General features: G+C 39.5%; 16 protein-coding genes across 29 annotated transcripts; 8 read left to right on the top strand and 8 right to left on the bottom strand.

The window, feature by feature from the left end:
- Positions 1-22,785: 22,785 nt before the first annotated feature.
- Positions 22,786-27,405, top strand: gale (UDP-galactose-4-epimerase). Of its 3 annotated transcripts, none has more exons than XM_055038119.1 (11): positions 22,786-22,940; positions 23,496-23,625; positions 23,722-23,843; positions 24,212-24,325; positions 25,122-25,298; positions 25,383-25,496; positions 25,579-25,645; positions 25,731-25,816; positions 25,908-25,985; positions 26,142-26,256; positions 27,155-27,405. In XM_055038119.1, exons 2-11 carry the CDS (start codon positions 23,505-23,507, stop codon positions 27,217-27,219), a joined length of 1,059 nt encoding a protein of 352 aa, XP_054894094.1. In that variant the 5' UTR covers positions 22,786-22,940; positions 23,496-23,504; the 3' UTR covers positions 27,220-27,405. The 3 variants fall into 3 exon arrangements, with proteins under 3 accessions (XP_054894094.1, XP_054894096.1, XP_054894095.1); XM_055038121.1 differs by having other exon boundaries at positions 22,787-22,940; positions 23,731-23,843; XM_055038120.1 differs by having other exon boundaries at positions 22,787-22,940; positions 23,728-23,843.
- Positions 27,406-27,485: 80 nt separating this feature from the next.
- zbtb8a (zinc finger and BTB domain containing 8A) lies at positions 27,486-32,426 on the top strand. Its single transcript, XM_055038118.1, has 4 exons — positions 27,486-27,884; positions 29,523-30,397; positions 30,520-30,689; positions 31,569-32,426. The coding sequence occupies exons 1-4, from the start codon at positions 27,820-27,822 to the stop codon at positions 31,884-31,886; spliced, it is 1,428 nt and encodes a 475-aa protein (XP_054894093.1). The 5' UTR covers positions 27,486-27,819; the 3' UTR covers positions 31,887-32,426.
- Positions 32,427-33,340: 914 nt separating this feature from the next.
- hmgcl (3-hydroxy-3-methylglutaryl-CoA lyase) lies at positions 33,341-36,821 on the top strand. Its single transcript, XM_055038122.1, has 9 exons — positions 33,341-33,477; positions 33,680-33,763; positions 34,422-34,529; positions 34,648-34,743; positions 34,858-35,006; positions 35,101-35,164; positions 35,273-35,461; positions 35,569-35,694; positions 36,243-36,821. Exons 1-9 carry the CDS (start codon positions 33,382-33,384, stop codon positions 36,342-36,344), a joined length of 1,014 nt encoding a protein of 337 aa, XP_054894097.1. The 5' UTR covers positions 33,341-33,381; the 3' UTR covers positions 36,345-36,821.
- A 2,519-nt stretch (positions 36,822-39,340) lies between these two features.
- gjb3 (gap junction protein beta 3) lies at positions 39,341-42,080 on the bottom strand. The gene is made up of 2 exons (XM_055038124.1): positions 41,867-42,080; positions 39,341-41,255 (listed from the first exon to the last, which is right to left on the bottom strand). The coding sequence occupies exon 2, from the start codon at positions 41,174-41,176 to the stop codon at positions 40,313-40,315; it is 864 nt and encodes a 287-aa protein (XP_054894099.1). The 5' UTR covers positions 41,177-41,255; positions 41,867-42,080; the 3' UTR covers positions 39,341-40,312.
- Positions 42,081-48,186: 6,106 nt separating this feature from the next.
- Positions 48,187-50,096, bottom strand: gjb10 (gap junction protein beta 10). Its single transcript, XM_055038589.1, has 2 exons — positions 50,007-50,096; positions 48,187-49,638 (listed from the first exon to the last, which is right to left on the bottom strand). The coding sequence occupies exon 2, from the start codon at positions 49,541-49,543 to the stop codon at positions 48,755-48,757; it is 789 nt and encodes a 262-aa protein (XP_054894564.1). The 5' UTR covers positions 49,544-49,638; positions 50,007-50,096; the 3' UTR covers positions 48,187-48,754.
- A 2,624-nt stretch (positions 50,097-52,720) lies between these two features.
- ppie (peptidylprolyl isomerase E (cyclophilin E)) lies at positions 52,721-56,372 on the bottom strand. 3 transcript variants are annotated; one of them, XM_055038586.1, is made up of 10 exons: positions 56,332-56,372; positions 55,893-55,991; positions 55,765-55,808; positions 55,654-55,680; positions 55,490-55,571; positions 55,301-55,401; positions 54,260-54,383; positions 53,272-53,457; positions 53,049-53,191; positions 52,721-52,907 (listed from the first exon to the last, which is right to left on the bottom strand). In XM_055038586.1, the coding sequence occupies exons 1-10, from the start codon at positions 56,360-56,362 to the stop codon at positions 52,839-52,841; spliced, it is 906 nt and encodes a 301-aa protein (XP_054894561.1). In that variant the 5' UTR covers positions 56,363-56,372; the 3' UTR covers positions 52,721-52,838. The 3 variants fall into 3 exon arrangements, with proteins under 3 accessions (XP_054894561.1, XP_054894562.1, XP_054894563.1); XM_055038587.1 differs by having other exon boundaries at positions 54,264-54,383; XM_055038588.1 differs by lacking the exons at positions 55,301-55,401; positions 55,490-55,571; positions 55,654-55,680; ... (1 more) ...; positions 55,893-55,991; positions 56,332-56,372 and having other exon boundaries at positions 54,264-54,335.
- Positions 56,373-57,363: 991 nt separating this feature from the next.
- pabpc4 (poly(A) binding protein, cytoplasmic 4 (inducible form)) lies at positions 57,364-67,894 on the bottom strand. The gene is made up of 14 exons (XM_055038292.1): positions 67,309-67,894; positions 64,142-64,335; positions 63,274-63,389; positions 61,421-61,560; positions 60,842-60,936; positions 60,623-60,760; positions 60,009-60,104; positions 59,649-59,918; positions 58,588-58,678; positions 58,399-58,494; positions 58,180-58,310; positions 58,009-58,099; positions 57,798-57,928; positions 57,364-57,716 (listed from the first exon to the last, which is right to left on the bottom strand). The coding sequence occupies exons 1-14, from the start codon at positions 67,499-67,501 to the stop codon at positions 57,618-57,620; spliced, it is 1,881 nt and encodes a 626-aa protein (XP_054894267.1). The 5' UTR covers positions 67,502-67,894; the 3' UTR covers positions 57,364-57,617.
- A 1,446-nt stretch (positions 67,895-69,340) lies between these two features.
- tmem54a (transmembrane protein 54a) lies at positions 69,341-73,916 on the top strand. Its single transcript, XM_055038294.1, has 6 exons — positions 69,341-69,671; positions 71,126-71,322; positions 71,455-71,514; positions 72,350-72,547; positions 72,640-72,777; positions 73,457-73,916. The coding sequence occupies exons 1-6, from the start codon at positions 69,659-69,661 to the stop codon at positions 73,574-73,576; spliced, it is 726 nt and encodes a 241-aa protein (XP_054894269.1). The 5' UTR covers positions 69,341-69,658; the 3' UTR covers positions 73,577-73,916.
- On the bottom strand, positions 73,828-78,187 carry LOC129365224 (histone deacetylase 1-like). Its single transcript, XM_055038293.1, has 14 exons — positions 78,061-78,187; positions 77,409-77,521; positions 77,195-77,312; positions 76,787-76,861; positions 76,578-76,716; positions 76,314-76,455; positions 76,142-76,234; positions 75,916-76,024; positions 75,689-75,829; positions 75,268-75,376; positions 75,035-75,162; positions 74,752-74,919; positions 74,632-74,683; positions 73,828-74,540 (listed from the first exon to the last, which is right to left on the bottom strand). Exons 1-14 carry the CDS (start codon positions 78,110-78,112, stop codon positions 74,513-74,515), a joined length of 1,467 nt encoding a protein of 488 aa, XP_054894268.1. The 5' UTR covers positions 78,113-78,187; the 3' UTR covers positions 73,828-74,512.
- A 1,095-nt stretch (positions 78,188-79,282) lies between these two features.
- Positions 79,283-96,549, bottom strand: lck (LCK proto-oncogene, Src family tyrosine kinase). Its single transcript, XM_055038757.1, has 13 exons — positions 96,392-96,549; positions 95,026-95,135; positions 94,479-94,539; positions 92,812-92,902; positions 91,085-91,183; positions 90,850-90,953; positions 89,570-89,719; positions 89,336-89,488; positions 86,810-86,989; positions 84,140-84,216; positions 81,079-81,232; positions 80,821-80,952; positions 79,283-80,040 (listed from the first exon to the last, which is right to left on the bottom strand). Exons 2-13 carry the CDS (start codon positions 95,128-95,130, stop codon positions 79,844-79,846), a joined length of 1,503 nt encoding a protein of 500 aa, XP_054894732.1. The 5' UTR covers positions 95,131-95,135; positions 96,392-96,549; the 3' UTR covers positions 79,283-79,843.
- Positions 96,550-98,870: 2,321 nt separating this feature from the next.
- On the bottom strand, positions 98,871-102,049 carry fam167b (family with sequence similarity 167 member B). Its single transcript, XM_055039004.1, has 2 exons — positions 101,692-102,049; positions 98,871-101,075 (listed from the first exon to the last, which is right to left on the bottom strand). The coding sequence occupies exons 1-2, from the start codon at positions 101,989-101,991 to the stop codon at positions 100,812-100,814; spliced, it is 564 nt and encodes a 187-aa protein (XP_054894979.1). The 5' UTR covers positions 101,992-102,049; the 3' UTR covers positions 98,871-100,811.
- A 3,288-nt stretch (positions 102,050-105,337) lies between these two features.
- On the top strand, positions 105,338-111,709 carry zgc:154055 (uncharacterized protein LOC556036 homolog). Of its 3 annotated transcripts, XM_055038056.1 has the most exons (11): positions 105,338-105,856; positions 106,145-106,201; positions 106,542-106,650; positions 106,763-106,888; positions 107,710-107,883; positions 108,843-109,060; positions 109,144-109,305; positions 109,710-109,851; positions 110,937-111,157; positions 111,249-111,400; positions 111,500-111,709. In XM_055038056.1, exons 1-11 carry the CDS (start codon positions 105,672-105,674, stop codon positions 111,598-111,600), a joined length of 1,647 nt encoding a protein of 548 aa, XP_054894031.1. In that variant the 5' UTR covers positions 105,338-105,671; the 3' UTR covers positions 111,601-111,709. The 3 variants fall into 3 exon arrangements, with proteins under 3 accessions (XP_054894031.1, XP_054894032.1, XP_054894033.1); XM_055038057.1 differs by lacking the exon at positions 106,145-106,201; XM_055038058.1 differs by lacking the exons at positions 105,338-105,856; positions 106,145-106,201 and having other exon boundaries at positions 106,213-106,650; positions 107,715-107,883.
- A 1,464-nt stretch (positions 111,710-113,173) lies between these two features.
- On the top strand, positions 113,174-117,540 carry tdh2 (L-threonine dehydrogenase 2). The gene is made up of 9 exons (XM_055038059.1): positions 113,174-113,476; positions 113,565-113,756; positions 114,347-114,389; positions 114,465-114,535; positions 114,627-114,776; positions 114,855-115,027; positions 115,887-115,977; positions 116,078-116,347; positions 116,875-117,540. The coding sequence occupies exons 2-9, from the start codon at positions 113,579-113,581 to the stop codon at positions 117,018-117,020; spliced, it is 1,122 nt and encodes a 373-aa protein (XP_054894034.1). The 5' UTR covers positions 113,174-113,476; positions 113,565-113,578; the 3' UTR covers positions 117,021-117,540.
- A 664-nt stretch (positions 117,541-118,204) lies between these two features.
- On the top strand, positions 118,205-130,488 carry srrm1 (serine/arginine repetitive matrix 1). 6 transcript variants are annotated; one of them, XM_055038051.1, is made up of 17 exons: positions 118,205-118,309; positions 118,898-118,987; positions 120,265-120,387; positions 122,902-123,072; positions 123,321-123,415; positions 123,760-123,969; positions 124,067-124,258; positions 124,347-124,466; positions 124,610-124,782; positions 124,918-124,998; positions 126,652-126,738; positions 126,941-127,076; positions 127,198-127,284; positions 127,366-127,839; positions 127,928-128,129; positions 129,419-129,592; positions 129,689-130,488. In XM_055038051.1, the coding sequence occupies exons 1-17, from the start codon at positions 118,289-118,291 to the stop codon at positions 129,797-129,799; spliced, it is 2,547 nt and encodes an 848-aa protein (XP_054894026.1). In that variant the 5' UTR covers positions 118,205-118,288; the 3' UTR covers positions 129,800-130,488. The 6 variants fall into 6 exon arrangements, with proteins under 6 accessions (XP_054894026.1, XP_054894025.1, XP_054894024.1 ...); XM_055038050.1 differs by having other exon boundaries at positions 124,607-124,782; XM_055038049.1 differs by having other exon boundaries at positions 124,574-124,782.
- An 821-nt stretch (positions 130,489-131,309) lies between these two features.
- On the top strand, positions 131,310-147,503 carry clic4 (chloride intracellular channel 4). Of its 2 annotated transcripts, XM_055038047.1 has the most exons (7): positions 132,233-132,383; positions 132,486-132,550; positions 142,523-142,632; positions 144,282-144,407; positions 145,561-145,667; positions 146,495-146,676; positions 146,920-147,503. In XM_055038047.1, exons 1-7 carry the CDS (start codon positions 132,323-132,325, stop codon positions 147,082-147,084), a joined length of 816 nt encoding a protein of 271 aa, XP_054894022.1. In that variant the 5' UTR covers positions 132,233-132,322; the 3' UTR covers positions 147,085-147,503. The 2 variants fall into 2 exon arrangements, with proteins under 2 accessions (XP_054894023.1, XP_054894022.1); XM_055038048.1 differs by lacking the exons at positions 132,233-132,383; positions 132,486-132,550 and adding an exon at positions 131,310-131,851.
- A 25,665-nt stretch (positions 147,504-173,168) lies between these two features.
- Positions 173,169-226,345, bottom strand: runx3 (RUNX family transcription factor 3). Of its 2 annotated transcripts, XM_055038249.1 has the most exons (8): positions 226,153-226,345; positions 225,760-225,850; positions 203,882-204,123; positions 203,127-203,283; positions 201,725-201,829; positions 186,818-186,964; positions 180,292-180,366; positions 173,169-175,964 (listed from the first exon to the last, which is right to left on the bottom strand). In XM_055038249.1, exons 2-8 carry the CDS (start codon positions 225,815-225,817, stop codon positions 175,483-175,485), a joined length of 1,266 nt encoding a protein of 421 aa, XP_054894224.1. In that variant the 5' UTR covers positions 225,818-225,850; positions 226,153-226,345; the 3' UTR covers positions 173,169-175,482. The 2 variants fall into 2 exon arrangements, with proteins under 2 accessions (XP_054894224.1, XP_054894223.1); XM_055038248.1 differs by lacking the exons at positions 225,760-225,850; positions 226,153-226,345 and adding an exon at positions 215,290-215,562.
- Positions 226,346-246,910: the final 20,565 nt, after the last annotated feature.

Genomic DNA, 246,910 nt, shown 5'->3' with positions numbered 1-246,910 from the left:
GAATTAAAACTTTATGAAGTGGGAGGGGGGAGGGGGGGGAGTTTTAAATACGTTGATTTAATTGGTTGGATATCCATTCTTTAACATTTGGAGATGTTTAACCAGTTAAAAACTTAAAAGAAGTTGCTTTTGCTTCATTTAGCTCGAGTTGTTTGAAAATTTTCCTGACGCCCGTCTTCGCTCCCTCTGCTCCGATTCTTGTTGTTCTTCGACTCTGCTCGTCGATTAGTCGTGGTTTGTTGGGGCTACAAGCTTTGATGGCATTTTAACGAGTTCCTCTTTCCCTCGAGATAATTTCTGTGGGGCGCGTGGGCCCGTGTTACCAGCCTCGCATGCGCGTGTTTGCTCAGTGGCGCGTGCTGCCCCGCGCGGACGGGAAGCGAAGGCGCCTAATTAGCATACAGCTGCAGCCGTTTGTTTTCACTGCAGACCATATTCTCCAATACCTCCCCACTTGCTTCAAGATTATTATTTTGTCATTGTTATAGCTTTATTCTAAACTTTATATGATTCATCTTGTTAAGGGTTTTTGCAAATACATTTCAATAGTTATTTTTGAAAGGTTGTTTTACTTCAGATTCAAAAAGTGAAACTGACATAAAATGACATATTTAATGCGGCTACTTCCATTCTTTTAGAGGATTATGACTTCTAGTTTATGAACATTCAAAATGTATTCTTATAAGAAATTGGAGCAAAACTTCAGACCAGGTTAAAAACTGTGGTTTTGATACAACATGTTAATGATTGTCCAGCAAATCATTAACATGACAGCCCCCACAAGGAGGATGAACAACTGAAGGTCAGTGCTGAAGCTGGATTGTTCAGAGAGGAGCGTACTCATTGAAAGTTTAGTGGAAGAAGAAAGTGTCATTGGAAAAGGTTGGGCACAGCCTAGAGAGAAATGTTAATTAAAGCCCAAGAGGTTGGAGGCATTAGACTGGAGTCACTGCTTAAAGAACCAACACACAGAGACACGAGTGTTTTGCATGTGTTGTGTTGGACAAAACCACTGTTGCCCAGTGGTCCAAAGTTCCCTTTTCAGATGAATGTACATTTTTATATCTCATTTATAAAATCGAGGTTCTGGCCTGTTTGAGGTCCTCCATCATCTGCAGTTTTGTCTGACTGTGTTTTAGCAATTCCCAAGTTATGTTTCCATCATTGCCTCCATGGGATGCTGTACACGACATGGATCAACTTATCAGGAGGCCCACATTCTTTTATAATTTGTTTTATGTGTTTAGCAAAATTGAAATATTGAAGTTCTGTGTTTTTATTATCTGTAAGTCATAACTACTGAAATGAAGCGAAATCGAATCAGTTAAGCACATCTCTGTACGTTTCTGTTTTACCGATTTAGTTTTTGAAATAAAGTAAGTTTTCAATTATCATTAAAAATACATATGTATGTATATATATATATGTAAACAAACAACATATTTTTCAACACTAGACCTACTTCTAAACCCCTGTGCAATTTGCAGATGGGGCTCATGCTGTTACGGCTCCGATGCTTGAAGAGCCGTCAGAGAGCAGAAGTTACTTCATTGCACCACCTGCAGGAGGAAGAATTAATCTTGGGGACAACAGGAACGTTCTCCTCCTGTGACTGAAGGTTTCAACACAAACATTTCTGCAAACACCGTGCTGCAGACGCTGTTAAACATTAACTTCGGTGCAGTGGGGATGCCTGTTCTTACAGAAGCGCTCTACTTCCCACATGAGTGATTGCCTCCATGTGCTGCGCCAAACTGAGACAATTTGAAAGTGCAACAGGACATGACTGTAATTGGTGCTCACTACAGGACCACTTTCAATGCTCCGTCAATCAATTATTGTAATGGATTATCTGAGGTCCTATTCTGGCTGCTCGTAATCTGATACAGGGCTCTTTCAGCACCATGGAGAGAGCCAGCGAGGGATCCAGATTTAATCACGCTGGCTTTGAACACAGCACAGCCTCGGCCTCTGCCTTTGTCCACTCCAAAACTAGGACTAGAAAAGAGCCAGCTAAGGAGAAACAATAGGAGTGTAGCACAAAAGCGCCAGTGTAATGAACCAATTGGTTTTTGAATATAGTTTTAAAGCGCAATTAGTCTTGTTGCACTGATGGACGACACCTCCAAATGATCTAACAAGATTTTGGAGCCAAAATGAGTCAAATTCTTCTTACTGTTTTTAACTGTGATCAATACATCAATTCCTTCAGTTAGCTTACTGTCAAATAAGCTAACTGAAATCGCATTTACAAAGCCCTGCAAAAGTATTCACAGCCCTTGAGCATCTTCACATTTTGTCGTTTTAAAGCCACAAATCATATTGTGTTTTATTGGGATTTTAAATGATAAACCAACATGAAGTGGTGTGTTTTTAGAAAGCGGAAGGAAAATGAAACAGGTTTTCGAAAGTTATTTAAAGTGAGAATGGGGTAAATAGAGACCGTCTAGTGTTACTAGAGAGTGAGTGTGAATGTCAGTATAAATCCACATTGTTTGTAAAACTCAGGAGTTTGTTACAGAAAATTAGTAAATAAATTGAAAAGTTTAAAGCAGTATTGAGTTATAAAACCATATTCTAAAATCTCAATGAGAACTCTTGAATCTATTGCCTGAAAATAAAAAAGTATATATGGTTTAACTAAAAACCTACAAACACATGGCCACCCAAACTGACAATCTGAATAAGGAGAACCTGAAAAAGCCCAGAGAGAGGAACGGCCAAGAGGCCTCATGTAAGACGGGAGGATCTGAAGACATACACAAACCCACAAGGAGAAAATCCTTTGCATGTCACTGATGAAACATGATGGTGGCCGCATCATGCTGGGGGTTGAACCAGCTTCCATCAACAATGGAAGCTGGTTGGAGTTCATGAACGAGCAACATAGATATGACTGGAAATGCATTCCAAAAGACTTGCAGGTGTTATTGGTTCAAATTATGATTCTAATTACTGGTTCTGGGGAACTGAACAAATCAATTAGATTGTTATTTTTAATGAGTAAATAAAAGTTATGTATCCCTCTATTTCCCTTCACTGTAATGTGCTACTTTCTTCTTTGTCAAATGTATAAAGTCCCCATAAAACAATTTGTAGCTGTAGCACTCTTGCAAGTGATCATAAATTCACATAAAGTCTCGGATTTATGTTAATGTTCGATATATTTCTATTAGTTTAAAAAAGAAATTCCAACATTTTTGTTGAAGCGTGTTTCATGTGCTTGTTGTTGTTCCTTTAAAATGAGGAGCATAAACAAGCTGTCTCTGCAAAGGGCCTCTTAAGATATTATGCCTTTTGTGATTTTCCTTGTTGGTTTTTGTAGGGTAAACAAAAAAAGTGGTAATTTTCTGGAATTTTGCATGAATAATTTATTCATGCAAAATGAATGAACCTAGTTTAGCTTCTAGGTTATGAAGCTAAACTGTTTTTAGCTTCATCATTGAGAAGCATGAAAGCTAAACTCTTTTTAGCTTCATAACCCAGAAACAGACCTCTCAATATTTCTCCACAGACTATTATTCCCACTTCCTCTTCTGTTGGTCTTTGCAGACCGTTCACATCAGTTAACTGGAAGTTTGGATCACACTTTTTTCCTGAGCTCTCCAAAGACCATGGAAGACATTTGTGGGCAAACTATGGAAACCCAAAGCATTAAAATACAGTCTAACTCCAGCTGTAAATAAAAGAAAAGGCAGCACTTGTAAAAAAGATAAATGGGAAAATTGCCTGTTTGGCCATCGGAGCAACACAGAGGTCAGTGTCTAGACTTTAAAGTGTACTTTAGAAGGTTGCCCATGAGGCCCGGATGCTGTGAAAAGCTCTGCAAAGTGCTACACCTCTGAGCTTAAGGCTAATGGACCACATGGACTTGACTTGACTGGGAATGTCCCTGATGTCGTTGGTACTTCTGACAATTATGCAGATCATTCTTTGCAGACAAGGACATGTTTTTTTTTTTTTTTTTATGCTTTAAGGACATTTCTGCAAAAGTACCATGCCGCGCTTTTGGCCTTTTGCAAAATGAGCAACATCTGAACTATAAACTGAAGTGCTCTTTTTTTTCTGCTAACAGAATATGGAAAATCTGTGTGCACGTTCACCTGAACAAACACTTCAAAGGGACAACAATAGACTGTTGAGGAAGAAAAAAAAAAAAAAAGAAACAGATCTTCCTGCAGATCGGGCATATCAGTCGCTTGAGTCCCAGGGGCATGTTTAGCCCTAATTTCCTCATCAGAAACAGCAGAGTGTCTCTCAGTAATCTCTGCAGTCCATTGGTTGTTTGGGGTGGAGTCCCCTGTCAGAAAGCATGCCCTGGAATGTTAAACGCTAATTCACCTCTGAGCTGTGGAGGTGGATAAAGTGATTGTTCTATCTGGGAGCTGATTAAAACAGGCTCTGGCCCATCTCCCCCCGCTGCGCTCACCTCTGACGTCCATCACATTCATTTCTGTATTCATGAGTGGATGAGAAAGCACAGGCTGAGCGGCTGCTGTATTACGGATAATAAGGCCAGCGGGCACCATATTCACTGCCACAGGTCCCCCCCCTTCCCTTCCTCCTCCTCCTCCTCTTTCTCTTCTCCCCACCCGGCCTCGGCTCATTCAATTACTTCACAAGAGTTCTCCGAGGCACAGCTGCACTATGGGGGTAAAGAGGAGCAAATTGAGGTACATTCATGTAGACACACACAGTACACACCTTCCAGATACAAAGACATGGAGGAGGCATGCATGCTGGATCAAGAGCAGCCTGCATATAAAGGATCTCACTGACAGGCATTTGCTTAGTAGTCGATACACTTCTCACACAAGTAAACAACAAAAAGAAGGCCCATCTTCTGTTTCTGTGTGTGGCTGGTAAGAGAAATGAAATCAAGCCCATTGCTCATGGGCTCCGTATATGAGGTTGCCATTATCGTGATGAAAGTGTGGACAGCAGCTGGATCATTGAGGAGCATGAAAGATGGACTCTGGCAGACCTAATGGGCCTTATCCTTTATCTGTTGACTAGTATCCGTTCATCTAAAGATGCATTAGGCCCATGTGAAAACCTCTGTTGAATTCACGACTATCTGCTGTTTGAATTATTCATAAAGTTTTATGTTAAACAAAGCCTCAAAATGTGTTTGTGTTTCCTGGCTGCTGGCCATGGTGCTGAAGTTCAACCAAGCTGACTATGGCAAACCCCTCCCCCACACACACACACACACACACGCACACACACACACACACGCATACATATATATACATGTACATATACATTTTCTTAAACAGTCTAATAAAACAGAAAAATGATTGCTTGTATAATTTACTCTGGATATTATATCATGGTGACTCTGGCTGCATGTTTAGGATTGTTTTCTTGGAGGTGAACCTCCAGTCCTTATTTACCACCATCATCCATCCATTTTGCCAAAACTCTCCCCCAAAGTTTCCCCATATCATGACAGTGCCACCGCCATGTGTCATTGTGTATGTAATGTGTCCAGAAGTTAGTTTTCTATCCCACATGGTGTTCTGCATGTCATGTTAAATTTTGGCATTTTATTTTGTGCTTACTGTGTACCCTTCATGGCTTGTGGGAAACTGTGAACAATATATATATATTTTTTTAGGATTTTCCTGTCAAAATTGGGTACCTAAACATGTAAAAATGCAAAATGCAGATATCTGGACTATGTACGTGCAGCCATGAAACACGTACACAAAGCGGAGAAGCGTTTCTTCGCTTTTGGTTTGGGAATGCAGGATTTTCCAAACAAAGAATTCCCAAAAATTGGCACACTTCTTCATCAGATGGCATAATTTGCATTCTCTTATAATTGTGCTGCTTCCTTGATTATTAAATGATCACCCTAATTAGGGACTATAATAGGGTTAATCAGACTCTGCTCATCACACTTATTATTCCTGAAAAAAAAAAAACAAAAAGAAAAAAAACGAAGAGAAAAGATACAGTACTTGATTAATTATATCAGCCTTTTCATCCGTTGGGCTACCACTCCTCCCCCCCAACTCTGAAATTAATATCATGTTGTAAATGGAAGGAAGGAGCTGGCCGGACACAGACAGATGAAAGATTTCACTCAAATTAATTAAGCACTAATTATGCGGCGGGAGTTGGGAGCAGTTTGCATAATGAGGCCTATCAAAAGAGATCAGTCATGGAGAGGAGCTGTAGAGTTTCTATACAGCCTTCAGATGATGCGCAGACGCCACTGCAGTGCATGAAGAGGGCTGGCGGAGAAGTGGGAAGAGGGTTAAAGGACTTTGAGGAGTGTTTTTGTTGGTTTGTCAACATGCTGCCAGTCTGAGTCCTCCTCGCTGGTGCCACGAACATGGATTATTCAATTCCTCATCTGCCCCGAGGCCTGTGGGTGTATGTATTTTTTTTTTCCCTCTCAGCTTAAGAATAAGATAATGAATTCCCCTGTCCAGCAAGAGGCAATAAGGACACAATGTACCTTTAAGTTCAGGCTAATCACAAACAACCTGCCTTCTCACTCCAGGGAGCTTTAAAGGCCCTAATCACCTCCCACTCTAATTCTTGTGGTGTCCAGTTATTGTAGATCTGGGACTACACTCTGGCTATCTCTTTAGACAATGGGAAAAGGGATTAGACAGAAACTCTCTCTGCCTTAATCACCTGTTTAATCATTGCCACTGTGTCGTCGGCTGAGTTACTTGAACTGATTTGTGCCGTAGCTGCAGCAATCATGCCGTTGGCTAATCAGGGTGCGCGGCCCTGCACTGCCCTTAAAGGTCCCAGAGAGGAATTACAAAGACTATGATTAGTTAATCAAATGAAGAACCCAATGTCCTTTCTTTATTTGTGTATACACCTTATCTAAATGGAAATTGTATATCCGAGGCACTTCCAGAAGGACACATCTACATGTGAATGATCATCCTTGAGGCCGAGGCGGTGAATACCAAATGAGATCTTTCGCTTCCAATCATGGTGTTATGGCATTGTGGAGACTTTTGCATGTCTGAATGATATTTGTTGTCAGTGCTTATGTGAATGATGCAATCACTCAGCCTGTTGTGAAGTAAATCAGGAGGCACCAGGCAGCAACTCTTCAAATGGGCACAATGGTCTGCAGAACAATGTCAAGATTGTATTATTCTGAGAAAGAGCTCAAAGACAGAGCACAGTAGGCACATACAATATGCAAAATACTGCTTGTATCATAGCTAAAATGATATTTCTCTTTGTTTCTTTCTTTTTTTTTTGTAGGTTCACAGAGAGCTGATTAGAACATCCAAAGATTGTACTGAAGTCAGAGTAACACTGCTTCAACATTTTTACTCAAGTAAAAGTAATAAAGTATGTTACTCATGTATTGAGTGCCTCAGATATATACATCTCTTTTAATATTTCAGAATTATATTACATTAAAAAGTATAACGTTATGTGCAAGTTCTGAAATTTTAAAGACTAAAGTGAAAAAAATTAAACAAAAAGGTAATGATGTGTACACTTTAACAAGGAAAAGCACCTTTAATGACAGCGTGGTGTTACTGTGTACTTGATGTCCAACAGGTACAGATAGAAAACAACAAAGCTTTTTGTACAAATAAGAAGCCTCGCTTTAACACAACTGCAGGTTTGTGTTTGCGTCTGGTGGATTTTAACTTTGGAAATCATTGAAGAAGGGGACCTCACAAAACATGAGTCATGTACATATGCCAGATTTAGCCACAACGGGAAATCTTTCCCTGTAGATGATTTTGATTAAGATAGATTTGTTCTCCATTCAGTGCGTAGAGGATGCAGAAATGCTACTGAAATTACAGTAGCAATACTTGATAAAAATATTATTTAAGTAAAAGTTTTAAAAAAGTATGGTGTAGTAAAGCTACACCCAAAAGTATTTCTTTTTCTGAAAACCTACAGAAGCAAATGTGCCTGAGTAAACTGACCTCTGGGTTTTTGTTAGAATAGATATATGACACTGTTGAAGAGAATGGGATCATTTCACTGCTGTTAATTTACTTATTTACTTGTTTCTTCTTTTAAACTTAGTCAGCAGGTTTCCCATTACTCATTTGATGCATCTGAATAAATTAGAATATTATTGCATCATTTTTATTTTAGAAAGGCAATTGAAAGAGTTAGATTGAAGACATCCATTCTTTCCTTTAAATGATTATGGGCGAGTGCGTAATCATTCAGTTTCTCTGAAAATTAGAATCTCACGTAATATGTGCATACATACAATTTATTAAAAACTCTTGTGTGAAGTTTGTCATTTTCAGAAGAATCATCTGATTTATTTGAAATTGATTTATTTCATAAGCCAACTCAAAAAACATATTAACGTCAATAAAAACGGTCTGCTTTGAGATAATTAAATGTTTCCTGCGCCGATAATTTTACACAACATATTTAGCATATGTTACAAATGAGAACATATGAGAATTTGAGTCCTCAGAAAGGACTCAAATTTCTTTCATTACCATCTGAGTGAAAATTAGATAGATTTAAATGGATTTTATTTATTTTTTTCTGCATAGCCACCGCTTCTCTCCTTTCAGTCAGACGTGCTGTTAGACATTGTTCCTAAAGAGAAAAAAATATCCCCCCATTCCTTTGTGGCAACTTCCTTGTAGGGCCAGCAGACTTGACCTGCTGACTCCTCCTGGAATCACCTATTATTCGTCAGTGACAGCAGCCCCTTGAAGGGTGGGTGGGTTCCCTGGAAGGTACAGGGTCGTGGACGTCCCAATCCATCTCTGTCTGCCAAGCGATTGATTGTGATTTAGCGCACAGGAGCAGGAGATGGTGGGGTTCCATTCTGATGAGCGATAGGTGGGAACCCTTTGACTCCCAGCACATGGCAAGCAGAGTCAGAGCTATGATGAGGGGTCAGAGGCAGCTGGTGGGGGGGGAACTGGGATGAGATGGAAGAAACATGGGGGTTGCATTGATCACAATATAGAAGGTGTCAGGGATCCGGGACAAAGCCCCCAGACCAACCAGCAGTCTATCAGATACCCTATCTATCATCTGCCCAGCTTTGTGGTTAGCACAACGGTTGTTCGCTAATTGTTTCATCTTCAGGGGATCCATCATTAGGGAAGAAGACAGTGCACCACCAGTAAAAGGACACATAAGCGAGCTTCACTCCAGCTGGAGCAAATAAGTCTGCATTTTCCCCTGTAGATCTTCAATTAGATGATTAAGTGCATTGACATTCAGCATGTTGCTTTAAGTCAAATGTTTTTGTCTAAGGATTGCAGGCTACATGGTGGCAGTGAGGAAGTTACATTTATCAGACTCACATTTTACCCCGCAATTTTCTCTTAAATCCTTAAAGAAACAATTGCCTAAGCAAACGCAGGCATTGTAACGTGAGAGATTGCACAAAAAGTTCACGGTGCACGAATACTTTATCAAAGTACTCTGTGACATATTTGATATGTGTAATAATTAGACGAAAGATGCAAAATCTTTATCCTGTTCTTCACAGAGTCATCACCTCGGCATAGACGAAAGAGTTCTCTTTAAGGACATTAAGTCCAGATGCAGCTTCACTTCACTGGGTCACTCCGTCAATCTAACTCCATCATCGTCCTAAGTCCACTCTGTTTCAAGGCATTTTTATTCAATGAGTTGGTTATCATCTATTTACTCCATACCACCCAACTAGCCATCCATTAGCTGTTCTCGCTTATCCTTTTAGAGGTCTGTAGGATGGGGAGGGTGCTGAGATCCACACACAAAGCCCTCTGCTGACCTCTTTATTTTTTTATCATTATGTACCAAAACGTTGTACACTCAGAAAACATATTGTACCCTGACATATCTTGAAATCTCCTGTTTATGTCGTAATTCAACGTGGCAGTGCGGGTGTCGGCGTAGCCGGTCACAGGAAGTGGTGTCGGCCAGGTGGATGAGGGGCCTGTAACCCGATCTGCTGTTGACAGAACAGGGACAGGTGCTCCCGGCTAAACTAATCCACATATGCATGCTCGACACAGGTCATCCATTAAGGCAGATTGATTCAAAGCTTTAAGGGGCCGTTCCTCAACAATCCCCGGCCCAACCTTACCTTCGCTGTTGCCATGATACCAAATTGCAGTAATTCAGGATGGCCTGGATTGGAAAAAAGAAAAAAAGAAAAAGAAAAAGGGAAAGGAATGTCCACTCTGTGAAGCGATAGCGATGGAAACATTTTGTCACACAGGACATGAGGGAACATTTGGGGAGCAATTTATCTCTAAACTTCATGAAACGAAAATTAAATGACTGAGTGGGTTTTCAGTGTTAGATACCCGTGATGATACTCAAGCTTCACTCAACCTAAGCTGCTCACTGGGAAAATAATGACACCCAGGGGAGGATTGAGTGAGGCAACATGCGTGACGGTGCCACATAAAAACCTCATATGTGGAAAAAAAAAAAAAAGAAAAGCACATAAACCAGAAATCACTTTGATTCAGTGTTATTATCAAACACACTCCTGGTGAGGAGGGACTCAAATGCCAAATAAAGGTTTACAGGCAGAGGCCAGGCAGCTGCTGCTCTCTGATTGGCTGAAAAGCTCAGCAGCGATCTCACCTGTTATCCACAGCCCAGTGCATGGTAAACACCCGGAGTGAGACCTGTGGGGGGAAGGAGCCCATCTGGTCAGCAGCATTAACAACCATCTCTTTAACAAAGGTGTCCTGCAAAAAGACAAAAATAAATAAAAAAAAGCAAGGATAGGGGCACAACAGGGCACATTAGCCAATAAAAACAGGCAATGCGTGACATTTAGTGCCTGATGCAAGGCTTAGAGGAATACAGGTTACTCACTGTCTGTCTTTGCAGCAGCAGCCCCTGGCAATAAAAACAAAAAGGCAATCTCACAGAGCGAGAGGGAGGCTGTGCATAAAGCTGCCCGCCTCAGTTGATGATTCCATAATTTCTCTATAAAGTTAAAATGCAAGAAGGAAACAGCCAGAGTCTCTGAGCCATCCACATACAGTTGTTTTCCATTTTGCCGGACATCAAATTTAGAGAGTGTCATTATGCAGGAGGAGGAAGGACTCTGACAGCTAATTTACTCTGAAGAAGAATGGCCTGTAAACGCAGCAAAACATGAGGCAGACCAGAGGAGAGGCAGCCACAGAAGACCAAACAGTGCCACCTGGTGTTGAAGACTCTTCAGATTGACAAAACTTTCCTTCTTTTTTCCTTCCGTAAAATGAGATTTTTTGACTAACTGTGAAAGATCAGTGAGAATCCTTTGGTCTCACCATTACAGATGACTTGGCTCATGTCTGTTATTTTCATGCATCTGAGTAAATTAGAACATCAATTTGTTTATTTTAAAAAAGTGAAATAATTCATGACACAGAAAGTGATTCATTTCAAGCCTTTTGTTGTTGTTAAGTTGTCATATTCACAACTAATGAAATCTCAGATTTATTTATTCATATTTTACATTTGAAAATTATAACAGACAACTAAATGATTTTTAAACGTCAATACAAAAAATGACAGACCAGGTCCTTTTATAAAAATTACTTGGCATCAACATAAAGCTTGTCAACTTCTGAAAGTCGTCTAAAAGTTCCTGTGCTGACTTCAGACTTAATAAAGTGAACCAACACCACCAGATGACACTGACTGTGGGAACTTCACACTGGACCTCTCCACTCTTCCTCCTGATTTCCAAAAGAAATACAAAATTTTCTTTCATCTCCACAAACAGAAGGAAATAGAATTTCTATCTACCACATTTTTTCCTTACACTAAACTTTCCATTAACATACTTTCTGAGAACAATCAGTTTCTTTGCCAGTGTCCCTTTATGGCTTATGCTACTTGTTGGGCTCCTGTTGATCAGCTGTCAGGCCAAAGCATAATACTTTTGTATTAGAAATTATTCTTTATTAACTGTGATATTCTAATGTTCTGTTAAACCAGGTTGTGGGTTCTCATTCGCTTTAAGCCCCAAAGATTTAAACAAACTCACATAAATCACTCAAAGTGCAGTAAAACTACGTCATATTTCAGTTTTGATTTTTGGATCGAATCACTGGCATAACTGAGTGGATTCATAATATTGAAACTTATTTAGATGCACCTGTAGCTGGTCGATTGGTTCTATTTTTACAACTAGAAAGATCACGACAAAGTCTCTAAATGAGATCTGGAGAGGACAAAGACTGGTTTTGAAGACAAAAAGGTTTGGGGTGGAGTTTGAACAGCGAGCAATGGGCTCTCTACAGCTGCTGGCACTAATGAGGATAATTACCCGTGTAATAACATTAGCCTATCTGAGGGAATGGAGGGGAAGGACAAGTGGTTGTGTTTGTGCGTGTGTGGGTGGCTGTGTGCGCGCATGGACCGTGCACATGACTCGCCTTCTATCTCACTTGTGGTCTCTCCCTCATTCCCTGAATCTCAATATCTCTTTGTTAGCCCACAATAATTGTATTTGGGCCTCATATCCGCCATATCAGATTCGAGTTTGTACAAGGTAATTAGCAGAGGAAGGGAAGCCTCCACACCAGGAGGACAAATGCCCCCATGACATCATTCTGGCTCCACTCAGGAGGGGAAGGTTTTTCTGTCTCTTTCTTTTCTTTTCTTTCTTTTTTTTCCTCCCCATTTACTCATCTTCATCTGCCTCTCAATTCAGCTGCTGAGAAAGAGCAGTGATGGAGGGCAAAAAAATGTGAGCAAAAGTTGATGACACTGAAAAGGAGGAGAGCTGGGATTAAGAAGATAAAGAAACGAGGAGAGGTGGGAGAGATAAAGCAGAGAGGGGAGATTTGAGATGAGATGGAGGGCTGTGTTTCTGCAGCAGGCCGTAATCTCCAATCAGCTTTTTGCTAACAGACAGTGGGGGAAAGTTCCTCAGTGCTAATGCAGGCTGCCACTCGGAGGGAGGCGGTGTATCCAGCTGGGAGTCCAAGGGATGAGGAGGGAAAGCGGGGGGGGGATTAACTGGCACTCAGGTGGAGAGAGATAAAGAGAATCAGATGGAGACCCTGTGGACGATCACACCCTCTGTCACTCCATCCATCACATTTTCTCCCTTCATTTTCAAAGAACAAATGTACATCGGCGCTCTTTGCTTTCTGGGTGGAGTAGTGACAGCAGGAGGAAATGATAGCGGCTTAATTCAGGGGTGACTTATGTCTGATTGTAGCCCTCTTGGATTTGAGCCAAGACTTTCTCTTCTTCTCTTGTGAATGATTTTATGACGTGTGCTAAGGAGCCAAAAATGATTTCTCTCTATGGTTTGACAAATCTTAGATAGAACATCTAATTAAGTTACTTTTTATTTTTATGTCTTTGGAGAGTTATGTTTAAGGTTTGAAAAATGCGGATCAATTTAAGGATTTTTTCCTTTTTTATTGTACAATTAATTCAGAATGAAGGCATATTTTACTAGCATGCATAAATGCATCCCCTAAATATAAAGCTTCATTCCGTTGCAAAGGTTTTTCTGCTCTAGCTGCATTAAATTTTTTCACTTATCTTAAGTGTCAGTCTCAGCTGTTGCAAAATATTTTATTTCTCCCCATCTTATTTTTTCGTTGTTGTTGTTGTTTGTGATGCTCCAGGCAATCAAACTTGCTGTGCTTGACTGGATGAAATCTGAAGCACATCGGCATAAACCGATATGCTTCAGATTTCATCCAGTTGCTTCTGACGTTTGAGTGCTGTGAAAAGTCTTTGCTTACAACATATTTCTTGTTCTGGTTGTTCTTTTTTGTTTCAAATCATCAAATAGTTCTTTACATCAAACATAGATCACCTACATAAATACAAAATGTTTCTAAAGATTGTTTCATTCACCAAGGGAGGAAAAGCTGTCCAAGCCAATCTGGCCCAATGTGAAAAGGTCCAGGGAGGATTTCTGGCTCATCCTCTGTTGGCGACAACAACTTCTGTCAAGTGTTTGTAAAACAGGGGATGAGTCTTACGGCACTTTGCAGGAATCTCTTTGTAGAATTGTTTTAGTTTAGCTGCAGAGTTTTTGAAATCCTTCCTCAGGAGCCTATGAAATAAAATTAAATTCTGAACCAACAGAAAGAAACAAAGACAAAAAACATAAACAAAAAAAGAGTAATAAAGAAAACAATCATCATGTAATGAGAGTCTGAGGCATTTGTGTATATTTTATTCTGTTTGATAACATTCAAATGAAAGAAAATCTCATTCCAGTGACAGTTATGATGCATCTAAAAAGCAAAACACGACCAAGTTCTTCTCGTGAACTGTGTGCTATATGCCTTTAAGAATAACCTCTGAGTCAATTCTCTTGGTTGAAGTATTTAGTTCTGACCCATTCTTGCCATGGGCTTTTATAAAATAATTAAATTAATGGCAGCTAATCTCCAAAAGCCAGCTGAGGGTCACTTCCATCTTCCTCTCACAAAAATAGACCAAAATGAGTCTCTATCCTTTTATATAGCATGTTTGTTGGTCTTGACAAAGCAAATTGAGTTCAATAGTAGTGTATTGAACTCTCTCTCTCTCTCTCTCTCTCTCTCTCTCTCTCTCTCTCTCTCTCTCTCTGGAGTGCGCATGCGTGAGCGTCTGCTGCTGCATGTGTGGAGTGGAAGGAGGACGAGTGTGAGGTTTTCCAAAGGTTTAAACTTTCACTTTTCACAGTGGTGTTTCACTTTTTTTTTCGCACTTTAACACATTCTGTTTTTATTGGTGTTTTTGATAGTTTTTTTTCGGCTGCACCAAGCTTTTTAGCTTGGTGTGATGGCCGGGAAAAGTTATGGCTCTGCAGGCTTTAGGAGCCTTTCACGAAGACACGGTATTAAAATACCGGTTGGCGTGGATTTCTCGGTTGAGGAGTGTGGTTTGGCTGTTGGGGAAATTGTCGGATGTGAAAGTGTGAAAGCAGCGTCCAGAATGAACAATGCAGTGGTTTTATTTTTGGACTCAATTGAAAAGGTGAACAGCGTAGTTGAGAGGGGAATTGTTTTGAGAAATACACAAACTACTGTTTTCCCTTTAATAAACCCTGCAAAAAAGATCATCTTGTCTAATTTGCCGCCTTTCATTAGTGACGAAGTGTTACTGAAGGAATTGTCACGTCACGGTCAGATCGTGTCAGCAATGAAAATGCTCCCTTCCGGTTGCAAATCACCGAAGTTGAAACATGTTGTGTCTTTTAGAAGACAAGTGTTTATGATTCTTAAAAATGATATTGAGGAACTGAGCATAGTGATGAAATTTAAGGTTGACGGTTTTGATTATACTATTTTTGCGACAACGGAAACGATGAGGTGTTTTGGATGTAATCAGGAGGGACATTCAGTCCGAAACTGCCCTGAAAAGGTTCAAAAGGAGACTGTTCAGGTTAACGAAAATCCAGAGCTGATGACACCAGCGGATACGGTGAATGGAGCTCCAGTGGGCGCAGTTGGGGACGGAGCTCCGGAGGCTGATGCTGGGGAGGCAGACCCGGTAGCTGCCGGTGGGGAAGGAGCTCAAGAAATTAATGATGAGGAAGGAGTTTCAACTGGAGAGCAAAAGCTGTCAAATGTTGCAGAACGTGACATTGAGGATGTCATTAGTTCTGTTGAAAGAACTGAAGAGAGTCAAACGACCACACCTGAAGGATTACAAGAAGAAATGGATTTTGATGATTTAGTTCACAGTGAAGGAAGTCTGATTAGGGATGATGAAAGTGTTTTCAAAGTGCCAAACACTAAAAGAAAATCTAAAGGACCGAAAGGGGTGAAACCTAAAAAGAGTCAGTTTGAAAAAAGTGGGAAAGAAAGTGATTCAGAGACCTTTTGTGACTCTGATAGTGACAGAGAATCTTCTGATTCCTCTATTCCTGATGGCCAGAGTACTAATGGCTACAGTCTAGAACAGATTAGAAGGTTTTTGGAAGTGACAAAAGGGAAACGGGATGTGGTCATAGATGATTTTTTTCCTAATAAAAAATTGTTTGTTGACTCAGTTAAATGGTTAATGAGACAAAGGACTTCTGATGGGCTAAGGGACACTGAAGTATATAGACTTCGAAAACTTGTGCAAAAAGTCAGAGCTCGTATTAAGTAATATGAAAATTAAAAAGCAGTTTAGATGCTGTTTTTTCTGTTTCTTTGGATCTTTTTCTATGTGATTATGAGTAGATTTAAAATATCATCTTTGAACCTTAATGGTGCAAGGGATGTGAAAAAAAGGGCTGTGTATTTTGAACTTTTAAAGTCTAAAGGCGTTGACATAGCTTTTGCTCAAGAGACTCATAGCAACGTTGATAATGAAGTTGATTGGAACAAAGAATGGGATGGAAATCTTGTTCTGAGTCATAAAACTTCACTAAGTGCAGGAGTAGCTATTCTTTTCTCAAGAAATTTTCTTCCAGTGTCTATTGAAATTGAAGATGTTGTATCTGGAAGATTGTTAAAAGTTATTGTTAAATATGAAAATATAAAGTTGATTTTACTAAATGTATATGCTCCTGTGAATCCAAGTGAACGCTGTGTTTTCTTAGAAGAGTTGGCAAATACACTTTTAAAGTGTGGGTCAACAGAATATTTAATTTTAGGGGGTGATTTTAATTGTACAATAGATGATTTAGATAGGAATCATTTGGAGCCACATTTACATTCAAGGAGAATTTTGAAACGTATTATTGAAACTTATGATTTAGCTGATGTATGGCGTCTTAAAAATGGAAACATAAGGCAATATTCCTGGGCTCATTATAAAGAGAATTATATAACTTTGGCAAGGTTAGATAGATTTTATTGTTTTGGACATCAGTCACAAATATTTAGATCATGCACTATGTGTCCAGTGGGTTTTTCTGATCATTGTATGATCATAGGGAATGTGTTTATAAATAATTTTAAACTTAAGAGTGCATATTGGCATTTCAACACCGTTTTGTTAAATGATGGTTGTTTTAAAAAAGGATTTTTGTATTTTTGGAAACAGTGGAGACGTATGAAATGTCAATTTACATCTGTACAGCAGTGGTGGGATATTGGTAAAATTAAAATTCAGCAGTTTTGTAATCAATACACTCACAATGTCACAAGAGAAATGGTGAAATCTATTGAAAAATTAGAGACTGAAATTGTGGAACTTCAGGTTTTTTGTGAGTCCACAGAAAATCGAGGCCATATTCAGGCGCTCAAACAAAAAAAAGCTGCTTTGGTTGATCTGCTTGGGGTCAGAGCACAGGGAGCTCTGGTACGTTCACGTTTTCAAAGTATCTCTGAAATGGATGCTCCTTCAAAATTCTTCTTCAGTTTGGAGAAAAAAAATGGACAAAATCGTTTCATCCATTGCTTAAGATCTGAAGAAGGGAAAGAATTGACGGATCCTACTGACCTGCGGAAAAGAGCTGTGGACTTTTTCTCAACATTATATGCCAGTGATTACAGAGAAAACTCTGTGATAACAGAAGAATTTCTTAAAGACTTGCCAAAGGTGTCAGACAATGACAATGTTGTTTTGGAGCATGCCATAACGTTGGATGAACTGCAGGAGGCGCTGCTGAGCATGGAAAATGGCAAAGCTCCAGGAATAGACGGCTTGCCTGTGGAGTTTTATAAGTCGTGTTGGCCTGTTCTGGCTGAAGATCTCTTGGAAGTCCTCAATGACAGCGTGGCAAGGGGAATGTTACCCCTTAGTTGTCGAAGAGCTGTGCTCACTCTTCTTCCTAAGAAGGGTGATCTTTATGAAATAAGGAACTGGAGACCGGTCAGTCTTTTGTGTACAGACTATAAGATCTTCTCAAAGGTTCTGGCATGCAGATTGAGAAAAGTGATGGATCAAGTTGTACATATTGATCAGTCCTATTGCATCCCTGGCAGATCAATAAGAGACAACATAACTTTAATTCGAGATTATTTGGACCTCTCTAATTTATTGGATTTAAACTTTGGTCTAATTTCTATCGACCAAGAAAAGGCATTTGATCGAGTGGAGCACCAGTATTTATGGAATAGTTTGAAGGCTTTTGGTTTCTCCTCTGGGTTCATTGCCATGATTAAAACCCTTTATTGTGGCATTGAAAGTGTATTGAAAGTCAATGGTGGTTTAAGTGCACCTTTTATTGTAAAGAGAGGTATTCGCCAAGGTTGTGCAATGTCAGGAATGTTGTATTCTTTGAGCATTGAACCCTTGTTATGTCAAATCAGGAAAAAGTTACAGGGGGTGAATTTAAATGAAATATCTTTACCTTTTAAACTTTCTGCATATGCGGATGATATTATTGTGGCAATCACAAAAGAGTCAGATGTCTTTATTTTAAACAAAATTATTGAGTGTTTTGGGAAAATTTCTTCATCCAAAGTCAATTGGAGCAAGAGTAAAGCTTTGTTAGTTGGTAAATGGACAAAACAAGAACCTAAATTACCTGATGAATTAAAGTGGTCAAAAAATGGTTTTAAATATTTGGGTGTTTATCTGGGAGATCAATTTCAAGTAATGAAAAATTGGGAAGGTTTTCTTGAACTGATGGAGGGTAAATTAAAGAAATGGCACTGGCTTTTGCCACGAGTCTCGTACAGAGGTCGTACACTAATTATTAATAATTTGGTAACTTCAACTCTGTGGCACCGCTTATCTGTTCTAGAACCCCCACCAGGTCTTCTGGTAAAACTTCAGACAATCATTTTGAATTTCTTTTGGGACAGATTACATTGGGTCCCTCAGAGTGTTTTGTTTTTGTCAAAGGAAGAAGGAGGGCAAGGTTTGATTCATTTAGAAAGTCGGAAAGCAGCATTTAGGTTACAGTTTTTACAGAGTTTTTTGTATGGTGATCAAAATGTTTTGTGGAGGCATGTCAGAGTTTATTTTTTCAAAAGTTGGTAATTTAGGTTTTGGTAAAATGTTGTTCATTATGGACCTTTCAAAATATTGTGTAAAGTGTTTATCACCGTTTTATGTGAGTGTGTTAAAAGCTTGGAACCTCATGGAAACAAAGAGAGATGGGACATCCACATCTTTACATTGGTTGTTACGTGAACCCGTGCTCAAGGGATCTCGTTTGGGTTCAGCTTGGGACAACATGGTTATGATTCCTGAACTGTTGATGAAAAGAGGGGTGGTTACGTTGAGACATCTGCTTGAACTTGTTGGATCTGAAATGAATGATGCTGTTTCCTTGGCTCGAAGATTGGAGATTCACTCTTTAAGAACTGTAGGCACTATGCTGGCGACATTTAAGCGGATGTTATCAGAAGATGATAAAAGACTCATAAAAGGATGGTTTGATGGCGTTTTAACGCCTGATAAAGCTGATCCATTCTTTAAGTTGTGTGTTAAGCCACAATTGAAAGATCTTGAATGTTCTGGACTCTTTTTACAGAAAGATAAAAAAGAATGGACACTTTTGGACTCTGTGAATGGAAAGATATTATATATGAAATGTGTAAAGGCTTTGAACAAAGTAAAATTAAAAGATAAAAAAGATACTCCTTGGAGAGATTTTTTCAAAGTCGGTTTTGAGTTTAAACCTGTATGGGGATTACTTTATAAACCACCATTGACTAAAAATGTTGGTGATCTACAGTGGAGAATTTTGCATGGAATTATTGCAGTTAATGCTTTTGTTTCTATTATTAATCCTGGTGTGTCAGATAAATGTCCTTTTTGTTTGTTAAGAGAAACAATCTTTCATTGTTTTGTACAATGTTTTAGGTTAATAGATTTATTTACATTATTAAGAAAAATTTGGAAATTATTTGGAGAAAGCTTTACAGAACAGTCTTTTATTTTTGGTTTCTTATATAGGAAAAAAAAGAAGAAAATTGGACGACTGTTAAATTTTTTTCTTGGTCAATCAAAGCTTGCAATTTATTTGAGTAGGAAATTTAAAATTAATAATGAACAAAATACTGATTGTGCAAAACTCTTTAAGAGTATGGTCAGAGCAAGAGTGATGTTAGAGTATAAATATTATTTAAATGTGGATGAACTAAATGTTTTTCAAAATATTTGGGATTATGACGGTGTTTTATTTACTTTAAATAATTCTGAATTATCATTTATGAATGTGTTAATTTGAAATTGTGGTGAATGTTTATGTTATGTGTATCATCACTGAGTGAATAAATGAGTTTTTAAAAATCAAAAAATCTCTCTCTCTCTCCCTCTCTCTCTCTCTCTTCTATATATATATATATATATATATATATATATATATATATATATATATATATATATATATATATATATATATGTAGAAATTAAAACATGAAGGCCAAGTCAACACCTCAAACTCAATGGTGTGCTTCTCAAACAGTTCCTCTGCCATATTTACTTTGTGGTAGTGTATATTATCGTCTTAAAAGAAGTATGGCATTCTGCTTTCATGAAAGGATGACTGTAGTTCACATTGACAGGAAACATCACAGTCCCAGCACCTGTCCAAACAACAAACAACAAAGAGCTTAGAGCTGTGTAGGTTTTCCATTTTAAGTCCGCCTCTTCCATATTTTGCATATTAAATGAAAAACTGTTCACTCACTTTCCAAATAATGAAATTGGGATATTTTAATCCCTTCGATGGCCAAAGGTGTGTGACATCCATCACTTAGGCATGTAAGCTGATCTAAGAGAATAACAAACTGTCTTTGCTTCAGGAAATCGGCTTCCATGATCTAGCAGCAGTGGAGACGTACTCTTTGGAGTGGTGAATTATTCCTCTCTGTTTGGCAATCAAATAGATGGGTTTGGAGTTTTGCATGGATAATGTCATTTGCCCAACTGTATTAGTGCAGTTTAAAATTCTGCTCTAACGTAAAATTTAGTGCAGAGTGAATTACAGTATGAGGCTCCTTTTCAAGGTGCTGGACTCTGCCACTTAGGTGCCATGAAAAGAACTAAGACGGCTAACATTTTGAAAATGTCGTGCTCCTATTATTATTTTACCTTGCATTAAAATGTGTACAAACTAATTTATTGCCAATGACTTGCAATACAGAACACAATGTTTGAAACTAATCTTGTTTAAAAAAAAAAAAAAAGCAGAATGATTTCTTAACAAATCGTCTTGATTGGTTATTTTTTTCATCTCTTAGTTTGTAACTCTTCTTGCCCCTTCTGTCCTCTTTTAAATAGTCAGATTGCTTTCTGCTCTTATTCCTCCGTATCTGTACTGAATCATATTACCATTTTGTTTACCCTCTTGACCTTTCTCATCTGTCCCACATTCCTCAATAACAAAGAAAAGCCATTTATTAGAAACTAAATTCGCCTCTCAGGCATCTGCTTATCTCTTAATTTTCTTTCTTCCCATTCCTACTGCATCTCTTTTCAAATGTCAGAATCTCTGGGCTTGTCAGGATCATCAGTGGTTTAAGAAATGTGGCACAGTCTGCTGAATCTGTGTTTACCAACATGGCAACCTGAACACAAGGCGAAAGGTGGTAGAGGCAGCATCATGCTGCGGGAATGATATTCTTGGTGGTCAGACAATTTGTTTGGGTGTATGAAAACTTAGAATCCTAATATCAAGTGATGCTGACTTTTCCTAAAATGAAAGATTCTGATAGGTTAATTTACTGTTGAAACAATGATCATCTAGTTGAAGTTTACAAGTGAACATTTAAACAAACTATGTATGATTTTAGCAGACATAGAAGCAAGCTCTATGTCCCAATAGTTAAGAAACAAAAGCACATTTCCCTTTTAGTCATTCGTCCAACCAAGAGAGAAGCATCACTCTCTCTTAAACAGGAAGTTAAATCCTAAAACAAAGAGAGCATGACTTTTGCCTAAAAAAAATCACAAGTTTAATTCACCGAAATGAGAACTGAAAGATGCTTAGCTGCAGCAGAACATGTTTAGTAGGTCAGACAAAAAGGGGATGTTGGGAGGTTTTAATTCAAGGAGTTTCATCATGTTCTTTGTTTAAACGAGACAAGAATTATTTAAAAATTGTTTCATAATTTAAAAAAAGGAAAAGTGATTAATCATCCTTAGCTTTAAGTATCTTCACACTTTCTTCAATTTACATTGCATGGTTTTGTGCCTGCATGAAAACGGGTGCGAGTTTGTTATTATTGTGAAAGTCTGCAATGAAAAGATCTTTTTAGGTAATTCATATCAGCTAATGAGAAGCAGTTATAAACAGGATATAGTTTTATGATAACTTTTGTCATGATAGCATGCCTCAAAAGTAAGGAATATATTATAGATAGATAGACATTTTTGTTCCAAAGCATTATTTTTTTTGTTGTTTGTTTTGTTTTTTAAATGTTATGTGGGGAAAAAAACTGGCATCTAAAAGGTTAAAAATACATAAATAATATATGGTGAGTGTTGACATTTATGTTTTTTTTTTCTGCATTTTCTGTTTTCAAAGGGCCCAGATGGAGTTAAGGATGTATTACCTGCAGTAAGTGGCCGTATGTTTACATTTGCTGCTGAGCTAATTTAGCAGCATGGGCTCCTTCTAACGTGGCACTCTTTAATTTGCTCTCCGCGGTGGGTGCTCTGCACAAACACTTCCCTGTATCACTGAGATGAGGCGTGGGATCGTCATGACGCAACTCCACGTACGAGGGGGCGTTCACGTACCGCGAGGAATCACACGTCCGCTTCTGTTTGAGCTAAATCCGTGTTGCCCTTCAAAATAAAAGTTAAAATTAATGTATTAAAAAAATCATAATACAAGTCTGCCTGAAGCGAAGGGTATTCTGGATGGTGTTTTAAGTTATTGTTTATTTTTTAAGAGAGTTTCAACGTAAAATTATGGCTCAAGTTTCAAATATTCACATACACTCTCTTATTTTGAAAACTAATACCCTTTACGTTGCCAGTTATTCAAGTACTTAACGCGTCTCCACGTTTACCAGGAAGGACAGACTTTATGTGTCAACTAAAGTATTTTTGAATGGGCAGACTGACTTGAACGCCTCATTTTAAGTCTGCTCTGACCACATTCACAAAGAAACTTTACCGGGAGCGACATTCTTCCATCTGTACAGAAAGATTAGGTGAGTGTTTTACAAGCAGCTCATGTCGTGCTGTGAAATATCAGTCAGTTTTACTCCAATTGTGGCAACAACAACAAAGAAAAAAGTTGTAATTTGGCTGCTTAAGCAGGAGTTCTGGGTTTTATTTATCAGTGTTTCGTTTCAGTCTTGTGCAGTTTGGACTTTGACCTTCAGCCTAACTTCAAAACAAACTGCTAATGCAAATAAAAGGCTATAAATTGTGTTTCTATCGATTCTGAATGTCTTTTTTTTTATTTTTATTTTTTTTCCAGTTTTGTGGCAATTAATTAAAAAAATAGGAAACACGCTTTATATGTAAGCACGTGACGGAATTAAAACGAAACAAATTTAGTGGAGAAATTTATATTTTTTTTAGACGAGGAATGTTCCAAAAATAAATATACCTGCCTCTGCTGACGTCAGTGCCTTCTATTGTTCAGTGTGGTATTCTGCAGTTAGACAGGCTTAGGGCCACACAGGTGTGTTCAGGAGAAATGAGGCAGGTCGGCATCCTCAATATGCGCCCTGTGCTTGACTCGCTGCATGACGTCACAGACGCACAGGATGGCGGAGAAGGTGTTGGTCACAGGTGGAGCCGGTTACATCGGGAGCCACTGCGTGGTGGAGCTGATCGAAGCAGGTTACCAGCCGGTGGTGGTGGATAACTACAGCAACGCAGTCCGAGGTGAGGACCAGTTCCTTCAGAAAGGATAAAAAAAAAAAACTATGATTAAATGAAGCTCATCGATTATTAAGATCTGTGTGTGTGTTTGTGTCTTTGATGGAGGAGAGGGGAATGTGGCAGAGAGCATTCAGAGGATAGAGAAGCTTCTAAACACCACCATCGAATTTCACGAGCTGGACCTTCTGGATCGACCTGCACTGGAAAAACTCTTCAAAAAGGTCCGAATTTTGTTAAACATGATAACTAGTTTCTGCTAAGTCAGTATCTGTTGTGTTTTCTTCCCATTTTAAATACCAGAAGTTTGATTTTCTTTCGAAAATGTTTGATTGTACAGTTAGGAAATTGATTAGAATTATAACATGGTTTCTGGACACATTTGTTTCTTCACCACCATAAAATGTCCCCCACCACAAATAAATTTACTGATGACCACATGTGGATTCAGACTAGATTCGAATAAGTCAACTTGAAATTTCTAATTACTCTTGCACATAAAGAAAAAAACATTTTACAGTTAAGTTAATTGCTGCTTGTAAGTATTACAATGCATTCACATGGATTTCATTCTGCTTCATCTGCTGTGCAGCACTCTTTCAGTGCTGTGATGCACTTTGCCGGCCTGAAAGCAGTCGGGGAGTCGGTGGAGCAGCCGCTGCGTTACTACAGAGTCAACCTCACTGCTTCCATAAACCTGATGGAGGTCAGTTCCATGTTGCACAAACAGCCTCCATTCAGTCTGCACAACTCTGTCTTCATCCTGCTCTACGCTCAACTTTATTTACACAATTCCTCACCTTTGTTTGCCGACTTCACAACATCTGCCACATAGACAGTCTCTTACCAAAGTAATCACATCTTTTGCCACAGTTTGTCACCGAATGTATTTTATTAGGAAACAGTTTACGTTCCGTTGCAGCACGAGGGAACATAGAACATGCCGTGAAATTTTGATGGAGAAAGAAAACAATATGTTCAAGATGCAAGTTCGGGATGCAAACTTCGGCCAGTGAAAAGAAAGCTGGTCATCATTCATAGCACAAAATGCTGAGAAATCAGGAGAATCCTTTATGAAAACATTTTAAATGAAGAAGATTCATCTTCTAGCAGGTGTTTGGATGGCCTAGTTAAAGTCCAAATCACAATTACAAAGTGAGTCTTGTTGAGGCGAAGTTTGACCTTTTTACAGGAATTCTTAGGTTTAATTAAAAGCATTGGATTGATTAGTGTAGATTTTTAAAGCTGCTTGTTTCATTTAATAAACTTTGTTTGCAACAAGAGGCATTTCTGCACATTATTGACTTAAGTGGGCTGGATATAAATGCAAACCACATCCACATACAATATTTTCATTTGTAAAAAAAAAAAAGTTTTCTGTTGGAATATAAAATAAAAGCATGCCTTAATATTTCTCTGCTAGATCAGGCTTTCTGCTTTTTCTCAGTTGACTGCGGCTAACTGTATGCGTTGCTGTCTTTGTGCGTCGTCATGTGTCTCAGGTGATGCAGGCTCACAAGGTGCACAATCTGGTCTTCAGCAGCTCTGCCACGGTGTATGGAGACCCTCAGTACCTCCCCATAGATGAGCAGCACCCTGTGGGCGCGTGCACCAACCCATACGGCAAAACCAAGTACTTCATAGAAGAGATGATCAAGGATCACTGTAAATCTGAGAAGGTGCTCACCGGAGTGCTTAAAGAATCTCAGAGAAGTGCACCGTTTCTCCTCACCAAGGGGATAACACTTGCTTCTTGTGTGCAGGACTGGAATGCTGTGCTGCTGCGCTACTTCAACCCTATCGGAGCTCATGCCTCAGGTCAGATTGGAGAGGACCCTCAGGGCATCCCAAACAACTTAATGCCTTATGTAGCTCAGGTAAAAGCACAGCAACATCAGCGGGACTCTGTGGGTGTAAATTCATCTCACTGAATCTGTTGCCTTTTTATGATCCACGTAGGTCGCGGTTGGGAGGAGACCATTTCTCAATGTATTTGGAAATGACTATGAAACAGTCGATGGAACAGGCAAGGACAGAGGGGTTTTCTTTTTAGCTTTGAAAGTACCAATTAAATATTCATAACGATGCAACTTTTTCATTGTCTGTTGTAGGAGTTCGGGATTATATCCATGTAGTAGACCTGGCAAAAGGACATATAGCTGCTCTGAAGAAACTGAAGGACAACTGTGGATGCCAGGTATATTTCAGTTATCTTTTGACCATTTATGTTGACCAGATATAGTTAGTCCTGCTATATTATCTGCGTTTTCTTTTATTTTTGTGTTTAGGTTTACAATCTTGGCACAGGAACGGGCTACTCTGTGCTCCAGATGGTGAAAGCGATGGAGAAGGCTTCAGGAAAAGAGGCAAGTCATTAAACTCCCACAAGCACAAAATCATGGTTTTGTTTGCATCCTTGTTGGAATATGTAATTACTAATATTCAGTACATTAAAGAATAAGATGACTTCTAAATGTATTCAAGTTTTGTTATAGATTATTCATTTATCTTTTCTTACATAGATTAAATACAAGATTGCACCTCGTAGAGAAGGAGATATAGCATCCTGCTATGCAGACCCCAGCCTAGCTGAGAAAGAGCTTGGCTGGACAGCTGCCTTTCACTTGGAAAAAATGTGTAAGTGAGCCATACATTCATTTTTACTGATGAATCTAGTAAAAATATAAATTTTTAGTGTTTCACAAAAACATTTCAGAAACTGTATCACATTTTGTCACACTAGAGCCACAAGCTTCAGTAAGTTTTATTGAAATTTTATGGGAAACAGATAAACTATTTTTCATTTCTTGAAACAAACATTTTTCAATCGCCTCCTGAGTCAAAGCAGTGTAGATGTAAAGCAGCACGTCTTCTTCGTTACATCTAGCTTACACAGGTAGAGTTTGAATTTTTTTTTTTTTTGCTCATTTTATTTTGCAAAATACCTCTAGCAATGTGAACATAAATTTTGAAGTCTTGCCACAAATTCCAAATCATTTTTAGGTCAGGGCTCTGACTTGGCCACTCAAACACCTGACAAAAGCGCTGAAAGGCAAACCTCCAGCCCAGTCTCAACTGTTTTACAGTCTACAACAGATTATTGCCCAGGTTCCCCATCCTCCACACGTTTACATCGGCCCCTTTATTGCAAATGGAGGCCTCTGATGGCTACGTTCTCCATTTTCACACAAGACTGAGCAGTCTTTACAAACAGCTGCACTGATACTGATATTGAATTACAAATTACTGAGAGGTGGATTCAGAAAAAGATGGTTGCACACTAAAGTTTACTTAGGATCATCTGAGTAAAAGAGGCGAAGAAACCAAATACACGCCGCACTTTTCAGTTTTTTCTTTTTTGTTTTTTATGTAGAGCATGTGATCATTTTTTCTTGCACTCTCACAAGCATGCACTATATGTCAAATGCAGCACACTGACATCTCTCATTTTTTTCTAAAGTGACAAAATAAAGAAAACTGCCTTAAGATGTCATCCACAATAACTTTTAATGTTTCTGCATCCTGTGTTGTGTAGGTGAAGACCTGTGGCGCTGGCAATCCATGAATCCCACTGGGTTCACCAATGGCGAACCCTTTTGATGCTTCTTTGGAAATCGTCCACATAAAACTGTGGCTATAAACTGTAAACTGTTTCAAGACATTTTATACAAGAGGAAACATGTATAAATCAAATTTTTCGAATTCAGATTTAATAAGGGATTCTTTACAAATGGAAAAATAAATAAATGCTCCTACAGAATAAATCACTTTCACTCTTTTGGTTAATTTTGAGTTTGACTTATATTCCATCAAAAATCTATTAAATCTCATTAAAGTTGAAATGTGTTGTGAGATTAATATAGAAGGCTTCAGTGACACAAATTAGAACAACGCTGGTTTCAATATGCACCCTTCTGCATTTATAATAAGGTTGAAGTGAGCTCAGTTCATCACAGACTCCTAAATACTGTGTAAATATTGCACTATTCACTTGTTCATTTTAAAAGGGTCGCTGGGGCTTTAAATGGCTCCTTGAACCTTCGGGCACCCAGTTAATAAACACCCACGTCAGCACAGAGCTCCAGTCGCTCCGACCGGGTTTCGGTCTTTAGGGCTGAGCAGGAAGTGTCTGCCTGTGGACCCTGGACGAGGGGGAAAGAAAGCAGAGGGGGGCGACGCGGCGAGGTAACGTGAGATAAAATGGATATGGTGGCGGATTTGGGGGCGAGCAGGCTCTATCGGGCGCCGGGTGAATCCAGCCACCAGTGAGTATTGATGGTTTTTTTTTTTTTTTTTTCCAGAGGGAGGGGGGGGCAGATCAGGATATGGGGCGTAAGCGGGTCTCGGCGACACCTCGCCTGAGAACGAGCCGCTCTCTCTGGGCAGCAGGCGAATCCTCCCCCGCTGCTCGTCGCGCTCCGGACCTCCAGCTTGGAGTGGAGTGGAGTGGAGTGGAGTGGGGGGCGGGATGGGGAGGGGTGGCCTCGTGGATAGAAAAAACGGGCGTTTTTAGCGCATCGGACCTTAACGGTGTCAGTGTTTTTTACTGCTCTGCACGCAGGACGGTCGCCTGTCTGTTTTCTCCATTGTGTGCTTGGCTGGAGCCTGAAGTGGGCGTCGCTCCAGGACAGGCTGGGCTGCTCCGGTGCGGCGCTGCCCGCTTTTCTCTCGCAGGACTGCAGCACTGTCGTGTCGTTTTGTAGGTCGAATGGTGCCTCGGCGAAAGGATAATGGCTCAGCTCAGACATCCCCTTTGGTTTTGAGCGTAAAAGAAATGGCCACAGAGTACCTCGGGTGTTTCACCGTGGGCTCATCGGGCGCTGCCCGGCCTTTCTGATGGCACGGCGGTGCAATTGACATACGAACGCTTTGAGAATCTTGCGCCTCAGAAAAAAAAAAAAAAAAAAAAACAGACACCATTCTTCAAATGGGGTTGAGAGAGATTTTATTTATTTTCCTTTGGACTGCATGTCCAGCTGCAGCCTTTTTAGATCATTTTCTACTTTTCATCATCAGGGTTTCCTTAGCCACTTTGAACTCAGCATACGGGAATGTTTAAAAGGTTTGTCACCCGAACCTCTCTGACTGGAGTCGGGCGTAACCCATTAAAAGGACTTGCTTCGAATGAAGGATCTCTTAGCCAATCACAGTGGAGAAAGAAATCATGTAGGCGGGGTCGTCTAGTGCAGACAAAGATACATTAAATTACAGGTTGATCTGAGGTGCATTTACTCTCGTTTGTTTTGATATCGCACACATGAATATTACAAATAATATTGAAATCTTTTTTTTTTTTTAACATAGATTTTAAGACATTTCCAATGACTTTGTTCCAATAACGACATTGTTATGGTAATGTGAATTTTCAGTAATGTGCAAAACAATCATGCAGCTAGAGATGTTATTGGGATTGGTACTGGACAGATCAAATCAAAGTAGTGCAAAAATCCAGGCGCAAGGTGGCACTGGAGGAGATGGCGGATGTGAGAATTACTTTAAACGGAACATTTTCTGTCATTTGTCATCTAAACAAGATTTATTTGGCATTTATGCACTTGTAGGCACCCCAACATGCTGCAAACCAACTATGGGATACACTCAACATCTGGAAGAAGGGGCTTAGTCAGATCAGACTGGAATGTAACTTGTACGACTTTGAAAATAAATAATCAATCCCCTTTCTGTTCAGTTATGCACTGATTTATTTTATTCCATTCCATAATTTCCTAATAGTTTATTTGTGGCAGCAACATTACAACATGTGAAAAAGTTCAACAGATATTGTTTATAAGTTCAGTGGAATATAAAATTCTAGCTTTAATAATATTTTGTTGTGACAAATGCAGTCCGTTTGTATTTGACATTTACAGGTACTGGTACTGCTGTCGCTTTGTCTCCTGCAGGCAACCTCAGAGGTGGTTCAACACGGCCGACATCACTGCATCTCACCAGAGCAACCTTTTGAAGCAGCTAAACGAGCAGCGCCGGCAGGAGCTTTTTTGCGACTGCAGTGTGTTGGTTGAGGGCCAGCTCTTTAGGGCCCACCGGAACGTCTTGTTTGCCAGCAGCGGCTACTTCCGGATGCTGCTGTCTCAGGGGCCAGACGAGCTGCCAGAAACTGTCAATGCCACCTTCGACGTCTTCAGCCCAGAGACTTTCACCGTCATCCTGGATTTTATCTACTCCGGGCAGCTGGATCTGTCCAGTCACAATGTGATCGAGGTCATGTCCGCGGCCAGCTACTTGCAGATGAACAGTGTCATCACATACTGCAAAAATTTCATCAAATCTTCCCTGGACATTAGTGTAAAGGACGAAGACAGTGACCGCTGCCATAGCCTGTCTGAGACCTGTTCTTTCACCAGCGGAGCAGGAGAAGAGTCTACAGAGCATCCGCAGCAAGGCCCCCGCTCCGTCAGCCCACCACCTGCACTCTGGACCCGGGACAACTCCAGGTCCCAGTCCAGTTTTATGGGGAAGGAGCCGGAGCAGGAAGGTGTGGTCTCAGCCCTTAAGACTGACCCAAGCAGCCCTGCTAATGAGCTCAGTGCAGAGACAGATGATCTGCATGACCCTCAGGACCCTCTGTACACACTACCAGGATCAGAGCGCCGACGTGGGAAAGCAGGGACCAAACGGAGAGCTCCCAACAGCATTCGTTCTGGCCAGCATGAAGACCTGGATATTCAGGAGGCGAGAACCCTAAAGGCTGAGAAAGCAGAGGAGCTTTACGCCACATTACCTCCAATTGTTGGTGTTATTGGCCACTTTAATAAAGGTTTGTTTGTCTCTACACACCATCAACAGCTTTGCTAGAGATATTATTGATGAACAGATTTGAATGACATGAGTCTTATTTGATAAGACCAATATTTCAGCCATATCTCATAATTTTTGCAGATTCCAACCCTGTTATGCGTTTTAAATGCCCATTTTGCACACACACTGTGAAGAGGAAGGCAGACCTGAAGCGTCACCTGCGCTGTCACACCGGAGAGAGACCGTACCCATGTCAGGCCTGCAATAAGCGCTTCACCCGCCTGGAGCACCTACGTAGCCACTTTGAGACGGTAGGTCTTCTCAGAGTCTGTAGCTGCGTTTTTTTTTTAAATAAAATATCGGGTTAGAGCTCTCTTCATATACAATTCTGTGGATAAAATTCAAAAAGAAGCTACATGCTATTCAGTTTAGCTTGATTCGTATACCCCACTTTGCAGTGTGGAGGAAACAAATGCATTAGAAAAAAAAAGGAATGTTTTAATGTGATGGCATGATAGGGGAATACCTTTGTGATGCCGCGAGGTTAAAGTACTGAGCTATTTTTGTCTTTCATCACTCTGGGACAAGGTGTTCTACTTTTACATGAAGGTTATAGGACATGTTGAGGTTTTATACTGTATTTAGGGTAAGGTTATACTATGTATCAAATCTTACAACATTTTATTAAAAACATTTAGGATAGAAGAAAACAGCATCATCAATAAATATGCATATGGAACACCAAACCAAAACCTTGACCCACAGTGGAATCTCCAACTGTGGGCTTCATTTAACAGTGACCTAGTGGGCTCGAGATGAGCCTCCTATTTCTGTGAAGCTGGATATGAGTTTTAACTATTGGAGAAACATTGGTGGATTTGGTTAGTACACAAGTGGGAGAACCCTATTATTAAATATGGGCAAAATCTTGCCCATCATTGATGTCTGGGCTCAGAGTGGGAAGTCATCTGCTGAATCTCCAGAAGAAGTCTACTGGTAAGAGAAGTCCTCACAGTCTGAAAGATTTGGAGAAGTTATGGAAGAGCGGGAAAATATTGCCAAGTGATCTCTACCGGTAGACTCCAGCCATTATTAACCACTTTTATGACCTTATATAAATGATTAAAATCTGGACTAAATTATAAAAGAAAAACGGAATTGCATTTTAACTGTTTTGTGGCTTTCCTCAGATTCACCAAGCCAGGAAACTGGTGTGCAGGAAGTGCAAATGTCAGGTGACAGAGGAAACTGGGCATGTGGTGTGCGAGGGCACACGCCGCTACCGCATCTGCACCACCTGCATTCAGGAGGTGGGCTGTGATGACATTCCCATGGACGGTCTGCAGACGCCCAATGAGGAGCCAGCGCTGTTATTAGGTGTGGACGGTGAGGAGGAGGGCGACACCAAGAGAAACTGGATGGTGAATGATGAAGATGATCTTGCTGAAGACTCGGGTGCAGATCTCATCATCCAGCAAGTGGAAGACAGCGACGAGGAGCTGCAGTGAAGAAGGACCAAACTATGTGCAGATGTATTGACGGTTTGCATCTCAGTGTTAAAGCAATGCAAAAAGAAAAAATAAAATAATAATAAAATAAAATTGTAGTCTGGAGATGTAAGCTCTCAGTTTGTTGGGTGTATCAAACACAGGAATCATTCATTTCGAACCAGTGGGGAAAACAAAAACTGCTTTTTGTAAATGTTGCTAAAGTTATGCAGTATCCAAAGCATGCATTTGAATTTTTATGTTTTGGTTGAGTTGTTGTATTACAATGATTTTAATAAGTGTTTCTTCATTTGAATGCATGAAAAGACACTATGTCTTTGCAGAGATTTGGGACTTTTTATTAGCAATGAACCCAAAATGTTGATCCAGACTAAATGGCAGCTTTTAAGGATTTTTCAAGTTTAAGGAGACATCATTTTGTTTTAAGTGTTTGTCTGGAACTCTCTGATTTCCTGTTTATTATATGCACTATGGTATAATCAATTATAATTTATTTATTACTTTTTATTTTTACGTTGACACATTAAATATATTTTTATACACCTGTGCCCGAGTCATCATTAGATGTGAGTTGTAGCTGAACTACTATGTCTCTACCAGCTATTCATCTGTGCAATGTACTTTCAAAAAGGAGAACAAAGCTTTCGTATTCTGAAATATGAAAATCTTCAAGTTGAAAAGCTAAAGAAAATATTTACAAAAACACATTTGCTAATTTTTAAGTAAAATTCCATAGTATATTTTGAGATCCAATCAACACAATATAATTTTTGTGAAGTCTACCTACAAAAAATTATGAGTACTAAGACTCCAGAAAACCTTTTCTTTTTTTAACCATGAAATGTCAAATTATTCTTAATTTTGTTTGATCAGGGAGAAAATATGTGTACTTTCTCTACGTGAGTGAAGTTGTCTCACCAGGAATCAGAACTGCAATCAATAGAAATGAGCCACAACACTCAGTCTTCAGGAAATAAAATTATTTCTATGTTTTATTTAGCAGTTTTCTTCTTCAAATTGAATTTAAACCTAAATTATCAAGTGAGATTAACTGGTGCTCTGAGGTTGGTGTATGAAATGGGTTTGTTTTCAGGTGCAGAACTGAAGTAAGTAAATATCAACACTGTCCACAACGTGGATATAAATGTGTGAAGAGGTGATCTGACTCAACTTATTTTTGAGTCAGATTTATTTATATTGATATTTTATTTTGCTATACTGACACTTCTGGGATCCAGTTTTTAGCTGACATTTAATTGAAAAAGATATTTTTAAAACAATAAGGCCATAACAATATTTTTTCTTCTGTGTAGTGACTAAAAGAATGTGCAATAAATAAATGTTTTTTTTTCTTCTATATCCTATCGGTTCTTATTCACTACCTAATTATCGCCAGTAGATGGCGCCTGCGCATTTTTTTATTTTTTTAATAAGAAAACGTCACAACTCGCGTTTCCAGGAAGTATGACGTCAGGCTGCTGTTAGCCAGCTGGTGATGGCTGCTGCAATGAGGCTTGTCAACAGAACCACTTTAACATTAAGAATGGGTCAGCAATATATGTCGTTCCGCTCCGCACCAAAGGAGAAGACGGTTAGTTCTGGGTTTTTTATTCCCCCGTTGTTTGAACTAAACGGTTGGCGCCGTAAAGAACATCGGTCTCCAAATAGCCATTAGCCTTCGCTTGAAGCTGGTTGTGTTTGGTGGGTCTTGAGGAGACTCTGCAGTTCAGCTTTGACTCTTACTTGTATTTGATTTCACCTGTCGGTGGTTCTGTGTGTCTTCTTGCCTTCAGGCATGTGTGAAAGCTGCTCATGCTCTCCCGCAAACGGTGAAAATAGTGGAAGTTGGACCCAGAGACGGTCTTCAAAATGAAAAGGTACACTCGTGTAAATAAATAAACCACGTCTTTTAGTAATGTTTTGCTTTATTTAATTTTCAAACCATAAGATTAACCAAATGAAGCTTAATGACGATTTACAACTAAATGTTTATCCAAGGGGAGCAGGTGCTTTTTGTGTCTTTCAGGAATTTCAGTGAAGTTCATAATATAATAGACATTTATTTATTTTTAGCTTTAAAAAATCACAATTACAACAAAATAGTTTTGTTTTATTTATTGTATTCTTACATTGTTTTGATTTTGATGTGTTTTTGTGTAATCACTGACAGTACAGGCATTATAACATGTTAATTTTACAAGCTTTACAAGCTTGATTGGACACATCTCATACAAATTGTTCTCTCATTTTTAATTATGTAACTATAATTATGTAATACAGCAAAGATGTTTTTAGCTGTTTTTGTTTCAGTTTTTTTTACAATTCTGATTTTTTGTATTAAGGTTAAGACGTAACCTTAAAAAAAAGCAAAATACCTTTAAATATAAAGTAAAATTGTTGCCCCTGTGGTTCAGTGAGCAAAAGAATAGGTGTGGCAACATGATACAACCTGGTGAAATAACACGAGTCATGCATAGTTGGCATTATTTATCAGCTGTTCTTCATTTTTTTGTATTTTATTATTCTATCCCTTAGACTGTCGTCCCAACAGAGGCGAAAATCAATTTAATTAACATGTTGTCAGAGTCTGGACTTCCAGTCATTGAGGCCACCAGCTTTGTGTCCCCTAAATGGGTTCCTCAGGTAAGCATTTTAGAACAAACCCCACTCCAACTTCAGCATGTAAGAATAAATTGAGCTTTGTTTTTTGTTGTTATTGTCTTTTTTATATACTAATCGGTGTCTGTTGTTTAAATATCAGATGGCAGATCAAGTAGAGGTAATGAAAGGTATCAGTAAGAAACCAGGAGTGTCTTATCCAGTCCTAACGCCAAACCTAAAAGGTTTTCAAGCTGCTGTGAGTGCTGCACATTCCTGTATCCCTGTGTCAGCCCTGAATAGATACTGAATGTTCAGGTTTTAATACAGTAGGTAATAGCTCTAAAACATGTTTTGATCTCTTGTGCTGCAGCTAAAGGCCGGAGCTTCAGAGGTGGCCATATTTGGTGCTGCATCTGAGCTGTTTAGCAAGAAGAACATAAACTGCTCTGTGGAGGAGAGTTTACAGCGCTTCGAGGAGGTCATGAAGGCAGCTAAAGAAGCTGCTGTGCCAGTTCGGGGGTATAATTACCAGCATCCTCGCCACTCTCAGTAAACCTTTAAATAATTTGGACTTGCTCTTGAACTCTTTCATCCATGTTTCTCGTCACTACAGTTATGTCTCGTGCGTCGTGGGATGTCCGTATGAAGGCCAGGTGGCGCCTGAAAAAGTTGCACATGTGAGTTCTGGCTCAAAAGATGTCGAGCTTGTTCAGCAAATAGGTCATTCGTCATCTTTTGCAAAACAGCCAGATGCAAAGCACTTAAGATTTGTTTCTGTCTCACAGGTGGCGAAGTGCCTGTACTCTATGGGCTGTTACGAGATTTCTCTGGGTGACACTATTGGAGTGGGGACTCCTGGAAGTATGACTAAGATGTTGGAAGCTGTGACCAAAGAAGTGCCAGTCAGCGCTTTAGCTGTTCACTGCCACGACACTTATGGCCAGGCTTTGGCTAACATCCTAATAGCCTTGCAGGTCAGGCTGAGTTAATGTTTCTGAATCCAAAAACTTTCCCTGAAACAATCCAGGTATTATTATAAAAGTGAAGTTTTTCTGTTTCTTGTTTTGTTTTGTTTTCTCAGATGGGAATCAGTGTGGTAGACTCATCAGTAGCTGGCCTGGGGGGCTGTCCATACGCTCATGGGGCTTCTGGGAATGTTGCAACCGAAGATGTTGTTTATATGCTGCATGGACTTGGAATTGAAACAGTAAGAGATCAACTTGTTATCTTCTTTTCTTTGTTTTGGAGTTGGCTAGGAGGGAAAAGAAAACCATCAACAGCAGTTATTCCATTGATTATTAGTTAATAATGCCTCAATTGATCCATTTTCTGTCTTCTGGATGAAACAGTCACATATTAAATGACTTGTACATTTTTTTAAAAACTACAATTGAATGTTACAGGGAAAAACCATATTTTCCAGTATTTAAAAAAAAATAATCCATCCATTTTCTACACCTTTGTCCCTATTGGGGTCAGGAGGGGTGCTGGTGCCCATCTCCTGCTCACGTTCTGGGCGAGAGGCGGGGTACACCCTGGACGGTTTGCCAGTCTGTCGCGCGGCTTTTTAAAATAATATTGCAATTAAATTTTCACCTTTGATCCATTGGGAATAATTGCATTCTGTTTTTGTTTTCTGTCAGTCTGTTTATGCTGTTATTCTGCTTATAAACTTTAAAAATAGATGGATTACTTGTGTTATACTTGAACTTTTCCTCAAATCATTTAAGCTGTGACTCTGTGTTCTCGTGTCAGGGAGTGGACCTCGCAAAGCTGATGGATGCTGGAGCTTTTATCTGTCGAACCATCAACAGGAAGACCAGCTCCAAAGTGGCACAAGCCACCTGCAAACTGTAGACTAAAAAACGTTGGCTTTTTCCCAGGCTATATCATCCTGAGTTTCCTAAATTAAATAAAATAAAGTATAGTTTGATTCAGCCTCTCTAAAAATTGTTGTTAAACATTGTTTTCTGTATTGATAATTATAGCATATTAGTGCCTTATGTAAAATCTGTGATTCGTAAGAGCACTTGTCTTTTACAGGAATGCTTTTGTCAAGTCAGCGACAAAAAAAAAAAAGTCACTTAACTTTAAGTTTCTAATGATGCATGACCCTGTACATACAGATTATGTCACTAATATCACAGCAGAAGATTTAGTTCAGGATGTAACTGTGGAAACCATCATGGCTTTGAAGTTTGGACAATATAATGGTTAGTGAAACTATTTCTTTTTTTAACATAGTGCTCAAGGTTATTTATTTAAATTATCTCTTCAAATCTAAAATGTACATAATTATGAAAGTTTCAAAAATAAAACTATTTTACATTGTAATTTGTGATTGCATTTGTCTACTGATAAATATTGCTAGGATGTTTTAGCATCATCTCATATTGGAAACCTTTGAAAAATTCTGCTTTTAAGTCTGTTTGTTTCATGTTTGACCGGGGAATCCCAGCTTTGACATAAAGTACAGGTACAGTACGTAGCTTTTGCAAAAATATGTTTTTTCACCATGTTGTAACAGTGTAAAGTGAGACGGATAATCTGTGAAAAGATCAAGCGCCTATGGGGAAGGGGTTATGAGTGGGGTATACACAGGAGTGATTGACAGCACTAAGACCCTCTTCCTAGGTCTGATTGGTTGTTTCAGACAGAGCACAGGACAACAGGAAGAAAGCAAAGAAGCTTGATTTATTTGTTTTTTTCAAAGTTTATGTGTTTCATACCATCACAACATAGTGATAGTTGTAACAAATATGTATAAAAAAATATATATTTTATTGAAGTTACATATGGCTACTTTTAAGTCCTCAAGTGTCAGGGTCCTGTAAGTTTTAGATGTGCCCTTGGTCCAACAAATCAAATGGAATAAGCTCATCATCATTCTGTCAAGTTCCAGATAAATATTTGAAACACTTGAATCAAATAGCCTCACCATTCATTTGACTCAGGTGTGCTTGAGAAGGAATCCATCCGAAGGTTTCAGGATGTTATATTTTTAGGGCTGGACCCGAGTTGAGGTCACCTAACAAGTCAACTCACAATGACCAGAGGAGTACTGATATTGTCAAATTTTTGTTGATTTGAGAAAATGATTTTAGACCGTCAACCTGCAAAATGGATTCAATTTTTCAATTTCTGACGGTGCCCACAAGATTTTTTTTTTTTAAATGTTAAAAAAAATTGGGACTCAGGGAGTTCCACAGGCCTCTTAGCAATTGGAGCTTTTCCACACATTCATCCTTTGTTTTCCTGTTGGTATTAGTGAGTTATGAAGAGCAATGCACATGGAGCGAGAGTAGTTCAGGAAGTGGTTTATTTTGTAAGCAATGCATATGAAACCCAGCTCCATCTGTCTCAGTCATTGTGTCCTTGGAGAAGACACTTCATCACCATACCTTGCTAGTGGTGGTCTGAGAGTTAGACTTGACTTCAGTCAGACTGCTGTCAGCTCACCGCCTTAAATGTGTTGTTGATTTGACTGCATCTAGTTTAAGGTATTTTTGAGTTATCTGACTTGATAAAACATAGTGAAAATGCATTGCTATATCATTTATCTGCCTCACTTGAATGGAATGTTCTTTTATTATTTCTATTTTGAAGGGAAAATAAGTGAGACTCATCCCACTATTAAAGAAAACAATCTATGGTATGTTATGTCAATTTGGATTTTTTTCAACTCAGTTTTATTTCTTGACTGTTTCACACACTTACTTAATGAGGACAACAGTTGGAAGAGTAGCTGTCTTGAATTTGGAAAAATTGTGATTCAGATTCCTGTTTCTTCCCCTGCTGCGTGTCGGAGTTCCTCTGGGCAAGGCACATTGTGTTGCCTACAGAGATAAAGCTACCTGGGGTGCAAGCCATTTCTCCGGTTTTTGCTTCTTTTGCCTACACATCTCTTTGCATCAGGGTTTTAACTGCATTTGTCAAAAATAACCCATAAAACCCAACTTGGAAAATGGTTTGTACTTGAATGCCAAGTTTTTCTTCAAGACTGTCCAAAAAATATTGGCAGTCTTGCCAATACATTGTTGTCATAAATGGTGTCTGGAAAAGTTTGGAGTTTTTAAATCAACATTTGCAGGACACCGATGAAAAACAGAAGTCATGGATTATTATTTTTATACGTGTCACTTACATCTCTTCATAGAAATGGTAAATGTCGCAGCTGTAAAGTTAAACACTGTTTCCTACCTCTGGCTAATAAATGTTTTAAAATGAAAGGCTCCTCTTTCATAATATTTTAGGCTTGATTGTCCAACTGCAATAAAAGAATCATTTATATTCAAGTTTTTCACATCGCTACCATTGGGTACCAGTAACAGTAGAGGGCGTCAGATGTACAGTACCTTTTTATGCTTTTATACTTCTTCAGGAAGAAACATATTTTGAGCCATTAATGACCATCTGAGGAACTATTGTGAGTAGATTTCTCATTGTCTCTGTGGAAAATTTCCTGTTCTAAGAAAACAGAAGACAAAACAAAGCATTTCAGCTGCTATGCTTTGAATGACAGGGTTTTTTTTACCTGTCATTAAAAAAAAAAGAAACCTGAATGACAAGTCTAACAGAGAACCTGAGGTTGTTGCGTATTCCAAGAAACATCTGGAAAAGTACGTAGCAGTTATGGGATACAATTTCATCATGACTCACAGCATATTCAGATGCATGTCTGGCACAAATTTACGTCGATGTGAGGATTCATCATAAAACATGACTCGCTCCTTAAATGAAGATTGTCAGGATCCACGTGTAGAATTAAAATCTACGTTCATATTATGTTTTCTCTTTCAGAAGTTGCTTGTTTCTAATAATGAATCTCAATTCAAAAACGGCAAAGACACACATTGTTGTCATACATTTACACTTTTACAAAAAGGACGAATATTAACAGCATCTGCAATCAAGACATTTCCAGGTGACGTCGAGACTGGACTGTTACAGTTCCAAAAGCCACATCCAGGTCTGTCCAGTTTTCATCCAACATGATTCAGTCCTAAAGACAGAGCAAACAGCAGTATTCCCTTGACGTTGACTTGAATCAACAGTGGTCTTGGATCGAGTGAGGTTGTGCACAAGTATGTCAAGACACAAAGAGTCAAAGCAGTACAAACCTGACACAGAGAAAGGATTTAAAAAAATAAAATGCAAAACAAATGCATTTGATTTTGTCTGAGAATAAAAAATGTAATCTCTGGACACCTTTAATACAAACTCTGAAGCATCTACATACCCATGAAGAAGGGTGTCCTTTTCTTCACTGGATTTACATAAAATCAAGATGCTGAAACCATAAACTGAGAGGAAATTAAATTGTAAAAATCCCTTTTTGATGGGTAAACTGTAGATTACGAAATCACTTCCTGACACACCACTGTAGACACGGGCAGGCAGGGTGAATACTTCTACCAGGTGTGTCTTTGCTTCTTTTGTGACACTCCCTCCCCATACCAAAACTCCTCAAAAGTAAAGCTGATAAAACCCTCACTATCTTGTTTTTAAAAGTAGAAGAGCTTAAATGGCACAGATATATTTATAGTATCCAAAACGAACAATCACATATCACCAACAAATCCAACTTAAATTTAACAGTTGACTTGTAAATATTGTGGATGTTGACTTGGAGACCAAAGTTCAAACAATTACTTCAGAGTTTTAGATGCGGACACAAAGTCACAATGAATCCAGTACCAATGACGCAGCTCTGAAACATTCCGTAATTTGGCTCATGAGTCTGCATCTGTAATGTTTTTTAAGGTTTGTGACCTGGGATCCAGCCAAAGCAGTTCTCAGCTTTTGAGCTGTGGAACTGACTTCCATCATGACAATGATAGGGTCAAGTTGGGAGCAGAGGCCCGTATTTTTGGATCTGTCCCAAGTACTTCTAGCCGAGTTGTTGCTTTGTATACATTCTTGAAGGGTGGAGGTTTATCGTCCCTAGCTCTCTCTGGCAAAACCATGTTGAAGTTGTGGAAATTGTCGTTAGTGTAGTCGTCATGATGCACAATGCTGCGATTGTGCTTTTTGCACTTGTTTATGATCCGTGCAATTCTCTTGGCGATGAGATAAATGATCTCACATATGTTCAGGATGATACAGAGGGCCGAAGCTCCAACCATGAAGTAGGTGAAGACCTTCTTCTCCGTTGGGTGACCGATGTAGCAATCAACCACGTTGGGACAGGGCATCACCTGGCACTTGACGAGCCTCGGTAGGTAGAAGCTGTCGTAGATGTGGTGAAGGATGTAGAGGAAGGCAATCTCAATACCCGTTTTTGCAAAAAGGCTTAACAGGTAGGTCCACCACAGCCCACCATGTTTCTTGCCAGTGTTGTTGTACAGCTTGCTGTCATCACCGAATTTGGCCCTGTGCTTTCGCTCGCGGTCTTTGCGGTACTCCACATGCATCACCACCATTAACGAAGGGCAGGTGACGAAGATGAGCTGCAGGGCCCACAGGCGGATGTGGGAGATGGGGAAGAAGTGATCGTAGCAGACGTTAGCACAGCCAGGCTGCTTGGTGTTGCAGTCAAAGTCCTTCTGCTCATCCCCCCAAACCCGTTCAGCTGCGACCACGTACACCAGCACCCTGAACACAAACACCACCGACAGCCATACCCGTCCAAACGCAGTGGAGTATTTGTTCACTCCACTGAGGAGGTTTTGGAAGGTTTTCCAGTCCATGTTGCTGATGTTGCTGACTCGTCGTCAAATATCTGTTGTCTGAAATTATTCTCTCTATGGTTACTGTTTCTCCTTTCACCTGGAAGTGGAAATGTAAAAAAACAAAAAATGGGTCACCAACGTCATGTTTTCAGAGCCAGTTGAGTTTCAGCCAATTATATATATATATATATATATATATATATATATATATATATATATATATATATATATATATATATATCAAGAGGGCGTTTGTAAAATCACAGCCCAAACTGCCAACAAAGGCCACAAACTTTTTTTCTTTTTACACACCCACAAACTGTTTGTTCAGTCTTTTCTTTAGGGCATTTTTAGGCAAATAGTCACTATGGAAATGAGGTTAGCACATGCCAGTCTCCTTTTGTGAGTATTTTCACGTAGAAGAGTTGAAGGAAATCTATTATTGAGTCTTAAAGCAAGATATAATTAATTTAAAAAAACGGCTTTTACGCACTAACTGTCCGCGCTCTCTGAACATATCGTCGTGTGAAGAATCGCTCTGAGACGATGCTGTCATGTTCTAAATCACAGTCGGTTACAAACCAGTCGATCCGCTCAGTGCGCACCAGCAAACCGCGACCTCAAGCATTCATTTTCTGTCTGAAACGCCAAACATGAACGTTGCCAAAACCTTCTAACACATTGTCAGAATCGTTAATGTTCACTTACTTTGAGACGTTTACTCCATATCTCTCTAAAACAACCGCCGGCTTGTTGATTTTCCCATTTATTCCGCCTCAGTTCAACTTCGTGCCGATCTTTTGACGCACGGATTTGGCTCCCGCGGACAGGTAGGAGCGCAGAGAGGAGAAATGTGGCCGTGGGTGTGGTCAAAGAAAACGAAGGAAGGCTGGAGCCGGCCCAGATGTTCCTCTCCGCCCTGCTTCTCTCCTTCTCACTCTCAAAGCAGCTAAACCGGGTTTTTATATTTATGGTGATTCTGAAGTGGCTCTGGCGAGATTACTTCAGCTTTTGTCTTGGTGGATGTCAGCGAACCCACTGGGCCCAGGAGCTAGGAGGAAAAATCCAGTTGATCAGAGTATGCAAAATCCAATCTGGTTGCTCAGTGAGATCTTGAACAGATGTTAATAATATTAGCTCAGATTTTATTGAACTTCCCAACACATCTATCTGGGACACTATGAGTCCCACATTCCACCCAGAGTTGTCCAGTTGGAATCTTATACAGACAATTCACATCAGACAATTTCTGTATCTAAGCTACACACTGTGTCATCTGCATTTCTAGCCACATGGCCCTATATGTAAATGTTCCCTGGGCTGGAACTACAGCTGGTGCCTACTTAACAGTGTGCAGTCAGCTCCTGGGATCAAATTCAGATCTGGGAATTATATGAATTTAAACTTTAACCTTGTCTCAGCTTCACGTTCCAAAGCCAGCCTGATTTGCTGATTGAAATGTTAAGTGAACAGGCTGCCACTTGCAATGCCAGCCAAAATAATGCATTGATCTAGATGTGTTATTTCCAAACACAGCAGCAACATGTTGACTAGAACATAGTGTACAATTGTGTATGTGAGAGAGACCCTGTGCTGTTAATGTAGAAATCATCAAAAATCCAAATAAAGCTGTTTTTTTATATATATATATATATTTTTTTATACAGGTGGACAAATTGGATTTTGAGCACAGGTGAGAAACATGTGACTTTTCTTCTTTAGATCTAAACTCTTGGAGGTTCTTTTTCTTGTTTTGTTGTCTTTCTCCTCTGGCTCAGTCAAAATCATCTTTTTCAGTGAATATATTCACTTCAATATGCCAAGAATGAAGGAATCTTGTGTATTTTTGATAGGTTGTCATCTGGCTGTGCAGATGGTCGTGTGCACAGGAAATTACTGTAATTACATAGTGTCTGTACAGACCCCTCCTTTTCCTAGCCTGGTTCCTGTCTACATCTGTAACAGTTGCTAGTGGCTTAGAAGTCTTCAGCTACATTCTGTTTCCAAAAAGTATAGCGTTGGCTTAAAAATGTGGTACAATGTATTTCTCTCCACTGTGTTCTTTCAAAACACATGAGCATCATCTCCACTGAAGGAAATTAAATTGTGTTGAGTGTGACTGATTTAGCGATGTATAAATCTTTATAGGTGCAAAGTTTTATTCTCATTTTTATTCAGTTATCAGTAGGTTTGCTAACAGGGCAGAACTTTTAGGTCAGGATGATGAGAAACTTCTGACTTTTTGAAACACATTATATAGATAAATTAAACACAAAGTCATGTTGTAATGACTTAATTTCTGTTAATTGTACTGATTTAATTTTGACAGTTGACATTACAATAAAATATTACAAAAGATCAATAAAAACCATTGTTAAAACCTGTTAAAATTGTGAGTTTTTTTTATCTGATCAGATTTAAGAAAAAAAAATTACCTTATCGATGCATATTCTAAACTGTTCTAAGCCTTTACTGTTAGTACAGTAAAGGATAATCAAAATAATTTTTCTCATTTTGAAGCATTCAATGCTTTCTTTAGTCAAAGTTTGCAGCATACCTACCAGGTGTTTTTGCTTTGCAGTCTTTGGTTTTAAAGGTGAACACTCAGTCTTATTGTTTTGAGTTTGAGTTTCCAGGAACAGGACTGTCTCCTTGTCAGAACATGTGATGGTTCTAGACAGCGCACGCAAGAGACACACCTTAACAGGAAAGCATATTTTTGTTGTGTTTATCCTTTGACTTGTATATATTTGTTGCTTGGGGGATGTCTTACTTAGAGATTTGCTATGGGTTTGAAACAAAAAAAAAAACTTTTTGCATGCTCTTTCATGCAGATTTATATCACAATACTATTTAAAAAGAAGCATTGTGTGCCTTACAATGTTTTAACTTTACTCTGCTCATATAACAGCCCAGCCATTCACCTCACAGGGTCTCAGTATCATTCACCTTCTGAAATTATGTAAGGTGTAGCTTTTGTGTCCTTTCTTTAGTCTGTGTACTAAAATCCCTGGGTTGTGCCAGAGCAAGCCAGTTCTTGCAGACTTGTTCCTTCTCAGAACAATAACATTCTCTATCTACATAGCAGAGGATAAGAAAAAAAAGTATTTTCATTTGGTACCAAAGTCCAATTTGAATAATTTAGTCATGTGTTCCAAGAACAGAAAAAGAAACCCTTGGTTTCTAAGAAACTTCAATTTGTTTGTTCCTTCTCAAAAGGAACAAAGAAAAATGAGGAACAAGGAAAATGTAGCGTGAGATAAGATCATCATTTTTTATGGAGGCAGTCGTCAACTCTTGCATGTTAGAAATGGAGAATGAACCTTGAAGAATTGGAGAATGGAGAGTTGTTAGGACAAAGCTTCTCTACATTGTTTATTTGTGCTTTTCAGAAAAGTCATGTCTTCCACAGTTGCTTTTATCATTTTAGTGGACAATAATTTCTTTCAGACTGGGGGGAGGGGTGCAAACAATTTTTCTAGACACTACATGAAGAACTGGTTCCAGTCTGGATAGAACACACCCAAAGGAATCCATAGCGTGACTCAACCTCTGCCAGCGACAATCCCGACAGGACGGATACAACAGACTGAAAGGCACAACTTTCAACTGCGGGCTCTGAAAAAGGAAGGAAGCCAAGAAATTGTGTGAGAAGGTCTTTCCACAAGACCTCCCAATCACATGAGGTTCCCATCGCGAGTGGGAGGGCAGGATTGTTTACAGAGACACACAGTCCGACTGGAGAAGAGGGATGATGGCCAAAGGCAATCACATGTGTAACATCGAAGCAACTCTGAGTTGTTATTACGTCAATGAGGAACAAAATCTTGAAGGAAGTTTTCAAATACTTCCTGTGAAAGGTTTCACTCAAGGAAGACTATTTATTTACTTGCTTACACAAACAGGAATATCAGTCATAAAAAGTATTTTGATGCATGTAGGCATCTAGAAAATGACTTGCTGAAGTTTCAAACAACAATCAGACTGGAAAAGACAGGAGATTGATGTTGTATTGAATTGTGAGTGGTTTGGGTGCCTGAGTATTTCAGAAGCTGCTAACATACCGAGATGCTAATGGACGACCATGCCTTGCTCCTACAGAGAATGTGCTGAAAAAAAAAAGCTTGAGGAGACTGGTTTGACAAGATAGAAAGAAAACTGTTGCTCAAGTCGCAATCAGCTTCAAAAATGCTCTCATGTTGGATTCTAACAATTCATTATCATCCATCACAGCATAAACCAAAACAACCAACCATACGCACGCACTCTCACATGTAAAGGCTTTTTAGGATGGTTGATGAATTTAACATGTATTGTTTTTGGAATGAAGCCAGAGTATCCAGGCAGAATTTGGGGAGAACATTAAAACTATGTTGAGAAAGTCCTCAACTAGCATCAAAAACCAGGATGTTCTGATTGCAAGAAAGTCTTGCATGCAGCTGAGGCGTCATATCATAAAGCACAATGAGTTCAATGGCCATTAGATGTGGTGCAACTGTAGATGTGCAGCTGACAAATATGAAGCAACTCTGAGTTGCTACTGCGTCAATAAGCACCAAAATCTTGAAGGAAGTTTTCCAATACCTTCCTTGAATTTATGGTATGAATTATCAAGCTCCAAACTGACCATCTGTCTTAAAACTCTTCAGAAAAAAATCTAAGTTATTCTAATACCCGGAAATATTCAAAAAATGTTTCTAAAAGTGAAAAAGAGATCTAAAAAGTTTAAATTAAGGTAGTTGTCTCAGAGATCAGAGATTCTTAGCAACTTCTTTACACTACTGTAAAGAAGTTTACAGTAATGTATAGTAATGTAAAGATCATATCCTTCATACGAGTTTTAGAGTTGATTTGTTCAAAACAGTGATTAGATTATCTTTATCTCAACAGGACAGATCATCCAGTTTCCATCTAAAAGGGCAAACATGGGAAAAGGAGCTCATCAGCACTGGGAAGGAAGATGAATTTACTGAGGAATGAAAATATCTGAAGACAACAAGAGAGCTTGGCACCATCATCATCATCATCATCATTGTTCAGCAACTAAGCAGTGCTTTGATGACATACCTTAGTCATTCTAATTTAGATTTAGGTCAAAACGTTCTCCACCAATTAGTTGGAAAAACAGATCACCGATGAAAAAAAACAAAAAAACAACTGACCCACTTTACAAACACGTGAATCAGGCAAACATTCATAAATTTCAAGGTGTGAAGATGAATCAGCTAAATTCAAAGAACTGAATTTACAGTCAGACTCAACTGCAGGTGACCAGAACCAGATTGTAAGTGTTTTTTTTATTATTTAATTATTTTTTAATTTTTTATCACTCTTTTTAGAATTTGTTTTATAAAAGTCTGGATTTTTTTATATCATCTGAACTCTTAGTAGATGAGATTCATTTTTGTTTCTTTGTCTTTTCTGTATGGAGAAAATATCTTTTAACAATCAAATGTTTCATCGACAATAACAAGTTAACTCGATATCCCAAACAAAGGTCACAAACTATGATACTCCCAGTGTCTTTCTTCAGAGATGAGATAAAACTAAAGGGTGTCAAATATCTCTACTTTCCTCTCCTCACTTTTAGAATGAAGTTCTTTGTTTTATATCCAGACAATAGAACCAGATCTGTGTGAACTCCACTTCTCACCCAAAACTTGGGTGAGAGTTTTGGGTGTGTTTTGGGTATGTGCATGCAAACAACCTCATGCATGCACATACCCAAGAGCAGTTCAGAGAGACCAAGTGACCAAACAGTCGGGTTTTTTTTGGATATGGAAAGAAGCTGCTTACTGAAAAAAAAAAAAAAAAAAAGCACAGGCTTGTGGAAAACATGCTAACTCCATGTGGATTTCAGCTGCTCCACCTTGCAGTCAAAATTTATATCCTGTTTATCTCACCACACTTATCTAGACTTTACCACTTTCATAGAAGCAAATATTGCTCTTTTTTTCTCAAATTATATGTACAGTATTTTACATTTTATTTTTGTGTGTTTTCTTACATGTTAATGTTACCTAGTGCAGATGGAGTTCATCCTCTTTAACTAGTAAATGCATCTATTCAAGAAATCCTTTGCTCATGTCTTATAAGTTTTCTTTTGAAAGTTTTATCTCCATGATGCTGCTCTTTACCTCAAAACAAAAATTTAGCAAGGTAATTTAGCAAACTTACTGCTTGAGAAAATAAGGGAAATGTTTGTTCTTGTTAAAAAGTCTGAATATATCAGGCTCGAATGTCAAATCTTCCATCTATCTACTAATGTCCTTTAGAAATTACAAAGTAAGGTAATAAAATACTCGTTTCCATCTGTATACCAGCTGTTAAAGTAATTTACAATAAAGTGTACGTTTCTATTATTATTCTTTAAAAATCAGAAGCGTTTTGTACTGTAGCTTGCCTTAAAAACTCTTCATACGTTTCCAGTGAACTACAGATGCCTGCAGTTAATCCAGTCCTTGTTTGTAGAGTTCAATTTGACTGGTTTACTTTTGTATATACCATTCTGTCACTGGTTGTTCTGCCAAGATAGATGTAAACAGCTGCATTTCTAAACCTTAGCAAGGCAAATAAGGAGAGAGTTGCAAATGCCCCTTAATTCTGACAACATCACCGCTTTTGCACATTGCAGAGAAACTACTGTAATCAACGGTATAAAAAAAGAAAAAAGGCAACATAAACACAGATTCTTGTATTGGGTGGAGTCACTCTTCAGAGGAGATGAATCAAATCATGGAGTGGGTGGCTCCTCCTCAATGTACCAATATACCCAAACAATGAAAGCACTGCTCCTGGCAACAGGATAATCAGCCTGGCCAATGGGGTGCAAGGCTTTTTACGAAACAAATGGAAAAGCAAGAATGAGACAGGAAGAAAGGCTGAGATCTTTGCTCAGCCACAAGGCTTGTGCAGAGTCAACAAATCCTTTTCTGTAGAGATGGTGTATGGGTTTACACTGCTCTTAAACACATTCTCCTCTCTTCCAGCCGCCATGTCAGTTTACCAAAAAAATGAGAAAGAAGCCCTTTAAAACATAAAATAATATTTATTACAAAATATTAACACGTATGCAGTGAGGTCGAATGTAAAATATCCTCATCCTGATCAGCTGTGTTTATGAAAACCACATTCTTGCCCCCAGCATAAATACAAAAAGCAGGAAAACACAACACTAACAAAAACAAGTAATATCCAACGTCAGGCTCTGAGGGAAAGGGGCAGACTCTCAGCAGGCTGAACATTTGAGGTTGGGCTTAAGCACAGGGAAAATCTTACACAGAGGAACCACATGTGCTGGTAAAACTTGCCAAACCAAGGAGTGACTCACGCTTCTGATCCCAAGTCTAAATCAAACAAAGCGACCTATGAAACGTTTGTTTTTCTTTCTTTAAAACAACAGTAGAGCTTTTCACTTACAATACATTATATTTACCAACAGTATGACACGTATATTCTGATCCAGAAATACAAACTCTGTACAAAAAATCAGTCTTTGAGGTACTTTATACCAACAAGTCTTGAGGCAGCTAGGAGTGCCGGCTTTTGCTTGCTCTCCGTCTCTGTGCTCTTTCAGAAAGTCTTTGCTCTCGCGTCTCATGACACAGCTGCGCTGTATGAGGGTGCAGGCGTTTCGGGTGTTTTTTTCCCTGTATGTTTCATAGCGTTCGATTCCATCAGACTGGATCTGCTGGACAACGTGTTGGTCACGCGATTTGAGTGATGATCCCCATTGACTAACTCGTGGAGGCGTTTCCCCACCAGGTAGATGACCTCGAAGATGGAGAGCAGGACGCAGGCCAGGCTGGTGACCACCATGAAGAGGGTGAAGATTTTCTTCTCAGTAGGCCGAGAGATGAAGCAGTCCACTGTGTTGGGACATGGTTCCTGTGTGCACTTCATTAGAGGGGGGAAGTCATACCCCTCATAGATGTGGTAGAGAAGGTAGACAAAGGTCACATCCACCCCTATTTTGAAAAGCAGAGTGAGGACATAGGTCCACCACAGACCTCCGCGTTTCTTCCCAGTGTTCAGGTAAAGTCGGCGGCAGTTTTCGCCATACTTTTCCCTGTGCTTTTTCTCCCTTTCTTCCCTGTAGCTCACATGCATCACCACCAGTAATGAGGGGCAGGTGACGAAGATGAGCTGCAGGGCCCACAGCCTGACATGGGACACTGGGAAGAAGTGGTCGTAGCAGACGTTGTGGCATCCTGGCTGAGCCGTGTTGCATTTGAAGTCTTTCTGCTCATCTCCCCACACCTTTTCAGCCGCCACCACAAACACCATGACTCTGAAGAGGAACACAATGGACAGCCACACTCTACCGAAGGCTGTGGAGTACTTGTTCACCCCACTGAGCAAGCCTTGGAGGAATGCCCAGTTCATGATGGAGTTTATTCACAGACTGTCTCTTCCTGCTGATCGAAGGCAGACAAAAGGCTTTCCTCTGGGCTTAAATGTCACAGATAGATCTCGGGTATCTGAAACAAACAGAATCTGAAGTCAATCATTGAGAAAGCAACAAAACACAAAGAAACGTCAGTAACGTTGTGTTCTGGTCGTTTAGTTTAAACAGTATTGAATCACTCCAAAGATCGCAAAAATACACATAATTCTTATTCATCTTGTTAGATCTAATTGACATGAGCATTCATTTCTTTCTTACAATGTTGTAACTCTCGCTAAATCGAGCCCATTACTTTCCATTGCCGAAATAAAAACTTCCAAGTTTGTACATTCCGTGCGTAATTTGCGCGCTGACACGCGTTCCCCCATGAAATCCACTAAAACAGCTTCACATCTCAGCCTGATCTAGTATGTTCGCTTGTGTCTGTTTGAGGTTACTCACAGTTTAGAGCTCCAAAACAGTCGCGGTGCCTCAGAGTCGCGGCAGCGCAGCAGTCCGTGGCTCAACAACCCCGACGAGAGTCTGGGCAGATTCACTCCCCGGACTGGAACGGAGCTGAAAGTTGGGGTGGAGCTGCGCGCTTGGTGTGTGACGTCCCACCGCGCTGACCTGTTCAGGTGTGGCTCCACAACCTTAAAACTTGTTCGACCAATGAAAGGTAGAGTCTCGACTCTTACGTAAAACACGAACCAAACAATTTGGTTTTCATTTGAAGATATAACGATTTAACAAAAGTTGTTTTTTTACTTCTCTCTTTTTTTTCTTTTTGTTTTACTTTTTAAAAAACATGAAAAAGAAGAAAGAAAGAAAAAAACCTTTCCAAAAAATATTTGAAAGGCATCTCAATTGTTTAAAGTATCATAAATAAATTGATTTACTGAAATATTTCAGTTCAAACAATGAAGGTTTCACACATTTTTCACACACTGAGTGTATTGTATATATTTATAAGTTACAGTTTTATTTCAATCATCTTGGATAAATAAAACACCAAACTTTACCTAAAAAAACATTAAATAATACAAATGAAAACCATTTTTATACATAAAAGTTTAATTATTATTGACACCAATAGGCAAGCTACAAAAGTCAATGCTAAAGAAAGTTGTTCAGAATGTTGTATCAAAGCACATTACAGGAAAGTTTAGTGGAAGGAAGAAGGGTTGTAGAAAAGGTGAAAACCATTGGATTGACTGGACTGTTGTTCTGTGGTCTAAAGTTTCTTCTTAAAGTTAAAGAGCAAACTTAATTGAAAATTTCATTGAAATGCATTTGATTTAGAAATAAAGGTCACAGAATTTGAAGGAATTGTAGAAAGGCACTGCACTGAAATCCAGCATAAAGGTTCCTCAGAGAGACATGATTCGTTTTGATTCAAAGCTAAGTGTCTTAATTTATCAGCCAGACCCAATGCAGGCACCCGATTAACTCACTTTGCAAGCAAACTCTCCTGTGTTTACTAGGGGTGCACCGATTTATCGGCCAGCTGATTTATCAGTGCCGATTTTCTTAATTTTGTGAGATCAGTGATCAGCTGATTTTTACATGTGAAGCCCATCTTATCCACCAGTGCTATTAACCTCGGCAAAGGAATAAAAATAAACCACTGCGCTTTTCTTTTATCCTGTGAGAGGTTTGACTCACAAACCAACCAACCAGGTCATGTTTGCAAGTTTACAGTTAACAATAGTCACCCATTGTTGAAAATATATTAAGCAACTTTTCAGAAAAAAAACTGGCATCGGCCAGAATTGGTAAGTTAGGTTTTTTCAAAACATTGGTAACCGGTGATCATCCAGAAAACTGCAATCGGTGCATCCCAGTGTCTACCTAATACCTCATCAGTGCCACGGCCTTGCAGCCTCTGTTATGTGTGGCTCTACGTTGATTAAAACCAACTAAGAAGTGAATGCATATGTCTTTTAGTACTTTTCTTAATTAAGTCAATTTTTTTTTTTCATTGTGTGATAGAATTATTTTTCAGCAAAACAAACTGATTTCTTGGACTACTTTTGGAATAAGCCAAACGTAGCAGAAATAAACACTTGAAATATATCCATTAGTGTGTGTAATGACCGTCTAATGAGTATGGCTTTTTGAATTTTATTACTGAAATAAATGACCTTTTCAGTGAAATTCCACTTTTTTTTTACATGTACCTGTTTCAGTTCATCGGTTTGCATCTGAATAGGTCTGATTGTCATATCAACATAGTCTCAAAACTCAGCATTAAAGAATGTTGTAATTCAGCGTTAAAGAATGTTGTAGTGTATGCTGGGTTTTATTTCCTGGAAACAAAAGTGCAAATCTGGAAAGTCCAGTTCACAATCCCAGGGGTATTATTCAGGTGAAATCATTCATTAAAGGTGAACCAAATTTCACTCCTTATTGGTTCAATAATTACTTTTACACTGAGCAAAATTACAACCATGTAATAAGAAACTTTACAGATCAAAATTTGATGTGTACATACAGTTAATAGAGTTAAAAGAAATGGACTGAGCACATAACTTTGAGGGATCCCAGTGCATAATAAAATTGGAGAGTTGCTGAATCTCTCCAGCATGAAATTCAGAATCCAGAAACAGGCAGCATTATTCTGGCTTAGCAACATAAGTCTCTGGGGAATGATTGTAAATGAACGAGCACTTTGTTTGTATCCTTTGTGGATACAATTTGGATTATAGGCAACTGGTAACTAGTGATGCAAGCCAGTTAAAACATTTTATTACTGAGTGCATTAAGATGGTAAACATTTATGCAGGACAGTGAAAAGTTTCTACCTTCAAACTTAAAAGTATAAGGAACCAGACTTTATGTGGGTTTTTCAAAGTTTTCACTCAAACTTTGTATGATCTGTCACTCAACTTCTTTCCAGTTCTGGTCACTTAGATATGAAAAAAGAAAATAATTCAGAGCTAACAGATCTGCTAGCAGATGACCAGTATTTGGAAATCAAGGATGAAGAGGGAAAAATAATTAATAAGTTTTAGCAAGTCTCTCAAATTGACAGGTTGGGTAAATCATCAGATCTCTCTCCTTGCAACTGAAATAATTTTTAGAAATTAATGATAACACCTTTTTCACAGTTTATATGCAACTCAGACATAAAAAGATGACACTGAAATTACTGAAAAATGCTTACCAACCCGTGATTTAGTTATAAAATGAGTTTATTGAAATATTTACATAACAGAAATTGATTTTAGTTAAAAAAATGTCTTAAACATCTGCCATCAGACACACACAAACACTGTTTTTTTTTTTACTCATTCATACACATTCTCCACAGTCTGAGATGATCACTTTTTGTTTTGGTTTGCCATCCTTCGTTCCCTGAGCCTGGAGGAATAAAGTAAAGTCAGATTACATTTAAATCCAACTTATTTTTAAAAGATGACCAACTCCTTAAAAGCAGAATTTTATGCAGGATTAGAAACTTGCAATTCAGTGAAATAAGCAGATTGTGGCTCGATTTCTTACTTCCATTGCACGCAGCACATCCATTCCCTCCACCAGATCGCCGAACACAACATGTTTCCCATCCAACCAGTCCGTTTTATCTGTGGTGATGAAGAACTGAGAGCCGTTTGTGTTTGGCCCAGAGTTGGCCATGGAGAGTTGCCCTGTGTGAACAAGCACGCAACTTTAGGCAAACATTGTTAGGATCAGAAAAAAACAATCCACTTACTGCCGGATTCATTACCTGGAGCTGTGTGCTTGAGGACAAAGTTCTCGTCATCAAACTTTCTGCCGTAGATGGATTTCCCGCCGGTGCCGTTGTGGTTGGTGAAGTCTCCTCCTTGGCACATGAACTGAGGGATAATGCGATGGAAGCTGCTGCCTTTGTAGCCAAACCCCTTTTCATGTGTGCACAAGCAGCGGAAGTTCTCTATTGAATTTAAAAACAGTGTAAAGTTTTAGCTAAACATTATATTAAATCTGTAGCTTCATTTTAAAGCTGAAGAAAACTGGTTTGTGTTTTTCCCCTTATTTCTTCGATGCAGAAGACTTGAGTCATATTTCACATGTTGCTGCTGGAATTTGGAGGCATTTAAAAGCCTGCCTGTATCCTGACGTTTAGGCCTAAAATGTTGAGATGGCAACACAAACTGCACATTACTGTGAAATGTTGTAAGGTAAGAATTTTATTTATATAGCACATTTTCAGCAACAAGGCATTTCAAAGGGCTTTGCATGATTTAGAGGAAATACAAACAAAATAAAAGAAAAGCAAGAGAAAAATACAAGTATTAAAGTATGGAACTACATATTGGTTCCTCATGTTTAATAATAAATACAGATTTATTAACTAGTAGGGGTTTCTCTGGATTCATGACTTGATGTTGTTTCTCTGTGTTTGATTCTCTAAAGTTGATGGGGCTAAATGTTGATCTAAGGTAATGATTAGTTTTTTTGGATTCTAAGTTTCTTCTAATTCCTTAAGTATATAAACTAAATGTCTGTTCTGAGAGTAGTTCCTCTGGAAACCATTGCAGATGAGATGCTAAAAGACATATCATTTTGTCTTTTTGCTTTGTGTCAATTAGAAACTTAAAAAATAATAAAAAATGAACCTACACCACAGAATCCCACCAGGACATCTTTTGGCTAAGCAAGAAAGAATCTTCATTCTTCATTCTTACAATCCTTTGATGTCAATCCTACAACGTGTTTAAGGACTTTGTACAGACCTACTGTCATTGGAACAATGTCGGCACGGAGGAGGAAGCGCAGCCTCCCTGCTGGCTTGTTCCCAATCTTTATATCCATGTAGACCTGTGGATTCACTCTGCCCTTCTTCGCTGGAGGCTCACCCTGCAAATAATAAATTATTCTCCACTTATTTAAGTATTCCAGACTGAAAACATGGGTCAGGATTCATAAATATATTTTAAATCAAAATGTAAGAACCAAATTCTTAAAGAGTTATTAGTTTCATTTTAGTATTATTTTCATTTCATCATGATTTAAAATAAGTACAATATATTTATGACAGAAACTTCTGCAGTGGTCAGATTTTAAATATGGAGCCTGTAAAAAGAATAGAAGCAGAAACACTGGTGCATGTGTGGATGGATGTGCAGACAAATAAACAGGCAGATGAAGGAATGACAGGAGACAGTAGAATTGAATAAAGAAAGAAATGATGATGAGAAAGGAAGAGACATGATGTGGCTTTCAGAAAATGTGATGTTGAACAATATCAATAAATAAAAATTGTTTTATTTTTCCATAGATTTCCAAATGCAAACATTTCTTAAATTAAATTTTCTACTTTTGCAAAGTAATTCAATAATTTATGTTATCATAAATCCTTCATAAGAGATGCTGAAAAATCTCTTATCTGGAAGCAAATAAGTGTCTCTTTGATCTCATTTAACTACATTTACTAAATAAAAAATGACATTATCATCCTGACAGAGCCACACTGCTACACACAATGGTATTTACATTTGTAAATATCCAAATTAAAATATGATCCAATTCTGATCACATTAACTTTCATAATTTATATTTAGAATTTGCATAGTCTGTAGAAAGTCAAATTCCAGTTAATCTTGGGGAAAAAAAGCCAAAACCACTGCTCTTCACTTTAAGGCAACCTGTCAAGCTGACCTCCAATGAGCTGAATTCTTCACAAAAGCACATTCAGCAGTGAAGGTGGTGACCGACAAAGAAACACACTTATCAGACATGTAAACAAACTATCAGGATAAGGAAATGCCTCTTACTTCCTGTGTTGTGGTGGTTGTTTCTCCAGATGCTGCCTCTGCCTCAGCTTCCTCTACAGTTTTCCCTGAGAACTTCTTCAGCCAGTCATCATCCGACCAAACTATGGGGAGGAATAAAATTACAGAATGAAGCTAAAAAATAATAATAATAAAAAATTAAAGTCCCGATCGGAGTATAGTTTTCATTACCTGGTCGAGAAGAACCCTCTTTGATTCTCATTGGTTTTGCAATGTTGACACGGATGGTCCGTCCAAAAAGCTCAGATTCATTCTGATTAGCCAAAAGCAAAGCAGAAGCACTTCAGCAACAACTCTCAAGGCCACCAAAGAGTAACAGCACTTTTACCTCTTACCATGTTGTCGATGGCTGCGGCTGCATCCTGCACAAGAAGAAAATACCCACCAGTCAGTCACCTTATAAAGAAACGCGCTTTAAATTGCTATATTTCCATTTCTTCACATACCTCTGCCAGCTCAAACTCGATGAATGCAAATCCTCTGTGCTTTTCTGAAAATTTAGAACAACACACAGTAATTAGGCCTGGATCCACCGGCATTTTTAGTAAATGAAACAGTAAGTATGTGGGTTTACCGGTTTCATAGTCTAGTGGTATCTGGATGTCTATGATGTCTCCAAAGGGAATGAAAGCTGCATGCAGCACCTTTTCATCCACCTCCTCAGCCAAGCCACCTCACAGAAAACACACAGTACAGACACTCAGCTTATACACAATAATAATTTGCTGTTTTAATTGATGTTTGCCAAGATTCAGCGGTGAATGCCAATCTTTAGTCTTTATATCATAACTAGTGTTGTTGATAATACTACATTAAATTTAGGAGATATTAAAAGGTTGCAGCATTTGGTAGATTAGTGCACATTTCCTCTGCCGACATGGCACAAACACCGTCTTTGCGCTCTCGTTTTACTTTCATGAACATAATTATAAGTGAAGTAGAACAATATTCTAAAACACACAAACCATAAATCATATAATGCACTATTAAAGTAAAAAATCTAAACCACTCACCGACATACAGAACTCGTTTGCTTGCCGCCATATTAGACGTAACCTTTCAACTACGACCGCTTCCGCTGATTGGCGGGCTGAAAGTAAAGCCCGCCCCCAGGATGTGATTGGCTACAGCGCCTCTTAGTGGTCATCCCTGGAACTACTAACCTTCATTATCTTTTTTTCAGTTTGATCGATTGACTTAAGTCAGGGGTGCCCAAAGTGGGTTCTCGAGGGCCGGCACCCTGCATGTTTTAGTTCTCTCCCTGGTTTAGCACACCTGCACTTCTGTTTTTCTTTGTCTTCTCTAAGTTATATTGCTAAATAAAATTTTTTATTGTTTACACTACAATATTTATATTGTGATCACTTTCACTATCATTTTGTCAATACTTCAACATAAGGTTAAAGTAATAAAATAACTGGTTATTCTGACTTTTATAATAATATGGCCACTATCATATTACATTTAATTCAATTGCAAATATATGAGTATACCTATAATGATAATAATTCAACAACCACATTATTAATATGAATATTAATGCTACATTTTATATGGCCATATTTAAGTTTTTAATAATTTGTTCAGTTAAAAAAATGAAAAGTCTTGAACATTGATAAATACTGAGACATTGAATATTTTGTTTATTTGTTTACGGTTGCTTTACAGTAATTATTTCTGCTGTTTCCAAAAAATATGCAATTTGCAAAAATGACCTTCTCTTATAAAGAAGTTCCAACCACTCATAAGCACCTAAAACCTGTCATATCCTATTCAATATGAGTCATAATCCTTGACTTTATTCCCAATCAAAATGCCTGAAGTCAAACTTGACTCAATAAAACACCAAGAGACTTATGTTTGATTATAATCCCTTTATTGATAATTCCACACACCCATGATAACATGAGATGGCTAACAAGCCAATCATTTTAAAATCAAAGTGAAGCCTTCAAGCAAAATAAATTCATGTTGGTTTTGGTAAAAGGTTTCTGGCTTTTTCTGATAAAATATGTCCTGACTCTTTTACATTAACATAGTGTGCAATTTGAAAGTATGTTGCAACTAGAAACATACTTGAATAAGTTTTAATGTATTTTTTTCTTAATTTAAATTTTTTTCCTAATATTTTTGCATAAGTTATTGGAGGCACTGTTGTGTATCTGTCCATCCTGACTTTGATTTTTCAGTTCTGGAACAACACAATGAACTCATTAGTACCACAATGTAATTCATTTGAAATGATAAAATCTCATTAGTTTTACTATTTTTCATACCAAGTTAATACAGTATCTGGTTTTTAGGATGTAGCAGCAGCAGTAGTTGCCATGCCGCCAACTTTCTGAGTAGCATCTTTCTTTGCTTGATGGGCCTGAAGCACTGCAACAGCCTCCTCCACCTGAACCGATCAAACAAGAAAGAAACGGTTTAGTGATTTCATGGGGAACATTCTTTGTTCGAGGCAGAATTAATGACGTACCTTTGAACGGAGAGACTCATGCGACTCCAGCATGTGCAGCAGCTCCGAGTTGTCGATTTCCAGCAGCATGCCAGTGATCTTTCCTGCCAGGTTGGCATGCATGGCCTGAATTAGCGGGAACAAACGCTCCCCTGTTTCAAAATGATAGCAAATTAGTGTAAAGAAAGTCAAAAGTTGGTAGTTTGTCCGCTGCCACAGAGCAGGGTCATACCCAGCATCTGTTTCTGTTCCTGAGGAGGTGCAGCAGCCAGCATGGAGGCCGTGAGCGGCTCCTGGCCCTGAACATGCACAGCTGGCTGAGTCTAAACGAGATGGATGAAGTATTTTAGAAAAGAGAGTTTAGATATGCATGCTTATACTGAAAGGAAGATAAAAATAATACCTGCTGTACGGCAATAGGTTGCACCACTTGGGGATTGGGGTTACGGACACTAGTGGCATATTTGTAAGGAGGCATGGCCCTGGGGCCGGGAACTCCCATTGACTGACGAGGACCCATGGTCTGACCAGCACCTATCAGGAGAGATAAAATAAAGAGGAAAAAGTAAAAATTTAAATAGCAGACACACTGATAATCGTCACTTTTCATAGCAAGGCAGACCTCGTGGGCCCTGTGCACCGCTGCTAGGAGTCATGTGCCTGAGATTGGCCCGGGGTCCAGGCTGACGCAGCGAGTTCGGCATTCCTTGGAAACCGCCTGGGATCAACACAAGCAGAGTTCGAAGAGGCAAAGTATTTCTACACTGTGTTGAATGTTTACTTGAATGTTACAGAGACACAAAATACTCACCTTGACCTCTACCACCTTGTTGCTGCCACCGTGGGTTGGGCCGCATCTGAGCCAACTGGTTCGGTGCATAGTATGTGGTCCTGTTCTGGGCCTAAAAGGGCAAGAAAGGAATTAAGGCAGCAGTTATTGGGGGATACGTCTCTTATCAGGTTCTTACACCTAGAGACTGAAATGTTTTCCAATTTGTGTAGGAAAATAGCTTCATCATATTCATATTGGATGGAGAGAGTCTGTGAACATCAATTGTCAACTCTTGAAATAGATTTTCAGGTGGATTCATGTGGATTTGATTGGTTTATTCTAACACAAACATGCTCTGATCTAAGCATGCTTGTGCATGTGGGGTTGTTATCCTACTAGAATGTAATCTTCCTTCCCAGTCTCAAGTCTTTAGCAATCTCAAAGATATTGTCTCCCATGCTTGCCCTGTATTTATCTCTATCCATCCAGCTCTTAAATCTGACCAGCTTTCCTGTCTCTGCGCAACAATAAATATTCCCACAGCTTGTGCTACTGCCACCATATTTCTCTTTAGGGATGGTGTGTTCAGGATGATGTGCAATGTTATTTGTTTTCTTTTTAAATGCTCACAATATTATATTTAGGCGTTTTCCAGCTAAAGAATTTTCTTGCACAATGCACAGGTTGTGTCTGCTTTCACCAGTGCAGACTGTTATTAATGCTTGTTTCCTTTGAGAAAAACTCCTCCATAAAGGCTAAATTTGTGAAGTGTACAACTAATAACTTTACTGTTAACACTGTGAACTGTGAATGTCTGCCCCTCGTCCACCATGACATGGACCTCTACTTCTTCTGATCAAACGGGACATGTCTCACTATTTTGCTGCAAAGATGTCCAACTTTAATTTGCATTCCAATGCAATGCTTAGCAATAAAAAGTAAATATGTAGGCAATTTACATTTTTAACCACAATACATGCACAAAACTATTATGAAACTTTTATTTGTTGCAGGATTTTCTGAAGTAGTACGACAATTTTTCCTTACATCAAATCGGCTCATTCTCCTTAATTTATCTATTCTGAAAGTGATTCCCTTACCTGGGGCACAGCGGGCATGAAGTAGCCACTTGTGGGCTGGAACTGATTAATGATGGCATTAGCCGGCATGGCCCTCATGCCAGCAATACGCTGCATGTACTGGTTGGTGAGGTGAGCTTTACGCTCCTCTTTGCGCTGAGCAAGAGCGACGTACAGAGGTTTAGAGCCAACGATACGTCCGTTCATTTCTGTCACAGCCTTGGTGGCCTCCTCAGGAGAAGAGAAGCAGACGAAGCCGAAGCCCTTTGAACGGCCTTCTTCTAACATCACCTAATGAATAAACAAGGGTTCTAAACACACATGTGCAATGCAGATTCGTTTCAGTCAAGGTGTAATGATCTGTTTAGATGCTTTTTTCACCTTAGCACTTGTAATGGAGCCAAATGGCGAAAACTCCTTACGCAATTTTTCATCATCGATCGTGTCGTCAAGGTTTTTTATGTAAAGATTCACTCCCTGATGAAAGAATTTCACATTTCAGTTTCAGATATTTGAATGTAAAGTCGGTAAAAGCAGCATTTAGTTGAATCTAAAATCAAGTGTACAAAAAACACAACACACAGTATCATATTTATTGAATACAGATGCATCCAAAATGGAAAACTTGTGTTTAATACTAAATTCACCTCATAATCGCAAAGCTTGTAGAGCCACCTTTGATAATAACTTTGTTGTTTTCCATAGCAAATCACGTTTCACATTTACTCTTTTTGCAACAATATTTCATTGTTTCCCTTTATGATCAAATGCAAATATGAAAAAACAAGTTGTGCTGAAATATTGATCTTAGAATAAAAGACCCCTTCTCCAAGTAACCCCTTCAAATCAACAAATGTTCATAGTTTTTCTAGTCGTGCAATCATAAAAACCTTGACATGGTACCTCAGACCTGTAGATCCTGAAACAAAGCTCTAGAACTCAATTAAAAGACAGTTCAACTTTTGTTCCTGACATGAATATGTGAGGAAGCTCACCTGATACCGACTGATTCGTTCTTGTTTGAGCTGCTCAAACTTCCTCTTCAGCTCCGCCTGCCGCTCCATCTTCTTCTGAGCTCTGCCCACAAAGACGGTCTTACCATTCAGCTCAGTGCCATTCATCTCCTCCACAGCCTTTCGGATGAACAAACACTTAAGTGAGAACATTTCCAAAATCAAGCATAGCCTCTAAGGATCCCTGGTAATATAAAATACCTTGTTAGCATCCTCGTGTTTCTCGAAGCTAACAAACCCAAAACCCCTAGATTTTCCGGTGGAATCTGCCATCACTTTCACACTCAGGGTTTTACCTACAAATGTGGGACAGAGGAAGTGAAACAAATTTTACTGTATTTTCTTGGTTTTTAACATGATTGGCAACAAAAAGTAGGACATTATGAAAAAAAATTCTTGCATAGCTATTTTAATGTTGCAAACAACAGTCTGAAAATGTGGTGTGCATTTTTTACAGCCCTCTGAGCCAGAACATTTGAAACCCACCTTTTCTGCAATAACATACCTCTTCCACAAAGTCTGGATTTGTAAAGTACACAACTAAAAGTTTTCCTGTCAACAGATTCTCCCACCTTGACTTGAAAATAAAATCTAAACCATGGATTTAAAACCAGTTTTATTGGTGCTCTCATTTGTAGTCTATTTTTTTAGACTCTCTATTAGTCCATTTCATAGTCGTATCACTTTGTGTTGGTTTATCATGTTTAATCTCAGACATATTTGGGTGCAAGCTAACAACAGTTAAAACAGCTTGCAAAGTGCTTGTATGTGTCAATTTACCATGTTTTTCAAAAAGTTCCTTCAGTCGTTCGTCGTCCATGTCGTCACCAAAGTTCTTGATGTAAACATTGGTAAACTCCTTGGCTTTGGCGCCGAGTTCAGCCTCCCGTTCTTTTCGAGATTTAAACCGACCCACAAACCTGAACAAGCAACATGAGAAGCAAAACGCGCCTTTGTAAAATAGTCTCAACAATCCTGAGACATACACCAGGCCCCGTCTCTTTGTTGTTGTTTTTTTATTAACACGGACAACATCCATTGGACAAACTAAATCCAAGATTTTATTGTGAGACTCTTCATTCTCAGGGTTGACTGTGAAAAAAAAGAAAAGAAAAGAAAACACATCCAGCATCCAAAGGCAAGCATAAATGATGGCATGCTAGACATAACCATGTCAAGGTCTTGATCCAAAACATGATGAGGAGGTGGATGGAGAGAGCTTGAGGAAAACTCTCACAAGTTTAAATTTAAATTAGATGCAGGCTAAACAATCTTATCTACCTGGTTATGAGGACCTCTCCCCTTCAGCCATCCTGTATTGCATATCTGCATTCGATCCATCACTAAAACACACGCAGACACACACTCACACTCTAAGATGAATGACCAGCAAGTGGACAATAAGGGAACAACGAATGTCTCTGGTGGGAAAGAGCTTTTAGTTGGTTATTTCTCATTTTGGAAGGGAATAAATGATGAATGTATTAGTCAATATGTTTTCACACAAACTTGCGGTCACCAACTCAAACAAAAAAGCATATCAGGTCAGTTCACTCATGTTTAGAAATGCAGGAATAAAAATCAATGCCCTGCAGATGCATTCATAATCACTGAACATTTCCATATTTTATTAGGTAACAAACTCAAACTTCAATGGATCTCACTGGGATTTACACCAACACAATATGGTTGGTGCAAAGCTGCACTGTGAAAAGAAAATGAGCTTATCTCAATTACGTTTTTGTTCTTATTTTCTTTACAAACATCCATCCGTCCATTTTCTAACACCCTTGTCCCGAGGGTGGCCAGGAGGGGTGCTGGTGCCTATCTCCAGCTAACATTCCAGGTGAGAGGCGGGGTTCACCCTGGACAGAACGCCAGTCTGTTGCATCTTTACAAAAATGTAAACAAAAATGAGTCATGCATTTATATTCAACATGGAAGTAGAACTGCCAGTGGTGAAGTCTACTTAGATAAGAACAGAAAAAGCTGTAATTGTTGAGGAAGCATCTATCTTTTAGGGTTTGCTGCAAGATGGTGCAGCTCTTCTCTAAGTCTGCAGTGGAGAGTACAATCTGTTCTACCATCAGAGACTAAAAGGAGCTCAGCAAACTGAAAAAGAAGGCTAAATTGTTTTTGGGGAATGCTCAGGGGCCTCTCGACAGAACTGCACAGAGAATGGTGCTTTTCATAAGAAACAACATAATGAATAACCTAGAATATCTTCTTACCCATAATAAGCCTTGCAGTCCAAAAATCTGACCTATATGGAGGAGTTGAGTGAAACAGGTTAATACACATACATACTGTACTACATGTTTCAGACTTGCATCTGTAAAAAAAAATTGAAAAATTGAAAAACTGAAAATCATGTATTATTTGCTTCATGTTGGTGGATCACAAGCAATCTGAATAACATACATTGAAGTTTGAGTTTGATTCAGCATGACAAATGCAATGAAGTTCAATGACTGTGAACTTCTGCAAGGCAAAGTGAATAACATCATAACGTCAACACACACAAAACTCTTGACACCTGGAACTCTAATTGGGGTTGATAACATGTATAATTCACTTAGACAAGCTCATGGTAATGGTTTAAAAAAAAAGAAAGGGATTGATCAGACACTCACACCTTGCGGTCATTCAGAAGCATGCCGTTCATCTTGTCAATGGCGCGATCTGCAGCGTCCTGCGTCTCGAAGTGGACAAACGCGTAGCCCTTTGATCCATTTTCATCACACACCACCTTGGAAAGGTGAACAGGGGTATAATGTCTTCAGGAATGTAGACAGCTCTCAAGCTTTAAAGCGCAGACGGAAGAATTTGGAAGGATAATTGTATGAGATGCTTTAGCACTACTTTGCAAAGCTGCACTCAGTTAGCCTAGAGGAGAGCTAGGAAACAGTAAGCATGGCTTTTTACAATTTACATACTTTGTGATCGCTTTGTACAATCTTTATGTGCAAGCTTGGAGGTTTTGAGTGCTCCCATTTGTAGTCTATTTTATTAGACTCTCTATTAGTTTCTTTTGCTACAGTACAACCTTGATGTAACAGTTTTTACTTTGTATCCATATTTCCCCATTATGTGACACTAGTTATATTTGAAACTCGGCTTTTTCACTGAACTTATTGAAAAATATGTTTTGAACTGGAGTTTCATGTTCTTTGTTTCAAATTCCCCTTCAGACAGATATAGTTTGGTCCTCTTGATGCTAAGAAAAACATTATAAAATATTATTAAACAAATAACCAGAAAACTGAACTAAACCAGAAATGTATTTGGAATGTGTTGGTAGTCCATTAAGGAACAAAGATAAAAGTCAGGTTTTTTTTTATCTGTGTCCTTTACCCTAAAAACAAACCAAAAAATTGTAAAAGTGTTCTTACTGATAACAGAAAAACTTGGATCACATTTCTACATTGCGTAAACCCAACACTGATTGACTTAATCCAAATACAGATAATAAATAAATATTTACTTTTAGGAAGACTCTACCTTGCAGGATAAGATGTTGCCGAAGGCAGAGAAGGTGTCGTACAGAGCTTTGTTGTCGATGGACTTGTCAAGGTTCTTGATGAAAACATTGCCCACGCCGGACTTCCTGAGTGACGGATCTCTCTGGGACCACATGATCCTGATTGGCTTCCCTTTCACCACGTCAAAGTTCATGGTGTCCAGGGCTCTCTCCGCTAGGAAGAAGTGAAGGAAAAGGTCAAGTTTTGCTACTTTTTACATAGATGTTTACTTAAAAAACATATTGGAACGTTCTGGAACTGAACAGTCTGTTTTTGTCCCATACTCTTTCCATTTCCAGACAATACTTGAAACATTTTCATGAGTTGTCAAAGGCTTAGCAAGTTGCATTTAACCATGCTTTTAATATCTTTACAACATTATCCCTGACTTGTCTGATCTCTTATTTGGACTTCAAGACGCTCTGTAACAGACCTCTTCAAAAAAAAATTGTAGTTTGAGGCTGAAACCTGCAAAAGTTCACGAGTCATGAGTACTTTTGAACGGCACAATATAGACAATGTAAATTGAATGCGCTGCTTCCATTGTACCAGTCATTTGGTGCAACAATAATCATAAGGTTATAATTTAAAAACATTTTGCCTTTCTTTTCTCTCACTGTGGAGAATCCCGGCTGCAAACCTGCTGCTAAAGACACAGCAGTGAAGCATGCGGCTCATGAGTTATCTGCCAGCAGCTGGGACGAGTGAGGGGCAGCTGCAGTCGGAAAGCTCGCAGCACATGTCTTTCTTTTTGGACAAACCACATACCTTGAAGTCAAAGCAGGACTTTCAGCTCATACAGTGATGAACAAATATGTTTTCATTTAGATTTTTCTCAGTGCAGTCATTGACCATTGCTCTGTCCGCCCAGTAACATCAATCTGTGGCTATCTTTTGCTTCACCTCCCATGTCAATGTGGGCTCCCGTGCTAAACATTCCCTTTTGTTCAGAAGCTACACACACGCATACACACACGCATGCACACACACAGGGGCTCTCCAGCTGAAAGTGTCTGGTAAACAAAACGGAGCTCCCTTGCGTCTGCTGGCATCAGCAGTTTGGCTCACAATTGGACTTCCCAGCCAGTGTGCTCGCAGAGGGTGGCATCACAGGGACTTCTGGAAGATTCTGAATGGAAATTGTAGATCAAGAGCTGGTGGACTAATGTGTTCATTTAGTCAATCAGCAGGTATAATCAATCTTTAATAACCAGTAACTGTTTGTCTCAAGTGTTATACGGCAGGCACATTTTGGGCTGCTCAGAGCTATATTTAGAGAGGGGTCCTGTGAGGCATGTGTGCTGGCATGGAGTGAGAGTAGAGCGTTCTTCACCATTGATGGGGAAGAGAAACATTTAACAACAACCACTCCGATGAGAAACGGCACAAGGGAAAACAACCTGAAATTACATCTACTACTTTTTTGTTTGCAAATATTCTCCTAAATCAACTGGTTCTGAATAGGAATATCAGCCCATTTGTTCATATTCACACAAACGAATCCTGAAATCTATTTACACACCCAACACATACAACCTGCAGCATAACTCATTCGGGGCTTGCTCACTGCCAAGCGACTTCCAGGAAACAAGTCTGTCGTCATCCATCTCTGGTGGGCTTGAGTCACAAACTCAAGCGTGGATAAGCTGTCACAGGTGTTTTGTGTTGATACAACAGGAGAAAAGTTCACACAATGTAGACAGTGTCACCAAGACCCTAAAGGCAACCTCAACACCTGCTAGCTTTCCTCTCTGTGCCTGATATAATCTAATCCTACAGACATTTGCTGATACATTTGTTTATGCAGACAATTTTACTTAACTCAAATCATAAAATGCTAAACTTGTTGTAAAGGTATTTTTTAATTATGTCAGTTTGAAGATATCAATACTCCAGTGGTGTCACAAAGGGGGAGGGGTGGTTGTCCCAGCTGGGCAGTGTTATATAATTTTTTTTAACTAGGTTTAAGATAGCAGAGTAAATTTTTCAGTAAGTTAGAATAATTATACATGTATTTATATATTTTTGTATTTATTTATTCCGAACGTCTGACTATTGTGATTATGGTTCAATTCCTGACACCACCAACCCAAACGCTCTTCATGTATAAATCATTATCAAATACCAGAAATTAACTCCTGCATTTGGGTTTTGGAGTGCCATGCGAACATTAGCCCAACCTGCCTCCTACCATTTGTCCATATTATTGAAACCTTGTTACATTTTGCCCCAATATTCAGAGAAGAAGCTGTATCAGACCTTCTCACTAAAAAGAAATGAATGTTCAAAAAAAAATTGACATGCTCAATAATTAACTGTAAACAATAAATGTCATCTTGAAACATGCAGACTCTTTATCTTCTTAACCTCAAAAGTGCTTGAATAATTGTCCATCTCCTAATTGAGATTTTTCTATCATTTATTAGCGACTAATGTTGTACTATTAGTTATTTAATTCTATCACATAATAGTGCATGTTTTCCAAAACTTACAAGGTATTTTCCTGAAATTTACAAATTTTAAATTTCTAAAAGTTAGCAAGTACTTTCTGGACATTTCGAACACGTAATGTTTTAGGATCAGTGCAAATTTGTTCTGGAAAGGAAATATTTTGGGAAAGTACCAGGTATCCATCTGAATACTGAGAAGTACCAGGTAGGCTGTTTGCAACCTACCTATTATAACTTTATAAAATCATCATTACAGGGTTCATACTTTATAAAGCATAAACATTATAAAGTTCCTACTTTAATTTTATAACGTAGTGCCATCAAACCTCTTTAAAAAGGAAAAGTTGCAAGATTTCATCCAAACAGAATAAACAATCTACAATAAAAGATTGTTGCAGACAGATCCAGGGAGGTTCTGCTGTGCTTGAGGTTTTTTCTTCCTGCTTAGAGAAGATGTCCATTTAAATAGCTAATTACTTGGTGTAAAAAAAAAATTCTAGAATAATTACGTAAACGTTTTTATTGTTTTTTTTTCTTTTTTACAAAATGCAAGAAAGCCCCAAATAAGAGTGCAACAAACTACCTTTAAATAAAAAAAATACATATTTACATTCATTATAAGCATGAAAACATGCAAATGTATTTATTTATTTTGCTTTTTTAAGCCATGCTCACACTGCACTGAGTCACTCCTTACCGTCAGCGGGCTGAGAGAAGTTCACATAAGCATATCCGAGGGAGCGTCGGGTGATCATGTCTCGGCAGACCCGAATGGAGAGCACCGGTCCGGCGGGGCTGAACTTCTCGTACAGCATAGCCTCCGTTATGTCTGGGTGCAGGTCGCCAACGTAGAGAGAAGCCATCGGATAACTCCCCGTCGCGGTGTTCATTTCTTAAAGAGTTTCCCCCCGAATGCAAATATAGCCTATACGTAATTAGGTGAAATTGTCCCGAAACAGTCAACAACCCGGTTCTTCACCGTACCTCAGTTTCCCCCCCACCGATTATTATAAGAGCTTCCGCAAATCCAGCTTCTTAGGATAAAACCTGGAGAACTTCTTTAAAAATCCCACCTCTGTTTGTACATATTTTTTTAATTTTGCTATTTTTTTTATTTAAAAAAAAGGTTTCTGTTTAAGTAGCTCTGCGTTTGTTTTTATTTAGATTTTGTAGATTTTTATATTTTTTTATGCGTTTTTATTTTAAGTTTTTTTTTTTTTTTTTTCCTATGACGGTGAGTTGGACACTCACGGTCGTTTTGCGGCCGGGGAAAGAGACTGCGTGAGGAAAGCATGGGCACTTTATAGAGAGTAGCGGTGCGGAGGAAATAGTGGTCAGGGTCAAACCTGGGATAGGAAAGACACACAGAGCATGCGCAGTAAAAGGGAGCGTGCACAGTGCGACCGGCCAAAACAGAGCCCAGCTCCCCACAGCGACGCCTTGGTTGGAATACAAACCAAAACTTGATACAGGAAAACCCAGAGGCGAGTTCATTCTGCAAGTGTCATAATACATTAAATATACGGGAAATAACGATTGTTGCTATATAAAAAACAAAAAACAAAACAAAGCTTCGTTTCAAACCTTATATCTAAAATTTCAGTAATTCAAATAGAGAAAATTGTCACATATTTGAAGAGGGTTTTTTTTTGTTGTATTTTTCGCCCCACAATGGCTTATGATGAAATTTCTAGTATTCCAGATGGCATAGATTACATAAAGTTTGGAGCATATGCATTCAGTTCCTTTTGCATGTCTTACAATGCAGGGAATTGTGGATGGTGAGCAGAATGTGACTGAGGTTGTTTTGGCCTTCAGTTGCATTTTCTTAACATCCTATTGGTTCTTCATGGAGCTTTGAATAGGTGTTGGGAAAAGCACGCATCATGCACCAATATTGTGATCATTTGCATCAAGAGTTTCAGTGCATATGGTGTAGCGCTCTACACCCAAATATGCAATTTTACCTGATAAATTCTAATGCCATATTTTCTCTTTTAAAGTTTTAAAAAGGCAAGCTGCATCCTATTCGATTATAGGATGCAGCTTACCAATTACTGGTTGAAATTAGGTTGCATGTGCATTATTCTGCTGTGCCCATCTAAGTGTTTTTGGCATCATGTGAAATACCTCAATTCAGTAATCAAGCCAATGAGACGCCAAGACTTCTTTTCCTTGCATAACTGTCTTGCAGCCATCTTTGGCTGCATTTTCATCATTTATTTTGTAGCAAGGATCATTTAAAGCTGGTCATTCTAATATAGTCTGCTCATATTATGCAATTACATTGATTTCTAATCAGTCTCAATATGAACAGGAAGACAGTCTGATTCAGAATATGAGTATTTGTAAAATATATAAACAAAAACTAACCAAAGAAATTAACTGATTTCATCAAACCTTTCTTTGGATCTCATTCCTCATTCTGATCGTACAAAATATGGCTGTTTAAGACATTTTTTAATCAGGGATAACTTCTGCCTGAACCAGCATCAAAAAGAGAAAACATATACACCACACAATACATATAGGCATTGTATGTGTGGCATCGTATAGGCATCGTATATAGGCATTTAGGCATCGTATGTGTGGTTTTTATTCTACTCTATTTTATAGAATAGAATGGAATTAAAACGAATCAAACAGAAAAATTCTTTATCCATGACTATGAGATAGTCTCATCATTTTGACCTGGTCATCTCATCTTATAATTATCTTATATTGTAGTATATTCATAGTTATGTTTATGTCACGTTTGCAGAAATAGGCTTCCATAGCTTCTTAGTTACAAAAAAGTGTAAAACCACCGATCCAGTCAATGTTTTGTCTGTTGTTCTCTCTCCGCACGCAGCTGCAGCGCCGTTAAACTGTTGTGGGCGGAGCCTCCGCTCAGGTAAGGCAGTCAGTCTCAGGCAACTTACAGTCCCGGAAGTCAGTTCATCCACCATACCAGGGCTGTGGAGAGCGCGTCGTCAGAAATGATTTGACCACGGCTTTTCTAATCGCCGCTGTGATCTGAAGGTGATCTGTGATCTGTAGAATCCATCATGGTGAACTCAGGTACGTGAGAGAAATTCTTCGGGAACCTCAGAGGACTGACTGGTTTCGGTGTGAAATGTTTAGGCGTTGTCTTTGCACCTGGAAACCTTTGAAACGCCTGAAATCCAAATCCTGCCTCTTTTTTCTTTCTTTTTTTTATCTTCCTCCTTTGGTTGATGTCTTTTAACTCTAAACGTGTTTTCTTTGAAAGCGCCTCTTGTGAGAGTGAAGGTTGAATTGAAGCTGGAATTGAATCGATATCGATTCTTTTCGTCTGGCGCTTCTGCAACTAACATTTGGAGAGTCTGTGCTGCTGGCATCTCTGTTTTCACAGTTGCATCACTTAAGTAATCGTCATTGTTGTGTTTTTGTATGTGTAAATTTATTATTTCTAAATTATACAGTAGTATTTGATAATATTTTGTTTTACTTTACATGGTACCATGTTAGGGTTCTATTTCAAGATTTTTATGCCTTTCCAATTCTCTCATTTTGTCCAAAAACTGGTCAAGTACTGAGTTGTAAAGCAGAAACACACACACAAGTGGTTTATATCTATAAATCTATTTATAAGATAATATCAGATATAGGACACAATGACTGGCCTTCCATCAAACCACTGGCAGGCCAAATAAAATGCCATCCGTAATCTTTATTTCTGGAGCTTTATATTGTTCATTCTATTCAATAACTAACCTATTATCAATCTAGCTACATCAGCTTTAAAATAAAAGCTGTAGACATTTAGTGTTTTGGTGATATGTCAGACATTATTATGACCAAAAACATTGCTTGTATTTTCACAGCCTTCACTCCCGAACGGAGAACCTGAGTATCTATCTGACACCAATTGACCCTTCAGGTTGGGTAGATGTGGTGCTGGGTGTTTGGATCCCCCACACCTGAGGCAGAGTGTTTTGTTCATGCTCACGATCTGGTTACATGCCATCCAGCTGCAGCTGTTTTGCATTTTCTTCTGTTGAAACCACAGAGCCCTGCTCACAGCAGAGTTGCTGATATGGATTTATTTTTTTATGTTGTGAATGCTGGATGCTTGCATTGCTTTTATAGGTTGCTCTTGTGCTGTAAATGGTACCACTATTTATTTCTAAGTAGCTGACATCAAATGAGTTATGAACCAAAATGTGTACATAATAACTTGCATGGCTTTTTGTGTAACACACTGGTTTACTGTTGAAATATTCTGCTTTTAAGTGATAGTTTAAAAATAATAAATAAAAAATACAGCCTGACAATCTAAACTTTTTTTCTCTGGATTCAACACTCCCCACTAATATTGGGAAGAGCAAAAAGTAAGAGACTGGCTAGTTTTGTTTCTTCTTCTGAATGTACTCTATAAATATTCAAATATTGAATTTTATTATGTGCTAAAGATCGTTTTGTTTTAAGGACTTTATTTTTTTACAAAATCAAACAGATTTTGCGTGTCTAGAAGTTACTTTCTCTTCCTGCAGGAATATGCTGCGCCAACCTCAAAGACAACAGAGCCCTGATGAAGATGGGGTTGACGCTGGTGCTGGTGGGCCACGTCAACTTTCTTCTGGGAGCCCTGGTGCACGGCGCCGTCCTCAGATACTTCATTGTTAAGATTAAGATCCGGACTATTATATACGCTGTGTCTAATGTCATTGCCATTGTGGAAGGTCTGATTGTAAGTTGGTTTAAACACACTGAAGTTTTTTTCCTTTGTTCTTTTGTTTGCGTCATTAAATATTTTTGCTGCTGGAAGTAAATTTGTGATTTTCATATGTCAGGAATGATGTTTCTGCTTCCTTTCTTTCAGGGTATTATCAGCGGGATAGTTGCTATTGTCCTGTCTAAGAACAAGAAAAACAAGACCCTGGTAAATACTTTTTCCCTCAGTTTGCCCCCACCTTCTCCCACCTCCTTCAGTCCACAAATGTTACCCACATGGACATAATTGTTGACACTCCTCTGTAAAAGCTGCAGTTGGTCACTTTTTACGATATGTCTTTACAGCATAATATAATACAGATAATCTATGAACAAATGGAGCTCCTCTGCCTTCATGTAATTCTGCCATTTGCAGAAATGCACCACTTGGTCAGAAACAACCAGTCAGACTAAGGAGGAGGAACTTTGCACTGCAAATCATACACGTGTACATGCTGCTTGCACCCCATCTCACTCTTTGCTGTGTCCTTCTCTAGAGCGGAGCCTTCTATGAAGGCTAGTGAGCATGGCCATCGATTAAAGGATTCATTTATCATTACGTTGCCTATTTGCTGCGGCAAATCAAGCAGTGCATACACAAGTATGATTGGCAGTGCTAATACTTACCTCCCGTCTCTAATTGTTTGTTTCTCAACATTTCTAAAAATGCTGGTCGGATTACAAGGAGGATTCAAAAGAGCTTAATGTTGTATCACAGATTACCTTTAAAAAAAGGCAATTTATGACTTTCATTGGTTGAATTTATGTTTTTATTACTTTCGTCAGTTTCAAGTCATTAAGGGGTGTGCCAAAAATCTTGTCTGTCTGCTTCTGTTAGAACCTGAATGTGTTTGGAGGTACAAAAGCGGTTTAAAGATGAACGTGTCAGTACAATATGCTAATCTTTTACAGAACAAAAACGCATGTGTGCGATCTGTAACATTGCTTTTAAATATTAAGGTTTATGCCTAACAAATGCCCTTCTGACTCTGTTCCTCTGACAGATGTGGGTTCTGTTGATCTTCAGCATCCTGGCAGGTTTCCTAGGAATTGCTGCTGCCTTGGGATTGTCATTTTCTTTAATTAAAGCCTTCATCCTCAGGAAGGAGCGTGTGCTTAAGAAATTCTGCCAATTCTTTGATGAAACCCCTGACCCTGCAGCCATCACAAACGAATGCCCCTTCGATCCTACTCGTATCTATGTAGGTACAATATTCGTCCATGTTTGATCAGTAACCCTTTATATCGAGATGAAATCGGTGTGTGAGAAATGTTGTCTTGTGTGTAAATTAAGGCAACCAGCATCATTCTTTGGATGCCTCTCATCATAATGTGCATCGTGGAATCAGTGTTCACCTTTCGCTGTTTTGCTGCCTGCACTTCCTTCCTGTACCTGTGTCCATGCAGGAAGAAACCGCTCCAGGCAAGGAGGGTAAGGTCCTATCAGGTGTTCTGCATTTACTGCAGAAATCCATGTGAATGCCGTAATACTTTTGGTGTTGCATTAAAAACTCCAGATCTGTACAGGATTGGCCCTTTTTCAGTTTTTTGATTCAGACTTACCTGCATAATTTCAAGAAATACTGTTTAAAAGTTTTAGGTGTGTCACCATTTCACTTTCTTTAGTGAAAATGTTGCTAGATTTTATTTATTTTCAATCTGGAATAGAATGCGCAGCGTTCCCTATACACTTGTACAGGAAATGCTGTACAAGTGTTTCTTGTACAACACTTGTTATCTATGTAAGTACAATATTCGCCCATGTTTGATCAGTAACCCTTCATATCAAGATGAAATCAGTGTGTAAGAAATGTTGTCTTGTGTGTAAATTAAGGCAACCAGCATCATTCTTTGGATGCCTCTCATCATAATGTGCATCATGGAATTAAATTAAAACTAAAATTTGAGCTTTTCTTACTTTGCATTCTTGTAATTACAGTACAAGAATGGTTGGTGTATTTCTGATGACTACACAATAACCAGTTTACACATTTGCTGCATTTTTTTTCTAGCATATGTAAAAATTAAATGAAGTTAACTCGTGAAAATTAGGAATCACTGAATCAATCATTGATTCATACAACTGTAACTTTTTTTTCTTACACTTTCAGGTTAAAATCCAGACAAGGGCTGAAACTCCACTGCCGATTCCAGAGGAAAAAGCCGACGAGCCGCCTGAAGAGCAAGATCAACTGCTGCATGGCACAGAGATGCAGAGTGACTGGGTCTAAACCAGCAAAAACATTTTTTCATCAAACAAGATGAAAAACTGAACAGAGAATGTTACAATTCAAATATTTTGATATATCTGGACTTGCATTTTACTATTTATGCCCATTAGTGGCATTTGTTTTTTATGATTTGATGGAATGCTGTTATGGTTCAAATGTTTTTCGCACTTTTGTACCGTTTTAAAATCTGCCTCATGTACCTTCAGTTCAAATGTCTGTTTCATTGTAAAAAGAAAACACATTTTCCATTCTTTAAAAAAAGATTTTAATACAGTTGAAACCTTAAAATGTTTAAAGAACTCACTTGTTTTCCGAATACAAATATATATACACAAATCAATCGAGACATCTGGCTTTCCTTTTCAGTGAACTTTAAGTCGTCCACAGACAAGTTTGTTTAAAGAAATGTGTTCAAAATGTGATCTCTTTAGTTTCTGAAAAATCCCTAGTTATTATGCAACTTAAAAGCACAAGCTAATTTAAGCAGAGCTGTAAAATATGTATAGAAATATGCATCTTGTAAATCTTGGTGGACAAGTTGCACGTTTTCTAGAAAAGGGACACATTTTTCTACATTATTCTGCTACAACTGCAAAGGCACATGACACAAGGGGATCAAATGACAAACAAAAAATTGACAAAACGTTCAATTACATCCAGGTATATAAAAAAGGGCACATGCTAAGCCATTTTTACAGATATTTTCACAACTCGAAAAGCAAATATAGTAAATAAAAAGATAAATTCGTACAAAACATACTAAAAATAAGTTTTCTGTCCAAACACGGAAAAGTTGAAAAGATTAAGAACAAATGGAAACCATTTAATCTCCACAGTCTTGAAATATACAGTTCTTTACCAGCTTTCATTTAGAAAAAAACAAACTTTAGGATCAGCTCTGATCTGATGTACTGTTGTCACAGGAAGTTCAGGACCTCAAGGTGTCTTGGGTTCCTCATTTGGCCTAAAGGATCCAGAGGAAGGAAATGATTAACACCTTCTGTTAGCCGCCTCCTGGCCGTCATGGTCAATGTGGTTGTACTGTGTTTTCTCACTTTGATGTGTCCATTTTTTCCTCCTCTGGTACCTTCTCCTCTTCTTTTACTTCTGTGAAAGATTTGAAATTACTTACTCAATGACTTGATTATTATTTAACAGGATGTGAGGATGACTACCTTTTGTTTCCTCTGTACTTTTCTTCTTCTCCTCTGTCTCCTTCTCTCCTTCGGTCTTGGTCCTTTTGGCTTTCTTGTAGCTGGCTGCATTCCTGCGACCGCCTTCGCCTTCATCCTCTGAGTCCGAGAACTCTTCTTCGCACGCTATCCTTTTGTCGTGAGCACGAACTGGACGTTTGTCAAAGGGAGATATGAATTAAGAGATGCTGCTGCTGGTTCTCCACAACAACTGGATGAGAGGTGATGCAGAATGAATGTGGAAGAAACTGAGATATGATTTTACTAGATATGCGTTTGTTTGGATCGTCCTCTTCGTCGCCACTGTCCTCCTGCACGGCGTCCTCTGGGATGGCTTGCATCTGGACTCCGGGGGCGTGAGGCAACATGCGGAGGTTCTCAAACAAGCGCTGCCTGAAAGGGGTGACACAGGAATACTTGAGCTCAAAGAACTTCTCCGTTCTCTCTGACCAAAAGCAGACAAATACTCTAAATATGAAACACATTTGATGAACTCACTTGATCTTCTCCAGGTAGTCGTTTGTGTTCTGATTGGTCATGTTGGAGGGGCTGATGTGCAACTTGAAGTCTGGTCCAAAATACTCAAAGTAGTCATTGTATGGGAGCTCTGTCAGTTTGAGAGAAAATATTGACAAAATAATTTATTATTTCATCTGGACATGAGCATCTGATTGGTTCCTTCACAACATCTGAGTTGAATATTTTCAAGGGCCAACTTGAAACACACTGCTTCCTAGTGTGTCTTTATGGGAAAACGCTGAAATACATCAGGAAAAATAAAGCCTTACAGATTATTTTCTTATTCCATATTTATTTTACATCTTCTCACACATGTTTTGACGTTGACACAATGAGTTCCATTGGTAGATCACATAAAGGAATTGGGAGCAAAGAATTTCTAACAGGAAAAATTGCATACCATTGGGGATGGAGCTGTCAAGGGCCACTGCAGTCTCAAACGTCCAGCAACGAGCCACGTTCCGGATCGTATAGCCGCCTCCTCCCAGCATCAGCAGCGGCAGGTTGAAGCTCTTAATGTACTCCACACACTTTGCATGGCCTAAGCAGACATAGTGGAAGAATGATATAAAAAAAAATACATTCAAACAAGACTCTGCGTGTCTCATCTGAGTTTCATAATTTTGCCTTTAATGGTAAGGTTGAAGCAGCCCAGTCTGTCCCCTGATAGAGAGTCAGCTCCGCACTGGAGGACCACAGCACTGGGCTGGTACATCTCCATCACCTTCGCCATGATCTACAGAAGAAAACAAACGCAACAGCAACAGACACTCAATCATTATCATTAATTTTAATTATTTTTTGCTTTGAAGAACATCTACACTATGACTTTAACGGTACTTTATTAACTCACAGGCTTGAAAATGGCTTCATAGGACTCATCATCAATCCCATCCCTCAGTGGATAATTTACAGCATAATATTTACCCTTTCCAGCACCAATATCCTTAAGAGAACAAGAAAAGCAGCATTTTATTACTACAGCCCTCTTGACATGTTTACATGTATCGCTGTTAAAGGCATACCCTGAGGTCACCGGTGCCTGGGAAGTACTCTCCATACTTGTGGAAGGACACAGTCATGACACGATCTGTGGTGTAGAAAGCCTCCTCCACACCGTCTCCATGGTGGATGTCAATATCTATATACAGAACTCTCTGATGGTATCTATAAAAGAGAAAATATTGTTTAATTCCAAATGTTGGTATGCATGTTATGTAGAATACTGTGACTGGAATCACAAGAAGCTGGAAATGTTATTATTACACATGCTGAGTATCAACACTCACTTCAATAACTCCAGGATAGCCAGGACAATGTCGTTGACGTAGCAAAACCCAGAGGCTTCAGACTTTTTGGCGTGATGAAGCCCTCCGGCCCAGTTGATCGCGATGTCCGTCTGCTGTTTGTTCAACTTCACGGCACCGGCTGACACACAGTGAGAAAGTGAGAATTTAAAACTTTTCTAAAACAAAGGGTTACCGGAAGACGGACTTACCGACGGAGCCCCCTGCTGAGAGCTGGCAGAACTCAAACAAGCCATCGAAGACCGGACAGTCCTCACCCACATTAACTGCAAAACACAACATCAGAGACATCCGTATTGTTCAGACCGGGCACAGCATCGGTCCTGAATGATCCAATCGCACTAAATAAGCTACTAAAATTTTTTATGAAGCTGGTTTGCTTCAAAACCATCTTCATAGGTGGCATGCGATACTTGTTACTTAATTTAGCAGCATGAACACAATCCATCCTCAGACACAAATAATTCCACATCTCTGTCACCAGACTACACGCTTTTTCTAATTACTCTAAGAAGGTTGAATACAAGGCATAAATGGCTTCGTAAGATCTACTTTCTCTAAATCGTTCAAGATGCAAAACAATAGTGGAAAGAACGTACATCTCTGCATCTGTTTGCTGTATTCTGACATGTTGTCTGGCCTGATGGAGCGCAAGAACCGGATGTAATCATCACTGTGATACTTGGTCATCTCTTCTCCGCTGGCTTTGTGTGGACGCTGCAACGACAAAAATAAAGTCATTGATTATGTCCCGGGACAGAACCTCTCTGAGCAACCAAACAGCATAAACCCAGGTTGCTTCATTCCACATACATAGATCTCCATCTTTCTGTAGAGCCCATAGTTGAGCAGTAGGTTGTGGGTCATGCGGATTCGGTGAGGCTTCATGGGATGGCCCTGGCCATAGTAGTAATTTCCAACATCACCTGAAGTGAGGAAAAAAAAAAAAAACAAACAACACAAAATCTATCAGTAAATAAACATCTGTTGAAATCTGCTCACTATACTATCGGCGATACTCTAAATAGAAGAGGGAAATGATGTAAAGTTACTTACTGGCATTTTAACACCAGTTTACGTTGATTTGTTTGTTTCCAACAACAAACGCCAAATTTTCGAAGGTAGAAAATTTAGTCTTTTCCCTGAGCAAACTCATTTTATTGACAATAACCGTGCATCATGCGTTAGCGTGCTAGCTGATTGACTGGGTTTTTTTAATATCAAAGTATAAAAGCCGCTTCAAAAATGCATGGAATTGTATTTGAAGAGCCATCTTTTGCTACGGCCAAATCACGTTTTTAGAGTTTAAGCAAAACTATATATGCGAGGAGAGGAGTTCAAGCTGCGCCTCGAGCTAGCTACGTTAGCTTAGGTTAGCAAGAGGTAAAATTGATAGATGCAAACTCTGTCGGATTTGATCAGTTATCGAGTCTACTTATGAAACTGCAACTATGGGTGTACTTACCATCATAGTAGTAGCAAACTTTTTTCTTTGTGCCTTGGGCGGTAAATGCCATTTTAGTCGAATTTTTTGGATGGTTTCAACCTCAGTGCAGGAGAGGAGACAACAGCGACACGTTTGGTCAATGGGATGTCCGCAGCTATCCATAGGGGGCGCCAGAGTGACACAAAACGGCTTCACACAGAGATGACGCTTTACGTTTACTACGTGCATAAATAGTCTGTTTGCATCTAACAGATAACATAGCACTAAGCATGTCTTTCCTGCATAGGGGGATATAGTAACTTGATACAATTACTTATTTACTCAAATTATGTTTCTCCATCTGATGACGTCATCAGTTATTTAATATTTAAGTAGCCTTTTATACAAAATAAATTTTTATTCCAACTTGAGTCATTTATTCGATGACTACTTTTTATTTTTTTTCATTGAGTAAAAAGTCGTTTCACTCTTAACTTGCTTACCATTTCTGGGTGCTTTACTTAACAATTTTGTCTCATAGAAACCACTTTACTTCTGCCTATTTATCTCATTTCAATTACTCTTCCTCTTTTGAGGTGCCTTGTTCATCAAGTAAAAGTATTTGAGGGTCTTCTTTAATCTAAGATCATGAACCACAGCTACAGTATATTATTATATTGATCAAAATGACATCTGAAGGTGAAAGGGGGAAGTTTCAAAGCCTGAGAAGCAACTGTGAAGCATAGGGGCAGCGTCATGTTGTCTAAGTGTTTTACAGGATGGATTGATTCACTTCACAAAACAGATAGCATCAATAGGAAAACATGTCTGACTTAAAAGAAAAGAAAAAATCTGTAACTCCAGATGCTCTCTCAATCCTGGCAATAAGAAAATAGAAAAATGTGCTACTCTTAATTTATCCTAATTCTCTTTTAATTAATGGGAAAAATGTATCTCAATGTAAAATTTAAAAAAAAAATGACGTGTTTCCACTTTGGTCCTGAAAACCAATTAGGTTGAAAAAGTAATTTTGTAAATTTTTTCAACCTGTTACCATATTTAAAGTGTACTTAAATACTTAAATTCTTTCTTTCTTTCTTTTCTTGTTTCTTTCTTTCTTTCTTTCCCTATTTATTTATTTATATGTATCTTGCCTGAGTTCACTCAAAGCTTGCTGTCAATGGGTTGCTGGTACTACAAAACGTAACAGACATAAAATGGTCAATTTTGGTTGAAAAACAAAACATAAAACATGTGAAGATGTATTTACAAAATCTTTAAATCAGTATCTGATGCACACCAATCACCACACTTTCAGAAATACTTTTTTTCCCTATTTATACATTAGACATTCATTCTCTATAATGAAAAAAAAAACCCATTCATAATGTACCATTTTTATAGTTAATATGCTTTACAACAATATTCAACTGGCTTATTTTATGCAACAGTACATAGCATTCACAAGAAGTTTGTTACCGTAAATAAAACTGTTATAATACTGTGGAGGTAAAATTCAACCGAGGCAGTTATTTACATTTTACTGTAAAAGCACCAGGAGTGCAGCTGTTTATTCAGCCCAGTACTGAGTCCTCCGTTTACTCAATCAGCAGGATCATCATGATTCTCTCCCCTGCTCACACATTTCCTTCAAAGGTCATGGCAAATGTTTTCCAGGTCAGTTTGATGCAGAAACAAAGCACCTCTATGTTGATCGTCCCATAGCTAACAGTTAAAAATTCAGCTTTGGCTATCAACAACCATACTGTTAGTTTGATTACGCATGTAAGTGTCTCTGTGTGTCGTTTTCTGTCCATTGCAGCTACTCTTGGTATTGCCTCTCTGTGGCAGTGAAGAAATCCTCCAGGAGGTGCTTCAGGTAGTCAAACGTGGGTCTTTCCTCTGGTCTCTCCCTCCAACACTCATTCATGATGTCATAAAGCTCATCAGGGCAGTTTTCTGGCGCTGGCATCCTGTATCCCTGCTCCAAGTTTTGGATCACTTCTGGGTTGGACATACCTGGACAGGAAATAAAATTATGATCAGTTGAAACAATAATAAAAAAAAGAATAGTAATTTGTTGATATCCACCTGACATGTACACTAAATTAGTCCTCTGTAGTGAACATTTCCCACTACTGCATGTCATTTAGTTAACTCATTTCAGTTGATAGAGAACATTTCATAGATATTTCTTTCTTGATTGCTTCTAAGGCTGAAGTTAATTCTTTCGTCATATGACAACAGTCATAAGGTCTTTCTTCAAATTGGGACTCTAGCAAAATTGTGACACGTCTAAATAACTTGTAAAGATGTTTTTTTGTTTTTGTTTTCTAAAAACTCCAGAGGCCTTGCAAAACTTTGTAAATCTACAATTCAAAACTAAGCTCAAAGAGCATCCAGTTAATCCAGTGGTAAACAAATCACTTTATGCTGCACACAAAAACTAGCAGCAGCACTGAATAATGACACTAAACAGCTAATGAGATTAAAAGGTTTAAAGCCTTCAACATCACTTAAGGTATTTAGGGAGATTAATGTTTAGTTACACCTAAAACACATTTCACATGTCTGTTACATAACTGTTCAACTCTAACTGTTCAAGTACATTATTAGTGTCAAAAATAAATATAAAATGAATGCCTAAACTTAATATTTTCTTTGTGATTCATTTGTCATCCTCTGGGTTCGTCGCTTATCTGTATTGTTCCTTTTTGTCATTGCAAAAAAAAAACCCACATATATATATATATATATATATATATGTATAAATCAAGTGTACTTGATAGGAGTATCTACCTGGATAAGGAATACGCCCGTAAGTCACTATTTCTGTGAGAAGAATCCCAAATGACCACACATCAGATTTTATGGAGAAAGTCCCATAGTTTATAGCTTCTGGAGCGGTCCATTTAATGGGGAACTTTGCACCTGTTAATAAATGTAAAAATATTAACATATATTAGGAAAAAAGTAAACACATTCACAAAAAAAAAAGTCATTTTGAGCAAATCTTTAATAACGTAAAACGATAAGTTTTGAGGATTCTCCTCCTACCTTCTCTGGCTGTGTATTCATTGTCCTCTATCAATCTTGCAAGGCCAAAATCTGCGACTTTACAGATGAGTTCATGGGAAACGAGAATGTTGGCAGCCCGCAGGTCTCGATGAATATAATTCTTTTGCTCGATGAACGCCATGCCGTCAGCCACCTGCAGAGGGCAGCACATTAGTACACGTGCCCTTTGGAGAGAGCGTTTGTCTGTGTTGAAGTGTGAAATGAATGTCTGTGAAGGATCTATGTGTATGTTGGCTCTCCAGCAGGACAGATGCACCAAAACCAGGGAGTTTACCGCTTCCCCTGGTCACTTTCTTTTGCCCTTTTACCTTTTTTTGTGCTCTTACGTACTCCACCCAGGTGCAAAGCTGTGCTTACGCAACTCAATTTTATGGAATAAAAAGCTGCAGCCTTACTTTAGACCTCTCTATTCAGTGACAGAGTTTCTGTTTCAGTCACAGACTATATGACTCATTATTAAACACAGAATGCTGATGACATCTGACTCTACACTCGATGGCAGAAAATATTTTTGCATGAGGTGTCTCAATTAAGATTTTTGCAGTTCCAAAGACCTCACCTCCCACTGTTTCTGAACAACTGAACTATTTTATGTCTGTCAGTCGAGGCTTTAAACTGTGAGGATTTGTTTGAGGAAAGGTGCGCATCGCAGAAGCTGCAATGCGTCACATGAGTGTCAGGGCAGGCTGTGTTCTTCTCAGGAACCTGAGATGTACACCTCATACTGAACTCACATTTCAGTGAATTGAATTGGGTAATTCCAGAAGGCTATGGAAATTGGTGAAAGTTTGTGTAATTGTCATCTGAAAAATGGGGTGTGTACATATATACATCTAATGTGACACTGAATAATAAAATCCAGAGGAACAAAAGACCTGTAGAAGTTCCCTCCCTAATTTAGCAAATTTATCCAAACTGTCCAACTGCAAACATAATGAGACATGTCCATCCACCTGATCTGATAGGCATCATGCAAGGAGAGTATGAATCAGAGAAGAAGCCACGAGGTCTGTGATAACTCTGGAGGCACTGCACAGATCTGCTGCTCTGGTGGGTGACTCTGTTGACATGACAACTTTTCATCTGGTATAAATATGGCCCTTAAGAGAATCCATCAAGAAAAATCAAAATGGAAAGGTCTTCATAGGTGTTCTGCGGTCAGGTGTCAGGGACAGCAAACATGTGGAAGATGGTACTTTGGTAAGATGAGACTAAAATTGATTTTGGTAAGCAAGCAAACTACATGCAGCACAAAATTAACACCTCATGTTAAATGAAACATGGTGGCAGCAGCATTGTGCTGCGGAAATGCTTTCCTTTAGGGGGAGCAAGAATATGGATGCAGGTAAATACAGTAGCAATCTTTAAAATGAAAACAGCCTTCTTATTGTTTTTATTTAAAGTAGTATGGATTTGTCTACTTTAGATATATCTAGGATAGCTATTACAGGATAGCCTTAAACATACAGCCAGAAATAAGACAAACCTAAATTAATTAAAGTCTAATTAAGTATATACTATACTATAATATATATTGAAAATTGATATTCGCAGAGTGTACGCATTTGATCAGACAAACTTTCAGCGGTTTGGGAAACAAGAATGGGCAAAAACTTCAGTTTTTAAATGTGCAAATCTGACGGACACATTTCCAATCAGAAAGAAGATGTTACAATGTATTGACTCATGGGGACTGAAAACAAAGGCACTCCACATTTTTCAGATTTTTATCTACAAACCAATCTAAAATTATGTTGGCTTTCAGTTTTTCTTTATATTTATGAAATTGTTTGGTCGGGAGGGGTCTATCACACAAAATCCCAATAAAATGTTTTGAAATTTGAGGTCATAATGAAAAAATTGAAGGGGTATTATCCTGTCATGATGTCCACTTCTGACCTGTTAGCACCTAACTGCCCTTTGATGATAACTAACTTTAAGAAGACATCAGTCAGTTTTTTTAAACATGTTCCTAGATTATCTTTTTTATACTATACTTTTGCACATAACTGAAAGACAATGTCAGATTCTTGCCAAAATAACATTTAACCATCCACCACCGCATGATGCCGAGAAGCCATGTCACCACAAAATGTTGTCGGCGTATGATGGCTTGGCATGAAAGCATCATTCGCTGTAAAACCTTCACCACACCGCTCTGCATGAAGCGTAGATCTTTGCACCGAGTTCTGACACGTCTAAGAGTTTGCCTTCTTCAGATGAAGCCGTTTGCCGTGTAATACTTCGAAACTTCAGGCTGTCTTCCTGTGGTTGACTGTCATTCCCACACCCACAATACCCAAGTAACATTTTGAAATTCCTTAAGATTAATCCTGCGTAAAAAAAAAAAAAAAAAACTTTTTGAATTAAATTTTCCTCCGATTTCTGTTTCAAATTGGTTCATGTTAGAATTAAGTCTGATTAGAGAAGGAAAAGACCTTGTCTAACCTCTGAAACTCATGAAACTTCCCACACCTTGCAGCACACATCCTGTTCACATGTTGAGAGCTTACTACATCATAATATTATCACTTTAAATGCACTTCCTTTTCAACCATCTAGTTTAACATAAGAAATCAGTTGAAAACTTTTCTCTCTGTCGATAAAATAAGCTTACAGAGATTCAGAGAAACTAATCTGCATCAGAGTTTCAGGTTCTCTCATTGTGGAGTGAACATATTTCAGCATAGTTGCCAGCCTAGATAAATCAAGAGTACAAAATAAGTTACAGTTTCAGTTTGTTTGTCCACTCCAAATCCTGTTTATTGGTAAGTAGAATGGTTTTATTTGTGTCACAGTGTCTAGACTTGTAATAATAATTACATGCACGCCTTTCTGCACACACACCCACCCAAGTCTGCATGTATTACAAGATTAGCGTGGAATTCAAGCCTCATTAATACAGTTGGTGATTTATTGCCCAGTAGGATCACACTAAGCATGAGTAATTGTAAGTATAAACAAGAGGTAATCAGGTAAATTAATTGGAATGTTAAATTATTTTTCAAAGAAAAGAATGTTAAAGGCAGACATATCTCACCTGTGATGACATGTCTATCAGTGTGTTGATGGGTAAACTGCTTCCCTCCTGTGTTTTCAGGTAGTCTACCAAGCTTCCTGCAAAAAAAAAAAAAAAAATTCAGTGAATTTTTTAATTGAAGCTTGAATATTCTGTTCCAAAATAGGATTATGACCACATTGTATATTGGATTTCAAATGGGTAAATCATAATATGTTTGGAAATTACCAAGAGTTAACAAGATGTGTAGATTCAAAAATTTCTGACAAACACCAAAACATTTCTCTGTGCCTTCAAACATTACTATAAAGGCAGATTTTAGCGCTTTTAAAATATTTTCAGTAAAATTTCAGTTAAAAAAGGAAATCTTTGTTTTTGATTCATTTTCTGTTTTGCTGATCAGGCCCATCCTCTTAACATCTCAGGCTTTAATATCTCTGCAAATCTTGTGAGATGTCCTAAATTTTTTATTATTTCAAATTTTCATGTAACGAATCTAATGTGTGGGTTTTATAAACTACTCATCTTTAAAATTGAGTGTCGCAGGCATCGTAGGTGTGATTTCCTACTTCTGGTAACTTTGAGACAGTCACACATCCTGCTACTCTGTTCTTTTTATGCATAAAGTGTATTTTTTCAGCCATTTTTAAAATGTATGAAACTGTAGAACATTTGGGAGCCTTTCCGTGATCTTAACCTACAACTTCTTTCATAACGATAAAATAGGAAATAAATGATTCTGTTCAGTGTTATGTTTTCTCTTGATCGAATCAGCTCATCAAACACATCTCATTCAAAAATGTACGCAGGAACCTGCTATTGTCAAATTCCTGATAAAACCAAACAGGAAGTGAATTTATTTTGAAGAATTGTGCTTTTGTAGAGTTATTTGACACTGCATAAGCATTGTCTTCAAAATATTGGTACATATTTTGAAGACAATGTATGTGGCACATTAATTATGAACAATGCCTAAAAGGTTTTACATCATAACTCAGAAATCTCCTACAACTGTGTGAAGTTATGGGCTGAAGAAGAGGAATAAAAATGTAAAAATGTTAGCTTCATGCTAAAGATTAAAATGTAAAACAATACAAGTAATATGCTGCGTTTGGATGACAAATGACATTTGGGAATGTATTATTCCTCATGGATGTAAATCGAGCAGGATCAGAATAACAGCAGAAATCAGCAGAAGCAACATTTCGAGGAAGTGCACTGTAATCTGTCAAGTTGACCTGCATTTTCTGATAACTAACACAGAACAATATCTCCGTTTGAAGGCCAGCTAAATCAGACCAAAGGAAATACTTTGAGGAGAATGACTGTGCCTGGAAAGAAGAGACATTAACTTCTCTGCTTAAGTCTGGAAGGTTGCTTTTGAAGTTTAAAAGCGAGAGCAATCCTCTTTGTCAAGGCCACAAAGGGCAGCTGGAATGACGCGCATGGTATTTTTCCTTCTTTATTGTGCGCAATAATGCAAAAAAAATACGGGACAAACTGTATAAAGATGGGAACCTCGACAGCAGAAGAGACAATTGTCCACACATGGATTCCGGACAAAGAGCTGGCCTTATGTGGAAACACTGCCGCTGGTTTACAAACGATAACACAAAGGCACTCTTTTCACTTCAGCTCTAAGGCTGTTGTGTTTGTGAAAGCATCTCTCAGTGCATTTTGGCGCTGTCACTCACAATAAAAAGAATCACAAAGACTTTTGAGGTTAAGGGGAAAAAAGATCCTCGATTGCTATCATCTGAATGCAGATTCTGGTCATGTGAAACCAGCAGACTGCTGTCATGCCCTTATTTTATCTGTCTTTTGGAGCTCACAGTTAGCTTAAATGAGATATCTGATATGAGAAGGAAAAGAAGGAAGACCCACAGACAGGATGCTGATCACACGGCTGCTGTAAAATCTACTGCAGGATTGTTTATGGTACCAGTGTGCATGATGAAAACCTTTCACATCAGAAACTTCCCCTCTGCATGTAAACACAATTAACCTTGCAGGACAGATCCGGAAAAGAAGAAGGGAAAGTTCATGTTTGCTTGAAAACAATTTAACACCTAAGCAGTGAACACAAGCGAGCCTAATGAGGAGAAACTAAAAATAGCCAGCATAAACAAGCTGGATCTCCTTTACTTAGGCCTCCTCACATCGCAGTCTTCATGCTCAATTGCTGGTGATGAATGCACTTTACATTTCCAGTATGTCTGATCTCATGCACAAACAAAATATTCTAAAAAAAAAAAAAAAAGCACTTCCACTGATGTTAAGTTGATTCAACAGAATTGCTGGAGTGAAGTATTCATGTGAAAACATTGTGACTCATTAAAGGGCTGAAACTTCCAGAGCTGCCTGGTCTTTTGTTCAAACGTGTTCCCACCCTGAGTCCGATAACAGATCAACATGTTTAATCCTGAACATCTATGACACAGGACAAGCACCACTCCTTTGTCTTTGCTCCTTGCTCCTAGATCACTCTTCCTAACTCTGCCTTTATTGTAACGAGGCAGGAGATTAAGAAGATGATTAATTCAGACAGGCTGAAACATATTTGACTTCTCTAAACCTTTTTGGAAGGAGCTCGCACGACTATCCCAGGACTTATTTTCTATTCATCTTTCATATAAAAACACTCCAAAGGAAGGTTTATCTCCTGTCATGATGATATTTGAGAGGACTTACCGTTTTCCATGTACTCTGTGACAATATATATAGGCTCCTGGGTAACTACGGCGAAGAGACGGACGAGACGAGGATGCTGCAGGTTCTTCATCATGTTGGCTTCTGCCATGAAAGCCTCCACTGACATGGTGCCAATTTTCAGATTCTTTATTGCCACTTTCCTGTCGTTGTTGTAGATACCTGGAAAAGGACCTCTGGATATCAATGGATGGTAAAAAAAAAAAAAAAAAAAAAAAAAAAAAAAAAACTCCAAAAAGCAAAAAACATAAACACTTCAAGTGTGAAGAGAAAATTAAAGGTACCTATATAGAATTGTCCCTGTAATTTTACTGCAAGACAAATTCCGACAAACTTTAAAGAGATTGGTTAATGTAGCTTTCTACAAGACTTGAGTCAACATGAAGGTATGAAGTTTTTACGTAGCGATGGTTTCAAAATCTCTAAAAAATATTAATCTTTACACTTATAAGGTTTAAAATTCTTGAAATGAGGGGTCAGGAAACTAGTTTTCCCTGAGTCCTATTAAAATGTGCCCCTCCCCCACTTGTTGCTGCTCAAAGACGGCTCACCGAAACCTGCATCAACTTTCTACTTTCTCACAAGAAAGGCTCATTTTCAGTCATTAAAAACTCCATGAGGATTACGTCAGCCACATTAGCACACAGCCAGACTTACTGACCACCTAACATTATGTTGTCATTCTTTTATATTTTGTAATATACAGTATTCTGCAAAGTAAGAAATAGAAAAATAAAACTTAATTTAGCAAATGTTTGATTTATATTTTTGAATGTAGAAAATACAAAACAAAACAAATCTTTCCGTTATTATTTCTGTCTTACTCAGTATATCTTTATTTTAGCAGCAGTAGTAGTAATTACAAATTTTCTCTTTAAAACAATAGCAATTTTTACATCATGGTAAATTTTTAAAATTGTAATTGTACAAGAACATTTTATTTATTTATTTATACCAAATAAGACATTGTTCTGGATGATAGTATTAACAATACTATACTTGATCAGTAATAATAATAATAGTAATAATAATAATAATAATAATAATAATAATAATAATAATAATATAATAATAATAATAATACTTGCAATAAATTCAATTTAAATGTAAAAACAGTGGGAAGAAATATCAGAAAGTATTTTACTACTCAATTTTCTTCAAGTCTCTATTGCATATGTTTTCTATTTTCCACTGTGGTTTACACACATGAAATTAATGTGCTACTAAAAGCATTTACTCATCCTGTGACGCCCGTCAAAAAACATCACTTGGTTCAAATGTGTGCTGTACTAATAACAGCTTCACATGACTCTAATGTACTCAACCAAAGCTGTAGCCAATCAGTTCATTCTTTCTTTCACATAAAACACTTTCCTGCACTCCAAGCATGAAGCGTATAGCGATGAGGGAACAAATCTTTATCTACTAATGAAAGCATTCCTCTTTCTCTTTCTTCTTCTTTTGGTAAAGCACTGATGGTTATCACGTATAGTGCCTTAACACACAATACTTACTGAACTTTTAACCCAAGGATTTCAAAATTTTTGAATGTAAAATCTGAAAAGTGTGGCATACATTTTTACCTTTATTCAGTATCTTGATTTATGCTTTATGCATTTTATGCATTTAGAGCAATGAGTGTATTTTCTTTTTTAGTAGCTCAAGCTCAGTCTGATTGGACAATGAGAATTTGTGAACATCAATTTTAATCAGATTCACGTTTAGGTCATTCTAACCGTTGAATATCCTCTGCTCAAAATCACGTAGCAGTTCTGCCTTATGAATAAAAACACAGTTTTTTTCACACTTCAGAAATACGTATTACTGCGTGTTGATCTGTAAAATAAAATCCCAATAAGTTTTTTTTGCGTGACAAAATGTGAATAACCTGAATCGAGGTACGTGGTTGCTCTCATTTCATTTGGATGGGGTGGACAAACAAAGAGCCCAGATTTCAAGCTGTACAATGATGCGAACAAAAAGTGGCAGTGAAATGAGGGCAAGTTCCATGGTTAGTAATGTTTAGCTTTTGTTCAGTGCTGTGTTTTGGACGTTAAATGGTGCTGGCAAATGAGGATGGAAAATAGCGCGGAAATTATCCCTTCAATTGAATGATAATGAGGTTGTGGCCTAACCGATGTGCTTGAGATCAAAATGGTTAGCCCCTCTTGTTTAATTTAACGCTCCATAATCAGATTCAAAGTGTTGTTGGGAGACAAATCCTAAAGAGTCATGAACTCATCAAAAGGTTAGAGAAGAGTATTTGGAGAAATGATGCACAACAGGGTTAATACCACACATCATTCTTTTCCTAAGCAGCTCAAACAAGCCTACAATTAGGACTAAGCTGAAGGAAACTCTTCTGCACACACTGCAGAAAAACTCTGGCTCCTGGCAGGCACGCAGTCTCGCTCCCAACCAGACCAGGCATTTTCACATGTGATGTTTCTGTGCTACATTTTTTCTGAGTACACAAGTTAAATCTCATGCAAAAGGAAAACAGCTCACCCATCCAGACTTCTCCAAACTGTCCTGCTCCGAGCCTGCGCTCCAGCTTCAGGGTCTCTCTGGGGATCTCCCACTCGTCCTGCCACCAGGGTTTCTGTGGCACCCTGGACTGACAGGGCTTCACCAGGACTGTGCACAATCCATCTGATTCACCTGGAAAAATACAACAAATACAGCTTTTCAACTCCTGAGTAAACAGAAATGTTGACTGGATCCATTAGGAGGCACACATACGGGAGTAATGTTGGACGAGCTCCTTCAGGGAGCTGAAGGATATCTTAGTTGTGATGTAGAAGCCTCCATCGTCCATGTTGCGGATCCTGTAGTGCTTCACGCCCTCCCCCGTGTTGTGGTCCAAATCCCGGACTGATAATGAATATGACCCTGGAGCAACATTAAAAATGAATAGTGAGAAAGTTACAAAAGCATGTTTTGACAAAAGCAGGAGAATAACACAATTAGACAGCAATGCCAGCAGGTTTAAACATTTATTTTACTTTTAACATCATTTTCTGACTGGTGTGTAAAGACAGGTGAAAGAACTTTCTAGACATTTTTTTATAAGATTAATTTTTGCAAAAATATTTTATTAATACAGATTTTCAGTGTTCATTTCAACCCCAGGTGTTTAAAATAGTTTGCTTGGTGATTTCCATTAATATAATCATTAAGTCGCAACAATATTTCCTGCAAATCTGATGAATCACCAGTTACTTCTTGAAGTGCTTCCCAGGGGGACAGACATTTAATGAGGCTAATGGAGTTAACTGGGTTCAAACTGGGTTAGGGGTCATCCTAAAATTGCTTGTTGTGAAGTCCTGCAGTGTAAATTCTCAATTTCAGTTCATATCTCTGAAAAGTGTTTTTAATTTGGGTCAGAGTGAGTTGATTTGTTTACATAAAACCAGTTTCTAGGCCACCCGTAAAGCAAATTATCTACCGATTGCTTTGATGCATCCTTGTTAAGTAGCTCAGTTTAAACTTTAGTTAGATTTCCTCAGAGTATTTTCATTTGATTGTGATTGTACAGCATTTTCGGAGAAAATGGGAGATGTAAAGGACAAAAAGGACACATCAAAGAAACAGGACCTGAGAGAAGCATGAGTCACTTTTTTATCTTCAATATCCATTTGCAGATCATGTTGTTTGTGCTAAGATGTTGTTTTCTGTTTGTCTATGTTGTATTTAATATCTTTAATAGGTTTATAAAAAAAGAAGATTTTTTTTTTTTTTTACAGAAGATGAATTAATGTTACTTAATATCTGATCAACTGAAAGCAAATTTGAAAAAAATAAGGAGGTAAAAGAAAGTCTCAGGGGTAATTTGGGTTTTTAACAAGAAAGCAAAACTGAAATCAAATAAATAAACCCAATAAGCAAACAGGAAGTGGGGTATGGAAAATTCAGCCCCAGGGATGGAGAGGGTCTGAGTCATGCAACATGATTTGTTACTTGTTCCATTTATAAGATCTCTGCACATTTATGAAAGGAAGATTAAAACGAGAGCATTTCACCTTTGGAAGTCTCGCTTTCTCGAATCAGGAAAGAGCCCTGCTTGTTCCCTGGAGCCAGGAGGAGCCTCATGGCATCGTTTCGAGAGATGTTCCTGAAGAACCACCTGCAACACAAACGTACTTTGAGCTAACCACTTCCTCTCCCTCAGAGACCCGGCATGCATCGCACCAGTTATGATCTCAAATGAGATGTTGCCGAGAGTGGTAACATTATGCTGCTTCCTCTGTGACGTACGATTCAGTCTCCACTGTGGTCATTGCGATGAAGTTGTAGGGAATGTAGCCCCGCTGTCCTGTGGTGAGCGACTCGGCCAGGTACCACTCTGCGTCGTCCCTGGAAGACAGAACAGATGCCAGCTGTTAACAGTGCAGAAGAGTTGGTTGTTTTAAATTAAGCGAAACCAAACATTCTTAATGAACTGTTATAGACTTGTGGATTCTTTGCAGCATTTATAACTGCAGCATGAAAAGGACCACAACATGTTTTGCATGCAAAAAATGACTTACGCGCACAAAAAAGCTCATAATTTACTTTTAATCTCCCCCACTGTGAGCACAGCTTATTTAAAGCCTTGCAGCAAAAAATGTTTTGACAAAATCTAATTTTAGTCAAGCTATTTCACATTCATCATGCCCCCCTTTCTCATACTCAGCACTTTCAGACACTTTTTGCAAATTCATTTAGTTGTTAAATATCCAACATTTTTAATAATTTTATATTTTACCAGAAAATATATGAATCAACCCTCAAGTGTAACATTTTTAAATTTTGTTTCAGTCATTTCTTGTATTTTCTCACCTATTACGTGTCACAGGCTAATTTTAACTTCATTACATCAAACAATAACTTTCAGCAGAAGAAAGAATGACTGAAATATTCTGTCACGTCTTTAAAAAATGTCTTGTTTATGACAAAAATGAAGTTTGTTAGAAAAATAATGAGCTGGTCTTTAACCAATCCCACTAAAACCTTTATTGGTTCCAGTAAAATTGCTATTTTTTCTTGCATTGTTTTTGCTGACATTAGTCATTCAGATTAAGTGGCAGCTCGAAATCTAACTTTGTACCGCAGAAGTCAACTGAGCGTTAGCACGTTACAAGAGCGAATGGGAGAGAAGCTGCACAACACTGTCAAATTCAGCTATAGATTTGGATCGATCTTCTAAAACTCTTAAAGCACACAAGTTGGTTTTTTAAGTTATGAAATATCAAGTGATCAAAATATTCTTCTGAGCTATGAGAATTTTGAAATCAGTCAACAGTAAATAAGGATTATTTAAGCTCGGATTATGTAATAAATAGAAACTTAATTAACCATAAATAAAAACTGTGTATGTTTACCTTATTTTTTACAAGATGGATTCCCAAGATTTAAATGTCGCCTCTGCGATGTTCAGAACTTCATGCAAGAGGAAGTCTTTCATAACCCAGAAAGCATACATATGCAAATCTTAAGGACGATTTTCTGAGTTTGTACACATCTTATGCTCGTTCAAAGAAAGCAACTTGTTTTTAATCATGTAAATATACAAAGAATCTGCAATAAATATGACTTTTGATTTCTTTTCTTGAAAGGTATTCTCCACATCAGAGTTTGGGTGTCTTCTTTGTACTTTGTATTCTAAGCACCTTTTTTTGCATTGATTACATTTTCTATATTTGAAGCTGACTGGAAACTTTGGCTGAGCTCATGTTTTCAGAGCATCCTTGCTCGGGAAAAACACCGGAAACATTTTGAGTTCATGATCTGTTCTCAGAACCACAATGACACCAGAACCAACAGCAAGAGACTTTTATATGTCATTTATGTGATTTTTGGTGTCAAAAGTTGTTAAATATTCTCCAAATCAAATTTGAGTTACATCCATCGGTTGTTCCCGGGGAGGAAATTATAGCTTTAGCTAGAGTTGGACGCATTTTACATTTGTGAGTTTTGTTTGTATGGATTTAAAAGTAGCTCACTTGTTGATGATCTTGAGTTTGTCTCCTTTATCAAAGCCCAGGTCTCCTTCATGTTTGGGATCATAGCTGTAAATGGCCACCCCGATGTTATCTGCAAAAAAAAGCATTCATAGTTTTAGTCCTATGGCCAGTGTTCAGTGCATTGTGTGTCTTTGAACGGTTCTCTGAATGGTTTTCTACAAACTACACACAGCAGTGATGGCTAAGCTGAATCTCATCCTCCTTGACCCATGCCGCATAACATTTCTGTCATAAAACCTCTTACAACTATCACTGTTTCCTTTTGGAACAGAATTTTTGCTGAACAAAGGTAAGATCTATTTTGGATAAATTAGAAATATGTTTTCTTAATCAGTTCTTCACTATGTTTTAACATATTTTAGAGGAAGGCAGTCCTTGTTTTTTTGGGAAATTTTGTTCGATGACCTAGGTCCTACATGCTTTTATTCAGTATGTCATCAATATAAATACATAAATAGAACATATTTATTTTACAACAAAATAAATTAAATGCAGAAATATGCATCGTTAGTTAAAACCTCAGTAACAAAATTAAGTTTATATTGTTTCACGCTCTGGTAAATGCAAAACCGAAGCACAGAACGTGAGTTTATAAATTCAGATGCTCTATGTTTTAAAAGTAAAGAAAAAATACTATCAAATAGTTAAACTCAACTTTTATATATATGAAGTACATGACAAAATGTTAATATTTTCTATTAAAGAATATATTTGAAAAAAATTATTTACATCTCAGTCCCAAGTAGGCTAGACTATTATGATGATCAACCTCGCTGGATTTCTAAATTTGTTATGTACACGCCACAGTTATGCAAAATATTATTGGCTACATGCTCACAGGTACGAAGAAGACAAAATTTAGTTTGGCTATTATTTTATTATGGGTCCAGTTTTCAGATTCTTGTACCAGTTACTTGTTATAAACTTCAAGTTTTAAATCTCAGTATATAGGAAATACGTTCAACGTATTGAAAAAGTCAACTGGTTTTGTGTTAACCAGATCGCTCCGGTCCAAAAGTGACAATAACTTAGTTATTATGTATAGAATTGCATTTAGTTGTCCCAGAATTGGGCAAATAATTGGAGAGATACAAAAGGCTGACATGGGACATGTAGAACGTGTAGACTTGTGGAAGGATGCATAAGGTAATTTAAATTCTATTCATAAAATGTTCAAAAATTTGCATATATTTGTTTGCCGATACTTGGATTGACTGAAATAAAGTACATTTGACTTGTAAACTACATTTACAAGAATCCCCAGGATGTTGAATATTTCCAAGCGTCAACATGGTGATCGAGCAGTCGGCTACATCCGTAGCTTTCATTTTAAAGAAAACGAAGAAAGGAAACTTGCGTGGACAGAACAAAGTTGGAGGAAAGTGGAAAATGTTGAGTAAATAGATTCTGAAATGAGCATAATTATCAGTTCTACCGTCCTTTCAGAATGAGAACAGTATTAGGCAGGACGAAAAAGCATATTCAACAAACTCATCGAACGTTACGTTTGCAGTGCTTTCGCCCCTATCAAACGAATACATTGATACATTTAATTTAACACGGAAACAGTTGTTTAACTCAACTTTTTCAAACACAGATAACTCAAGAGAAGCTTTAATATGGTGAGACAAAGTCAGGGGATATACCTGGTAAAGGTGACATCGGGGGTGTACTCTGTGATGGATACGGAATCACCTGATCTGTGTACTGAAGGAACAAAACCATGATTGAACAAACAAAGAAAACAATGTAAAACTTCAGCAGACTCTTGTATGTTTCTGGTTTGGGTAACCAGCTCTTGACGGTAATTGTTGTCCGTTTAGTGTTTTTTTTCACTCTCTCTGCAAACAAATGAAACGCCACTGTGTTGTGTGACACGCAGGTGGTTTTCTCCTTAACGCCTAATCTAATGGGACATCTCAGTCACAGCGAGGAAAGAAAAACACTGAGGGAATAGTTGTACTCTTTCTTAATCACACACACAAAAGACAGCTTCCCTTGCAGTTATGCAAGGTATTCAACTCTGTTGTACCGAAGCGCATTGAAACACATTGTACTGTATCATGTTTACTCAAACAGACTGAATGGTGGGAGCCCATGTAAAGTGAACACTTTCTGGCTTCAGTTCATGTGTGGTCATTCACATTCAGCCATTTGTGCATTTGTGCAAACATGAGCTCTGCATCCACTTACTGGATTGCAGGCCTGCGGAGGAATTGGACAGTTGCAGTGTTCGCAAATTTCGTCCAAGTTCTCCATCCATTCGCCGTCTGAGTCCGAACTGCAGGCGCATCCCATCTTTTCTGAAATTTCAAACAGACAAGTTACTTCTTCAAGACTTATGCTCACAAAACAATTACTAAGGCTTCAAATAAACATGGCAATTACAACATATTATTAGTATTACTCTTATTATAACTAAGAAGGTTCCACTATCCTAAATCAGGACAACTCTGACCGGTAAGAGGAAATGTTTTGACACAAAATGGAGGATGACAGCGTGAACGCTGAAACTTTTGCGCTTTTGGTTCACTTAAAACACATGCCAGTTCAGAGCCCTCCGAATCCCCTCAGAAACAATTTTCCTCAAGGCTCTAATGGTTTTCTTTTAGAAATTCACAGCAATGTTAATCTCGCATAATCTGTCGTCCGCATGTGCTATGTCTCGTATTTTCACACTAATGCGGCGTATAAACCAACTTTCTCAAGCCCGCTCATGGAAAAAGGGTCAGCGGGCTAATCACAGCCGACGTCTGTCCCAGAGGCTTAAAGCCGTGAGAAATCTGCAAAGGTCTAAATAACAACCCACCATTTGCAGCAAAGAGCTCCTTAGGATGAATCACAAGGGGGGTCACCCCCTTCTGAAGACCTTCTTTTATTATCAGATCTCCAAGGCTTTCTGGCCCACTCTTGGGGAGTCACACAAGTCAGTATTTTCCACTGAGGGGGCTTCCCTCTGCCTTTTTCTTTCTTATCATTACAAGCAGCTGAAGGCCTTTTCCAAACAAACTGCTGAATGTTAACAGGATATAGCAAATATGAACACAACAAGCACTCAAGATCTCAGTGTTGAGGACACTTTCAAATAAATTTTTGTAACACTAAGACGCAAATTGAGACCAGAGGTTAATTTTATGCCACCTTTGAGAAAATAATCTCTAAAATAAAGTACCTGTAATTCATTTGAGAAGTTTATTGTTCTGTTTAACAGAAAAGACATGGTTGGTGGTTTACTTCATAGAAAACGGATAGACAAATAAATATTACATAGTAGAAAGGCTTTTATATTGATCATTTAAAGCAATAATTGTGTGTGATGATGTCATCAACCTTTCTGAAACTTCTGCTTTAGCCTTATGAGAGTAAATAGACATAAATCAGAGACGGAACACAGCTACTTGGATAAAAATAATTTCTTAAGTCATTTTCCAGTTGGCTGAAGATTAAATATTTGCAAAAAACCAAAACAAGTACATATTTATGTCAATGTAATGCTGTCTTCAGCAACATGTTTAAACTCAAACTTTTAAGGTTGAAACATGGCAAGTCTTTTACTCACCTGTTAAATTAATTGAACCTTTCCTCAAATGTCCAAAAATGTCAGAGTTCAGATGCCGCCATCAAGATTCCCTTTGTTCAGACCTGAATTTATTCTTTCGAGCTATATGTCGAGAGAGCAACTGTTTTACACACCAAGAGCTTGGTGTGAAGATGTCATCATCCGCCTCTCTTATTATAACTAAGACTGCAAACAGACTTGATGCGGTATCTCGTACACACACACACACACACACACACGCACACACACACACACACACATGCACATATGGAAGAGCGACCCAGAGAGTTTCCTGTCGTTGAAACTTTGAGGGTTGCTCTGCAATCTTTTTAACAGGTGCTGAATGTGCAGCTGTGTGAAAGCAAAGGGGAACGTTATGGGCTCCAAGGCAAAAAAAAAAGGGGGTCAGGACAACTCCTCTATCCAAAAAATGAAAATGTTCCAGTACAGTTAGAAAAGGAGGGCTTTGTAGGATGGTGGTGACGCTACGCATGTGTATTTTTGTCTTGGTTCTCAGCATGTGATGATGTGGGAGTCGCTGACCTTTGCAAGGTGCACCAGTATGCAGCTGACGCGGTAATCCCCGATTAATCAACACAAATAGAAATTAAAAGTCACACAAGACCTTAATGAAACAGATCACATTTGCCCCCAAAGTGATATCACATTAGCATATTTGGAGCAGCTGTGCTTCCTCTCTTTTTGGTTTAGTATCAAGAACACATGACTACAAACCTAAAAAAATATGTTTTTTCATTTAATGTCAATTAAAAATAGTTTTGACCTTTTTTTTAATCTGAAGTCCAATCAAATCAAACTTGAAAAAAAAAAGATTTTATGTGTCACATCACCAAACATCACTTTTCTTAAAAAAAATAATAAAATAAAATAAACTTTGCATAACATGGGTTTGTGGGGTCTCTCTCTCTCTCTAAGCCCCTGCAAATACACTTCAGACACTTCAGGCTGCGGGCCGCATTTCTTCTCTTGTGGTGAACGGATGCTGCAGTAGAGCTTGCACCGGCAGGAAGTCAGTCCAAGCATCACAGACAGTGCACAGAAATATGTGCTCTGAAGGCTGCCACAGCTTAGATTGAGTCTCGCTCTTGACAAAAACCACCCGAATTCTCTTTTTTTCCGTTAGAAGTGAAATTCTGCAAAAATAAGGGTGTTTAAGTTTTCCACATCATGATGCACTCCAGAGACTTTCTGGTAGCTGTTTTTACTAAATTACCTAATATGTGTGTGTAAACAGTATCAGAAATTCTCAAGTCGGAGGGCTCAGCCAGCTCAGGGTATTCCTGCTCCACATTTGTCACTGCTTCCAAACGTGGTTGGAAATCACATTCTGTTACGCAATCAAACTGAGATGCTATCGACGCGCAGAACGTTTTCCAGTCCTCCTACAGCCCGCTTTGCGATGCAGGTGCAGTCTTCTTTTATGCTACCGATGCTTACTACTCGCACACAACTTATCAGCGTTAGCTGAGAGCTGTGCATGCTTTATTTACTCTATGATGTCAGCTTTAAAGGATGTGTTAGCATTAGGTATGCTGAAGAAAGGTCAGGGGAGAATATCTGAAAGCCAAACTTGAGTGGCGTGAGAAACACAAAGGTAAAGAAAAAGGCCTGGAAGGTGCAATACTCAGGCTTCCATTCAACTTCTTTCATTTGATATTCACCTTCATGTCTGACTGTTCTGATTTCAAGTCACACATGAGGTCATGTGTCCTGCAGCACTCCACATTATGAAGACTCTGTCTGCTCATTTGGCTCAGTAACAGCTATCTGCCAAGGAATATTTTGTTTCATGTTCTACAAGTTGTATCTTACAAAGTGTCTGGTTCAGCACAACCCTGCAGGAAATGAGCAGCAAGACATGAAAGAAGCAGGACACGTGTGCAAAATCTACTTTTAGTAGAGGGGCCAGATTATGGGTTAGAGTCTGTGGTGATCTTTACTTTAAATAACTTTCAGGTTTTGTGCTGTGCAATGTTCTTGAGTCATCTCTGATTTATCTTATCTCTAGGGAACAATAACAGATTAATAAAGCCTGGAAAACTGGAAAATCTGCTTAATGCAAGTATAATATAGAAATTGATGGGTGATTTAAACTTTATTGTGAACTTGAATGTTAGTGGGGGAATGTAACACCACTAACACTTGTAGGATTTCATTACAGTCTGGGAAAGTCTGGAATAATAAGCATTTTCCTAGTCAGGGTAAGCTTAGAAAAAAATAGAGTGTGGAAAACAGTAGTTTGATTCCCATCCATCCATCCATCCATCCATCCATCCATCCATCCATCCATCCATCCATCCATCCATCCATCCATCCATCCATCCATCCATCCATCCATCCATCCATCCATCCATCCATCCATCCATCCATCCATCCATCCATCCATCCATCCATCTGGGAATTTAAGTTACTCTTTTTATTACTGAACCTTTTTGGGCAATAAAGAAAACAATTCAGCCAAGGTATTTTCTTTTATACTCACATGCATAGTAGATACATTTACATCAGTACTTAACAATGAAAAATTGCATAGAATTAAATACTTTCAGCTCAAATGCATCAGTATACGAGGAGCAAAAATAATCAGTTGTGCATTTGTTACTTAAGTATAAAGCAAATCATTCATCTTGGGTGGGAGTGTGTGCTAAAGGGGATAAAAGCAACACTTGGTCAGCTTTAAACAATCAGTGCTCTGCAGCATCTCAACATGTCACTGGGAAACAAAACAGCCTCCTGGCTCCTGTCACAACCGTGCTGAGGTTGAAGAGATATTTTTGGTCCATGAGGGAGAGGTGTAAAAAAAATCAGGAGGGTGACCTCCTGCTTCCTGGTGGAAACTGATGAAGGCTTAAAGTGTGCTGCTGTGTGAAGAGATGTTGTTTAGTATAGAAACTCGCTGAGCATTTTTCTTTATCTGATTCCACCGGGCCCAACAAATACACACCGGCTCTGAGCTCTTTGATTTCATTAAAGCATGTGACAGCCTGAAAGGATCCAACTTGTCGGCGCCTCGTCCCTCAACCAGTTCAGACAAAGTTTGACCTTTTGTCTTCTATCTCACTGTCCCCGTTTTGATGGCCAAATTTCTTTTTGCGTCAACAATTATATTTTACCTTTCTGTTTGAAGATTCTGTCACAATAATTGGTCCCTGGGTCTTTGAGAAAATAAACAAAAAAATGTCTCTGGCGGGTCACGTTTCAGTTAAATAATATGATACAATGTGTTGCCAAAAGTATTTGGATGCTCACGGTGACGTTTACATCAATTTAAATAGTTCCCCTACGCATGTAAGATTTAACGACTTCAACTCCTCTAGAAACTATTTGCACAAGGTTTAAGAGTGTGTTTATGAAAATATTTGACCTTTATTTCAAGAGAACGTTTGTAAGGTCACTCCCAGTGGTTTGCTTCTCAGTCTTCACTTTAATTTATCCCAAACAAGCTCTTTCAAGTTTTAGTCAAGGCTCTTTTCAAGCCAGTCAAGTACCTCTACACCAAACTCAAAGATCTTATTTTTGCTCTGGTGGGCAGTGAAGCTGGAATGGGAAAGTCTGGGTGGTGACTTTGCACCCAGGCCCAGTAATGTGCTGGAAGGCGTGTAAATATGATTGACCGACCTCATCAGCCACTGCCAAGCAGAGATTTTCCAATCCAGCAGCTGCATGCTTTACTATGTACTTGGTCAGAGGTTCTCATCCATGGAAACCCATTCCTTGAAAGCGTCTAAACACTGGTCTTGATCTGCTCTGAAGGACGCACAAAGCCTAGGGGTAAATAGACATTGACTCTTCAAAATAGGTGGCAACTTGTACAGACTATGTGCCTAATTTTATGATTTTACATTGTCTACTCAAAACTGTTTCTGATGCCGCATACAATTGACTTTTACACAAGCAGGATTCTATCACAGCACTGTGCTTGACTTCACTGACATACTATGACTGCTCTAGAAATATTTGCACATCCGGTCTCCTTCCTCGCTGTGGCCATGGAGGCGTTTGGAACAAATGAAATCAAGGACTTGGAGGTTTGTCTTAATGCTTTTGGCAATGTAGTGAATCCATTCACTATATTGCTCACTATAACGCAAGTTATTGTTACTGTTTCTGCGACGAGTCTGTTGTATAAAAAAGCAGAATCAGACTCGTACCAGCAGGAAGATGCAATAGCAGAGGTGTGCATGCCTTCTGCAGGTGAGTACATAGATACTTCCTCATTCATGTCATACCAGGACACAAATCAAGGCAGACATTTTCATTTTCACTGCTGGCAACAATTGCTGCCTGCCACTCACCAGTCCGCTCTTGAAAAGGAAATAACTCTTGTGACGTGCCTTGTACAAACACAGAGAAGAGATACGAGAACATCTGTTGCTTTGTGGGTAAAATTTGACCTTTTTCAACACAGTGAGAAACGCCTGGAGTTAATGTTCATTTTGGTGAGGCCTAGGTGTTTCAGAGGCGTGGAGAGAGCAAAGGCAGCTTTCATGGGAATGTCGCATAGTAGGTCCGACTCCTCCTCACACTCCTCCAACTCGTAAGTGGCATCATCCAGCATCTCCTTGTGACGGTGGCACACCTGCTCCACTTTCAGCCGGTGGATCTCCCCACGAAGGCGGATCAGCTGTCGGGCCAGTCGGTTGTCCTGGACTTGCATCTCCCTCTGGGCAGTGAGAGAAAAAAGTGGGAAACTGGGGTCAGATGTAAGAAATCAGTAGTTTTATCTCTGTAAAGAGTGTAGGGTAGAAAGTTCTTGTTAAAAAAAAAGGTAACAATTCTGCTAGAGTAAGCTAATCACTGCAGTTATAAACTTAATGTCATTCCAAAAAAAAAATTTCCCATAGAGAAACATAAATGCCTTCAGAAATGTTGGCGTATTTCACAGATTGTTGGAAATAGTCCTACAAAAACATAAAGCCAAAAAAATAAAAAATAAAAACTGAGGGCAGATTCCACATTTGATCACTTATTTAAAACTCGTGTTCACTTGTGCCAAACTGAAATTATTTGCATTTGGATGCTTCCAGGTAAAGTCTGTGAGAAAACAGGCATCATATTGTTTCACAAGGTGTTTGTTTAAACTGAGTTAAGCATGCCATCATTCATGCTATTCTTGAAATGAGAGAGGCATTCATGCAGATGATTATCTACCTTATAGTGAAGCAGGAAGCTGCCTCTATCCTGACTTTATCAGATTTTGGGTTTTAGAGGGCTGAGAATTAACTGGAAATCATTCATGTCAAGTTGCAATAATTTAGTTAAACATAAGCCCAACTCACCAGCTCTTTTCTCAGAAACTCCAGCGCATCATCAATGGTATCAAAGCCGCATATGTTGCGCACAACAAACTCTGAGTTGTCATTCCTCAAAACTGTGGGCATGGAAACGTCTCCTTCAGCGGGGTCCGGACAGTCCGTGGGGCTCCTGTCCGTCCAAGGGCGACTCTGCAACCGCTCCTGCCACTCCAGATAGGACGGTCTGCGCGTCTGCAGCTTCAGCTTCTCCGTCAGCGCCTTGACGCTGTCCAGATCCTCCGTGTCTTCCTCCGAGCAATCCGCTCCAAGCTCTTTAAAATCCATTCGTGCAAACGGGGAAGAGAAACTGTCTGAACTCAGTTTGACAACGGCTCTCCGGAGGGTGCGGAGAGCGCAACAGGTCCAGACCTCCTTTATAGGGAGAAGCCACACAGTGGCCGCCCATCCCGCAGAGGACGGGAGGGGTGAATAATTTATTAGCTGTTTTATGAAAGGGGACGTCGGACCTGAAGACCTCAGCAGAGAGTTTCATGTCAAGAAAAACTTCAAAACAAATTTCATTTCGATGAACCAAGACCACCTGAGATTATGTGCGTGCGTGTGCATGTGTGTAAGTGCGTGTGCATCTACACCCATGCATGTAGGTGTGTAGGTGCGTGTGCGTGCGCGTGCGTGTGTAAACAACCCAATTCTTACACACATGTAAGTGTAAAAAGTAACAGTTCCTCACGAAATGTAAAGTAGAGTAGTCTCTGTGTATTTTGATGCTCAGATTTGTAACTTCAGTTTCCTGTTCTGAACTAACAGGCGTTGCACCCGATGTGGTTTTCAGGTGCTGAAGTTCATCTGCTTAAAGAATTGTGCATTTTGAGATTGTATTCTTCTGCATGCCTCAGTTACAACACGTGTTCACTTGAGCTTATGTTGCCTCTTCATCATATCAAACCAGTCCTCTGTCTTCCTCCTGTCCACAGATATCAATTAAGGGGATTCATTTCCTTTTTTTCTGACAAGGTTAGAGATAAAACTTGTCAGAAAAGGAGATGGAGGAAAATCTCAGTAGACTGTCCATTTCAGAAATCCACACACTGTGCCACATTCAGAGTCACTTAATTCCCTTCTGCTCCACATCTTGGTCTTTGGTTTGAACTTTAGTAACTTATCTCCAGAAGACCAAACCTACTCCGTTGCTGTCATGTGATTGGCTCATTGTGTTAACAAGCCATTGAAATGGCGCATCCAATAAAAAAGGCCAATGTAAAATGGAATGTACTTTTCAAATATTGTCAAGTAATAACCACAAACCTCACATCTTACATAAGATTTTATATGATTCACCCACACAATGAAGATTTGTGCGACATGAAAGAAAAAAGGATTTTTAAGAGAGCACCAGGAGAAGACCAAGCACTTTAGAAATTAGAAGATCTAAATCAGTGATTTTCTGTAAGGTAAAAGTTAAATGGATCTTAGCATGGGCTAACTGATCTTTCTGTAGCACTAGGAGAGAAATAGTTACTCTAGAATTCCTGTCTCTCCTGGCCTCATGCACAAACCTCTAGCATCAAGGCCTCTGCAATGGATGATCAAAACAAATCACTACCTTTTATTTCCTTTGCAGACAAAAAAAAAAGCTGAGGCCAACAGATGGCTTGCCACATTCTCATGCATCATTAACGTTGCAATATAATGTAACAAACACACTGTAAAAATTTATCTTCACAGGAAAAAGCTTATAAGAAGTTATAAGAGGTCTTTTCAACCAGCCAAGATTCCACCCTATTATTCATATAATAAATCTTACTCATGCTAATCCAAGTTGGATGTTTTTTAATCTGGACTTCCCAAACGGATTTGCTGAGATATTGTGTTTACACTTGAAACTCTCAGTATTTATAGAGTTGGTTGAGTAAAAATTGTGTGGCACATCTTCAGAGAGTGGGACACCTGGAGGTCATTTTAACTTGCATCTGTCATAACAACAAATGTGATGTTTTGTTTATTTATGAAAATATGAAATAAATAAACTTGTGTTTTTAATCATATTTTACAGATCAGCTTATTTTATAGTAATGGAATACATCACAAGTGTAGTGGTTCAACATATAACATTCCTGTGTTTTATGGAAAATACTATAAAATATGGCTGGGTTGTGTATTTGGGACATTAGTTAAAAAATTCTACGTCTAAATTTGTCATATATCTGTAAAACTTAATAGGGTCATGCACGTAGCCTCAGTATTTACCATTGTATTTTAATTTTGTTTTAATTATTTTGTGTTGAAATCCTTTCAATAATTCTTTATTCATTGTCCATATATGGGGAAGTTATTTTCTTACTTTAAATCAACTTATTTGCATGTGGAGGATGAGGCAAAAACTAATTTTAATTGGCTTTGCACAAAAAATAAAAACCCATCCATCCATTCATTTTTATATGCTTCAAGAGTCAAATTTGTACAGATGACGTTAGGCGAAAAAAAAAAACACTATTGGAGTTCTTCCGTTTGACACTACACCATCAGGTTGAAACTAGAAAAAAATCTTGCATTTGTTATGATAAACGAAAATATTGGCAATTGTGTTCACAATAGGGAAAATTATATAGTAGTTGACATACATTATGTCTGAAATCTTTAAAAGAAACCAAGGAAAATAAAATGTCTTATAGCTTTTGCAGGTACAGACAAGTTTTATTTAGGAAAACTAGAGAAAAAATAATTCTAATACTCTAATCCATAGGTATCAAACTCCAGTCCTGGAGGGCCAGTGCCCTGCAACATTTAAATGTGCCTTTGCTGCACCAGACCCAAATTGGATGATTAGGTCATTAGCAGGACTCTGGAGAAATTATCTACACAAGGAGGAGGTAATTAAGCCATTTCATTCCGGTGTTTTGTACCTTTGGCACATCTAAAAACTTTAGGACAGTGGCCCTGGAGGACTGGAGTTTGACACTCCTGCTCTAATCTAATCTAATCTAATCTAATCTAATCTAATTTAATCTAATCTAATTTAATCATTGTAAAAGTCTTCATCTCTTCACCAAAAGCAAAGATCTGTAACCTGAGGCCTCATAGACCCAAGTGGCTCTTTGGACCTTCCACATTGGCTCTTAATAAGTTTGGCTAAAACTGACAAAGAACTATATTGTTTTTGTTGTTGTTGTTGTTGTTTTAAATAGCTATAATAACAAATTTAATATAAGAATGTAGATATAATAACTTTTTTAACGGTGTTTCTGATTTTGTATGATGGAATAACTGAGATCAGTTTTCCATAAATATCAACATCCAATGTAATAAAATGAATCAATCCTAATTTCGAATGAAAAAAATTGCTGCTTTAATTTATTTCAGAAACTAAAAAAAATTTTTAAATGCTTTACAAATTTCCTATACTCAATATTTATCAACAATTACATACAGTCTTTTTTGTGTGTAACATTTGCTCTAAAGTTTTGGAGCAAATCTTATAAAGACTGAGGGCAAAATTGCCTCTGTGGTTCAGATAGCAAAACCAATGGCCTGAAGTTAACTTTTGTTGCCTTGTAGTGCCACATGGTGGCCGTTTTATGTATTGCATCCGCACCTCGCTGCCTTTCGTTCGAAACTGAACTAAACTTAACTTAAATGTCACATCACACTGGGCCGCTTTTTGTCTCAGGAAACGCGCACTTCCGTCTTTTGTTGCCTCAAGTAACTTATTTTCCATTTCCACGCCAGACACCAGCTTAACAAGTAGTAACAGTAAAAGGTGAACCCGCATCTGGTTCAGTAATGTTCGGGGAAATATGAAGTTTCTTCTATTTTTAGACGCCTTATCGTCAAACCAGCAGCGCAACTGCAAGACAGCCGCGCCAGTTCCGAGTGCAGAGAAGGAAGCTTGCTTTCATTTTCTTAAACAGAGGCGAGTAGGTGATTTGAAGTGAAGTGCGGGGGGTGGTAGAAAGAAGGAAAGTTCCTTTCTGTGAGGGTTTTTTTTCTGAAGTCTGAGGAGGCAGATGGAGTTTTCTGACCATATCAAGACGGCCAACGTGGAGGATGTTGTGCTCCGTCAGCCGCTGCACCCACCGAGCAGAGGGACCCTGTGCGTCACTGGTCACCACCTGCTCTTCTCGGACAGAGAGGAGGGCAGCTCCAGGCAGGTTCTGTTGCTGCTCAGGAATATCGATGCCATTGAGAAAAGGTGAGATTGGGAGGCGTCCAGAACTGCAAATTTGATCTAAGACAAAATTGCTTATCACCTACTTGACTTCTTAGAATAAGGATTTGAAACCAAGCTTGTTGGTTTCATCTATTCTTCATTCCTTGCAACTTAAATCAGACTGTTAAATCCCTCCGATATACCAATTGATCACTATGCCGTCAACTTTTACACTGACTTTTACACTACCAAACTTACGAATGAACTAATCATAAGTGTGTCATTTAATCCCACTATGTCTAATTCGCTTCCTCAAATCTGTCCAACCAGTGTGGAAAACCTTTTGGGCTATTCCGGCCTCCTCTCAAAAGCAGCCCACAGTGACAGGTTGGAAATTGTTGGTGTTGCCATGTGCCTGCTGTGTTCTGCCTCTGCCGAGAAAGGAAATTTCATAATAAAATTGCAGCTTCTCTATGCAACTTGCTGCTGGCCACATGCTTCACTGTCTCCTGTGCCTCTTTCTGAAGCTTGGTTTCAATGCGTTGAGAAAGTACTTCTGAAACCACTTGAAACTATTATGGTTCACTCACAAAGAGAAGCACACCTTCAGAACAACCATTGTTGTTTCCTCTTCTGCTGCAAGTCGGGCAAGGAATCACTGCATTGGTGGAAGCAAAAGCATCCACCTGAATGAAAAACATGATTAAACTTACTTTTATATGCACAGGATGCCTGGATCCTCTGGAACAATCACCATCAAGTGCAAAGATTTGCGCGTGCTTCATCTGGACATTCCAGGCATGGAGCAGTGCCTCAACATTGCGCACTCGATTGAGGTATTTTACAGTAATACCTTAACAAAAGTAAAGGATCAGTATATTTTGCTCTAAATTGTTATGTTCTTGGATTACAACATTTAGCAGCCAACTCTTTTTTTTTTTCCTGCAGACCCTGTCCTGTTTGGACAATGTGTCGGAGATGTATCCTTTCTTTTACAGGCCCAATGACCTCAGCCTGCGGGAGCAGTGGGGTCTCTCAACCCCTGAAAAACACTACACTCAAATTAAAGAACTTGTAAGAAACTATCAAGCTTTTTTTACTTGCCTAACAAAAGTTAAGCGTCACTTGTAGTAAAGCATTACACAAAAACTGTAAAAAGTAACCATTTTTTCAACAACAATCCAGCAGGCATCTGACAGGAAAATGCCAGGGAGGGTGGACCGAAAGGTCACTTTTCAGGATATCCCTGTTGCTTAGCTTTCATTTGTTTTCCCCTATCGTCAGAACGTACAAACACACAGCTTGAGTTGATGTCTTTCGCCATGTCGCCATGACGAAGGGTTGGGCAATAAGGATTTTAATTGTTGGAAGTGTTTAATGAGGCCAACATTTTTCAAGTAGGAGGAATGTATAGCTCAGGGTGGCCTGGTTACTGGGAGAAACTTACTGGAATTTGCATGTCTAGGCATTTCTTTTCCAGTTTATTCTTGTTTTTGTTTGAAGCCTTTCTGCAGCACATTTAAATTAATAAAATGTACTGTTATTATATATCTTGATAATGTTAAAAACACTATATTTTGTTTAACCACATTTGACCACTTTCTGAATGAATTGTTAATGTCTTTTTTAGGCCTCCCAATTAAAAGCAGTGTTTTTCAATGTGCTACTTTGTCCAAGACAGCCTCTACATTAACTTGTCAAGCTTCTCTGTTATTGAGTTGTTAGGTGTGACATGCTAACTTACTATATTGAGGAGCAGTCTTTTTCTGTTCAAACTTCCTGTAACCTAATTTAATTTAAATGGTCTTGAGCCGCCCTTCTCTAGGGATTCTAGCAAATTTTTGGTTTTTCAGTACTTTATGACCATAAGCTATGCCATCTTTCTTTATTTTCAGCATAGGAACTGGAGGTTGAGCAGTGTGAACAAAACCTACTCTGTGTGTCCTTCCTATCCTCCGGTAGTCATTGTTCCAAAAAGCATCGATGATGAAACACTGAAGAAAGTGGCCAAATTTAGGCAGGGTGGCCGCTTCCCTGTCCTGTGCTACTACCATCGAAAGAATGGCATGGTAAGGGGATCGTACTGCCTGATAGGATGACTTTCGAGATTATCCAACCCTCTTTAAACTTCTTACAATTTGTTTTCCATTTACAGGACAAACTTCAATTTACCTTATTCCGATTTCATGTGACAGACAATGTAGTTCATGATTGTGGACTGGAAAGTAAAACAGATATTGTTATATAAAAGGCTCGGTGTGCATTCGAATATATCTTAGTATAATTCCAACTGTTCTGCAGAGGCCTGAGAGAGTCATTATAGAGCAAAATCATGAAAACCAAGGAACACAACAGATAGGTCACCGGGAGAAATGTGTGGAGAGGTTTTAGTTTGTGAAATATGACCCTAAAGTTTTAACCTCTCACAGATCACTGTTCAAATCAGGATCCAAAAATGGAAATGATATGGAAAATTTGCTAATATAACAAGGCATGACCATCCAATTAAACTTAAAGATAACTGTTACGTGAATACATCAATCTATTCTTCATGAAAAACTGGCAAGAAGAAAGTCATTGTTAAAGGAAAATGTTGGAAAGTCTGGTATACAGATTTTCACAAGCTATGCAGAGATGACAGCAAACATATCATACAAAGGTGAGCAGCTCTTTTGAGACTGGACACTGAATACACCTCATAGTAAAACATGGTGGTGACAGCATCATCCTGTGGATATTGTTTTCCATAGAGGAGACAGGGAAGATCTCATGTAAGGTTTTCCAATTATCTGGCTTTATGCGTGCAGATCTGGTAGAGACAATATCCAACTCAGAGGGGGTTAGACAAATCCAAGTCTCACTTTTCTGATTTTTGTCTGTAAATAAATCATAAAAACTATCACACAAAATCCCGATAAAACAAAGTAAAGTTTGGCATTGTAACCTGTCAAAAAGTGGAAAGGTTCGCGGAGTATGAACACTGTACAAGCTCCATTTTATTTCTAACCTGCTTTCTGTATTTACTCAGGTGATCATGCGCAGCAGCCAGCCACTGACGGGTGCCAACAAGAAACGCTGCAAGGAAGACGAACTCCTCCTTCAGGTTGTGCTTGAGGACTCGGATAAAGGTTTCATTATTGACACTCGTTCAAGTCAGCAGGTTCAGCAGGCTCGGATGACAGGCGGCGGCTTTGAGTCCAAATCGTGCTACAGCCGCTGGAAGAGGCTTCACAAACAGATGGAAAGGTTTGTGTGTTAGTGTGTTAGTAACTTTGCAGATCTTTCTCCCAGAGCTAGCTTCTCATTCTTCTTTGCCGTTGTGTGTTCAGGGGTAAGGCCCTACAGGAGAGCCTGATTAAACTGGTGGAAGCCTGTGGAGATGAGTCCCAAAACGTGGACCGCTGGCTTAGCAAGCTGGAGAATTCAAAATGGCTGTCTCACGTCCAGACTGCTCTGTCCACAGCTGGCCTGCTGGTAGAGTGTGTGGAGAGGTAAGAGCAACACCTACAGTACATTTCCGTGATGAGATTACAACTAGTGGGCACATAAATTTGCATAATAAACTTAATAAACTTCAGGTTGATAAACATTTAGTAGAGTAAACAAGCATGGCAACTGGGCAACATTTAAAAGCAGCATAAATATAATAAGATAAAATGTCATTTTTTTATTGCTAAAGTACTAAAGAAACGTAAGATTTGTCATTTTCATTAGTAGATATTAATAAAATAAGAGTATTAAATCAAAGAAAAGGAACCAAATTACACAAAAATTTTGTAAAATATTAATAATGAAGAAAGGATGTCTGTCTCTTATGCCCAAACTTCCAAAACATGCTACATTAAAGAATGAATGCAGATGACTCTTTTTATTAGACTGTATTGTTTTTGTCCAGGGATGGCCATTCAGCTCTGGTCCACGGCTATGAAGGTACAGACTGCACTTTGCTCGTCTGTACTCTGGCCCAACTCATCATGGACCCGAGCTGCCGCACTCTGGAGGGTTTCCTGGCTCTCCTGGACAGGGAGTGGCTACAGGTGGGGCTACAGTGTGTATGAGAGAAGAAAGGACGTTCAGAGCATCGTTTCCTTGTGTATATCATTTTTCCAGTGAAGACCATTTTTGGTGGATCATATTTTTGTGAATGTATAATAGTTCACAAAAATAATCCCCAACTCAAATTGTAAGCAAGACAGCGCCTTGCAAAACTTTTCATACTCTGTGGGGTCTCAGCGTGCCTTTTACATCTACAGCTCTTTTTGCTCCTTCTTCTTAACCATGTAGCTCAAAGCTTACGGTTGGATGGATAGAGTCTGTGAGCAACAACTTTCAAGTCTTGACAGAAGCCCTTGTTTAAAATTCAGACTTTTACTGGGCCATTCTGCAACATGAATATGATCATTCCATCATGGCTCTGGTTGCTTACTGATATTGGACTTTGTTCCAGTTTGAAATTATTTCCAGAAAAAGTAGGAATTCTTCCAGAACTGTCACATTTTTATCTCTACTCAAACCATAATAAACATTCTTACACCTGGTGAAGAAAAACATTCCCTCTGCATTATGCATGCAGTATTTTACATGGTGTACTTAAAGTTAAATTGTAGTCCTGTCTGATCAGAGCACCTTCTTTGACATATTTGCTGACTCACTAATATGGCCTATTACTTCTTATAGCTTTCTGTCAGCAATAACTGTCTTCTTGTCACTCTTCCACTGCTAAGCCAGTTTTGTGAAGTGTGAAACTAATAGTTATCCTGTCAACAGATTCTCTCCAGTGAACTGTAAAAATGCCAGAATTACTCTGGTGGCTTCTCTGGTTAATGATCTCCTTTCCTAGTCTAAAAAGGCTTTCTAATGCCAAGTTGTGAAGCTTTTTCCATTTGCAGATGACAGATTGAACAGTGCTCCTTGATATGTTTAGAATATTGTTTAATGACCCAACCCTAACTTAAACAATTTGTCGGCTTCGAACTTGAGCTGCCTGCATTGCTCCTTTGCTCTTCATGATGCTGTTTGTTCAATCATTTTCTCCCAAAAACTTTTGAACTCTACAAAAATTTCTGGTTTTTGCAAGACATCATGTCTTCTTGTTCATTTGAGTGCGTGGCCTATCCTGCAGGCAGGACATCCGTTCCAGCAGCGGTGTGCCCATTCAGCCTACTCCCACGCTCGCCTCCAGCAGGAGTCTCCAATCTTCCTGCTGCTGCTGGACTGTGTTTGGCAGCTTTGGCGTCAGTTCCCCCTGGCGCTGGGTTTCTCTGAGACGCTGCTCCTCAGACTGGCAAATGAGGTCTACGCTTCAGACTACGGCACGTTTCTGTGCAACAATGACCAGGAGAGGTCAGTTCAGCACCGGCGGGTTTTTCACTCAGTACAGATTGCAATGCAGAGTTCGTCAGTGTTGATCATTGAAACCAATGACCACTTTCAGGTGTGCTCTAGCAGTGAAGGACAGGACTCACTGTTTGTTCCAGGCCTTGCTGAGGCCGCCAGAGAGAGATTACTACTCAAACCCTCTATATGAACCCAACGAGCTGGCAATCTGGCCCTCAGTTCACCCACAGTCCCTGCAGCTCTGGAGAGGTAAGCTGCCATTTGATTAATCACACCACTTTAGTAAAACAGATTCTGATACGTATTAGATGACAGTGATTGGTCTTGATATTTTGATTTGACCCCCAGGCTTTTTCCTGAGGTGGACGCAGCAGGCGCGACATCTTGAGGAAGTTCAGGAGGAAATAAGGAGCATGGTCATTGAGTGGCACAGGGTGACACAGAGGTGACACCCCTACAAAGAAAATAGGATTTGAAAGAGAAAATTGTTTCACAGAGCCATATTTTAATTTTTTTCATGTTTGAATGAACTGTATTTTTTTTTCGCCTCCATAAATGTTGATCCTAAGAATTGAGTTTTGTCGTCATTTTATTTTCCCCCTTAGGAGTTTATAAAAAAATTACAGATCATTAATATGGATTATTATGAAAAAGTATTAGATTAAAACATCTGGTAATTATTAATACCTGCCTTAGTACAATGTAAGGACAAATACCTTTGTTAAACCTAAACATAATGGGTTTTTAGTGTTTTAAGACTTGAGATTTGAGTGTTTTTCTTTTAATAGCATCTCATGACTAGCTTAACTACTACAAGATAGTTATTACATTAAAATATCTCTTTCATGCATTGTGGTCCCTAGAGTGGACAGCTACGTCCATATGTATACGTGTGGTGATAGTAAATTTTCATATAAACAATTTAATTGGACTCTAGCGTGCTGTTCCATACTCTGGCATCGACTGGGGAGCTTGTGCGGATTTATGACTAAAAATATATGGAACACAAATTAACAACAAAGGAGTAAATATTAATTGTTAGGTTTTGACCCTATGTTGGGATTACATTTAAATTAATCATCTTCATATTAAAGGGCATATTATCCATTGCTGGCAATATTGCTTGTAAAACCTTAGCAATAGTTGTGACAGTAATGATCTTGAACAGATAGTAGCAGTGGTAATTGTTCTCCAACAATTAGCAGAACATGTTTAGTGCCAACTTAATCATGGCACTAAATGTGTTTATATATATATATATATTCTGATTTGCATGATTTAAATGCTCAGTAACATTAAAATTAATGCTATGTGTCACACTGTAATATAATAACCTAGAAGTGGGGTTGTAAAGCTAATATTCAGTTCAAATGAGGACGATAATTGTGACGGAGAACATCAATATCTCAAAAAACACAAGGACTGAGTTACCAGATGCTGCTGTTCCTGAAGTACCTAAGGATTTTGATAAAGCTCAGGATACATGAGCTCTAAGACATTGGAAGGTAAACTATCAGAAGCTTGGTGTGTTTCAGTGTCTTAGTGATGTTTTTTTTTTTTTTTGTTCTTTATTTGTATATGCAGTTTATATATGACTTATTTTCTGTTTATTCAATTTTGTGTGTAATATTTTGGTTGTTCTTGAAGAAATGTTCATTTTAAAATATACAGTTCAAGAAGAGAAAGAAAGAAGAGCTGAAAAGTAACAACAGTAGAACGTAGGAAATGTGGTGTTTTGTATTATTTTAGAGTTCTTCTACATACTTAGGTGAACATGAAGAGCCAGTTGGAAACATGCTTAATAAATAATAATACACTTCTTGCACTTTTCTTATCCCCAAAGACAAAAAAAAAATAGGGGGAGAAACATCAGTGAGGTTATCACAGTTCATTCATAAAAAGGATATATAACCACACACCTTATATAGTAGAAGGATATACGAGACACACCTCGCAGTCCTGTTAAGCTCAGCTAAACAGTCTTCACAATGCAAATCCCTGTGCGCAGCAAGTCAGCATGTTTGTCCACACGGAGCTTTGTAGGCTGGAGACTGTAGTCCAGTGCAGTCAGGAGGCACAGGCTGCTGTGATTACACAAAGGTGGGCCAGAACCACATCGCCCAGCATGTCTCCCCACACCTGCAGGTTTACCCAGTGGTTACCAGGAGATTTAAAACCGATATTCTAGAACACACAAATGCAGTCTTGCAATCTTTTGATTTCTAGTTTTGCTGTGAGGAACTGCTGTGGATTTACCGAGTTGCATCAGCTGATTTTGAAATCAAAAGTCACCTGTCGGGGATTTCTGAGTTTGTCTGCATAAAGGTAATATCTGTCTTCTGATGCATAAATAACTTAACTATGGTCATCATAGTAATAAATTTAACCCATTTGGTCTTTTAACTTTCCTAAGGACTGCTGCTGGATATGCAGCCTGGTCGTCAGGTGTGTATGCTGGGCCTGCTGTGCCGAGGCTGCCTCAGCAGCGCACAGAATCGACCCAGTCGCAGCTTCAGCTCTTGGCCTAGAAAGATGACTAGATGGAACAGTCAGGAGTCCTGCAATGCTGATACACCTCAGGAAAACCCGCGTGTGCTCATCACAGGTAAAGATGATTTCCAGCCTTTATTTGCTCCGAATTATTTAAATCTGGTGGACATTGAACATCTCTGAATTTAAATATGATTTATACACCATTCCACTGTTTTCTGTCATTGGACATGAGTTGTTACAATAAGAGCAGAGAGCTGTGGTGATGAGAATATAGTGAGAAAAGTAAGAGGATCGATTGCTCAAGATCTTTTCTAAGCAAATTCAAGCAGTCACATGTGAAGAAATTAGGCAGTTTAAGAATGAAGGGCTGGTGTTGTTGAGTGTTTGTTGTCAAAAGCAGAACATGAGAGACATGTGGACTTTGTTTTCAATCTGTGCTAGCAGCAGGACCCTGTTTGGACTCATCACAAAAGAATGGAAACAGACAGTGTTTGTGAGATGAAAGGCAGGAGAATAGTAGGCTTGGGTGACTTTTTGTTCTGTAACAAAGCCTTGGGACAAACAAAACCCTTTTTTGCCATCCATTCTTGTGTATCTCCTAAATGCATTCACAGCCCAGTGACTGTTGATGTACCAATATCTCTACATGTTTGTTTGCTGTTTTCTTGGCGAGGTAAAATATACAAATGTCTTTGTGTGCAGGTGGTTTGGGGCAATTGGGAGTGGGGCTTGCTCAAATGCTTAGGTAAGTTCTGCACAAACCTTTTGTATCTCAAAATTAGAATGTTTGAAATTTCATTAGACGTGTAATAATATTCAGGAACCAGTATGGGCCGGAGAGTGTGATCTTGTCTGACATCAAGAAGCCCCCTTCTCATGTTTACACCAGTGGTAAGGAAAACTAATTCAGTTTTCCCTACTTTTTCTGATCTATTTTTATCTTTAACATGTTTCTTAGTTTTCACTTTCTGATTGTTTTTAGGGCCGTTTGTGTATGCCGATGTGCTGGACTACAAGCACCTCAGAGAACTGATCATAAATAACCGCATTACTTGGCTGGTTCACTACAGCGCTTTGCTTAGCGTTGTGGGTGAGGCTAACGTAGCGTTAGCACGAAAAATTAACATCACAGGTCGGTTTCGATGTCCGTGGTTTTCCGTCTCTCCAGGTTTTAAGCTACGCATGTCTAAGTTTCTTTTGCCCCTTCCAGGTCTACACAACGTTCTGGATCTGGCCCTGGAGAACTGCCTTCGCCTCTTCGTCCCCAGTACCATTGGGGCATTTGGTCCTTCTTCTCCCCGTGACCCCGCCCCTGACCTCTGTGTACAGCGTCCTAGAACCATCTATGGTGTCTCTAAAGTGCATGGCGAACTGATGGGGGAGGTAGGATTTAAAAACTTAGGCATAAATTGAACTTCATAGTGAGGAAATACAGAGTCTTGCATAAGCATTTATGCTGATACAACTTTTTCACATTTTGTCACGTTACAAGCGCAAATGTTTTTGTGAAACACCAACAAAAATAGTGCATCACCATGACATGGAAAAAAAATTATGTAATAGTGTAAAAGAGTTTTGCAAATAATAATGTTAAACAGGTGCTGTGCATTTGTATTCAGCCCATTTTATTTTGAAACCCCCAGATAAAATTTAATGCCTTTAGTCACCTAACTTTTAAATAAGTTATGTAATTTTATATCAGTATAGAAACAGCTGTTTGTGAAGGTTTAGCAAACAAACAGTATCATGAAGATCAAACAACTGAGCAGACACTTAGAGGATGAGGTTATTGAGATGTTTAAAGCAAGGTTAGGTTATTAAACAATATCTAAAACTTTAGATATCTCATAGAGGCTTTGTTCAGACCATTATCTATAAATGGAAAGTGTGACCCAAACATTTTGGTTTCTAGATGAAACTGGTAGTCAGAAATCTCTAAACATTTACAACTACAATTGCAGAATGGAGTGGTTTTAAAAGGTATTGATACAAGAAGGCAGAATACAAATGTATGCTGCACTTTTCAAAATGTTTTAGATAACTGGATGGTTTACAATTTTTTACATTTCAAATGTATATATAATTTGCTTATGCACTATTTTGTGGTGATCTATCACTTGAGATTCCAGTAAGATTGGAGTTTTTGGCTGTATTGCAACAAAAGGTGGAAACGTTCATGATGTCTGAATACTTGTACAACACGCTAATAGTCAAAACCCATAAATGCATTGTTTTTCTAAAGTATCTCCATCATAAATATGGCTTGGACTTTCGCTGCCTGCGTTACCCTGGAGTAATATCAGTCAACACTCCTCCTGGTGGAGGAACAACAGGTATTACTCACCTCACAAAAACTCACCTACAAGAGACGTAGTTCCATTGTGATAAGATAGGTGTGATTGACTAAAATCTTTGGGGCTTATATCATTACAGACTACGCAGTTCAGATCTTCCACGACGCTCTCAGCACAGGTCACCATGAGTGCTACTTGCGAGCTGACACCCGTCTTCCCATGATGCACATCTCTGACTGCCACCGTGCCACGGTAGAGTTTATGCAAACTCCAGAGTGCCAGCTGTCTCTGCGCACTTACAACATAGCTGCCATGAGCTTCACGCCAGAGGAGGTGGCCCAAGAAATCCGCAAGCATCTCCCACACCTTAAGGTCACCTACAATCCAGACTCAGTGCGCCAAACAATTGGTATGATTTCTTTTTACTGCTTTTACTGCAAACATAATGTAACATAAACACAGGCAGTTTTGTATTTATATATCAAACAGCAATTTGTGTAACTCATTGATGTGTTGATTCAATTTATTTTTGACAAGCTTATATTAAGTGAATCATGTATCACAACAAATGCCATTTCCAGGCATTAACAGGTCCTAATCCTGAGGAAGCATAAAAGAAAACTCCAACAGAATCACAATACCAAATTCTGGAAAGTGCACAATGTTAATGGCACCAACAGCTCCTTTACACATGATCTACTATGAAATAAGGGAAACAAAGTCGGAAGGTTACATTATGTATTGCATTCCAGGTGACGTGTTAACCTGGAATGTTAACACATCACAACACATCACAGTTTCTGAACCAACAGGTTTTTCAGTCCCCAATAGCACTTAATTTTATTTGCACCTTCTCCCAAGCTCTGTGAAGTTAAAGATTGAACTCCTACCGCTAGCATATTCTTACTGATGAAATGATTTTGTGTAACTTTCCAGCTGACAGCTGGCCTGTGAGATTTGACGACTCCAACGCCAGGAGGGATTGGGGCTGGGCACCAGCCTTCGGGCTCGAGGAGCTGGTGAAAGACATGCTGCGCTGTGTCAGAGACAAGAGGACCAGAGAGGGACTTCCTGTCAGCTAGCAGATACTTTTTGGCAGCTGAGAGACAAATACTTCACCACTGGCTTTTTCAACCTGCACATTTATCAACAACTTTCTGTTACTTCACTGCGACAAAGCATCAGTGAACTCTTCTAGTCAGAACCTTTTAGTTTATAATGAAACTTGCTCAGTCTACTTCAGGGAATCATACACTGTTGAAGCTTTTTCACATTTGTTTTGTTGTCTTGTCATATGCATCACTTTACTCATGAGAAAGTTGCATAAATAACGGGAAAAAAATCCACACATTGCTATTTTTACGGTACAGAGATCTCTAAATGTTACGTTTCCTGCATGCAACAACACAATATTCTATTACAGTATATTTTTTTACAATAGACCAGAGGCAACCTTTAGAGTTACAAAACAGGTTGTTTGCCAGAATATTCTGGCATGGCCGCTCACCGAACTCTGGACTGCTTACCTCATTGTTCATTCTGGCTGCCTTTAAAACACTCGATTATGATATTGAAAATAAAGCTACTTGATGTAGAATCTGAGACGGAGGTTGTTATTTATTCATTTGATTTTTTTCTTGTGCTTGGATGACCATCATCAAACTTTAATCACTTTGGAGAAGAGTGCATGGAACTGTGGTGTACACTGAACAGTTGCTGTCGCACAGACAGATAATCAAAATGTTGTTCTGCCAAAATTATATTTTACTTTAATTTATAAAAATTAGAAATACGCTTTATATTCAAATGTAAATAATATGAAAAATAAAATGTTTACCTTTTGAATTTGTCAACTCTTCAAAATACAAATAATGTGTATGTTCTTTTTTAGTCTTATAGTAAAATTTCTTGATTTAAACTGTTTCATTTAAGAGAGATCTCGGTTTTCTCACAGAAATGTTCTGCATTTAGTTCTGTATTTAGGTTTCTTTCCATCAACTCTGCCAAGCTTCACGGTCCGTGATAAACAAAAATATCCCCACATTATTGTGCAACCACGATTTTATAGTCGGGAAAGTGTGTTTATGATCACTTATTTATATATAAATGTTTACAAAGGGTCTCACGAAGGTGCTAAGATTCTTGTTGCGTTAATGTGAAACGATACTCGTAGTAAACTGTGAGAGTTTATGCTTTTGTAACTTTCGTTCTCCAAAACCAACTCCTCCAGCTGCAGTACCGCTTCCTTCCTCATGGGACGCACGTTTCATCCGGCTTCCCACTCAAGAGTTTAACCGGGCCGACGCACGTCCTTCTCCACTGCGCCTGAAACAATCATATTTCAACAAAAATGGACGCGGGATTTTTCCGCGTAAGTGCTTTAAGCAAATAGCTAATGAGTTATCGCCGGTTTGGTTGGTTGCATGTTCATATATCGTAGATATTTGTCGCGAATCTGGCGTGTGTGTTTAGGTAGGAGGCCATACTGTTAGAAGCAGTGCGGTCATGGCTTCGTCTATCAACTGATGTCAAGTAATTTGTGATTTCGTTATGGGGTTTCTTTGAACTGAGGTATCTGGGGAGTGAATTAGTGTTTATATAAGAAATGTTTATTATAGTACTCCGTCATTAAATGTTACTTTGCGGGTTTAAAATGTGTTTAGGTTATTTGTAGGTAATATTGCAGGAATTAGACCAGACCTTGGCTTAAGATGGCGCCTGGCCGGTGCGTCGCTAATGTTTCGACTAGCTATTCGCGAACACGTTTGCGCCGATGTTAATTAGAAAGGTTACATACGGGTTTGTTGACTTCTTGCTTATTAATGTCCCCTAACGTTCCTATCTTGCTTTTAATGTGGCGACTCCTACGAAACCATTGTCTTCCTGCTGGTGACTTAGCAACTGATCATCATGTGTGACCCAGATTGACTTCAAAAGTGTTTTTATTTTATTATTTTAGGGCACGAGTGCGGAGCAAGACAACCGTTTCAGCAACAAGCAGAAAAAATTGCTGAAGCAGCTGAAATTTGCAGAATGTCTCGACAAGAAGGTGGGCTATGAATGACAACGAGCTTTATTATTAACATGGGTGTTTATATTCTAAAACACAAACTTGTTGCATCAAAATTTCTCAAGTGTTGAAAATGATTAAACCGAGGTAACTTCTGGAAACGCATGCAGTCTGGACTTCCTTGTCCAGTACGCATAAGGTTCTATTATATATTAGTATATGCATCATCTCAGAACATCACATTGACGTTATTAACGCTAAAGGCATTTAATCCTAAGCTTGTTCATAAAAGCTTGTGATGCTGTTGAGTCAGTTTGGTTGAAATAATACCCCAAATTTTGTACACAGTTGCCATTTTGTTTCTTCTTACTTCCAAATTGTGCAGATAACAAACCATTTTTCACCTCTTTACCTAATTTTGTACACAAATTCAAAGACTCAGAGATAATGAAAACATTCAAACCTTTTATATTATTGTGAATATATTGTAATCTTCTTTTTTGGTACAGTTTTTTTTTTTTTATTGCGGCACTTGTGGCAAATATATATATAGATATATATATAACGTTTAAAAATATGAGCAATTTTGACCTTATAGGAGTCTGGAGTAGTACTGAAGCAGTGGGAAAAAATCTCTTCTTGTTACATTTTTCGTACAAGTAAATAAAAAATATTTACATATATATTTTTCACCTTAACCTGCAGTAAGCAAAGAAGCTTTTTCAGTTTTTAATCTTAATTAGGTCATTAGCATCAGCTAACTCACTCTTTGGTTACCAAGCAACAACTTGTTGAGTAACTTATAGCAGCAGTTTCAGGTTTTCACCACTTTGCATATATATATATATATATATATATATATATATATATATATATATATATATATATATATATATATATATATATATATATATAGGCTATTCAGATATTTAAAACAAAAATGAACAATTATTGAAGGCGACTGATATGAAACACTTACATCATAGGCTTTTCAGCCATTTTTCCCAGCCCTACTTTGCAGTTAATATTTCAGCTGGGACAACCTAGTCTCCCAGCTGTATTTGAATGCAGCACGTGTAGTTTTTGGAAAAATCTTTAATCATCAATGAGATCCATCAGCTGAATTGATCTGTTTTGCTTACATTCACTTGAACATTGGTTCATATTAGTTATTTAGCCATTTACCTTATTGTTGAAAAATATGTATGCTGCCATAGGTTTTTGTTTTTTTTCTTACTTTTATAGTATTTACAAATTTTCTTTACATATTTGTTGTATGTTTGCATTTCCATAACTGTTGCTTGTTCTTTCCTTAGGTGGACATGACCAAAGTGAACCTAGAAGTCATCAAACCATGGATCACTCAACGTGTGACTGAGATTCTGGGATTTGAGGATGATGTGGTCATAGAGTTCATATTCAACCAACTTGAAGAGAAGGTAAAGTCATTATCTTAATGTTTTGTTGTTTGTTTGTTTTATTGAAAGAACTGTTGTTAATTTGAGGGTATTGTTAAGCCAGTAAGAAGGGACATGAACAAATATTTGCAGATCCTAATGACACTGAAATTGAGTGGGTAAAGTAAAAATTGGTTTAAATCTGACTTGTGTTAAATTTCCATGTTTTGCTGTTTTGTGACAACATGCCTTTATTCAGCAGTCTTCTAATGATGATGTGATTTATGATTTAAAAGGCCTGAACCAATATGGATGTTATACCTTGCATCAGAAGTATAGCACCAACATCTAATTAGCTCTCTCCTGAGCCCAAAGTCTCTGAGCCCAACTCTCCCTTCATGATGCAGTGTGTGTTTTGAGGTGAGTTGTATATAGGGATCATCCATATCATGCCAGTGAAAGACAAAACTGAACAGTACCATAATCATACTGTCCGTATGTATATGTAGTTTATAATGAGGCTGCTAAGTTTATATTTAACAATAATGCAGATGATAAAAAATAATGTAAAAAAAATTAGCTTGTCTCTTGGTATAATTAATATTTATATCTTTCCTTATCAAATCCGAAACTGAAAAGTATTGTCTCACTGACCCCCCTGATTGCAAGTTTCACCTTTAGCTTTTTAGAGTGAGGTCTGAAGTTGCACTTTTACCTAGACCCTGCTGTAGCTTTGTTTCCATCTAATTGTTGAAAAGAACATAGGCCTCTAAAAGTTGCTAAATAAAGTGTGAGTCAGTGTTGCTAGGGCCAGTAGGGATCATTATCAGTCGCCATGAGTTGTTAAAAACTATAAAACAATGCTATTAAGGAAGGGGAAAAAAACATATTCTCACTTCAGTCATTAATTGGAGAAAAACTGAAAGTGAAACTGTAAAGGCCTTGGTAACCAATCACAAACTAGCGCTTACATTTTATCTAGCTCAAATTGTTACTAAAATCTTTACTGCCTATTGAAGTTTACTTGCTTTCCTTTTTTTAGTTCTTGATTTTTCTTGATCAGTTTCTCTTTTTTTAATGATCTTTTTATTGCACATCTTTAACTCCCAAAACTCTCCTTGTTTATGGATACTAGGAGAGTGTTTTACATTTGTAAGTTGATAACTTCAACCACTGGAGGTCAGCAAAAAAACTGTTTTAGCTACTAGAAACAATACTTTTCAGCTACATATCATCTTACCAATGCACACATTCATTAAAAACTGTTCATCTTTTCCATAACAAACTTTAGTCTAAGAAGTTTAGTCTGAAATAACCTGATTTGCACTCCTATAAGCAATCACCTTTCATTCCCCTCGTACTTTTTGTTTAAAACAAGGAAATAAAACAGACAAGTTTTTTTAAAATTTGTTTTGTATAATATACAAACCTGATGTCTACTATTGGCTGGTTATCATTTCACACACATTTGTTTTTAGTAATAGAAGGCCAGTGTGAAGCAGAAACTCAAGTCATTAAAGAAAAAAATCCTGAATAATATTTTTATTACACCATGGGATACCCTTTGCAAGCATCTTTGGATACTGGCCTTGGTTAGGACCTTGATTTTTCTATTATGTTCAAATTCTTAGGTAGTTATTTCACATGATGTTTGTTTTGACAGCAACATAAGTTTTAGCTAATGTTCTACTTTAAATTTTAGCTTGTCCTAGTTTTTTATTTGCAGGGGTTGGATTAAAAGCTAACTGTAAAACAATTACTTTTGCATTGTGGAAAGAAATTGTACTGTAATAGAGTTGAGATTATGATATGTCTCAATTTTATCTAGTTTGAATAAAAATATATTTTATTGTGTAACTGTGTACTCATTATTGCTTGTTCGTCTCTTGCAATTTAGATAAATGATATAACATTATGCTCAAGGTGGTTGAGTCTCAAGCAGTAGGGAGGCGGAAGCCAGCCAATGGAGCTCCGTGCCCACTGATCCCACGGGACTCACTGAAGACACCGGAACTGTACTTGCTGTGTTGGGTTTTGATGCACTTTGTATTGTGCTTACTTGTTTAACCTCAGAACTATAGTCTGTGGGGAGACTGGAAGAACTGGGGGTGGTTAGTGGCACAGGGATGAAAAATAGCGGGCTAGCTCTGAGGAATACAAATAATTTCTCAAAAGATTGCTATAGGGCTTACTGTGATGTAACTAGGATTTTAAGACTTTTTTTTTTTTAAACATTGCATGCATTTGTATTACTAGATATGTCTCCCCTCAGCTAACTCACATTGTCAGTCCCAAGAGATTGAGTACAATACAGTATGAGGTAATCTATTAGTTTTTTTTGTGTATAATTCTAATAGTGAAACCCTGAGATGTTAAGTTTTGCTTTCAGAGCTGTACATGTTTTTCATAAGGCTAATTGTAGCTCAGAATTAGTTTAGACAGGGTTAGAAGGTAGGTCACCCCATTTCTGGGGCCCTGCCTCCCTCTAGATGTTTTCTTTTCAATTATTTAAATGGCCATATTTGTTTCTCTCTCCCCTTCATGTTTGTGTTGCAGCACCCCGATAGCAAGATGATGCAGATCAACCTGACAGGGTTCCTGAATGGGAAGAACGCCCGGGAGTTCATGAGGGACCTTTGGCCCCTGCTGCTGAGTGCGCAGGAGAACATCGCTGGCATCCCCTCTGCTTTCCTGGAGCAGAAGAAAGAAGAAATTCGACAGAGACAGGTGATTATTTTCACAACAGCTCGGGGTTGTGGGGAATCTCAAATTTAAATAAATATCGAACTTGTCACATTAAAACTAGTTGTTTTTTTGGATTAAGTTTATGTTCTGTTTTTCTTATTAAAACATTCCTGCAGAAATCTGGACAGAGGTGGTTCAGTTTACCTCAGTATTTTACATTGACAATATTATTAAAAATCTTATGCATTTCTTATTGCAACATCATTTTACATGCGGCTCATATCTGGCAGATTGAACAAGAGAAGCTTGCTTCCTTGAAAAAGGTTGACCAGGATAAGAAGGACAAAGACACAAGAGAAAGGACTCGCTCAAAGAGCCCAAGAAGGTATCCGTTTTCTGTTTTGCTTCTTTTGCTTTGTGTGTGAATTTGCAGGCAGTTTTTTTTTTTTTTTGAATGAAAGTTATCTGAATATATCTTCTTTGCTCATCTCAAAAGCAGTGAAGTGACAATATTGTACTCTGATCACCAGACCACAGAGCTTTTCATTTGACTCTTTCAAACCAAAGATTCACACTTTTACTCTGTGTTTGGGATCTGAAATTTTAGTCCCAAATAGGTATACTTTAGGTTTGCAATGACACTTTTTCTTAAGTTAAACACAATTTAATCCCCTCTTAAACATGTGGATTTGTCTCTGTAAAAGCTAACATTACTGCGTGTCTGATCAGGTGGAAGACAAGGTCTCCAGGGAAACGTGAAAGGAAGCGCAGTCCGTCGCGATCCCCAGTGCGTAAACCCAGCCCAGTTGTTGGAGACTCTCCCCCTCCACCTCTGATGCAGTCCAACACTAAAACGTCACAGCAGCCTGAGGAGCCAGACACGTCAGGAACAGGCCTGCCAGAAACCATTATCCAAGAAGCTTCGTCTACAGGGCTAATGTAAAGCTACCTGTTTTGTGACAACCAGATTTGATTTCTTTCTTCTTGCATACTTAATAATGTATTGATTCATTAAAATTTTTTTTTTTTTTTATAGTGACACAGTTGTGGAGTCAGTTAAAGCAGACTCTGTGGCCGAAGTCAAAGAACCGTCCCCAGAGAAATCCCTCAAAAAAGAGGAAAGACCGAGGTCTCGTGAAAGAGAAAAGGAAACAAGGAGGGAAAGACCCCACCACCGCTCTCGCTCACGTTCTCACTCTCGTTCTCGCAGGCGACGCTCCCGGTCTAGGTGATGCTTTTTCTGTTTTTGCAGAAATATCACAGAAATAAATGTAAAAAACGTGTAATAAAATTCTGTACTCTCTATGCTTTGTCAGATCCTACTCCCCTCGTAGAAGACAAAGTCCCAGGAGGAGAATGTCTCCCCGTCGCAGGAGTCCCCCTAGAAGGGGCCCCACCGGCTCCAGGCACAGACACCGGCGGTCTCCTGTTCGCAGGTCAGTCACACCTTCACAGATATTTAAAGTCCCCGAAGAGTAAATTAATTAGATTTAATTTCATTTGATTAGGTTTCCCTAAATTACTGGAAATATGTTAATTGTAGGAGGCGTTCCCGTTCTGCTTCATCTTCTGGTAGCAGCTCTTCAGGGTCACGTTCACCTAAGAAACCTGTGAAGAGAATATCTACCACGCCGCCCCGGAAACAGCTCCATCGTCCTGGCGCTTCTGTAAGCCCCGTTGGGAAGGATAAACGCTCGCCGTCTCCTCGAACCAGGAGAGGCCGGGGCTCCGCTTCACCACCAAGATCATCAGGTAAGACCTTCACCTCTTGTTCTGCTGAGAAAACTTCTTTTTTTTTTTTTTGCTATAGTCAGAATATTTAACCCACAGATCTTCAGGTTTCAATTACAGTGAATGCATGTTGAGTTTTTAATCTGTCACTTTTAGGTGTAAAGCGAAAACCTGGAGGAAGAGGAGATTCTCCACCTGATTTTGTAAAGGCCAGAACCTCTGAGGGGTCTGAGTCAGGTAAGAGTTTGTTGTTTTAAAGAAAAAAATACAACAATCAATCCTGGACTTTAAATGGGTTTTTAAAAAATGGAAAAATTTTATTTGTCCGAATAGTAAATTGCTTGTCTTTTGACCGTTCCATGAAACAAATGTTCCTACAAACATGTTCTGTAATTTATGAATATTTTTTTTTATTTCTATTGAAGCTCAGTGTTGTTGTTTTTTGTTTGTTTGCTTGTTTTTATCTTAATGTAGAGTGAATGCTAAATTTAATATTGGTTACAAAAGATGGTGCTAAAACATTTTGGATTGGTTCTTGGTTTCTATGACCACACCTCTGGCTTCTAACAAAAATACTGGTGCTGAGTTTTCACTAGCACCAGTTTAGCACTGGAATCAGTTTTGTGGGAGAAAAATATACTATTTGTCTAAAAATGGCAAACATGCTATGTCACCACTCCTGCTGTTTACCTCAGTACTAAATCGTGATAATTTACACTATTACTGTTTACAAAGGTGAGTTGTGAAAATGCTGTATAAAGTTGCAAATGGTCATCAGTAGAGAACATAAATGACAATTGTCACACCAAAGAAACTGTCCAGGTTTTAGAGAAAATTTAGGTCCAAAAATAGCAAATATATAGCAGAAGGTTTAATAAAACTTTACTTAAGAATATTTTTGTGAAGTTTTAATTTGCTTACGTGATCCAAGTTTTGTTGTGAGTGGACAGAATTGTGTCGAAGTCTAATACATCTTGACCTCTTTCATGTTTTGCAACCACTATCTTCTGTTTTTCTTTTCTTTTTTGGTTGGGATAAACAAATACAGAGCAGTGCAGAATTCGAAAGAAAAAAATGATTCACGAGCTTCAATTTTTATAATTATAGGTATAAAAAGTTTAGTATGTATTGATATTCAGCCCTTTTCTTGACTCAATCATTTACATCTAAATAGTCTACACAAGTGTGATATTTGATCTCTTTTTAGACATAGACATTTAAAATTGAATTGGATTATAAAATAATATTTCAAGCTCCAAGCATCTCATAAAGCACTATTTAATTCATAATCGAAACATAGAAATTATGGCCCAGCTTTAAGACAGTGAGAGAAGTGGTGGGCAGTATGGACCTTTTATTTTTTATTGAATGCTCTCATGGAGGAAATTGTAAAAAAAAAAAAAAAAAGTATCAAAAAAAATCCAGATTCCTATCATAAGAACTTAAAAATTGTTATAGTGGCAATAAATGATTCAAAATGCCTTTCCTAGCCCTTGGTAATTCTGAAGGACATGCAGAGATTCAGGACCCAGGTGAAAAAAATCTGTTTAAGATTTCTACTTTACAATTCTTAACTAACTTATATTTGTCATAAAATTCCTCATAATTTCTGGTTGTAGTGTGTCAAAATGGGGAAAAGGTCAAGGAGTATGAACACTTTTGCAAAGCAGTGAATTTACAAAGTTACAAAGTCAGTTTATTGAACAAAAATAGAACCAGTCATACGGTATAACTCCATAAAGGAGTTCAGCAACCCTCATATTGTTATATTGCACCATATTCTGACAAAGCCAACTGTAAACGCTGTTAAGTACTTTCTGTAACTCTTCCTTGGCACTCTGTTCTTGGCCTTGCTCACACTGATCAGACGCTCAATGCTTTACATTTCAGAGGAGGATAAAAATGAAAAAGGGGCAACAGCAGATTCGGTGCAGCAGCGACGTCAGTATCGCAGGCAGAATCAACAGTCCTCTTCAGGTTAAGAAGCGTTTTTGTTTTTCCACGTTATTTTTTTCACCCTTCTTTCTAACCGAGTCTCCTTCTGTCATCTTGCCTCCATCGTCTCATGGACTTTAGAAGCTGTGTCCTTGTCCCAACCTTGGTGTTGTTTTTGTCTTTTCAGCAAAGTGTAAAGCCATAAAAAAAGAAAAGTTTGATTTTTGTTTTTTTTTTGTTTCAGATTCAGGATCTTCCTCCTCAGAAGATGAAGGGCCTAAGAGGTCAGCACCAGGGCCAGGCGCCAGAAATGGTGAAGTCAGGAGGAAACGCAGCCGTACGCCTTCACCTCGTAGGAGACATAGAGATCCCTCCCCAAGGTTGGACAACTTGATTTTTATTCAGCTATATTATTAGATAGTGATTTGTTCTGCATATAATTTTCAAATTTTTCCAAATGTGAAGTAAAAAAAAACAATTGTATGACACTTGTACCTTCAGGAGGAGACGTTCTCCATCTCCTGGACGCAGACGTCGCTCTCCTTCTCCCCTTCGACGTCGTAGATCTCCCTCCCCTCCAAGACGCAGGTATAATCCTGCTACTGATGAAGAACATTATCATTTAATATTTGAAAAACTGGTTTGCTTTATAAACGTGTTTCTTCCCAGGTCTCCTTCCCCTCCTCCCCGTCGTCGCTCTCTGTCCCCCAGACGATATTCTCCCCCAATCCAGCGTCGCTACAGCCCCTCACCTTTGCCTCCGCAGAAGAGGAAGCTGTCCAGTTCTCCCACAAAGCGCTTTTCTCCAGGCCCTAAGCGACGCTCCTCCAGGTCACCTAAACGTAGAAGCTCTCCCGCTCAGCGGAGACGCTCGTCTCCTTCCTCCTCGTCTCCCCCGAGACATAGAAGGAGCCCACCGTCTGCCAGGCCGAACAGGGACAACCGATCCCCTGTCATGTCTGCTAGACGCCTCTCCCCCTCTCCCGCTAACCGAGGTCGCCCTGTTCGGCGGTCCACTAGTCCCCAGAGACGCTTTGATTCGCCCAGCACGTCACCCTCCGCCCAGCGAAGACAGCAGTCCCCTCCACACAGCAGTAAGCTCATCCGTAGAGTGTCTCGTACCCCAGAGCCACGTAACAAAAGGTGACTTTAGAACAAGTTTCCATCAGATGCAGATTTAATGTCCCTTTTGAATATTTAGCCTCTAAATTTCTCTTTTTTTTGTTGATAGAATCTCCCCCAGTCCAAAGCCTATAAGAAGAGGTTCGTCCAGATCCCGATCGCTTTCCCCTCAACCGGCAGCTCTGAAACGTCCGGCCCCAGCTCCGGCCTCGGCTTCCCCGTCACCTTCCCGCTCTGCCAGCGGGTCTCCACCTCCTCCTCCCCCGGCCAAAAAGGCTACCAGTGGTTCTGGCAGTCAGTCTCCCAGCAAGGTTTGTCCAGTACAGTTGCTTCTCAATAAACTAGAATATTATTAAAGATAATTTGTTTTAGTTATTTAGGTAACAAACATGAGTTGGTGCATTTTATGCAGCATCATAAATGCCCCGTGTGTATATTGAGATCAGTTTCTTAAAACTAAATTGAGAGGCTCTGAATCTGAGCTGCTTGATGGCAAATGTTAGTGTGTTCTAATTTGAGGAGCCATGTCATCTGTTGGTATTTGAATTCTTTGAACAGAACCACAACTGTACCACCAAAATGTTTTTAGGGCTTCATGCCTCTTTCTGCTGAGTTTTGTGAGGATTCTGATTTCATTCTCCAGTAGGAGTAGGAGTCCTGGTTCCTTCTTTAATGACTTCTTTGATGTCATCGAGCTTGATTTCTTTACCTTCTGATCTGAATTAAACCCCATAGAGAGTTTACTAAGTCTTAAAAGGAAGATGAGACACCAGAACTAGTGATGAAGATAAACCGAAAGCCAGTATTGAATACGTTTGTCACAAAATTTTAAGTTGAAGTTGCAGGATTCTTTCTAGTAAAGACCAAAGGAATATAAACTGTTACGCATGATGTGTAACAATATGCTTACTGTGCTGGTAATACACTGCAATTATTTCATCTAGGAATAATTTTTCTTTTACAAGATCTTGTCTTTAAGATGGTATACAAAGGTTATTTTCCTATTCATAGACAGAATACTTCAGATTAGTCGTCTCCAAACAAACTCACCATGTTGATGGATTTTTAAACTTCACAATTAAACTGATTGTTTGGATGAGCCTCTGCAAATGGCTAAAAGTGTCTGTTTAGCCAAGTTTGTATCAATTTTGTTGAAAAATTTGTGTCCGCAAAGAATTTACAATTTTAGTAGCACTTATGTCAAACATCATTTATTTTGACAAAGCAACCTGAGCCAGCCTCCTGAACAAGTCAGCAGAGCCAGAGGCTGTTTTTCCTCCATGCATCGCTGCACTGATGCATTATTCCATGCAAAAGAAACCCTGCCCAACCACTGAGTACACACACTGTGTAATACAAGGACATTCAGCACTTCTACATCAGACTTTTTTATTTTTTTCAGTCTTTCGTAATTTTCTGTGTAAGAATTACATTTTTAAATAGTAAAAGAATTTCACATTTTGAAGATGCTTATTATTTTTTCTCAGATGCACCTGTACTAGAATTTATGACCGAAAACGAAGCTTGTGACTTTGACAAAGTTCAATTCTATGCTAGGTTACATTTACTTTAATCATAATGTAAAAATCAATTTTTTCAGAATTCAGATGTTGACGGTGGTGGAAAGAAAAAGAAGAAGAAGAAGGAAAAGAAACACAAGAAAGATAAGAAGCACAAAAAACACAAGAAGCATAAGAAGGAGAAAAGCAGTGCTGCTGTGACCGACGACGTCCAAGAGAGTCGGCCCCCAGAGGAAGACGGTGATTCAAGAAAGGTAAAGGATTCTTTTGAAGTTTTTTGCGCCGATGAGGGCATGATATCAAAATGATTTTTGCTAAATTTAAAAGAAGATGTATTAATGTTTGTGCAGGACTCAGAGAGTGAAGTCGATGACACCTTGGACGATCTGGAGAAGCACCTCCGAGAAAAGGCACTGCGCTCAATGAGGAAGGCCCAGATATCTCCTTCAGAGATGTCCTGAAATTTGAACCTTTTGAGTTTTCCCTTTCACTTTTGGTGTTTGTCATTATCCTAGGTTCAGCTTTAGAATGTACAAATTGTTGATTCTTGAATCTTGTTTCTTTTTACAGGTTTGGTACATTCTGGAAAGTGAGTTTCTTTAAAAAAAAAAAAAAATGGATCCATTCGATAGTTTATCTAAACTGTAAAACTTGTGTTGTCAATACTTTCAGATTGTTAAACAGCAGAAAATTTTAATTTCATAGGTTTGAGTTGGGCAGGTTAATGATATGTCGTTGTACAGTAGATCATTTAAGAAGCGATTGCATGTTCAGTGATAACCTCTGATGTGCATGGACCACTGACCATATGAAAAGCGTAGGGAAATATTAAGATTGCAGCTTTCCAAGTGGAAGCTGCATCAACGTGCTGAAGAGGCTTTAACAAAATATCCTGTTTCATATTCTAACTTAACTGAGGCGTTGGATCATTTAACCTGCTTTATTCTGACTTTGAAATTCTTATTTGAAAATGAAAGCAATTTGATGTGAAACATGCTTTATTTTTTTTTCTAAACCAATTGATATGCAATTTATGTTGATGCCCCTGACCTGTGCTAATTTGTGAGACTGCTATAGTGTATGATTTGTATTTAGTAACCTTTTCTCTCGTCATCCTGTCATGCTTTCAGAAATAAACCTTTTTTTAAGACACAGCGTAAACCTTTCTGTTTAAAACTGAATTTTGTCACTCATGTTTACCTAGTAAAAAAGAAGGATTGGCAAAGTGTAAAACAAAGCACAGCTGCAGAAGTTTTGAAAAGTTATAGCACATGGATGTTGAACGTGGCGAAGTACAAACCGTCAATGCCACAACTGACGGTTCCTTTTGGTATCGATCTGATGGCAAATAAAGAAAAGGCACTGCATCTCCCAGCCTGGCACCCATCAGGGGGATTCATGGAGTGCCCATGCAGTCATCACAGAAAACTAGTATATTGCAAGAGAAACATTGCAAAGTGCTGCTCAAACAAGATGATACAACAGCTTGAGAACACAATGCATCAAAGAAGTTATTTGCAAAAAAATGAGTACATTTAAAAAATATAAATTTGTATCTTTTTAAAGAGACCACAGAGTTGAGAGGAAGAGAGCTCCAGAGTCTGGAGGTCACTAAAACAGAATGATCTGTTTTTCAGATTAGTCTGGGGGATCATTCAGCAGCAGTCCCTAATGCAGTAGTCTTCAGATACCCTGGTCCTTGTCCACAAATAGCTCTCTATGTCAGTAAAAAGAAGCATTTTGAACAAATTGCATCGTTCTTGGGTGATAAAAAAAACTTGTCAGCAAGGTTTTATTGCTCTAAGGTCAATAAAGATTTTTTTGCTGTTTGTCAAAAGTATACTTGATTGTTGACATGCTTTAAAAAAAAACTTTTCAAAAAGTAATTTAAAGTCAAAATGTCAGGGACATGGGAAATTCCGGACTTTGCTTTTCCCAGGATTTAATGTGATATGAACTATTATGTGGCAAATTAGCTTGCCATACCCATCGTTCCTCTGCAGCCAGCCACCAAGCGGCTCCGAGGGATTTACCATCTTCAGCACAAGCTTCACCTCCCTCCCACATTTCTGAATGACATCACGCTGCTAAGTATTCCCGTTGCTTCTTCCCACCCTGAGCCATCACGGTTCTCCACACAAGACCAGCAGAGATAGCTTCGCGCTTTAACAATAGTTTCGGAGCTACATTAGCTTAGTGGACGTTGAAACAGTTGGTAGACCCCGCTGCCCTTTTTCTCCTTGTTCGCTTTTGTCTGCTTCTAACCGCCGCTCCTCCTCGGAGGGGAAGAAAATATCCACGAGGTTTTGGTGCTAAAATTACCAAAAGAAAGAGGGGAGGAAAAAAAAGAAGTGGTAGGGGGAAAAGAACTGAAGTGATTCGGGCGTGGTAGCAAGGGGGGAAAAAGTCATTTTTGCCCTAAAACTTTAAGAGAAGCAGCCACAATGTCGTTGTCCGTGCCACAGAACGGAGTAAAGGCGGACAACGAACCCGTTATCGAGCTTTTTGTCAAGGTAAGACTGCAGTACGATTCGTACAAGTTTTTTTTATGTATATATATAGCGAAGACTCATTGCTACAGTAATTTCAGGGAGCACTTTGATTATTTAAGTCTCATTAAAGCGTTTGGAAGCAAAAACCTGAATACGTTCAAGTGTTTTTTTGTTGTTTAAACGTTGTAGTTTAGCTCTGTCTCGGTTGGAGGACTTTTTGGCGCTGTGACATGCCGAGTGGTTTTGCCTCTTTAAATTCATATTCATATTGAACAACTGGGACCAGGTGGAGTCTGCAGGGTGCTCGCCAGGGTGGATGTATGTTTTACCCGCAAAGGTGGGGGGATAAATTGGAAACGGGGCGCTAACAAAGGCTCACTGCGGCCAGTCTGGGTTGATCAAATAAACAATGGGAATTGTGCTTTGTGCCATTTTCGTTGTGCTGCGTTTATTCCTGAAAGGTGTTTTAGAGCAGTGAATTGTGTTAATGAAATGTTTTGGATAATGGGCATCAGGCAGCCTGTGACGTTCCCCAGCTTGTTTTTGTTTAAAGGTAGGCTGGTTTTGTTTTAACGCAAATTTGGGAAAATTGTCGTTTTTGTTTGAATGCAGCCTGTCTGATTGAACACGCGTTGTCTATGTTCTTCTATACTAGTTGTTCAGGCCTACTGCGCTGAGGCCAGTTCATGCAGCTCTGCCTCATTAGTGACCATGATGATGGTGAGGACTTGTGAATGGCTGTTTTCTTTCTTTAGCATGTGTTCCTTTCCAGGGCGGGAAAATAGTAAATGGGGGGAGAAAAGGAGGGAGGAAAGGGGGACGTGGGGGTAGTGGGATGTGGTCCTGCATTGGGCAAGAGGTTGTTGGTTGGAGAGCACAAATATTTGGAAGGGATGGACATACCAAAAGGTTTGCAACTTTAGGAGAGGCTAATCAAAACAGAAATGCATCCACCCATCCATTGTATTGCGCTTATTTGAGTTTGGATTGCGGGTTAACAGTTCCCAGCCACCTCCATCACACACTCCGGTTCATTCTGGGGGATTGCTGGCATTCCCGGCTCAGAAAGCATAAGTGCTCTCTTCAGCATCTGTAAAACCTCCAAAGGGAGGTGCCCATAATAATCTTCCAAACGTGCAATGGGAAATATTTAAACTGAAACTTATTATAATGAACTAAGAATATGAGCACAACATGCCATCAAATCCAAACTGACCAGTCTGTGATGCTCATTTCACCTCTTCATTTTATACGTGACTCTTCTCAGATGCTAACTGTGAATGTTTTGCGTTGACCATCCACCAATTCATGTTGCCTTCAAAGGGTTTTCTGTATTTTACTGAAAGGAAAGGTGAGTAAAATGTGACCTAGTAAACAAATACTGGCTATTGAAGTAGGTTTGATGTGGAATCTGACAAATTAGATGCGAATGTGCCTTTAAGCTGCAGTGTTCATGCAAACACTGCAGCTTGGTAAAAGCTGCACTGCAGCTTTTTTCTTCCTTTTTTGTCTGAATGACCAAGCACTTCAGGTTGGAAAAAGCCCAAGCCTTTTTTAAACATCTGCTAGTATGTCAATACTTTTAAGCATTTGTGTTTACCGAGGTGGCAGACATCCATGGCAACATTGAGGAAAAACTGTCTAAAGACAAGTTTGTGTTATTGGAACTAAGCAACAAGCTCAGCCCTCTCTTTATTTATGATTTCACGTCTTGCAGTAGAGGTTGCATCATCCCTTGGTCTCAAAGATTTAGAACTGCGGCCAACTTTTGTCATCTGCCTTTCCCTCTTTGCTCCATGAAGTCCAAACACTTTTTTTCAGTGTGTATCTTTTTTTTGTTGTTGTTTTTGGCGCTGCAGTGGCCCGCATGTATTATTGATGACGTTGTTCTCACTTTGCTGCATCAAACCCAGTAATGGGAGCCAATAGCAGAGACACACAGGCTGCCATAGGCACATCAGTAAGTTCTTAATGCAGTGCGATGTCTTATCTGTCAGATTACTGTGAAATTTCCAAGTTGACTAATAATCTTTCAGAAAAAAGACTCGCCATAAACTATTTATGAACATATTCACTTGCTTTCCTTTTAGAAGAAGCTGACAGCCCCAGATTGGAGATATTTTGATGATCTTGCATGTCTTTCTACCTGCCCTTGTTTATAGCAACAATGTTCACATTGCCATGGCAACATTCCACACCGTTCTCATGATTGCTTGTTTTTATAGCTTCGAATTGCATATGGCTATGATATAATGGCTTTGTTAGTGGGACGGCCCGATGTTGACCTCATCAAAGATTAGATAACATTTTGGTTTCAGTGACATCCTCTTGCTGGACGTTGACTTCCTGTTGCCCGCTTGTCTGTTTCACTTGCCACCTCCACTCATCGAAACGTCAAAGTAGATAACCTTCATCAAGTGTCACTTTGTGTGGCGATAGTCTCCATGTGTTAAATGTAGTATGTGTCTAATGTGGTCCTGTTACAACTATAAAATTCAAATGTTTTGTTTGGCTGTTGTTTTCTTTTTTTGCTGTTCCCCTTTGCCCATCCTTTCAGTTTATGTGGATGGATACGACTTGAATATGGATTCAGAGAAATTACAGGTGTTATTTTCTGACAATATGACTTGTAGTGAAATTGGAATGACACGCTTCCCATTTTTTAATAAAACCATCAATGATTCCCCCCCCATTTATGTGCAATTTTGTCTGTCACATGCAGCATTAATGATATAGATGAAAGTTTGTGATGGGGGCAAAATGTGTATTTAAAAAGAAAAGCTCAAAGGGTACCGTAGGAATATTTTTATCAGTTACTGTTGCTCATTCAGAAACGCTCTCCGCCTCCATCCGACCTGACTGAATGGAAATGAGCAGAATACTGATGAGTCTGGGAAACAGGCAGTCCTTATCTCCGTCTGCACGCCGATACCGTGCCAGGGTCACACATTAGGGTTGCAAAGCCTTCTGCTGCTGCCTCCAGACTTCCAGCCTGCTGCCAGTAAATGTGCTCTAAGAAGTGCTTTTAGGTCTGGATGGCAGAAGAGCCCATCTGTGTTTGTTCGTGTCATCTGGGACGGTCCCATGGGAACCACTGAAGCTGACAACAACATAGCGTGTCTGTTGCCGTCGATGGCGAAGGGGCTCCCAGTTGGGTTTCATTTTATCGTCTCTATTCATGAACCTCATGGTAAACATTAATGCTCACACAATCTCTGTCCTATGAGATTTACTGTGAGACCCGAGGGACAATTGCTCCAGTGGTTGCTCTAGTGGTGTGCTATCTGTTGCAACATGTGACGGTCAGACAGGCCTTGTGAGTTGCCGGTTCATGGAAACACAAAGATCTTCTTCAGTAAGCAAAGTGGCACAGTTCTCTTTACTTCTTATAATGACATCTGAGGCCGAATGGTGTCTTACTGTTCTGTTTTTAGGTATTTTTCACCTCATGCTGAGCAACCATTTTTACTTATTAGTAAATCAATAAAGCAGTTTATTCATCTGTCAGCTTTATGAGTTAGAGGACAAAGATTAATGTCTTGTCTTTCAGGTTAGTCAGAGTTTTGCTGTGTGTTGTTTACGCTTTGTGAATTTGCTTCTGCAGCAGGGCCGTGAGCTGCTGCTTCTGTCTGGTTGACTGAGTCTCTGGCTGCTGGCCTAATCAATCTGCTGGTGTGTTATTACACCAATTTGAACAGGTGCTGCAGAAGCAAGTCCCTTTAATTTCTATTTGACCAAACCTAATTTGTGTCCATGTCCTTAAAAAGACACCTCTTCTTGACCACATCAACAAGCTTAGCTCTGCCTGTGAAATAAGAGCTGGTGTTGTTTGGATACCAACAAAAGAGATTGTCTTAATGTAGGAATAGACAATAGTTGTACAGTATCTATACAGTTTAGCTGTATTGTACTAACAGTATTTGGTTCTACCATTCTCTGTTTACCATTTGATGTACGATGCAGCCAGTTTGATGAATGAGTTTTGTCAAGATTTTTCATAAACTTTTCAAACATATACGAATAAAAATGAAGTCAAACCATACTCAATTTTGAAGCTTTAAGTTTAAAACTTACTTTCATCTTTTTACATTTCAATGACTAATTTGAGGATGAGTGGGTCTGTCCAAGTCACTCAGGGCTTAAGGAAATAAATGTGGCCTCTTCATTTCTGTTCAGAACTTGTCGGCAGTTTTTGTTGGCTTTTAGCTGAACCCTGTTTTCACTTTCTAATCCCTAACAAGAAACGCACACAGACGCAACAACTCACTGTTTTGTTGTAGGTAAAGTGTAATAATGTTAGACTTGGATATGGCTGACTTGTTAGTTTGGCCTTGGTAGAAAAAAAATCCATTTCATTTATTTTATACAGAGCTGCTCTTTGCTTATTTTGTTGCGTATCGCTGGGAAAATTTCATCATCCTTGTCACACGACATAAAAATTGGTACATGGCACGCAATAAAGAATATTTTAATTAGGTGGTAATAAGGTGCTGTTGGTGGATTTTCCTGCCTCCTATATTGCATCTCGTGCCATGAGATCCCATTACACCCTTAGTTATTACTTTATGGCCGTTTCCTGTGGTAGTAAAACACAAAGAGAAAAACTTAGTAGAAAGGTTATTCAGCTAAAGAGAATGTTGATTGTAACCACACACATGTGAAAGAGAAGCAAAAATGACCAAGACGCAAACTTTTAGCCTGCATTTTTATAAGTCCAACATCTGGAGATAAAACATTCAGGATTAGAGCATTCTCGTGAAATAATAAACTTAATCTGAGAGTAACGTGAGGTGTTTTCTTGCTACATATTTAGAATTCATCTGCTGAAAAGAAATGGGGTTAAAAAAAGAATTCATATTTGGGTGTGTCTGTGGTGTTTCTTTTTTTCAAGCAAAGAATGTTGATCATATATACAAGTAACTTAAGACTGAAGATATGCTCTTTTGTGTTTAATGTGATGTGTGCTAACCTGAACACATATTCAATCTGTCATTTTTATGAAGCTTTTCAATTTTCACTTCTACAAGATTATTTTTTTAAATGGAAGTTATCTTTATTAAAGAAAACATTCATACCTTTGAGACCTTTTGAAATAAAGTATTTTCATAGTGTATGGAAATTAAAAATACAACACTAGTTGACAGCAAAGGGTAGTAAAATGCATGAAAATAGTCTATGTACTGACATTCAAACTTGCAGACTGGAGCATGAGCGGTTGCTTTGCATATTTGATTATTTATAGTGTTATAGGGAAAAGGAAGATGTAGCAGACAACCTGGGAGGCAAATCTTTGGCACATCCGTTTGGCCTCTGTCTGTTCAGCAAGGCTGATAAAACCAGAGTTTCTGTGGCATTGATCAGCAGGCTTGCACTGGAATAAGGTTACCAGCTATAAAGGCGAAACATTTACCTCCTGTTTTACCTTAATCTTCCCTTCATTTCTGCTCAGAGACTTTTTTTAGTCTTCAGGGTCAAAGTTTCCACAAAATTTAATGGTTTTCATGGACTAATCCAGCACAGTAGTCAAACAACTGACTGGAAGGTTCTGAGTTTTCCAGAGTGACGGCAGCCTGAGTCAGAGCCAGACTAAAGATGTGTTGGTGTTCCCATATTCCAGCTGAAAATGACTCCTGTGTACACTCATCTTTCTGACTGTGGTCAGGACTCATTACCCACCCAGTCCAGTCTGAGTCATTCGCTCATAAGGCCAAACCTCACTTTTTTACCCTTAAGGAATTATTTTTTTTGGCTTTTTTGTCTTTAATGTCTTGAAAAAGTAGGCATAGCCCTTAAACGCTTTCAGATTTTCTTACACTGTAATCAGAAACTTCGATGTATTTCATACATAGATGTAGTCAGTGAAAATTAGAATGGTATTCTTATGTGGACCAAGTTTTAGGTAACAAATCTGAAATGTATTTAACTTTCTGTTATTAAAATAATTAAAAATAAAAATATCTACAGCACAGGATGTGTGATCTTAACATTACGTTATGTAGATGTATCATACAATCCCAGCTTCACAAAGTATGAAAACATTCAGAGATGTGCATAATTTTGCAATGCGCTGAATGATTATAAAATATAGCTCATGAGTAATTATTACACTTAGTTTTTTTTTTCTATCTATAAAGTGAACAAAATTCCAGTACAAGTTCTGTAATTATGTCAGAGTCGTTCATTTCATATGTAGTCATGGGTTTATTTTAGTCACCCACCAACTCTGGAGACTTTTCCAGAAAGCCTGGAGAGCCATTGCCCTTCGGGTTTCCATGGCTGCATTCTTCCGTCAGGACGGAAGCTGTGGCACTCGTTACATCGTCAGTTCCTTATTCGGTCAAGTGCAGCTTGAACCTTCAGAGCAGTCCAACCAATTTAGAAAAAGAAGTGTGTCGGGGAGGGGAGCTGCACAGGCCGCCACGTTACTAAAATTAGCTTTCTATACCAGAGGGTGAGCGGACTGTGCCCTGCTTGAACAGGATTCATTATTGTGGAATATTGTCGCGTCACTGATCTAGAAACGGAATGTCGAGCTTGTATTTTATGCTTGTAAAATGTTATGGGTTTGGACTTGGTGCCTGGGAGTGCATTCCCAGCCACATCCTGAGTACTCTTGTGTGGCCTCACTGTCCGGGTCATCATCTCCTAAATACATCACTCACACCCTCCACTGCAATGGTGTGTGTGTGTTTGGAATCTGTTGATTTTTCTCTCTGCTGTTTGCAAAAGTCAGCTGATGCTTACTTTCTGTTGCAGATATATATATATATTTTCCAAGTGACTTAAATACGTGTGCAGCTGCTGGACATTTCTAATACTGGGGAAAATGAGTGCAGTCGTCACTTGTAAATGTTTCTACATGCTTTAAGAAATCAATTGAATTAATTGGAAATAGAACTGAAACGAGCGTGATGAATTGATTATTGAAATAATCAGGAACTAATTTAGTAACTGATTAGTCATTAACTGGAGCATACAGACTGAAAAAGCCAATTTACTTAAAAACACACACACACACAGCAACAGTTAACGCAAAACTGTTCAAAAAACATACATTTAAGAAAAAAAACATTTAACTACTTATCTTATCTTCTGTGAACTCCTCGAGTGGCATAGTTTTAGCCTTACCCAGTTCAAATTCTGTAAAAAAATCTTCTAGTAAGCACCGATAGCTATCCAATTATTTATCAGTTAATCCAAAACATAATCAACAGATCAGATCAATACTGTATTGATGTCAAGTCCAACAGAAAGGGCTGAGCTTTTCATATATTGATGTTAGGATTTTTTGAGCTGCAGAAATGTACACTAAATTAATGCTATTCATGCATTTTAGGCACTCAAATGCCCATATAAAGCAGCACTGTATGTATTTATCTACATCTTTAATGTATTTCTAATATCGCAAAACAAGTAAAAAATCTGTATTTTTTTTTTCTCTTTTTTTTCTTGAATAATCATCAGAATAGCAGCCCTATTTGGAAAAGCTACACCTTAGCCAATTCATGTGCTTTGCCTTTTATGGGTATATAACTTGTTCATGTGCATGAGTTTTATTTATTGTTTTTTTTTCTCCCTCTTACTAAAATATGACCTAAAACTTGACAAACAAGCTGTGCTTTGTGCTGGTGTGTTACAGAAGTCTCTCCAGAAGCCTTCTCCTAAATGTCAAACTCTGGAAAGTATTAGTAGGATGAAGGCGGACACTGTTTACAAGGCTTCCCAAACCTCTTCTCGGCTCTGAATTTTCACCTTTTCATGGCAACACTGAGGACAATATCATTCTGCTGTTCTGTATAGTGAAATGCTTCTCTCCCAGCATCACCTCCTAAACTGAGGAAAGCATCCTGGTTGGGGGGGTGTGACAGGACATTTCTGGAATAGTTTCTCCCTTTTTTCCAAATGCCCCGCCCCCCTCCCCCTAACTCCACAGAGGGGCCCAGGATGAGGGGAGAAGGGATTAAAAAGGAAAAGGACGAGGAAGAAGAGGGCTGTAAGCCAAAGAGGACATTGCTTGTAGAGCTTGCTATCTAACCTCTTCCTTTCATTCCCACTTAAAGCATCCATTACCTCTCACACTCCATATTTATCAAAACATTTGATCCTTACTTTCCTCCTGACTTCCTGTAACGTCTCTGGCTCTCGTCATGCTGCCGATCTCTCCTGGCAGAGAACTGCTGTCTGCCACTGCTCTGAGAACAAGGAAGAAAACAGTGTAGTTTCTTTCTCAGGCCTGTGGTGCCCTCTTTCTTGATCAGTGACTCATATGAAGTCTTATTTTAAAGCAGCTCTGTACCTTGAATTACAGTGAACCCTCTTTTGATTTACAAATTCCATTTTGTCATGTGCTTTGCATGTTATCACTGCTGACAGACAGCGTGCTTCAGACAGCTCACCTGCGTAATTCTGCCTGTGCATGGTGGAAGCTCTTCTTTCCATGTCATATGTTCCAGCCATTGCTATGGGAACAGTTGCTGTGTGGTGTTTCCGCCCTTGATCTAGACCTGAAAGCTTCTCTGTAGGCGCTGCGCTGGGAGATAATCATCCCGCTGATGTCCTTCTGATCCTAACGCAGCTCTGACTGCCCGGAGGCCGTAGCTTTATTCCGGAGCTGATCATGCAAACACTCGAGGGGAATTTCATTTACCAAATAATGGCTGTGGGATTTAATCCCAGTGTTTCAGATATTGAATTCAAAAAGAGAAAGGGAGAGGACAGCCACTGTACAATGGGAGCCAGCAGACAGATCAAACAGAGCCATCCCACAGGGCGTCATACAGACGACAACAGCAGCAAGTCTGTCCACATGAGCAAAAAAAAAATGCTGGGTTTGGTTGGAACAAAGTCCTCTATTGTGCACAGATCAGACCTGTATCTCTGATAGGAAAGTGTTTATCTAAGATGTCAACTGATTTTAATCAGTCACAATACTCGCTCCAAATCTGTCTTATAGTAACTATGAGTCTTATCTTTCTGCCCACTTTGCCTGATCTTTTCCATTTCTTAAAGACGTGAAGCCGCCTTAAGGAGAACTGCAGAGACAGAGAGAGAGAGAAAGGAATGCAGAGTTCTGCAGCGCTACCGTAATGAATATATTCCAGAGCATCAGCATTCAAATGACCTCAGCTTGTGCTCTGCAGACCTGATGGACAGTTACAGAACTGCATGACATGCACAAAATAAATATGGAACTTTCACCTTTGTGTTGTTCAACTTTGAAAATAGGACGTTATTCATTTTATCCATTTTAAAAAAGATATTTTCTAAATTGGTTAAAGAAAAGAGTGAAGCCATGTTGTACTTGGTTCTGCAGGATTTACTTTATTGGTTTGGCCTGATTTGGAGGTGTTGGGGCTGTGGCTCAGATGAGACCTTCAGTAAGATCAGGTTGCCCTATAGCACTCCCAGCTTGTCAGCATTGTTGAGTCTGGTGCCTTATGCTCCTCTCCACAATGATTCCTGTGATGTTTAAATCAAAGAAATGTTTTTGTCGAACAAGAATAGTGATGAGATGATCATTAATCCAGGTGTTGGTACATTCGGCAGTGCGAGTCCTGCTGTAAAAGAGCATTTATTTTTGTGTTGTGGATACAGAAAAGCTTCCAAGTGCTTATTAAGACTCATCTTTCTTGATTTCCAAGTGAAATGCTCAATTTACATTCATCTGAACAGAGTTTGAACCGCCAAGCAAGAACTGGATCCTTTTTCTCCTCAGATCATGTAAGATGGTTCTGATGAGGCCTCTGGTCCAGGGGGGGCTTAACATGTGACCGGTCAAGCCCATGTCCAACATAAAACTCTCTGCAGTCAGTTCTTTTGAAAAACTGACTGCTAATAAATGGATCTTTTCCCACCACTTTTCTTCCTTCCACTTAACTTTCCATTGACATGGTTGAATACAGCATTCTGAAAAGAGTAATGATGGTGTGCTGCTTACGCTCTTTGTAGAAAGTCATCAGACTTCCTCATGAACATTTAGGCTCGCATGACCGTATTATAAACCTTTTTCAGATTAGATTTTTTCTTTTTAAGGTTTGTCTATTTGTGATGATTGTTTGGTGTGAAGGAGAAAAAACAAATCACTGCTTTTGACGTTTCTCTTTTATAGGGCGGATCATTTATTTCAAAGAAAACAAACTCTTTGTGTCTGGCTAGCTTTGATTTTCTCAAGCCCCCGGTTTGTTTTGATCTCGTTGTTAAACAGTATTCATCAGACTGGAAGAGTTTGTTTCGTTTAATCCCCCGGCTCAGCTTGTTTGTGCAGGCTGACTTAAGAAAAAAAACGTCTTGTTCTTAAGTTTTCCATTACTCTGAAGTGTTTTTGCAGATTGATGAAGAGGAAAATGTGCTGAAGTCTTTAGGACTTAAGAGTCGGTGTCGAGCGTTTCACTCCTACTTATCTTTTTTGAGGCGGAGAGCCAGAAAGAATCATTGTCTGAAACAGACCCTCACTTGGGGACTGAAGTGAAAAGCTGTGAACTTTGAAAAGGTTGTGTAACAGAGATATACTTGTTGAATTATTGCAGCTCTAAAATGCAAGCTAAATGAATTCAGAGATGTTTAGAACTTAACTGTTGGGGTTTCCAGATTAAATGTGGGTTGTTTTTTTACCCATTTTGTTCTCTTCTTTCTAAAGAAATGTATGTGAATTTGGCTATTCTGTTTTTCTAACTCTCACTATGTTTGTTGAAGGCGGGAAGCGACGGCGAGAGCATCGGAAACTGCCCCTTCTCTCAGAGGCTCTTCATGATACTCTGGCTTAAAGGAGTCGTCTTTAACGTCACCACAGTGGATCTGAAAAGGTGAGGCCTGCTTGTTTTTAAACCTTGCTTCATTTCAGACAAAATGCGTTCTTCCGTATTTTTGATTTCTTCCTGGGTGGAGCTGTGCTATAGCCCTTTGATCCAACTCCACCCTTTAACACGCTCGCTGCTTCCTCACCCCTTGTTTGGTTTTCCCATGACCCCTTCCCAAGCTGTAGAAAATGAGAGAAAAATAAACATATAGGCTCGAGAGAAGCTATTTAAGGCTGCTTGACTCGACTCCCTTCCTGTTTGGTGTGGAAAATGTTTTCCAACCACTTGGATAAGAAAACTGTGATCTTCTGAATATTTCTTTAGTTTTGCCTCTCAGCTTCAGGAACATACTTTTTCCAGGATTCTGATTATCTTCACCTCTGCTCAGGGTTATAATGGATGATTTATGTCTTTACACATTTTTCTACTTTATTTTGAAACATTGTTTGCTTATATGGCAATAGAAATATGACTGAGCTTCCCCCCCAAAAAAAATGTAACTTTGAGTCACTTTCCTCTTGGTTCCTAAACAATTCTCTTAATTTTTCCATCCATCCCTACATCTATCCGTCTATTCAGATTGTTAATTCATTCCTCCACCTTTCCATTAATTTATTCTTCCATTCATCCACTGTTTTATTATTAATATAATTTAACTCAAAAGTTCAACCAAAACTTCTGGAATTTGAATCTTCAAAAGTGCACCAGAAGTTAAAGCCATGCCTGTTTGGCTAGTTGTAAGGCTTTTCTCACACGCCTGCACATTCACAATTAGTATGAAGGTTTATATATATTTGCATATATTTCCCTTTGTGGCTCCTGCAGGGATGCTATAAAATCCAGCTGTGTAGAGCAGTGGCTGTTGCTCACTATTTTTGTACCTTCTTCACCCCTTTCATCCAGTTGTAATTCTTTCTTGTTGCTATACTTTTTGTTTTTAGAATGAATAACTCATAGACGTGCCTTTTCTTTTTTTTGTCTTTTGGAGCCTTTAGCGCTAACATAAAATGCATGTTTTTGTTTATGGTGGTTTTTTGGTAGAATTTAACCAGTAGTGGAGGCCATGTTGAAGTTGTTTCCCTGGAAAAACATTTTTTGCATTTATTAAAAACAATTTTTTGGAATTTCTTAGTCTTCTGATTGGTCAACATGTTTTTGCTCTCCTGGACTGTGAGGGCACCTCTTTACCCGCTCCTCGGTGATATCACTTGGTGACTGTACCACACCCCATTAACATGCCAAAGAGTTGAGGTCATTTCCCCTTTTTTCTTTGCCCTTAAATGGTTTTTCTCAAACTGCAGCCACCATCATCACAATGAAAACATTGAGGATCTGTGGACATTTGTTTTTGTAGGCTGTTGTGTTTCGTGTTGCTTTTCTAGCAAGAGGATTTAACAGGCTGTTTGTGTTTGACCACTCACTTGTGTTCACACTCCTCATTCAGCACATGTTCATTTCTGTTTGTGTCTCAGCCTCATCTGCCTGCCATCTGGTACAGAATGTGCTGGCTGCGAAGGCCGCAGAATGGAGGACACACACAAGTGCACAACACTCGGTTGGAGAGATAGCAGCTGGAGCTGCAGTGGGAGAAATGCCTGGACGGCTTGGTTTAAAAAAAACAGCTTTGACTGAATCGAATGGTCTTGTTTTCACAGGAAGCCCGCAGACCTCCAGAACCTGGCTCCCGGCACGCACCCGCCCTTCATCACGTTTAATGGCGAGGTAAAAACTGATGTCAACAAGATTGAGGAGTTCCTGGAGGACGTTCTCAGCCCACCCAAGTGAGTCCTTTCTCACCCATATTATAATAGCACACCACACCTATGCACCAAATGTAACTCATTACAGTCAAAACACTGAGCATAAAATGGGAGTGGAGGCCTCAACTTAAGTCATTTAGAGAATTATACCACAACGCATCTAGAAAAAAAGGAAGTTGCACCAGTGGTGTCCAAATGTTTTAGCATCAACTATAAGTTAACCTTGAAGTATTTTATCAAAACAAATTTATATGTAGGAAATGTGAATCACTTCATGTCCAAAAGGATTTTTGAATGTTTGCCTTTTATTTAGAAAAGAGGTAACAATTTTGCAAATTATTTTGGGCTCGATTTGAAGAAAAAGTCTCTTTTTCAGCAATAAGAATGGAGTTTGGGTCACTATTTATTTGAGAGTGCTCACTGGATTAAGTTTAATGAATGAATTGGAAGCAAATTTTGGTGTACCAGTCCGTTTTTGAGTGAAAGCCCCTAGATAGATTTTATGTAATACACAAAATAGCCCATAATTGTGAACTAAAGATAAAGCTGTACATGTTTTAAAACATAACTTACTGTAAAATCACAACTTCCCTGAGGCTGTATATTTATCTGCTTTTTTATAGACACAAGTGTTTGACCATTCGTCTTTACAAAAAAAGAATCTCAGTCAGTTGTGTGAAGTGTGGGTGTGTTTGACCAGTATTTCTCAAGTCTGGTCACTGATTCTCTACTGGATTTAAGATTAGATTTCAAGGGAGCCATTTCAACACATGGATCTGCTTTAGTCTATATCGTTATATATTTTGATCTGGTTACATGCTGAGGTTTGTCTTGTTGTGTGATGAACCTACATTTATGAAGTCTTTCTCAGCTTTTCTCCTTAGTTGCTTTGTGTTTAGCTGCATCCATCTGGCCGGTTAACACTGAAGAAAAGCATAAACCACCTTAATTTCACCTGGATGGTGTGCAGTTAATTTTATGCTCTAGATGGATACATTACTTTTAGATTATCAATTACATTGACTTACTCTTGATTTTAGGGTTTTTTTGGGCAACTGAAGATTGTTTCTTTGCCATGTCTGATGTGATTGCTATAATGACAAAAATATTCTCCTTTCTCCTTTGGTAAAGCACAGACTTTGTTTTATATGCTATTATTTAAATTTTTTTTTAGATTCATCAAGCTTGGTGCCAAACACCCTGAGTCTAACACAGCCGGCATGGACATCTTCGCCAAGTTTTCTGCCTACATCAAGAACTCCAAGCCAGACGCAAACGAGGGTAAATGACCTGCGTTTGTCTTTCACACTTGCATTCTCACACAGGTGTGTAAGATTAACTGCATCATGGATACCTTTCAGCTGTGAAGGGAGAGCTGTCTGGTCGCTAGGCAACCTTTGTAGCCCTGCCCTGATTGGCGGATTCTGCCCTGATTCGGGAACACAGCTCTTTTGTTCTGCTGCCTCCTCTCGTGTCGCTCCTCATCTCACCTGGAGCTTTCCAGAAAAAACCTCTCAGCAGCCAGTGCTCACAGTCTGCTACTCCCTGTTATCCTACCTTAACCCTGCAAAGTAAAGCATCTCTCAGTGAGTCTACAGATTAGAATATCAAGTCTTTTAAGGGTTGCTTAATCTAGGTTAGGTTTCTGATTACGAATCTTTATGGAGAAGTCCATATCTCGCTTCAGCTCCCTGTGCTCCGCCTTGGGAAAATATTGATCCATAGTGAGTTTAGACGAGGACCACGGCTGTGTCAACAGTGAGAGGCTGAATCTCATAGTTCACTGATAAGCGCTCTAAAACATAGCAGCTGTTGAACCCCCGAAGCTTTCATTCCCTCAAATTCATCACATTTTTTCTAACAATAAAATCTCTTAAACAAACACAGATGATAAAATGTGTTTTGTGTAGGATTTGCCTTCCATCCTAATGGAATGCAGAATATTGGTAAAAGAAATTTCTAATCAAAACTACATATGATAAAAAACAACTTTTTAGTTAATGTACATGTTGTATGTTACTTGATAAATGCTGCCCTCGTGTGGTTGAAAAGTATACAGCCTCAGCAGCTGCAGTGAAATGATCTCCGTTTCCTGTCGCTGTGTTCAGCTCTGGAACGTGGGCTGCTAAAGACATTGCAGAAGCTGGACGACTACCTTCGCTCCCCGCTGCCCGATGAGATCGACCACAACAGCATCGAGGACATCAAGTTCTCCAGCCGCAAGTTCCTGGACGGGGATGAAATGACCCTGGCGGACTGCAACCTGCTGCCCAAACTGCACATAGTTAAGGTAAACATTGATGGCTTAAGCAAGTTCAAGTCATATTGGATGAATTTAGCTGAACCTGCAAAATTGTATATCACAACTTTTGTATATCACAACTTTTAAGTTTAAACGGACTGTGATGGAGGGTTTTTAGAGGGTATGAAGACTAAAAATACCCCTAGACATTTGCATCTTCATCTCAGTTGCCTGCAGTTCTTTGTTGCATGTGGCAGATTATTCTAGAGAACTTTGAACTTTCTCTTTTAGGTTGTGACTAAGAAGTACAGAGGCTTCGACATTCCCAAAGAGATGACGTCGATCTGGAAGTACCTGAATAACGCCTACACACGTGAAGAGTTCACCAACACCTGCCCCAGTGACAAGGAGATAGAGATCGCCTATGGAGATGTAGCCAAGAGGCTGGTCAAATAAACCTCTCTTCACAGCCCACATTCCCTACTGAAATCCCAACCCACTCCCCGCCCCACTCCCCCGTCCTCTCTCACTGCCCCACACCTCCCACTCCTCAGCATTTGGACTGATGTGCCTCATTTATGAGAAAGAAGAAAAAAAAAACTCTGGACTTCGTTTCCTTTTCTGCTCATCCTATTGTTTCCCCCTCTTGTCTTATGAAGGTCTCTCTTAGTTGAATCAGCAGAGGTCACCCTTGTTCCACATTGATCATTTAATCGCTTTTGTTCTTCTCTCACTGTTGTATGTGTGACACGTAGCAGGGCTTATCAATGTTCAGAGTTAGATAAGTGACCTTTCAGTTGACTTCATCTCTGCCAGGAGGGGAAATGTCACAAGCCTTTGTTTCTGGAAGATTAAATTAGATTCTTCTTTTTCTTCTTGGATTGTAACTGAAAACTTTGTTTTTTTCCTTTCATTTCCGGCTGATTCAGAGATTTTGTGAACAGTGTTGAAGCTCCAGTGTTTCTGCCTACAGTATTTAACAGGGTTAAACTAGAAGCTGAAAATAATACAAACCGGAATGCAGATATGCTTCGTTATAAAAAAAACTAATTGTAACAGATTGGCAAACATACTTTGATATATATAAATATATATATATATATATATATATATATATATATATATATATTATATATATATATATATATATATATATATATATATATAATTTTTTTTTTCCCTTATTGCCTAAAATGCTTGGGGAAGAGTAGCTCAGCTCAGAATTGTAGGAAATGTCTCAGGACTAATAAACCCTGAGATTTATAAATATCTAAACACATGTAGCTCATCGTAAAGTATTTTTATTGCCTCGTTGCTGCAGTAATTCAAAAAAGCTCTTATCAAAGCAAAGAAACCTCTTGTTTTTTTTTCTTGATGTAGGTGATGCACATTGAACCAAAAAGAGGCAGATTAACAGCGACTTCATAACGTACACGGTGAAGGAAACAACACTGAAGGTCGAGCAAAACTGAAGATATTTATGAAGTAAAAAAGGAAGTGAGGAGCGTTGGAATAATTAGAACCTGGCCACATTTCGCGTTCCCTCCGGTATGAAGGCAGATCTGAAGTAGCAAATATACGCATCAATAAAGTAGCTCCGGAAAGTGCTTTAATGTGGATGAAGTAAAATGCTTCTCTCCCTTTTGCCACATGTTTTTCTTTGTCTTATTCAGGCTCTTGTTACGTAACAAATCTTAAAAAGGAAGTGTAAATATTGTTTTGTTTTTTCATTGCTCTGATTTCATATGTAAATGTATTGCATATCATCAGAATTCTGAGGAAAAACAGGCCTCTTTCTCGCCTGGTTTGAATTCTGAGAAAACATTTTCCAGTTGGCCTTACTAGTTTTCTCTGAAGATGTTTAGCAGGAAGCATTTTTTTAGATCATTTCAAGCAACTAGAGTTTGTATAAAGAAATATCTGAGGTATTTCATGGCTTTTTTTTTTTTTTAACAATATTGACTGAATTTAAATAAACTTCTTATTGGCACTTAGACTTGTGTTTTCTTTTACATCTGAATAGTTGTTAACAATAATAGAAACAGTTTGCCTCTGGTGCTGAGGTCTACTTTCTGCAGCTGTCTCAAATTACCGTGCATAGTCCCAAACAATGTCCAACGCCAACTCAAACAAGTTCCCTCTAGATATCCAAAGAACATTCATCAAAGATTTGTCTTTGGGTAGAATGAGGTGGCAGAGGGGATAAATAACAGCTTATCTCGATGTTAAAGATGCAGTCTAACCCTACAGATGCTTTTTACTTAGTTTTTAGAGTTTAATCAGGGTATAATAGAAATGATCTGGTCTATACCCTTTACCAGGTTTTAAGAAAGGTTAAATCTAACTTTAAGTGTAAAAAAACAAAAAGATTCTGTACATTCATTTTCACCAGGGTTCCTACACAGTTTTAACGTATAAAATTTATTTTATATTTTTTCTTAAATATAAATATAGAAAAAAAAAGTATGGAAAAATATTTAAATCCTCTAATTAGGATTTTAATTAGAACTCTTCCTAATTACAGCTTGGATAACAGCCGTAATTATCCAAACTGAAAATGAATCAAGTTTAATTCTCTTTATGTACATTCTTTATCGGTCCACTTAAGCAACTCTAATTATGTCTGATTATTTCAGACATAAGCAGAAAAAGATTAAAATCTTAAGCTGTTGTTCAAAAGGTAAACTTGGCAAATCAGCACAAACACTTCATGAAGCTCTTAAGCACGGTGGCGGAGGCATTATATTATGGGCCTGCACACAGTTGCAAGAACTAGACTCCTTGCAGTAATGGGTTTGAGTACAGAAAAACAAGAAGTTTATTGGTTCAGTTTTCTGAAAGATGGTGAGTCAAAAGTTTGGTGGGACTTTAAGAAAGTTACAAACTGTTGTAAAGTAGACTGGGTTACAATTCAACCATGAGAAAATGTCTACTGCTGCTACAGTTGTAATGTCATCAGTTTTGTTTTTTGTATATTTTTGCTTTAGCTCTGTTCAATGTATAATTATCCTGAAATGTCTATGTATATTTGCACACTTGCAGTTAGAAATACAACTGAAATCAGATATTCATAAGACAATTATCCCTGATACTGACCAATGTTAAAATGTAAAAACTAAAAGAGGTCGTTCTTTCTTTTCCCCATAACTCCATATGTCTACTTTTCAAAGGCTGTTATGTCTGATCTGAATGCTTCAATGCAAATGTTTTACCTTGTTTTTTTTAACAGTTGTTTTATTATTTTCTGGGTGAGTGACTAAAAGAAACATACCCCACTTCTCAGAATTGCAGAAATTCCATTCCAAAATCAACAATGCTGGTGGTCAGCGCCTCACAACATCATCCATATTTTAATGTTTTCCGTTATGCCTCTGAAGAGAAGCTTCAGAACCCTTCAGCCAAGACATATTTGTTTACAGCTCACTGTCAGTCAGGAATGTCTCGTGTGGGTGTCCACCCACTGTGGCTTCCACCTCCGCCCGAAGACACCCGCTTTACAGTGAGTCTTGACTCTGTTTCTCAGCTACTTCGGCACACAAACAAATCTATTCTGCAGGGCTTGTGGCAGCTAAGAGTTTCACAAGAGAGGGTGAAGAGAAAGGAAAGGGGGAAAAAAAAGAGGTGTGGGGGCGAAGAGTTTTTTGGATTCCCTCCAGATCATTAAAGTCTCGTATTTCAGCCTCAGACATTCCCAACTCCCTACTAACTGAGACGCTGCCTTTACTTCTAATTCTCATGGAGGAAATCCATCCAGACTCAGACTGCGTGCGTGTGTAAGTGTGCGTGTAGGGGTGTGTGTGTGTGTGTGTGTGTGTGTGTGTGTGTGTGTGTGTGTGTGTGTGTGTGTGTGTGTGTGTGTGTGTGTGTGTGTGTGTGTGTGTGTGTGTGTGTGAGAGGGAACGTGGTAAGAAACAACAAAACAGGCTGGCTATCATTCAGACCACACAATCATTACAAGCAGGGCGAGTGTAATTGGGTAATAGAGGTGGGGCCAGGAGGGCTGAGTGTTGTTTCGTAAACATGTTGACTATGTGTGTGCGTGTCCTTATGTGTTTTTAGTTTCAGAAATGTTGAAGTTTAGACTCCTGAGGACTAAAACAATTTTTACTGGTTTAAGTTTAGACTAAATGACGGGTGAAATCTCGGTAAAAGTTTAGTAAAGGATAAAAAATACATAGCATGGCTATTTTACACTATTAAATGGAGTGTAAAACAGCATTGAGGCGCTGTGTTAAATTATATTTATGTTCATAAATAAATCAGTCAATCTATTACAACTAGTCTGAGTAATTAATTATTTACTAATCTAATGACTTTTACAAATAACTGAAGCACTGAGATTTCTGTCTATTTCTTAAGAATAAAATTCATTTTGCATCAGCTTTAAAAATTCCCTTTTTAATTAATTTTAAAAAATAAATTAATTAATTAATCGACAAGAAAATAATGGAACTGGAAATCAGTCTGATAAAGAATACCATTATTGATAATTTGTCCGAGATATATTTATTGTACATTTAATCAAGTTATAAGACACTGGAGGACTTAAAATAATTCTGAAGAACAGTCTTCACACTCTGCCTCAGATCTCTTTGAGGTTCTTTACTTTGCATTTAAAACTGAGTGACAAGTTTAAAGAAGCTGACATTGAGCAACCTCCCCTCACTCTCGACTCCCCCCAAAACAACATGTGCATGAAAATTAAAGAGAGAGAGTAAACTCTCCGATCGCACAGCATTTCTGCTGCCATTAGAGGAGACATCACAAAGGCCTGATAAGCCAAAGGTTAAATTAAGTGTCGGCTGTATTCTACGATTTTCTTTTTCTACATTAAGCGACAGGGAAACCTGACAAAACTATCCTTAAATTTAAAATACAATCACAAAATTAAGGTTGTTTTCACATTCAAAACTTTAGACATCATTCTTTTGAAGAAAAAACACGAACTGTTATTTAAACTCTTCCATATTCATGGAAAATGCATTTTCATTTCATTTCATTCACTCAATTACAAATACAAATAGCTAATGGGACAACTAAAAGAAATCATGAATGAAAATTGTCAGAGCTTTCTGAATATTTAAATTAGGCCAATAAAATCATTAAAACAAAGGGTTGGGATGATGTGCTGAAGGTGGAGTGTTCGAAAAAGACACAAAGACTCAAGGCGACAGATTACAGAGTCAAATTTATTTGAAGTCATTTTTGACATATACAGCACTTGTATAGGAACTGAAGTTAACATGATTGTGCTATACAATGGCACTTTGTGCCTGAAGAATACTCAAAACTGCCTCTTTAATCTAAAATTTGTTTTATTCTGCTTTCTTTTCCTGTCTTTTTTCTTTTCTTTCTTTTCTTTTTTTCAGAGTGTAATTCAATCACACATGTATTTTCATCATTCGGTAGTTGAGTGGAGGCGTTTCTCTTTGGCATTGACTCTTTCCCAGCACTGCCAGCTCACTTTGCAGCTTTTTACACAGCACCCATTTATACAGCTGACTAAATATTTACTCTGGTAAAGTAGCTCGCTCAAGGGTACACAGCGATATCCCGACTGGGTTTTGGACCTACAATGTGTGAAAAACTTTCTTTTCATATGAACTCTGTGCACCTGACATTTGATGTGGTTAGGGGGCTGCTTGTATTTGATTTAGCGCGCTGATTGACAGTGCACAGGACTTCACAGAGGGAAACAATAAAACCATTGTGGCGCTCTGGAAAGTATTAGTGATCATTTTCATAAGCATAATATGCCATGCAAATACATTGTCTGGTTTCTGTTGTGACAGTAAAGGACGTATTTTCAGTAAGAAAAAAAAACGGGCAGAATGAGTCACTGAACATCGGAGTCAAGATCTGTTTGTACCATGGTTCAGACAACAGAAACTAAAACAACATTACCAATAATGTTGTTGTTTTGTTTTTTTAATATTTTTTTAGTTTGAAGTGATTCCTCAAAACAAACTTATTTGGAGCAGCCACATGCAGTCATAGATTTTTTTTCTTACTTCACCTCTTTTCTGTTTCACTTAAAAGGAACTGCAGTATTTGCTTTTTAGTGTTATGACTTTTGAAGTCCAAATAATTGAAGTGCTTATAAAAATATTCACCCCCCTTGGATGTTTCATCCTGTTTATTGCTTTTATAAATTAATCACGCGCAACAAAACACAACTTTTTTGACAAATAAGACAGAAAAACCCCGGATTTATACAAAATAATGACAATTCGACAAATACATTTTGCATAATCACATAAAAATGTACTCCCTTTAAAGTGGCCGAAGCAAGTCAACAAACGTCCAGCCAGTTGGTGCCAGTTGTCTCACAATGAGTGACAGAAACAATATGGTCTGTGTGTAAATCTGCCTAGATTAGGAAGTCCTGACGGTGCAAGGAGACGAGAGACAGAGACAGAGACAGAGAGGCCACCAGGACATTGTAGGGATAGGCTTAGGGAGACTTTACAAAAATATCAAGACTCAAGGAGACGTCATGTTCAAATGGAGTGAAGCTCTTTAGTCTGAGGAGATCAAAATGGATGTTTTTGACCATCGGACTAAACATTAGGTTTGGTGGACAGCAAACACTGAACATCACCACAAACACAGCATCCACACAGTGAAGGGGGATGCTGTGGCGACAGCATCATGTCTGCAGCAGGCCTTTAAAGGTACAAGCTAAAACGAAAGCAGCAAAGTTTGAAGATATCTCGGAGGAACATTTGTTTCAAGAGAACTATGGCTTTCTTGTTGTTGATGTTGTGATTGATTTGAAAACGCAACAGAAGGGGAAAACATCCAAGATGGTGAATACTTTTCATTGTGACCGTATTGTCATTTCAAAACAAAAAAAAAAAGAGAGAGAGAATAAAGTAGTTAAACTTAAACCATTCTTTAGAGAGATTTTTTTCTCCTGTTACACTTTACAAAGATGGCTAACGGGACACTTATTGTTAAAACATCACTTTGTGCCAGCTGGTGATCCAACTTTGGCCAATACTTTTTGTCACTAACAACCATCCTCGGTCTTTGCTGCTTTTTTGTTATCTGTGGGTGTTCCAACACCGGCCACACCAAAAATAAATCGACTTTCCTGTCTAGAGTCTAGACAAATTGTTCAACAGAAGGAGAAAAGCGGTCTTGTAAGGCCAGTAGCATGACGCGGGCAAAACTAAATGGGACGAGACCATAATTAAGTTAATCGCTTCCACCTGCGCCGGCTCTGCCTCGTCCACCTGCGAGAAGATCCAGCTGGAAGTTCACTGCTCTCGCCTGGATATTTACCGGTAAATACTCAGTAATATGTGTCTAAATCTATTTCTCGTCGACTAATGAGCTCGTTGGAGGCCAGCAGCAGCAGCAGCAGCAGTGGTGTAGTCACTTTGTTGTGAGCTTTAGGCATCCAGACTTACGGGCCGCATTGCTTCCCAAACTCGGTATCTGCGCCTTGCATCTGCAGTAAGGTCGAGTTATGTACGGAGAGAAATGTTGGCACCAACTCCATAAACTGCAAATCCAACAAGGTGTATTTCTCTCCAAGCTTCCGGTTGTGAAAGCTGCCACTGCCCCATCAACATGTCTCTATTTGCCGAATGAGTTGGAGTCAAATACCCATTGACCTAAATCTCCAGAATGTTCTCGGATTTTGTCTTTCACATCAACAGTGTTCAAATTTATCCATTGGAAATTGTAATAAACGTCTTTAAGAGGGGATCTTGAGGGATTTATTCACCAAAGTAACACTTCTCAAGTTTTATGTCTCATGAAATATATTGTATTACTCGGAGATGATGGGAGTGTAAGAGCTGGGAAAAAATTCTTATTTGAGGCCAAATTTATCCATATCCTTAGTAGTGTGTTTTTGTTTTGTTTTTTTTCCAATTATTTTAGAATTGCATTTTTTTAAAATTAAATTAAGAAAGTTTGTTTCTGATCATACATGAGATGGGTTTCTCCTCAGTTTACAAAAAGTAGAAGTTAATTATCATTTTTGTTGACGTCTGAATCAGTTTTTGCTCAGAAAAGCACCCCTGCTATGTGTCACTGCAGAAATGGTTTATTCGAGTTGATATTTTCTTTTTTGTGTGTGTTTGTTTTGCAAAAATCCCAATATTCTCATTTGTGCAGAGCATCTTTTACTACACATTTTCCATGTTTATAAAGAATTTGTGGTTTAAACCTGCCTGTTCACTATTGTGCTGTAGCAGGTCTCTGAGGCCTTCACAGAATCACAGTAGTGAAATTAAATTAACAAAGTATTTAATAATTAGGTGAATTTTGAAAGGAACTCTTTTTGTTGTGGAGGTGAGGGGGGGCATGATACAGTTTTCAATTTTGTATTTGTAAAAAAAGTTTTAAAAATTATGTCGCTTCTTCAGTTTACAATTATAAGCAGTTTTGTTGCCATTTAAAAAAAATGTGAGAAAGTTCTGGTGGTTTGAGTAATCTCACAATATGTACATATAAACGTTGCAGCGCTTAACCTTCCACTCACCTCTCTTTTTTTGTGTGTTTGGGGCAGATATCCAGATGTCTCGAAACTTGCCACTAACTACGTGCTTGGCAGTATCCCACCACAGGTATGTGAAGTATTTGTGCAAATGTGTCCTTTGACTTCAGCTGTTTGCAGAGTGTGTATTCAGTTTGAACATGCAACACTGTCTCCTCGTTATGAGGGCCCAACGTTTGCATACGGAAGGGGGAGATTACTGTGGCATCACCAGCACCCACATCAACCCCACAGACCACCAAGCAACAGCACTGGCTTATCTGCTGCGCTCCAGTGCCTGCAGTCAACCAGTCAGGGTGGATTTATTTTGTGTGTGTGTGTGTGCTCACATTGTTTATTTTAGCCCCTGTTAATATGTGGTGCCTTGGCTTTCTCTCTCCAGGGCTTGGTGGCTACTGTGGTGGGAAGATAGGGGGCTGTGGCAGACCCCCTTGGGCGGCCCACAGAAAAAAAGGGGGGTAAAATAAGCCTTACTCTTTTCCTCCCTTTGCCTTGCCACTCACTCCATCTGGATCCTGCAGTCACACCCTGTGGCAGAGTTGTGGTTTGCTGCAGCTGCTGGCTGGTGATGAGGCACTGTGAGGGTTCTGGGATTCAAACACAAATGCTGCTTCTCTCCGGAGCCACTAGAGGGTAGTAAGTCACAGGAAGACGCAAGTGGGAGCCGGGACTGTTTTTATGGAGGCGTCTTCTTGCCTCCTGCACACAGTCAGCTCATTTTCTTTACAAGAGGCATTAGAGCTGTTGTTTTTATGGGAGATGAGATGTCATTATAGGGTATAATTGAATTGATTTAGACCGAATTGTCCTCGTTTTAATGAACTAAAATGCTGTATTTAATTGGGCACAAACATGTTCTTTGTAAAGTCCCTCAAGATAACACAACTGAAGTCATATTGAACAGAAACAAGTATATAATAGTGAGGAAAAGGATGTTATTGAAGGACAACTTATGACGCCAGCTCCGATGCCTCTAGCCACCCTTTTCCAAGCTGTTTAGTCTCTTTGTAAGACGACAAAAGTGGTTTGTTTTTATTTTGTCTGTGATGACAAAAAAGAGGAAAAAAAACTGGTAGACATGAAAGAGTTGTGTCCTCTCAGCAAACACACCCAAACCTTTTACCTTGCAGAGCCAGAGCCTGCAGCATTTGTCTGTGTGTTAGAGGATTGTTGGCTTTACAGGTAGAAATGTGCTTAACATTATAAATCTGTAATGTGTGTGTAGTTTTCTAAATGGACAATAGTTCTTGTAGAATCAGGAAATGTCCATCTTGATAGTTCCAGGTGTGTTTGTGGGAGTATCAGACAACATGGCTCTATGTGTCTTTGTGTAAAAGTGAACCAGCAGGTTCCCTTTCAGTGTTCTACTGTACAGCACATCTAAAGAAGAGAAAGAGAAGAGGTCTTTGAAGTTTTGGTTTTACCATCCGTCTTCGACTCTCTGGCTTTCTTTTCATGCCAGCCTCAGCAGGCCTGTAAAAAGACACACTGTGCCTTCCCTCTGCATGCTCCTCCCTGCTTTGTCGCCATGCAAACATGGCTGCAGACTACACTCATGAGTCCTGTCTCACACGAGTTTTTCTTTTTCTTGACATGAAAGGCAAGATGCTCAACCAGACATGCACACTGGCCAATTTATTGGGTACACTTGCTGAATTGTTTGCTTTTGTGGACATTAGTCATTAATTCACACGGAAACAACCTAATCAATCAATCAATTGACCCAGCAGATCTCCTTTGTGTTGGATGTAGGTGGAACAAGAAATTTTATATCATAGATAGACCATGTGATACTGCCATGTCAATATGGATCAAAAAGTGAATGCAATAGGGAACTTTTGCAGGCAAACCAGGCCCCACTCATTTCTAACAGTACCTAGTATGACTAAGTAAAGAGGCCAGTTAGTGTACAATATACATGAATAGTAAACCGAGGATGGAAGCTGCAGCTTGCATACATGGAGATGCCTTATATCTGCTGGTGATATACCCTCTATCCATGCACCTTGTGTAAACAAGGCTCCTTTACTCAGCAGATAGAGAAGATACTTTGACATTCAGCTTTAACACCGGAGAACATAAGCAAGAGCAGAAAGAAGAAAATAAAAGAAGATATTGATTTCCCTAATCTTCTCCTTTCATAGTTTATGTCTAGTTTGTGTTGGCTAAGCCTTCTGCTCTAATGGCTTTTAGTCTTCCATTAGGTTGCTGGGTTGCTGTAGCAGTGTGGTTTAAGTAAGTAACAAAAGGCTCTGTCAGAGTGCTTTAAGCATTAATAGGATGGCCTGTGTAATTTCTCTACTCTGCCAGCTCATCAGGAATGCACAAGTTTAGATTATGTTGCCTAAAGAGATCTGAGTTTGGGCTACCTTTGTTTTATTTTTTTTTAGGTTTTTTTAGGCATGAGATGTGTTAATGTATAGACTTCTGGGAATTTGTTCAGTTGAGCTGTTAAAGAAATGGGCTGCTCACCCCATAAAACTTATGTACAGTAAAAGCTTAGTCTCACTCTGACAACTGAAATGCTGCCAGGAGCTCTAAAGTTTGTACGACTCATTTAATGAGGAGAGAATTATAGCCTGATACTGGAATAGAAAGCTCAATTTTAAATGAGATTTGGTGCTGGATGGGAGCCACAAATTAACTTTTTATATTTTTTTGTGGTGTTCAGATGTTTACTTCTTTTAAACCAATTTCTGAAAAAACAGACTCTGTGGCTTGAACCCGTTTAGGTTTGGCTTTGATGTTGCACACTCTGGCTGATGATAATATACATGCACATGCAAACAGAACCAACATTATTGGTACTTTTTCCATATTCTGTGTGTCCAGTCTCACTGTTGTTCCTGAAAACGTCTTTCTTCTTTGGATTCCATATGGCATGTTCTGCTTAGTCTGTGTGTCTTTAATGCCACTGCGTGCCTGCAATCTCTCAAAGTCCCAGGCTTTAATGCTTTCGTTACCCTGCTTTTCCACCAGGATGACTTGTCGCTTGCCGGGAAAGCGGTCCATCGTGTGTATGTGCATGCATGCTCTTGTGCCATTTTTGGACGAGTCCCTGTGTTCTCTCTGCATCAGTGCTTGGGTTACGGAAGCCTCCTGGGCCTATTTCTTTTGCGGGCTGCACCACATACCCCAGAATCCTGCTTTGGTTGGAAATGCATCTGTTGTTTTTTCCAGCCATCATAAAGAAGACAAACTCGCCCACTGTCTCCCCATCCGATGTTAACGGGCTGTGTTTGGCCCTGAACTTAACCATAACGGGTTCCTTCTATACTGCTTCTGGATACAGTATAAATCAACACCTCAACTGCTTCAGATGGAGACTTTTCAACAGGCGGATCTAGTTTCATCTATGTGCACGTGGCAAACACAGACATCAGAAGCTGTTACTGATAAGAACTTTTACCTTTTTAGGAAAAAAAAAAAAAGTAGTTTAAAATTTTGATTCTTGTACTCTGTTTTTGACTTAATTTGAAGTTACAGTTAAAATTTGTTCAGTCTCCTTTACTTAGTACGGTAAAATTTTCAGACATGTCTTATTTCTTTACACACCAGTGAGCACAGATGTTTGATTTAATTGAAATCTGGGGAGTTTGGGCGCCAGATCAACAGTGCAATCTTGTTGTGGTTTTCAAACAATTGTTTTGTGAATGGCTCCATTATCCTACTGAAAGAGACCACCACCATTCGGCAATAAAAACAAGGAATCTCCTCTTGTATATATAAAGATGTAGATGATTTGCAACATTGCTTAGGTTGGTGGTACATATAAAACGTAACAGTCGCATGAATGACAGAAGGCATTAGAAGCATTTGTAATGTTGTGGGCACACATGTGAGGGCAGGAGTGGCCATATGCGACATTTTTCTTTCTCCTGTGTGGCTCGTATCGATTTGACTGTTCATTTTACCTGCAGTTTGTGGAGTATTTTATTTTGAAAAATGTGAATCTCTGCCTTTGATTTTTTTTCCTGCAAAGACACTTTACACACATCTGCACTTCAGTCATCTCTATTACAGTTAATATTAATATCTCTAGCACAGCTATCCCATCTCATGACTTTCTGTGATAAGGTGACTGAAGGTTCTGTCACCTTATGACACAAGCCACAGATTGTGAGATGTCAATGAGAGACTATTGTTGCATTTTCCAGTTCTTTGGAGCTTGCACTAGCTATTCGTTTGCTGTCTATGATTGGAGTGTGCAGTGAGTTGTTGGTCTACCATTCCTTCCTTGGGATACTTGCGTTTATTGTCACCTTATTTTATATATATATATATGTCTTTCACTTTAAAGACATATTCACAATCAGTCTTCCAATATGGAAACAATATTGAAGTTAATTGGAACTTTTCCTTAATTTCTAAATTAACAGTCAGAGCCAAAATTGTCATTACAGCAATGCATCCCTCCTTATAATTGCTGACCAATTATAAGATATACTTGTTGCCACTAGTATATTTTGATGACCTAGTTGGTGACAGTCTTCAATTCTTGGATATTTGAAGGCCTCATCTGCTTCCTCCAGTAGATTTAAATCAGGGCACTCCAAAATGTTAATTACTTAATGCTTTTAAAAAAAGGTCAAATTAAAGAAGTATTTATAACCCAAATCTGCCAGAGGTTTCAATAATTTGGGGCTTAAAGAAACATCTTTGAAATATATTCAACAAAATCTTTATTTTGTTGGGTCACAAGCTTCTCATATTTTGAAGATCCCATGCTGCCACTCAGGGGGAAAAAGGATTTGTTTTTTTGGTGAGACCTGTGAATATTCCTGGAAGAAAATAAGTTGTGTAGGTTAAAGCTGAAATCTGAGAAAAGCTGGCCATGTTTCGTATGTGTCAAACTGTTGGAACTGTAGCATATTTAATAGATCCAGCTAAAGTAATTGGATCTGATTTTGTTTGCAACAAGTTGCTGGTTTTCAACATCTTTAACACAGTTTGAATAGGATTTTATTTGTCAGAGGACTTTGTATAAAATAGGTCACAGTTAAGCAACCAAATATGAGAAGGGTTAAGCAGAAAATAAACATTGAAGACAGATAGAAATGTAGAACAGATTTAGATCAAGAGAACTTTAAGATGATAGAAAAAAAGCCTCATTGGCGGTATAATGAAGAAATAAGATTCACATATTTGTACAATACTTTGTTCCCTGCTAGTTTTCTGGCTGAGATTTCCTAGGATTGCCCTTTATTATCATTGCAATCTAAGAAATTGACAAGGATGTATCTAGACTGGCCTGTTGTTGGATTGTTGCCCTCTGCCAACCGAGCATGGAAACAATGGAAGTGAGGAACAATGAGTTGGCTGCAGATCAGTGGAGGCTCACTTGGCTTCGTCCAGACACTATGTCTTATTTCCTCTTTGATTACTCACGCCTGGATGATGAGTGCCACACTCCCACTCCTCTGTCAGCCAGCCAATGAGAGAGAAAAAAAAAGACTTTTTGTTGTTTGAGACTGGTTTTGATTTGGTGGCTGGTATGCCTTTGTAAAAATTCAACAAGGTTTTCTGGAAAAAATGAACTGAGGAGTCTCACATTCAGGTACTAGAAATATCTGAGTGTTTTGTGGCTTTGTGTGTAGAAGTGTGTTACCATGTGGATTTAAGATAGTTTCCCCTAATGGGTTTCCAAGCTCTACTCTTAAACAGCTTTTAACTGGGGGAATAGGAGTGCGGGTCAAACTCCATCGCCACCCAAGCGAGCAGCTCGCCAGCTGAAAGCTGGGTTCCCTTTAATTCGATTCTCTGCAGCTCTCGCCACCGTTCGTCACCCCCCCCCCCCCCCTCTTCACCACGAGGCCGGAGGTAGGAAATAAAACCAATTACGGTCGTATTTAAAGAAAATTGGAGCAGGGCCGGAAAAGTGGGGGCATTTCCAAAAACCACAAAAAGAAAACTGCAGGGCCACTCTTCTGCAAAACACCTTTGACTGGGGCAGAGGCAAATTCAGAAAACTCTGGGAGAAAGATATTTTTTGAAGGGTTATTTTTAGATTTTATCTTAATTATACATATAAATCAAGTAAAATAGATTTATTCACATTGAGATTCTTTTATTTTTCCATGTTATAACTTTAGTTTCAATGTAATTAATGGGGATTTTAAGTGCAGAACTGTGAAGTGGAAGAATTAGAACAAATGTTTTTCTCTGGGTTTAGCTACCAGTATCTGAAACTGTGGTATTCAGTAAAGTTGATACTTTCTATAATCACCTTGTGCTTCAAACAGAGGTATGTGTTTTTCAAACCCCCTAAAAGCTTTGTACGTTGACTGAGTCACATTTTTATCCATTACTCATGTATGTTTTCATCTAAACCAGGAGTCAATTCCTCATTCCTCCATTCCTCAGGTGTAGAAAGTGTCTTTGACCATTATATACATTTTTGCCTTCACATACCTAAAACAAAAAATTACGTTATTACCAGGGACCTCTAGAACTTTGTTTGCCGGGAATGGCATTTAACCATTTTACTGGTGTGCTGGTCCATATTCTTCATGGCCTTACTCACCTTGCTGGCCTATTAAAGTTGATGGCCATGGCTTGGTAGGTTTGCAGCTCTACTGTTTGCTATTCACTTCTCATTTTATAATTGTCAGGTTCTGTGTTTTATTCTGTTTCTGTGTCCTGAGTTCTCCTCGTTGTCCTGTCTTCCCCTTGATTGTTCCCAGGTGTGTCTTGTTCTCCTGATTACCCTCAGTGTATTTAGTCCCTCCTGTGTCCTTTGTTCCTCGTCGGGTCCTTGTCATCGTTTGTCGTTGTCAGATTGTCAGATTGTCGTTGTTGTTTTTTGTGCCGCCCTTAAGACCAGTTGCTACCGGTGTGAGCCCTGGCTTCTGCTCAGCCGTGCTGCCTGGCCGCGGACTATTGTTTGGACTGTTTTTGTGGACTATTTTGTTATTAAATTACACCACCGTTCACTTACCTGGGTCTCCAGCGTGCTGCCTCACCACCTCCACTACTCACCAATTCTTGACAGAAGGACCCGACCAGAAATACGGTGAGGCTCGCAGAATCAGATCATGGACCCAGAGGGTTTAGAGGAGCTACTCCGAACAATCCGCGAGTATGAAGAGTCAAGGAGTACGTCCACTTTCGCCCTGAGACGGCCTGGGTTCGCCATACGCCTGGGGCTTTTGCTGGACTATTGGGTTCCTCGTCTCCCGCACCCCGCGCTGGTGGAGCTGCAGCGGGAGGCAGAGGAGATACGCCGGACAGCCTTTGCGGCCTGGGACGCTAAACCTCTGCCTCCCAGGCCAGACATCCGCTCCGCCAGCCCAGCCCCAGCTCCAGCCTCTGCCCCTCGTGCCGCTCCGCCGGACCCCGCTCCGGCTGCCGTTCCTGCTCCGCCGGACCCCGCTCCGGCTGCCGTTCCTGCTCCGCCGGACCCCGCTCCGGCTGCCGTTCCTGCTCCGCCGGACCCCGCTCCGGCTGCCGTTCCTGCTCCGCCGGACTCCGCTCCGGCTCCGGCTCCTGCTCCGCCGGATTCCGCTCCGGCTCCGGCTCCTGCTCCGCCGGATTCCGCTCCGGCTCCTGCTCCTGCTCCGCCGGTTTCCGCTCCGGCTCCTGCTCCTGCTCCGCCGGTTTCCGCTCCGGCTCCTGCTCCTGCTCCGCCGGATTCCGCTCCGGCTCCGGCTCCTGCTCCGCCGGATTCCGCTCCGGCTCCGGCTCCTGCTCCGCCGGATTCCGCTCCGGCTCCGGCTCCTGCTCCGCCGGATTCCGCTCCGGCTCCGGCTCCTGCTCCGCCGGATTCCGCTCCGGCTTCGGCTCCTGCTCCGCCGGATTCCGCTCCGGCTTCGGCTCCTGCTCCGCCGGATTCCGCTCCGGCTTCGGCTCCTGCTCCGCCGGATTCCGCTCCGGCTCCGGCTCCTGCTCCGCCGGATTCCGCTCCGGCCTCCGTGGACTCTGCTCCTCGTGCCGCTGCTCCGGCAACCTCTATCCCTAGTGCTCCTTCCGAGATCCCTAGTGCTCCTTCCGAGATCCCTAGTGCTCCTTCCGAGATCCCTAGTGCTCCTTCCGAGATCCCTAGTGCTCCTTCCGAGATCCCTAGTGCTCCTTCCGAGATCCCTAGTGCTCCTTCCGAGATCCCTAGTGCTCCTTCCGAGATCCCTAGTGCTCCTTCCGTGTCCCCTAGTGTTCCTCCAGTGTCCCCTAGTGTTCCTCCAGAGTCCCCTAGTGTTCCTCCAGAGTCCCCTAGTGTTCCTCCAGAGTCCCCTAGTGTTCCTCCAGTGCCCCTAGTGTTCCTCCAGTGCCCCCTAGTGTTCCTCCAGTGCCCCCTAGTGTTCCTCCAGTGCCCCCTAGTGTTCCTCCAGTGTCCCCTAGTGTTCCTCCAGTGTCCCCTAGTGTTCCTCCAGTGTCCCCTAGTGTTCCTCCAGTGCCCCCTAGTGTTCCTCCAGTGCCCCCTAGTGTTCCTCCAGTGCCCCTAGTGTTCCTCGGCACCATGGACGCCCTCCGGACCTCCCCTGTGGGGTCTGCCGCGGGCGCCGAGGACGCCCTCCGGACCTCCCCTGTGGGGTCTGCCGCGGGCGCCGAGGACGCCCTCCGGACCTCCCCTGTGGGGTCTGCCGCGGGCGCCGAGGACGCCCTCCGGACCCCCCTCGACGCCTCTGCCCTCTTTCTGTTTAGTTTTGGACTCTTGGCCCCTCCTTGTGTTTCCGCCCACCTTTTGTGGGTAGTTTTTTGTTTTCTGGACTCTGGCCCTCCTTCCGTCGCCCCTCCGCCCACCCTGGTTTTTGAGTTTTGGATTTTGGTTTTGGGCGTCTGGTAGCCGCCCTTTAAGGGGGGGGTACTGTCAGGTTCTGTGTTTTATTCTGTTTCTGTGTCCTGAGTTCTCCTCGTTGTCCTGTCTTCCCTTGATTGTTCCCAGGTGTGTCTTGTTCTCCTGATTACCCTCAGTGTATTTAGTCCCTCCTGTGTCCTTTGTTCCTCGTCGGGTCCTTGTCATCGTTTGTCGTTGTCAGATTGTCAGATTGTCGTTGTTGTTTTTTGTGCCGCCCTTAAGACCAGTTGCTACCGGTGTGAGCCCTGGCTTCTGCTCAGCCGTGCTGCCTGGCCGCGGACTACTGTTTGGACTGTTTTTGTGGATTATTTTGTTATTAAATTACACCACCGTTCACTTACCTGGGTCTCCAGCGTGCTGCCTCACCACCTCCACCACCAATTCCTGACAATAATTATAAGTTGTACAGTACTCTGAGTTGTTTGAAGTTTGGGATAGTCTTTTATAACCTCTCTTCATTTTAAATTTCTCTAACTTTTCCTCTGACTTGCTTTCTGCATTTCTTGGCCCTCATGTTTGATTTTTCAGGGGTTTTTTTTAATGTACTGAAATCTTTTGGTTTTAATCTGACAATACACAAAAGTTCAAGAGGCACGACTACTTTCATTAGATACTGTACTTTTATCGGCCAACCACATGTCAAAAACCTTCTATAGTTCATTACTTTGTCTGTAACAATCTATTTCTGTGTCAATTTTTGCAGAAAGATTGATGGTGTTTGATCCTTGGTGGAGCTGTTTGAAGGATGGATTTTAAGGATAGATTATATTTATGATTAGATCTGATGTGCCCTGCTGAGAGTAGCCTGTCAGAAGGCCTTGTGTGAAAGAAATGTGCAAAAACATCCTAGATGCCCAAATCCTGGTTGGCTCTCTCTGCTGCAGTAGCTCCTGCTGAGGTGTTATAAAATCTCCTTTTTAAAGCACAAACACCTGTTGCCTTCCAGAATGAATCATGTCTCCTGTGTGTGCACCTTCAGCCAGTTTAAAGCATTCTTGACAGCCAAAAGAAAAAAAAAAAGTCAGGTAATTGCTGTCTCCTGATCTAATGTATTCACCCTTTTAACTCTCCCTCCTTCACTGTCTGTCTGTGATCCTCCTCCTCACTGTCATCTTTCAGGAAAACCCCCTCATTACCAGCTCTCAAATCTAAGTTCTTCATTTTCCATCACCTCGGAGTTGCTCTTTGTTCTGCGGCCCATTTGGCTTTTAAATTTCAGCAATTATTCCTCAGTCTGAGCATCACAGTCATCCAGATGCATGAAAGATATTTTCCCCACTTTATGTTCCTCCCCGCCTCCTGGGTAAAAATAAAAAGGCAGACATCAAAATCAAAGTATCTGATTTCTACAGCCCAATGTAAATGAATCATTTTGTTGCATAATATTGTGCAAACTAAAACACGCCCTCCGACGGAAGGAAAGCCTTTGTTGCACAGGTGCGCATAGAGGGAAAAAAAAAATCATGCAATCTGTTTACCTTCCATGCATTCATTATGAGGAGGAAGTAAGATGATCCGCCATTAAAGCAGAAAACAAACCAGCATGTGGGAGGTGTCCCCTGAGGAAGTCCAACATTGCTATAGTGGAACCATGGGAACTGGTTACTAAAGACCCGGAGGGCATCTGTGGACAGACATGTGGGTGTCTGACACTACCCCACACACATACACACACACACACACACCCACACACACACACACACACACACACACACACACACACGCACACACACACACACACACACCCACTGCTACTGGAGACAGAAACACCAAAGAAATAGCTGCAAGTCATTTCGGTTTGTCTGGGAGTAAAAAGAGCTCAAACTTTAATGGATGTTGGAAGCAGCCTAATTTTATTCGGGCGCCTGTTTGAGGAGGACATTCAGCAGCCATAATAGGAAATGATTTAAAGAAAATTTTCATAGAAGAAATTTAATTTGTAACAATTTTAACATTTGCCTTAACATTGCAGGGAATGCTTTAAAATAATGTTTTAAATCCATATCAAAAATAGACCAAAAATTATCAGACTTTCAAAGAACAGACCTAACATGTATTTATTTAGTGGTCTTGATTGCAGGGTTCTTCTATGTAGCAGGATTTCTGTCTTAAGAAAATTCAAGTCCAGTTTAGGTTTTTAGTGTCAAGATCTTCTTGCCTGCGTCTGTTTTCATGGCAACTAATGCCTGTTCTTTTTCCAAATGCGAGACAGTTTCCAACGCGATAGTAACTGTGCCTGGCACACAGATATTCTTTGTCAACTTTATCTTCCTCTTCTTTTATCTTTTTCCTTTTTGGGCACCAGAAAATTTGAGATGTTTGGACATGATGCTTTCTGAGGTCAGCCATGACACAAAATTGAACCCAGTCGTCTCATCACGGCGCAATTGACTTTACACTTACAAATAGAAAACTCTTAAGCAACACTTAAGATTAAATTATTACAGGATATGTTATTAAACATTTTTTGTTAAAAAAATGTTTAATACCTACTTTGAGATTTTATGAATTTAGATTTATTTTGAAGATGGTGCTGAAAATGTTTTTAATGAGGCTGTACCAAACAGTTGTGGAATTTTTATAGCCATTTTATAAAAGTAGTTTGGTAATCAGTCCCAGAATAATATTTACGTTTTCCAGCACATAGAAACTTTGGATAACTGCAAGAATATTTGACTTTTCTGCTTCCAATGCAGCCAGTGGGAAAAAGAAAGGGACAGTGTGGATTTTAATGACCATCCACATTCCCACGTGATCCAAACCAGACTTGAGCAATCATCCTCATTTAACTCGCCGCTCGTGTGTATGGATGGAAAAACAGTGAGGGAGATAGAAAGATAGAACATGTGTATGTGAACTTTCTATTTAGCAAGTTCCCCTGCTCAAGTTAAAGGAGACCTGGTCCACAGGGATCCCCCCGTTTCCCCTTCTAGCCTTCTTGTTTCCCCCTCCACCCACCTAGCACCCCACCATGAAGGGGGAGTGCCTGGCAAGAGCTGCAGTGTGTGTGTGCGTGTTTGTGTGTGTGTGTTAATTTCCTGTTTTATAGAGGAAACGGGGTTTGCGTGTGCAGATCGTTATTCGGATTTTCTCTGTGAGAAAAAGGGATTAAAAAAAGATTTGTGTCAATTCTCATGAATCTGTATGGGAAACAGCAAGCATTTTTTCTGGGAAGTTGGCCTATTCACTTAGTAAAAACATATTTCAGTTCATTGGTAAAGTGAAAACGCAGAGTCCAAATCAGGATCTGAAATGCATGACATTTTATTATTGCAAATAAATATCCTTCAACACTTCCAGCTATTATCCCTTTTCAGCGTTTTGCTCTCCTCCTTGACAGATTAATTAAATTAGGGTCAGATTGGTTACACACAGATAACTGTGGTCTTTATACAATGAGAAGAATCTAAATTGAGCCCATTATTGCATCCAAATGAAAGTTAGCCACTGTGGTCTTTGCTAGAATACCCTCTAACCATGTTTGGGGCCACAGATCCGCCATGCAGCAGTCTGTTGGCTTTCTCAAAAAGCCACCGTCTGTGTCTGACTAATTCACAGTAAGAAGAGTTTAGTCATATGGAGGCTCATCTGCATCATCAAGTTCCCTTGCATTTGCGCAAAAGCTTTACCTCATGAATGCAATTTTATCAGCAGCATTTCTCTGAATGGATGTGTGCTTGCACACATCCTAAGGCTAGATACAAATTTCCAATGCTTAGAAATCAATTTTATTAGTATTTGGAGAGGGATGGTGCTCAGTTGCTTATAATTTGTTTTTTAAAAATTGCTTTATTCTTCAGCTGTCCAAATGTGAAAGATTCCCTTCATGCTTTGTTGAAGATTTAAATTAATACCTTTTGGGGGTTTTTTATATCCACGTTTTAAGACTGTACTTTATGATATGGCTGAAGTTGTGTCTGTGGAAAGGCAGGATGTTCCCCCTTGTCAGAGATGAGATTACTAAACTGAGCTGATCGACAAACACTTGGCAAGCACTTAAACTCATAGGTGGAAATGATGGCTGCTAATGTAGAGCGATAATTTAGGAGCAACACATACAGCGCGTCTGGCTGTAAGTGGAATGTTGTCCCATAGTTAATGGGACAACTTTAACTATTCTCTTCCTCAGACATTGATCTACTCTTACATTAATACTTGGAAAGATTATTCATACTTAAACTGGATTCTTCCAATAATTGTCATATGGCTTTTTTTTAAGAATTGGTTTCAAAGTACAATGTAATTTACTAGTCAATGTCATTAAAACGTATTCATAGTTCGTTGACTTTTTCTGAAATTTTTTTCTTTACATTCACAGATTGTGTTGAATTTGAGATACAAACTCAGTTCAAAATTGTTGTTTGGAAAAAGAATGGATAGTTTAGTAAATGTTTTATGAATAAACCTTTCAAAGATAAGTATCGATTCATAATCATCGTTCTTTATTCTAACATTCCTAAATATAATCATGTCACAAACTGCCTTCAGAAGTCCCCTGATTAGAAAATATTGTCCACAAACAACATTCTGAAGACTAAGGAACACACAAGATGGATCAAGTTGAGAAGTGTAAAGAGAGGAAACAACCCTAACATTCAGACAGAGGTACAATTGAATAATTCAGATCAAAAAATGTTATGTTAGAACGACCAAGTCAAAGTCCAGATTCAACTCTGAGAATGCTAATTGAAATGTACTTTTCAGAGATATTATCCATATTCAACTTTGGCTGTTTTGCAAAGATTGGGGGGGAATCTGTCTCTAATGCAAAGCTGGCAAAAACATACTCTTAAAGACTTGAAGCTCCAGTTGCAGCGAAAAGTGGTTCCATATTGTGGAGACTAAAATGGGCTGAGCAGGTTTTCATTAATCAAAAATGTTCAACCACATTTTCTTTTTTCTTTCTTTTTTTTTTACAGTTTTACTCTATTGTATGTTGACTTACCACTCAAAAAATAGTGTTAAAATGCATAATCGTTGTGGTTTCATGTTCAAGGGTTTAAATGCTTTAGCAACGACTGTAATAAATCATAAAACGAAAGAACTGTTAAGTATTTCTTTGAAATGATATACTGTAAGTAGAATGGTGGCATTTTTATTGGTAATTTCCTGTATTTGTCATTTTAAATCAGGGGTTCTTTCAGGTCATGAGAGCTACTTACCTCCAACACATCTTAATGAAATATCTGAATCCACCAGCAGTGTGTGTCTGCATGTGTCGGATAACGGACTGTAAAAAGCATCATTCACACTTTACTGCTAGCACTGGTAAATCATGGTCATTCCTTCCTGCATGTATTCCTGCTGCTGATCCTGATTGTACTCATATTTGCTTCTTCAAAATGAGCAGCACTCTGATGGTAGACGACATGTCAACGGCCCACAGTTAAAATGTAATGTCTGGCGTTTTCAGATGTAAATCAAGAGCCAATCAATGAATGTGGTCAGCTGTCCAATTGCGTCAGTGCCGTACCTGTATTGGTGCGACCCCTAAAGTAGGTACAAAAATCTGAGAACCTACAGCCACACTGGATTTGCTCATGTAAAATAAATCTGGCTGGTACGAACTGGGACCATTCCGGTTAGAGAAAGCATCTCTAACGGTAAAAGCATCTTTTGGTTCTTCTCTGGTTTGTGATATCACTGGCTCCTTAGTTTATATGACAATAGATGATCATTTTATTTTTATTGCATCTCCTTGCTGTTCTGTTTTTATTTAGTATGGACAATGCATGTGTCTTAAAGTGTTTTGATCTCAGCTGTGCAGAGGCCTTCTAATGAACACTTCATTTGAGTCAGGTGTCCTGGAGACAGGATGCATGTAAAAGTTTCAGGATAGTAACTATTTACTAATATGTATCAGAGTGATTTTGAACAAAATCACTCTGATTTTGTTCTAAGGGAAAAGGTAGCAAAAATTAATGTAATTTTTACATCAAGTTGAAATTTCACATGTAGGACTGGTGTGATGTTTTGTGTGTCAAACAATTTTGTAGCTGGCTAAGAAGTCATTTAGGGCCCCTTTGCTTTAGTGGACCCACTTTTTTGTCAAAACAGGGACTGACTCTGCAGCCTCTTAGGCTGGATATGTGCTGCACTGTGGGAACTGAGAACTGGCTGGAGTATCGTAACAAACAATGGTCTCTGTAGACCCAGTACAGATGAGAAACTACCTTCACTGGGATCCCTCTGAACTGGGAGAGCCCTTTCTCCAAATCCCACACCATGTCAGTGAGCACAAGTCATTTGTGTGAAATCGGTTGCATCACAGCTCTCGTGGTTTCTTAGCCCCTGTATTTCTCGGTCATTCTGTGGGAACTCTGATTTTTGGCGGTAGCCTCTGTTCCCACCGCCGGCTTGGTTAGAAAATAGACTTGCGTTCGCGTACCAGTTGCTGAAAGCGAGCCGGTTCTTGCCTGCTCCTTCTCACGGGGTCCACTGGAGAAGAGGTCAGCGACTGCAGAAGGAGCCTTAATGGGTTTCGCATGCAGGTACCGCAAAAGCGACACGGGATCATGTTTTCATGAGAAATGAGAGAGTTTTGGCAATTGTGTGCTTGTTCCAAACACTCCCTTTTCTCTGTTCTCTCCGTCTGTCTGTCTGTCTTGTCTATTCTTGTTTTTGTCTCCAAAGCCGGTTTAATTTTTATCTCGGAGATTTATTTGGAACAGGATATGATTTGTGTAATACAAACAAGACACTTTGTTCTTTTCCCAGTTGTTTACTTTTTTTCTTTGTTGTAACTTCCAGTACTTTTCATCAACTTTAAACAATTGTGTTTGCCAGCCTGGTTATATATTTGATGACAACTGCAACCAGACAGGAACCTCACTATGTGTGCAAAGATTTCTTGTCTTTCCTGCAGAGTTACAGTTTCTGAACGAGGAGCAACATAGTGGGAACAAAGGAGATCAGGCGGAAAAAAAAGTAGCACTTCTTTACATCCAAAACAAAAGCTGATGTGCTCCCCACATGTGGACGACGAGATTCGGGCCTCAAAGAGTGTGTGAAGACAGCTGGAAAATTCCCCTGAGCCTGGCCTAATTGAAAGCTTATCATCTTTTCTTTGTGCTTCCTGAGCGGTGGGCCGATGCAGAACGACTCCGGGATGAGACCTGCAGGGAAAACCGTCATACACTCAGGGTGTGAAGTGGAGCTCAGACTGTCTGGGTGGACTGGCTTCGGGGGGGATGAGATCTGTCAGCACAGGATTTTTTAAGTGTGTGTGCGTAGGCGTGTGTGTGTGCGTGTGCATGTTTGGAAAGGCTCTGAGTGTGCATAGTTAATTGAATACAGTGTGTATCAAGGCTTCCTCCTGAGTCTTTGTTGTTTTGCCAAAGCTGCCCCCATAGAAGTCCTGATGCAGACACGCACACAGAAGAAACCATAAAGGGGGAGAAAAGAAGCTGAATAAGAAGAAAGGATAAAAAGAACAGATACAAGAGCGGATAAATACAGAATAACAGTGAAAATTGGTGAAGAACAAAGCGCTTAGACAGGCTTTTTATGCCACACCAACAGGTGGCATTAGTTTAAAGAGTGAGGAACTGTGAGTATTTTGTTACAGGTTAACCACATCTAAAATCAGACCACCCCACAAGGTAGCATCTCAAGTGTTTAATCTTGTGGCTCGGCTTCAGATGATCCAAACAGATGCCCTAATCTTGGCATGATTTGACAACCACATAGCGGGTGAGAAAGCCAGCAGACATTCCAAGCTTCTCTGTATTGTTTTTAACAAGTGACAACTTGCCGACGTGTGCTAACACGGACTCTGCCAGGGCGGTGTTGGATTCCTGGGATGCGTTTTTATGCACGTTCTGGGTACCACCGTGTTGACAGCAGAGGCATTTTTAATCCTCTGTGGGGTCCCAGCGAGAGGCTCACTTATGGCAAAGAAGAAGGTCTTTATTAGAGGTTACTGGGGACAAAATGCCAACAAACATCCCAATGTTATGAGTGGGAAAACATGACATTTGGGATATTTTTATTGTACGAGGATAAATCTGCGATAATCTGTTGGGTCAGAATGTTCTGGAATGAAATTGGTCCCATGAATATTTTAGCATATTTTTTTTCCATCTGTTAGTTTATGTGGAGGTGAATCATGCGCTGTCTCCATGTTTAGCATTTTTTTAGTTTGTAAACTGTGACATGTCCCACAGTTTAACAAACTGAAATAACCTCCAAGACTGGGATGAATGTTAATTTTCAAAATAAAACACGCACAGCAATAAAAATAAATATTATGATGAAATGGCTTTAAAGAAGGAAACCAATGCAGATGACTTGCACAATCAAGGGGTAAAATTGTCCGTGTTTAACTTTGGTGCACTAATTTATTGTTTACTTGACTTTCACACAAATATTTTAAAAATGGTTAAATTCTGCTTGTATTTATAAGTCATGTATACTATTTTTATAAGAGGGTCATGTATACTATTTTTAAAAGTCCAGATTGAAAAAAATGAGGTTACATGATGAAAAATTGTGAATATCTGTAAAGTCTAATCATTCTTCATGGACTTTTTTGTCCTTTTAGAGTTTTATTTTTCTACATTTTTGGATGCATTATTCCGATGACTATCCAGGTTCTTATGAATTTATGTTTAATTTTTACATTTTACTGTCCAATTGCCATTTACACTTGACAAAGCAAACTGCTTCCCATGACATCAATACAAATTTCTTAATTAAAAAATTAAAATGAATCTGTGTTGAAAAGGTTTTTGTGTCCAAAAATATCAGCCTAGCTTCGTTATTTATTTTGAAAACTGTCTTGTTAAATTTATTTATGAACAAGTGTTTTTTTTTTTTTTCTTTTTTTTTTTAGATGGTTCATTGAACCATGCTTTTTAAGTTCAAATGCAGGATCTTGTTTTATAATTTTTGCTTTAATCTCCACAACTTTTCTGCTGGAAAAAAGTTCGTCTTTGTGATGCTTTTTGTTCACTGATGAGAAAAATTATCAATGGGTTTAACACCAGTTGAAAATATATACATTTCATTAGGGGCCTAATGATTTTGATCTCTACTGAGACAAGTATATGCCACCATTTCTACATATTTTAATTTTTACAATATTTTGAATGTGCTATTTTGGGTTGCTCTAGCACATACAATTACACTGCAATTATGACAAAATGTGAAAAAGTTTAAGTAGCATTGATACTTTTGTAAGGTGTAAAACTCATTTATAGTTTCACCATAAAAAAAAAAAAAATCTGAAGACAGAAGTGAGGCATCTTTTTTTTAATTAAAATGATTAAAAACTACATTATCCGCAAACTTTACAAGCACTCATATGGAAGCAGTAATGGTTTCAGCACATACACGTTTTTTAAATTAACATATCAGTTTCAGATGTACATGCTTTCAGCATAGAGAGCAACAAAGAGAGAAGAATGACCTAAAATGAAACTGGGATTCTTTTAAAAAGAAAACTGATGGAACATTGTGCTCTTTAAACATACAAAATAGGACTGACTTGTACACTTTGGCTTCATAGTTTTGCATAAACAAGGACAATAAAGTTCATTCAACACAGATGAGTTGCCACAAATCTCAACATTTAAAGAGTTTTACAGGCAGTTGTATAGATCTTTGGTTTTTATAGAAAGTAACCACACTAACATCATGTGATTTCTCTAGCTGCATGATTGTCATGTTTTTAACAGAGTTGAGGTTTGCGTGGCTAAAAATACAACATGCTTTTCCTTAGTAGGAATGAGACGACATTTGTGGAATAAAGCTGAAAACATCTTGCATATGTGTATTTCTTCACCTGAGCTCCAAATGCAAGCATGTTTGGGTCACTATTCACTCAGCGATCAAACCTCAGCTGTGTAGCAACCATTTCTGAGTCACAACTACAGTCTTCTAGCTATCAGACACCTGATAGCTGTTGCAAATGCCTCAGCTCTCGGCACAGGAGAAAATGGCCTGTACAGACGTGTGAACAAATGCTAGTAAATTAGAACAAGAGGGACAGTTGGGACCACAAATGCTTCAAAGCACTACTGATGACTCAGAACAAAGGGACCTGTGCAGAACAAGAGATGGTTGGTAAGAAGACCCCACTCTAGACCCTGCTCTTCTCTCTTTCTTTAAAAAGGCACTCAGGATGGGGGGAATGTGCAGACACACCTGTGCTGCAGGATTGTGATTATCTTTGTGTAATATTTTTCAAAAGGACACTTGAAGTGTGTTTGAACAACATGCACAGGAATATTTCATATTTCGCTCTGCACACTTTCAAATCAAGCAAAATATAAGGAAAGTCAAAAAAAATAGTGCAAAAATTAGCTTTTTTTGTTTTGTAAGCGCAAGAAGGCAAATTGTAAATAATCTAAAAGATCATGGCTCTAGGATCTTTTTGGGCATAGTCCATTTGGAATAAAGATTTTAGTGCACCAAAGCTACATTGGAAGGCAACAAAATTACATTAAAAGGTTTTTTTTTTTCATAATTTAGTTGCAATATATTACAAAACTCCAAATTCATACTTAACAAACATGGTAAATATACTGTATAAATGCTTATAAAAAAAGGAAAAATGAAAGAAATGCTTAAGGATTTGGGGTATTTGCATACATTTCCCCAAAGTTTGGCTCAAATAAATATCAAAAGTAAACCATGTTGTCCAGTTAAAATAATGCAAATAAAAATAAATTCTGGCGAGGACTTTAAAACTTATGAAAAAGCTTGAATAAAGAAGTTGGAAAAGTTAGGAGTACAGACAACAGAATTCAACTTATCTGCAGAAAATAAACCAAACCGCTTTTGTCTTATTCCTTCAATAATAATCCATTGTCCTGCTGGAACATGATGAAACAGCAGAGAATTCATTTCTTGAACTTGAAAATGCTTCTCTCTCTCTCAATAATGCAGGAATTGTTCTGAGACATTACATCTCTAACCAAAGGCTAATGTCTCTCTGTGGGTAATAAATAGACCAAAAGGTTCTGAGCACATGAAACAGCCCTGTATGTTCGTGAAAACATTTTTACATCTGATGCAAATTTTTTACAGAAATGAAAGCTTAAAAGGACTGATAGCTACAGCAGTGCAGCCATGCTTAGCGAGGAGTTAGTCATGGAGCAGAAAACCAGTCTGACTTCTCTTCTCCACCTGCCAAGTGGGCTGGATCAGTCTGAGCAGTCTGTTTGATGAACGTCTGCTGCGGCTTTCATCTCAGCAGACATACTAATTGTTTGCACCTCCACGCCGTTGTTCATTTGACCTCTAGTATCTGTCTACATCACTGCGATGGCTTTCTAACAATTATTTACAGTCTCTGCTGAGTGTCACCTTGACTCGTATGGCTTTAGAAGGTCTTTGAGAGTACAGGTTTCAGCGCAGTGCAAGAGTTCACTCTGAAACAACAAAATGTCTTCAAACAGTAAAAGCAAAAGTCTTTAAAGCAAGAAAACAAAGGCAAACATGCAACATTTTTGGTTTTTTTTCTTTCAGTGTTCAGCTTTGTTGTTCAATATTTTCACTTCTCCACCCTCTCGTCTCCCAATCTCCCAATTTTCTAGCTCTCTTCCAGTCAATATGGCCTCCAGACAGATTCATCCAAACGACCTGAAGCGCTCATAGCCGTTGGGGAGTTGCTGTGGCTGCCGTCAGCTTCCACGCCCTCGCTCTGGGTGTTCAGGCCCGGGTTCATCAGACTGTTGGTCCCTCCAGTGCCCGTGGCCCCGGAGCATGAAAGGAGGCGGGTGGGGGAGCGCTCACCTCCAGTGTTTCCTGGCGCCACCATAGAGAACTGGTAGGATCCGGAGCCTGTGCCGTAATACAGGTAAGAGTTGGACTGGAAGTTTTGAGACTGGTTGTTTGAGTAAGGGGGCGGCAGATAGGTGTGGTATCTAGAAGAGGCCGACATGCTGAGACCACTGATGCCAGTGCTGGAGGTGTTGGCAGAGTAAGGGAAGGCCCCCGGGTAGTGCATGCGGGGGTCTGAGAAGCGAGGGTCTGTCAGCGGGGACAGAGAGGGGAAGGTACTCCTCTGTGGGAAGAGGTCTGTAGTCCCTGCGTAAAACAAAAAGACAAATAAAAAACCGTTAGAAGCATTCATCCATGATGGAAAACCGCTGTCGCTGTGATGAAACAATGGGCTCAAACATTTCCCTTTTACAAACATCACGATTTCTCTGCACTATTACACATTTCCAGAGCAAACCTTCCTAAACCTTCATTCTGTTCTCAAATTTCTTGCGATAAACCACTCTATGGAAATATTTGTTCAAAAGTAATGAACTGAGACATTTTTTGGCTCCGTAACAGTCATCAAGCATTGACAGCACATCATCCCACAGCCTCGTGCACAAGACCAAAGTTATGAAAAGACCCCCCTCACCAGCGCCCTCCTACCGGCCCTTCAAAAGGAAATCAACGTACAGCTCTCTGTCCTCTGAGCAATGAAAAGGGGCATTGTCGGTGCAAAGGGGTGCTTTGTATAAACACTGACAGCGTGTTGCACTGTTGTGCAACATGTCATAAATCATACTTCAGTGAAACAGGCGGACGTTCACAATTGGAAACGGAGAGAGAAAGAGAGGAAGAAAGACGTTTTCTGTTCATGTATCAATGTGTATCACAGTGCAAATCCTGTCAAAGTTAAATGTTAACTGTGAGCTTACAGGTAACAAAGCTGAATCCTTCTGGGTCTATATAATTTAACAGCCAGGAGGGAAATATAAATAAAGTTGAAAGCCTCTAAGCAGGTTTGAAATGTCTTCATTCCTTAGTTACCTCCTGATTTATAAAGAAATGTTTTATGTAGTTCATAATAAGTCAAAGAAAAGCTTGCTTTAATACAGAATTGTCAGCCGACTGAAAAATATACCCATGAATGGGGTTCTGGCTTGTCTGAGATTTCTTTTACTTTGCATTCAATGTGGCATAGCTGGGAGGCAATCATCTTGGAGGTGACTGCTAAAGTGTTAAGGAATGCCAGCTGCTTTAATAGCAGCCTTTGGCTTATCTGCTAGTTGGCTCTATCCCAGTGATAGTGTGGTAATTAAGGCAGGTTTTGGTTCATTGTACAGGTGCCAAGTCTTGCTGGAAAATGAAGTGCACATGCCCATAAAGCTCGTCAGCTATGGGAAGTATGAATTTCTCCAGAATTTCCTGGTAGATGGTAACACTGACTTGGGACTAGATAAAACACAAAGACAACATGACTCCCTTAATGATCAACATCCGTAGAATCATCTCACTGAACATTGAAAGTAATTTAAAAAATGATGTACTTTCATCTGAAAGGAAGAGCTGTCCCTTTCATTTCCTTCAGCCAGATAAGACGTTTCTGCCGTTTCTAATTCCAGGGTGATTTTAAACAAGGATTTAAAACAATCGCAACCAATTTCCTAGGTACATTTTTTGAGTTAGCTCACTACTGACTCCACCTGTAGTTCACACTCTGCAATATATGTTTACCATTAAACATATTAAATATTGTTTATTTACTGAAATAAACAAACTTTTTGACATTCATTCTAGATTCTAATTTATTTAATTGCCTCTGTACATATTAAGCTCTCTCTGAGTCACTGTGACATTCGGATACTTCAGAGGAAATTCCGGTGACTAAGAGTTACGTTTGAACACCGTAGAACTGAAAACGCCCTCTTAATGTCTTTGGTTGTTAGAGAAAGTTCCTCATATTTGCTGTTAGCGTAGTGAGCATGACATCCACACCTGCCACCTGCACACACGTTCATTTATCCAGACAGAGCTCCGTTCTTGATTATTTGTTTCTCCCAATGTGGCTTTCTTGGGCTCAATGTGCCCACATGACTGTAAGTGTAAAATAGCGATTTGGATGGCAGAGAAAAGAGAGCTTGTATTTATGAAATAGCAAGCGCTTGCACGCCACAGCCCTAAGGGGGAGGATGCCAAGCTTGCGTGCTGCAGTGTTTTTCAAATCTCTTTTCCTTATGTGTGAAGAACAGGATCCATTTTCAGCAACAAAATAGAAAATACTCCTTTGTAATTTCCATGGGCCCAGCTACACTGTGATGTTTTTCTTCCTCACACATTTTTATATTTTGTTTTACTTTTCTTGTATAAAAGCAGAGAGTTTGTTCATGGTGGGGGTGCTGTTTCTTTTTCCAGAGTCTACCAGGAACAGCAGTCGGCTCCATATCTGATTTCATGGAAGGAAAATCCAAACCATCAGCTGCTGTTGATTCGGGTGAAGTGGAGTCAGATTATTTCCTACCGGACTCCCAAAAAGCCTTTGCTCCCTCTCCGTGTGTGTGTGTGTGTCTCTTCGTCTCTCCCTGCCTGCTCTAAATTTAGGCGTCAGGGTGGAGCTGGGGAGGGGACACGCAGGCTATGTCTGCTGCGTGCCCACCCTGCTTATGATCTCCCTGTTGATTGGAGTTGGTGGAAACATGCTGGCTAAACTGTGGCGGGGATTGACTCCTGCATTCTGTCAGGGGAAACTGGATTGGACACTTATCACAACACTTTAATGGGCTTGTTCAGGCTCAGGCTCTTGGCTGAGAGCCACAAGGTGTCTGCAGACACCTTCCAGGCTCCACGGTCCAGTAGCTCCCTCTGGAGGAGAGAACAAGCTAAACAAACTGCCGTGTTAACTGAAAGGAGGTCTGCATTTTCTCTCTCCTGCGTACCTTTCTGCATCTCCATCCCCCCACCCACTGTAAGTACAGGCTTTGCTGTTGTGGCTGTGGTAACGGCAGTGCATCTTTGGCCAAGAGGGTCTTCCCAACCAAGCTTCGCAGTAGTTGCCTGTAACCCCACACATGATTTCCATTAGACTCATCTGAAACGTGTTGACTAAATTGCAGGGACAGGAGGAGAAGGGATGGAACCCAGAGGGCTCGCTGGCACCGTATCCCGTCTGTGATGTTCCCAGTCTGTGAAGTGGGTAGGTGGGAATCAGGGATTTTATTGAGAACATTGTGTTCCAGCACCCCTTCTTTTTCTGCACTGCTTCTGAGTCCTGCAAACTCTTTTAAGGGCGGAGCCTTCCTCCTTTCTACATAGCTCAAGAAGTCCACTAGTCTACACTCAAGCGTGTAACCCAGATAGGCCCGGAGGTTTGTCTCATTTGCCTACGGGAGAAACTGATTTTGGTTGTTAGCATCAGGGCAGGATTGAAGCGATCGCCTCCATGTGTGTTTAATTGTGCACCGGGGCATATATGTGTGTATGTGTCTATCCGACTGTGGTAGCTGGTGATGGGAAGATGCAAATCCAGGCGCTCACCTGTGAAATGTTTACTCAGGCTTGATGCAAACTGTGACAGGCAGGGCCCAGGGAATGGTGTCTCAGGCAAATAAGGTGGAGGGAAGGAAAAAGGGAAAGAGAGTTCCAGCTGGTGCAGCTACGTGCTACAGTGATATTCCTGAAGGGACTTGGCTGCGTCTCAGGATTAATCAGAAAAATTCTGATTCAATGACTGGTTTGGGTGGCTTGAACAGTGGATGCCATTAAGATGAGAAGTCACTGTTGATAAGCATGAGAAGGCGGCGACTGCTGCTGCTATGCATGCCAAAGAATAGGAGACTGAAATGAACACAAATGATTTCCAGGTGTTTATTTAAGCGTCAAGCCTTTGCAGTCGGAGCTTCAAGTTGAATGCAAATGACAATCACCTCTCTGCTGTGGAACCGCGGTCAACAGCACCAAAAGCTTCATCTATGGTAACGCTTCATCATGCCAGAGCACAGGCTCTTTGCATGTTCTCCACTTGTGACATGCAATACAAGCAATGGGAAGTGGAATTTGTGATTATAGAAAAACCTGAGATTTTACTAATGTATCAACAGGCACAGTGGCACGATTACAATGTTTATTTGTTAAGTAAATCCTTTCCTCGGAGATGATTCTCCTCTGATTTATTGTAGTCTCTACCGGTCTTTTGTGTCTATGACTAGTTTCAAATCTTGGAAGTAGCAGCTTAAAAAGTCATACATCTGTTCTCATTAGTCAGACTACTAAACCCTGTCCTGAAAGTCTTCTTTGTGTCTGAAAGTGGGTCCTCTTTACAGTGTGAGTGGATGACTCAGCACGTCTGGTGTGGGGTTGGTGGTTTCTGGGTAAGGCATGGATTAGTGGCAGTGGGGGCTGCTAAGAAAGCAACAAAGATCCACATCACCCAGAGACAAAGGAAAGAAAGACTGAGTAGGAGGGGATGAAGGAGGGAGACTCAGTAGTGGTGTTAGTGGAATGTAATGGGATGTAGTAAGGCTCTTCAGACAAAATCAAAACAGACCTCACCCCTTACGTTACATGTATGCTTGTTTTTCCAAATCCAGAATCTCAAAGGAGAGTCATGGAGTTGTGTTGATACGGAAACATAAAAAGGGAGAAATCAGTCCCTCACCTGGCCATGATCTGAGATCTTCCTCCACCTTACAGGTCTTCAGAGTGGGTGTATCCATTTGCTCCGGCCACAGACCTGCAGCAAAACACACAGGAACCAGAAGGTTAAACTGTGATCTGCTTATATGACTAATATATACTTTGGCACCCAATTCTTGTGCACACAAATATTCCCTACAACAAATATCCAGTCAGAATGATGTTAGAAACTAGTTGGGGACTTAAAAGGTGTCCAGTCAGAGTGCAACAAGCAAAAACACATGACGGTAAGTTAAATTGCATTGGTGTATTCATTTATTTGAGCCCGTATATATAATTTTAAATCTGTTTAGATTTGAGAACATTCGCAATGTAAAATTATAGAATTAATACTTTTTTTTTTTGTATAATCTCAGAACCTTAAAAAAACATGACAGTTTTAAATCAAAAGCTAAAAAAAAAAAGGTATTTATGCCCTTTGTCAGAAACTGTAGCAATTTCCGCCTGATTTTAAAATTTGAATACACAAACGCATGTATGGGTTGTAAATGCTTGATGTTTATAGTAATGAAATCATTGTATTTGGCTTGGGAACCTGAAACACAATCCAAATAGCCTTCTTTATGACAGAATGGTCCAAACTGTCCTCACACCTGGTGGTTTTGAGATGTTTGTTCCTGTCACAGGTTGGCCTCTGCTGACTAAGCAGTGAAGACTGGGAAGAGAAGGGGGTGGGTTTCTCACCACTGTGAGACCAGGCTTGGAAAAAACACGCTCCGTGGGTGCATATGAGGTATTTTTGGGCCCTTCCAGCGAGACACTGGAGGAGGTGAGATCTCTGTGTAAGACACTCGGTAGCCTGTCCAGCAAAGCTGTCAGGAAGTGAAGGAAAGGTCAAGGACCTGCTGGCCCAACGCGTGGGACCCAGCTTCACACCTGAAGGCTACACCGCAACGGACTTGGGGCAAACAGTTAGTATTTATTCAAAGTCTGAGATGGCATATTTGCTACCAGACAACTTGCACGAAGCTGTGTTTACAAACGTATCACACGGTATCCTGTTTTTTCTTTTTAACGCACAAGCAAACAGCCATGATTCTGATAGAACAATTAAGTAAACTTCCAATCTCTCATTGTGACAAGTAGTTCTTCGAATGATGCCAAAGGGCAGAGATGGGAGTAGTGGGTGGCGTGGGGGTGGCACTAGGGTTTTCAGCCACAGCTTGTGTAAGATCTTTGCTTCCCCTGGAGCCCCTCCACTTCCTTTGCAAATGTCCAAATCAGCACTCAGCCACCGAGAGGTCCCGCACTATGCCTCACAATGGCAAATTCTTACACATAAATGGCCTTATTCAGAAAAGCTTGCAAGCAGCTGGTGCGATTCGCTCAAGAAAATAAACATTTCCTTCAAATATTTTGATTGGCCAGCAGACAACATCAATACCAGAGGCACAGATTACCCCTGTTAATAGGAGGACCAGCCCCCCTAGGAGGAGCTGCGGAGCAGGGAATGGTGAAGTGTTGACTGCGTCACTAATTAGGCCACTCTGGGATGGTTCCAGTGCAATTTTTGGGGATGACAAGAATAAACCCTTCTGCTTTTGAAGTTTATGTGCAGATGAAAGGGATGGCTGAGATGTTGCTTGAGCCAAAATGGCGTCCCATCCTCATGACTCCAGATCTAGCAACGCCTCTGAGACATGTAATGAATTTGGCGTAATGAAGCGTGTCATTGAGACACAGTGAATACTGGTCCTTGTGCTGACTTCCTGTTTCGCTCAGGCCTTAGGCGTCACACAGGGGAGAGAATGTGTGTGAGGGAGAGAGGAAGACAGAAAGAAAGACCGAGGAAAGCAGAGCGAGAGAGAAAAAGAGCGCGTGTTACAGAGGGGAGGAACATGGCCTTGGCTCAGCTATGCGGGACATTTGATACGTCTTTTGAGCCCTCACTTATAACGTGAGCAAAAACAAACACATGGGCTGAAAAATCCTACGTTCTCTTTGAGAGCTGGTCGTCTGCCCGCCCTTCCCGTCTCACCCCGGACTCAATAGAGACTGTTCATGGGATACATGTAGTTTCTGTAATTGCTGAAATGTAAGACTCAGCCTCACTCTGATGTGAAGTTATGACTTACACAAACAGCCGAGTCTGGTTTAAAAAAAAAAAAAAAAAAAATCCACTCACTCTCACTTCTCCTTTTTCATTGTTTTTCACACAGTTGATGGCTTCAAAAGATTTCTTTTTGGACAGAAACATTTTCAGTTTGAAAATTCATTTCTGGGTGACAAAAAAAAGAAAAGAAAAAGAAAACTAACCACAAATAAAACTTTCAGGCACCATGACAAATAAACTCTCTGGCAGCCGCTGGCATATTATGTAAATATTGAAGTGCAGAAGTAAAGCGGAGCGCCTAAAGGGCTGTTCCAGATTCCTTGTTCTTTTCTGTAGTATTAGCCTCTGCGCCTCCTGCTTTGGTTTGGCAGAAACTTAATGAGCAAAATGCCTCCTCTCAAATATCCCGGCCGCTACCGGACGGTGCTAATTTCCTGCCCCACTACCGCTTCTAATTGGCTTATCATGTCACTCTTGGAGTGTAAATTAGTTGTGCGCCTCCCAGCCGAGGCGGCAGCGCTGCCTCCTCAAACCAGGGGGTCCAGCTAGCTTGTTTATGCGGAGTAAACACTGTGGTCGTTGTGGACAGGCCGGGAGGCGGTACGACTGCATTAAAATCTTCTCAAGTTAAGTCCAGGCCAGAGGCCACGATGTTAAGATACCGAGAGAGACTGCCAAAGCACAGCTGCAGCAGATGAGTGCCAGTTAAGCGAAATGAAGCCAGAAGTAACAACATTTGTATTAAGTGTCATACATGGAATGGATTTGCTCTTTTTTTTAATGTAAAATGCTTTACAAAATATTCATACTTTGGTCTGATTTATTGGGCTTTTTATGTGATAGATCAACACAAAGTAGCAGAAAATTATGAAGTGGTAGAAAAATTCTATGTGGGTTTCAAATAAAAATCTGTAAAGGCACACATTAATATTAAAGAGCCCTGAATTGTTGCCTCTCATACTTATGCTGATTTTGCTCACTCACACATGAAAATTGTTGCCAAATTTTCCATAGAAAATACCTCCATCTTTTCAAGTCTTTCTAAAGACTGTCTTTAGCTTTTGCCATTGAACTTTGACCAGGCTAACAAATCAATTTATTTTGATTTAGATCTACCATTTGTGTCTTCTTAGGCTGAAGGAAAACATTCCCACAGCATGACACTGGCACCACTATGTTTCACTGTGGTCATGATGTGTTTGTGGTCATGTGTGATGTGGAGTATTTTTTTTTTTTTTTTTGTTATTCTCACTAAAAGGTCAGATTTGAGTGAATCTTTGAATAATTATTTACTTTCCCAGTTAATATAGTTTTGTACAGTTAAGACCTATCATGTCTGTTTAGTAATCTGGTAACAGTTAATTTTATTTAGTAGAATCAGAGTAAAAGGGGTTGAATACAAATGCACACCACATTTACAGGTTTATGTAAAAAAAGAAAGAAAAAAAACTTTGAAACCCATTTTGTTTTTCTACTACTTCATATTTATTAACTATTTTGTGTCAAAATAAAATATCTTTAAGTTTGTGGCAGTAACCTGACTAAATGTCTTCTTTGCAAGGCATTGTTAGGACAAAAAGTGAGTATGGTTTGAAAAAAAGGAACTTGGGGGAGAATGTATCAGTTCTGCAAGATTTCTGCAGCTGATATTAAAACCATCACCACACATTGTGAGACACCCAGAAAGGCGCTTTTGAGCCCTCATCAAAGCTCAGAGCGCTGGATGGTGGAACGTTATGCTTTGGGTCTGATATTCATCTTCAGAGGGGGAACACACAGGTGTTGGAACAAATAACATGTCAAACGATACCACCTCAAAAGTGCCAGCACTTTCTGTTTGGATGATTAAATTGGTGCTGCGTTTCCTTTCTTCCCTCTTTCTCTATTGCTAAAGCGAGTTTCAGTTAAAAAATGTTCTGTCTTCTCGGCCATCTGTTAGAGCTCGTGCCAGGAGGTGGTTGAGTTTTGTCTGGATTAAGGTAAAAACTGAAATCTTCTTTCCTCTTTTTTCCATCCTTTAAGCTAAATCACTTCTTCAATCATACTTTTTGTTTTTCTTACAGACTGGAAATACCTGTGTACACACTATAAAATGCTGTCAAACTCACATCAACCTGGAAGAGGAAAAAAAGCAAACAATGCCACCCACAGACACAGTCGGCTACACATGTATCTCGCTTGAGGTTTTGAAAACCAGAATAACAATTTAGTGCTTGATTGTCTGAGTGTCAGATTTGCTTGGCTGAACTCGGCGAACCACACATTTTCAAACGCGTGCGCACACACACACACACACACACCCCTCCGCCCTGACTGAGAATCATTCCACATGTCTAGCAGGCTTACCTGTGGCCACTGAAGAACAAAAACAAGCAGCGAATGAAGCGTCTGCCAGCGTGCAGGAATCTTGTCACTGCATGCACTGTAATGAGCTCTTAATTACCCCGTCTGTCTCGGGTGCTAGCAGAAAACTTACAACACCATTCTGTGTGTGAGAAACAGTGTGTTTTTTATTTTCTATGTGCCCATGGTGCAATTGTGTGATTTAAGATTTTGCACAGATGTCTGAAGACGCGTCCTGCTGACAACAGAACAGACAGTATTTCACAGCTCAGTCAACAAAATGAAGCAAGAGAGCTTTGAGGAGAGGTGACACCATATTTTCCTATTCTTTTTTTCGTCGTTCTCGAGGGGGGAAAATGTAGGATAATGGAAAACATCTTTTGTAACAGCGAGACGGGAATCCATTTAATTATAACTTGCTGATGGGCGATCTATCACCCGGCGATACTCAAACAAACAGGCCCCGCGATGTAAAGTATCAGCGGAGCACAACAGCGTCTGGCGAGGCTGAAAAAAGCAGAGGAGTGCGTGTTGTTGATATGTAAACACCTCCCTGCGTCTCTAGATGGGATTTATTATAGCAGGTCTATTTTTGTTTGAGCTTTGCTTCTAATTCTGCAGCCCTTGTCGTCTACATGTACTGGATGCTGCTCAGAAGAGACTGTGAAGTGGGTGGGAGGACCATCTTACTCTGTTATTTAATTATTTTACCACTCCTGCCCTGCGGTGCGGCGTACACGACGCTAATACCACAGATTAAGGTGTGTGGTTTTTATGGCCCTTCCCCTCCTCTGCAGCTGTAACATGAAGCTCAAGGCCTTCAGCGTCTCTGACACTTCCAGCTGATGTTAACATGTTTTGTCGGCTCTGCGTTTATGCACCGCAGAAGTGTGTGTTGCAACACTGCAGCCCTTTGAAGCCCCAAAAGCCTGTGATGCTTTAATTCCCGCCCTAATCCTGCGCGAGGAGTCTGCCGTCTGGACTGTGTCTGCACACCTCTGCGCCCCGCATATTCAAGACGGGCCTCAGAAGCTTAAAGCTCCCAGTTTAAGCTTAGCCGCAGGGGGCTTTCTGCTGGCAGACAACCCACAGAGCTTCTGCCAAAACAGAAAATTAACATCACAGTGGTGGCATTGTGCACTGTACTTAAAAATATAAAAAAAATGAAAAGGGTAAACTATTTTCTAAGTTTACCGGTAGCTGCTGTTTCTAAAATGGCTGATGTGTTTTTCATCCCGGTACAGGATGTGGAGGGAACAACATTAGCATCAACAGAAAGTAAGGACATGGGGGAGCAGGAGTAAAAGACCCAGTGTTCCCAGCAGTCAGCTGTTAGATTAGGCCTAAACTGGTGATTCAGCGCTGCCTAAGCTTAAGCACAAGGCCAAACACTGTATGGCTGTGATGCTCTGAGATAGGGCTGCACCCACGTACAGCTCCCAAACAAGCCCTCCTGTCCACAGCAACACACTCGCTCAAAGGTAATGACAATCATTAGCCTGCATGAGAACAGAGGAGTAGGTGGGAGGGGAGTGAATGCCTTCATCCCTCATCCTCCCTGATATCCCGCTGAAGAGCCTCTGACACATGATGAGGAATGAAGAGTCATCCTCAGCCCAGTCGTCATCCAGGCAGCTGTTCTCAAATCGCACACAAACACTTGTAATAAAACGATCGCACCACCTCAGCCTAAGTCACAGCCTTCCTCCCACCCCCACACACTCGGCCAGTCTGAGAGTGACGCGAGTGCCAAGGTAGCGGACGGCTGTTACATTCCTGTAATGTGAGGTTCAGCCAAATCCGACGGCAGGACCGGCTGTGTCACCTGGCAGTTGATTCTCTTTACCGCTAGTTATCCCAGGACAGAACTGAAGCTCCCTGCAAGCCCGTCCACAAACACACCTTCACACACACTCTCTGCCACCCAGAACTTAAAAATCCCCCCCTTGACTTTAAGCCCTCGACAGAACTTTATGTGTACACAGATTTGTGGTTCAGATTACTTTAAACCAATTTCCCTCAAAGTGAGGTGACTTTTTGTTGTTGTGGTTTTTATTTTGAGGAAGCCGCTGCTACCATTTGAAGTCCTCACCTTGTGTGGTACTGAGGTGTGTCTGGTGGATGGGGCGTGGATTGTTGTTCACCGGGCCTATCCGCATAGTCCGCTGGTAGCGCTCGATTTCTGACAGCCGGTCGGAAAACTGCATCTTCGTGGTGTCTTCCATCTTCACTCTGTGTCCTGCAAGATGGAGGACCATGCATATTTTATTTCCTTCACAATGGCTGAGGGACAGTTTTAAACATCCTGAAGCCACGTTGATCTTTTTCTTGGATACAAGAGCAGATTACTAATAGAATAGTAATATCACTGAGAAGCTGATTTCTTTCACTGATTTGGATCAAAAAGTGAAACTTGTATTTCAGAGATTTATGATGTCAAGTTGTCCAGAAGACCTTTCACAATGAGGGTAAAAAGCTGGATGTTTAGATAACTGTGTCCAAGCATTTCGGTGGAATGTTGAGTGGAAGAAAAAGTGGACCTTCTGCTGTACAGTATTTAAAATTTCCTGGAAGACAGCTCTACTAATTTTGAACTTGAACAAACGCAGTGAGCCAAAACTAGTAAATAACATGACTGATCAAATCAGCACTGACTGAAACTTCTGAATAAACCTCATTAACTTGGAGCCTCTCTGTTGTTCCTCCAGGCACTAGGATCTGAATTTCTAAATAAAACTGCTGAATTGTAATTTGGATCTCTGGGCAGTGGTGCAGGTCCTTTTCTCCCTAGCCAAGGTACGGTGGTTTAGAAGATGTTTCTGATTGAGGAGCAGTTAAATTTAAGGATTGTAATAGTTTTAGCTCCGGTTCCTGAGTTTTGGAGCACAAACTTCAGCTGCAGTTGCCTTGTAAATCTCTCCCAACTTCTTAAATAGAGCTTGGTTTACAATCTCTGCAAAGCTGCGATTACTTTTGTAACTTGTGCACTTTTATGTCTTATGACACTTTTTCCTTCCACACAACTTTCCAATAATATCCTTGAATACAGCACTTTATAAAGCCAACTTATTATGGCAACTGCCAAAGTCAGTGGTCTTACCATGTTTGTGTAGGCTAGAAGAGTCCTGTATTAAAAATATGTTTTAAATTGTTCTGTAATATTAAAATCTCCTGAGAAGCTAATTATTGTTTTCATTAGCTTTATGCCATCGCCGGTGCTTGAAACATATCTATTTAAAAGTGTGAAATGAATCTAGGTAATGAGTTTCACTTTTTCATCTGAATCATTGGGAATAATCTTTATGTAACAATTACATTCTGAATTTGAGAAAACTAAGAAATTGAAACTGGACCCCCAATCTACTTTTAGATTAATCCAAGGAAAACATATGTACATAGGAAGTTACTGTTGCCATGTTTTCAGCTGCCAAACACACAAATATTATTAGAATGTCAGCAGACCTTGAAATACACTGGCTAGACACTAAATGTTGCCCAAGCTGCACCTGCTGCCACGTCACCCACAGATAACGATGGTGTAAGTGGTTGAAAATAATTCCTGCAGGAATGTTGTTTTCCCTGAAACTGATGTCTAATAAAGTACAAATTATTGCATTAGGAGTCTCTGAAAAGTAATGAGGTTAAATGATCTTTATCTGTGCTACCTTATTTGAAAAACAGTACAATGTGGCTGTATCTACCTCTAATAACATCCCTCTATCTTGCGCTCTCTCTCTCTCACACACACACCCCCGCACCAACACAAATTCAGGTCTGACTGACACAGCACTTAGTGAGAAGGAAACACCCAAACAAGGTTATGAGACCTTACAGTCATCAGTCTTCAACACAGCAAAGAAAAAACACAGAAAGAGATGTTTATGTGCACATATGTGTTCAGGAGGTGAAGTCGGGGAAGGAGAAGTGACGCATTTCTGCTGCACCTAGAAAACTAACCAACACACTTAGTGCCCTTATCACTCTGCAGTCCCCTTCTGGGAAATGGTAAGAGAAAAAATTAACTCTGATTGTGCCTTTTACATGGACAGACGCATGTGTATTCGCACATGCACATGCTTTACATGTGAACACACCTTAAATGCCAGACGTGAGTCCGGATGCCTCTAATGGGGGGAAGAGATTTTAATGTAACTATCAATGCACCAAAACTGTGTGTCAACCAGCATGTATACATTCTGTGGTTTTCTCCCTGGCATCTCTACAGAGTAGCCTAATGTGAAGTAATGGCTGGATTTGAATATTTTATCACAATATAAAGAGGGCAAGGCAGACGGACCAATATGGATTTTGCCCGTCCTTTCTCTCCACTGACCCATGGGCAATATATCTTCCCTCTGAGGCTGACCCATGGGTAAAGTTTCCTCCTGTTTACCGCTCTGTCCATTTGTTTGGACCCACTGCCTCCTTTCAATCTTCATCTTAAAGATTATACAGAAATGTCAAGTCTTATACATACAAATATATATATAAATGTATAGCTTCACATATATAAGGTTACCCCATGATATGTGCATCAAAGAAGATGTCTCTAACTTTTTATTGATTTTTAATAAACTCAAGAGTGGATGCTATGTTTAATCTGAAAATGATGTGTTAGTTTTTGTATGCATCTAATGAATAGGACAAAAAATACATTTTGATCAATCACGTTTGCAGTCTTTTTCCAATTGATTTATGCTTTCTCCTATTTACTATCCATGTGCCTAAATTAACAGTATTTAGCACAGTGATCGGCCTCAAACAATATCCTCAAGATGCGTTTGTGAGAAATAGATTCTTTTTATATGGACATAGATTGTGTTAATGGACTTCAAAGATTTCTTTGGGAATCAGTGGAAGCTGGTGTAAAGATACCAGTGTATGTCTGTCACACTTTTTCAGTATTTTAATAGATGTTACTGAAAAAATGCGAACAAGTTGTGTTTTGTGATAAGTAATTTGAAAACAAATTGCCTGAAGATAAAATTAAAAATGAGCTCTTTGTTAGTTTGTCTCAAGGCTGTCAACAAGAGACCAGTATTTTACTGAAGTTTAAGAGATTTTTAATTGGGGCATAACGATACATCCACCTCATGAGATGATGCATGATACCGAGTTCCAAGAACAAGATTTAAGTTGTTGTTTTTTTGAGAAACCGCAAATCACTATATTTTAGCAAATTGTATCCGTTTGTATTTATAAAATCTATAATCAAGAATAGCCCTGTTCAGGCTTAAATATTTAACAGGTTTCTTGCTTGTCTAATTTGAAGTTTGTTCTGAAGACAAAAGTCAATGCTTGCTCTTTGTGTTCTAACAAATATGATTTTTAAAGCTCAAACTTTTTTTTTTTTAAGAATCTATGTTCAGTGGATAATTAGCTAGCACAGGCCTATTCATTCAGTATGTAATATTATGAACTGGATATAATTTAAATACAATCAGATCTACAATTTAAAGTGCAGGATTCTTCTTCAATGCTTGTGCTGTTTGTGAATCCATTGAAAGGTATTTATTAGCCACTTTTATTAGCACCCCAGAATAATTAAAGAGCTGCTTCCTTTCCCATTTCAAAATAAAAGTCTCAAATATAGATAGGCTTGAAACATGCAGCTTTATATCTGAGACTCATTAACTGCTTGCAATTATGGGATGTTATATTTGTCTCAAAAGTTAAAGCTGCAAGTTGGAAAATAATAGGCTTTGGTAATTGAATTGTTAAATATATGTAGTTAAAAGCTAAATGAAAATATTCTCGAAGAAAGATTGTTCTGTGCTAAATGCAACCCTGATTTAATGAGACACAAACTGTAAAGTGCAAGTAATTGTTTTTTATCCTTCACTCCTAAAGTCTAATAAGGTTTGGAATTACACTTTCAGCTTCCTTACTGTGTTTCCAGAAAGTGCCATTATTTCACCAGCCAACAGCAATTAGGTGTTGCTTTATGAGACAAACTTCACTTTGACGGGAAATGTCAAGTTATTTTAATATTGCAAGAACTAATACCAACGCTAATTTTTAATGCCTGAATGATTCATAGGTCAGAAGTGAGTACCTTAGCTACACGCTTAATTAAAACTAACCACAAGCACATCATTGCCATAAAAAAACTAAACAAAAATGACAATAAGAAAGGCTTTCAAGTCCAGAGTGTGAGAGTGTCTGGCTCCATGGAGAAAATACATGTTAAACGATCCACAATGAGCGAGAATCTAGCAGTGACAACTCCAGGATGTTTGTTTTTTTTCACATGTTCTGATCAGCAGTAACCTTGAACTTAACAAGTCTGAGAAAAATTCAGTTATGACTAATCTGCTGGAGCAGAAACTGCTGTTTTTCTGCTGTTGTAAAGCAGCTTGATTTCCTGAACATTATGACACCAACTCAGCCGCTGCACCACTTTGGTCTTTGCCGTTACTCAGGAACACCACCCCCGTCTTTGTGCACTCTGGGATATCTCTTTATTCAGACGCTTTCCAGTCGGTCTGTCTTCTCTTTAAACTGCAGTGGAAGGAATGGAGGTTGGTGTTTTCTGTCTCTGACACACAGAGACCACTGTCGACTCCAGACCAGAGTACTGCCAGCCTATGGGTAGCAGCCCTCCAAATATAGCCCCTATATGTGTCCTTGCGTAGTTATTAAGAGATTTACACCACCTCAAACGGCTGAGGTCAGGGAAATGATACATCCCATTGCTCTCTGGCTGGAAAGAAAAAGCAGATGCCGCAGAGGGGAAAAAATATATAATTGGTCAGTTTTTCTGTTTCCAGTGGTGGTCTGAGATGAATTGGCTCTTTAGAGATGAAAGTAATCATTCAACCGCACACAAATGCGCGCGCACACACACACACACACACACACACACACACACACTCGAGCTGCAGATCCCGTGGCCTGGTTCCAGCTGGCAGGGACACACACGCACAAACTCATACGCTGCATGTGGCGACAGTGTTCACAGCTTCCAGCAGGGGGGGTTTAGTTTGATATGTGTGTGTGCTTTTTTATTTTTTTCAGGAGTGGGAATTTTAGATGCATCATTAGAACAAGGCCTGGAGCCCATTAACCCAGGACCCACAGTTACTGTTAACACCACTAATCAACTGATAGGCAGATAAAAACTGTCTTTTCCTCTGTTTTCTATCCTCTTTTCTTTCTTTGCTTGGATAAAATTAACATTTTATTTACAGATTTTTTTTTCTGAATAGTTCTATGACAAGAGTATTTATTTTTCTTTCCCCTAGTCATAATGGGGATAGCAATCGTGGAACGGCAGTTGTCCAAGAAGATTCAGTGTTGGTCTCTTGGCTGAGAAATTTCTCTGATCAGTTTACATGAGCAAACTCTTTGTCTCTTGCACACCTGCTACAAGTCCATCTGAAACAGTTAGAATATCATCTAAAAGTTGATTGTTTTTTTATCAGCTGTAAAAGTGAAACCCATATAGAATCGTTACTTAGTGTTTTTTTATTATTATTATGACTTCCAACTAAAGAAAACCTGGTATTCAAGAAGCTGGTTCTTAATGAAGAGCTTCTTCAGTGCATTGTGGAAATGTTAAATTGAAGGAAAAACTATGGCACACAAAGATGCACAAACTACAGCCTGCTTTACAGAAACATTATCAATCATGGAGAACAGTAACAGTGTCCCAGCAGGCTATAAAGTACAACCAACATAAGGATGGTGAGCCACCAAAGGTCATTTGTAAATAATCTGGCTGATCACAATGCTGTACCTTTCAGCACTGGAAGGCAACAGTGTCACAAAAAAGGTGAACAACCAACAGGGACAATTGAAGCGGTGGAAGCAAACTGTGGAGTAAAAGCTGCAGCTTAAATCAACTTCTTGATACCTTAGCAGATCCAACACCGTAAAGGCAAACTGCAGTTGCAAGATTGTTTCCATAACTAATAAAAAAAAACAAGCCTCAACTAAGTTTACAGTGAGCAGATATTTCTGTAGCGCAATTACATTTATTATTTTTTTATATTTAAATTTAAAAACCGACACGTTCTGTAATTGAGACAATTATCAAAATTATTAGAAGAAAATTCCTGAACTATTTTTGTTTGTAAAATAATTTATATAACATAGAAAAACTTCGTTTCTTTTTTGATGACTTTCTAGTTCACTGAGATGCAATGAAATAAAAATGTTGTACTCTGGTGCGAAGAAAACAAAAGAAAGTAAAACCTCTTAATGTACAACATGTATCATGTTAAGGCGTTCACCCTTTAGCCTGATTGGTTCTGTATTCATGCGCAGCTCGTGGTTTGACCACCTGCGTTTGACTTAGACTCTGTGGGGCCGAGGGCCAGAGGGGGGCTCCACAGCAGCCCCATTTCAGAGAGGGGGGAGTTTTCGTGGTCAGATGAATATTTAATGTGTCAGGGTGCACTTAGTAGAGAATGTCCTAGTTCTTTTTTTTCTATCTATGATATCATAACCACAAGATAGAGCTGAGAGATGGGAGCCAATGCACATATGAGGCCTAAACAGCAGCTCAATATGCATCCAGCGTCGAAAATGGATGCTGGAGGTTGTAGATTTACTAGCCTCCTCTCAGGGTAGTGGTCGCATCAACTGAAAGCATTATGGAAGTCTATGAAGAATAAATAAAATGCTTGATATAAAATGTCTGGTATTAAGGATGCACTGAGAGGCAGTGGCTGAGTGTTGAAGAACTGGGTGTGCCGTTCCCTTCCCTGCTTTGTTTTGTGTGTGAATTGTTTTTTTCTTTTTTTTATTTCCTGATAGTTTCGCATAATTGCTGCAGACTAGCGTGACAAGTTGTTTGACACTTTCTCTCCAGGCCTTTGAAGCGCATGAAGGCAGGAAAAGTGAAAGTATGGTAAAGTTGTTTTTCTTTTTACCATACTCTTAAGCGGGGGAGCAGGCAAGACCACATGAACGGTAAAATCCACCCCGGCCTTCCTCCACAAAGCCCATATCAGCTCGACACAGAGACCGTTTGCTCAGTGAGGTGACTGCCAGGGCTTGAACATGAAACCACATCTAAATGATGGCCCAGCCTGATGTGTTTCCTCTCTTCATTTATTCCTTTTTCAACTTCTCCTCCTGTGTCTCCATTTAAATAAACAATGAAAACTCACTCCTTGAAGACACACAGTACAACATGACCTCTCCACACTATCTGTGCAGCAAAGGGCAAGGAGTGCTTTGGCTCGAAACCAAACCTTCACAGAATTTATTTGTAGTATAAATATTTGCATCGACTGTATAAATGGACTTGATGCATGCATCAAACATAGTGAAAACTTTGCCTGGACTGCATTGTCTTGCATGGTTGCCACAGAGTTACAAGTAAAAAGGTTATAAATGGTGAAAAATGCACTTTTATTTGAGAAAAAAATGCACAAAAATAGCATTGATCCTCACTTGTAGGTCATATAAGCTTGGATGTGTTGTTTGCGCTAAAAGCTTGAGAAAAGAAAAAAACGCAAGCTGCATCCTTATCTTGCTTCTGAAAGCAGTCAGCTCGATGTGGAGCGACAGTTGAACACATTCAGCGCTGGGGCCTACTTGCCTGTCTGCAAACTTCCGTTTGCCCTCAACAGACGCTGAGGACGTTTCAACATCTGTTGAGCAAAGCAGTGCACACCTGTCTTCCTCTTCCTCCTCTCTAGCGGACCTGAACGCCCCCCTCGAGCTCTTGCTCCCACCGCGCTGCTTTCCGCCACCCTTTTTTCTTCTACTTCCCTTTTTACCTCTATTCCAGGCACTTTGCTAACAAAGCATCTCTGCGGTGGCGGCATGTTTGGCACTCCGCTTGCCAAGGCCACCAATCACACCACTGAGTATTTACAGTGGGGCAAATCAAAGTTCTTGTTTTGAGGCAGACCCTGAGGGATGTGGGTTTTACCCTTGGTTGGTGATTGTGGCTGTCTCGTCTGGGCCAAATTGAGTCAATGCTCGCCACATACAGACATCTCCCTGCTTTAAAATAATTTACATAACTCCTAACGCTTTCAATATGAACGCATGAAACGGCAGTGCTGTTATCACAGATGAAATGTGGGAAGCAATTTTTTCTTTTTCTCACAAACGGGAATAGAAAATCTCTGGACTTGGTTGCAAATAGGGGTTTAATGGAAACGCGGTTTGGGCTTTCTGAAGTTATCTGTAGCTCATCCTGTACGACCACAGCTCGGATCTGCTCCCTCAGGCAGATGCATCACAATCTCTGGGGACATAAGCAGTGTGAAAAATCCCCCTCGCAGGCCTGAAAACAAGTCGCTCACAGCGGAAGTTGCTACATGAGACTGTTTGAGCAAAGAGCACAGCCTTCCTTTTCTGATAAGGGGGGATAAAGTGCTTTTTGTGTCAGTGTGTGGGGGACAGAAGCAGTGACGGGCCTATAAAAAAAAAAAAAGACACGTACGGGCAGGCTGGATGGGGTGCAGGGATGCCAGAATAGGAGCCAATGCACCCGGATTCTTTAACAATACAGCAAAGCCCGTAGCAAGTTGAGAGCAATCATTCCTCCTTTGTTCTTTATGTGTGTGTGGATGTGTGTGTGTGTTTAACTGTCTTGTTTTGGAAGGCAGGCGTGTTGGGGGGTGATAGAAATGGGGCTGTTTTTCAGCCCTCTTGGCTCCTTGCCTGCAGACGTTGCTGTTTCCCCGCTGCTGCTGCTGTTTTGGCCTTGTCGAACACAGAAGGCCTCTTTGGCTTCACTGACAGCTCAAATTAAAGCAGTAAACTGCTGCTAGTTTGTTATTTTAGCTCTAATGGTGAATGAGGTTGTTGTGAATGTGTGTGTGTGTGTGTGTCTGTGTTGGTTTTTGCATGTTTTCAGGTTGCTCTAAGCAGCACCTTGCTCTAAGCAGCAAGACCTTTCTCACAGCTCTTGCAGAGCTGTGAGATGTATGTGACAGCAAACTGCTTGCTGTCACATACATCAATGCAACGCCAGCAGATGTGTCAAACAGCTTCATGTTCACACCTCCATGCACACCAGATCGCACACAATAAAGTGCAGCGACTAATGCATTGGCTCTCAACAAACACACAGCTCGCACAAAATTCCACTGAACTGACAACTGATATTCCAGGTGAGTCACGGTACATGTGAGAGATGTAAATGTATTAATTTTCCAATGCGCTCGCTTCACCTTCAGCTCTTTCTCTGAATTCACCGGACTGTTTGAGGGCCAGAGCTGCAGGTGTGAGCTTACAAAACTGAGCTAAGTTTTTCTGCAGCAATTTCCATCAAGGCTTTGCTCTGTGCTTGCCACCAGGACTGCATCCCTCTCCACTTTTGGAACCTCGCTGTACCTATTATTTGCTCGCTGTTCCTAACTATTCAGGTCTGAAGAAGTAAATATCCAAACCGCAGGGTGGTGGTACGCTTCGTCTTTCCCAGCAACCAACAGGTGCTTCATTCCCTCCAGCCGCCCCCGCAGCACCGTCCAACCATTTAATGTAATAATGTAATAATGTAGCAGTCTAGAAAGATGGACTATTTATTTTTCTAAATACAGATCAGAACTTTTACTGAATTACAGCTGAAGGGTGGCAATGGCCCCCTCCTGTAAGAGTCAGTGTAAATAAGGAAGAATGAGCGCACACAGAGTGGGCATTTTAGTTCCCCTGGTAGGTGAGTAAACAGGAAAGACGCTTGGCTGGTGAGTTTAGAGGAGAGCCAGGCTTCTCATCTGATTCTCAGAAAACGCCTGGTTGCATCATCAGAGAAAAAAAAAACACCGTCTGAGTCCTCTGTAAATTATTTGGTAATTTCTACTAAGTGCTAATCCCCTGTGTGGCGTCAGCAAAAATAATGTGGAAATTTTAAGCAGCCTGAAGCTGTTTTGCATGCGTCTTTGAAAGTCATCAGCTGGCCCGAGGAGGTGGCATTTAGCTGTTTCTTTTTAAAACATCAAACAATGTTCCTCTTTTTCTCCTGTTTTTTGCAGTGACAGGACACCATTTTTTTTGTAGTAAGAACCGCAAGAAGATTAACAAAGCTATGTAACAATCTGTCTTATGGAGCGTTGGCTTCAAAGCGTTTAGGATGGTTAAGGTGGCAAGAGGAGTTAACAAGCTTCCATATTTCTGTCTAAACATCTATAAATAAATTCATCAGAATTATTGATGCACTAATAAATTGATTTGCGGACCAGTTTTGGCTGACTCTGCTTTAAAAAAATAAACTTATTCTGAGGGTTATGTCAATTCAAAAAAAATTGCCAGATTTTTTATTTGTAGAGATTATAGGCTTAAGCACAACAATAAATAATAGGAATTTACAAAATTATTCCCTAATCTTTGGCTGACTTTAATTAAATTAAAAAATCTGATTTTTTTCTTTTTAATTTCAGAATTTGCACTGCTGACCTACAGTCGGATTCAATTAAGAAAAAATGGTCAGATTTCGATCTATGGGCAATTTATTGGTCTGGCTCTAATCATAGCACACATGCTCTCATGTCTGCCTTTATATCTGTAGCAGAGGAGAAAAATAAACAATGGCTTGACATCCTGCATTACCGCTGGAGGGAGACGCTCATCTGTGCCCCCCATCACAAGCCTCAAAACCTCAGAATGTGGTGAATGTCTTAGCCTGAAATATTAAAAAAACACACACCACTGCATTCCAGTGGATTTATCATAAGGCCAATATTTGCTCTACATCTAATCACTAAGACTATGCATGATTTGTCGGCAGTGACCCAAGGGGAGGAAACATGCCACAGCCTCTAGTCACTGTCGACGCAACAGAGGTTAATTTTTACCTATTAACTTTAAGAGTACAATAAAACTGCTGCTCTTCTATTGTCATGTGTTTGAAATGACACTTAATCAGACTGTCTTAATGACTGAATGTGAAATTAGGTGGTGACGGATTTGATTCTTAGGACTTCTGGCTTTGGTGCCTTGTAGATTACAGATGTTGAGGAAAGCAACCAGAGTCTCACACGCTGCTGTTTCCCCCACCCCTCCCCTGGCACTGATACACCTGTAGGCCTTTCTTTCAAAGACTCTCATCTCCATTTTCAAACATCAAAGTTGCCTTTGAGAGCAATTGGGACTGAGGGTGAGCCCTTTCATGTGATTTGTGGAGCATGGGCGTGGCGCTGTATAGTAAGAGGGGGTGGTGATTACCTTTTTTCTTCTTCTTCTTCTTTTTTTTTTTTTTAAAGAGATGCACCTGGCAGGTGCATGAGTCTGAGCACCCGCACTCGCAAATGCATCAACATGCATGCTGTCTTTTTGTTTACTTTGCAGAGAGACTGCAATATCACAGGAAAAATAGTACAGCAAATGTCATTGTTTGGCTATTTGCATACTTTGTACAGTCTGTGTGCCAAATGCAAATAGACTCAACCCGCCAACTCGAACATGCTCACCCCCCACCACCACGCCGAGGCCTTCTCCCACGCCCATCATTCTCCTGTAGGAGCTGAGCGAACACACCCAAGCAAGCAAACAGGAGCGAGAAAACACGGTGGTAGTCGTGTGCTTTTTGGTGGCGGGGGGTCCCTTTGGGGTTACGACGTGTTTCGCCTTATCTTGATGCAAGCAGGTGTTGAGCTCTCTGTGCAGGGATATCGTTTCTATGAAACAAGCTGCCACTTCAACCTCACTGAATTGAAACAGTCTGAATTGATAAGAAAATGTCAGTTTTCAGATATGACTGTAAATACACTGTTTATTTTTTGTTTCTTTCACATGTAACTGAAAATAAAAAGGGTCGAAAGCTATTTATAAAAACGAGAAACAATCGGAAACAGTTTTTCATAGCCAATTATAAGAAGTAGGCAAAGAAAACACTATTTTTACTCAAAAGAAAATTGATGTTATGATCTAAATCAACTACTCAATCTATTTTGACATAGTAAATTATTTGTTTTTTTTGTTCCATCTGCTGTCCCATTGAGATCTGAAATCTTTTTCAAAAGGCAACTTTGCCAAAGGAAGCAAAAATAATACGACTGATCAAAATAAAATGGAGAGTAGTAGAATACATAGTAAACAGAGAAAATGGAGTGACAACTTTTTAGGCACAATGACAATTCTTCTTTGCTACATGTTTCAAGATGCTCTTAAAATCACTTATTGAAGTGAAATGTTGTTTTGTTGTTGTTTTTTATATATTTCTTACATGAAAATGGACATCTGTATTTAACAGCTGTTTTACCAAAGTCTGAAGAGCAAATACTAACAGCCACTGACAGAAAACCAGGGTACAGAACTTTATAAATCCTCGCATTTATTTATTTTTTTACCTCTTAAATTAGATCCTCAACCCCTGTAGACAAGTTGTGAATACAATTTCTAAATGTCATTTCACAAGTTCAAAATATCCTAAGCTCAGTAGATGCAGAGCTGTAAACAACTCTTCCCCTGTCGGTAAATAGGTGAGAGATGATGTCATGTTGAAGCAGTGTGAGAAAAACTTCAGAAGTCAATATTGCTCCTGGAACCGGCTTTACACAGAAATTATTTCTAATATATTTTTTCTCTCATGTTCATTTGCTGCATGTCATTCCTTGCTGTTGTCATTGGCAGTTATGAGCACTGTTTCCAGTTTAAGCACAGCTAAAGGATGATAGTAGTGTGTGACAAAGCTAAAGAAGTGTGTGTGCGTATGTGTGTGTGGTGAGGGGTGCTGTTATAATGACGAATGCCGGATGCATGATGAGGAAATCAGCAGCAAAGACGACAAAAATACTTAGCGGAGTATACTTTCTGTTCTGGGGCAGAACTTGTCTCTATGTGTTTGTATCTGTGTGTGTCTAGGCATGTGGAGCTCCTTCAGTGTACACAAGTGTGCCTAGACGATATGTGTGTCTAACCTACTGCTCAGGTGTTTTCAGAAGGCATGTCATTCTTTGTTTCATGGCCCCAGGCAAGCCACCGTTGCAGTCTTGTCCATCAGGTTCTCCCGACTGGATCAGCAAACATTAATTAAAACATCCTCCCCCTCGGTGCTCGCTCCGCTGCCGCAGCTCGGCTGGTTACCATGCAAATGTAGAGGGGCCCTGCCTGCGCAAACAGCCTTCCAAAGCCTTGAGCACGACGGCCCTGCTGCCTGAGCAGAAGCCTCAGCCTTTCTGCACGGCACTTTGTGTGGCGTCATAAACCAAAAGCAGATCAAAGCTGTTTGGGAGTACAAAGCTGTCCCCAAAAGGATGCAATTAATAATAAAAAAAAAATCCTGGTAGTTTTATGGTGCCTGTCTGCTTTGTTCAATAGTAGCGATGTAAGACGGTTTCTTGTGGTTAAAGAAGAATGTGATTATTTTTATGGTCCTAATAACGTCTGAAAGGCAGTGAGTGTTCCTGTACTTTGACTCTGCCGCAACATGACTCTGAGAATGTGTTCCTTGTTTAAAATATGAGAGCTCCTTTATATCATCTCGTGCAATTTCTATTTCAAGGCTACAAAGTCTCAAATGCAGTAAAGTGGGCCGAAATGTCATCTCAGCCCCGGATCTGAAAGCTCATTCAGCCAACATAATGGACAATATTAATATGCTATATTTGCTTGTTTTGTCAGCTGTTTAAATTGCTTTGATGATGATGATGCAGGGATGATTAGATGTGTTGTTTCCATTGAGGTTTTAATGTTTCCTCCATTATCAGGTGATTAAGCTCATGAAGTTCTGTGTTGTAAATATAAAAATTATATTCATTTAAATCATCTTCAGCAGAAGTTTATTTTTTGCTGCTTCTGTGAATTCAGCTCGGTGTAAAAGCGGTTTTTAATGGAGCCTTAAATTCCTCCTGGCCTATATTAAACAGTGTCACTTTATAGCACCGAGCGCCAGAGTAAAAGTAGCTCGGAGCCGGAGCCGAAACGTGTCGACAGACAGACGGGAGACAACTTTAATGCGAGCAGTTATTTCAAACCAGAGACTGCACATCAGAACACATTTATGCACAGACACACGCGTCTTTGGAGAACTTTTTTCTTTCTGTTCTACAGCAGAAATTGAAACCATGCACACATATAGTGTCTATTATGCAGTTAGTGTTCTGCATTATACCTCTGCAAATAGCATCCAGCATGGCAATGGGGCTTGAGGGGTGGATGAGAGGGGCTCCTATCCCCTCTCGTGTGGCACTGCTGCGCTCTGTTTTGACTGGGTTAAATCCACCCTGTTCCAGTATCCACCTCCACACAAACCACAGCAATCCATTTGTTCGGAGAAACCTTTAGCGGCACATTAAACACGCTCCCTTCATAGATGCCATCATAAAAAGACACCCGTCTTGTCTAAATTTGAGCCGTACAACACATTTATGCACGTACAGTTCTCCCCTGAAGCGATGGATGCATCTGATTAACATTAAGCTCCTCCATCCCCTTCGCATTGGCTGCTTTTACCCCACATGTGAAACGCAGCTGCATGTGGGTAAGCAAGGGTGCTAACAGCTTCAGAACGCAGTGGGAAGTGCCCCTTGCCTGCCCTGCGTTAAATCAACGAGCCACTTATGTGGTCAGGCAGGTAGGACCCCACTGACCAGCACTGAGAGAAAGGCGAGGAGGAGCGGAGCCACCTGTGGCTTGGAGTTACGCTCAGCTCCTCTTAGTGGTCTTTGGTTTTCGGCTTAATGTGCTGCAGTTTCCTCTGACTGGACCTTTCCAGTGATCCTCACACACACACTCACGCACTCACACACCTGCACTGCTCTTCTACTGAGAACAATAAGCTGCACTACCTTCATCCTCCAGAGACTCCATTCCTAACCACACCTTTTAACCAAAACCTTAATTTTACCTTAACCCCAAAACCAACTCTGGTGAAAAACTGGATTTCTGCACTCATGAGTAGTTACACACCTACGCATGGACACGTATCAACCTTGTTCTGAGTTTGTTTTTTTTTCAATTGCACAGCAGTCATGCATTTCTCTTATGGTAAACAGATACTGACACCCACACATGCTCTGTGCAGCAGCCGCATCTCACCGCAGTGCATGCCAGATTTGTGATGTGTGTGTGACGACGTCTGTGTGCACAGACTTACTGCGTGGCTCCCGGGGTCCGTCCACGGTGACTTTGATGGCACGGTGATAGGTGGCCACCTGCGGCGGTCCGGTGAACACTGTGATGGTCAGAGTGAAGCTCTTTCCTGCAGCAAAACCACATTACATTCATGATGATGGATCACTCATCATCAGTTAGAATGAGACACTAGACACAACTATCCCTCATTTTGAAAATCAAACAATTGAATTTGAATCTGTTTGACTTTTTTTTTTAGTTGGTTTGAGCTGATTATATTTTAGAAACCTGATTAAATCAGATTAATAAGTAACTGAATATTTTTTTGAGACCTTAAAATCAGTTCTCCTGAGAGAAATAAAAAAAAACACATATCTTTGACAATTTTGCCATGTAAACATAATTTTGATTACTGTCAGAATGCCTTCCAGATTTCTCCCAAAGAGCTTACAGCAACAGAATATTGTTGGCTAAATCTTGTCAGCATTTGAATCAAAGCAGTAGCAGAATAAAAAGAGGGCTCGGGTGGCAGGGGGGGAGGACCACCGCCATGAAACTGCTACTTCCCACTCTGACCAGTCAGTTTCATATGCATGTAGAGGAATTTCTAAATATTTTTAGAAATGTCAGAGAGAAGGAGAACTCCTTATCTTAAAAACAGAGTGTGAGAGGATTGCAGAAACTTTTTCAAAGAAGAAATTCAATATGTACTGTATAACTGGTTCTGTTTGTATTATTTAGTTTTGTTTGCAGCCTATCGATTAAACATGAATAGCGTTTTTTTTTATATATTTGATGAGTGGGGCAAATAAAATACAAAAAGTGCTTTGATAATTAAAGAAATGCTTCTTCCACTCAGTGACATTCAAACTTTTGAATAATGTTTTATGTGAAGACAGTTTGTTGTTTGTGCCTTAATACTGAGAGGTTTTGATTTGCTTGATAGGGCACAAAAATTACAGTCAGCAGGCCTGCGTTTTAACCACAACATCCTGCACTCGGGCCTTGATGTGTGAATTTCTGCACAAAAATTAAACCCAGCACGGATGATAAAACTGGACTTAAAGGGTGGAATCAGCGGGTAAAAAAAGTGAGCTCACCTCTATTACAGACAAGTTGCATCCGCGTATCAGGCCGTGATATTTGATCATAAGAATGGACACCAGAGTGAAATTTATCCAGGCCAGAATGGCCCATAAAACTAACGCAATTTATTTTTTTTATTAAAATGCTGATAAAGACTTTCTTATACGCTGAAGGAATGAGTGTACACAAACACGGAAATAAGATTGTGATCTATTAGTTTCCTGAGTAGAAACTTTGTCATCGTCTAATTGTTGCAAGAAGGCCCTGAATGCATCTGTGAGAACGCGTGTGTGTTTGCGTGTGTGTGTGAAAGAGAGAGAGAGAAAGTTTTGACTCACCTCGTCCGCTCCTGCCCACGAAGCGGAGGTCGTTGAAGCGGGCCACTTGGTTCTTCATCACCGCGGAGGCGTTCCGCAGCTCGGCCGAGTAATTCTCATCGTTCCCGGCCATGACGGTGACCAGCGTCCCGTCGGGAACGTCGCCGAGCGCAACGACCTGCGCACGGGAGGAAAAGCAGGTGGTCACTGCGGGTCACCAGGAATAATAATAATAATAATAAAAGAAAATCTCCATAGGGTTTCGCGTAAAAACCACATCCGGTTGTAGCCTACTAGAATTCACACCAATTTTCTTTTACATTTTTCCCAATGTATAAGGGTATAAAATGAGATGTACTAATAACACACAGCAGGATGAATCCACCGCTGACATCCAGTTTAATGTTTATGTCAACATCTTGATTTGCATGGTGACCATTCTATCTCTATCCGGCTATTTATTCCCAGATGTCTCTTCATTTGGATAATATATTTTTAGAAAACGATGAATAAAATTATGCAAAATGGATAAAAACGAAGCTTTTCTGCTTCTTGGTTTCACATTTCCGACCTCAAATTCTCGCTCCAAATTGTAATGCCTCTCTGACTGCGTCTTAATAATTTCATTTTTAGCTCGAATAAAGTTCAGTGTGAATTCATAAGCAATTAATTTCCTATGCACAGATCAGACCATCTCTGTCATTACAGTCGGAAAAATAAAGCTGTGCGTTATTAAAATGCGAAATAGTTAGTTGTTTAGAAACCACCAATCTTGCCTTGAAAGCCACGGGAAGCGTCTTGTTGCACCGCCAGTGCGACGGCAGCACGGAGCAGAGGAAGTTGGGGCTGTCGGTCCGCACGAGCTCTCCGGCGTGGTCCGCCAGGACGTCCACGACGTTCCTGTTGTCTGGCCGCGTCCTCAGGGGCCCCGGGGTGGCCATGGGCCCGTTGCCGTCTCCGATCTTACTGCAGGGGAAGGACGTGGAGGGCGGTGTGAACCGTCTTGTGGTGGGCGGCTCTACGGGAATATGCATCACAACAGCTTGGGTCAGCGCCACCTGACTGGGGTTGTGTCAAAGTCTCTGGAGGACAGGCAAACTCAGGTTATTGGGGGAGTTTGTGTCTCTCTTTCTGCTCCAGACGCTGCTGGTCTCAAAGGATGGAGGCGAAGGGGGCGAAAAAAAAAAAGTTCCACTGACTGAATAAAAAAATATATAATAATGAAACTAAACTCTGCTGATTGTGGCGTTAGATCAGCAACCCACAATGTGTCATCATGAAGAACGTCCAAGTTGTATATATGTATCTATCAAGCTGACGCTGTCCAAGCTCTGCGCAGGGTTAGACTTTTCTATCTGCGCTCGGATCTACCGCACACTTGAATACTTTCAGCCGCGTGTAAACAATACATCAACGCCACAGAGCACTCTAACTCTCAGTTAAAACACCAAAATAAGGAAAAATCCCCTTAAATATATTTTTTGTAACAAAACGATAATCCAGCCACGATAAATGTAAAAGTTGGAGTCCAGCTCAGCGGTTGTCGCAACTTCTAAATGCTTTAAAAATGTCACCATAAAACTACCAACACCGCTGAGCAAAAGAGAGAGAAAAAATATCTATCTACTTGAATGTCCTGAACTCGAATAAAAGCAATCAAACTGCAGCAGTCCTTTGTTCGTGCGTAAAAGTAATTTTCCCGATTGGATCTGCGAGATCCTGAAATAAAAAGGAACGGTTCCCCGTCGCTCCAGCTGGATTTCCTTTCAAAGTTATCCTTTATGGGGCGCAAAGCAGGAGACTTGTGGCTGAGCAGACTGCAGAGTGCCGCGATATTACTTTTACACAACTCATTTCAGCTTTTGGTGACTGGGTTCAGCCAATGAGGGCGCTGGGTTGGGCTTTTGCGCACCAATCAAAGCGCGTCGCTTCTTCTCCGGATCTGCCCCGTTGTCACATACTACACCGGCTCAATTATTGATACATATCTGCTCTTCTCCGTGAGCTGCAAACTACATGCAGTTTGCAGCTCACCTCTAAAAGCGTTTTCTTATAAGAAAATTGTTTTCTTGTAAGTCCGGAATTATTAGAGTTCAGATTTTTAAGCACAGCTGATAATGTAAAGCAATAAGATAAATGTGATGCACATAACATTTGGTTTGACTTAACGGTGTTAAAATTCTATCAGATTTAGAATGAAACCTTTTCAATCTATGTATTAAAAATCGAGTCCACTCAACGCAACTGCTGCGACGGGAAAACCAAACATTTAATTGAATATCTTAAACTTTGTTCTCTTCACGTTGATTTATTTCATCCCAAGTTACTGACCTTTTTTTTTTTTAGTATTATTATTTGATCTGTTTGTCACGTATTTAGAAAAACTCTCACAGACCTGTGGTTTTAATTTCACTAACTCATCTTGAAAAGCCATCAGCCATGTCTGGCGGCTCCATTGCTTCTCCAAGTAAATAAAAACTTTCATAAAGCAAAATTAGGGTTTCGGGCAGATTCTTATCGCGTTAATTACCTGGTCTGAATTGAATATGGAAAATTAAAACACGCGTGCAATAGTCTCTTAATTGCCCCCACATCAAACACGCAGCCCATTTATAATTGCATGTGTCAGTGTGCGCCCGAGGCTCAAATTATTAGTAACTCCAAAAGTTGCATGAAATGACGGCACACCATGCAAAACTTAGAGGCCATACGTCCTTCTGACACTAGTTGGCGCGTTTGCCTTTTCAATCGCTGTCAGCTCGACCAGTCGGAGGCACATATTTCACACTTACTGAGGCACAGAGAGGAGGGCAACCTTTATCTGCCTGCGAGAGAGTCGGAAATCTGAAATGTTTTAGACTCAACTCTGAAAGTGAAGCATACTTTAAGGTGTTTTTCATGCCGAAGAAGCATTTTTCATCACTTCATAAGGTTATATTTGACTTATATACTTCTGCTTGTTTTTTTTTTGTTTGTTTGTTTTTTTGTTGGAAGTTTTAAATATCATTACAGCTTTTAAAATAATGCCTACCGTGCGTTAAAATGAATGAAATGAAAATTTGATATGATGAGTTTTTGTCCACAAAGAAGCCGAAGTTGGCCATTTCTACTCAAATAATCAGTATCGTTTGTACTATTTGACTGTAAGCTCTAGAAATTGTTATTGTGGATCTAAATGGTCAGTATTAATTTGGTAAATATTGGACGGCGAAATTAATTATTTAGTTATTTCAAATTCTCATTAATTTTTCCCCCCATTAATGATTATCTAATCATCCGTCTTGCTTATCTTGATCCCAGATTTAAATTTTTTATTAATAAATAAAAATCATCCGAACATGTTTTTAAGCGCATCTATGCTTTGCATCAGACGGTGTGTCATTAAGAGGGCGAGTTGTCGTCGTGCTCACGCGCGTTTTGCGCGTGCGTGGTGGCTTTTAAGTTGTTTACTTGCAGGAGAATAAATTAAGTGGCGAGAAGAGACGCCAGAAGAGGCTTTAAAATGTCTTTAATCACCCGTTAGTCATCATCAGAGGTACAGCGTGATTGGATATGGGGGGGAATTAATTAAAATAAAAAATTAGGTAATTTTGAGATTAAGTTTTACTGTAAAGAAATCAGTCGTTCAAGTTCAACTAATTGATTAAAGGTAGGGTTTTCTGTCAAAACAGACAGAAAATGAAGTAGGCTACAATACACATGTTATTTTAGTTGATTAAATTCATTTAGTATTAAGAAAACATCTTTTTCTTTCTACATTGGTTATTGCTGCAATATAGTAATGCAATAAAAAAAAAACTTTAAAAAAAAATCTCTTAAAATCTACAAATTTGCTTATGTGGAAAAATGACCTAAAAGCTGCCTGACCGACAGGATTGCCCTTCAGACTGATTTTAATGAGTGACCAGATGGTGGCCCCTTAGAGGTGAGACACCAAAACCAACGTCAGAAAATAATTTCAGCTTTATGTGACAGAAATAAGAAATTTAGGTTTCATTTCAAAAAGAAAAAAAAAACCAAGAAGATCTAAATGTGACAGCTTTGTTACATTTTTTTATTTTCTTCTAAACAACCTGGTACTCTCACTAAACATTTTGTATTGCTGAAAATGTGTCAATATACGTGAGCGTGTGATACAATTATTGTCTTAATTTCTGACATATCTGGTCCTTCTGTCAGTGGAAAATTTAAAATGCAAACAAATTTGCTGGCATAAAATTGCTTTAAAATCAATACCAAATGTTTTAATCACATAGTTTTATCATGTTGTCATATTATTAAAACTTTGCTCTTTTCTCTTTGATCCTCATTTGAGCCTGTTGACTGTTATAAATTAATACGTCACCTAAGAAACATACATGAAAGTATACAGGTACAAAAGCACATTATCTTAAATTATTTCAAGCCACTGACCCTTCCTTGATGGTCCTACTGCTAAATGATTATAAAAATGTGATTTTGAGGAACATGACAAAATACTTGAAACGATTCTGAATCAGAAAAAGGAAAATAAAATGTTATAGAATATCAAAAATCAGAAATTTCCCTCAGTTCCAGGTCACTTTGTCAGTTCATATCTGTGGTATCCACAAGGGAAGTTTTGAGGAGAAAATGGCTGCTCTGATATATTCAGTGTGGTGCCACACAAAGATTGCTGACTTGCCTCCTCTTGCAAAACTTTCTGAAGCGTTCCCTGCAATCAGGGATCAAATCTGATACCATTAATCTTAAAAAAATACAAAAAAAAAAAAAAAAAAGCATAATGTCCATTCAGATCACCTATCATACAGCATCTATTTCAGGTTCAACTGGGAAAGTGACAATGCTGCTGATATTTTAGTCGTCCTCCTGCCGTAGTTCATTATTAATACGTGACCGCATGCTCCAGCTTCACCACACTCAGCCGTAATGTGCGCTCCGGGCGCCTGTCACATTTAGACCTCCGCATTTCGGCACGCAGTTTCTACGGTTTCAGCCGCACAGGCATTGAGGACGGAGCCCGCCGTGCCCCTGAACGATTTTTAATGATCCGAGTGGGCTGAGCCTGAAATCAAGACAAGAACTCCTGGAGGACATGTGAAACCCCCGGACCCACCTCAAAAATAGGCCGGGGCATATAGGTTACTTGCCATTAAAAGAATAAAGGGGAAAACGGAGCCTTCAGTTGCAAATGACAGTGTTGTTAGCATCATTGTTAACAAGTGGTTACAATGTGAAAACTTGTCTTTAAGACGTTCTCTCCATTTGAATTTTCCAGCTAAGTAAAAAACAGAGCTTGCTGTATCAGAAAATTGATTAACTATCGGAAAGATCAGCTAAAAATGTCTTCTTTTTAGTAATATGAACTAAAGATCTAATTTTGGAGTTCTTGCATTGACGTTTCCATCATTATTCCTCTTTAAAGCCGACAAAAACCCCACATACTTTGTTTTTTTGTGTAATGAGTCAGAATGTAAAGACTAATATGACTGTGATCACCCATAGCAGAGAAACCAGTGAAAGCCTTTGGGGTCTGCAATATATACCTGCCTATAAATGCCACCCACACAGCTTTCAGCGCCACTTAAAAGTCACTTTGAAGCCGGGGATAGTCTGAGATACATGAAGCTGCTTTCAAAGTTTCTTGTTTTTCACTGAATTTGATCTATTAGCTTGTGTAAACTCCCAGGCTATTTTCAGTTCGGACGTGGCACACATAAGCCTTTTGGAGGGGTAGTTATTCATTTGGAAAAAAAAGGGGGCTAGAGGTAGGGAGAGGGGGGCAATTAGAAATAGTTTGAGGTTCGGCGATGACATAAGACAAAGATTTCTATCTTTAGAGAAGCTGTGGCGCTCACACATTTCTGTACATTCACAAATTACAGGGCGAGCTTTGGCCCTCAACCCACCGAATGCATTCCTTCCGAAAAGTGTCTGCTCGAGTTTCAGCCGGGGGTTTCTCTTCAGTGGAAATATGAGTGTTCTGAATGAACGACTCCTATGAAATGGAGTTTTATTCCTCTCGGATTAAATTAGCTCTTCTTTTGGGGCTTGAGGTATTTTTTTTCTCCATGAATGATGAATTCTGTGGTGGCTGTGGAACGTCGGGCTTGTTTACCCTTCCCTCCTATTTTTTCTCTTTTTTGTTGAAACGCAGTTCGCTGTGAAGTGGACTTTTTTTCTGCTTGATATGACAAGAGTGTCTGTGATTAGACTCCCCAAGCATGATGTAAGTCACCAAAAGTCATTTGTGCCAGTCTCCTCAAAGCCAAATCATATTCTAGCGTCAGAGTGTTTATATACACAAGTATATGGAGAAACTTTTAAACAACACTGAGTGGGTACAGACTGTTTGGGTTTTGGGTCTTTCGCTGCTCTGATGGCTGATTCTTCCTCAAATTTTGATTACACAACGTGTCAGCACATCACAATTGGCGGTCATTTTTGTCCATTTTGATGTTCAGACAAGAAAATAGGAAACACATTGAGCAATTTTGATCATACAAATTTGTATGTTTCTTTTTTGTCCACCGAGGTCGTCTGTGTTAGTTTTAATGATGGCAGGAATGCATCTGTGTACTCAAATGTCTGCAGTTTTTCTCATGGAGCTTTGCTTTGTACATCCAATAACTCATAAATAAGAGTGTCAGGCCCCTAATTTCAGATCCTTGAAGGCACCGAGAGCGTATTTTATCCAGGCGAAAATGAACAGAGTGGTGACATTTCCAAACCCAGCACCTAATTACTATGTAAGCGTGATGAGCTGAGATGCAGCGGTCACTGGAGGAGACAATGAGCACATTCATCTCATACATCTTTAATATTCTGCTTGCATTTTAGAAAAAAAGGTGCAGAGCAGAGGGCTTATTAAATTTGTCTGAAACAACTGAGCGTCATAATGGCTACTAAGGGAAAACTCCAAAAGGTTTTTATTTCTGTCTGCTGAATGTAAACGGGCTTCTTAAAGAGATTTTCAGACATGTGATGCATGTAGCTGCCTGACACATCCTTAATCCTCCAGAGCAATCTAAATATATTTACTCAAGTACCACATTTAATTAGTAATTCCTTTTATTTTCATACTGTGAAGTAAAAAAAAAATATTATTTTATGTTTAACATTTAATTTTATACATTAGACAAAGTATTTTTCAAGTTATAATTTTTAAATCAAGAGGATCTTTGATGCCATATCAAAGTGACAGCTGCACTTTAAAATTATCTTATGGCTTCACTTAAATAAGAATTAAGATCATATAAGTAAATTAGTTGAGATATGTAAAGAAAATCAAATATACAGACTTATTAAAATGTGAAAACAATTATTTAAAGTGTTTCCAATTTTTTTTAGGCTAATTTTATTTCTGGAATTAAATTCAAGATCGCATATTTACTGTTTTGACCACAACTTTAGCCTTAAAGTTCCTGCACAACAAAAAAAGTTAATTCAAAACTGTAGTTGGTGTCAGTTGTCAAATGAGTAGAGAAGCAAACAGATAAGACAGTTCAATATTTTAGGCAACGTTATTGTACTGCTTTTGTTTTAAACCCCCATCGTGATTCGAACATCTTGGGAACTTTTATCAGGCTGTCATTATGACTGTATCCTCTGCAACGTTGCAGCATTGTCAATAAAGGTCAAGTTTTGCATCTTTAAAGGTTAAAGGTTAAAAAACTCTTCTGGAAGAAATTTATATCTGCTCTTAAAGTTACCTGTTTTTAGAGAACATTGGATGCAGATGTTCCCTTAATTTTCTTTAGACGATAAACAAAAAATGGAATAAATTTGTAGTAAAAAGGGGCTGCTAGAAAGCAGAACAAAACTTTGTGAAATGAAAATTTATCAGATGCTATGCTGATGTTTTATTGTACTACCAGACATCAGAATACAATTATCACAACTGTATTCAGCACCAGATGTTTGCTGGGGAAAACTTAAACAAGCTTGAAGCAATTTGTAAACCAGTAGAATTGACCTTTAGTTACAGTGAGCAAACACACATTATGTTTTGACAATCAAAACGTGCTGAAATTATTACATGAGGATGAAATAATCCTGCAACATTTTAAAAGTTGCAGCTTTTAACATAAAACTTCTAGTAAAAATAATGAATTCCAAAAGCAAACTTTAAGCCATCCAGTAAAGTGCTGTTTGAAGAAGCACTGTTAGCATTACATGATGATTTTAGTTTCAGAAATTTTATGTATGTAAGGGTTCAGATGACTCTGGGAAGACTGCTGACGTAACAGTAGCTCAGCAGACAGTCGTTGAGGGTAAGTCACAGAAAAAACTTCACTGAAATAATTCTATGATTCCAAGCATGTTAATAATGGAAAGTTGAGTCAAAGAAAAAAGTGCTACATAAAAAGGTGCACAAGGAACATGCTGTTTTGTAATATTTACATTTTCTGTAAAAACAACATTTTGGGCAGAAACAAATGCTTCAGTTACATATCTGTTTTTGGAGTGGATCTATATCACACATGGATTCACATTTTGATCTGAATTGCTGAAAGAAGTTAACTTTTTTATGATATTCTGATTTATCCACCAGCAGTTGGGTGTTCATGCAAGTTCCTTTCAAACACAAAACTTTGAAACCGAGATGCTTTTTTTCATTTCATAGGAATTGTCTGCATTTTAAATTTTTCATGTGCTTCATATTATCTAATGGGCCAAAATAAGCAGGGATTTTTAATAGCCAGCGTTCAAAGTCAGCATTCATTTAGATATTACAGTACCTTAATGCATACTGTTTAAATATGTTACAAGAAAGTAAAGTTTATTGTTAAACTAAATCATTAATTTGAGATTTTTCAACACTGCTACTTAAATATTTTATATTTATATGTTTTGTGCAGACAGATCTTTAACATAGTGTGTTTTAATATTTAACATATTTTACCTCAGAGCAACTTGCACCTAGTGATATTGAACTTATAATTCAAAAATCAATTAGAATCCCTTTACATATTATTTCTACTTTACATGGTACTTTGAAGGAGTTTTATTTTTTTAATACTTGCACGCCTTCAATTATTTTTTTTTACTCCACTGTTTCCTGAATTCAAATCCAGTTTGGGTATCAAAACATACTTGTGTGACCAATCTCTTTTCAACACCAAAGTTTCAGGACCTGTTCATTCTGGGCAAAGATTTTGAGGCAGCCTGGTCAGTTCACTGAAACCAGGATTTGAATGGGGCCAGACCCTCTCCCTGTCCTGACAGCCGCAGTTCAATAAGACCCTCCACACCCTGAGCAGCCGGGGGTTGGGTGGTGGGGGTAACTCCCCGTAGACCTCAGTGTCACGCTCGCCCCGCCCTCACATCATCCATCGGGTACACTCACCCAACGATGACAGTGAGCTGCCTGTGATGTGGTTTGCAGGCCTGTTTATTCTTTTGGAAACCCACTAAAAGTAGAACTGGATGGTAAGCTCACCAAAAGGCCCCAGTGCCTATTATAGGAGCACTTTGGGTTGAGTTTTGATCTGGTGGGTTTGTAAATAGGGCCCTGCCTTGCTGCGGGGCACCACTTTTTGGCTATATTGTTTAGTGTGACCTGAAGGAAAGTTTCTGATGCTCATCATGATTTGTAACCTGGAACCAAATTAATGTAACGTGTGGCATTTAGCATTGTGTATGCCATGAGGACATCAGCGTACGGTATTCATAATGCTAATGATGATGGACAAAGGTTTCATGAATGCACCCTATGCTGCTTTTCTTCATGGTACTGAAGGACAGATTGCATTTCTTCTTGCTTTATTTACCCCTGAAAGTCAGTATAAGTTTTAAATCTAAATGAGACCCATAAATACGTCAACTCCCCCATTTTTTTCAGTTGTGGTTTTTGGTGTGAGCTATAATCATTTCTCATCTTTCTTTGTCTCTGGGTCTCTGTCTGTTTGTGTGTATCGACACACATCCACACACAAATGCAGTGTTTCTCCTTTTCTGGCGAGGGCTTCTGATGCAAGGACGGCAATCTGTAATCTGTAGTAATTGTATGTTGCAGAAAAACATTTTTCCGCTGTGGTAATCGCTGCAATATGTGCAGTTGCCTTGCCAAAGTGACAGCACCACCACCCCCTACAGACAAACACATAAGCCATCGTGACTTTGCCAAAAGAGTTTGCTGAGTGCACCTAAAGATGGCTCAGAGACAGACAAAAACTGAAAGACTGGGAAACACAAACACTTACAATGGAAGGAAAAAGCATCAGCACCCCTGAAGCCTCATAATATTTTTGCTGCATTACAACCACAAAATTCAAAGTTGTTTATTGAGATTTATATATAACTGAGAACCACTATGTGGTGAATAATTATGAACTTGAAGACTTAAAAAAAATATTCTCACTAGAAATGTAACTGCTCCGTGTAATCCTCAGAGATTTGTTGATAACATTAGTGAACAAACAGCATCATGAAGACCATTAAACACTACAGGTCCTCAGGTTTGGAGAAGCTTAAAGGCTCTTTCATGTTTCATCCGAAACAAGCATCGACCTGCAGTTACGTGGTTGCAGGTTGCTCAGATTCACACTCATCTTTCACACATGGCACAGACAACCTGGGAACACACCTCCCGCTTCAATATGCGTTATGCCACTAAAGTATATGTAAACGAAACTGTCGCAAAAAGAGAGCCACACTTTTCTGCAGACGGCTTCCTGCGTGGACATTTGCAGTTTCCAGGATATAGAGTAACATTACACCAAAACGTTGAACCCCTCACATAATTCCTATTCAATAGATCATCACAACTATTTCAAATCCATAACAACATGGCTGTCAACCTACAATGACAGAAGGTGCAAAGAAACCATTCACCAGAGAAGCGCCTCTGGGGGATCTGCTGATTCTCAACTCAGGTGTAAAAATCTGTTGTCAATCACCAATGTGGGCTTTATGAGTAAGTATCAAGAATGCAGCAATTTAAGGAGAAAAAAAATGAAAGTATGATTTGGGACACAGTAAATGCTGAATGAAGGTGTTCTGGTCAGATGAGGTAAAAATTCAACTTTTTGGCCTACATGCAAAACAATTTGTGTGAAGGAAAACAATCTCCGCACATTTTCCTATGACGCATAGTGATTGCTGCATCACAGTGGGTGGAAGTTTTTGTCTTCCCAGGAGCAGGAAAACTTGTCAGAGTTCATAAAAACATAAATTTTAACTAAATTCATGGCTGTACCAGAATAAAACCTGGAAAAATAAGGGTGTGTTTATGGTTCAGTCAAAGTTCTTAATTTGTCAATAACTGAAAACATATATTCAGACTTTGACCATTCAATCTGGAAGAGATTGAGTTATTTTGTAAAAGAATGGGCATAGATTTCAGTTTATAGATGTGCAAAGCTTGTATAATTATGCATTAGTTTGTGTTGGTCCGTCCTCTGAAATCTACATGAAACACATTGAGGTTTACTGTTTGTAAGAGGGATCAAATGTGAAAAAGTTCAATGGGTATGAATACTTTTGCACACATTGTATATGCAGCACCTGTGGGACTGTCTGAATGCATTCACCTTCTGCCAAAGATTTACAGTTCCTGTCAGTGACAGTTTAACTGCCACGCGCTGGTGCCAGAGCCCAGCTGCCACACACAGATCAGTATTTTAAATCTTTCACAGAAGCCACATCAATTCACTCCTCTTCTGCTCCTTAACTGCTAGTGCAAACTGCAAGCAGGTGATGTTCCCAAATCCTCTCATAATGAAGTTATCCTGGAAAATTGGGTGTAATTTCGGAGTTCCTCTTGCTTATTTGAAGTCTCGGCCACATTAAATGTAGGGGATGTAGTGACGGTCTGTGGCTCAACCATTGATGCATATTTATCAAACCATCGTCTGCCATTTCATCACTCTCACACCAGCAACTGCTCAGTTCTGTTGTACTGTGGCGCTGCGCTATGAGGTGACCGACGTGCTGAGAGTCTGAGCATGAACTATGTTGTGTGTGATAAAGACGACGCCGTGCTTCACATCTCACCACCTCAGCAAGTAACCTCTCTGCCATTGCATCGAAGCAGTGAAATCATTACCTAGTGCGTCATCGGCCTTTTGCACAGCAGTCCCCCAAAAATATGTCAGCCCAGTTTGTAACCGCACACACCTACTAAAAGGACAAGTAATGCTCGGAGACATTTATAGATACACAGCACAGACACCAAGATTGCAACCAGACTGTGTGTGCAAACCTTTTCCTCTCTGGGCTGCTACCCTGGCTGCTGAAGCCATCCAACCTCCCTGCAGTTGAACTTCCCTGTGTCTGCAATGGAGTCTCTGTGTCAGATCAAACAGCTCCCTCTGACGTGGAGAGGAGACAGATCGCGGAGCTGGAAGCCATTCAGTCTGACAGCTCGAACACGTTTGAATGGCAACACAGCCTGTGTCTACTCTTCCCTCGCTCGAGATCCCACACAAATATAGTAGCGCCACCGGAGAGAGGGAAGAGGGGGTGAGGAGAGCTGGGGAGCAGCAGCAGCAGGAGGAGGAGGGGCATAGCAGTCTGTCAACTCGGAAAATAAGTTGTGAGGCTTCCCTCTCACACAAAGGCAAAGCCCCACAGCACAGACCTCTCTCAAAATGAAATCGCATGTGAGCCGAATATTAGGAAGTGCGCATGGCTTCCAGCAACCACTGGGCCCTTATAGCCAAGCCTGTAAACCACATTTTCACCAGCAGACAATGGCTCTTTGTGCATATTGTGTGGCTGTCCCCCCCTTGATCGAAGCCCTACACATTTGAAAAGTTTGATTGAAACCGATGAGGAAGAAGTGTCAGTTTTAAAATGTTAAATTATCAGGGACCATGTCAGTAGGGGTGAACAGGATGGTCTGCCCTTATTTAGCACCACTGCAGGGGAGAACTTTGATGTGGCTGCTCGTGGAATGCTGTTGTTCATTCCTCTCTGCAACAAAAGCCACATGTTTTTACTTTTTCAGACTAGTTGCTGTTACTTTGAACTGTGAAGGAACATGGTCAGGTCTGGAACGCATGATGTGAAGAGCGGCGACTGCATTGTATGTTCAAATGGCTTTAAAAGTGTTTTTCACCAAGAAACAGCAGACTAGAGCTTGATTTATCATCTGGTTTTGTCTTATCTGTAAATTTTATTGGGAATACAAGTCATTATAATCAATCTGTTCAACTTATAGCATCCATATCTGCTAGCTCGGCCTTGTAGTACACTACTGTTACATCCATGTACTGCTTTTTCTTCTTAATCTAGATAAGATGTTTATAAAATTGTTTTGTTTAGTTCAGAATTAACACAAGGAATGCCATAGTTTTTGAGTACGTCCTAAGTACCTCTATGCTTGGTGGCTTTTGAAGTACTTTGCAAAATTTTTTAGTGGGTATTTGTTTCATCTCCAGGCACTTTCTTCAATCATACTTTTTCCTTACCCTAAATTTTCTATTGACGTACGCATCCAGCACTGTCTTTTGCATAAGACTTTTTGTGGCTTACCCTAATTGCAGAGGTGTCAGTGTCTTTCTGCTGGAAAGCTGTCAGTTCAGACGTCTTTCTCGTGACTGCGTTGGCCATGCCAGCAGTACTTGCCTGATGGTAACTTAATAGAATTTTTTAAGAAATAGGATTTTAGGTTTTCATCAATAATAATGGAATAAAAGCTTAAAATATGTAACTGCATGTCTATATAAAGCAAAAGTTTTACGTTTTGAACTGAAACAGATTCTTGAAACAGATTGACTTTTCAAAGATGTACAGACTGAGATGCTCCATTTTTCTTTTTCTCAAAGAAATTCATGAGACAAATATTTAATCTGAGATTCATTTTAATTTACTGAATTTGTTAAAAATATATCTAAATGCATGCAGTGATTTTAAATTCACCTTCAAAGTCAATATTTGTATTTTTGCGATGTATTCACATTTTTGAAGCTGAATATTTTGTAGTGTCAAAATAACCAGTGCGTCTGATGGAAGCTGGGCAAACTGCTTTCTTCTTTTTTGTTCCTATATGATACCTCTGCTCCCATGAATTCAAGCATAGCCATCTAAAAACACACCACACCACGACATGTATTGGTTTTTGACTTTTCGACTACTTTTATGTTCTTTCAACTTGTTCCATTGCTGCTCAGGCGTTCTTTCAGTGGGGTCGGTTCTGTCAGGTTCTGTCACAGTCATTCCTGAGCAAACAGACTTCAGAAACCTCATTCAGAAGGTCACTCTTCCAGAGCTCCTTCTGACTCACTGCAGACTTTGACCAGATTGGAGCAGGAACCCGGTGTCGGTTTCCTGACAACTGTCCATGCCACTTTCCTCTGCAGACGTGAGACAACTCTTGGAAAGTATTCGACGGGCCCTCTGGGCTTCTCATCGCGAGGAAGCAGGGGTGTGGTGGCTCAAGTGGCTGCAAGTCAAGGAGCTCTGGAAATCCCTCAGACACATAATATTGCCATACCTTATTCAAGTACTGTTTGATCATTTGATGATTATAAAACTCATTAAAAGAATTAAAAGGCATCGGTGTAGCTGTGGCAGAAGAGAGTCACAGCTGGGCTTGATTCCCACTTCAAGATTAAGCTAAACCAGTTGGAAGCCTTTGCGTCCCCTTGGATTTGTTTTAATCCTGAAAACCACCTGCGGGTCCAGAGTCACTGAATGCTTCCTCTCATCATCTTTACAGCTAATGAGCAGTGGCGTTGCCTCTGTACGAGGAGCAAAGCAGCCACGTGGAGAGCACATATCAATGCAGGATTTTCCTCTTTTGACTCAGAGCCTGAGGCGTCCATTGAGGCTCAGACTTTAATCCCCTGATTGCTGTGTTTAGGCCCGGCACGTCGCCGCTCCACGTCAAGGCGGCCACAGCTAACGACGAGCTAATGACACAACGATGACAAGCAGCGTTTGTAAACCCAATCAGTAGCTCTGTGTATGGCTGCCTGGTGATTAGGTTAATCAAACCTCATGTACGGCATGAATGAACGGCCCACTGTCTGCCTCTTACGTCATCACGATGATTAAAGGGGAAAAGCTGCGTTCAAGTCAATGTGACACAAACTTTCTGCCAGGTTGGCTGTGTTAGCAGAACTAGTTGTCTTTCTAATGTTTTTATCAAATTCCAGAAAATAAGAGAACTGGATGTTCCTTGGCTAATAAAAGCGTTTATGTGCTTCAGTTCTGAAGAGAGGGAGTCCAGCAAGATTTTAAAAGACAGCAAAGCTTTGAAATGCTCATTTCAGTGCACAGATTTTAGCTGATCATTAGAGACGCTGCTGTTCAGTCACCCAGTGAGTAATTCTACTGGAGTAAGCCATTGGGAGGCCATATGTTAACCTGGACCAGCTATTAAGATGAACTCAGATGGCACTTAGAGCTGAAAGAAACGTCATTCTCGTCATGATGACATGCACTTCTCCTCTCTGACTCAGCATTAGCAAGGCTCCAACGCCTGTCTGTGTGCATGTGCCCCATATGCGGCAATTAAATTATGTTCATATGCCGTAAAACGTCTTGCATTCAAAATGATAGTAGTATGCGTTAAGAGGTGAATAAAACTCAACATTTTTATAATAGCTTTTATTTCCATGCACACAAATTTCCAAGGAACACTGCACGTCCTATTCCCAAGAAAAATTGGTTAAGTTTGTTAGCACTCTATAAAAGAGGCAGCTCAAAAAACCAAAAGAGTTTGAATTTTTTATATCTATATAAACTCAAATATTCTTTCATAATGAGATAGAAAAAAAATGCAGTGAAACACACACATTTTTTTGTGTGTAACATCTGCTTGGGGTTTGTACAACCATGTTTGATTATTAGATTAAGGTCCTTGGATTGAGCTGGCCAGTCCATAAAGTTAACCGAGGTGCTGCTGGAGTACTGGGGCGGTTGGGGTTGTCGTGTTATTGAAATAACCAAAACATGACAACAGGATTTCCTCTTCATCACAAAACAACATAACCTCCTAAATGTTTTTGATGCATTTAAACTGATCCAGGATCCCAGTTTGTTGTAAATTGCCACAACAACAGATCATGAGAAATAGCCCCACACGTAATCCCAAGTTATATTTGCAAATTTAAACTTAAGTCATCTTAAGTTTAAAACTAAATCCAAGTTGGAGTCATGGCGGCACCAATTTATAAGTTTATAACATCTTCTAAGTTAACCAAAATGTTTCTTCTGACTATTAAATATTAGTGGAACAGTCCAGCCAGACTCTTATGAATTATAGGGATTTTTTGTTTACTAATAATACAATTATAACATTTAAGTTTAGAACATGACATCAGACTAACAAAAATACATTTTAATGAATAAATGTGGGCTTATTCAAATTAATGCAGCTGAATGAAAAATAACTTTAGTTTCTCAAATCTGCCAGGGTATGAATAATATCCAGACATCTAATTTCTACCAAAACCGGCGTGTGATCTGGTAAGTGATGTCAGTCGGCTGTGTTTTTTTTTATTTTATTTTTTTTATAACACAACTGTACATCTGTGCTTGTGACTGCTGCGTCCGTGAGAAAAGCAGACGGAGTGACCTCGCTGTAGACAGATGATACAGAAGGAGCGCAGGGGCCACTTCTGCTTAGGGGGAATCCCTGGGATGGTGTTTCCTACTGAGCCGATACAGAAGTGAGGCACTGTGCAGAAAATACGAGTCCTCTGAAGTTTACTTCAGGGCAAAAAATAACAAACCTGCGATCAGTCTGCAAACTGATCGCAGTTTGTGTCGTACATCTTGTGTTGTACGACACAAAATAAATGAGACAGCATTTAAACAGGAAGTAGATTTGAATTAAAGTGGCTAAATTAAAACAGTTTAATATTCAAAGGGCTGTATGGGACTTCCTGTAGTGGTGCATTTAAGATGCTGCATCTGGCCACAAAACATACTTTGACACGTAGCCCTATATATTAAGGCTAACCGTCATTTTCGCTCTTCAGTTTCTGCTTGTGCTGGAAAATGTTGATCACATGCATCAAACAGGGCTGATTTTCCACCTGTTTGGATCAGCAAACTCAGCAAACTGAAAGCAATACAAAGCTGTCTTTCAGCTGTAACTTCAACACTTTCCACCACCTCAGACTAACTCTGCGATTTTCTTTCAGACGTAACATAAATGAGAATGATCAAATTTGCCAAAAAGAAAGGAACAATTAGGTGGCCCATTACTGACGCAGTTAGGAGCTCTTTGTTCCCCCTGATGAGTAGTTGAACTGAGAACTGAAATCCCGTTTTTGCAATGCTAGCTCCGCAAGAAAAAATAATAATTTAAAAAAATTGATTCTTTGCAGTGAAAATTATGTTTGAAGAGACAGGAGAACGCCACCCCTACCCAAAAAAACAAAACAAAAACATGTTTTATTGGAGTGTCAACAATGTATGTAAACAAGTTGAGGAAAAAATTCTGGGAAAATGCAGAATCAGAGAACATCTTGTATCCTGCAGAGCCTCGCATCCTATCATTATCTGCATTTTTCCTCCTCCGTAATTAGGTTCTTTCTTTATTGCTTATGGGAAGAAGGATTGGCTATAAGGATGTTTTGAGCATGATTAAAGTTAGTCATAATGAAGTGAAGATTCACTGCGAAAGGATGTGAAAAACATGATTTTTAAAATTCTTTGATGGTGTCTTCAGAGCTCAGCTCAATTTTCACACATGATAAATTCCCACTATCCTTGTCTACAGTCAGACATAAATGATGTTGCTGTCTGCTATGTTTCAGAACATGTGGGATCTCCATAAGTTGAAGTCAATTTCTGTGCTGAGGACCAGGCCCATGCCTGCCCATTAAAGTAATTTGTGGGTTAGGATGCAGCTGTAATGTAAAAAACTAAAGTGCAAAGCAGTCGAGGTCGCTCTTGGTCATGTTTTGATTTTCCACCTTCTTGCAGCAGCAGAATTCATGTTAACAATGCAGGGAGGGGTCTAAACAAAACTTTTCTTTCTTCTTCTGAGTCACCCCCCGAAAAAACAAAGCAAACCTGTGATGAACCTTTAAATTGTTTGACTTATCATCTCTGCTGGAAATTGCCAGCGTATTGAATTTGGTTGCAACATAATTTTAGGTCGATGCATAAATTATCTCACAGTGATGCTTGTGTTTTTGCTACGGCCCTGGCTTTACCACTTTATAGGCCCGGAGACCGTCCTGTGGTTTAGGGCGTAGGTTTGAAACAAAATGAAAAAAAAAAAAAATTAGGAAATCAAGATAGTGGCTTCACTTGAAATTAGTCATCTTTGATGGAAACCAAATGTACTTAAGTTAGTTTTTGGTATAAAACCCAATCGGGTAATGTGCGAAGCTCAGGCACAAATATTTTTTGCAATGTTTTTTTTTTTAAATTTTTTTTAATCTCATTTAGCTATACAGTGTCTTGTAAAATTATTCATACTTCATTAAGGTTTTTGTTTAAGGAAGACATCAGTCCCAGGTTTTATGCTAGGATTTTCTTACACTTAGCTTGCTTTTGCATCTGATAGTCCAGTAGACTTGGTTTGATTAGGAACCGAAATCACAACATTTGTTAGATTTTCAGCTGTTTTGCTTTCACACTCCATCATGTCAAACTAACCAAACACTTTGAAAAACATGTTCTCCCAACATCCCAATCGTCTGTGGTGGCGCTATGCCGAGATCTACTGAAGGAAACATAATGAAACTTCCTTCTGCACAAATGTATATAAAAATGGAGTGGCGTCAGACTTTAGAGGTGGTAAGATTTCACTTTTTGTCATTGGTGAAAGACCACATGCTATTTTCCTCTAGAGTGTTACTCGCATTGCATATTGGTTTTGGTTGTATTTACCCAGAATGCCTTGTGCTGTTGTTCACTTCCTGCTTTTGGAGTGGTCTGTCAGAGTCTCATTGTAGTTTCACACCTCCCCAAACCAACTTTCTATGCAAACTTACTACAGTTTGATCAAAGCAGACTGAAGAGGACTGGTGTGAATGCACCTATGAATCTATCAGGCCTCACATCAACTCTGAGGAAGAAAACCTCATAATACTTCCACCACTGTTTTTCCCAATGGAAACAATGTGGGCAGACTCCAAGATTTGATGCTTATATATTTAATACTTTGACTTAAAACGTGAATAAAATGTGTGAATGTTTGTGGAGATAGTTCAAGGGGTGTGAATACTTTTGCATTTGCCTTTTCCTCCAAAAGAAAATTTCCTGAAACTTAAAGAAGCAGGTCCAGATTATTTTTTCACCATTCTATGCTTTTCTGAAGAAAAATAAGTTATTTTTGTTTATTAATGTGGACTTCCAGTCCAATGTGACCACACCAGGTGAGCGCTTAATAAGTCTTCACCCCAGATGATGTGCCCGACATTAGCTTCACATTGCAGCTCCACTGTACATCGCAGCAGGTTTATCCCCCCCAACATCTCCACTAAGGTGTGCGCTTGTTGAAATAAGCAACTCAACCTTTCAGAGCAAGTCTTTTCATCAAAAGAAACCGTATGAAGCCAATTCATTCTATCAGATCGGCAGCAGAAAAATTTGGGCAGTGTGATCGCTCGCCGACCACCAGAAAATTATATTTAGAACAACACTCTAACCTTGACCAGCACAGGATGGAGCTCGACGCTTTGAGCCAAAATCAGGGGGGATCGGGCCAGGCTTTGGGATCAGTCGACCACATAATCAGTACACCCCTCTACCTCGAAGCCATCACACTTACAAACCCCTAAAAGTGTTTCCTATAAAGTTGTGTTGACAGGAGGTGGAAGCAGCGAGACGGACTGGAAAGTAAATAAGTACCCAGAAATACGTTTACAGCCCTAATCAAGTCCAGAACCTTCTTTCTGTCCCATATGCCTTCAGAGTTTTATAAATACATATTATATTCTGCTAAATTGGAGACAGGGTTTCGCTTCTCTGTGGTCGTCATGAGTTTTCTATTATTTGCTTTCGCTTTAAAATATTGAAACTCTTTATATCTGGTTACAGCTTTCAGCCTGCTACGCCAGTCTTTTCATATTCGGGCCGCTTACTCAGCAGGGCTTTGAATGGACTCCAATCAGGCATGTTAATTCAACAGAAAAGAACAAAATCTTCTCCATATGACTTGGTAATAAATTCAGCAGAAGCAAGGCATGTGATCTCGCAAATTTTAAGGCATCTCTTTTGATGGAGCTACTGTGCAGGGACCTTTTTTTTTATTATTATTTAAGTAAGTCGCTTAAATAAACCGTTTGAATCTTTTATCTCTGGTGAGAGAGATTCTCTCTGGTTAGGATGATATGCTGCCTTCTCTGCATTTGTGGAGCAAAATCTTTAAAAATAACCTCCCTGCTACTGTGCTGAGGATTTCTCTCACTGAAATTCTCACTTCCATTCATTCAGCACAATAAGCCAAACACATAAAAATCCTTCTACTCTAATAAACTCGAGACCTTTTTTTAGTCTGCCACAAAAGGAAGCTGGCTCCAGAGCGCGTACCATGAATAAAAACAGCCTGCAGGGGGAACACAGCGGCCCTTCCAAGCAGATGGAAATGAGGTGACAGAAACCGAGCCAAGGATATGACCCTCCACAGAGGCCCAATCTCTGCTGCTAACAAACCAGGTTTTCCACCTGATGTAAATACTCCCAAACTTAACCACAACTATAAATGTTACGACTCATTTTTCTTTCTATGGAGCCTGCGTCTTTATTTATTTAATTTCTTTCCAGAAACGTTGCTCTGCTTGAATTGTGAGAGGGTTAGCAGGTGTAGCCTCATTGTGGTTGTTATCAGTGAAGTGCAGCAGCTCCATGAGTCTGCATCAGATTAACACCTCTGTGAGGCACAAGTATGTATGTCTCCTTCTGTTTATCGCAACGCACTGTCAGACTTTTAACTTTTTCTTGCGCTCAACAGAGTTAAACAGCACGAGAAAAGCACTGTCTGTTCCCTTGTGTGTATGCATGTGTGTGTTGTGTATTTTTATTTGTGTGTAGATGTGTGTGTCTCCCTGAGCTTTCAGCAGAGGACTGAGGTTTCTGAGGTGAAGCGTCCTCTAGCTTCTCACGCGAAGTGCATCTGATGTTGCACATCACACACTTAGATGTGTGCACTGTGAAACAGGTTGTGATATATAAAAGAATTACCAAAATAACACTGGAACAGTGATCGTTGTTTTTGTGCTGATAAAATTGATGCTTAATTTTTCTTTTTAGATTATTTTTTTCTTTCTTCTTTTTTTGGGGCGGCTTTTTTGAAATTTGAAAGATACCGCTACATGAATACAGAAAAGATCAAGATGATTTTCAGAGTCTGTATTTGCACACATGAATTTGATGTTGTTCTTGGTTTGTGCTTCCTGACTTCTGAAGAGCTGAAAACAACGTTTCCATGAGCTTGATTTTTTTTTTCTAATGCTGCTTCTATCCGCTTCAGTTTGAACCTAAAAAGGTCTAATTCCTTTGCATGTGTGACGCACCATTCTGAGTTGTTTTGCTTGTGTGTGGTAGCCCCAATTTAAATGCTCTCAGACTGAAGTGGATGATTTAACATCTTTTTGGCCTTTTTGAGTTCAGTTTCAGTCCCCTGGCTGCATGGATTTTAAAATAAAATTTCACATTCGCTATTGATTTTGGTTGCTGTTTGGCTCTTGTTTCCCTTTTTGACCCGCTGTCTCCAATCCTGCCTCACATCTCGAAATCAAAATCAGATCCCCGCGAACAAAAGCATGATAGACAGCGCCCACGAAACCTGACATTGGTGGTGCGCTGATCTGATGAAGAAGGGCACAGATCCAGCAGTTATAAAGGAGTAGAGGACGGGTGGTAGAAGGGGGGTGACTTGGAGCCGTGTCATGAGGAAACTCTAAATGCCTTCAGAAGCTACGAGAACTGTGGAATATCATCTGCTGTCACTGAGAGGATATCAGAGAGATATTCTCACGTGAGGCACAGATGGGGAGTCTGACTGCGTGTAAGTGTGAGGCTCCGGAGATTTTTAAGATAAACTCTGCAAACAATTATGAAGTGGTAGTGCTTCTCCTGTGGCTGTCTCTAATTAACACTGCTACAAGGCCTTAATTGGGAAAGGAGCTTTTTTTTCATCCTCCGCTGTCTTTCTGTGGCTGAAAGTGACTGAAGCCTCCAGCATAGATTAACAACTGAAGTGTCAACAATGCCCAGCATTTGTTTTTCTTGACATTTGGCACAGCCTGGCCATCTTTCCCCTCTTCTTCTCAATGCTGTTTGCGAGCAAAAGCTGTCTGATTGCAAATGCCATGGTAACAAATGGTTTCTTCATTAAAGACAGCCAAGTGCACTCACCTCACCGCAAAGACCAAAAGTACCTCCTGGAAGTAAGGCACTAATATGTTTTTCTTTTTCTTTCCTTTCCCTACTTGCTCTTTCATTGCATTGCCGTGTTCCAGTAAAGCAGTCAGTCACATGGAGCCTCTGAGATCGTATTCTCGCAGAGAGTTTCACTTGATAATGAATGTCTGTGGTGAGAATCCCATTATGGAGCTACTCGATCAAGCCTACAGAAAACACAGAAGCTGAGAGGCCTTTATGGAACCGTATCAGTCAAGTGCAAACCAGATCCTCTTTTTTTTTGTATAATCTGTCTCAGCACATTAGAGGAGTATGAGAAATAAAAGAACAAGGACATGGATCAACTGTCTAAACAAGTAGAGCGTGGGTTAGAAGTGAGGGTGGGCTAGGGGCTCACCTCTAAGTAGGCTGCTGCTGTAGTTGGAGAAGGAGTCAAAGATGCTGTTGGATGCCATGACAGGAGGACAGTGTCTCCTGTCTCCACCAACCTTTGGAAAGAGAGGACAAAAGCCGAATTAAAACACAGAGTGAAACAGACGAGCACGGGAAGGAAGGCGAGCCTGAGAGGGCAAGAACTCCTGGAGCTCTGTTTGCAACCAAGAATCTTTGGGTTTTCTGACTACCACAGGAATCCCAAGCCACAAGCTTGCAGAGAGAGCAGCAGCATGTGCAAGTAGCAGCACCAGAACGTGTTTGAGCGAGAAATGCAAGAGAAAGAAGCGGCACTGAATCTGAATGGCACTGGCGGTGCCGGAGTTCTCAGGTGTCCAGGTGTGGGAGGTGGACTCACCAGGGCTGGAGATGAGAGAAGGCGGGGGCCCACGTAACAGAGCCCGGCTTGGTGGTCTGTCACTCAGCAGGCCGACACTCCGAGGTTAACCCGCTTGTCTGACAGCGTGGTCTGCCACTTTTCTTTCTCTTCCTCGGCGGCGGTGGCCTGACTGGAGCTTCAGTGCTAGTAAAATGCTACAAGCCACAGTCTCTCTGCATCCTCCTCGCCATCCTCCACACAGAGAGACAGACACACTCCCCTCCGTGAGTGGTGGAGCCCACGTCACATGTCACATGAGGTCACAGGGCCTCTCCCTCCCAACTTCTCCCTCCCTTCTTCTTCTTCTTCTCCTGCTGTCTTTTAGCTTTTTTTCAGTTTTTTTTAAATTTTTTTTTTATTTTCTGTTTCGTCCTGTACTTTCCACGCTTCGCAGACTTCCAGTACTTACTCTCACTTTTCGTTGGTCATCCGAAGTTTTGGAAACATTTTATTTTCCTTTGAGCTTAAACCACACCGGGGCCTTCGCCGCTGTTGAACGTCCAAGGCTCTAAAGTAATTGTAGATGAACCAGTGAAGCAATAAAATGTTATAAGCTCAACACAGCAGAGATGAGAGGCATGACATTGAAAGAAGCAGCTTTCTGAGACTTATCTGAACTACTCTGAACTTGTTGCTGTTGACAGTGTACGCATGTCCTGTGCTAGTTTTATGTTTGTCTGACTCACTGCACATCTGTGTTAGTAAGAACCGGTGGTTTTGGGCCCGCAAAACCTCCACCCTCACTTACCACTTGATAGTATCATAATCTTAGTCTCATCAGAAGCAGCTCTGCCTGTGCCTGGGTCTTTCCCCCTTTCTCTGAACAGTTACCTTCCAATTTTCTCTTTTTCATTTGTTTATAGCTATTTTGCCTTGATTGACTCTTATATGTCAGCATAAACCCAGTTAATGCAAAGTTCACATGGATTTGTTTTAAAAAAAGTAAGTGCCTTTTTTTTTAAACTTCCTTTTGCAAGTATTTGTGGCCTCCTGCTGTAGCGTCTCGCACCGAATGAAAGTACAAAGTGAGTTAACCTGATTGTGGTTTCCACACTTTTCATTTTCCAAAATAGAATTTAAGAATGGAAAAGTGCTTCACTGAGGATTTGATCTGCCAGCCTGTCTGCAGCTGAGATACAAACATCATCATTACTTCTTTTACAATCATTATTATTCTCATGCCAGTGACGACCAAAGTTTCCCAAGATGCACTGGAAAAAAAGTCAACTTAAATCAACCAAATTATGTGAGATGCATTTCAGGGTGTAGAGACTGGGGATGGTTGGGAGCAGACGGCTCCACTGTCTCTGTTAATAGTTTAAATGCGCAATTAAAATATTGTGGTGAGCAGGGGGCTCACCCTAGACAGAGATTGGGGAAGTTTCGTTTTGCAACTTCATGCAGAATTTCTCCCTGAACACATTTTGTCTGAGTTCATGTGGCAATTATCATTAGCTCATCCGTTCAGTTGCAGCTTTGCTAATTTAGCAAGAAGGTAACGTAAAAGCAAATGAAACTCCTAATCTAATGAAAAGAGACGGAACAATCCAACCAAACAGGCATCACTCTGGGAATGATCCCTTTGGAAATATTTTGTTGGACAATGTTGTGATAAATGAACACAAATAATTGCATAACTCTGACACAGAAAGAAAATAGTGTACTGATTTTTTTAAAATAATTTTTTATTACAAGGAATCTGTGATACGTTATGTGTTTATATTAAGAAGAACCGACTTTTGCTTACAGTCGAAGGTTAATTTCATGTACTTACCTCACATATCTCTTTGCATTCACCATGACTGGATTCATTATTTGCACCTGCTGAAAAAAAGCATCTAAGTTTAGGGTTATGATTTTCATTGCAAATTCCATGTAAAACAAAATGTTTGAAGTCTTATCTGACCAGAGCGTTTTTACCAGAGGTTTGCTTCTCCTAAACCCTCCATAAAACATTAAATTATGTCATTTGTTGGATTTTTTTTCTCGCAACAATTTAGTTTTTCTTGCGATTTACAATAAAGTCTGGATTTTTGGAGTGTGAGGATAATTATTGTCCTCTTCCTCCTGAGCTGTGGATCTTTGGTGCTTGATGTCTGAATGCAGTTTGTGCTGATTTTATTTAGGGATATCAGATTCATGTGTGGATGAGGGATAGTTGCATCAAAAACATTGAAGTTAGTGAAATAAAGAAAGGCTCCAAGAGGTGTGATTAACTTTGCAGTGTCCTTATGCGTTTTAAATTCTTTTAGAGCTTCTTCACTTTGCCTTGTTTTGCAGTAGCAAAATGAAAACTCTTCTAGAGGTTTGACTTGCAGTATTCCACTATTAAGCCATTAAAGAAAAAAAATCATTTACTTCAGGATTTCCTCACGAGTTATTTGGTAACAGTCCGATTGCTCAACATTTACACAGAAATTATGGATGTGCGGGGCGGCAAACGTGCTGCCAGAGTTACTTTCATTTTGCTGTGTGAAGCTGACTGTCCTCCTAAACTACACATATGTACGTGTGTGCGTGTCTGGGTTCCTGTCTGTTAGTGTGAGAGCTCTCAAATCACTGGCATTTGCAGACCTGTGGTCTCCACACTTCCCTTCTCCTTTCTCCTGTCTCTTAGTGACACAGTGACCACGTCTGGCTGTGGGACAACAGACCCAAACCACCGTCTGGTCACTCATGTGACCCAGTGCTTTCCCTAGAAACCTGTATGTGTGCAGATACATAGGTTTTTCGGTTCTGTTTCCACCTGCCATTGTGTATGGACGTCGGTCCGCATTGCACGCTGCTAATTGTTGGACAGAAGCTTTGTTTGTGTGTATATGAATGCCATGTGTAAATCCATGTGTGTGTTGGAGAACGAGAGAGAAAGAGGCGAGAGCTCGCTCTTCTTCCTGGTAGCCCGCACTGCCCTGTAAATGAGCAGTTGCCGTTGAGTTAGGCGGCAACGCGGGCTAAATGACACGGCGCGTCAGCGAGTGTGGCCGAACGCTGAGGCCACAGCCGCGGCCCCAGGGCTTTTATCAGTCCGTCCACGAGGCCGCTACGGGCCTCTGACTTAACCTCACACATAGCGAGGCTTCCTTTTCTAACACCTCCGCTGCCTCTTGACATGGCCTCGTCCCATGGCCTGCCAGCCTGGGGACAGATTACAGCTCGGAGAAACAGAGGGCAGACGGAGCTCCTCGGGAGGCCAGAGTCAGGGATGTTAACCTCAGGAAGTCTTTAAAAACCTTATGCAAAGTTTGTTTTACGACCAAAAATACTATGAAGAAAATGCTCAAGAGAAGCCAGCATGTTGTTTTTATGAATTTGTACAGCTAAGACAGGCTATTTAGTTTTTGTTTTCAACTAAAGTTTCTCTCAAAAGTATTCTCGTTCTGGGAACATTCCAGATTTCTTCCTTTTGTGTGACATGTCCTGTATTATTAGAGTGAAAAACAGGCATAAAAAATGTAAAGAAGAAACTAAAAAAATGCACAAAACCACATCCTTAAAATTAAACTTCATTAGCCCTCCTGCGGTCTTAGCGCAAAGCTCAGGAGGAGAGCGGAAAATATCTTAGTTGGACAGTGGAGATGCAGAGGGTTGTCCCATCCGACCGTCAATTTCTGAAAACACACAAACAAAAAACTCGGAAAAAGCGCACATGGGGTCAGTGTGACCCCTCCAAACTGTGGGAGGACTAAAGCACATCTTGCTTCAACTTTTGGTTTTCTTTGTCCTCGGCCATCCCCTTTAAATAACTGCTCAGATTTTGTCAGGTTTGTTTCTTGAGCCATCCCAAAGCTTGTACGTTGTATTTCTGAATGCTGAAAAGCAAATCCTTCTTCATATTCAGCTTCCTTACTGCTGAAAGATTTGGGTCAAAACTGACTTTAATTTGGTGGTCATGCTTTCAAACATCTTGATAAAAACCCCAGTTCAATCCGAAGAAATGTGGCCGCGGAGCCTGAGGGTGCCACCACCGTGTTTCACAGTGGGAATGAGGGGCTTTTTTTGGTTAGTGTTTTATCTACAAAGCTTTTAGAATCATAACTCAAAAGTTCCCACATTTGCTTCTGACTGTTTTCCTGGAAGATTTGAAGGCTTTCTTGACAAAAAGTCCTGCAACCCTACTTGTTAATACAGACATATGAAAAACGCAGCAGAATGTCATCGCATGAACCCAAATAACCCCACTATCCCTGATCAAATTCTCTCTGTTTTGATCTAATTGTTTGGGCTTTTATTTATTTATTTATTTTTTGGGGGGAGGGGAGGGGGTTATCCATTTAGTTTTCCTTCAATTACTGATAATGTATTAAATGCACCATAGCACATATTATTGTTCTTATATAATACTTGGGTTATTTTTTTGGCCCACTCTATCAACTAATAGCTTTTCAAAGTGATACTTTTGATGCTTAATAACCATTTGGAAAATTAAACTATCAGGTATTTGGTTACTGAAATGTATTTATGTATTTGACTTATGAGGGAATTGTGTCACATTAAAGATAGGAAAAGTTTGGAAATAATTTCTTGTGGTCAAAATTTTAAAAGTCTAAAAAAAAACTGGAATTTAAACAGTGTAGAGCGACTAGACGTGGTAAATATCTTTCTCTTTTAGCTGTTTTCTAAGGCATGAATCTTTAGTCTTATTGTCAGTTTTCATTTATTTGTTCCCCTGTGGAAACAAAGACATATCTGGATACTCAACAAAGAATAGAGGAAAAGCTAAATAAATATAGCACTGTCCCACAATATTGTGCAAGAATTGGCTATGTTGCTGTTTAGTCCAAACTTGATATTTGAAGAAGGCGCTGGAGTCAAGGCCTTTTACTCAGTGTGTTTTCCCTCTTTTGTCTAGGTAAACATCTGCTTCATGTTTTGAAATGTATCTCATTGCTTTGCACTGCCCATGACCGTGAGGGGAAAATAGTCTGAAGATCATTGTGGCCGTCTTTTCACTAAATCCTTTTTTTTTTCTTTCCCCTGCCCAGGCCTTGTTTATCAAGCCCCTGTATTTAAGCTTAATATAACTCCTGTTTTGCTGAGAAAACTGTGGTGGTTTAATCACTGTCAGTGGTCCTACGCCTTTCGGGCGTGGCTCGAGAAGCAAAAAGGACCCAGTGCGGTCGTGCGTCCAGCTGCAAAGGGGCTTATTTTGTGGTCTAAAAATTGCAGGCTTCCCCATATGTTCCCCATAAACGTGGAATGCAGCGTGGGACTTGAGGAGGTTTTTATAATGAAGTGGCCGTCATTGCATCAAACACCAGGGTCCTGCCTGCCTCCAGCATACGGCCATGGGAGCCTTTTTCCTTAGACTGTGTGCAGTCCTGACTCCTCATTCACACCTCATACTGGGGGGATTCATCTAATTCAGTCCGAGTAAATTTATTGTGTTCATTTCCATTACCGGATTCTCAAACACTCATCATTTGCTGTGATATGATGTCATAAGAGATGTTTGCTGGAAATTTCTGAGGCTTTCATGGCTAAGGGGAAGTTTTGCACGAGATGATTTGGAAACATCCTCCTTCACGCTGTGAATAAAATTATTTTAAAACAGTCTAAAGAGTTCGCAAGTAAACAGCAGCTGTGTGCACTGTTACCAACTCGGCAACAATCTGTGTGTCTGCATGTGCGCTTTGGTTTGTGTTTTTATTGTCAGTGAGACACTCCCAGATGCAGTGGTTTTTAGCATGCAGTATCACCGTTGGAAGTGATCACCGGGCCCATTATTTATTTATTGGCTCCAGCAGACATGGAGACTGTGGTAACCACACTGAAAGGAGGGGAGCGTGGGCCCCTCGTTACCACACACCATCACACACACACACACACATTCACACGCAGGCAGAATCCCAGAGATCCTGAGTGGTGTGACATGGAAACGGGACAAAAAGGAGAAGTTTTGTTACTGTTGTGTGAATATTGTGGGAATTTCTGAAATTTGTAGACGTCCATAGCAATATTCACTCAGACAGACAAAATTGAAGCTTGTGACTGAGTGCACACCACCATGACTGCAGCGGTTGAAGAATGACTGGCTCATTTCAGGTGGTTTTGTAGTTTTGGCACCTGCTTCGTCTCCATCAGAGAGAAATGTTTACAGGTAGTAAACTCTCCATCCGACCCCCTTCACCCCAACGCTTCCTGTTATTCAGAAACCGTGCCAACACAAAGATGCAGCATCCAGCTTTTCTTTACAGCAGGTTAATTATAAACCCCTCAAACAGCTGCTGGCATCAGCTGAGCAGACTAATTGGGCCATTACTGCCTGTCAAACTCTCTCTCCTGTTTATTTAATAAAACACAGTTCAAGATAAATATATTTTGTCACATTGTGTTAGCTCTATGTGGTTAAGGTTTCATTTCTGAGGTCTTTAAAAATAATTAAGTGCTGGAAACATTACATATTATAGTCTATCCTCATCCAGAACGTGCGTGTTAGAAGTTATTTTTCTGACTTGTATCCAAAATAGAGAGGTAACTTTGAGCTTTCGGGTTACTTTCCTGAATTTCCAAATTAGTGTCAGGAATTTATATTCTACCTTCCAAAATTTAACACAGAGGTTACTATGAGGCTACTTTGAAGGAATTTTCAAGTTATTTCCCAGAAGATAACTTTCAGGAACCTACAAATTATTGTACAGAATTCATGCTAATTAGAAACAGTTTTACATTGTTTGCATCCTAAACTAATAGGTTATTTTTTCAAACCCAAATTCATCACCTGATGGTCCAATTAATTTTTGCTAAAGTAAGTTTAGCAAAACAAATATAATTGAAATAAAAAAATTACCATCTCTATGTTTTAGGGGGAAAATGACTTGGACCATTATTTTAGGAAAGTGAAAAAATATTAGCTTCATGTCACATACATATTACTTTAATATAATCCCTGTACAGAAATTGCAAAGTATTCAAAAAGAAAAAGTAGCCAGAAGTTAAAGGTTACTCTGCAGAATTTACCAGGAAGTTCTGAAATATATTCATCCTTTTCTTTCTAAAATCTGTGCCAGAATTACAGATCTCCTTGATCCTGAAGGATATTTCCCAGAAGCCAACACCTTATTTCCATTAAGTTTACATGTTACGTTCATTGCAACGTAACATGTAAACTTAATTTTAATGTTAATAAACAAACATTAAAAAAATGTTTATTTTTTAAAATCTTTCTCTTGACAGAAAATGTATTTTTTTAAGAATTTACAAGATATTTTCTGAGGCTTATGGTAACTTTATTTGAAATTATCCAGTGTATGGATGCTCTCCCAAAATATACAGGTTAGTCACTTCCAGAAAGATATCCTACAAACTCCAGGGCAGTACTGCATTATGTGTTGTTTCTATTTTAATGAAAATTTTATTTTGGAAGCAAAGATTTCTGAGATAACAAATACACTTTACATACCAAAATAAATTTTAAAAATTTCTGTGAAACTTTCTTATGTAAAATTTAAATGGTTTTGTTTCACTGAAGGTTTTGTCAGAGACCAAGCAAATTTAGAATTTTTTATGATATATCTCCAGAAAATAGTTTGGAAACAATGTATGTATATGTAGTAGAAACTGCATCACAATAACAAATGATGTATGTGTTTACATTTTGCACACAAAAAACCAATATTAATATGATTCACATTTTCTGGCTTATTGCTTGTTTTGATTGGGGAATGTTTGTAAAATTTTACCTGGTTGTTTGGATATCTTTACAATCTGGAATGCACCTAAAAAATAGCTTTTTGTTTTCAGAAACAGTTTTGTTTCCAGTCACACATTGTTCAAGGTGCATCAAGTGCCTTTACTTTGAAAATCAAAAAGGAAGAGGATCCCCCGATGCAATCAAAACATTGAGCTAATCACATTCCAGTTTTATTATGTTTTGGTTTTCAGTGCTTATCACGTTGTGCTTGTGTGTTTTGTGAACCACTTGACTTCACCAGAGTGGTAAATTTACATTCTGCTTTGAGGTGCACAGAGGCACCACATCATTGCAACAGAGCAGCTGGAAGGTTAAGTGCAGCAACCTCACATAAAAGCACCCGTAAACCCAAGACCTCAGTTACCCCAAGCACCCCAAACGCCCCAACGCTCAACCAGCTCACATATCTCAGTCCAGGATAAATGAGACAGCTTCTCCACAAGTGTGATGCATTATCAGGATCTTTAAAGTTGTGAGGGTTCATAAGATGTTTTGCTTTCATGTCGCCAATCTGTTGCTCTCATTGAGATGTAACTCTAAATTTTCTCCTTCTCTACATTGCTTCGGGTTTTATCTGAACATAGCTGGTTCTAGTCACCTGGTTTGCTCCTCATTGTGTTTTATTACCTGTGTGTGTGCGCTCAGCTTGCATGTGTTTGTGTCTATGTTTGTGCGCATACGTATTTCCTGTGGTTCAGACATGGGGTTTGGATGTGACAGACGAGCTTGCAAACATGCAAGTCTGCGTTAGGCAGGATGTTCCTCTAGAGCAGATGCACAGTGGTTTACACAGAGACTGTGTGCGTGTGAGCATGTGTCTGCACTGCTGCACTAAAAACTCATGTTAATCATGCAACTTGTTTAACAAAAGTTGTCTGAAAATAGGTTACCTCTGAACTAAAGTCCAAAAAGTTAATCTTCACCAGTGCTCATTGTACCTGATGCAAAAGATATTGATTAAATTCAAAAACTAGGAAATTATAAACAGTAATAAAAACAAAGCATGGCAAATTCATCTGAAACATTAGTATACCTCAAAACAGTTTGACTTTAATTTGCAAGAGTACTGATGATTAATTATTTACAAGTGGGCGATGTAAGTTGAAAGATGCCCTTTCAGATTTTCAAAATAAGTTAAAGATGCGATGTTTGAACTGATTATGTATGACTGTTGTAGAAAAAAAAAAGAAAGGCATCTCCATTCAAAGTTATTTGTTTTGTTAAGTCTGAGTGCCCTGGTGTATCTCTGAAGATTAGAAAGCCATTGAAAAGGTCATTTATTTTGTCGGTCATTATTAAAAATAATTATTCGCTTCTATCTGGATCGCAATTAAAAAGTGAAAATCAAATGTTAAAAAAATTCTTCATGTGTAGAATGTTTGAAAATTAACTTTGATAATTATGCACAAAGATAGAAGCACAGTTGGAGCATTTTTGTGCAACTTCATTTTCACATTATTGAAATTTGCCCTTACTGCACAGTCTTTCATTTCTTATTTTTTGGTTATTAAATGTTTGTGTGAACCTGTATGTTGTCACTTTACATGCTGCACTTGTAAAGTTACATGACATTTGTATTCTGTTTCTATCGATACAGCGTGGCACGGCGGAGCGACCAGGTTGTGGTTCTCGTAATGACCCCTCCTGTGTGATCAGGAAGCAATAGATTGTGGCCCTCAGCTTTGTGCTGTGTTGTGTAATTTACCTCTGATCTTCCTGAACTTGACAAATACCTATACATTCATGATGAGGTCGAGGTTAGATGGGTCAAACACAGTGATAGAATGGTCACTAAGCCAGATATAAGTAGCTTCTGCAGTGAGGACAAGTTCATAAAAGACCGTGGACCAACACCAGCAGATAACAAGACTTCCTCGATCATGACTGACTGTAGAAACTTCATATTCAACCTCAACTGGGATTCTGTGCATCTGTCCTCTATCTACAGATTATGGGACTTTGATTTCCAAATGAAAAGCAAAGTTTACCTTAATCTGAAAACAGAAACTGGGACCTCTAGGACACAGAGGTCTGCTAAGACATTTCTTTCTTTGCCTTTGATTTATGAATAGCCAAACCCAAGAAAAGTAGTCATAGCCCATGTCCTAGTTAAGCCGATGAGGTGACTCTTGAAACCCAGTTCCAATCCAGATATCCATGTTGCTTGCTTACAGCACTCTGTGAACAGTCGCTCGTTTAGCATGACCTGTGGCTTACCGTCCTTGTGGTAGGTGTCAGTGACTGTCTGCTGGACAACTGTCAGCAGTCTTCCCCATGATTTTGTATCCTGAAACACGTTTATCGCATAATATTTTTGAAGTGTAGATGTATTGTCATTTGTCTCTGAGTTTCATTTCCTCCAATGAAGCATAGAAACATTTCAATAGGATTCTAATATGTTGTGTAAACTGGTTTTTGTTATCTTTTTGGGGGCTTTAGGAACTTCCTATACGCTAGGTTTTTCTGGTTTCTTCTGAATCAATGTCATGTATTACTTAGTACTCATCTTACAGTTTGGATTACATTTGTACTCCAAGTACAAAAAAGTATTTCAAATATTTATGCACAGACAAAAGAAAAAAAAAAGCTTTCATATATTAGTTGCACCACCTGTCTGCAATTTGAATGTGGAATAAAATGTTTTGTCGAGGAGTTGATAAGCACCTTTATTTTTGAGCAAAACTAGGATGTACTTGCTAAAAATAAGACTCAAAATCTAAAATCCTCATAAAAAGATATAAACTTATAACTGACCCAGATCTCCAAAGTGACAGGAAAGCTAATTCAGTAATATTTGTGCAGTTGTGAATCAAAGAAAAAAATATATAGTTTTTTTTTTATTATTTTTCTCCAGCGAAGTGGAAGATGTTATGATTTCAAAAATATCACGTTTAGCTTACCAAGAACTGAGTGGCTCAGTGGAGTGGACAGTACTGAAACCATACTGTTTACCTCGCACTGAATTTGTGTATGTGAGTCTTTGCTGTTGTGGCCTCATTTCACATTGCAGCCCACTCATTTTGCGAACACAGTGGCTTTTACTGACCTAGAACGAGGGAAGGGGGCTCAGGAAATCCAGGGCTGTGTTCTTGCAAATGCTCACGTCTTTGTAACTGTAAATATACGCATATGTGCATAAGCCTTTAATAGGAATTTGAAAGCCGGTAACATAATAGCGCACACAATTTTTCTGAAAAATGTCGTTCTCACTTTCTCTTTCTCCTCCTCCCTCAAGCCGCCTCACTTTCATTCGTCTCCTTCTTTGACAAATAGGACCAATGTCCATTAGGATGCTATATGAGGTGACGGTGACACAGGGCGCTCTTGATGGCCCCATAACACTGTCTCAACTCCCCAAATGCACACACATTTAAGTCTCCCTGCCTTCCTCTGCCTCCTCATCCATTCTTCGAGCTCTTTAATATCAGAGCTCATTGCTCTTTGTCATTCGCTACAAGCCATCTCTGCTCTGTCTCTTTATGTATGTGTGTTTGGCTGAATCCCCTTCTTATACCCCAACACATGTCTGATGTATGATCCAGGGCTGGGTTTCATTCTGAGGGGAGCGCAGTCTTTCCCTTGTGGCTGGGGAGTTTGTCCTCTCTCATGGCCTCTAATTTTTTCCAGGCCCCCTGGACTGAGTGACAGGTAAATTCCACAATGTACAAAAAAGGTCCAATGGCCAAACCTGGTTCAGTACATGTTGCTTCATGACCGTCTCTGATGCACTTATTCACAATATAAAGGCCTAAAACTGTGGCTGATGGTAGCACACAAATATTGCTCGAAAACCTGCAAAAGCGTAAAAACTGGCAATATTTCTTCACGTTTTGTCACATTGACCTATCAGCCCACTAATTGCTTCTCTGATAATTACATGCGATTCTTTTCCTGTCAATCTAGTTTTTTCTTGGAAGACTTGGAGTTGTGATGTTCAATTTTCATTTCAAAATGATGGTTCAAACAGTTCTTAGTGAGCTGCTCACTGTATGATATATTGTTTTGTAACCTAAGTCCACTTCAAACGACTCCATCGCTTCATTCCTGTCACGTCTGGTGTGTTTTGTAAAAACTTTGTTCATCAATGTTCTTCCAACAAACCTCTCAAGTCTTCACAGGACAGCTGTGTTTAAATAAAAATTTACACGGATGAACTCTATATAGTAATTATATGACTTCTGAAGGCAGTTAGTTGAATTGTATTTTGTAAGGCTACCAGAGTAAACGGGAATGATTACAAAAAGCAGTACACTTCATAGTCTTGTATTTGTAAAAACTGCACCAGTATTCTTTCACTGCATTACATTGTGCAAAATCACGCTAAAGTTTTATATAAGAGCCCAATTGAGCAGATTAAGCTAAAAGAGCATTACTATTTTTCCTGTATTTCTCAAAAATGACTGTGTAACTACTTTAATGAAAATATGCCTATAGCAATAATGATTTTCAGTTTCAAACACCAACTCTGTTTCTTAGATAAACTTGGACAACAACTAGCCTGGGATGACACATTTTTTAAATGTTAAGACTACCTTGAGCAGTTCTGATGTTGAACACAGGAGGAAATGCAGATTGAGCCACTCACTAACACGTCACCGAGTGCCTATTGCGTCTGAAACCAGTACTGTGGTGCGGTTAGGGTTTATGTGAACAAGAATCTTACCATGCTCTTTGAATGTCACATACTTCCCTCTGTAAAAAGCGGGAAGTGTCGCTGCTCTTTTTTCTCTGAACCGGGACAATTTTTTTTAAACGTCTGTTGGCATTTGGGAATGACAGATGTTTCATCACAGATTTCATTGGAACGACAATTTAGCTTAAAATGTTCACCGCTGAAGATAACGCTTGCTATAAGCAACTGAAATGATACCGGGATGTACTGAAACCCGGTTAGTTTGCAGCAAAAATTACACTTTGGGCTTGATTTGCATTGATGTAATATTATCGATTGTCATGAAGTAATTCAAGTGATTTATGTTGAGTTTTGAATTATTTTCAGGGTTTTGTGCTTTAAGTAAAGTTCAGTTTTTTTATGAAAGATTGGATCTCAGTGAAAAATGTTCAATTATTTTCAGATTAGAACCACACACTTGTATTTTATTAAGTTATCAATCTTTATCTAACAAGTTAAAAAAACAAAAACAAACATTGACCAAGGTCTTTTCCAAGGGTCACCTGCCCAAGAGGTCAGCAGCACACACTTCAGAAACACAAATAAGTTAAAGCAGTAATTTTACATAGAAAGTGCAATTAAAACACTAATATTAAAAAAGTGGTGCAGTTATTGGCATTTAAAGGAAAACTAAATACGATACCAGTAAACAGTACTAAAACACAATATAACTCAACACTGCACTACATAACATTTATTTTAGTTGAATTTTATGTGATAATCAGAAAGCGGTGCAGGATTTCTAATACATAATACTACTTTTCAATTATATACATGTGAAACTGATTAACTCTAAATCTAGTTGTTTGTACTGGATTTTATTTAAGGATATTTGCATATTTTGTTGAATGTATTTCCTGAATATAACACATTTCAGAGCTTACAGGTTGAGGTTTGGATATTTGGATTCATAAATGTGAATCCAAATGTCAATTCTTTTATTTCAGCACTTTAAATATGATGCCCAGAGAAAAAACTAGAAGAATCAAAAAGACTACGCAAACGTGTAACAGCTCTCCATTTGTAAGAATATTTGAATAACATAAAACTTGACCTTAAAAGACTAGAGTAGCCATTTGCCCATATAATGCTGAACATCTTGCTCAGTTGAAGTTGTGCTCAATTAGCCCAATTTGATCAAAAATAATGCATTAAAGCTATTGAACCAATCTCAATACAGGATGGATTTATGATACTTAAAGTGAAGACGTCTTGCTTTGTCCCAATTTTCCCACAACTATATGTACAAGGCATGTTTGTGGGCAAAGACTTGGTTGCAGATCTAAGGTTAGAATGAGGTTTAGGTTTGGATTAGGTAATTGCTGAGGTTAGGCAGTCAGCTCTTGGTTAAGATTTGTGTAAGGGGCTGGGAACTACATTGTACAAATACATTTCCTCACCAAGATAACTTCAAATGTACTCTGTGTGGTTCTCTCTGTCTTGACAATTGAAGACATCTTCCTCCTCCTCCTGTCTTATCTAATTGACTGAGCTCGTCAGACTGTGTGGTAGGGTTGCCTGCCAGTGTCCGCCATCTTTGAAGATTAGAGACCTATTTGCACAAATGTACTAGATGCAACGCTGCTTGAATACAAGCAGAAATGACTTATGAACATACAAAGGAAGGTACAAATTAGATTTTCACTCATATAAATGAAAGCATTAAAGTCGCACACTGGATATGTAACACAAAGTATTTGTAGTGCAATCTGTCACCTCTGAAGACACTCTTTCTGATGTTGTTTCCCACGCTCGTCACTTGAAATAGTTCTAGAGGCCTGCAGGGTTGATCTGTAAACAAATTCACACCTACACACAAAACGTATGACTCCATGCGTGATCCCTGCAAACCTTTGCCTATATTTACAAGCTGTAGAAAGGCTCTGAAAGAAGCAGGTGATTTCTGCATCGTCGTTTTTAGAAAAACCAACAATTTCATCTTTAGGCGCTTGTATACGGAATGGTGCATGTATATATATGTATATGCATATAAGTGCATATGATTGTGTGTGTGTGTGTCTGTCTGCTGTCTGGGAGCGGGTGTATAGCCAGGTGCTTGCTGACATACTGGGGCTTTGTGGTTGTGGTCGGTGGCTTGCTTGCTGTGCAGACAACCGAGAAGGAACTGTCTACTTTATCTATCTTTTTGTGTCTGTGTGTGTGTCTCTGCGTGTGTGTGTCTGTCTGGCTGCGTGTCTGCATTTGTGTATGTGAGTTTAAGAGAATATAACATGAATATAGATTCTATTCTGTATCGTTCAGACTGTTTCGTGACAAGTCTATGTGGATATGGTTTCCGCTACAGCGTCACATCAGTGCATGTGATTGTGTGCAATGCAATCTGCTTGTTTGTGCATGCACTTACACCCATTTCATAGTTTTCTTCCGAGTTCTAGCTGTGCAGTAGAGCGAGCTGCAGACAGAAATTGGCAACATCCGTCCTCTTTTATAGTCTACAGTCTCCTAAATGCATTAGCGCTGCAGAAATACACCAGCAGGTGACAGATCAGAGGATATGGAAGCATTGGCTGTATCAAAGGCCCTATTGCAACCCACATGCAGAGCTTATTGTGGCCTCACTACAAATAGAAACAATGGTTGGAGTGGGAGTAGATGCACCATACTATTCCCGCAGCCCTGGTTCAGGACCTGTGGTGGCACATGATGCGCGGGTGAATATGATTGAGGCTAAACAGGCGCAAAACAGCAACACAAGTCTGTGGGCACATATGCTGGGTACAGGATGGCAGCAAGCCTAGTAAACCATGCAAGAGGATGGCTTAACGTACTGTAACATCAGGTTGTTTACGTGGATTGGAGTCATTTTTACTATTTTTCCTCATTAAAAATAATGCATAAGCAACTAATGAGGACTGATGAATGAGTAGCTCTGTATATGTTATACTTTTACACTTTTTCGTGACAAATTCTGCACTGCAACATCTGATTGCTTTTTTTTTTTTCTTTTGTTTTTGATGGGTTTCTGAAGATGTGAAAACTTTTGGTGCCTTCTCAGAGCAAGAGCAGAAACAAGGCTAATGTTGCCACAGAACAGGACATATGTTGCCACATTCTCACGGTGTTGGTTAGCCAAACCTCCTTACCCAGAAGTCTTGGCTAGGTTCTGCTAAGTTGAGTCATCTCAACACAGTTAAAGGCTTCACCCACACACAAACCGCTGCTTACTATCTGAGTCACAGAAGTGAAGCTCTTGAATTCTTACATTTTACACATTAAACGCACAGATTTAACCTCCTTACTCTAGGCTGGCATCCATGTTTATCTTATTGCTGTCAAAAAGTGATTGGTGGATTTGTAACTTTAAATTAGGCCACAGCCATCACGTTTGAGGAAAAAAAAAACATGCTGGGAGTGTGTAGCACTACTGACATTTGCTGCTGGAATCCACTAAGAATGCTACAAAGTGGTTTTTGCAAACCCACACACATACATACACGCTTTTCCATTGTAACGTCAACAAATTCCCTGTCACGAATATTTCAGCCAGAAGTCACTGTTTATTTTTTATGCTCATGTATGCAAATATAGGAATAACTCACTGTCTTGCATCATTGTTCAACACAAGGTGCTGTTTCAACTGATATTAAATTTGTTCTAGCAGAAAGAACATCTTGAAATGAAATGTTACTGATTCTGGGTTTGAGGTGATACTCCACCATATGGTCTTAAACCAGAAACATTTCTTTCTTACCCCAAAATGACATAAACCAAGATAATAGTTGCTTTTATTATTTTATTAGTAAAAATTGCACATCAATTTTCAAAAGAATTTATGTTGCATTATATTCTTTGGCATAAAACACCACATAGCAATTTCACTGAGCACCGAACAACTCAGAGCAAAGTTGTAGTATTGAAAATTTGCGTTGAGTGTGCACAAGCTGATCAAGCGGTCTGGCCTTTGTATTTGATGCTTACATTGGAGCGGTATTCTCTGAAAAAAAAAAAAAAAAACATTATAGAGGGTTGATGTAAATGCCAGCGGAGGTGGACTTGCTCTGCAAAAATATCTTCCCAATCGTCCAGTTTGAGTGAAAGACGGTGTACGTGACACATGTCAACTTACAAAGCGTTAGAGTAGCATGGCGAAGCACCATGACAGTGTGTGGGGCCAATAAGCAGTGCGTCAGATGGCACATTTGGTCTCTGCCCAGTTCAATGTGCCAGCTATAAATCTAGCTTAAGACTCGCAAACCTCTCTTTTGTCCTACAAAGGGCTAAAACACTTTAAGTCAGATCACAGATAATGTTTCTAAAGATTAAGGCCTTTTTCTCTAAGTTCCTTTTTTTAAACTATAATGTGGCTTTTTATGGTGTAAACCATCACAACCCCTTCCTTTTAGCCCCTGGGAAATTTATGGGCAAAGATTAGGAGAGTGTACCGCTAAAAATTCAGCATTTCTGTAAAAATCTTATGGAACTGAAGACGTTATCTTTCTCCTTATTCTGGGATCTAGTAAATAGAATCGATTTTGCAAATCGTAACCTCAAACAGGAAAGGTTTATATAAATATATAATTTATTGTTTTTGAAAGGATTCTGTGTGTCCACATCGCTATGTGCCGAACGGCGGCTGTCGTTGAGGGGCATCAGAGGAAGGTTGGGATGGAGTAAAACTGCCTTGGCACAGATCACTCTGCAGACGGGTTCCGGTATGAGTTTACTGTATAGTTTGCCACTCTGTGGCTTGACAACTCTGTGCTCAGACAACAACTTAACCATGCGACAGACATGCTATGCAGTTTCCCACAGCTTCTGAACTGCCAAGGCCACTCTTTTGGTTACTTAATATTAGGAACTTGTCAAAACTTAAATTTTGTTTTCCTTTTCAAATAAGTGCAAACCTTCTTATCTTTTTTTTTGTTTTTGTAACTAAGAATTTTTTTTTCTGATCTTTTGACATAGAAATATTTCTAACCGTTCTGCAGATTCTTTCTTATATTTTAAATTCAAGCAAAAACAAACATATAATTGAAAAAAAACCAATAAAGATGTAATTTTTTTATGTTGTAAAACATTAAGTACATTAAGTCATTTATTATGATATTTGGTCTAAGTTTACAGTTGCACCTTGTGAAGCAAATGTGGTTGTCTGATTTGAATGTTTTAGTCATTAGTTGAAGGTTTTTCATATGCAAATGGCCAAAATGAAGCTGAAAACTGAGCTCCTGCAACCCTGCGTGCTTTGCACAAAAAGTAGAATGAAAACATGGCCTACATACTGAAAATATATGTTAAGCAGAACATTTCACAATCATGAGATCTTTCAAAACTTGAAATTCCTGCGCATTCTTGCAGTTACTTTCAGTTTTGTCAGAAATGCAGAGGAGGATGAATCATCATAATTATGCGTGCTACTTGCTGCATCAGCTTCAATAGCATATTTTCATAAACTTTTTTTTTTTTTTTTCAAACGGAGAGTGTCACTGTGGGAAGATCGGCAGCTCAAGTCGCTGCGTGTTGTGTCTGAGCGTCTCCCCGGCCTTCCCTAAATCAAGAAGGCAGAAGTGAGAAACGGTTGAGAAGTACGACCAGTGTCTTCCTGTTATGTGTGCGTGAAACCACAGACGGCTGTCTCAGTTGCTCGCACGCAAAAGCCAGCTCGGGAACCATGGCAACGGCAGGTCCCCACATGAGGAAGACGGAAGTGAGCCAACATGCAGAGGAAGTTATTGGTTTTTTGATGGCCATTGCCGTGGTTTCATGAGAAAAACCGTGACTCTGCCCTTGTGCTCGACCAATGGTCAGCCGGCGTGGGAATGTAGACTTCAGACTGATGACGGCGAAGACATCTCAGATCAAATGGCCCGTCGCTTAGGCAATTTATCAAATGTGTGAATTTAAAAACTTCTGCATCCACATAGATGACACAACAGAGGTCGTCTGCTACGGTTTATAGCCTCTTTTTTTAACCAAACAGCCACATTGAGATGCAACATCTTTGTCAAGGGATTCCTGGTCAAGATTGTGGTGTAGATACAAACAATAATAATGTGCACAAACGTTTCTGTTGAAAACAAAAATATTATTGAGCTTTTTTTCCCTTATTTTTAAGGTTTTCCCAACTAATGTGATTTGATACACCAAGTATCTGACTTGAATCCAAGTACGCTCTCTGAATCTGCTAAATTCTAAGTGCATACTTGGAACAATTACCAGTATTTTAGCACAATAAACAGTCACAGTTATGGACTGATAGAAAACTTATTGAATATATCCCAAGGGTATCTGTTAGTATCTTGAAGCTTTGGACTTTGGCTGCTCTTTTTGGCTGCCAATTTTCAATCCAGCACATTACATTTTCAGAGAAATGTTTTAGTTAAAGTGACAACTCTAATCTTTGATGAAGTCCGGTCTGGGAATGCCCCTAATCCCATCCGAAGAATCTCTGTTGATCCTTTTTAAATCAAATCTACCAACTTTGTTGGTAGTTTCTCACAAGGGAGGGTGCTTTTTCATTTCTTTTCTGGAATCCATGTAAAATACATAAAGCGTCACACACAAAAATCACCTCAAGGTAATTCTCAAACTATTCTTAGCTAAAATTACGGACTAAAGTTGAAGAAATGCCGAAGAGCCATGCATTTTCAAAGTCCTGTGTCAGATGTTTTCCATTTTTTTCCTCTATTTCTATAGGGCATGACATTAGGACAGTGATTAATTCTTGAAGTTCTTCTCTCTTTTGCTTTTCTTCTCCACACACTGCACAATGTTTTGTCATGATTATGCATGCTACTGCACACACAATCTGTGCTGATAATAGGTACAATATTACCACAAAAAACTACCATAAACTGCACTAAGTTCCCAACAAAACTTTCAAATCACTTCAGGAAGCCAGGGGAACTTTACAAACCCTGTAATATATATCAACATCATGAAATAGTATTTCTATTATTTCAAATGCCCCTTTTACATAAATACATAAGTTGATGCAGGAAAACATCAGCCACCACATCAGCTGTTTCTGTGTCTGTCTGCCACAGTGAAAACAGTGGCACAAAAATCTCCTGCTCCTAAAAAAACCACAGCAGACGAACATCACTCCTCTTAAAAAAAATATGAAAGGACGAAGCTGGTGCTTCTACAACATATTAACAATGCAAAAGTGGACCTCACTGTTCAGGATTTTGCTCCTAGAAATGAATAGAAACTGTGTTATTTCTCTTGAGCTGAACAATTATGCTCAACTTTGTTGGCCTATTGCATAAAATCTGATCTTTGTGGTTGTCAAAATGTGTAAAAACCTACAAATTTTATGTTTAACTGTTTATTTATCTGCTTTCCTTTGCATAAATGAAAATACTGTATTTTGCTCTGTGTGTTCTGTGAATTATTCTTAAAGAATTCAAGTAAAATAAAGCTTTACTTGTTTTTTTTTTAAAACATTACTAGTTAAAATGTTGATGTGAAAGCTAGAATATTTTCTGCAGCTCATTGAAATCTGAGAATGCAATAGAGTTTTGGTTTCAAGTGATTGATGTATGTGTGATTCTGTGTGGCAATAAATGGCCTTTTCTCCAACATAACCCATTTGTTTTCTAAATTAATTATTTTAATGTACAACCAGATTAAATTACAATACACACGAGGCATTTCAGAAGCGATGTGTGGTGACGCATGTGGCTGTCTCCCATAGCCACACCTGCCACAGCCCGGCTTCTTCTTTGCCTCAAGCCTCTTGCGAGCTGCTCTTAGGTTGACCAAGGATGCCACCAAGCACCATCAGGGAAGGGATCCCTACCCCACTCGACTGGCCTGAACCCCACAACTCAAAACCCAAAGTAGGGGAGTCAGCCTGAGGTGGCTGAGGATTCTGTGGTGTTGCTTCAAGGGTTGAAGTGGGTTAAAACTAGAAACGGGTCACATGGAAACAAGTACCTGAGATTAGAAGGAGGCTTTTTGTGCACTCAGAGCTCAGAGAGAGAGAAACAGAGAGGGGAGGTGAAATGAAAGTGAGGAGAGAGGGTGAAGTTTATGAGCTGCTAAATGCCAGACTCACCACAGGTGGAAGCTCCACTGTTGACCCCATTAAATGCAAGCAAAAAAAAAAAAAAAATAGAGGGTCTGTTCAAGCACTCTGTGACTTCACATCTAACAATGCTGCTTGCAGCAACCAGAGCTCATGAAAGAACAACAGCTCAGCAGATAGCAGCAGCAGTAAGATTACTTTTTGTTCTTCAGCTTGTTTGACACACTTGTAAATGCCATGTGGTTTGGTTAGAGGGGGGACAGGCTGCTAGGGTCTTTTTGGAAGTTCCCCTCTGTCAGAGACGTGACTGTTCTCATCGAGGTTACTAGCAGTAAAGTCTTCCAAACACAAGCACAGCAGAGGTGGTGATTCACTTGTTCAT

This window comes from Poeciliopsis prolifica, unplaced genomic scaffold (genome assembly GCF_027474105.1).
Source record: "Poeciliopsis prolifica strain line A6 unplaced genomic scaffold, Auburn_PproV2 SCAFFOLD013, whole genome shotgun sequence".
Lineage (NCBI taxonomy): Eukaryota > Metazoa > Chordata > Actinopteri > Cyprinodontiformes > Poeciliidae > Poeciliopsis > Poeciliopsis prolifica.
Note: the sequence above shows the minus strand (reverse complement) of the source record. Positions and strands in the feature narration are given on the sequence as shown.

What these genes read in the sequence shown, in the direction of transcription:
- zbtb8a (XM_055038118.1), top strand. Translation starts at nt 27,820, where the DNA reads ATGGATATGGTGGCGGATTTGGGGGCGAGCAGGCTCTATCGGGCGCCG. An exon ending in CCGGGTGAATCCAGCCACCA is followed by an intron (nt 27,885 to 29,522) that starts GTGAGTATTGAT and finishes TGTCTCCTGCAG; the next exon opens with GCAACCTCAGAGGTGGTTCA. An exon ending in TACGTAGCCACTTTGAGACG is followed by an intron (nt 30,690 to 31,568) that starts GTAGGTCTTCTC and finishes GGCTTTCCTCAG; the next exon opens with ATTCACCAAGCCAGGAAACT.
- tdh2 (XM_055038059.1), top strand. Translation starts at nt 113,579, where the DNA reads ATGCAGCCTGGTCGTCAGGTGTGTATGCTGGGCCTGCTGTGCCGAGGC. An exon ending in TTCTCATGTTTACACCAGTG is followed by an intron (nt 114,536 to 114,626) that starts GTAAGGAAAACT and finishes GATTGTTTTTAG; the next exon opens with GGCCGTTTGTGTATGCCGAT. An exon ending in ATGGCGAACTGATGGGGGAG is followed by an intron (nt 115,028 to 115,886) that starts GTAGGATTTAAA and finishes GTTTTTCTAAAG; the next exon opens with TATCTCCATCATAAATATGG.
- clic4 (XM_055038047.1), top strand. Translation starts at nt 132,323, where the DNA reads ATGTTTTGGATAATGGGCATCAGGCAGCCTGTGACGTTCCCCAGCTTG. An exon ending in ACCACAGTGGATCTGAAAAG is followed by an intron (nt 142,633 to 144,281) that starts GTGAGGCCTGCT and finishes TTGTTTTCACAG; the next exon opens with GAAGCCCGCAGACCTCCAGA. An exon ending in GACGTTCTCAGCCCACCCAA is followed by an intron (nt 144,408 to 145,560) that starts GTGAGTCCTTTC and finishes ATTTTTTTTTAG; the next exon opens with ATTCATCAAGCTTGGTGCCA.
- gjb10 (XM_055038589.1), bottom strand. Translation starts at nt 49,543, where the DNA reads ATGAACTGGGCATTCCTCCAAGGCTTGCTCAGTGGGGTGAACAAGTAC.
- srrm1 (XM_055038049.1), top strand. Translation starts at nt 118,289, where the DNA reads ATGGACGCGGGATTTTTCCGC. An exon ending in CTCTGAGGGGTCTGAGTCAG is followed by an intron (nt 124,999 to 126,651) that starts GTAAGAGTTTGT and finishes TTTACATTTCAG; the next exon opens with AGGAGGATAAAAATGAAAAA. An exon ending in CCCTCCCCTCCAAGACGCAG is followed by an intron (nt 127,285 to 127,365) that starts GTATAATCCTGC and finishes GTTTCTTCCCAG; the next exon opens with GTCTCCTTCCCCTCCTCCCC.
- lck (XM_055038757.1), bottom strand. Translation starts at nt 95,130, where the DNA reads ATGGGATGCGCCTGCAGTTCGGACTCAGACGGCGAATGGATGGAGAAC. An exon ending in CCCGATGTCACCTTTACCAG is followed by an intron (nt 92,903 to 94,478) that starts GTATATCCCCTG and finishes TTTTTTTTGCAG; the next exon opens with ATAACATCGGGGTGGCCATT. An exon ending in CACAGAGTACATGGAAAACG is followed by an intron (nt 84,217 to 86,809) that starts GTAAGTCCTCTC and finishes TTTTTTTTGCAG; the next exon opens with GAAGCTTGGTAGACTACCTG.
- hmgcl (XM_055038122.1), top strand. Translation starts at nt 33,382, where the DNA reads ATGGCTGCTGCAATGAGGCTTGTCAACAGAACCACTTTAACATTAAGA. An exon ending in CCGCACCAAAGGAGAAGACG is followed by an intron (nt 33,478 to 33,679) that starts GTTAGTTCTGGG and finishes TCTTGCCTTCAG; the next exon opens with GCATGTGTGAAAGCTGCTCA. An exon ending in CGCCTGAAAAAGTTGCACAT is followed by an intron (nt 35,165 to 35,272) that starts GTGAGTTCTGGC and finishes TCTGTCTCACAG; the next exon opens with GTGGCGAAGTGCCTGTACTC.
- LOC129365224 (XM_055038293.1), bottom strand. Translation starts at nt 78,112, where the DNA reads ATGGCATTTACCGCCCAAGGCACAAAGAAAAAAGTTTGCTACTACTAT. An exon ending in CTCAGCAGGGGGCTCCGTCG is followed by an intron (nt 76,717 to 76,786) that starts GTAAGTCCGTCT and finishes ACTGTGTGTCAG; the next exon opens with CCGGTGCCGTGAAGTTGAAC. An exon ending in CAGGCACCGGTGACCTCAGG is followed by an intron (nt 76,235 to 76,313) that starts GTATGCCTTTAA and finishes TGTTCTCTTAAG; the next exon opens with GATATTGGTGCTGGAAAGGG.
- zgc:154055 (XM_055038056.1), top strand. Translation starts at nt 105,672, where the DNA reads ATGGAGTTTTCTGACCATATCAAGACGGCCAACGTGGAGGATGTTGTG. An exon ending in ATCGATGCCATTGAGAAAAG is followed by an intron (nt 105,857 to 106,144) that starts GTGAGATTGGGA and finishes CTGTCCAACCAG; the next exon opens with TGTGGAAAACCTTTTGGGCT. An exon ending in CTTCACAAACAGATGGAAAG is followed by an intron (nt 109,061 to 109,143) that starts GTTTGTGTGTTA and finishes TTGTGTGTTCAG; the next exon opens with GGGTAAGGCCCTACAGGAGA.
- gjb3 (XM_055038124.1), bottom strand. Translation starts at nt 41,176, where the DNA reads ATGGACTGGAAAACCTTCCAAAACCTCCTCAGTGGAGTGAACAAATAC.
- fam167b (XM_055039004.1), bottom strand. Translation starts at nt 101,991, where the DNA reads ATGGATTTTAAAGAGCTTGGAGCGGATTGCTCGGAGGAAGACACGGAG. An exon ending in AGTTTCTGAGAAAAGAGCTG is followed by an intron (nt 101,076 to 101,691) that starts GTGAGTTGGGCT and finishes CTCACTGCCCAG; the next exon opens with AGGGAGATGCAAGTCCAGGA.
- runx3 (XM_055038249.1), bottom strand. Translation starts at nt 225,817, where the DNA reads ATGGCATCCAACAGCATCTTTGACTCCTTCTCCAACTACAGCAGCAGC. An exon ending in CGGACCCCGGGAGCCACGCA is followed by an intron (nt 186,965 to 201,724) that starts GTAAGTCTGTGC and finishes TCCATCTTGCAG; the next exon opens with GACACAGAGTGAAGATGGAA. An exon ending in AGATCTCAGATCATGGCCAG is followed by an intron (nt 175,965 to 180,291) that starts GTGAGGGACTGA and finishes TGTTTTACGCAG; the next exon opens with GGACTACAGACCTCTTCCCA.
- gale (XM_055038119.1), top strand. Translation starts at nt 23,505, where the DNA reads ATGGCGGAGAAGGTGTTGGTCACAGGTGGAGCCGGTTACATCGGGAGC. An exon ending in AGGACAACTGTGGATGCCAG is followed by an intron (nt 25,817 to 25,907) that starts GTATATTTCAGT and finishes TTTTGTGTTTAG; the next exon opens with GTTTACAATCTTGGCACAGG. An exon ending in CTTTCACTTGGAAAAAATGT is followed by an intron (nt 26,257 to 27,154) that starts GTAAGTGAGCCA and finishes TGTGTTGTGTAG; the next exon opens with GTGAAGACCTGTGGCGCTGG.
- ppie (XM_055038586.1), bottom strand. Translation starts at nt 56,362, where the DNA reads ATGGCGGCAAGCAAACGAGTTCTGTATGTCG. An exon ending in TCGAGTTTGAGCTGGCAGAG is followed by an intron (nt 55,681 to 55,764) that starts GTATGTGAAGAA and finishes CTTCTTGTGCAG; the next exon opens with GATGCAGCCGCAGCCATCGA. An exon ending in CCGCAGCCATCGACAACATG is followed by an intron (nt 55,572 to 55,653) that starts GTAAGAGGTAAA and finishes TTGGCTAATCAG; the next exon opens with AATGAATCTGAGCTTTTTGG.
- tmem54a (XM_055038294.1), top strand. An exon ending in CCATTGTGGAAGGTCTGATT is followed by an intron (nt 71,323 to 71,454) that starts GTAAGTTGGTTT and finishes CCTTTCTTTCAG; the next exon opens with GGTATTATCAGCGGGATAGT. An exon ending in TCGATCCTACTCGTATCTAT is followed by an intron (nt 72,548 to 72,639) that starts GTAGGTACAATA and finishes GTGTAAATTAAG; the next exon opens with GCAACCAGCATCATTCTTTG.
- pabpc4 (XM_055038292.1), bottom strand. Translation starts at nt 67,501, where the DNA reads ATGAACACCGCGACGGGGAGTTATCCGATGGCTTCTCTCTACGTTGGC. An exon ending in GCTCCATTACAAGTGCTAAG is followed by an intron (nt 59,919 to 60,008) that starts GTGAAAAAAGCA and finishes TTTATTCATTAG; the next exon opens with GTGATGTTAGAAGAAGGCCG. An exon ending in GGAACAGAAACAGATGCTGG is followed by an intron (nt 57,929 to 58,008) that starts GTATGACCCTGC and finishes ATTTTGAAACAG; the next exon opens with GGGAGCGTTTGTTCCCGCTA.